This window comes from Macaca nemestrina, chromosome 6, assembly GCF_043159975.1.
Source record: "Macaca nemestrina isolate mMacNem1 chromosome 6, mMacNem.hap1, whole genome shotgun sequence".
Classification (NCBI taxonomy): Eukaryota; Metazoa; Chordata; class Mammalia; order Primates; family Cercopithecidae; genus Macaca; species Macaca nemestrina.
In genome coordinates this window covers 146301795-146590152 of record NC_092130.1, presented here as the reverse complement: position 1 = coordinate 146590152, position 288358 = coordinate 146301795, and the positions used below count along the sequence as shown (strand labels likewise).

Genomic DNA, 288358 nt, shown 5'->3' with positions numbered 1-288358 from the left:
AAGCTCTGACATTTGGGTGCCTTGCCAACCATGATCCCAAGCCGCTGTTCCACTTCGACACTTGGCAAAAGCCAGAATGAACAAAGGCAGCAACTCAACTGTCTTCATTCTTCAGTGGTTCCAATAGATGACATCATCTGTGACTGCGTTCCCCTTTTCTAATTATGGAAATCAGACTTGGGAAATCAAAATCAGTCAGAATTGGCTACCTACCCAAACTCCTCTCTCCTATCTATAAACGTACGCAACCAACTATCTTAAAAATTACTTTATTTTTAAAGAGTGTGCAGTGCTGGATTGGGTAAGAGGGCAAAACGATAAAATACCCAGAAACAAAAATCCAGAATGGCATATGCTTTCCTGTGTGACCCTTTTGGGCCTGAAGAGTAGCCCTTGTAAAAAGCTTCAAGTTTCCACTAGGTGTCCTGAATTTTCAGTCTCATTGGATATTTTCTTAATCTGGAAATTATTGTTTTTCATCTTACGAGAGAATATACTTAAAAACCAGTCCTCAGTACCCTTTTCGGAGATTGAGAAAACAGAGCCAGTGTGGCTTAAACAATTCCCCTCTCCCCAGAATGGAGGCTGGTGAAGACCATGTGACAGTGAGTGTCTTCAGCCTGACACGTGATATCCCACTCCCAGTGACAGCATCCATGAGACGGAATGGCATGGATCAGCACCCTGCACAAAGGACAGCATCCCTCTTCATCCACTTTGACACTTGGCAAAAGCCAGAATGAACAAAGGCAGCAACTCATCTGTCTGCATTTTTCAGTGTCTAACCATTCACTCATCCAAGAAAAACTTACTGCACACCTACCCTCTCCTCAGCGCTAGAAAACGATGATGAATCAGACCTGGTTCCTCCACTGTAGTAAACAGAAAGGCCCATTCATCTCCCACCTCCTAGAATAGACACTAGGCTCCCAGGGGCTTGATTGTCATTGTTACTGTCATTGGTAAGCATTTGTCATTCGTTTTTGGCAGGTCAGCATCTGAGCCATTCTTCAATATTATGGGCTGCCCCTTTTGATGTCTTGCTGGGAGGCATGAGCCACTCCCAATGACAGACTCTTGCCTTTTTAGCCTCCTTTGCAACTTGAATTAAGATACCTACAAGATGCCTGATTATCAGAGCATCTGTACCGGAGAGCGACTCAGGAGCTGCAGGGTCCACTGGCATCTACCCTAGTGCAGTGGAGGCAGAGGTGATGGTGACCTCCAGAGACAGTCACAGCAAGGTGGTACAAGCAGTGGAGTCTTCTTAGGAACAGTTCTGCTGTGATTTGGGAGGTTTATCCTGGCCACATGGGCTCCAGTCCTAGCTCTCTGGAGCTCCTGGAAATTTAATTAATGACCTAATATTTTAATACACTTCTTATGCTTAAATTAGCCAGGCTTGGTTTCAGCGGCTTGTGCTAAGATCTCTGACAGATACATCCCCCCAGACCCGAGTCTACAGCAGATACCTCTCAGGACCCAGGTATTAGAGAAAGTAATGTGGTAGTGTGGGCGGCAGAGAGATTTGGGCAGAACGATGCAGAAAGCAAACCTTTATCTTTCTGCAAAATGTGTCAGAAGCTGAATCTACAAAATGGAAAGCTCTATTTGGCCTTAGACTTTCCATGTGACAATGCAGACATATGGTATTGGCCATAATACAAACATAGCATCCTTCAAGTTGCATATATTTAAATTAATCAAACTGCATTTTGTAATTCCTGTTCATCCAGTAATCCTATTTCTAGGAACCTACTCCAAATAAATGAGCTGTTGTTTCATTTTGAGAATATTTGTATTAGTCAAGGTTCTCCAGAGAAACAAAACCAATAGGATATAAAGAGATATGTAGAAAGAGATTTATTGTGAAAAACTGCCTCATTCAATGATGGAGGCTTATAAATTCCATAATCTGCCATCTGCAAGCTGGAGGCTTGGGAAAGCTGGTGGTATGGTTCCTATCCAAGCCCAAAGGCCCAAGAATCAAGGAAGCCAGTGAGTTAAGTCCCAATCTGGGTTTGAAGACTGAAGAACCAGGAGCACTGATGTCCTATGGCAGGAGAATATTGATGTCCCAGCTTAAGAAGAGAGAGAGCAAATGTGTTCCCTCTCTGCCTTTTGTTCTATTTGTACCCTCAACGTGTTGGCTGGTACCTGCTCACATTGGTAAGGGCAGATCTTCTTTACTCAGTCTACTGAGTCACATGCTAATTTCTTCCAGGAATGCCCTCACAGACACACCCAGAAATAATGCTGACCAGCTGCCTAAGCATCCTTTAGCCCAGTCAAGTTGACAATGAAAATTAACTATCAGGCCGGGCACAGTGACTCACGCCTATAATCCCAACACTCTGGGAGGCCAAGACAGGAGGATTGCTTGAGTCCAGGAGTTCGAGACCAGCCTGGGTAATACAGTGAGACCTCATCACTACTAAAAATATATATATAATTAATATTTATTATTATAGATTTTTATTTATTTATATGTATTATATATGTTTATTAATAATATATATATTTTTTAAATTAACTATCATAATGTTCATCATAGTATCATTAATAAAAATCATAAATCAGAAACAACATAAATAAGGATAATTGAAACAAAGCAGAACTGATAAAAATAATGTTTTCATTTTTAACTAATTAATTTAGAAATGGAGTTTTGTTCTATTGCCCAGGCTGGAGTGCAGTGGTGGGAATCATAGTTCACTGCTGGTCTCAAGCTATCCTCTCATTTCAGCCTCCCAAGTAGCAGGGATTATAGGCACAAGTCACTGTGCCTGGGTGAAAATAATGTTTTTAAAAAGCAAGTAAGGTCATGAGGAGGATACGAAACTTTATATAAAGTAGTGGGATCCAAATTTTGTGTAAAACTTCTGCTTTATATGAATAATATCTGTTTATAAAGGCAATAGACCACAATTTTGACAGCTGTTATCTCTACATTGTGAGATTGCAGGTATTTTTTAATTTTTAAAGACTAAAAAATAACTAGATCTTTAAACTTGGCAAATTTATTTTATTTTATTTACTTCTTATAACTTACCATTTTTAAGATAACGATTATGCATTAGTCAATTTTTATATATGTTCTATTACATATTTATATATTTTCTATTTGTATTTTCGTGGGGGGGCAGTGTGTGTGTGTGTTTTGCTTTAAGGAAAAAAATACCAAAATACAAATATACTAATAGAAAATATATAAAAATCACCAGGTACAGTGCCTCATGCCTGTAATCTTAGCACTTTGGAAGACCAAGGCAGGTGGACTGCTTGAGCCCTGGAGTTCAAGACCAGCCTGGGCAACATGGTGAAACCCCGTCTCTACTAAGAAATACAAAAAAAAAACTAGCCGGGCGAGGTGGCGGGCGCCTGTAGTCCCAGCTACTCGGGAGGCTGAGGCCGGAGAATCGCGTGAACCCGGGAGGCGGAGCTTGCAGTGAGCTGAGATCCGGCCACTGCACTCCAGCCTGGGCTACAGAGCGAGACTCCGTCTCAAAAAAAAAAAAAAAAAAAAAAAAAACTTAGATGGGAGGAACACCTGAGCCTGGAAAGGTAGAGGCTGCAATGAGTCGTGGTAGTGCCACTGCTCTCCAGCCTGAATGACAGAGTGAGGCCCCATCTCAAAAAACAAACAAAATAGAAAATATATAAAAATAAATTTTAAAATATGTAAATATATTTGGAGTTCTGATTTTTCCCTAATTCAGTCTACTGCCCCACCAGTATTTGTAAGTTAGTGAAGTTCTGCCCATATTTGCGATAGCATATCAAAACAATAATGCTAGTAAAACAGAAAGCTCCACGATATTCTATTAATGACAGGCATATATTGTAGATTTCTCTCCCACACTTCCTAAGATGCAATGACAGGACTCTGGCCTTTGAGAAGCTTGCAAGACGTATTAGGGGTTTTTAAAAATGGATTTTAAAGAAGAGAAAGACAAGATAAAATAATGCCAAGTGACAGATTAGTGGTCCATACTTAAAAAGCTACAGGAATTTAAGAAAGCTAAATTTAAAAAAAGGTTGCTCACCTTAATTGGATAGTCAGACAGTTATCTTCAAAATGGTAAGATTTACTCTAAGCAAGTGGTCCTCACTTTTTGGTCTCAGAACTTTTTTATACTTAAGAATGATCGAAGATCCCAAAGAACTTTTGTTTATGTGGGCTTGTATACAGATGTTTACCCAGTTAGAAACAAAAACAGAGCCTTTAACTATTTATCAAATAATTTAAAAATGATAATTAATTACATGCTAACATATATTTTTATTTTTATTAAGCGTAATTATATTTTCTAAAACAAAAGAAAAATTAGTAAATAGAATGGTATTGTTTTACATTTTGCAAATCTCTCTAATGACTGGTTTAATAAAAGACAGCTTGATTCTCATACCTGTTTCTGTACTCAAGCTATTATAACATATCACTTGGTTGGGTTGAAGCATATGAATAAAATCTAGCCTCATACAGATATATAGTTAGCAAAAGGAGAAGTATAGAGCCTTTTTCAGATAATTGTTGGTATTATTTTCTTTCCTTCTTTTTTTTTTTTTTAATTAATTTGTAGAGATGTGGCCTCGCCATTTTGCCTAGACTGGTCCTGAATTCCTGGGCTCAAGCAATCCTCCCACCTCAGCCTCCCAAAGTGCTAAGATTTCAGGCATGAGCCACCACATCCAGCCTATTTTTTTCTTTGACAAGACACCTGTCTGGGTCAGTTCAGGCTGCTATAACAAAACATCATAAACTAGGTAGCTTATCAACGATCAAAATTTATTTCTTGCAGCCTGGAGTCTGGGAAAGCCAAGATCAAGGCACTGACAGATCCGGTGTCAGGTGACGGCCTGCTTCCTAGCTCACACATGATGCCTTCTCTCTGTGTCCTCACATGGCGGAAGGAGACAAGGCTGTCTCTGGGACCTCCTCTGCAAGAGCGTCAGTCCCATTCATGAGGACTCTTCCTCCATGATCCAGTCACCCTCCCAAAGGCCCTCACCTCCTAACATCCTCACGCTGGTGATTTGGTTTCAAAATATGAATTTTGGGGAACACAAACACCCAAACCGTGGCAACATCAAAGCTTCGTTAGTAATTCTTAAAGATTAGTGGCAATGTGAAACCTGAAACCACATCAATGAATATTTATCCTCTGTTAAATAAAACCCATTGGTCTACATGGACTTTGAGTGGCTCTTTTACCTGCATAATTTTGTAACATAATGCACTGGTCATTTGGAAAATTTTGGTCTTCAGAATGTTGGTACATTTTATTAATCAATATTTTAAGAATCACGTTTGTTAATATTACCATGGAGTTCATCCAAAAGAGGCTTTAATTATTTGGAAGCTGTCAAGCTCCCAGTAGTGGATATAAGTTTCCCAAAATTCTTATTTTTGCTGGAAAGCCCCAATTTTATTTCTGGCAACAAATACTGTTTTTCCTGAAGTAATGGATTCGGTTCATTTTTGAAAAAATATTAGCCGAATACACAAGTCTGAATAACCGTTGTTTGTCCATCAGTTGTTCTTTCAGATAAAAATGCTGTTCTATGAAGAAAGGAGCAGTTCAGCTCACGGTTCAATGGCACAAATGCTGTTCCTCTAGACAACCAGTGAATATCACTATGCAGCCAAAGTGCTTGATGCGTGTCTCCCATTCCACCACACAGAATATTTAAAAATGTGCATACTTCAAGGTCAAGATTTAATACAGTTACTGACTTTTTATTTCATCAACAACATTGTTATGTGACACTGGCTTTGTTTTTCTATGAGTGAGTGATGGTGGCTGTTTGACTATTACCCACTATTGCATTTACGCCATCAGTGCAAATGTTAACACAGTGAAAAAGGCAGACAGCATCTTAGTATTATTATAAAAACAATTCTGACATCAGGATATCGTGAAAGAGTCTTGGAACCCCCCAGGGGTCAATAGAACTACTTTGACAACCACTGCTAAACCTTGAAACCTTTAAGGAAGGGGAAGACTTTGACAGGCATCAGGAAATGAATGCCCGTGGCACAGTGGCCATTTAGCGGAGGGGGCAGGACAAAGACTGGGAAGGCAAGTAGATGCTAAACCATAGACAGCCTTATATACCGGGGAACAGAGCTTGGATGTTATCCTTGGAGAGTTTTTGTTTGTTTGTTTGTTTGTTTTTATTGAGATGGAAACTTACTGTGCTGTGTTGCCCAGGCTGGAGTGCAGTGGCATGATCTCAGCTCACTGCAACCTCCACCTCCCAAGTTTAAGAGATTCTCCTGCCTCAACCTCCCAAGTAGCTGGGACTGTAGGCACACAAGACCATGCCTGGCTAGTTTTTGTATTGTTTGTAGAGGCAGGGTTTCACCACGTTGGCCAGGCTGGTCTCAAGTAATCGACCTGACCTCAAGTGATCTGCCCGCCTTGGCCTCCCAAAGTGCTGGGATTACAGGTATGAACTACTGCACCTGGCCTATCCTTGGAGATTTTAATAACCATAGTTATAGTTTGTTTATCACCAACTATATGCCTGGCATTTTGTACACAGTAATTTGCACTTCACGTTAATCCTGTGAGGGGAGCATTATCACTTCCATTGGGTGGAAGAGGAAGCTGAGAGTCAGAGTTAAGTAACTTGCCCCTAACTTACAAGGCTAGCGACAGTAGAGAAGCCCAGGTAGATGTGGCTGCAAAGCTTGGATAACTTCCTCCATTCCCAACTTCCTCCCAAGCCATGTTTTTTAACCCTGCTGAGTAGGATCCTGGAACATGTATGGTCCTAAAACATTTAGTCTGACATCCAACACTCTGACTGTAAATCTTGTGTGTTTACTCTGGGTTCCCTAAGGGCAAAGGTCAGGTCTATTTATATGCCCAGCACACTGTGGTCACTTAATAAATCTTTAACCACAAAGGTAGTGATTTTTATGGAGCCCACCTCCTCCTAGATTCCTTTCAACTTTCTGTGAGTTCAAAATGTACACACTTGAGTGAGAAGATTTTTGTTTCCCGGGTGGAACATGGACACCCCTATTTTCTGAACGTGACTGTGTTCCTCAGTGATCACACAACTGCCTCTCCACAACCATTCCTGCATAATTGTAAGGTAAGTAAATCTTGTCTTCTTCACTTTGCCACTTGCCCCTTCTTGGAGGCACTGAATCTTACTCTGGAAGGAGATTGGACTTTGGAACAGGCTGACCTGAATTCAGATCCCAACTCCACCACTGACAAACTGTGTAACCACTGGCAACGAATACAACCTCTCTCCGCCTCCAGTTCCATATCAAAAACACAGTGGTAATACTGTTATCTTCAGAAAGTTGTTGAGAAGATTAAATAAAAGTGTGTTAATAAACCAAAGCTCCTGGTGCCTTTTCTTTCCTCCGCAATTCTCTCCCATCACCCAAACTATTTTTCAACCCAGCATTATCTATCTATGCTCATACCATGGGTTAGCATGCTAACCTTCCTATTACTTTAGAAATTATCCAATAAGCTAATGAAAATAACAAATGCAAAGCCTTGTTGGTAAAGCCTGTGTTTCACCCCAGTGGGAACTCTAAAATGTGTTCCTGAACGCAGAAGGTTTTAATGGGTTCCCTGGTCAAATAATTCTGAGAAACACTGCAGACTAAATCTTCCTCTATGGATGGCCCAGGTTAGCCTGCTAATGGCTCTGGGAAGTCCCAGAGAAAAGAAAACCCATTTAACTTCCTAGAACAGCTAAAGAAATGTATGTGCGGTGTTGAAGACTTTTTCCTGGTACAGTGGTCCCCTCTAACCCACGGTTTCCCTTTCAGTTACTGGCAGTCGACCTCCATGGAAAAATAAGTAAGCAGAGTACAATAAGACATTTAGAGAAAGAGAGACTGCATTCACATATTGTTATAGTTGTTGTATTTCATTATGATTGTTATTAATCTCTTACTACGCCTAGTTTATAAATTAAACTTTATCACAGATACGTACATATAAGAACAGCAGAGTATACATAGGGTTCTGTACTATCTGCGGTTTCAGGGATTCACTGGGGATCTTGGAATGTATCCACTGCAGATAGGCAGGGACTACCGTAATCATCCCCCCACCCTCAAGAAAAGTTTCCCCCAATACCATTTTAAGAAGCACCTTCTTACTCCCAAACCTGTGATTCCCAAATGATGACATCTTACGCATGGGGCAGTCGCCATGTAGACTGAGACACGTTAGCTCGCTTCTTGGGGGATCTGTTGGCTCTGTATCTAACAGCAAACTCCTAAAGACTGATACAGGCTGGACATTACATTGGTTTGATTTAAGGAGAACTCAAATCTAAAACCTAAACATTTAAAGCACTTTTCAGTTTACAAAGCATTTAAAAATACATTATCACTTTCAAATATGTTATTTCAGTTTTTCCCTAGAAGAGCCCTTAGATAGCAGTCAAGATAGGGTTACCTCCTTCTATGGGTTATGGTGTTAGGGCTCAGAGAGATGAAATCATTCCATAGATCACTCAGTAAGTCACAGAGCTCAGGCTAACTGCAGACTCTGGCTCAACTCCTGGGCTAATTCTGAAGAGTCCAGAACAAAAACCAAAACAACACAACAACAAAAAACCAGAAGAGAGGGAGTTGAGGGAAAGGAGGCAGAAAGGACAAATGCATGCAATGCTGTGTGTCTTCCAATCTAGTCACGAGCACCATGTTGACATGCCTATCTACCTCAGTGGCTTTTTCACCACCGACAATGCTCTTCTCCCAAGAGACAAGTAGCCCCAAAAGGCAAAAGCAGGACTCAATACCTGCCAAGCTCCTGCTCCACCTGAGGCCCCAAGCAGCCCCGAGGGCATTGGAGGGAGCTGGACTCCATCTCTACCCATCATAGCTGCCAGCCCTGGAGGTGACAAATCAGCTCTAATGGACAGTTACCTCCAACATTTCCCAAATCCTGGCTCCCTCCCTTCCCTCACAGCTTTTTCCCTGGCTCCCATTACCCCTTGGCCAATGGACACCAAAAACCAGTGCACTGTCAGCCAGAACCGTGTGAGTTCAATACTCAAGATGTAACGTCGCTAATTCAAATGTTAGGTGTCTTCTTCTGGATCATCTGCCCTCTTCCTAAAAGCCAAGAGAGGAAGGAGAGAAGGAAAGGAGGAGAAGATGGGAGAAGAGAAATAGTGATTATCTCTGGGTGGGACTCATTTTTTTCCTTTTGGTCTCAAGGGCATTTTCAGGATTTTGTAAACTCTTGGTGCTTACCACTCAACGATGTCATCTTCTCCTTCCAATGCTTTATGTGAGTAGGGCTCTGGCGTTACTTGTCGTAAATCTTAAGTTGCCCTCCCTGCTTTAGCAGTCTCTAGGTCTCTCACCTGTTTAGCACTCTCACCTGTTGGAATAAACTGTGATTAATGTAATGAAGAGAAGAATGCATCGCAAACATGGAAATTCTGACTTACGCTATCTCTGAAAATAAGAGTCTAGGCTCTGCTGGGCTTGGGTGCTCACCCGGAAACTTCCCATTCCTTAGAGAGGAGATTTCCCAATAAACTTCACCTTACTTTTTGTGTTAACAACAGCATAATTTTCTGTTCTGGTTCTTGGGACAAAAACTCTGGTTTTCTTTCCACATAAGTCATGGTTAGGACAGTTAAAAAAGATTTAGAAACATTATTAGCATGATTGAAACTCACATTTTCAGGAAGCAGGGAGTGACTCTGTCTGGGATAACAAGGCAGTTTCCTACATGGTAATTAATAAAATGTATTCTCACCAGGGAAATAAGTCAGCTGTTTACATTAATCAAAATATATCCAAACTTAGGAATGAGGAAAAATTATTCGTTGTTAATTTTCCCACTGCAATTTTTTTAAAACCCGCTATACCAATTTTCATTCCCTTTCTACATTCTAACGTACCTGTTTTGCACATGGAAAACATTTGCTATGAAATCAAAGAAACATCCATTTTTATTTTATTTATTTGTGAGCTCAGTGTCTCCTAAAGAATATGACTGAAGAACTGAAGAGTCTTTTGTCTTTGTTTTTGTTTTTCCCTAGAGTTTATAAGAATTTTTATAAGGAATTATATTGTTTTGCTAGGGCTGCCATAACTAAGTATCACAGACTGATTGGCTTAAGTTGTAGACATTTATTTTTTCACAATTCTGGAAGCTAGTAGCCTAAGATCAAAGAGTTGGCTGGCGAGGTTTTTCTGAGGCCTCTCCTGGGCTTAAACATGGCCATCTTTTGCCTGTGTCTTCAGGTGGTCTTTCCTGGGTGCATGTCTGTGCCCCAACTTCTTTTTTTTTTTTTTTTTGAGATGGAGTCTTGCTCTGTCTTCAGGCTGGAGTACAGTGGCGCGATCTCAGCTCACTGCAACCTCCACCTCCCGGGTTCAAGTGGTTTTCCTGCCTCAGCCTCCTGAGTAGCTGGGATTAGAGGCATCCGTCACAATGCCCAGCTAATTTTTGTATTTTTAGTAGAGACGGGGTTTTGCCATGTTGGCCAGGATGGTCTTGTTATCCGCAGGCAGGTTATCCGCCTGCCTCGGCCTCCCCAAAGTGCCAACATCTTCTTATAAGGACACCAGGCATATTGGATTAGGGTCCACTCTATCAACCTCATTTTCACTTAATTACTTCTGTAAAGGCCCTGCCTCTGAATACAGTCACTTTCTGAGGTCCTGGGGGTTAGGACTTCAACATATGCATTTAGGGGGCACACATAATAGGAGTCATTGGTCACAGGAGGCCTCGTGGGTGACAGCAAAATGGAACAAGTTAAGTGAGGAATGGCAGAGGCGACTAGATGAGGAATCAGAACACCTTTGGCCTCAGCATGTTATTTGCCGGTTATGGGACCTTGGACAACTTTCTTACCCTCTCTGGGTATCTGATCTTCAAGGTCAAATGAAGAAAGAAAAAATGAACTAGAAAATTTCTGAGGCATTAGGCAAGTCTATCCATCTGTCTCAGTTGCATAGTAATGCAAGGAGAGGCAGAAGCAACAACATACCACACTGATTTTTTGGCAGCCTGAGAGAGAAGTTTGCTTCCCAAAAGCACCATGAGAAACCGTTCCCTGTTTCTTCCAAATGAACACCCAAAGAAAGTCAGTGCAATACTTTATAAAAATGCCCCATCACAGTCAACAAAGTCTGCAAATCTGATTTTGCACACCCTAGGGTATCTCAAGAATGAAAAGGAGCATAAAATACTTTGCAAACTTTTTGTAAGAAAATGGATTTTCCTTCACCTTTAATTTTATTTTTTTATTTACCTTTAAAAAAAAACCAATTGTGTGGAAAATCTGAGGATTTTTTTAAATTGCATTATTAAGTTTTATTTTATATTTAATGACACATTTTGACACACACTAATTGTGCATATTGATGGAGTATGGTGTCATGTTTTGATATATGTATGCATTGTGCCATGATCAAATAAAGGTATTTAGCATATCCATCGTCTCAAACAATTATCAGTTCTTGGTAATGGAAACATTCAAAATCCTCTCTTCTAGCTATTTTGAAATATGCAATACAATATTGTTAACTATAGTCACCCTACTGTGTGATAGAATACCAGAACTCAATTCCTCCCATCTAACTGTAACTTTGCACTCCCTTTGCCTTTAATTTTAAAATGAAAAGTAGTAAGTATGGAATGGGGAAAGTGAATGGTGAACAGCATCTTGGAGTGAATTCCTGTGAATACGAGTACAGGCCTTGAAGGACCGCGTGAAAGACAGAGACCTGTGGGGTGAGGAAGTGAGTGCAGCTCCCAGAGGGGCCTCCCTTCTCCTACACCCTGGGCACCCTCTGCAATACTTACTGCTTAAAAGCTACAGAGTGCTTTGGGATTCCCAGAGAGGCTTCACCCACCTGTCTCCGTTGGCCTCCACATGAACCCTCCAAGGCAGGCTTTACTACTTACATCGCTATACAAATCAGGAAACAGAACCCAAGCCCTGTGTTTCCACGACAACCTCACTGCCCTTCAAGACATGATCCTGGTGTATAAACACTGTGTGTGAGTCAAGACCTTGACATTCTGTGAAGATGATATGGGACTTCCATGCTTCTGGTCACCGGGGCCTTCCCTGAGGCTGTTCCCGGCTGTCCGCAGCTGGGACTCCCTGATCAGCCGTATGCTAACAATGTTCCATGTTCCAGACCTGGCCCTCTTCTTTGCCTCCTTGACCAATGTTTGCTGAAAACTTGTGCTGTGTTGGGCATTGTGCTGGGCACTGTGGATAGAAAGGGTAGACCCAGATGCAATTGTTTCAAGGAGCCCACAATGGTGGGAGGGACAAATCAGAAAATCAAATCTTTGCACAGTCTTGTGAGTGCTGCCTGGCTTAGCTACCTGAAGCTGTGGGAGCACAGAGAAGGTGCATGCATGCCAAGGAATCAGAGGCTGCGGAGTGTAGCAGCGGGAGGCATCCTGCAGGAGGTGGCACTTGAGCTGGGACCTGAAGACCCACTGAGACATGTTAACAAGGGGTACAGGATTTTAGTTGAAGGTCAATTGGTGTGGCTATGGATTGGTCTTGGAGAAGGTAAAGCATAAGGTAAAGCAACAAGTTCTACAATAAGGAATTTAAACTTAACTACAAAGGTCATGGAGTCAATTTAACTGCCCAGTGTGTTCATCCTAGTGACATGGCCTTAAACGGGTTGATTAACCTCAACAAGCATCAATTTTCTCATTGTGAAATGAGAATTCTATATCTATCTCATAGAGTAGTTGTGTAGATTGAATGAGATCATCTATGTAAAATCTATAATAGCACACGAGGTCTTAAGAAACGCCATCCATTATTGATACTATCATAATCAATATTATTGTGATTATTTAAAAAGTGGCATGGCAAGGTCTGTGTTTCAGTCTCTGGCTGTCTTGCCAGATCCCTTTTCTTTCTCTGCTCTGCTCTGTCTGCAAAGCTGATCCCCAAAGACGGCACTCCCAGGCTCCCTGCTAGCTTCTTGTTCATTGAACCCATTAGATACACAAGTAGAAGTTTTCCAACTGTGAGAAAGAGAGTTCCATGGATATTTCTTCCCACCCCCGCTTCACCCCTCCACCCCACCCTCACCCCCACTTTCCCTGCTTTAGGGCTGTGCTCTGGTCATAGCTGTGACTCTCCACGTCTTAATGGGCTCTCCAGCAAGCAAAGCAGAAGGCAGCGACTTGGGCTCCAGAGACTTATTTGGAAGGTGATTCCAAGAATAGGGGAGTAAGTAGGGTCAGATAGGAGAGGAAGGAAATCAAATATGAGGATGTCATTGAGATCACCACTGGAACCTACTAAAATTTGCCTCTGGGGGACCTCTGAGAAATGCACAGAACACCTCTGGGATTTCCGTGGAAAGGACAAGACCTTTGATTTGGAGGCGCCGGTTGATTTGCCAGCTCCTGTGCCCCACCCACTGTTTGCTGGGTACTGCAGAGGCATTGCAGCTTCTGTATTTTCCAGCTGCACTTTCAAGCAAGCCAAGCAAGTGCAGCATTAGAGAAGGCCTTGCAAATAAATCAGAAGGACACTTGCCTCTCTTTTAATGGAAAGCTGTCAGGGTGAGACCACCATTGCAGCTGAAATCAGTAGAAGGCTAGGGGATGTGACAGGGACACAGGAGTGTTCACTATAGACACCAAACACCATTCCTGCTGGGCCACTGTCTCTACAGCTTCAGGGCCTCCCTTCATCATTTTTTTTTCTTTTGGCCTAAAAGATGTTTTCCTCCCATGCTAGTCTCTGTGCCCATAGTCCTTGTTAGAGCCCTTGATCCTGACTCTACTTCTGTAAACAATTCCTTCCTTCCTTAAAGTCTTTTCCACTGAACCAACAGAACGGGGATTCTGCTCCCTGCCAGGACCCTGGCAGATACAGACCAAGGATTCTGGCTGCAAAACTGAGGGTGTTGGGGTGTGAGATGGTGTATTAGTCTGGGTTCTCTAGAGGGACAGAACTTATGGAATAGACATATACAGAAAGGGGAGTCAATCAGGTATTAACTCACACAATCACAAGGTCCCACAATAGGCTGTCTGCAGGCTGAGGAGCAAGGAGAACCAGTCCAAGTTCCAAAACTGAAGAACTTGAAGTCCGATGTTCGAGGGCAGGAAGCACCCAGCACCGGAGAAAGATGTAGGCTTGGAGGCTAGGCCAGTCTCTCTTTACACATTTTTCTGCTTTCTTTATATTCTAGCCACACTGGCAGCTGACTAGATTGTGCTCACCCAGATTAAGGGTGGGTGTGTCTTCCCAGCCCACTGACTCAAATGTTAATCTCCTTTGTCAGCACCCTCACAGACACACCCAGGATCAATACTTTGTATCCTTCAATCCAATCAAGTTGACACTCAGTATTAACCATCACAAGTCCACTCCTTGTCAATTTGAACCTACACACATCTCCTGAGATGATACATAATCTTCAAATAAAGACAATAATAAGGTCATAATTATGGCTAACATAATACAACTATCCTTCATACAATTGGAAACGCACCAATCCCCAACCCAAATACTATTACATAAAGTTAACAATACTTACATGCTGATACGAAGTCGATAAATCTTATGTCACATGATAAAGGAAAAGGAAAATGAAGATATTTTCTTAGTACAAATGTATATATGCACAAACATGTTTTTAACAAAAGAAGGAGGAAATACTCATGACAATTACAGTTCTTATTTCTGCAGCTGGTCATTGATAATAGCTGGTATTGATGAATACCCATTCTCTATTCCCTTTGCCTTCAGCAAGCACCTCAGCAGGTCGTGGTTTTTTTCCTAGTGGAGTGACCCAAACCTTCCTTCCTGAGGAGTCTGGGCCATTTGTAGTCCTGCCTGGATTGGGCTGTTGTAGCTTCCCATTGACCTTAATCACAGGGCATGGTAATACTGAGAGACACCCTAATGGATCTCCTGTATTCCATGCACACTCTTCCCTACCTCTGTTGTGGAGTAGTAGACTGATTTCATCTTGATAGTCCAAGTCAATCACCGCAATCAACACTTTAACTCCCTTCTTAGCCTGTTGACTTAAAGGTAGGAGGAGCCAAAAGTGTCCAGGTGGCAATCTCAACTTCCAGTTTAATGGAATCATTGTTGTATCTCCTGATGGCACTCATCCTCTCTCTGGATCTAAGACCTCTAGGTCAGCAGAATGTAATGCTGTGGAAACAGGAAGTAAAATTTTGCTAGTGGATCACTAGAGGTGATGGTGAGTAGTGCCACTTCCACTTCCACCCTTTAATTCCTGGGCCCGTGAATCCTGGCTATGGAAGAAACAGTACCATATATTGGACACTGATTCAGAGCATACACAGCCTTCTGGAGAACTTAGCCCCAGCCCTGAAAACTATTATCACCTAGTTGGTGTTGTAACTGTGACTTCAAAAGGCCATTACACCATTCTATCAATCCAGCTGCTTCAGGACAGTGGGGAGCATGGTAAGACCAGTGAATTCCATGAGCAGGAGCACACTGCCATACTTCTTGAGTCATAAAGTGAGTGCCTTAGTCAGAGGCAATGCTGTGTGAAATACCATGATGGTGGATGAGGCATTCTGTGAGTTCATGGATAGTAGTCTTGGCAGAAGCATTGCGTGCAGGATAGGCAATCCCATATCTGGAGTAAGTGTCTATTCCAGTGAGGACAAACCTCTGCCCTTTCCATGATGGAAGAGGTCCAAAATAAGCAACCTGCCTCCAGGTGGTTGGCTGATCACCCTGAGGAATGGTGCCATATTGAGGGCTCAGTATTGGTCTCTGCCGCTGGCAGCTGATTAGATTGTGCCCACTAGATTAAGGGTGGGTCTGCCTTTCCCGGCCCACTGACTCAAATGTTAATCTCCTTTGGCAACACCCTCACAGACACACCCAGGATCAATACTTTGTATCCTTCAGTCCAATAAAGTTGACACTCAGTGTTAACCATCACAGATGACAACCAGTAGGAGCTTCGACGTGGTTATTTTAGTCATCCCTGCTGAAGATGAAGAAGACGTGAAACTCAACCAAGGCAGAGAGAGGAGAGCTGGACTAGAAGTAACATTAAATGTACCTTTCCTCAGAGCCTTGGCAGAACCTGAGACACCAAGCCATGCTAATCAGGCCTTAATAAGGGACCACTCCTTGGCCTCACAAAAATTTTGATGCTAAGAGTGAATTTTCAGAAATGATGGAAACAGCAGCAGATAAGCTTTGGATGTGGGCACAACATAACTTTCATCTTTGTGTCCGTTTCCTGAGATCCAGACTGCCAGCCTCCTAGCCTCTGCACCTGTAAGCAGACAATAGATGTTTGCTGAATAAATTCGTTTCTAGTATTGCTGTTTTCTCATATTCATCAATAACTATCTTATAGAAAGTTACCAAGGCAGAAATGCATGTGCCACTTTGTTGTATCTAAGTGATTTCTCATTTTCTTTGTCTTTTATGTGTAAATCCAATTTGGGAGAACAGGAAATAGTCCCATAAACTTACTGAACATAGTGTAAAAATAGACTTTTTCTGGTATCTTGGAGTTCAGGACAGTGGTCCCAAAGTCTCAGGACAATAAATTAGGTGCCAAATATGCCCATATCTTAAAGGGAGCTGTTGGATCATCTATGCAGGACATGCACAGTCCTGAGACTATGAGAGTGGATATGAGGCCAAATCCGCCCTCATCATGACATCCAACAGCCATTTCTAAGCTATCAGTGAGAAGGTAAAGCATCCCTTGGAGGCCAAGGTGTGCATAGGGAGGGCGGTTCTGCTTACAGCTGTCTATCTGCTGCGCATTTTCCTTCTCCATGCAGTAACAGAGTTCTTCCTGCACACTTTGAGCCAGGTGGGAAGGAACTTCCAAACAACCTCTCACAGAGCCTGGACAGCTACCTCTTGGTGTTCAAGGAACACTGAGACTAAAATCTGATTCCTACCCGGATAATCTAGAGGTTGTGGAGGGTGGTGTTCTTGCCAGGGGGCACAGTGGTGGGAGCTGGTACAATGGGAACAGCAGCACTTCCAGAATCATATGGGCCAAGGATGCATGTGTCTTTCCCATAGCCCAGCTGTGAAATTAGAGGGCGGAGGGCAGCGGGGGATTAATAACCCATACACTTGCCCTATGTAGTAAAAATCAACCTCCAACACCTGCCGTGTCCAAAGGCACCAGCCTTGGAATGCATAGGGAGCAGTCAGGTTCACCTCAGCCTGCCTGCCGCCTTCCTCTCCGCCCCGGTCCTGGGCCAGCCCACCCAGGGGCCAAGAGCAAGGCAAAGAAAGATGAACCCCCACCCACACGCCCACACACTCTGCAGGCTTCCCAAACTAAAGTAGGTCCCAGGTGGGTGTAGTGAGTTAAATGGTGCCTGCCCAACACCTGTGTTCACACCCTGCACCCCCAGAACCTATCTATGTGACCTTTTTGGAAAAAGGATTTCAGACTTCTCCCCTTCAGAACTGTGAGAGAATACATTTCTGTTGTTTTAAGCCAGCACATTGGTGGTCATTGGTGATGGCAGTCATTAGACACCGATACACTGAGGAAAGAGAGGGTGCTCTGAACCAGGTACTGTGTAGAGTTTAGATAGCACATTGGATTTCACCTGCAATTATCTAAACTTTTCTGGAAGAGTAATGGGTGTTGCCTGAGATCCCCTCTAGAGGTAGGAAATGCACCCTTCAAGTTTCCTGAGGAGGGCAGGAATGAATCAAGTTGCTGTTTCTCACATTCAGTCAAGTTGTGCTTATTTCATAAACTGCTTTCATTTACTCCAAGAAATGAGTCCCGGGGTGCCCGGCGCTGTTCCTTCTCACTGCCCTTGGCTGTCTCTGTGCGGGTAGCTTGGCCAATAGCCGGGAAACTACAGCCATGACTTCACCAGGTCACTGGTGAGTGGTCCTAACCCACAGTGCAGGGCAATGACTCTAAGCACAGTTTCGGGATGGCCGTGTGCCAACCCCGGCTCCACTCCACTGCTAAAGCTGAAGTTCTCCCCTCCCCCGTTAAGCTGTGTGACCTTGAGTTCTCTGTGCCTCACTGTCCTCCTCTGTCAGGTGGCATGCTCCTAGTCCCCACCTCATGGAGTTGCGTGGGAGGCACACATGAACACCAGGACAGTGAATTTACGCAGCCAGGGCCAGGGACTCTGCTCTCTGCCTCTGCCCTAATCCCCACAGCCTGGGGGAATGTGCAGGGCTGAGGAAGCACAGCCTCTCCTTGGAATCTCAGGGGAAGTTCCTGAGGCCACCATCCCCCACCCCTCCACAGACTCCCTAAGAGAAGCGCCCCCTGGGCCCTCAGTTCAAGCAGCTCAGACAAGACTTAGGGCATCTTGTGCTTAACTTCCCGTCACTCTGCTTAGAGAAAATAAAATCTGTTTCCTGACAACTAAGAATAGCCGCCCTGTATGGGAGGGAGGGAAGAGTCTGCTGGCAGATTGGAAATAGGCCTTCTGAGTTGTGCGAGGTGTCCTGCAGATGCGGAGAGCATGGGGTGCCCTTGGCTCACGAGAGTTTACAGAAAAAACGGGGAGCGTCCCGGCAGTGCAGTGCAGAGACAACATGGGCGCTATATTGTGACACAACTCCGCGCTATATTGTGACAGGCTGAGAGAGGCTCCGTGGCAGCTGAAGCGGCCACATCCTGCCATGAGGCATCCCACCTAGTCAAGGAAACAAAAAAAGTCCTGATTCGGGTGTCTTCTTTTCCAGAGGATGTTGATCCTGGGCGTGTCGGGTCATTGTGTCTGACGCACTTCTTTTGGCTGGGAATCACCAAATTTCCAAAATCCATGACTCCAACCTTGACCAGCTTTGTTCACACGTGGGTGTTTCCTTCTGACAGCATCCCCACTCCCAGCCACCAGCCTGCCTGGTGCTCCTTTGGGGTCCCCGGGTGGAAAGCGTGCGCCCAGCGTTTGCGTCCCCTCCTCTGCTGGTGGAGTTTTGGGGAAAGAAGCTGGTCCTACAGAGACCCTCCCGGGTCTCCTTCCCCATCTAGAGTTTACACTTTGGAGCATTAATTTAGCCACAGGGTCCTCATCATATGCTGCAAGGGCTCCCCAGAGGACAAAGAAGGGGTTTGCGCGGCACCCTGCCATGGTGTTCAGCGGGCAGAGGGGAGTGATTCTCTCTGGCAATGCCATGGTGTACCACCCAGCTGGCCCCTTCGGGACTTTACTCTCATTACTCCAACTGCAGGGAGTGCTGGCTACTGATAGCTCAGAGCCGAGTCCTATTTCAGGAATTGCCTTCTTCTGAAGGACATGGTCTTGCTTAAGCCTACGCCCTTTTCTGAGGGCAGCCTGCATGCAAAGACTGTTTGATGACGGGTACAAAGCCCCATCCCCTTGCCTTAGTTGGGACATCTCTGCAGGGACATTCCAGCTCTAGAGCCCCCGTAGGACCAACTGAGGCCTCTGTTCCAACCGCATCACAGTTCAGCTTCTCCTTTTGCCCAATTCAGCCCCACTCACTCTCCAGCAGGATTTATTCCCAAAGCACTCCCCAGTGAACCTGTGGGCCAAGTTCAGCGGCTCAGAGTCTGTTTCTTAGAGACTACAATCTGCCCCAGTGTGGCTACCTGGAGCCTCATTAAACCCCTTTCTGCAGCCAGGTTTGGTTCAAGTGAGGATGAAGTACATCCTACTAGCTGCACCCAAAGGATCTTTTTCTACTTCTGGGTCTGCAAGACTTTAGCAGGGCTAATTTGGGGGGCTGGATCACCTACCTGGTGCAACATACAGGCCAGAGTTCCTTCTGATTGATCTGTATCAGTGGTGTGACTTGGCATCATTCCTGTTTCTTAATGCTTAAGCCTCACTCTTTATGATGGGCTGAGGCCTGTAGGGCCAGCTTCCTGAATTCCCATCACAAGTCTGGAGAGCTCAGTCTGGCTCTTGTGGTGTCTGAAAGGAAGTGCAGAGTCCTGCAAAGTTCACATTCCAAAGTTCCAAGTGTGCTCCAAGATCCAGTCCTGCATTCTCAAGGGTTTATATGGAGCCATTCCACCTCCACACCCCACTTTCTTCCCAGACTCATCTCAGCTTCCAGCCAGCTGTGAGACTCTGGACACGTCATCTTCCTCACTAAGCCTCAGTTTCTTCATTTGCAAAATAGTGCTAATGAAGAACACTCTGTTTCTAAGCACTTTTCAGAATCAACTCATGCAATGCCACTGAAGGCTGGAATTCTCTTGAACAACGTGGCTAGACAGCTACTGACTGACTGCTCCCCTGGTCCTTAGCATCTCCTAAGGCCTCTCAGTTTATTGTGGGAAGCTCTAGTTCTTAGAATGTTCTTTCTTGCAACAAACTGGAATTTGCTTCCCTGTACTTCCTACTACTGGCCCTAGTTCTGCCTTCGGAGCTATCTAGCAAATACATTAAAGCTGTGTTCTATAAGGAAAACCATCAAATATCTCTTCCCCTACCCACGACCAAATACTAGGTTTCTCTTCTCAGAGTAGCCTCCCCCAGTCCCTTTTTCACACGAGTTCCAGATTTCCCGTCATCCTAGTTGTTTTCCTCTGGGAAACTTTCAGCTTCCTCTTTAAATTCAGGGCCTACGATGGAGCTCAGTACTCAAGATGTTCTCAGGATAATAGTTTCATTCATGCACTTGGAGTAAAATTCAACCTACAGCAATTTTATTGACATGCATCTTTTCAGGAAGACATGTGTTATATTAAATATATCATACCTACCCAAAGTTAGTGATTTTCTTAGACTCATAAAGTTTGATTGAGTTAGCAAGCACCTGGTTGCAGGGACAACTAACATGCCTAAATAACAGTGGCTTAAGAAATGAAGATCTTTAATTATCTCACAAAATGAAATGGCTAATCAGAAACTGGTGATCCAGGTTTGATGAGGGGCTCATCACAGAGACTGGATTTGGTCTACACAGTGGTAAGACGGCTGTTGGACTTATAAGTGGCATATTTTTACATAATCAATTAAAGGCAACAAAAGGAAGGAGGCCTCCTCGCTCTCCCTCCTTTTATCAGGGAGCAAAATTAATTTCTGAGAAGGCTTGGAAATTAACCCAGCTGAATTCCTCACATATCTTATTGGCCATAACTAGCCACGTGCCTGCCACTAAACCAATCAGTGGTGAAGAGAATTAAAATCATGTACTTGACTAAGACCAATTAGGGTGTATCCTGCCCTCACTGCACCCCACCCCTGAGTTGGGGATAGACCCTTATTTCCTGAACATGCTACCTAAACAGGAAGGGACTCTAGCTGTGGGCAGACACACAATATCTGCCATAATACATTAGAATGCAAAGTCACTTTTAAATTTATGTAACCTCACCACCTTTCCAATGATCAAGTTCCAATGTTCTACTTAAATCAATGAGAACACTATTTTCCAAGAGACTATTAAAAAGTAGATTTTTGGCCCAGCACAGTGGCTCACGTTTGTAATCTCAGCACTTTGGGAGGCTGAGGCAGAAAAATCAGCTGAGGTCAGGAGTTCTAGACCAGCCTGACCAACATGGTGCAACCCCGTCTCTACTAAAAATACAAAAATTAGCCAGGCATGGTGGTGGGTGCCTGTAATTCCAGCTACTCAGGAGGCTGAGGCAGGAGAATCACTTGAACCCGGAGCGGGAGGTTGCAGTAAGCTGAGATCACGCCACTGCATTCCAATAGAGTGAGGCTGCGTCTCAAAAAAAAAAAAAAGAGTGTATATATATATTTTTTGTTTGTTTCTTTGTTTGTTTGTTTACTTTTTGTTTGTTTGCTTTTGTTTTGAGACAGGGCTTTTCTCCCTCACCCAGACTGGAGTATAATCGTGTGATCATAGCTTACTGCAACCTCAACCTCTCAGGCTCAAGCAATTTTCCTGCCTCAGTCTCCCAAAGTGCTGGGACTACAGATGTGAGCCACGCACCAAGCCAGGCAGTTTATTCTTTAAGTTATGCTATAGAATTTAACTCTAATATTTTCTCTGTGTTTATCAGGCCATCTAGAATAAGTGGACTTTCTCTTTCAAAAGTAGTGGCCATTCCAATTATTGAAAAGCCTTTCCTCCAGATTGAAACATGCCCAATCCTTTTTCCAGCCTTCATCACACGGTTTTGAGACCTTGCCCGATATTAGCCATTCTCCTGCAAATGTCCTCCAGTTTTTCTGTCTGGTGCCCACTGAATTCCTGTTTCCAGTATGGTTTGACCAGTGTGACATAGAACCTATCACTTCCCTTGTCTTAAATTAATCTAACTTAAATTACAAAAATTATATATATTCACTGTAAAAATATTTTTAAAATTCTAATGAGCTTTTAAAGATTTTATCCTCCATCAAATACCTTCCTTGTCCATCTACCCTGTCTACCCATATCTTCTATTTCATTCTCAAGTTCCCGTCCATGTTATATCTCCTCAAACCCCACCATTTAAAGTCAATGCAAGACAGTGTATGATGTTTCCAGAAAGCGTGTTAACCTTAGCTTTTGGAAACCTTCTACAAGACTAGTGGATTTGCATACCTAATTTTTTCTCCCTTTGACAATTTTAGAATTGCTTTCCCTATTTAATTTTTTTTCTATTAATGCAGCCTGAGATCCCACTGTCTTTTTTTTTTTTTCTTTTTTGAGACAGAGTTTCACTCTGTTACCCAGGCTGGAATGCAGTGGCATGATCTCAGCTCACTGCAACCTCCGCCTCCCAGGTTCAAGTGATTCTCCCACCTCAGCCTCTCGAGTGGCTGGGATTACAGGCACCCACCACCATGCCCAGCTAATTTTTGTATTTTTAGTAGAGACAGGGTTGCACCATGTGGTCAGGCTGATCTTGAACTCCTAGCCTCAAGTGATCCACCCGCCTCAGCCTCCCAAAGTGCTGGGATTACAGGCATAAGCCACCGCGCCCAGCCCACACTGGCTTTTAAGGCACCACATTTTTTAACACCCCTCCACCTCCCCCGATCACTTCACTTGATTCAGTATGAGCTTATCATGGACAAGTTTTGATGTGTGCTGCTACTCAACTGAGTCTCCTACTTCTTGTGGAGTTTATTCAGTTGGCTCTTTGGCCCAAGTATGGGGCCTTTAATTTATGACTACAACATTTCATCTTCTTGCTTTTGACCTATTGCTAACAAAAAGATCTGCCACCTCCTCCTCCACTGCCTTACTGAGAGGAGTAGAACTGTCAGGCATGGGTACCCCTAGCTTTATTCTCACCTGTTGGGTAGTACCATTAACTAGGCCTGGAAGCAGAACCACCTACAGTGCAATTCCAGATAGCACCATTCACATTATATCCTGTGTAAATAGTGCCCCTTGTGGTCTGCCTGGAAGATGGGATATACATGTGTGTGTGCATGCATGCACATGTGCACATACATGCACACACACACACCCTTACACTTCTATTGTTTTTGTTTATGGAGATTTATTGAAAAGGGAAAATTTCACACTCAAGAAAAGGGAGTACGAGTGTACTCAAGAAAGAGACAAGCCATATACCTCTACTCTATCTATTGGAAGATTACCTTAAATATCTCACATCAGGTCCTTGATCACTCTGGCCAGAAGTGCTCTTTTGCTTCCTCTGAAGCTATGAAACTGCTGTTTGTTCTTCAGTTAAGGCAGTCCTAATTGTAGTCAGTCTTGCCTTTGCCTTTCAGGGTTGGAACCTCTTTGAGGCCAGGTATCTCAGTCAGGTCACGTTGCCGTAACAGATGACTATCTGTTGTTTAAATCTGGGTGGCTTAAACAACAAATATTTATCTCTCACAGTTCTGGAAGCTGGAGAGTCCAAGACCAAGGCACCATCAGAGTCACTGTAGGTAAAAGCCCACTTCTTAGTTTGCAGAAACCTGTCTTCATGCTGTATCCTCACAGGGCAGAGAGCAAAGAGGAAAATCCCATGTTTCTTCCTCTTTTTATAAGGACTGAAATCCCATTAACGAGGGCTCCACGGTCATGACCTACTGACCTCCCCACGAAGGCCCCAATTCAACTACTATCACATTGTACGTGAGGCTTTAGGATATGAGTTTTGGTGGAACATAAGCATTCAGTCCACCGCAACAGGGTTAGGTGCTACAAGCTTTTGTGTCCCTGGTACAACTCATAGGATGCCTTTCCTTTTTTATTTTATTTTATCTTTTTTTTGATATGGGGTCTGGTTCCATCACCCAGGCTGGAGTGCAGTGGCACGATCATGGCTCCCTGCAGGCTCAACCTCCCTGGCCCAAGTGATCCTCTCACCTCAGCATCCAGAGTAGCTGGAACCACATGTAAGTGACACCATACTCGGTTAATGTTTTGGTTTTTAGTAGAGACAGTATTTCACTGTGTTACCCAGGCTGGCCTCAAACTCCTGAGCTCAAGCGATTCTCCCACCTCAGACTCCCAAAGTGCTGGAATTACAGGCATGAGCTACTGCACCCAGCAGGATGCCTTTCCTATAATTGGCCCTCAGAACAAGGAAGATGTAGGTCTGAACAGCCTGGTAGTGGTGCTTCAAATCCCATTGCTTGATGATTTCAGTACCCTTTAGAGTTTATTCAAAGTAGAGTTAAATTCCAAGCTCACAAACGGTGGGAATAGAGGAAGGGCGGTAGATGGTTAAAAAAAAAAAAAAAGCTAACGGTTGCTGGTTCCTCCCAGTGTGTCTCTGAGGGCACTTCTTTTCCCCATAGGATGATTAATAGAGGGGTGTATATTCAGAAAACTTTTTCTGAAGGTTTAATGCAACCAGGGTGGGGAGTTACATCATAGTCTCACGTAACCAACTTTAAATGGAATATCAGCTGTACCTCTTCTTAAAAGACCCATGGCCAAGCCCACCAACCAGGCACATCTCAGGGTAGCCTCTCTGAATAGCGTGTGGGCCTCTCCCATAGCACTGTGCTCCTTCTTCCCTGCCCCTTGGCAACATCTAAGCAGAATTTCTTATTGTCAGTCATGCCAAAAAATTCAGCAACCTCTAGCCTCTTCCTAAACCTAAACTTCAGCACATAACTGTGCTGTCAGTGAAATACTTTGCTGACCAGGCCATTTGATCCAGGACTCCACCCCAAAGCATCAGAGCAGACATTGGAAATTATAGCTCTCTCTTTCATAGACCAATTCAAATTCTTAGGCTGGGATGACCTCTCTCTAGCTCTCCCTTCTTCTCCGCACACAAAAGAGGCAAAAGGAAGTGCACATTTCCACTTCACAGCCTTATTGGTTGATTAATGAAGATGGGCTTTTCAAGCAGTCTGCCTTCTGGGATTGATTTCACTTTACCAAGAGATAATGGCCCATGGGACCCTCTCACTCTTTCTTAATCTGAGTGGGCTGGTTTTCCACGAGGTTTAATCAGAGAAAAAGGAAATGAGCTCATGCAAAGCTAAACCCCCCAAAGCCTCAGATTCTTATGTTTTTGAGTCATCTGTGCGATACTTCCCTTCACTTCACTGGAAAGCAGAGAACAGACAGAAAGAAGGTGTATTAATTTCCCAGGGCTGTCGTTACAAACTATTACAGACTGGGTGGCTCAAAACAACAGAAATTTATTTTCTTACAGATCCTGAGGCCAGAGACCCAAACCAAGATGTCAGCAAGGTTGATTCCTTCCGGGGGGTCTGAAGGAGAATGTGCTCCATGCCTCTCTCCGCTGCCTGGTGGTTTGCTGGCTGTCCACGGCATTCTTGGGCTTGTAGATGCCTCATTCCAATCTCTGCCCTTGTCTTCACATACTTTTCTCCCCTGTGTGTCTGCGTTCAAATTTCCTTCTTATAAGGACACATGTGAGATTGGTCAAGTATGACCTCATCTTAACCAATTACATTGTCAAAGACCCTGTTTCCAAATAGAGTCTATTTCCATTCTGAGGTTCTGGGTAGACGTAAATTTTCAGGTATACTATTCAACCCGCCACAGACAAGAAATGGTGTGTCTGCACAATTGGGCGGCTGCAAAAGTCTTCCCTTCTTTCTTACCTGCCAGTGCTCATCCAGAGCACACATTTAAAAACCAATAGAGCAGGCCAGGTGCAGTGTGGCTGCTGCCTGTAATCCTAGCACTCTGAAGGAGGTCGAGGCAGGCAAATCACCTGAGGTCAGGAGTTTGAGACCAGCCTGGCCAACATGGCAGAACCCTGTCTCTACTACAAATACAAAAATTAGCCAGGTGTGGTGGCATGTGCCTGTAATCCCAGCTACTTGGAAGTCTGGGGCAGCAGAATTGCTGGAACTTGGGAGGTGGAGGTTGCAGAGAGCCGAGATCGTGCCACTGCACTCCAGCCTGGGCGACAGAGCAAGACTCTGTCTCAAAAACAAACAAACGAAAAAAAAAAAAAAAAAAAAAAACAGAAAAGAAAAAGAAAAAAGAAAATGCAATAGAGCAGACTGGTTTAGACTCTGGGCTCTCAGTCACGGCATCTGTGTGCACAACTCTGCCCTGCCTCTCACCTATGTGAGCTTTTACTCCTCTTTTGCTTCTGTCTCCCCATCTACAAAATAGGGATGGGGAGATAGTACCAACTTCAAAGGCTTGTTGTGAATATTATGTACATTAATCAATGTGGAGTGCTTGGAACAGTTCTCGTCTCATGATTTGTGCTCAATAAATGTTACCAGCTGCCTATGTTTTCTGAGTACTTTTTTTGCAGGAGCCATTGGAGGTACTAGTGATATGAAACAATTAACCAAAACTTCTGCCCCAAAGGTCGACTAGTGCCAACTTTAACAAGGTAAGTGACAATACAAATGTGTACATGCTAATACTAAGTGACAGGTGGCTCTTCTGGTCATTGTGTGCCTATAAATTGAGAAGAAAGACAGCCTGTATATTGGTAGCCTGTGGCATCCCCACTTCCGGGAGCATAATTCACTGAAGCTCTTTCTACAAGGAGCAATGCTCTTTAGGCCTTAACTGGGACAAGCAACCTATAACATTTGCACACAACTTAGTAAGTGCTTTGCTATGGTTTGAATGTGTTCCCCCAAAGTTCATGTGTGGAAACTTAATCCCCAATGCAATGGTGTTGAGAGGTGGGACCCTTAGGAGGTGATTAGGTCCTGAGGGCTCCGCTCTTCTGAATGGATTAGGGTCATTATTGTGGGAATGGGTTAACTAGGGCAGAAGTGGGCTCTTGATAAAAGGATGCTCTTGGCCCCCTTCCCTTCTTGCTCCCTCTCACCTTCTCTTTGCCCTTTGGCCGTGGCATGACAGCAAGAAGGGCCTCATCAAATGCAGCCCCTTGATCTTGGACTTCCCAGACTCCAGAACCATGAGCCTAATAAATTTGTTTATTTTAAATTATCCAGTCTGCAGTATTATGTTATAGCAGCACAAAAGAACAAAAATATGCCTGCCTACAGATCATCTCAGGCAGTCCGCACAGTGACCTCAGGATACAGATGGTGCTAGGTCTATTTTAAAACTAGAGAAAAATGAGATTCAAAGAGGTCAATAACTGACTTCTCCAACGGACATCACCTAGCAGGTCCAGGTCTCAAACCCAGTGCTCTTTGCCTGATGCAACTGACTACTTAGCTGGGCACACTCAGGGTCAATTAACTAAACAACTGCATTAAAGGGGGATATGTCATGGGGCCCCAGGAAGGCTGCATCTCCTGATAACAACAACAACTTTGAGGATGATGTTGTGCCTCAGTTTGTGTCTGCTTTGGGATTTTAAAAATGGTTTGAGACCAGGTGCAGTGGCTCACGCCTGTAATCTCAGAACTTTGGGAGGCCAAGGTGGGCAGATCACCTGTGGTCAGGAGTTCAAGACTAGCCTGGCCTAATGGTGAAACCCCGTCTCTACTTAAAATTCAAAAATTAGCTGGGCGTGGTGGCATACGCCTGTAATCCCAGCTACTCAGGAGGCTGAGGCAGGAGAATTGCTCGAACTCAGGAGGTGGAGGTTGCAGTGAGATCGCACCACTGCACTTAAGCCTGGGCGACAGAGCAACACTCCGTCTCAAAAAAAAAAAAGGAAAAGAAAAGTGGTTTGAGAGTTGCTGAGAAAGCTTTAAAACTAGGTTTCAACCTGGACTTGGTTGTTCACCTTGTTATTGAATAAAAAGTGGCTGTCTTATTGAACAAACCATTGAATACTGAGTGCATCCTGGCAGTGGGAAAAGGGAATGCTAATCACCTTGCCAGTCTTTATGTTATGGAGGTGGTTTTGAAAAGTCAAATGCCAATGATTTTGAATATCAGATTATCTTCTCAAGAAACTCTTCCTTCAGGTTTGAGGACCAATACTTCTTAAAATTTTAACTTGGCCAGGCACGGTGGCTCATGCCTGTAATCCCAGCACTTTGGGAGACCGAGACAGGCAGATCGCTTGAGCCCAGGAGTTTAAGACCAGTCTGACCAACATGGTGAAACCCATCTCTACGAAAAATACAAAAATTAGCTGGGCATGGTAGCACATGCCTGTAAACCCAGCATTTTGGGAGGCTGAGGTGGGAAGATCATTTGAGCTCAGGGGTGGAGGTTGCAGTGAGCCGAGATCATACCACTGTACTCCAGCCTAAGTACCTGAGCAAGACTGTCTAAAAAGAAATTAACTTTAAACGGCTTCATATTCAGCCTTCCTAATCATTCATGATATAAAAACAAGCTTGTAAAAGTAAAAGGACCTCTGCTACTGACTTAAAAAGATGATTGTTGTTTAAGTATAAAAATCTTTCCATAATCACTAACTCTGATGACATAGGTCCAAATTCCAGCTCCCTCACTTGAGCTATTTGTGTATAATATTCCCTATTATCTACAAAATAGGAATAATAATGTCTACTTCTTAGATAGTCAACCAAGGATTCAACAAGGTAGTATATAAAGACTTAGAATACTGCTGGACCCTTTATTAGTGGTGAACCAACTATTATATTTTATTACAGGTGGTGGAAACAGTAGCTGTAGTACACTGTTTCATAAGGTCCTGGAGTTTTCTAAAGGGAGTCAATGTGTGGTCTTCTCTTCATCCCTTTTGCTGCCACCAGCATAGTTGGCATGAGCAAGTTACCTTGGTAACCTGAGACCAACAGCTGTTGACTTCAGGACTTGTGCATACAGCAGAACACTGCCTGGTTCTATTCGCTTCCCTGGGAGCATTTATAGGAATTGGAATTATGTAATTTGCACACCTGACTTGATGAACTACTTGTTTAAAGAGTTGGCAAACCCAAAACAATAAGGAGAGCAAAAACAATGTGAGAAGAAAGCTGCCTCAGGTACAGGCCTGTGCTCTCTGAGGTTGTTTGGCTATCGCTTCCTCCACATGCACATGGGAGTAACAACCTAATGAAATGCTCAGAAGGCTGCCAACACCCATCTCCACGGCTCTGGAGGTGACTTCAATGAGACCCACTTAAGGAGCCCCACAGGCTCTCCTGGACACTATGCAGATTGGCTAATGACATCCATCACCCCACTTCTTTGACACCTCCTTAATTAACCATCCTTTTAATAAATCCAGCTGTGTACAATTCACAAGCCATGGGCACATTTCAAATAACTTTATATAATGATTTTTATAAAACCAGTGTAAATAAAGTAAATGAAAACCTTCTGCCCAAGCCTTTTATCTGCAGCAATTAGCAAACATTACCTCAAGTTGCCCGTCTGATTTATAAGGTCTTGAGGACCTGATCTTTTTTCTGCCCCCACTAGGTTTGCACAGGTAATTTTTAACTTCTGCAGAGAGGTTCTTAACTTAGGGACCAATAGACCCACAAGTGTTCCAAAGAGAGAATTCAGCAAGTCCATGAAGTTGGATGGAAAAAGATTACAACTTTATTTTCACCAGCCTCAAATGGATATTTAGCATTTCTTTCAAGTCGAAAGGCTGTCAGTCTAGAGTATAAACTATAATTCTGTACTTACAGCAGTCCCTACAACTTTTTTACTAGTAAAAATCAGATATTCTCATATCAAATAATAATTGTTGCAGATACCTTGAAATAGCATTTACTAATAGCACTACTTCTAAATTAAAATAATTAATAGAACTGCCACTAGGTCTTATTTAATGCATTAGAAAAAAAGGCACATATGTTATTATATCACAAATGTGCATTTTAAGCATTTTGATAACCGTATTTTAATATTATTACACTCTGCTGTGGAATTCTATGAATTTTATTTTATGCATTTTAAAATATTCCTCTGAGAAAGTTTCCACTGGCTTCACCAGGCTGCTGGGGGTTCCATGGCATGAATAAAGTTAAAAACCCTGGAGCAAGGGGCCCAATTCCTGGCCCTCCTGCCGATCAATAGCACACCCTTCTTCTTTCATCCTCATCTTCCACTCATTTTTGTCCTTCTAGCCACCCCCACCTCCTTCCCAGCTTTAGGCACTACCTTGCATTTCATTTCTGATAATCCTTCCTAAAGTATAAACTAAAAATATAAGGCTGAGCTCTCACACCTGTAATCTCAGCACTTTGGGCGGTGGAGGTGGGAGGATTACTTCAGCCCAGGAGTTCAAGACCAGCCTGGGCAACATAGGGAGATGCTCATTGCTACAAATAATTTTTTTTAAAAAGTAGACAGGTGTGGTGGCATACATCTGTGGTCCCAACTACTCAGGAGGCTGAGGGCAGGAGAACCTCTTGAACCTGGGAGGTGAAGGTTGCAGTGAGCCAAGATCGCACCAGCGTACTCCAACCTGGGCAACAAGAGCAAAACTCTGTCTCAAAAAAAAAAAAAAAGCCACTTATGCCCTATGTTTGCATGGGCACTCCTGACTCCCTTCTGCCACAAGATCCTGTGGGGGCCTCCCACTCCCTGCTCACTCTGAGAAGCACATTGTCCTGCCAGAGGCCCCTGTGCCACCACGGAGCTTCAGCAGAGCGGGTTCACCGTGGTGCATTACAGAGTTTTCCTCAAATGACACCCTCCATCCTGTGGCTGATACTGTGGTTTGGAGATTTTTAATGAGCCCATAAACTATCTTTATAGTTGTCCTTGTTTGTTTTTAAAACATCGGAGTTATCAGCAGGATCCTGAGTCTCATTTCACTCTTCAAGCAGGCTCTATTTGTGGCTTGGCAAACTTCGAGAGTGGAAGCCTTTTCCATGAAGAAGAAATGGAGCCAAAAAGAAGTGGCTTTCTTAAAAAGCTTCATGTACTTCAAGAAGAAAAATGGTGTAGGAGGTGGAAGTCCAACCTAGAAATAGAACAGAGGCCAGAGGCAGGAGGCCTCTTCATGGGAGCATGACCTGTGGTAGCTCGGGACTGGGCCTGCAGTATGCGCCATGCCTGGTGAATGCCCTGCTCCCGCCATCTTGAGATGAGATTCTTCTCAAGTGTAGAAGAAGCAGTTCTGCGTTTTCATTTTGTACTAGACCCCACAATTTATGTAGCTGGTGATGGCCAGCTGGGCTGTGTTCTGAGTAGTACCTCCTTGTGTTCTCAGAGAATAAGGAGGGAGCTCACTGGGGGGAAATGGCACCTAAATTGTAAGGCTGTGTGAAGGCTCATTTTAAACCTCAACTCAACTGAAACTTGGGGTGTCCAGATTAAATATGATTTCTGGGTGTGTCTGAGGGTGTCTCTGGATAAGATTAGCATTGAATCAGTGGATTGAGTAAAGCAGACAGCCCTCCCCAGTGTGGGAAGATATCCTCCAGTCTACTGAGGGCCTACGTAGAAAGCGAAGGTGCTGGAAGGGGGTATTGGCTCTCTCTGCTTGACTACTGGAACTGGAACATTAGTCTTCTCCTGCCCTTGACTGGGACATATACCATCAGCCCTCTGGCTCTCAGAACTTGACCACCAGCTTTGCTGGGTCTCCAGCTTTAAGATGACGGACTGTGGGATTTCTCAGCCTCCACAATTGTGTGAGCCGATTCTTCACAATGAATCATATACTTTAGATTTCTTTTGGTTTTTTCTTTTCTTTTCTTTTTTTTTTTTTTTTTGAGACAGAGTCTGGCTCAATCACCCAGGTTGGAGTGCAGTGGCACTATCTCAGCTCACCACAACCTCCGCCTCCCAGATTCAAGTGATTCTTCTGCCTCAGCATCCCAAGTAGCTGGGATTATAGGCACCTGCCACCACGTCCAGCTAATTTTTGTGTGTTTTTAGTAGAGATGGGGTTTCTCCATGTTGGCCAGGCTGGTCTTGAACTCCTGACCTCAGGTGATCTGCCCACCTGGTCATCCCAAAGTGCTGGGATTACAGGCGTGAGCCACCGCATCCAGGTTCCATTTTAAACTGATTAGACCTCCCCTGGGAGAGCAAATCTGACCTAGAGCAAAAGGCCTTGTTTGGCCTGGGGTGTCCAGTTGGGTCCAAGCATTCATGAAGCTACAACTTTCGAACCCTTAGGTCTCAGAAGCCTCCTTAGATAACCCAGAATTAAGGTGCGCCCATGAGCTGTATTCATTTGCTATCACTGCTATAACAAGGTACCATAATCTTGGTGGCTTAAAACAACACAAGCTACTATCTTACAATTCTGGACACCAGAAGTCTGAACTCATCCTTATAGGCCTAAAATCAAGGGGTGTGGAGGCCCCAGGAGAGAACCTGTTTCTTGCCCCTTCCAGCTTCTCATTGGTGCCAAGAATCCTTGGCTCACGACCCCATCACTCCCATCTCTACCTCTGTGGTCATTTTGTCTCGTCCTCTGTGTTAAAGCTCCATCTGTCTCCCTCATATAAGGACACTGAAGACTACATTTGAGGCCCACCAGGAAAATCTCTCCATCGCAAGGTCCTTAACTTAGTTGTATCTGCAGAGTCCCCCTTGCCACATAAGGTAACATTCACAAGTTCCAGGAATTCAAGCGTGCAAGTCTTTGGTGGCCATCACTCAGGCTAACACAGGAGCTATTGTGAAAGTGTGTGCTCAGCCAAGAAGCCCAGTGTCTTCCTGCAGCCCCAGGCCACTCCAGCACTTCCCTCCCTGCTCCCCACTCTGGGCCTGAACTTCCAGAGGGCTCCCTGAAGCAGATCCACGCCTCTGCAGCACCACTTCCCCAACCTTACCAAAGGGTGCCTGTAAACAGATGCTGCAAGAGGAGAAAGGAGATTGGGAGGAAGGAGAAGGAGAAAGGGTAAAGGGAGGGAGGGTCGCTCAAACCTTGCCTGGCTGGTTAATGCAATAAATTGAATGGGGCCAAGATGTCGATCACCTCTAATGATGGCATACAAACTCTTAATACTTAATTTGACTCAAAGAAGAGACTAATAAAATAATTCCAGGCCCTGGAGAGGTCCACAGGGAAGACACCTTTGTTCAGGCACTGAAAAATAAACTATATCCATTTACCAGTAGGCCGGCCTGACCACCGGAACCAATGAAAGACAGCAGCTCAGGCGTTTTACAAACCCAGAGCACTGGCCTGGGATTGAGTTCTGCAGGGATGGGTTTGCCTCAGATTTGGGCTCAGAACCTGGCTGACAACAGAACAGGGCCTGTGGCAAAACAAGGACAGGTGGCCAGTTATCCAAAGGGCTGCCTGCTCCGTCATCTCCTACTGTCTCTGGACAGTTCATACACCAGAGAAAATGGCCTAAATGTACGCAGCAGATGATACGAGTCCCTTGGGAATAGGACTCATAAATTCCACCCTGGGTGGAATTTAGCACAAATGGGATACTGTGCAGAGTCATCCCTGAGCTCTTGTGAAGTGTGTGGAGTCGTCCTGTTTGCCATTCTCCCCTAAGGGCCCCTTCTGTCTTTACCATGCCTCACAAAACTCCCCACACATTCAGCCCCCAGGGCCTGACACTGTTTCTGTCTTTGCTGTCCTGTCAGCCAAGGTTCAGGGGATAGTGGAGGAACATGAACACTTTTTTTAAAAGACAAGGTCCCACTCTGTTGCCCAGGTTGGAGTGCAGTGGAGCAATCACTGCAGCCTTGATATCCCATGCTCAAGCGATCTTCCCATGTCAGGTCCCCCGAGTAGCTGGGACCATAGGCATACAACACCATGCCTGGCTAGTTGCTTTTCTTTCAACTTTTTGCAGAGACAGTGTTTCCCTACATTGCCTAGGCTGGTCTCAAACCCCTGAGCTCAAGTAATCCTCCCTCCTCAGCCTCGCAAAGTATCGGGATTACAGTCGTGAGCTTGCTATTCCTGACCCTAAACACATTTTTTTTTTTTTTGAAATGGAGTCTCACTCTGTCACCCAGGCTGGAGGGCAATGGCGTGATCTCGGCTCACTGCAACCTCCACCTCCCGGGTTCAAGTAATTCTCCTACTTCAGCCTCCTGAATAGCTGGGATTACAGGCGTCTGCCTCCACATCTAGCTAATTTTCGTATTTTTAGTAGAGACAGGGTTTCGCCATGTTGGCCAGGCTGGTCTTGAACTCCTGACCTCAGGTGATCCATCTGCCTCAGCCTCCCAGAGTGCTAGGATTACAGGTGTGAGCCACTGCGCCCAGCTCTAAACACATTTTTAAAAGAAAATGCGAATAACGTGCTAAAAACCACATGGGTGATGCACATAATTTGTATTGAAATTCAGAAAGGAAAGAACTTTGTGAAGGAGGTGATGCTTGGATTTGGCCTTGAACCATGAGCCAGGCTCAGGCAAGCAGAGGATAAAGCTAGTGAGTGGGAAAACTCAAGGAAGAATTAAGAAAAGCCACAGGAGAGAGTCAGAGAAAGGCCACAGGCTGGGGTCAGGGACATCTGTGATGCACCCATTAGGGCTATAGTCTGGTCCAGAGGGGACAGGGCCTAAGCTAAGGTGATGATGATAATGAAGGGCAAAGCCTGGTAATGGAGTTAATGTGGCCAAAGAGAGTTAGTGCTCCACACACCCAGCCCCAGTGTGGACTCCTGGCCTTCCCCATCTAAATGCTATCACTCTCCCCAGAGCCAGGAAGCCCCATAATTCTTTGTTGACTTTAATTTTCAAATATATCTCCAATCAGATCAGTTCTAACCACCTTCATTGGCACCTTTCCAGTTTGACACCATCTCTTGTCCAAGTTCCTGACAGCCTCATGGCTGCCCTCCCTTTAAGCATTTTGCTGTATTACAATTCATTCTCCACACAGCTGCATAAATACAGGCAAGCCACGCCCCTGCTTAAAGCCCTCCAAGGCTTCCGGGCATCGGGAATTAGATACAAACACATTACCAGAGGCAAAAGGCCCTCCTTGACCTGCTCAGCCTTGCTGTCTGACTTTGTCAAACCATGCCAGAGATGAAGTGGCTCTACTCCGAAATAGTACCGATTGTCCTAACTCCTGGTAGACATTTCCTATGTGCCAAGGATTCCTCTAAGTTCTTCATAAGTAGTAAATCATTTGATTGCCCCTCCTCCCCCTAAATAACACTACGAGTTAAATCCTATGGTCCCTAACTTACTGATGAAAAAATTGCAACACAGAAATCTTACATAAGTGACCGGACTGGGGTGAGACCCCTGACTCCCCCATTATGCTATACCCTCCCCCATCTTCTGTGGCCAGTGGAAGTGATGATGCAGTTTTGTAAGAAGGAAAACTGTGACTGTGCTGGAAAGTGAGGAAGGCAGATCTCCATGCATACACATACATACCTTTAAATATGTAACACGTTCAAACACACGTAGGAAAGAGTGTAAAAGGATATCAACAAAATGTTAACAGTGGTTATCTCTGGAAATGGGAGAATGGGTGCTTTCTTTTGTAATCTCCTTAATTTATACCTTTTCTTAAAAAATTTCTAAACATAAAATAGGTGTTGCTTAAATGTCACCCTTTTCCAGTGAGGCTTCCCTAAAGACACTTACACCCCCCTTACACACTACCTCCCTTATTTCTGCTTGACTCTTCTCCACAGCACATACTTTCATTCAATATACAATACATTTTACTTATTGTAGCAGTTTTCTGTCTCCCTTTTAGAATGCAAATTCCATAAGAAGAGAATTATCACCTATTTTGTTCATTCCTGTGTCCCTAGACCCTAGTCATAGTAAGCACTCAGTCTGTTGAATAAATGAATGAAATCATTGAATTAAAAGAAAAAGTAGGTCATTTATAGAAGCACATATCATAGGCAACCTCTTCACCTAAGGCTGACCCAGACTGGAGGCTGGCACTCCTGTGGGTCACATGTTCCCACTAGTTTGGGAAAAAGTGTCTGCTCTCTCAGCATCATGCTCCCCTCATCTGCCACCCCCACAAGGAAGATCACTGCCATTGGGCAGCCTGCCATTGTTCTAGTTGCCTACGATGCTACCCGCTCTTCTTGTCTTTACTCTGTTTGTACAAAGCCTACACTCCCTGGAAATTTCACCCACGGCTAGTTCTGTGTTAACTTTGCTTACTCCATTTGTGGAAGTGGTCCAGCTCTCTTCCCAGCCATGGATAGAACAGCTGTGGGGGACAGCTTAAACAAAGTCAGGTGCTAACTGCTTCCTGCCCAGTAGCTAGTGTTCAAAGACTTAGCTCAACCCTTGGCCCCAAGACTCTGCTGTGCAACTTGTACACCTCCCTCAAGAGGCTTGGGAGAGAAATACAGTCCCCATAGCCATCCCCTTAGAGACAGACTAAGAGCCGAAATTCCCTTCTTGCAAAAGAATTTGGGGACAGTCCTGGCCCCATCAGCTGAACAGACAGTTTGGTTTTGTAAAACAACTTGGGGGGAAAACTAGAGAACTCTTATTTTTTGATTTCCTGGGAAAATAATGTTATTATTTTGTGTATAAGTGTTTTTGACTTTTAAAATTATTAAAATACTGTTGCATGCACTTGTAGTCCCAGCTACTTGGGAGACTGAGGTGGGAAGACCACTTGAGCCCCAGAGGTCAAGGCTGCAGTGAGCCATGATCACGCCACAGCACTGCAGCCTGGGCAAGAGAGAGAGAGGCTCCGCCTTGAAAAAAATGCTCTAAGTAGAAATGGGCAAGGGGAAGCTTTCCACCCAGTATTTGCTGAGAGTCACTAATCTAGCAGTCCTCCTGTTGTTGGACACTTGAGCTGCCTCTAATGGCTCACCAATATAAATAAAGCAACAACAAACATCTTCAAATATATAGTTTTTTATCTTTGGAATTCCTTCTCGAACTTGACCCTTCTACCTGTTGGTTTTAGCTAGTATACACCCCACATCTGAGAGAAAACACTTTTATGTTATATTAGGTTGAAAACCTGGGAATCCTATGATTTGTGTGGGCCACACCCTTGGTTCCGTAAGAACTGTTCTGTTTTCACAGGAAATGTTAGTAATACAAGTGGTGTTAAGTAGTGAATAGATGTTCAGTTACTAAAACAGGAAGAACCAAAGTAGTGTTGAGAGGCAGAATCCAGACAACAGGAAATAGTCACAAGATGCAGAAGGTTCTGTGAGTTCTGAGGGTCTGTGCAAATTTGACTCCGTAATGAGGTAGATGGGCAAAAAGTGGAAATATCAGGTCTGAGACATGAATGCAAGAAAGATCCTATGGACAAAGAGTCTAGTACAGTGATTAACAAATATGGATTTGGAGTCACACATATGTTCAATTTCCAGTTCTACAGATTAGGCGCGTGACCTTGAAAAAGTCACCTAAACTCTCCAAGCCTTGGTTTCTCAAATTGTAAATGATACTACATTGACAGGGCTCTTATGCCCTCGAACTTCCCTTCGGGCTTGGCCAATACAGAGCCCCAGCTGATGAGAGGAAGGAAAGAGAAGGAGGTCAAAGTATATATTCTAGAAGGTACCTCCTTGTGACGTTGTGGCTGTGTCCCTCAACAAGAAAGCACCACTTCTTTTCAAGTGGCCTGCTCTACAACCCTCCTTTTCCCTTCAGGTTTCAACAACCTCTTCTTCTCCTTATGTCTTTGGCCCTAGAGATAGCGTCTTAATTCATCTTCTGTAGTTTATAACAGAATACCTGAAACTGGGTAATTTATAAGAAACGAAGTCTATTTCTCATAGCTTAGGAGGCTGGGAAGTCCAACGTTGAGAGGGCCATCTGGTGAGAACCTTCTTGCTGGTGGGGACTCTCTGCAAAGTCCCGAGGTGGCACAGGGCATCACATAGTTGAGGGACTGAGTGGGTGAGCTCAGGTCTCTCTTCCTCTCCTTATAAAGCCACCAGACTCGCTCCATGACAACCCATTAATCTCTGCATGGATTTCTCCATTCAGGAGGGGAGAGCCCTTATGACCCAGTCACCTCTTAAAGGCCCCATCTGTCAATAATGACACATTGGGGATGAAATTTCAACATAAATGTTGGAGGAGACAATTATCAAAACCATAGCAGATGGTAACCACTGTGCTGCCGCCAGCCTCGAGTTCCTTTGTGCTGTCCCCTGTGGTTCCCTATTCTCCCCCATCTTTGTAATTTAGCTGTTAGTAAATCAACCCTGCTCAAATTATTCTACTTTGAGTGTGCTGTCTGATTTCTATTGGGACCCCCACCAATACAGTATCCTTCCCCTGCTGTTTCCTCTATTACACTCCTTAGGCCCTCTGGCTTCCAGATGAATTCAGTCAATAAGAACCCTGGATGGTGGAAGGTGGGGACTTGCAGGCATGTCTGTTTTCAGTGATGTCTCCTGTGGTCCCAGCTTTGACCAGTGACTGGCCCCTGGGCTTCAATAACACAGCCCATTCCCTTTTGCTCTCTGCTGTTGCTGATCTCAGCTGCCTCACCACTGCTGTCTGGGTTCTCACCTCTTCCTTCACCTGCATAACCAATTCCCTGGATTAAATTTCCTTTGGATTAAATACTTAGAGGAAGTTTGGTTGCCTTGGTTGACCCCGGACTGATATATTCTCTAAGTCTCAGTTTCCTCATCTGTAAAACAAATCTAACAAATAATACCTATCACCAAAGGATAATGTGAGAATATTAATGTATGAAAAACCCATGGTAACTGCTCAATAGATAGTAATCATTAGTAGTCTTTTCAGAGCTTCTGGTGGTCCTTGGGATAAAGTTTATCCTCTGTAATATGACATAAAATCTGACTCCTGACGGGGTGTGGTGACTCATGCCTGCAATCCCAGCACTTTGGGAGGCCGAGGCAGGTGGATCACTTGAGGCCATGAGTTCAAGACCAGCCTGGCCAACATGGTGAAATCCCGTCTCTATTGAAAATACAAAAATTAGCCGAACATGGTAGCACACACCTGCAGTCCCAGCTACTCAGGAGGTTGAGACAGGAGAATCTCTTGAACCTGGGAGGCAGAGGTTGCAGTGAGCCGAGATCATGCCACTGCACTCCAGCCTGGGCAACAGAATGAGACTCTGTCTCAAAAAAAAAAAAAAAAAAAAATCTGGCTCCTGGTTTCCCTTCCAGTCTCATGTCTCCTGCTCTGTCTCATACAGACACCCCAGCCCTATGTAAAGTCTTTCATTGCTGCTTCTACTGACTCTGGCATAATACCTATTTCACTTTATTATAATTACTTATCTCCATCCATCTTCTCTGCTAATGCCGTGGGGTCCCCAGAACTTGTTCATAGCTTACACACACTAAATCCTCAGTAAATGTATACAAAGGGAAGGAAGGAAAAAGGAAAGGGGAGGGGGGAAACAAGAGAGGGGCAAGTAGGCAAGTAGTAGTAAGAAGTACAATGACCTAGAGATACTGGCAAAATAGTGGGTCAATAATCTAGACCAGTGAGTCAGGGGTAAAGGCATAGACAAAAGCTACTCGTTGCTAGGAGGCAACGGGTCAGAAATCTAGATGGAAAACAGTACAAGGCTGTACAAACAAAGGAACCAAAAGTGAGCATGAAACTGAGAAGTTTCCAGCCCCACCAGGAGCTCTTATTCATCTCCTGCTGACTCGGGAAACTGTTCCACCACCCATCATGCAAGGTAAGAAAGGTGAATGGCAGCACCTGGCTGGAAAAGGCGTGAGGGGAAGTATGGGTGGCTGATTGTGACGGAAACACAAGGTTGTACAGCACTGGCCATGTTCCTTGAGTCAAAATGATCCATTTGGTTGTCAAAAATCTTAGTACATGAGAAATACCCCATGGCCCACTCTCTTATTTCCCCTTTCACCATGGAAGCTCACCAAGCTGAGTTTCTTGACTGGGCTACCTGCATGACCAAACCAATCAGGCACCTAATCTTCTCTAATCTTACTGCTGGGCTCTGTCTCAGACCAGATGAGCAGAGAGTTCAAGCTGGATATCCCATAGGAGGAAGGCTGGATACCCCTCTCCCCACCAAAGTTGGTTAAGGTCTGGGTGAGTTATGTCTCATGTTCCTGTTGTGAAATGGAATGAACAAACAGGGGATGTGATTCATGTCTGTAGACACGTTAGTATTCCTGAGAGCTAATCAGGAAATGCCATTTCATGTCTGGTCTTACAAAGCCTCTTCAAAAATTTGATACAGGCTAAATGGAAGCAATCATTTTAAAGTGAGCTCTTGTTATCTCTTCAACCACCTATGCCACACGCCCACCACTAAGTTCTGAGAAAACTTTACACTCCCCTCCTCTTCCTCTGCCCTCGTCCCTCTCCCCAATCCGTACCGCCAGCACACACACCTGCACACACACGCACACACATGCACATGCAAATTATTTGAAAGAAACATCATATGGCCAGGTACAGTGGCTCATGCCTGCGATCTCAGCACTTTGGAAGGCTGAGGCGGAAGGATCTCTTGAGCCGGGCTTGGTGGCTCATACCTGTGGTCCCAGCCACTCGGGAGGCTGAAGTGGGAGGACTGCTTGAGCCCGGTAGTTCCAGGCTGGGTGAGCCGAGATCGTGCCATTGGCCTCCAGATCAAGTGACAGAGCCAGACCCCGTCTCAAAAAAAAAAAAAAAAAAAAAAAAAAAAGAAAGAAAGAAAGAAAAGAAAGCAAACATCATACAACATGAGGCATACTTTAGACTGAAGTAAGTTGTTGTTTTGAAGGCAAAATGAGTTTCCCTTAATTGATAGGAAATAAAAAGAAATATTTAAAGGACTTGTAAGAACAAATAAATCCAGTTCTCAGCTGGTGATCAATAAATAAGAAAAAGAAAGACAGATAAGGAGAAGATTCACCTATAAATTACGTGCATTTAACAACTTAAATTATAACTTCCCCCAAAGGAAATAAAAATGGCCCCTCTGATCAGAGAAGTAAAGTATATTTTATTTTAGTTTTTTAATTACTTTTGCAGGGAGACACCTAAATTTACCAAAAAAGGGGATCTAAATATCAGGGAAATGTAAGATCTTAATGGAAAGATTATGGAATTCACAAGTTACTGGTGGCAACAGTTTATTGGGCACAATTAGACATCTTAACGAAAATAAAGTATATATTTTAATGAACCAATGTCAAGGGAAGCCTGAGTATAAAACCTTTACAGGGTCCAACGAGGTGAGGACTTTTGCTCAATGTGTAAATAATGTTTGACCAGTTCATTAGGAAGGATGTATTTTTGAATTCCTCGAGATTTAACAAGATGACAAGTCGGACTTGTTTAGATTTCTTTTTTGGGCTAACCAGAACACTTTGACACACTAAGTAGGAGGAGCCCCCTCAACCCTCTGTGAGACTCCTAAGCCCACTCTCTGAAGTCACACACAGCTCAAGACGCACAGAGGGGGCCTCTAAGCTGAGAGAAGTTTATTCAAAGACTTCTCTGATCTATCAGAAGTGGCGATCTAGGAGCTTTTTGTAAAGCTAGGTATTCTTCCTCTGCAGAAAACAAAAGCAAAAACAAAACCCTTTGCTTCTCTATCGGAGGGATCCTTTTCATTTCTTTTCAGGGAAGCCTTCTTTCATGTTTCAATGAACTCAATTTATGGATGACTCTTCTCCCTGTCTGTTCTCCTTGTCCCCTTTATCAAGCATGGTGAAAACTGTGGAGTCATCCTTGTCTCATCTGCTCTGACTAATTTGTTTACCATATCTGGCCAGTTCTTCTTTTGAAGGGTGACTGCAGTTTTCTCTTTCTTATCTCAGTTCTTATTGCTTTGCATTAGCATGTTTTCATAGCCTCTCCTCCTCTCAGTCCCTTCCCTTCCTCCTGAAATCTAAACCTTTCTGACACTCTTTCATCTGGCACTGCCCCCTCACAACTATTATGAGTTCCTTTTTCTCCCACATTGAGTCTGAATTCCTCTCTGTGGCTTTCAAAGACTTTCTTATTCTTCCTCAACCCTCTTCATTATCTGCTACTCCCTAGTGCTCCCTTCTCTAGTGAGGTCAATATTCTCTTCCCCTTAGTGGGCTTGTTTTTCTGTCTTCCTTCTCTTTACCCATCAATTGCCCTGTCCGTTGGCTTTTTTTTTTTCTTTTGAGAAAGGGTCTCACTCTGTCACCCAGGCTAGAGTACAGTGGTGTGATCTTGAAATCCTGGGCTCATGTAATTCTCCTGCCTCAGCCTCAGCCTTCCAAGTAGCTAGAGTTATAGGTGCATGCCACCATACCCAGCTAATTATTTTTATTTATTATTTTTTTTAGAGACAGGGTCTCACTTTGTTGCCCAGGCTGGTCTTGAACTCCTGGGCTCAAGTGATCCTCCCTCCTTCACTTCCCAAAGTGTTGGGGTTATAGGCGTGAGCCACTGCACTGGGGCTGGCATTTCTCACCTCTGTCTGCAGAGCATGCCACCTCATCAAAGACCAACTTCTTACAAAGTCCCACTCAATGACTTCTCACATTTTTCGGTTTCTCTAAGCTCCTTCAACATGTAAAGTTTGTGGCATTCAGTCTAGCACCTGACTTGATACAGGTCTGGATCATTTTCAAACCACTCTATTTTTGTGAATCCTGTCTCCCACAAAAATGATACGCTTTTCAAGCAGAAAGTCCATTTTCTCTGCTTGCATGGATTTTGTAACTGTAGAAAAAGTTTAGAAGAGAAAGCATGATTCACACTGGATCCGTTGACATCATCGTGTGATGGAGAGGCTTTTGGAGTCAGACAGACTCATCTCAACTCTGCCACTTACTCATTGTCTAGGTGAGACTTCTGAGTCTCCATTTCCTCACGTATGAAGTGGGGATACTAATTCTTGGCAGAGTTGCTATAAAGATTAAATGTCATAAGATATGGAAAGCTTCTTACATACTGTTTGGCCCGTAATTATATACCCAATAGATAGTAGCAATATCTATTATTAGATTCTGGAGGAGGTAGGTGGCAAGACTCAATTCTGGAAGTGAGTTGGACTCACTCTCAGGTGCCCTTAGATCCTAACTGATAGGGAGAGAGGACGCAAGAGCAGACTTCCTATCTGCTCAGCCTGGACGTGGTCAACTTCTTTCTGGGATGGTGTTTAACTGGCTGGAGGAGTTTTACTTTCTAAGATGAGAAGGAAAGGTGGCAGGAGATGGACTGGTGTTGGGCACCTAAGGAGTGGCTCAACCAATCCTGCAGCAACCTGGATGCTAAAAGGCACAGAGAGATATGAGGGGTACAATAATGTAACAGACTCTTCTATAATGTTTACTAAGTATGTGTTTGCATTGACCTTTGAGCTTTATGTTGTAACATTCATCTTCACAACAACACTATGAGGTAGCTACCATTCTTGAGCCCCATAGGCTCTCTCTATCCCTCTAGATTCCACCTCTGCCTTCTGCACTCTGCTCTGGGCCCTAGGAAGCTAGCCTTGATGGATGGCCTCAGCCTGGCTCCCTTGCACTCTGTATCTTAGCTGGGTTCAGCCACTGGGGGCTACCAGCAGGAGGCACCAATATCCAGGAATGGGAATAAAACATCGGGTTTGAAAGATGGCAGGGGCAATGTTCCTCCACTGAAATCCACAGCTATGAGTACACAGCCCTTTCTACAAGCGAATCCACAGTTACTCTTCATTCTCATAACACCTGTGGGCCTACGGGCAGAATTGGCTTCCTGATGTTGCCAGCTCTGGGTGCTTCACTGCCCCATGTTGATTTCCCCTAATCCTGCCCACTTTGGTAAGAAGTCTCTTTATTAAACCTTTCTTAATTTGAGAACACATCTGTTTCTTACTGAGACCCTGACTAATATAATTATTGTCCCTCTTTTACCGATGAAACGCGGAAAAGTTCAGTGAAACCACCAAGTAAGTGGTGGAGCTGGGACTCAGTCCAGGCACCCAGACAACCTGGTTCCAGAGTCGGGCTCTACATTTTACTGCCAATGCAGTTCATGGAAATAACAAAGATGTGACCTGGAGACCTCACTACTCCAGGCCCCAAGTCAGATTTTGTCATAGTTGCTTATTGTCAATTTCCTCCTCTTAAGGAGACTGCAAACCGCTTCTCAGGCCAGTGTCTATTCAGCGTGGTTTTTGCTCACCCCAGTTCAGACTCCTAACTGGAGTACAAGGCTTTAGAAAGGGGTGGACAGGGGACAGCGGAAGAATGCCAGACTCCACAAGCCCTAGTGCAGAAAGGTAAGGCATGCAAACATTTCCCATTTTTGTTTTGTTTTGTTTTGTTTTGACAGAGTTTTGCTGGAGTGCAAGTGGAGTACAGGCTGGAGTGCAGTGGCAGGATCATAGCTCACTACAGCCTAAACCTCCCAGGTTTAAGCAATCCTCCTGCCTCAGCCTCCTGAGTAGCTAGGACTACACAGGTACACCACCGTACCTGGCTAATTGTTTTTATTTTTGTAGAAATGGGATCTCTCCATGTTGCCCGGGCTGATCTCAAACTCCTGGGCTCAAGCGATTCTCTCATGTCCACCTCCTAAATTGCTGGGATTACAGCTGTGAACCACTGTGCCCCGTTTTCCTGCTTCTTCCTAATCTCTTTTCCTCCCTCTGAGGATGAGGGTAATTCCCAAAGATGCTAATAAAGTTGTGGACGTGGAGGAATCAGAATTTTGCTCTGCGTCTAGGGCAACGTTTTATTTGGTTGTTAGAAACACCTAATTAATATACACCATTTTACTTCACATGCCTGTTGTTTCTTGAAAGGTGAGGGGTTCCTCTTTGAGTTTCATGCAACACCATCTTTTTCAAATCCCATTTGAGAAAACTGCTACTGAAAAATCAATAAAACAGTTATTGGAAAAGAATCATCCCAATGAGTGCCCATTAAGTCTCTAGCAAGATTGATTTCAAATAAAGGACTGTTGTATAAAAAAACTAACACTTGGCCATAAGAGTTTATAAGGGTGGAATAGTTTGATTTTGTGTCTGCCTTTAAAAGCTACCTGGATCATTTTTCTCCTCCCCAGTACTCTATATCTATGGGATCATCCTTTAATTCAAACATAGTAGTAGTTCAAGGCATAGACTCTGGAGCCAAACAGCCTGGACTTATTTTCTGGCTTGGTCACTCTCTGAGTTTGGGTTTGCCCAAAATTTGATAAGGATTTGGGTGCAAATAGCTTACTTGAGAGGTAACGGCAGGAAGTGCCAGTAAGGAAGTGGGGAAGTGATACAGGAAAGGAAAGACAAACAAGATGGTTTGCGTGAAGGAGCGGGCACTGCCGGGTATCTGGGGACCACTCCCGCAGGCATCCACTGGGAAACTACAGGGCTCATACTTCAGTGGTGCACCACCCCAGGAGTGACGAAGCTGGGAATTCATCTACCAGCTCCCATCCTGCATTGGTAGGATGGCTACTCCCTAGGTTGTGAGCTTCCTGGAATTTCTAGCCTGTCCCTTAGCAAGTCCAGCCTGCTCCTGTGGCCAGAGCAGCCCACTGGTGAGAGGTGTGCTGGCACAGAACCAGTGGGAGACAAGAGGATATGAGAGAGGACCAACAGCATCTGCTGCAGCCCATCCTGTCACACTCAGATCCACTCATGCAGCTGTCCAATCGATGATTTCTCAAAGCATCTGGTTATAGTTTCCAAGGAAGAAAAAGATTTATCATAGGCATATTCCTGAGACCAGCTACAGCCACTTCTGCTGCAGTTAGTCCAAAGGCTCTAACTCTACTCTTCATCATCTGACTCTTCTTTCTCCCACTCTAGGTTCCCCTGACCCCCATCCAGGCCTTTGCTGGTCTAGGCTGTGTGCCCAGTGAGGTAACCTAGACCTTTACCCCTGAGGGGTCTGAGCCCCTCGTTTCCATGTCTTCATCAGCTTATGGTTGCTGTAGCTGCCCATTCACTGTACAGAAGCACCAGAGGAGACCCAGCTGTCCCCTGAGTTCCAGAGATACTTCCTCTTGCTCCCACTATGTAGAAGCAAGCCTGCCTCCTGTGACATCCAACCTCAATGATCCCTGCCAGGATAGAAATTTTTTTCTTTGGCTTGCTGGACTACTAGCCCAAGGAGTTTAAAATGACCAAGTGACAGGTGTAACTTTAGATTCAGTGAAATCTTAACTCTATTCCCTGATATAAGATTCCCTCCACCTCCTTCCCCCTTCCCCACTGCCAGTTCACTTTGGGAACCAGGATCTTTAGTTTAGCAGAAAGCAAAGTTAAAGAAACAGGAAGTGCAAATTCCTCAAATCGGTCACTAAGAATGAAAATGAGAGGGTCACTTTCTACTTTTATTTCCTGCCCCTGCATATTCTACCTACTAGAGACATAAGCACCATATAATGATTTGATGCACATACTGCATCTTGAAGACCAGTGTCCGAACCCCATGGTATATCATTCCCAGCTGGCATCTTACCTACGTCTTCATAAGGCTTTGTGGCATGTGCCATAACAAGCCATCAGTAAATGAGAGCTGTTGTAGTTGCTGATGTTGACAAATACTCTCCTATAGGATATACATTCAGACCATAAAAACTACTGTGGAACCTCACATGATGGAGCCCAGAGTAAGACAACCTTTGTTTTTAGGTTCAATCAGGTTGAAGCCTCCAGGTCAAGGAACAAAGCCATGGGGTTGTCTTCCTTTGCAAATTAGGTGACTGGGCTCCCAGAAACAATGAGGGGAAAATTACATAAGCAAATTATAGTTTCTCAAGATATATCAATCTTCACTGTGGGGCAAGTCTTACAACTTTGGTGGAAAGTTCTTAGTACTTAGTACTGCCAGTGATGTTTATTCCTTCCCATCTTCCTACCACAAGGCCATGTGGACTAGGTCAAAGCTGTATAAGAGGCTGGGCATGGTGGCTCATGCCTGTAATCCCAGCATTTTGGGAGGCCTAAGCAGAGAGATCGCTTGTGCCTAGCAGTTTGAGAACAGCCTTGCAACATAGCAAAACCTTGTCTCTATAAAAAGTTTTAAAAATTAATTGGGTGCAATGGCATGCACCTGTAGTCCTAAGTCCCAGATTAACTGAGGTCAGAGGATTACTTGAGCCCAAGAGTTTGAGGCAGTGAGCCGTGATTGCACCACTGCACTGCAGCTTAGGCAACAGAGTGAGACTTTGTCTCAAAAGGAAAAAAAAAAAAATCTGGTATGAGAGATGGAGGTTAGAAGACGGAAGACCTGAGTTTTAGCCCCTGCTCTACCGTCAATTCATCATCAGACATTGGGTCCATTTCTCAACATCTCTAGACCTTAATTCTCTCATCCATTAACTGGATAAAATACCAGCATTCATTACCTTACTGATTACATAAAGTGGTGTATATGTGTGAAGGATTTTTAAAGTTAAATACTATTTAATATAAGTTTATATCAAAATTGTCATCTCTGTGAGAGATGGAACCTGGGCCTTTGAACACAGCCTTCAAAGCAATGCATCTGTAAGAATTATCTCTGGCCATGTATTAACCAGGGTTCTCCAGAGAAACAGAACTAGTAGGATATATATAGATACATAAGAGGAGATTTATTATGGGAATTGGCTCATGCAGTTATGGAGGACTGAAAAGTCAGCTGTCTGTGAGCTGGAGAACCAGGAAAGCTGGTGGGGTATAGTACAGTTCAAAGCCAAAGCCCTGAGAACCAAGGAGGGGTGTCCAAAGGTCTGAGAACCAGGAGCACAAATGTCCATGAACAGGAGAAGATGGATGTCTCAGTTCCAGAAAAAAGAGAAGAATTGGCCTTTCCTCTAACTTTTTGTTTCATTTGGCCCAGCTATGGTTTGAATATTTGTCCCCTCCAAAACTCATGTTGAAATGTAGTCCGCCATGCACCAGTATTGAGAGGCGGGGGCTCTAAGAGGAGATTAGGTCATGAAGGCTCATGTATTCATTAATAGATTAACAGATTATCATGGGAGGGGAACTGGTGGCTTTATAAGAGGAGGAAGAGAGACCTGAGCTAGCATACTCAGCCCCCACACCATGGGATGCCCTGCACTTACTCAGGACTCTGTAAAGAGTTTCCTCCATCAGGAAGGCCCTCACCAGATGTGGCCCCTCAACTTTGGGCTTCTCAGCCTACATAACTGTAATAAATAAATTTCTTTCCTTTTTTAATTACTGAGTCTCAGGTATGTTCTTGTATGCAAAATGGACTAAGACAGGCCCTCAGTGGATTAGATGATGACCGCCACATTGATGAGAGCAATCTTCTCTACTCAGTCTATTGATTCATATGCTAATCTATTCTGGCAGCACCCTCACGGACACATCTAGAAATGTTTTACCAGCCATCTGGGCCTCCCTTAGCCCAGTCAAGTTGACACGTAAAATGAACCGTCACAGGCAGTGGCTTCTTACTTACACTCTGGTCCCTGACCCCTAGTATTTCTAACCTCCTCTTCCCTTCTCATCTTCAGCCACCTTTCCCAGTCTCTGTCCAGATGTCTACCTCCTCACTCTAATCACTGACTCTGTTTCTACCTCTTTCGCCCATCTGTGCTTGGCATAATGCCTAGTAACACCTTTTGTCACCTTCTAATGACAGTTCTCCCTTGAGCCTCCAACTTTGCCCTCTGATTTGACTGTGAAGGTCCTGGCTCCCTTCCTGCCTGTTCTTCTCCCTATGCTCAGTCTCCCAAACTAAGACAGTAACTCTGCTGCTATGTTTTTTTTTTATAAATGTCCATCAAAGATCAGAGAGACAGAGTGTGTGTGATTTTTAACCAATCCATGTGAACCACCAGGGTCTCATTTTCAAGTTACAAAAAAGTAAAATTAATCAATTGAAAGAAGGGTTGGGGTGGTCTGTAACATTTTGCCAGCCACAACTGGCAGGATTTTGTTTAGCTTCCAAAGCATCTCGACACATATCACACAAAGGGAACCTACACCTCAAGGTAGCCGAAACTTAAAGTCACAGTAAAAACTCAGTAATTCTAAATCCATTCCAAATCAGTAAACAATAGGATCTAGTGCAAAATGCATGAGACAGGCTGCCTGGTAAATAACGGGGGCCCAAAAAGATTTGCTAATTGATGGGGTGAGATTCCTAATAGATTATTTTTAGCTCAAGCTTTTTTGATATTTATGCACCACATGGCTCTGAATAAGGGACTTAAGTTCCCTGGGGCCTCTGTTTCTTTATTATAGAATACTGGCTGTGTGGTTCCTTCCAGATCTAAAATTCTAGTCTCTGCAACTGGGCTGAAGTTCATTTTTGCACCATCAATGAGACAGAAGTTTCCCTCAGTTCTCTGCTCAAATGTCTCCTTCTTAGAGAGACATTTCTTGATAATTCTGTATTAACTAGGGTGTGTCTCTTCCCTGTCCCTCTCTATACTCTTAATTTTATATTTTCTTCATGGTGCTATTATATATGTATTCATTGTTTGTCTATTGTTTGTCCCCTGCCACTAGGGTTTAAATGTCTTGAGGGTGGAGATGTTACCTGGTGTGTTCAAGGTTATATTGCCAGCACCTAGAACAACGCTGGGCACAATAGGATCACAATGCACAGTCTATGAATTAATGCAGAATTTAAATAAACCATAAAGAATATCAATTTGAGGCCGGGTGCAGTGGCTCACACCTGTAATTACAGCACTTTGGGGAGGCCAAGGTGGGCAGATCACGAGGTCAGGAGTTCGAGACCAGCCTAACCAACATAGTGAAACCCAGTATCTACTAAAAATACAAAAATTAGCTGGGTGTGTTGGTGCACACCTGTATTCCCAGCTACTCAGGAGGCTGAGGCAGGACAATCACTTGAACCCAGGAGGCAGAGGTTGCAGTGAGCAGAGATCACGCCACTGCACTCCAGCCTGGCAACAGAGTGAGAGTCTGTCTCAAAAAAAAAAAAAAAAAAAAAAAAATATATATATATATATATATAAATTTGAGAGGAATATGTATTGTATTTAAGAAAGCAAACTTTTTGAGTACTCTTAGCTCTCTTTCAGAAGTATTCATTTACTTCTAAAAGAATGTAGTTAACTGCAGACTACTCCTGTCCTTTCTAAAACTTTCTCCCCTGAAACAATCTCCCAGGCAATGCTTTCCAATCCTAGTCCTAATTATTTTTCACCTTGAAGGTAATCCAACTGCACACACTATAGTTATTAAAATTTAGTTTTGGCCAAGTGTGGTGGCTCATGCCGGTAATTTCAGCACTTTAGGAGGCCGAGGCAGGCAGATCACTAGAGGTCAGGAGTTTGAGACCAACCTGGTCAATATGGTGAAACCCTGTGTCTACTAAAAATACAAAAAATTAGCTGGGTGTAGTGGCACACACTTGTAGTCCCAGCTACTTAGGAGGCTGAAGCAGGAGAATCTCCTGAACCTGGGAAGCAAAGATTGCGGTGAGCCAAGATCACACCACTGTACTCCAGCCTGGGTGACAGAGTGAGACTCTGTCCAAAAAAAAAAAAAAAAGAAGAAGAATTAATTTTATTTGTTCAGGCTTGCTTTCTCTAATTACAATAACCCAGTCCCACAGGTCTGGTGATAGGTGGTTTATCATGATATGCCATGCTTCTGCTCCATTTGAGGACATGTTTTAGAACACATTATTAAGTGTTTCGTTTGTGTATTGAGACTTCCTGAGTTTGAATCTTGGCTTTGCTACTTCTTAGCTGTGTGATTTGGGACAAGACACTGAGCCTCTCTGGATCTCCAGTTCATCATTGGTAAAATGGGCACGATAATGACCCTGGTTTTCCTCCATTTGCCCTTGCCATTCTCTATCCTGCTCTGTGTCCCAGGAGGCTAACTGTTAGTCCTCAGCCCTGGGGATCCCTAGGGATGGAACACACAGGCCCTGGGCAAGAGATCCAAGGGCAATAGGAAAGGGGATGAGAACGTTCATCTTCCACTCTCTTCCTCCTTACAGGATTTTGGCAGCGTCTGTCTTCCTTTACCTATGGCCACAGCACCGAAAATGCAGCTTCTCTGCCATGGCTAAAGATATCATTAGGTTCTGGTGACTGCCCTCTCCCCTTGCTCTTTTGGGCCTGGGATATTAACAGTTTCCTGTTCTTGCTGGTTCCAGATGCGTTGGTATTCCTTGAAGATTCCCTTACTACTATGTACACTTCTGAAAGCAGTCCCTTCATTAAAATCCCTCCAGTTAATTCTTTGTTGTGCTTTCCGCCTTCTTCCAAATCTGAACCAAAGCAGCATAAATACACTGCCAGACAAAAGGCAATGAATACATGTACAGCAATTAGAACATTGCCTGACACGTTGTAACTCCTCAACTCATGTTAAGCATTATCTATGTAAGTCAATGAGGAAAAAATGTACAAGACAGCATATGTCAGCTTATGTGAAAATACATTGTTCAGAATTGACATACCTTCTGTCTGGTAGAGAAAGCCCTACGTTGGGCTTGGCAAAAACAGGCATTATATGCAGTCTTTTGTGCATGATTTTGAGCAAGTTAAAAAATTTCACTGAGACACATATGGTTGCTGTGAGAATGACAGATGATGTATATGACAATGGTAGACACAATGTCCATTAAACAGCAGGCATTCATATATGTTAATCAAATGGGTGGAAAGGAGGGTGCTTGGCCAGCTGCACGGTATCCAAATCCAACCATGCTTAGCAGAGGCCCCCTACTTGGTTTAAGGCTTTGCAGGCACTGTCTCTAAATTCTTAATAATTTTTGAGGAAAGGGATTTTGCATTTTAATTTTGCTTTGGACTCCACAAATGATGTAGCTAGTCTGGGAAGAAGGGTTCGCTTTATTTTTCAATTCAGTGATGTTACTCTGTAATTGACTATTTCTTTTTGCATCAAACATAGGTTCATCACCATCTATCTAAAGGAAAATGAGACTCTTAAAAGATAGCATCTGTATTAAGACAGTATTAATCAATGAATAAATAAATATCTGCCAAGAAGCTGGTATGTGTTAGGAACTGTGCCAATACTTCTTTGAACCTAAAACGTCCTGCTTTGCAGTTCCAGGCTGAGCTGATCCACATGTAACAGGATTGGAATTGACCTCGCTGTGAACCTTTCAGTCAGATCTGTGGTATCTGAGTCTTGAGAAAAAAAAAAAAAAAGTTTCTTATTTCATCACAGCACTGTGACTCAGATTTGGACAGTGAATCATAAAAACTCAATTAGATGAACAGGCAGTTAAATCCTCCAATTAGAGGATTTTAAAATCTGGGAACACCATAACAAACTTGGCATGACTTAGGGGATGATGTACCACTGTTCCAGGATCCCATGTCTACATAATTAAAATGCACAGAAGCACCCAAAACGATTACCTCCTCAGGGAAATAGTTGACACCCAGTAGGTGTGCTCTGACCTTGATGGAGGATGGAGTAAAAACAGAACAAACAAATTTGACCATTTAAGGAAATAATGACTCTGCCAGCAGCAGGGAAGACAGAACCACTTCCAACACATCCTGTTGGTAGCCTAATAATGTGCGTACCCCACAGAAATGTATTTAGGTCATTCAACAAGAAGGGATACATCCCGAATGAACAGGCAGCAAGGACATCAATCCACACATGCTTATTTCTTAAGTGAGGCAGGAAGGGCTCTTTCCTTCTGTGGTTCTTAAATATTTAGCTAGAATCTAAAGAGGGTTAACGGAGCAGAATCTAGGAGCATAGCTTCTGTGTCAGGGGATAGGTTTTCCTTTGCTAAAGTGAACCACTAAGTGAGAGCACTTCTTTCTTGCTTACATATTCACACACACACACACACACACACACACCCCAAAACCCAATACATCCACCTTTACAACACTAGTTAATACCATTACTAAGATCATGGTAAAGATATAGACTCTATAGAGAATTAGGGCAGATATGGAGTGCAGGGAAGGGAGAGTTGACAGAAAAGGTAGCTGTTGATTTATATAAGTAGTTCTAAAGTACAGAGGCTGGTATTTGTCTTTATTATTTGTAAGTTTACCAGATTATTTTCCCATTGGGCTATGGACTACTCAAGGTCAATGCTCCATACAGAATTGGTCTCAGTATGGGTTTAGGCTGGAAGAAAAAATGAAGGAAATGCAGTGACTTTTCAAGTTCCTATAAGCAGGGCTGAAATTAGTCCATAACATCTTTTCCCCTTCAGATTGCCTTTGATGTTCTAATGCAACTGAATGCAAATGTTGAAGGAGAGGAAATGGACGCAGAGGGTGATGTGTTCTGTGCTCCAAACCCCCTAGATAGCCAGGGGATGTGCCTAAGCAAGCTCATGCTATTGCTTACCTTCAATAGCTGTAGGGAGCAAATACTGGCAGGAAAAAGAACTCTGACCCAGATACAAATCATGGAGCATTAGTCTTGGGAAACCCCAGAGACAGACAGGGTGGGGAACTCTCATGGATCAAAGGTCAATGGTGAGTCAAAGAGGCAGCCTCATCAACATGGCAATGGCCAACAGATGTTTATTGCCAGGACTATCAGACTCTGGTTGTGGGTTTCTGTAATGTACCTTGGGAGATGGGTGTGACTACTGCTTTGTATGTTAATGAACCATCTGATAATAGAGAGTGCAGTAAATATTTGTTGAGTGAGTGTCATTGAGTGGGCAGGTCTACAAGGATCTACATGTTTATTATTAAAAACAATAATTTGGCACTATAAGTCAATGCTTGTCATAAAGATTGGAGAACCGTGCCCTGGGTCAGAGGCCACAGATTCGAAGTCTACATTGCCAGAGGGAAGCAGTCCTTGTCCTTGTCACCTGAGTATTCTTTTTTTTTTATACTTTAAGTTCTAGGGTACATGTGCACAACATGCAGGTTTGTTACATATGTATACATGTGCCATTATTCACTTCATCCTTATAACTTATTATCCCTTGAAAGAGAGAAGGTAGCATCAGAAGGTCAAAGTTCATTTTACCCAAAAAGCGTAGAGAAGGAAAAAGGACCTGCCATTATCTCCACATCTCTTCCTCAACTTCTCTATCCTGCCAACTGTCATCGCTGTGAGCTCCATCTTCTCCAGCACCTCAGTGGCTACCCTCTCTTGTGTGTCCTCTTGTTTTTCTATTCCTATCTCCTCTCTATCTGACAACGTTCTATCATACTCAATATAAATGTTGCTGATACAGCTGAATAAAAAAATGTCATCTGATCATGCACATTTTGTATTTTCCAACATGTCTGATATTATTACTATTATTATTATTATTATTATTATTATTATTATTATTATTATTTGAGACGGGGTTTCGCTCTGTCACCAGGCTGGAGTGCAGTGGCATGATCTTGGCTCACTGCAAGCTCCGCCTCCTAGGTTCAAGTGACTCTCCTGCCTCAGCCACCTGAGTAGCTGGGACTGCAGGCACGTGCCACCACGCCCAGCTAATTTTTGTATTTTTAATAGAGACAGGGTTTCACCATGTTGGCCAGGATGGTCTCCATCTCTTGACCTCATGATCCGCCCACCTCAGCCTCCCAAAGTGCTGGGGTTATAGGCATGAGCCACCATGCCTGGCCAAGTCTGATATTATTTTATCAATGCTAATACTTCAATATATTTTGTGGAGGGGGCAACAACCCTCCTTTTCTGACATCCTGGGATGCATTTATTGGTCTTTCATATTACTTCCAAACTCTGGTATTAGAGTTCCTGTCATCAAGGAGTTTCTCTGAAACCAACTTATTTTCCTCCTAACTGTAAGCTATTGTTATATTAAAACCTTAAAACAGTTGGTGACACAAACAACAAGCACTATGAAAGTTTAAAAGAAGGAAAAATTGTTACAACTAGGAAGCTTGTAGAACACTTCACATAGAAGGGCAAAGTTGAGTTGACCTTTAAAAAGGTGTAGGAGTCTAGTAGGCCTAGAAGAGTAAGAAAAGTATTTTAGGGCCAGGCACGGTGGCTCACACCTGTGATCCCAGCACTTTGGGAGGGAAACCGAGGCAGGCAGGTCCCTTGAGGCAAGGAGTTTGAGACCAGCCTGGCCAACATGATGAAACCCTGTCCCTACTAAAAAAACAAAAATTAGATGGGTGTGGTGGCGAGTGCCTGTAATCCCAGCTGCTCGGGAGGCTGAGGCACAAGAATCACTTGAACCCGAGAGGCAGAGGTTGCAGTGAGCCGAGATCATGCCACTGCACTCCAGCCTGGGTGAGAGAGTGACTCTGTCTGAAAGAAAGAAAGAAAGAAAGAAAGAAAGAAAGAAAGAAAGAAAGAAAGAAAGAAAGAAAGAAAGAAAGAAAGAAAGAAAGAAAAGAAAAGAAAAAAGTGTTTTAGGCAGAGGAAATGATGTGAAACAAGGAAAGAGCCAGAAACGTATAAGGTGTGCAGAGGTAAAAATTCAGCTCATATGAAGGAAGCTCCGCACAGAATAGCAGGATATGAAGGTGAGAACAATGCATGACGGCCACATTGGTGTTGGTCTTGAATGCCAAGCCAAGGCTTTGAACTTTATCTTTGAAATCAAGGTGATTTCAAATACAAGTAACTGAAAACTATTCAAGTTACTATAAACCAAAGGGAGTAAGGTAACTTAAAAGGATCTGGTCAAATGTATTGACCCATGCCTGTAGTCCCAGCTCTCCAGGAAGCTGAGTGGGGAGGATTGCTTGAGGCCGGGAGTTTGAGATGGTAGTGCACTATGATTGCACCTTTGAACAACCACTGTACTGCAGTCTGAGCAACATAGTGAGACCCCATATCTGACAGGGATGTGCAACATTTTGGATTCTCTGGGCCACATCAGAAGGATTGTCTTGGGCCACACATAAAATATGTTAACACTAACAACAGTTGATGAGCTAAAAAAATAAAATTGCCAAAAAAATCTCATGATGTTTTAGGAAAGTTTATGAATTTGTGTTGGTCCACATTCAAAGCTGTCCTGGGCTGCATGCAGCCTATGGGCTGCGGGTTGGATAGGCTTACCATATGAAGAGCAAACAAACAGGCTGGGTGTGGTGGCTCATGCCTGTAATCCCAGCATTTTGGGAGGCCAAAGTGGGAGGATGACTTGAACTCAGGAGCTCAAGACCAGCCTGGGCAACATGGCAAGACCCCATCTCAGAAAAGGAATAAAATAAAATAAAATAATAAAGTAAAATAAAATAAAATAAAATTTTAAAAGCAAACAAAAAAATAAATAAATAAAAAGATCTGGAGGAACTCCAGGACAGAATGGGCAGCTAGGTCTCCCCAAGCCCTGGAACCCATAATGAAAAGCTCTCAGGGACCAGGGATGCAAGCTTCCTAGTCTTAATCCCTCAGTTCCACCCATCCCCCCACCATGTACTTTCTCACTTTGGCTTCTCTTTGCATATTTGCTTCATCTTTTCTTCTCTGCACAATAGATTTTTCCGTTGCCCATGAATATGGTGTAAGACAATCCACTCCACAACTCCCAAGTTCCTATATCTTCAGTTCAAATGATCAGCAGAGGCTACTGACTTCTTTGGCTTCCAATTCCAAATTTCCAGGAGAGGGAATTAGATTATCTCTTCCTAGTGCAACAACGGAAGTGATGTTATATGAAATAAACATGGCTTCTGGGCCCATCTCCAGGACAGAGCAGCTCTCAGAGATGGAATGTGGAACTGCAGGTTGGGCAGATGCACTCAAGGATGTCTCCAATAGTTTTAGGCCCAGATGAATATTTTGGAGGTGGGGGAAGAAATAATGAAAGTGATCTTAGGAAGCTTCAACAGGGAGCAGAATGGGTTAGAAGGGAAAAGATGGTGGAGGTGGAAGACCAAAGAGGCGCTGTTGGAATCTAAGCATTGAAAGCTTGAAACATGTGGCTATGTCTGGGTGCAGTGACTCATGCTTGTACGCAGCACTTTGGGAGGTCAAGGCAGGTGGATCACTTGGGGCCAAAAGTTCGAGACCACCCTGGCCAACATGGCAAAACCCTGAATCTACTAAAAATACAAAGAAAAATAGCTGGATGTGGTGGCGGGCACCTGTAATCTCAGCTACTTGGTAGACTGAGACAGGAGAATCGCTTGAAACTGGGAGGCAGAAGCTGCAGTGAGTCGAGAGCACGTCACTGTACTCCATCCTGGGCAACAGAGAGAAACTTTGTCTAAGAAAATAAAGAAGAAAGGAAAGAAACAGATATGTGACTAGGCTCAATCTGACCACTATTCTCTAAAAAAATATACTTGGTTCAACAAAAAAACTTCATATTTAGTCATGAAAGGGACATTTCTTATTTCGTAGCTCGGGGCCAACCCTGAGCTATTTGATAATATGTATATGCTACATATATGTTGATGGTGGATTTCTCTTCATTCAGTGGTTACCCAACTTCCTGCTTTGAAGTTAGGACCTGGGATGGCCTATATTAATAAGGGGAAGCCTATAAAATGAGGTGGGTCCCATGCTATCCTACTCTAGCTAATATACAAGGCATTATAAATTTTTATTCCCTGAAGCTGGTCAAAATTTGTTTCTTCATCTGTTGCTAGTTAACTGGATTGGTTAGCTGAGGTCTCTGTCTCTGGGCTAAGCCCATGCCTAGGACGCTTAGCTCCACTGTGGCTCTTGACCACAACCATATCCTCATGAGGCTCCGTATCAGGTCCAGCTATGGGTGGATTAGGAAAGGAGAAAGCAAGGCTCTACCCTGGTGTTTAGAAAAAACATTGTAAATGCTCCCCCTCCTGGAACACTTTCAGCTTTCTCCTGCTACCCCTTGTGTTTATGATAATGGTACTTGGGATTATCCTCCCTGGTATTCTGACCTTCAGTGTTAGATGTGGCTATATCTCCTAGCCCCAGAACTTGCTTTCATTTGTAATAGAATAATACGGCTACAATATCTTTTTTGTGTTTTTAACCACTCTGTTAGAATGAAACAGAAAACTCCACTCAAGTGACCTAAAACAAACAAAAAAGTCATAAGACCTCATATACAGTATGAAGAAGTCCCAAGGTAGGGCCACGTATCAGTTTTTCAGGGCTGCAATTACAAAATACCATAGACGGGGTGGCTTAAACAATGGAAGTTTATTTTTTTCACAGTTCTGGAGGCTAGAAGTGCGAGATTACAGTGTTGGTAGGTTCATTTTCTCCTAAGGCCTGTCCCCTTGGCTTGTGGAAGACACCTCCTCTGGCCATGTATATCCCCTGGGTCTCTCTCCATATGTCCTAAGCTCCTCTTCTTATTAGGAGACAAGTCAGATCGGATTAGGGCTCACCCAGATGACTTCATCTGACCTTAATTACCTCTGTAGAGGCCCTGTCTCCAAATACAGTCATGTTTTAAGGTATTGGGGATTAGGACTTCAATATATGAATGGGGATGGGGGGCACTGTTCCGTGTATGACAGGCAGCTCTGTGGTTGGTTAATTCAGTGATTCAGTTAAATCCTCAGGCCCCAGGTGCTGCCATCTCTGCCCAGCTATCCTTAACATATGGGTTTTATCCTCAGGCTAGCACCTTCATGTTTTAAAAAGACTGTTGCAGTTCCAGGTAGCACATCCAGACATGAGAAGGCCCGGGAGAATAAGAAACCATCGCTTTCTGTGTATCTCTCTTTACAAGCCTTTCAAAAGACTCCAGAATACACTTCTCCTGTCTCCCTGAGCAGATCTCTTCATGTGCACATGCCCAAACTAATCACCAGCAAGGGAAAAAGAGAACATGATTGGCTTGGGCTGATCACAATGTATCCCCTGGGTCTGGGCCAACCTCCCTAAGAGCACAGGGTTGCTTTAAGGAAGAGGGGGTGGGGGCATGATCCTGCACAAAATCAGGGTCTTACGATGAAAAAGAAAAGGGAGAACTGGAAAACAATAATGCCTTCTGTAACCATTCACCATCTTGCTTCCCTGGTAATTGTTATTCTAGGATCTGCCGGTAAAACCAATCTTTGCACCTGCAATGAAGAGCCCTGTTAATAAATATCAGCTTGCCTGGGCTGAGCCACTGAGAGTGGCTCACATCTTCTCTTCCCACCCCCATGGTCCCACCCCAAGTTTAGTTGCCTCTTTTGAACACAGCCAGCATCTTTTACCCAACTAGCAACCAGATCTCAGTTGCTATGCAGAAGATGTAACCACCCTTTCCCTCACTAGCCATTTTGCAAATACGTATCATTAAGAATAAGAGGAACTGGATAAAAGAATATGGGTCATTCAGTGCACACTCATCACCAAAATGAAGAAAATAACTTCAAAGCTATATCATACAAACGGTGGGTTACTAACCGGGATATTCTTTATGTGTGTCGGTTCACAAGGACATGTATCAATACTATTCAGAAGCTGTTTCTAAACTGGTGACAACTTATTTAAATTTAGAAAAGCTTTCTAATTTCTCATTGGTTTCATTATTGTACTGCTTGGATCGAAAAAGAAGAATCAGATTCTTGTGCTCTGTTTTCTCCCCTAGGTCATCCAAGAAGAATTTTAAAATGTAGTATGTGCAATAAAAACCCACAGTCTATTTTTTTGGGGGGGCGGGGGGTAAACAGGGTCTCACTCTGTCATCCAGTCTGGAGTGCAGTGGTGCAATCATCGCTCATTGCAGCCTCAATATCCTGGGCTCAAGTGATCCTCCCACCTCAGCCTCCCAAGTAGCTGGGAGGTGCCCACCAGCATGTGTGGCTAGTTTCTGTATTTTTTGTAGAGATAGAGTTTCACCGTGTTGCCCAGACTGGTCTCAAACTCCTGGGCTCAAGCAATCTGCCCATGTCAGCCTCCCAAAGTACTGGGATTACAGGCATGAGCCACCTCGCCTAGTCCACAGTCTATTTTTTGATCTTCCATGAGTGTCTTATTCTTTAACAATTTATTTGTTTGAGTTAGAAATGGCTTTGCTTCCAAGGTATAGAGTTATTTTGTTTTGGGTTTTGATGAGCAATGTGTGGATTAATAAGACAGAGAGAAAGGTGTTTTTCTCCAACAATTTCTATTTAATATTACTTTATTCTTAAACAACATGTGCTTGGTGTGTCCCTGATCACTTATTTAATATCACGTTTCCTACCCCAGTTCTCTTTCAGTAAATGAATGCTACACTACATGTGGTTCACAACTGTAGCCTCCTGCTTTGGGCATTTGCCTCTGATAAACATGGGCAGAGGGATGAAAGGGGCCTTTTTCTGGAATTAATTGGGTCAGGATCACAAGCAGTACTGATCATGCTCTCCTGGCTGGTGAGCCACATGGCAAGAGAGGAGACGATAAGGGATCTGGGAACCCAGTAATGGTATTAAGCAACCAGGGGGGTTAACCTTGAGAAAAGAAGAAATGGAAATCCTTACAACTATCTTTAGGTGTTTTTAAGGAAGAAAAAATAAAGCAATACTGTAACAATAATAGTAGGTAATTTTACTGAGCAGTTACTAACATGAAGGCTCCAAAGAGGTAAAGTATGCCTAATCATGAAAAACAAATATAGCCATCTGAGACCCAAATGGGCTTTCTGGTAAATTACATTGCCCTCTGGCCCTGGAGTATTCAAATGCAAGCCAGCTGCTCATCTGTCAATAATGCCCTAGAAGGAGGTTGTATTGAGCTGAGATCGCACCACTGCACTCCAGCCTGGGCAACAGAGCGAGACTTCATCTCAAAAAAAAAAAAGGCCCTAGAAAGGACTGCTCTCTTGAAGTGGGATTTGTGCTAAATGATTTCTAACATTCCTTCTTCATGCTGAATCTATGATCCTTTAAAAGTCAGGAATGCTATTTGATTCATGACGTTTTCTTAGATAACATTTAATTCAATCTCCCTCACAATATAGAAACACACTCTGCAGCATCTCTGGCGCTCTGTCTCCTAGATTCATAGCTCTCCATATCTGTGAGTTCCACATCGGTGGGTTCCATCCATAGATTCAACCAACCGCGGATAGGTAGTATTTGAAAAAATACAACAAAAATAGATTGTTTCACCTGTATTGAACATGTACAGACTTTTGTCATTATTCCCTAAACAATGCAGTATAACAACTATTTACATGGCATTTGTATTACATTGAGTGTTATAAGTCATCTACTGATTATGTAAAGGGTATGGAAGAATGTGTGTAAGGTATGAGCAAATACTACACCCTTTTACATCAGGGACTTGAGCATCCATGGATTTTGATATCCAAGGGGAGTCTTGGAAGCACTCCTCCATGGGTACGGAGAGACAACTGTACTAAAAATGTGCCTCTTCTCTCATTCATTCGTTCACTCTCCACAAATGCAATAAACTTCTACTATGTGCTAGGTTCTGTGCGAGACATGGCAGACATAAAAATGAGTAAAGACACAAGCTTATCCTTAGGTTGCTCAAGGTCCATTACAGGATGTAGACAAATACATCAAGTAAATATATAAATCACACTGCTTTAGATAAGTAAAGCAATAGAAGCGCGCACCTGGCAGGAGCATGAATCTGCTAATCTCTGGGTTCAGTGAAAACTTTCCGAAGAAGATGAGAGCTAAACTGAGTTTCAAAAGACAAATCCAAATATTCCAGGTAGAGAAGGGAATAAGGTATTCTAGGTAGAGGGAACAGAATGATCAAGGAATCAGGGATGAAACAAATACTGAGGTGGAGTAGAATCTTTTTTTTTTTTTTTTTTTTTTTTAGAGACAGAGTGTCTCTCTGTCTCCCACACAGAAATGCAGGGATGCAGTTTTGGCTCACTGCAGCCTCTGCCTTTTGGATTCACTGGATCCTCCCACCTCAGCCTCCAGAGTAGCTAGGACTACATGTGCCACCAAGTTTGACTAATTTTTTAATTTTTTGTAGAGACAGCGAGGTCTCATTATATTGCCCAGGCTGGTCTAGAAATTCTGGGCTCAAGCCGTCCACCTGCCTCAGCCTCCCAAAGTGCTGAGATTACAGATTTGAGTCACCATGGCTGTGAGCAGAATCTTAATAGTCCACTTTGCCATAGTGAGAGATTTGGAGATCATCTTGCAGAGAATGAGGAGCCGTGGCCAGACCTGCATTTTTGGAACTAATGCCCACTGAGTCCACTTCACTTTGCCCAAACCTCCCAGCCTGGCTCCCTTCCCTGCTCCCTGCTAGTCTTCCCATGCCCAGCATTGACAGTCAGAAGGGACCAGATGGCTCAATTCTTTCCCCTAGACATACAGACCTTTCACCACTAGTCCAGGCATCATACCTTCACAAATTTTCTTTCATGATAAACCTTGTTACTTCACTAGACTCTGACAAGATTAAACTTCATGCACCATCTCCATAACTTTCCTATAGGTTTTCCTGAGTTTTATGGACTGGTCTCCAATCTGTTATTCCGTTGAGGAAATAACTGCTACTTTATCTCAGGAGATGTGCTCTGCTGCTAAGTGATATGTTCTATAGTTTTTCAGCTAGTTAGAAAAGAAATTTGCCAAGTTCATGATCAGTGTGGTTTGCGTGACTGATAATTATAAAACCAAATTGAAGGGGTAATAGAAAAATGTTCCAGAAGAGACTCTTACCCTGGCCCCAAACAGCTGGGTCAGGATGACTTCATGGGCTATTTCACTTCTAATTTTTAGATTACAGGATAATTTCAATAAAGGCTATGCTGGCCAATTACTGAGTCAGCCACACACTTGAGTTACTGCCTTTTCAACTTTTACAACGGAGTGGAGAGGTGAGTCACATTTTATTAGAGAGCAACTGTGTCTGATAGAGCTTCAATGTACCCTACCATAAAAAAGTCAAGCACGAAGAAAAAATATCCCAAGGAAGCCGCAGTAGAGGGAAATAATAGCGAAAATATCCCCTTTATCTCCAAGCAGTGTTACATCCCCCCTCCACCAAAATTCTTAGCCTATATATGAATGTTTTAGAAGGCAAAGATTATTTCAAAATGTGAAACACATTCATAGCCTAATTTACTGGAATATGTAGTAAGGCATTTTCTTTCTCTTCTTCAAATTGGCAGATTCTGTTACTTAAACCTTGTGTTAGATCTCTCAGTTGTGAACGTATGCATAAAAATAGCATTCCAGTCTATAGTTGGGTCGAAGCCAATTAATGGAAATGAGGAAATGACTCACTGGAGAGTCTGAGATATTCTGTCTTTTAGGATTTATATTATCCTTTCCCCAACACTCTCATTTAAGAATAGACTTGAGCAAGATCTCAAAAAGCAAAGACCGTCCCCCTCACGTGGATATATATGTTCTAGAGAGTCTCCCAGAGTGAAACAAGTTCCGTGATTAAAGACTCACAAGTAGCTGGGTGTGGTGGCTCACGGCTGTAATCCAGTGAGCCCAGAAGGCGGAGGCTACAGTGAGCCAAAACTGCGCCCAGTACTTTGGGAGGCTGAGGCAGGAGGATCACTTGAATCCAGGAGTTTGAAACCAGCCTGGGCAACATGACAAAACTCTGTCTTTAAAAAATATATATATATATATATATATATATATATATATAAATTAGCTGGGCATAATGGCATATTCCAGCTACTTAGGAGGCTGAGGTAGGAGGATCACTTGAGCCCAGGAGGCAGAGGTTGCAGTAAGCTGAAATGCCACCACTGCACTCCAGCCTGGTCAACAGAACAAAGCCCCGTCTCAAAAAAAATAAAAATAAAAAAGCAGAGTGAGTTCTTCACCATGCACACCATATCTCACAACCATTCACTGCGGCAGAATTCTTTTGCAGTGCCCCTTCACATTCTTCTTATTCCACAAGCGAGAGAGACATTAGGGGTGGTCGTTTGAGGTTAACACCTCCCTTTAAACATCTTCTGGCTTCTGGTTAGCAAATTAAATGGTTTGAATCTGTGTCCCACCCAAATCTCATGTCGAATTATATTCCCTAATGTTGGAGGTGGGGCCTGGTGGGAGGTGATTGGATCATGAGGGCAGATATCTCCCTTTGGTGCTGTTCTCGTGATGGTGAGTGAGTGCATTATTGTGAGGTCTGGCTGTTTAGAAGTGTGTGACACCTCTCCCTCTCTCCCTCATCCTCTTGCTCCTGCCATGTAAGACACCTGCTCCCGCTGTGCCTTCCACCATGAGTCAAAGCTCCCCGAGGCCTCCGCAGAAGAGATGCTGCCATGCTTCCTGTACAGGCTGCAGAGCTATGAGCCAATTAAACTTCTTTTCCTTATAAATTACCCAGTCTCGGGTATTTCTTTATAGCAGTGCAAAAAATACAGACTAACACAGTGAGTTTAGGGCTACCAATTTCCTTTTTGACAAGCAGGGTGAATGCCAGCTGAAAACATCGGTGAATGGCAGAAGCAGAGAGAGAAAGAGGTGACGCTTGTGATAATAGGCTTCCTAATGTTCAACAAAGCAACATTGAAAATTCAGAACAACATAGCTTGAACCTACACATCCCTGGTGTGTTCTATAGAGAGCACAAGGCTGTTCTTTGAGCTGGGTTTTGCAAGAAAGAGCTAGGAATCCTATTCAAGGGAGGCAGTCATTTAGGATAAGCTGAAAATATATTGTGGGCAATTCCCTTTTTAAGCATGAGAAGAAAAGACTTCCTTCATTTTAATCATGCAGCAAACCTCAGTGAAATGTGACAGGCGTGGAGAGAAATTAGACCATTGAGAGAAAAATGAAAATAAACATGGTTTGGTTGGGGGGTGAAAAAAACAAGGGAGAAAAAACTAAGCAAAAAATCACAAACGTAAAAGGAAATGTGTTGGAGTTGTTACAAAGGAAACCAAAAAGAGATGTGTGCATAAGCTCTTCAGGCAAAGAAAAGTATGTAAACAAGGGGTTGGAAAAAGAAAACAGGGGTGTGTAGACGAGAAAAAGAAAGAAGACACTAGATGAAAGCAATAAAACAATATGTACTATGGTTAATGGTAAATGGTTCATTTATATTTAATGCATTTTTAAAAGGATAAGCCATTGTACCATGGGAATTCTAACACTGCCCACTGTAAAGGTTATATAATCCATTGCATTTTTGTGTAGGAAAATAAACCACAGACCCAAGCCACTAGTCCCTGAAAATGACTGCCGGCATGTCAGTGGGTAATGGTTCTTCCGGACATTAGAATGTATTCCTGGAGTATCATCTATAACCCACAGGGGAGATCTGTCTTCAAAGATGTTGTACATCACACATTCATTTAATAGGGAGCCTCTGTGTGATGGAAAATAATTTCTCAAAATTTTGATTCTACTCTATATGTATAACCTCTATGCTGCATAATAAAATCTTTGCTGATTTTTTAAAAAATGTGAAGGCTCCTATGATGGACTGAGCCTCTAAATTCCAGCTGTGCTTCTAGTAGGTTTACTTGTGTTTCCCTCTTACTGAGTTTTTCCAGAAGCCCAGGTGCAGGCCTGCTTTATGGAGGAGGATTATTTATGGATTCCCTAAAGAGAAGTCTGATACACAAATAGATGTGGGGATTATGAGGCTCAGTGTTTGTAAACATCAAAAAGATTTAAGCCGAAATTTTAATTTACAGAAGAAGCTGGAGTGTGAGGAATTTACTTTTGAATGAGCGGACATGACATATGCTTCTCTATGTGACAAAAAAGAAAAATCTTAAGGATAGCTGGAAGAGGAGAGGCATAGGGAACCCAAACAAGTCAATAATTCCTACTGATTGGGTAAGGAACAAAACAAAACAAAAAAAAACCCACAGTCTTGCTTTTTATTTTCAAATTACAGGACATGGTTTTAGCGCAATTTTTATAAACCCTGATTCAGCACTGTGCGATCATGCTGTTACATATAACCATAAGGTGCAATTAGAGGCAAATAGAACCTCTGGGCAACCTCTTTCTTGGTGGTAATCCCTTTAGGATAATTTTCGCCCCACAGCGGTTGCCTAGACTACAAATCATAAAAAACTACCACCATTTGCACCCCATTTTATTGACCACTTGGGGTTCTAGAAACTCCCATGACAGTCAGGAAATTGCCTCTTCTAGGTTTCACTTGCAACCTCTCATTCACCCACAAAACCAAGTCCCATAAGATTCTAAGAACGCTGCCCAAACTCATAAGCGCTGCTGACAGGAATGGAGATTGGCTCGAGAGTTCTGTGAGGCCACTGGACAAGTACCTCTCACTAAATTCCTATCTGTCACTCAGAAAATTCACTTCTAGAAAATTATTCTAAAGCAATGGTTAAGGATAATTTTAAAGGTAGCTCCACATCTGTTCATCACAGCACCATTTAAAATAGCAAGAAATGATAATCAGTCTATAACTTGTATGTTATCAAACCATACAGGTCAGTTCAGTAAGCTACAAACTTTATTAAAATTAGCCGACAGACTGTACATGATGTAATAGAATATGTAATGACATGGGACCACGTTCTCAAAATCCTAAATGAAAGAAGAAGCAACTTTGTGATACCATATAGAGTGATATAGAGTATAATCTTGTTTTGTTTTTCTCTAAGGTGTAGTCATATGCTGCATAATGATGTTTCTGCCAACTATGGCCTCATATATGACAATAGTCCCATAAGATTAAATCCTGTCACCTAGTGGCATTGCAGTCATGATAATGTCCTAGCACAAAGCATTACTCATGTGTTTGTGGCAATGCTGGTGCGAACAAACGCACTGTGCTGCCAGTCATATAAAAGTCTAACACGTACAATTGTGTACAGTACATAATACTTGATGATAAATTACTGTGTTACAGTTTATGTATTTACTATTCTACACTTTTAATCTTTATTTATTTATTTATTTTTGAGATGGAGTTTCACTCTGTTACCCAGGTTGGAGTGCATTGATGGGATCTCAGCTCATTGCAAACTCAGCCGCCCAGGTTTCAAGTGATTCTTCTGCCTCAGCCTTCTTAGTAGTTCAGATTACAAGCACCCACCACCATGCCCAGCTAATTTTGTATTTTTAATAGAGACAGGGTTTCACCATGTTGGCCAGGCTGGTCTTGAACTCCTGATCTCAAGTGATCCTCCTACCTCGTCCTCTCAAAGTGCTGGGATTACAGGCGTGAGCCACCACACCTGGCCTAATCATTATTTTAGAGGGTACTGCTTCTATTTTTTTTATTTAAGCTAACTGTGAAACAGCCTCAAGCAGGTCCTTCAGGAATATTCCAGAAGAAGGCATTGTTGTCAGAGGAGATGACAGCTCCATGTGTGTTATTGCCCTGAAGACCTTCCAGTGGGGCAAGATGTGGAGGTGGAAGACAGTGATATGGATGATGCTGACCCTGTGTAGGTGTAGGCTAATGTGTGTGTTTGTGTCTTCATTTTTAATGAAAAAAAGTTTGAAAAGTAAAAAATAAAAATAAAATTTTTAAATAGAAGAAAGCTTATAGAATATGGATATAACAAAAAAAAATTCTCTACAATTGTGCAATGTGTGTTTTGGTTTTGGTTTTGAGACAGAGTCTCGCTCTGTCACCCAGGCTGGAGTGCAGTGATGTGATCTCAGCTCACGGCAACCTCTGCCTCCCGGGTTCAAGCAACTCTCCTGCCTCAGTCTCCCAAGTAGCTGGGATTACAGGCGCCCACCACCACGCCTGGCTAATTTTTGTATTTTTCGTAGAGATGAGGTTTCACAATGTTAGCCACACTGGTCTCAAACTCCTGACCTCAGGGGATCCACCCGCCTCAGCCTCCCAAAGTGCTGGGATTACAGGCGTGAGCCACTGCGCCCAGCCAGGAAAGAAACTATTTTTAATAAACTTTAGTATAGCCTAAGTGTACAGTGTTTATAAAGTCTACAGTAGTGTTTAGTAATGTCCTTGGCCTTCCCATTCACTCACTACTCACTCACTCACCTAGAGCAGCTTCCAGTCCTGCAAGCTCCGTTCATGGTAAGTGTCATATAGAGGTGTACCATTTTTAATCGTTGGATTTTGTGTTGTTTGTTTGTTTTTGTTTTGTTTTTGAGACAAGGTCTCTACTCTATCGCCCAGAATGGAGCGCAGTGGTATAATCACAGCTCACTGCAGCCTCAACCTCCTGGGCTCAAGAGATCCTCCCACCTCAGCCTCCCAAGTAGGCAGAGACACAGGCATGTACCACCATGCCTGTGGAATTTTTTTTTTTTTAGAGAAAATGTCTCCCTGTGTTGCCCAGACTAGTCTCAAACTCCTGGGCTCAAGCAATGCTCCCACCTCAGTCTCCAAAAGGGCTGAAATTGCAGGTATGAAATACTACACCCAGCTTCATTTTTTTTTTCTTTTATACTGTATTTTTACTGTACCTTTTCTATGTTTACATATACAAGTACTTAACCACTGTGTTACCATTGCCTATAGTATTCAGTACAGCAGCAGCTATACAGGTCTGTAGCCTGCAAGCAATAGGCTGTACCATACAGCCTGGGTGTGTAGTCGGCTGTACCATCTAGGCATGGGTAAGTACACTCTGTGATGTTTACGCAAAGATGAAATCACCTAATGGCATGTTTCTCAGAATGTATCCCCATCATTAGGTGATGCATGACTGTTCATATATGTGTATATAACTATATGTGTGCATTAAAGCGTTAACCGTGATCATCTCTAGGTAGTAGGAGTATGAGTGATTTCTAAAGTTTTTTCTGCTTATCAGTAATGAAATGTGTTTCTCGATGAATGTTAATTTATAATGAGTAAAAAGGTTAGAATTTTTTAAATGAAAATGCTTTCTAAAATAAAAGGGCAAAAAAAAATCCCAAAGTTTGGATACCGATTGTTAGATATTGACCGTTTCCTGTCTGCCTGTGCAGCACTCTCAATCAAGAAACTACAGTTTGCGTTCCTGAGGGCATACCTTCCTGGCATTTAGAGTGGGGCATCAGGCTTCGCTGGCTTCAACTAAGAGAGAACCCCTCTGCCAGGTGGTGGACAGCATCCTCTGTTGCTCACACACAATGAGGCTTCAAGTCCACTAGGCCCTGCCCCCATGCTTTTTTGGATCTGTTAGCCTCGTGTTCACCTATCCCCAGGCTTTTTGGGGAAACCTAGAATCTGGTAGCACTCTGACTTGGCTGGATCACCATCTCTGAAGCTAATACTTTAAGCCACCACATGGGACCAGCCACATAATTTTCAGGGATCAGGTGTCAAATGGAAACATGGGCCCTTTTTCAAAACTTACTGAGAATTTCAAGATGATGAGAGCAGAGCATTAATCAGGTGCAGGCCTTTCTGAGCATGGGGGTCTTTTCTACTACGCAGGTAGCACGCCCATGAAGCCACCCTGGCACCAGCCTCCTTCTTATTTCCTATCAAGTATGTTCAACTGTAAAATGCAAGCAAGTTAGTTTATTCATGACCCTGAACAAGAAAGGCAGTTTAAATGGGGCCAAGACAAATGTCAGGTGGACAGGACTTATCTTCTACCATCCCAGGATAATGATGCCATTATGACCACATTGTTCCAGAGTGTGTCTGTGTCCATTTATCCTCCTGGTACCCAGAGGGAGGAGAGGAGAAAGGGAGGAAGGGAGAGAGGGAGGGAGACTGCTGGGTGACCAGGAGAGGGGAAAGGACAACTTTGCAACTATCAAATCATGCTCTTTTCTGCCCTCTACCCAACTAGCATGGCCAACTGTGGGTCTCACACATCTTCAAAATAAAAGAAATAAACTTCCCATTATTTAGTAACCTGCTATCCAATGGGAGTATTATCTTGGCCAATTTGTTAATGAGTCAAATTAGAAATTTGTTACTAAGATGTTTTATTTTATTTTTTGAGGGTCTTGCTTTGTCACCCAGACTGCAGTGCAGTGGCATGATTTAAGCTCACAGCAAGCTCTACCTCCTGGGCTCAGGTGATTCAAGTCTGGCTCATTTTTGTACTTTTTGTAGAGACACGGTTTCATCATGTCACCTGGGCTGGTCTCGAACTCCTGAGCTCAAGGGATCCACCCACCTTGGCCTCCCAAAGTGTGCGGACTACAGGCATGGGCCACTGTGCCTGGTGGTTACCAAGACTTTAGTGGCAATTAAAGCTCAAATATTTATTATGCATCTTATGCAGCTAACAAAATATCACATGTACTGCATAAATATGTACAAATATTATGTATCAACAAAAATAAAATAAAAATGAAAAAAGCAGTATGTAATTAGCACTTTCTCGTGTTCCAATTTAAATGTTTCAGAAAATTCTACCAAAAAGATCACACAGTGAGTGGCAGAGCTTGTGCTGCCGGCCCTGTGGAGCCTGGAAGTGTAATTGCAGGTCTTTGTTTCTGATGTGCCGGTGGTCTGGGACATGCCACTTAATTGATTTGTGTCTCAGTCTCCTCGGTTGTAAGCAAAGATTTATTCACAGCATTGTTAGGAGAACAAAATCAAATAATATGAATAAAGAACTTTGTAAATGGTCTCTTTTTAAAGCCTATACCTAGAAGTATTAATGAGCTATTACCTTAAGTAATAGCCGCTGGGACATGCTGGGAAATGAACAGGTGCTAAATATGTAGCCAGGTTTTTTTTTTTTAAGAAGAAAATAGTTTGCTTTCCTGTATCTAGATTCGCATTGTACACCGCACAAAATGTTTCTTTAAAAAAGAAAATAACGTCCCTTATCCTTCAGCCAAAGGTATGTGATCATCTTTTGTTCTGCAAATTTAACAAGCCTAAAAATACCTCCCTCTTAAGTATCATTATAAGAAACCATAGACTAGGGAAAAGATTGCTGCTTATAGTTGTAGTTCATTTATTTCAAGTGCTGTTTTATGTTTCAAACTACATTACACCAGAAGGCTTTGGACATAACCTTGGAATATGACTTAACTCATACTTAATCTGATTCTCACAGATACTTCTCCTGAGTACACACCTAGATAACATACACTCAGCCTCTGTGCACAAATAATTCCTGGACCATTTAGGGGCATCCAAGGTAGTATTAAAAGAGAGAGGTTGTGATACCATCAACATTTTGAAACCTGGGAAGGAAACAACTAAATCTGCCCATGATGAGCCTTCACAGGTAAACTGAAACATGGAGATCCATGCATGAATGGTGCATAAAAATGCTAGTTATAGGCCAGGCGCAGTAGCTCATGCCTGTAATCCTAGCACTCAGGGAGGCTGAGACAGGAGGATCATTTGGGAATTCGAGATCAGCCTGGCCGACATGGTGAAACCCTGTCTCTACTAAAAATGCAAAATTGGCGGGCATGATGGCAGGCACCTGTAATCCCAGCTACTTGGGAGGCTGAGGCACGAGAATCATTTGAACCTGGGAGGCAGAGATTGCAGTGAGCCAAGATCACACCACTGCACTCCAACCTGGGTGACAGAGTGAAACTCCAACTCAAAAAAAAAAAAAAAAAAGGGGGTTGGGGGCCAGGTGTGGTGGCTCACACCTGTAATCCCAGCACTTTGGGAGGTTGAGGCAGGCAGATCACAAGGTCAGGAGTTTGAGACCTGACCATGTTGAAACCCCGTCTCTACTAAGGATACAAAACATTAGCCAGGAGTGGTGGTGCACGCCTGTAGTCCCAGCTATTTGGGAGGCTGAGGCAGGAGAATCACTTGAACCCAGGAAGTGGAGGTTGCAGTGAGGCAAGAGCATACCATTGTACTCCAGCCTGGGCGACAGGGCGAGACTGTGTGAAAGAAAGAAAGAAAGAGAAAGAAAGAAAGAAAGAAAGAAAGAAAGAAAGAAAGAAAGAAAGAAAGAAAGAAAGAAAGAAAGAAAGAAAGAAAGAAAGAAAGAAAGAAAGAAAGAAGAAGGAAGGAAGGAAGGAAGGAAGGAAGGAAGGAAGGAAGGAAGGAAGGAAGGAAGGAAGGAAGGAAGGAAGGAAGGAGAGAGAGATAGAAAGAAAGAAAGAGAAAGAAAAAAAGAAGGAAAGAAGGAAGGAAGGAAAGAAAGAGAGAGAAAGAAAGAAAAGAAAGGAAGGAAGGAGGGAGGGAAGGAGGGAGGGAGGGAAGCAAGGAAAGAAGGAAGGAAGAAAAGAAAAGAAAAGAAAGCAGGCTAGTAATCTTACGAGAATCAAAAATTCTGGGGGATCCACACTGGAAGAAAATAAGAGGGATTTTTATAAGGCAAACCTCAGAAATCACTGTTTTAGATGAAAAGAACTCTACTTTTGATTGGACAGCTTGTTAATTGTACTCATATATACATAACTCGATTTAACCAGCCCTCATTTAAAAATTTTTTTTACAGACAGAATCCTGATCTGTTGCCCAGGCTGGAGTGCAGTGGTATGATCATAGCTCACTGCAGCCTCAACTCCTGGGCTCAAGCAATCTTCCTGCCTCAGCCTCCAGAGTGGCCAGCTCATGCCATCATGTCTGGAAAATTGTAGAGACAGGCTCTCACTATGTTGCTCCAGCTGGTGTTGAACTCCTGGCCTCAAGCACTCCACCCACCTCGGCCTCTCAAAGCGCTGGGATTACAGGCATGAGCCCCAGCACCTGGGCTAATGATCTTGTTGTAAAGTCCTATTCAATTTCATTAGAAAACCACATTGTGACAGTGACGAGGTAAGGGCTTCATCCCCAAATACCTGAGGGCGGTCAAGTGGGACACAGTTTAGATACTCAACCACTCTGAACTGGTTTTCTCCTCTGCAAAATGAGAGTCATTTATCTAAGAGCTCCACACGTGTAAAAATTAAACGAGATCAGGAATTCACACTTCATAAATCTATAAACTGTAAATATAACGTATTGAGTGGATGAGGAAGGAAAAGAGTCTCATATTTGAAGGCTGAAATAGCATGAGATGAAGAAACTTTGAGCCAGTGTGGATAATCCGAAGGGGTGTGTGTGTGTGTGTGCGCGTGTGTATGTGTTTACCTGTGAAAATTTCACAAGACATTTACAGAAGTTAACTGGCCCATTCAAACCTCCATTAACAAACATACTTCTTCCTGAAGAAAAAAAAGAAAAAGAAAAAAGCAATTGCATCATGTGAATAAAAGCATTTAAATTCCTTTTAAGGTGAACTATGTTTCTAGAATTTAGTGTTTCTAGTAACAAATATTAGAGGGACATATTTTGGAATTCTAGGTTGTTGTAATATCCTGCCTTACGAACGAAAAGAGAACTCAAAGAAAGGCTAGTAAATTGAACCACACTTGGAGTCGGTTATTTAAAAAAAAAATCAGAAAATTTGTGAACAGAGATTCAAAATATGAGTTGCTGTGACTTAGCTGAATAGTAAGGTATAGATGCTACAACCAGACTTTCAAAAAGGCAACTATTCGTGTTTAATTTCCTTGGTTTCATGTTGATCACTTGACACTGGGAAATTCTCATGGTATGTTAGATCCTGTTTAGAACACATTCCTCTTATGAAAGCTGGTACAAATTTACAGAGGGGATTTTCAAATAACAGGACTGGAAATGAGGGGACTTCCCAAAAGGCATGGATTTAGAGTCAGGTCCTTTGGAAAAAGGAGCAAGCTTTTGTTAAGTCCTGAAAGATGACAAAGGGCCAAATAATTTTAGGATTTCAGTTGTTCAACGAATATGTGTTAACTACCTACTGCATGCTGGCACTGGGCTAAGGGCACAGGGCTGACCAAAACAAAGTCCCTCGCTGGGCTCAGTGGCTCACGTCTATAGTCCCAGCATTTGGTTGGCTGAGGCAGCCAGATCACTTGAAGTCAGGAGTTCAAGACCAGCCTGGCCAACACAGTGAAACCCCATCTCTACTAAAATTACAAAAATTAACTGGGCATGGCGGCGGGCACCTGTAATCCCAGCTATTCAGGAGGCTGAGGCAGGAGAATTGCTTGAACCCAGGAGGCGGAGGTTGCAGTGAGCCAAGATTGTGCCACTGCACTCCAGCCTGGGTGACAAAGCTAGACTCTATCAAAAAAAAAAAAAAAAAGAAAGAAAGAAAAAAAAAGTCCTTGTCCTCATGGCATTCCAACTGTTACAGGAGAGAGAACAATAAGCCAAACAATAAAAAATAAATAAATAAATAAATAAATAAATAAATAAATAAATAAATAAGAGAATTGCAATTATTAAAAAGTGCTTAGAAGAAATGTTCGGGGAATGTGGTGGAGGGTGATGGGAGAGGAATTTGCCACACTGGATGGGAAGGATTTTCAGAAGAGGTAACACAGGAGCTGGAACCTGAGGGTGAAAATGGTGAAAATCCAGGGAATTCTATTGGGCAGAGGGAACAGCCAGTGGCAAGTTCCTAAGGAGGGGAGGAGAGAAGCTGTGTTCCGGGAAGAGAGAGGAGAGAACTCTGTCTGGAGCCCAGAGGCAGGGAGGAGGCTGCTGGGAGATGAGATTGGAGGGACAGTCACATCCAGCACTCACAGGGCCTTGAAGGCTGAGATGAAGAGTTTGGGTTTGATTTCCGAGCATGACTGCCAGCCACTGAAGAGCCTAAGACAGGACATTGATTTCTGGTGTTCAAAGATGACTTTGGCTTTGGGTGGTTGGGCAGGGAAGGTGAGCCAGAGAAGAGGGGAAGGAAAGAGACAGGTTGAGGGTTACAGCAGTAGCCCAAGTGAAAATGGAAATGAACAGCAGAGGCCATTTAGGTGTCGGCCATATGGTCACCGGAAATCTGCTCTGTGCTGAAGCCATTAGCCTATTTGAATCTCTCGTGCTCTGTACTGGCCGCCCAGCCTGTGACTCAAAGACTCCACTGCAGGAATACCCAACCTTTTCCTGACAATTTCCCAGAAACTGTGTCATGTTGGGAGTGTATATCGAGAAGAGGCTGGCCAGTGATTGCTAAGAAAAGCCATGAATGGGAATAATGGATAAAATGTGGCTACAGTTTCAGCATTTTTCCAGGGTACAAAATTCTAGAAACCCAGGGGTCAGGGAGTGGAGCATGGTGGAAACCCCAGGCTGGAGATCCTCAGTGTCAGGTTCTGAGGTCAGTGTGTAGATTGGCACCAACGTGAGGGGCCTCTGCACAGTGTCATGGGGTGGAGGGTGTGAGTGGGGGTGAACAATGGCAGGATCTAGAAATGCAGATTATTTGAATCCACCCAGAAGTGATTGCACCTCTAGTATTACCTCCATTTTTCCTTTGTAATTAACTTGAATTTATTTTTACTGGTTTGTAGACTCCCCAGAGACACTGTGGGAAGATTTGTCAGGTAGAATTCTAAACTTCTCATTCATTTCTTTTTATTTTTTATTTTGTAGAGACAAGGTGCCACTTTGTTGCCCAGAGAGGTCTTGAACTCCTGGCCTCAAGTGATCTTCCCATCTTTGCCTTTCAAAGTACTGGGATTACAGGCATAAGCCAGTGCACCTGGCCTCATTTCTGGTTTTTTTTGTGTTGTTTTGTTTTGGTTTTCTGAGGCGGAGTCTCACTCTGCCACTCAGGCTGGAGTGCAGTGGCGCCATCTCAGTACGCTGCAACCTCTGCCTCCTAGGTTCAAGTGATTCTCCTGCCTCAGCCTCCAGAGTAGCTGAAATTACAGGCACCTGCCACCATGCCCAGCTAATTTTTGTAATTTTAGTAGAGACAAGGTTTCACCATGTTAGCCAGGCTGGTCTCAAACTTCTGACCTCAAGTGATCTGCCCACTCGGCCTTCCAAAGTGCTGAGATTACATGCATAAGCCACTGCACCTAGCCTCATTTCTGTATTTTAAATATACTTTACCTAAAGCTTATTTCACTATAGGCTGGCATGTTTCCTGGACAATATAGCATGATAAAAGAATGTAGGTGTTGGAGTCAGAGAGGAATTTGCCCAAAGTCTGGCTCAGCCGTATTCTAGATCTATTGTTTTGGCCAAGTCATTTGAATTCTTTCAGCCTCAGTTTCCACATCTGTGTAATGGGAGTCATGTGGATTATAAATAATAGTTGTAAAGTGCCTGGCTCCTACTAGATACCTGATACACATCAGAATTATAATTATAGTGCCAAGGAAACATTACTTTCTTATATGAACTAGGTGACTTATACAAAATAAAAGAATGCCCTTTTCCACATCTGCAGGTTGTATCAAGTCCTGACATACACAAGTGGTCACACAAAGGAGTTCAAGGTTAAAGAGTGAGGAGACTGAGCACCAACCCTTCCCTGGGTCCCTGCCGTTGGCACAACTCACAGCACTGCTAACAAAGGCTCAGGAACAATGTCCTCATCACACCCATTCATCATTTTTTACCTTCCCTTTTGAGGTTAGGGATGGAAACTATTAGAGTTAGGAAAATGACTGTAATATTTTTTCCCCAGTCAAGAAATTCTATCAATATGAAAACTCCCAGAACATTCAACAGCCTCAAAGCTCACCCGGGTGGTAAGCCTAAACTTATTTGCTTTTAAAACATAAATGAAGTTGGTTCTGTAAATGTAACTTCTCACTGAGCCCAGAAATGAAAAATTCCAGCTTGTCACTGATCTCTTACAAAACTTGGAAGAAGCTATCTCCTTTCGTAGGCAGGATTCATATAAAACAGCCCAACTCAGTTCTTGTTTCTTTGTTTGCTCCATGTTTGGTTATAATTAAGTGTTTCATTCTTGAGGTTTCTTATCCACAGAGCCTCCCTGTAGAAGAGTTACCAGAGAATTATTTCTGCTTTGCAAAGCAGGGAAGAGGTCCCCCCACCCACCTCTGTCTGAGCATTAAATCCCAGACATCAGCAGTTGGACTGAACCCCACTTTCCAATCCTTTGATATGCCTTCCAATATTTTAGGGTGCAAGTTACCAAAACCAGAAAATCTTTATTGTAATTTTAAAAATTGCTGTTTGTTTAATTGATACCGAAAACTATTATTTCCTTCTTCAACTTTTCTATGTTAGGTTAGACCATGGAAGTTAAAGCAATGTGTGGAGGAAGAATGTTGTGAGAAAAGAGAATATTAGAAGTAACTTTTATTTTTGGAGATTTTGCAAATAAATAGAGGGAAATGAGATACCCTCATGAAGGTAAGACTTAAGATCCAGAAGAGATTGAGTAGTTTCCTCAGGTAAGGAAAACATAAACACGAAAGGTATCATGGTGACTTGAGTTGCGTTTTGAGAATGAGAAACTTGCTTTCCTCTCGGGCCTCCCTCACAGGTTGGGGAAGACCCACCTTCATTTTCAGGATGCTGGTCCCTTGCCCAACCCAAACATGTAAAATGGAAGAAATGAGCCCAACGGGGAAGATTGGAAGCCCCAAGACGATCCAGGCTTTTCTCACAGCTTGACTTGGTACATCGTGGCCCCAAATGAGAGCATAAAGGGAATCCAGGCAACCATTTATGAAAAGAGCATACTGGCTCTAGAATTTCTCTCGGCAGCCTGCAATTCTTCCCAAGGCTCTTTTCTGTGAGTTGGCTCATTCGAACTTCCTCCTCAAATGTCATGAGCTATCTGGGAGGAGTACATCTCAATGCTATTATTACCCATTATAATTTTAATTTGACTTGGTTTCTCACATCATGGGTGCTGTGGACTGAATGTCTGTGTCTCCACAAAGTCGATAAATTGAAAGCTTTAATTCCCAATGTGATACTATTAGGAGGTGGGGCCTTTGGGAGGTAATTAGGTTGTGAAGGATGAGCCCTCATGATGGGATTAGTTCCCTTATAAGAAGAGATATGAGGCCGGGTGCAGTGACTCATACCTGGAATCCCAGCACTTCAGGAGGCTGAGGTGGGAGGATCACTTAAGCCCGGGATTTGAAGACCAGCCTGAGCAAACATAGTGAGACCCTCCTCTCTATAAAAAAATTTTTTTGGCCGGGTGTGGTGTTTCATACCTGTAATCCCAGCACTTTGGGAGGATAAGGCTGGCAGATCACGATGTCAGGAGATCGAGACCATCCTGGCCAACGTGGTGAAACCCCATCTCTACTAATAACACAAAAATTAGCTGGTTGTGGTGGCACATGCCTGTAATCCTAGCTACTCAGGAGCCTGAGGCAGGAGAATCGCTTGAACCAGGGAGTCAGAGGTTGCAGTGAGCCAAGATAGCGCCACTGCACTGCAGCCTGGCAACAGAGTCAGACTCCATCTCAAAAAAAAAAAAAAAAAGAGTTAGCTGAGTGTGGTGGCATGTGCCTGTGGTCCTAGCTACTTGGGAAACTAAGGTGGGAGGATCACTTGACTCTGGGAGGTTGAGACTGCAGTGAGCCCTGATCACACCACTGTACTCCAGCTTGGGTGACAGAGTGAGACCCTGTCTTAAAAAGAGGACATTTGAGTATGTACAAATGATATATAATCAATCATTTAATTTTTTAATTTATTTTTTTTTATTTTATTTATTTTTTATTTATTTTTGAGACAGAGTCTTGCTCTATCACCAGGCTGGAGTACAATGGGGCGATCTCGGCTCACTGCAAGCTCTGCCTCCCGGGTTCAAGCGATTCTCCCAACTCAGCCTCCCAAGTAGCTGGGATTACAGGAGCCTGACACCACGCCCGGCTAATTTTTGTATTTTTAGTAGAGATGGGGTTTCACCGTGTCGGCCAGGATGATCTCGATCTCTTGACCTTGTGATCCGCTCGCCTCAGCCTCCCAAAGTGCTGGGATTACAAATGTGAGCCACTGTGCCTGGCCAATTTTTTTTTTTTTTTTAAATAAGAGATATGAGAGAAATAATCTGTTTCTCTGTCACATGAGGAAACAGCAAGAAGGCAGCCCTCTGCAAACCAGGAAGAGAGCCCTCACCAGGAACCAAATTGGCCAGCACCTTGATGTTGGACTTTCTAGCTTCAAAACTGTGAAAAATGTATTTTTGTTGTTAAGCCACTGGTTCTATGGATTTTTGTTATAGCAGCCTGAACTAAGATGAAGGTTATAGGGGAGAGTATAAATAAGAGGAACAGTGGACTCCAGTGTTTTAATTTTATTGGTAGGCATGGTCTAAGAGTGGCTGGCTGCAGAAGAGGCCCTGGACAGACAGCGTTTGTCCTACTCAGAAGTGTGCACACTGCTGGTCTGAAAGGGAAAGATCATTCATCTCTCGTAGGATTCACAAGTCAATCATTAAGCAAGCATTTACTGAGGACCGATGTGATGTGCCAGGCACAGTTCCAGACACTGTGGACCCAAAGAGTTCTCCAAGATACATTCCTCAGGTAAACAGGTAATTAGGACACCACATGGTAAGTGGGAAGATACAGATATGCACAGGAAGCTACAGGAACACAAGGTGGGGAACTGAGCCCAACTCAGAGGGAGTGGTAGAAGATTGTTAGGAAAGGGTCCCTGGAGGAGGTGATAGCTGAGTCAAGGTATTTTCCGTAGCAGAGATTACCAGATTTCACCGATTATGAGATGCACTTTCTTTTCCACATTGTAACATCTCTAAAACTAGGATTCATCCCATAATCAATAGAGACTTGTTATAGCTCTGATTCTCATTACCTGCACACAGGTAAATTTCGTCATTTTGTCATCAATTCACTTGAGTTATTTGCAACACTAATACTACACAAGTGGAGTTTAATCGCCATTTAAAATGTCTTCAAAGACGTTACATATAGTTTGGTGTTACAGCAAAAAAAAAAAAAAAAGTATACACAGAAAAGCGTAGGAATAAAGGAACTTACATTGGATATTAAGAAAGCAGGTATTTATGGAGGAATGACCAGAGTTGTGTATTTGTCACAAGTATTTTAATAGAATCAAGAAGAGAAGATACCCATAAGTATGTGAAGCTGTGTTATATTTTGTTCCTAAGATACCAAAAAAAAGAATTGTCTATCACACACTAAGCAACATAGCTAAAGGCAGGAAAGTTGCCAAACCCAAAGGAACATACACGGGAAATTATCACATGAGCAAAGGCTGGTGGCACTAATTTCATGCACGACACAGAACTGTTCTTAAAGCATTATATCACAGTTTAATGGGCAGAGTGGTGTTTTTCTTTTCTGGTGATAAACCAGTCAATCAATAGTGTCTTAATTTGATATACTGCAACATTTGGGTCAAGGGACAGAAACCCACCCACTTTAGCTTAAACCGAAGGCAGTGGTGTGCTAGAGTCAGCTCATGCAAGCTCACAAAAGATGAGTATATGTACACAAGTCTACATGTAGTGATGTTACAATAGTGTAAAACAGGTCATGGGGGGAGCATTTACATCTTGGAAACTGGCAAGTGCTACAAATCAAGGCTTTGTTGTTTGTTTGCTTTTTAAGAGCTGTTTTACCAGCACGCCACTGCCAGAGGGGCAATTTGTGGATTATACAGGCATAGCTCATGGAAGCTTTACTAGAGTTTGGAACGAGGTAATGTAAAGTTATCAAGAACAATGGCAACTCTTTTCTATGTTTATTTCCCTCTTGGTGTCTCTGGAGCCACATGGCCTCTCTTGTCTTCTTAGATCTACACATCTCTTTGGTATTCTCTCTTGGGAGAAAATGGTCACCTCTGGAACAATCAGGTTGGTGTAAAATCATACAGTCAGGCATCACATAATAACATTACAGTCAATGATGGACCACATATATGACAGTGCTCCCGAAAGATATAATGGAGCTGGGAAATTCCTGTCAACTGATGATGTCATAGCTGCCGTAACATCTAGCACAACACATTACTCATGGGTTTGTGGTGATGCTGGTAGAAACAAACCTACTTTGCTGCCAGTCATACAAAAGTAGAGCACACACATTTCTATACAGTGCACAATACCATAATATTTGACAGTATAATAAACAACTATGTTACTGGTTTATGTATTCACTATACTACACTTTTTATGGTTATTGTTATTTTAGCGTGTACTACTCCTATTTATTTAAAAAAAAAAAAATAAGTTAACTGCAAAACAGCCTTAGGCAGTTCCTTCAGGAGGGATTCCGGAAGAAGGCATTGTTATCATAGGAGATGATGGCTCCATGCATGTTACTGTCCCAGAAGACCTTCCAGTCAGGCAAGGTGTGGAGGTGGGAGACGTGATATTGACGATCCTGACCCTGTGTAGGCCTAGACTAATGTGTGTGTTTGTGTCTTCGTTTTTAACAAAAGAGAAGCTTTAAAAGTTTTAGGGAGGCCGAGACGGGCGGATCACGAGGTCAGGAGATCGAGACCATCCTGGCTGACACGGTGAAACCCCGTCTCTACTAAAAAATACAAAAAACTAGCCGGGCGAGGTGGCGGGCGCCTGTAGTCCCAGCTACTCGGGAGGCTGAGGCAGGAGAATGGCGTAAACCCGGGAGGCGGAGCTTGCAGTGAGCTGAGATCCGGCCACTGCACCCCAGCCTGGGCGACAGAGCAAGACTCTGTCTCAAAAAAAAAAAAAAAAAAAAAAAAAAAAAAAAGTTTTAAAAAACTGTTCTTAATAGAAAAAAAGCTTATAGAATAAGGACATAAAGAAAGAAGACATCTGTACTTCTGTACAATGGGTTTGTATTTTTCTTGTTTTGTTTTTACAGTCCTGCCCCCCTCCCCTGGGTTCTGTGTTTGTGTTTTAAGCTAAGCGTTATTACAAAAGAGGCAAAAAAAAAAAAAAAATTTTTTTTTGAGACAGAGTCTCCCTCTTTATCCCAGGCTGGAGTGAAGTGGCGCGATCTCAGCATGATTTCAGCTCACTACGACCTCTGCCCCCATGTTCAAGCAATTCTCCTGCTCAGCCTCCCGAGTAGTTGGGATTACATGTGCCCACCACCACACCTGGCTAAATTTTGTATTTTTAGTAGAGACAGGGTTTTGTCATGTTGGCCAGGCTGGTCTCAAACTCCTGACCTCGGGTGATCTACCCACGTCGGTCTCCCAAACTGCTAGGATTATAGGCATGAGCCACCATGCCTGGCCAAGTTCATTCTTAAAGGAAATTGGTTGGGGTGAAAAAGTAGCCAGAAGGGTGTTTCAAGAAAATACCAAGGCACTTAGAGTCCCTAAAGCAAAAAGTGGAAACTAGGCGTGGTAGATGATGAGGCTGAAGAGGGGGGCAAAGGCCAAGCATAAGGGCCTCATGTCCCATGTTGAGGAGTTTGGATCTTATTCTGCACATGACAGAGTTTCAAAGACCAAAGGTATCAAGCCTGGGAGACCTGATCTAGATCTATGTTCCCAGTAGGCACACAAAGTCCTGCAATGTAGCAAGCTGCAATGAAGAGAACTGTCAAGGCAATTGGAAGCTTGAAATGTAGATGTGCCCATCAACTGAGTCCTTCCATAATGTGAACAGGTCATTTACTCTCCCAAAGCCTCAGTTTCTTCATCTACAAAATAGAGGTAGCTAATACCTACCCTCTCACAACCTCAAAAGGGTTGCTGGCAAGGGAAATTGTATAATTTGTGTAAAAACCCTTTTAGGACGGTAAAACATGGTTCAAGGATAAGGTACCTACTCATCTGTAAAATGAGGGGGTTGGCCTTGATGGAATCTAATGTTCTTCAACTTCTGAAGTTTTACAACTCTGTTATTATCCTTATTATCTGATGATCATGATAAAATTATGGGGTTTATGGACCTGAAACACCCTCCTCTCATCTTGCCAAGAAAATTGCATGTGAAGCTCTTAGGCTGGGAAATACCACTTCCTACGTGGTTGTTTCCACAGAGAAACCAGTAACCATAAAGTTATGCAGGAATGTGAACTGTTTGGGTTTGAATAGGAAAAGGAAATTGATTTATAAACCAGGAAGATAACCAAACCTCTAAAAAGGAACAAAGGTTTTCTCTCTGTACATTACATGTAAATATGTAACAGAATCCATTTGGTAACCTCGCTGCTTTTTAAAATATTGCATATCTGCTACAACTGAAATGCCAAGTGATTTAACAGTAGTTTTAGAAAAGTGTGGATAAAATTTAGAGGTTTAGAATGATGAGATCCAGAGATTTTTTTCCTTTCCTAAATTGCCCTTCAGCCACAGCGTTTCACGTTCATTAACTCTTGTGTTTTAGAAAGGAAAAAAGGAAACATAATCTCCTTCCTAAAGATATTTCATCCAGTGTGGTACAGTTGATGATCAGTAATAGATTGGAACTATTGCAACATGCCCAGAAGGCTTTCTATGTGTTGGGCACCGGGCTGACTACTTTATTTGCATTCCCTCACGTAGTCCTTACAAACCTCTAATGAATCATGCGCTCTTATTGGCCCCATTATACAGATGAGAAACTGAGGCTCAGATAGGCTAATTGGCTTGCTCAGGGTCCCATAACCAGCAAGTGGTGCCACTGGGTTTGAAAGTCACAGAGCCAGAATTTGTCATCCTTGCTATCACCTTGTGATAGCTTGTCTCTGAACTGTTTAAATGTGATTTCCTAAAAATAATTTTTACAGAGCAAAGGTTAACTTCCTGACCCGTATGGAGGGTGGGGAGAGTGATTGGAAAAGGATCACAATAGAAATAGAGGCTCTGTGACAATTAATTTGTAACAGCTATGAAAGAATGAGCAGCATGTTCAATGTTCTCAGCAGATACAAACAATCCATGTTTTCCAGAACAAGCTAGCCTGTAACATTAGAGGCATCAAGTCTCAGGAAAGGCTCAGACTCTCAAAAAGCCCTTTGCTCCATAAGTAAATGGCAGGCCTCCTCATCCCAGCTAGCAAGGATTTGAGAGAAGACAGGAATTCTTTATCTAAAATCTGGTGCCTCCCTTAGCGGTTGACCAAAATATCAATTGCAGCTGTTTCTTCCTATAGTTCAGAGTGATAACATTTGTGGAAAGTGAATGAGACCCTATGAAAAAAATTTTCTCCTTATTTTTCCAAGCAAAACCCTTTAATCAAATATCTTTCTTTCACATGCATTTAAACAGACTTTTAAAATACACTCGGAGAAAACGAAAAAACTCACATTAGATTCTCCTTTTCTTTGGTTAACCATAAATATTTGTGAGGCATAAAAGCCCATAGTGGAGGGGAAAGTAATAATGCAACTCAATGATTTCCTGCTATTTCTAGAGCATAATTACCAAGTAGAGAGATTAAGTGGCACGCATTTATTGAGCATTTACTAAGTACCTAGCTGCATAGGATTAAAAATAAGAGCAGTAAGATCTTAATTAGCTGATGTCTGGGAACTGAATTTTGTAAAAACAGACAACCAAACAAGATTTTGATATAAACTGCAAGCAAAACAGCCTAAGGGTAGGAAAGAACATTTTATTTTTAATTTAATTTAATTTAATTTTTTTTTTTAAGACACAGGGTCTTGCTCTGTCATGGAGCTAGAGCGCAGTGGCATAATCATAGTTCGCTGCAGCCTTGAACTCAAGCGATCCTTCCACCTCAGCTTCCCAGGTAGCTGGGACTACGGGTGTACACCATTATGCCCAGTTAATTTTAAATTTTTTTATAGATATGGGTTCTTGCCATGTTGCCCAGTCTGGTCTCAAGTTACTGGCCTTAAGCAATCCTCTCACTTCCACGTCCCAAAGCACTGGGATTACAGGCATGAGCCACCACACAGAACCAGAAAGAACATTTTAAAGGGATGCATATTTGCAAAGCGTCCCTCTCTTACCAAGCTCCTCTTTGGGAGTTCTTCCTCCCTCAGCAGAGAAATATCTGTATCCTTTCTCAAATTCTCTTTGCTTCTCTTTCACTCATCAGATACTGTGGTGGGCTCCCTGAAACTCTGGCTAGGAGCAGAGAATGCAAAGAGGCAATGGAGGCCACTGATGAGCTATGCTTGTAACCAGTATTAACATAAGCCCTATCACTGCCCTCCTCTCCCCACCTCCCCAGTCAAAACAGAGTATGATAACCCATCATTCACACTGATGAATGGATTGGCCAATTACAGATCAGACAAAGTTCATTCACACTAAAATGTGACCTCCACCATGTTTTGCATTTTAAGTCTGTTTCTTCCAATTTTGGGAAAGGAATTTCAGACACCACAAAGCAGGCTTTAGGATGAAGGAAAAGAGCCTAGAATCCCCCCGTCCTGCTTATCTAGCTGGCCCTGAAAGTCTCAGCTCAAGTGTCACCTCTTCAAAAAACCCTTTCACGACACTCTTTCTAATGTTCTTCCATTACATTAAACTGTTTTATTTTATTCACAGCACTTATCATTATTAAAAATTATCTTGTCTATTTCTTTATTGTATCTCTCTGTACTTTTCTCTAAATCACATGAGAGCATTGACCTTGTGCTATGATTTGAATGTTTGTGTCCCTCCAAAATTTATGTTGAAGCTTTGATGTGGTTTGGCTGCATCCCCACCCAAATCTCACCTTGAATTGTAATAATCCCCATGTGTCAAGGGCAGGGCCAGGTGGAGATAATTGAATCATGGAGTTGGTTCTCCCATACAGTTCTTGTAGTAGTTAATAAGTCTCATGAGATCTGATGGTTTTATAAACGGGAGTTCCCTGCCCAAGTTCTATTGCCTGCCACCATATAAGACGTGACTTTGCTCCTCATTTGCCTTCCACAGTGATTGTGAGACCTCCTCAGCCATGTGGAACTGTGAGTCAGTTAAACCTCTTTCCTTTGTAAATTACCCAGTCTCAGGTATGTCTTTTTAGCAGCATGAGAACAGACTAATACAAGCTTAATCCCCTGTGCAACAGTATTAGGGGGTGAGGCTATGAGACAGAGATCAGGTTGTAAGGGCTCTTCCCTCGTGCATGAGATTAGTGCCCTTATAAAAGGGCTTGAGGGAACTAGTTAGTCCCTTTTGCACTTCCATTTCTTCTGTCAAGCGAAGACACAGCAAGGTGCCCTTTTGCAAGCAGAGAGCAGCCCTGGCACCAGACACTAAATCTGTTGGCACCTTGATTTTAGACTTTCCAGCCTCCAGAATCATGAGAAATAAATTTCTGCTGTTTATAAATTACATATCCAAGGTATTTTGTTATTGCAGCAGGAGCAGACTGAGACACCTTGTCAGTTTTGTTTCCCGCTCTGTCCCCATGGCATATCACACTGGCTAGAACATAGAATGCTATCAGTATCATTGTTGAAGGAAAGAATAGATGAATGAATGAATATGTGAATAACATTAGACAACCTGACTGAGTTCCTCCAGTATGGTTGGCAGAGGTTTGGAGATCTGAGGGGTCAGATTTGGGTCTTCATGTCCCAGATCCAGAGCATAGATAAATTTTGATAAATAAAGTTTTATTGGAACACTGCCACATCCATTAGTTTACTCATTATCTATGGCCACTTTGAGATCCAGTGACAGAATTCAGTGTTGCATCAGAGCCACATGATCTGCAATTTGAAAATGTTTAATATCTGGCCCTTTTAGAAAAAAATTTGCTAACCCTCACCCAGTCTCACCCCAGGAGAGCTGAACTGAAACTGTGAGAACCCCAGTTGGTGAGTTGTTGGAAATAAAGGGTCTAGTGCCTCTTCCTCATTCAAACATGTTTAGTCCCCTACATTAATATGCACTATCTCTCAGAAAACAATGGTTTTTTTGTTTGTTTGTTTGTTTGTTTTTTTGAGACAGAGTCTTACTCTGTCGCCCAGGCTGGAGTGCAATAGTGCAATCTCGGCTCACTGCAACCTCTGCCTCCCAGGCTCAAGCGATTCTCCTACCTCAGCCTCCCAAGTAGCTGGGATTATAGGCACCTGCCACCACGTCCAGATAATTTTTGTCTATTTAGTAGAGACGGGGCTTCAGTGTGTTGGTCAGGCTGGTCTTGAACTCCTGACCTCAGGTAATCCATCCACCTCAGCCTCCCAAACTGCTGGGATTACAGGCATGAGCCACTGTGCCTGGCAGAAAACAATTTTAAATTAAAAATCTTTTTATTTAAATTGTTTAAAAGTTTAATGACTTGAAAACAATCTATTTATTGTATTACTAGTCAAGATAGGCTAGGTTGTTCTCCAGTAACAAACCACTTGAAAATCTCAACCGCTTAAAAGGCCAAATTCATCTCCTGCTCACGTTACATTTCCCACGTGGATTGGCAGTGACTCTTCACATTGTAGTCACTGAGGAACCCAAGGCTGATGGAAGCCCATCTCTGCTCTACTTCTGTGATTTCCAAAAGTGAGGTTGGGAGTGGAGACCACAGTGAATCGTACACAGAACTTTTAAAGCTTCTACCTGGAAGAGACACACATCACTTCTGCTCACATTTTCTTGCCCAAAGGAAGACTATGGCTACATTTCAACTCAACAGAGTGACTGTATAATCCTCTACAGGGGTAGCACTGAATATTTGTGTGAACTTTGTATTTATTTACAGTTAATAATAAAGGTATTAACTTTAAGTACTTCAGTTAGAAGGAGAAGTACTAGTTTAGGAATCAGGACCATAGTTCTACTCCCCAGTAGTACTGGATCTATGGAAATTAAACAAGAATGAGGGGCCCCTTTCCTGAATCTCACCACCTGGGGTACCTTGAGAAACCACAGGCTCCAAGTACTATTGTCAAAAAAGAAACCACTAGAATTTGAGCTATGCTATAATATTCTATTAAGCATGTCACTAACTTTAACATTTAAAACTCTATTGAGACCAAAATCATCTAGCAAAAACATTAAAACAATACTCAGTCATTTCGAACTTTTTGCATCGCTTTACATTTTTCTACAGCTCTCAAGGCTACCAAAGCTCTTCCTTTGTCTCCATGCAGTAGGAATCCTTTGCGTTCCTTCACATCGCTGCAGCCTAAGAAATGTTTGTCTCCCAGAGTTTCCGTATCTGGGGTAGGGAACTGTCTGGCCTAGGCTTTCAACGTCTTTTTCATCTCACTCTTAGGAATCAATGCAGGCCCTGGAGCCACAAAAGTAAACATCTGGGGCATGGATAGTTCAAGGAGCAGAGGTCACTGCACAGCTGGAAAAATTCGTCTTCTGCTCTTAGGGAGTCTGGGTGAGAAGAGGACAGGAGTGATTCTTTGAAAAGAAAGGGAGATCTTACTCAATGATCTGGCTCAGCCCTAGGGTGGCCTTGGTGATGGCCAGGCAGCCAATATAATTGATGATTTGCTGGTGCAAAGCAGCCCTCAGGCCTCCTAGAGGAGTCCAGAGGGAGTACCTCAGTCTGTCGGGACCACTTTATGCCAGTTATTCAGAAAATGAATTTTCACCTGGAAAAGTGAAAGCTTTACATCCAGTGACAAAAAGCAGAACTTTCAGATGAGTATTGGAGGGGGAGGTACGTCCTGAAAAGACAAAGTGAACTGTCTTAGTTTGCTACAGCTGTTATGACAAACATACCATGAACTGGGTGGCTTAAACAACAGAAACGGATTTTGTCATAGTTCTGGAGGCTGAAAGTCCAAGATCAAAGAAGCCAGCAGGGTTGGTGTCCTCTGTGGCATCCCTCCTTGGTTTGCAGAAGGCCACCGTCTTGCTGCCTCTTTATATGATTATTCCTCCATCCACATGTACCCTGGTGTCTCTCTGGGTTTCCTCATCTCCTCTTCTTATGAAAATGATAGTTGGATTGCGTTCGGGTCCACCATAATGGCCTCATTTTACCTTAATTACCTCTTTAAAGGCCCTATCTCTAAATACAGTTGCATTTTGAAGTATTGGGGTTTAAGGCTTCCACATATAAATTTGGGAAAAGGACACAATTCACCCATAACATGGACTTCTTGGCACATATTAAAAATAAATGGCCGGGCGCGGTGGCTCAAGCCTGTAATCCCAGCACTTTGGGAGGCCGAGGCGGGTGGATCACGAGGTCAGAAGATCGAGACCGTCCTGGCTAACATGGTGAAACCCCGTCTCTACTAAAAATACAAAAAAAAAAAACTAGCCGGGCGAGGTGGCGGGCGGCTGTAGTCCCAGCTACTTGGAGGCTGAGGCGGGAGAATGGCGTAAACCCGGGAGGTGGAGCTTGCAGTGAGCAGAGATCACGCCACTGCACTCCAGCGTGGGCGACACAGCGAGACTCCGCCTCAAAAAATAAATAAATAAATAAATAAATGAGGCTGGGCATGGCTTCTCACGCCTGTAATCCCAGCACTTTGGGAGGCCGAGGCCGGCAGATCTCTTGAGCCCAGGAGTTCAAGACCAGCCTGGGCAACATGACAAAACCCCATCTCTACAAAAAGGGGGAAAAATAGCCACTCCTGATGGTGCATGCCTGTAGTCCCAACTACTAGGAAAGCTGAAGCAGGGGGACTGCTTGAGCCCGGGAGGTTGAGGCTGCAGTGAGCCAAGATCATGCCATTGCACTCCCACCTGGGTGACAGAGTGAGACCCTGTCTCTAAATAAATAAATAAATAAATTGATTCTCCTCACCCTGCCCACAAATCAACAAAAGATGTTGAGTATGATTGCCCTAAATTTCCTACCCTTCACAAAAATCTCCACCAGCAGATCCTTCCCAACACTGCGTGTGTGTGTGTGTGTGTGTGTGTGTGTGTGTGTGTGGTGTTAATGTATCATCAAAAAAAACCAAACTCTAGGCCAGGCGCTGTGTTTCATGCCTGTAATCCCAGCACTTTGTGAGGCCGAGGTGGGTGGATCACCTGAGGTCGGGAGTTCGAGACCAGCCTGATCAACATGGAGAAACCCTGTCTCTACTAAAAATACAAAATTAGCCGGGCATGGTGGTACATGCCTGTAGTCCCAGCTACTCGGGAAGCTGAGGCAGGAGAATTGCTTGAACCTGAAATGCGGAGGTTGTGGTGAGCCAAGATCACGCCATTGCACTCCAGCCTAGGCAACAACAGCAAAATTCCATCTCAAAAAAAAAAATAAATAATAATAATAATGAAAACAAACTCTAAAAAGGGGAGACAGAGCAAAATGAATGGCTAGAATTTAGAGATAAGCACCCAGAATCATCTAACCGAGCTATTTCTTTCCAGAGACCCATCGGCCTCAATAATTTTAAAGATGCTACCAGTGGCATCAAATGTCAGCACAGCACTGTCTATAATTTTTATAACCATAGAGATTTGTGTGATAGAAACAAGTATAAAGGATCCTCTGAAGAAGCTAAGGAGTTCCCAGAGTATGAGGATATCTTCCTATATTCTTCTGAAAATGTCTTTGTTTTGCCGCTAGTCCTGGATGACAGTTTAGCAGGGTATACAATTCCAGCGTGACTTATTTTTTCAGCACTTTGAATTGTTTCCTTGAATTCTGAATTTTCCTGCTCCTGTTGAAAGGATTGGTGTGTAAATTGTTGTTCTTTATTAGGAAATATCATCTTTTTCTCTCCTTCTTTTCATGATCACCATGTCTTTAATTTTCTAAAGTTTCCTTATAGTATTTGTAGTAACGCATTTGTTTTTATTTGTCTTGCCTATGACTTGGTGTACTTCTCCAATCTGAGAAATGACATCTCTCCCCAATTCTGAGGATTCATGTTTTTTAAAATTATTATTATACTTTAAGTTCTGGGATACATGAATAGAACATGCAGGTTTTTTACATAGGTATACACGTGCCTTGGTGGTTTGCTGCATCCATCAACCCATCATCTACATTAGGTATTTCTCCTAATGCTATCCCTCCCCTAGCCCCCCAACCCCCAACAGGCCCCAGTGTGTGATGTTCCCCTCCCTGTGTCCATGTGTTCTCATTGTTCAACTCCCACTAATGAGTGAGAACATGTGGTGCTTGGTTTTCTGTTCCTGTGTTAGTTTGCTGAGAATGATGGTTTCCAGCTTCAACCATGTCGCTGCAAAGGACATGAACTCATCCTTATGGCTTCATAGTATTCCATTCATATTTTTCAATAATGACTTGAGTGTTGCCTGTACTTCCTTCTGCCAATTCTCTCCTTCTGGAATTTCAGTTAGATGCATTTTGAACATCTAGTTTTTCCCCTTTGTCTGTTAGCCTCAGTTTCATAGTTTCCATATCTTTGCCTCACTGTACAGCATTATAAAGTTGATTATTCAGCCATTTCTTCCAATGTACTAATTATTTTAGTCCATTTGGGCTGCTATTACAGAATACTTGAGGCTGAGTAAAGAAATAATTTATTTCTCCAGTTCTGTAGGCTGGGAAGTTCCAGGATCAAGGCCTGGCATCTGATGAAGGTTTTCTTGCTGCATCATCACATGGTGAAAGTTGGAAGAACCAAAAAGGAGTGAACTCTGTGTCCTTACATGGCAGAAGAGCAGAAGAGAGAAAACCCACTCCTGTAAGCTTTTTTACAGTGGCATTAATCCATTCATGAGGGCAGATAAGCACACATGACCTAAACACCTTCTTCTAAGCCCTACCTCCTAACACTGTTGCACTCAAGGTTGAGGTTGTTGTTGTTGTTGTTGTTGTTGTTTTGAGACGGAGTCTCACTGTGTCACCAGGCTGGAGTGCAGTGGTGCGATCTCAGCTCACTGTAATCTCTGCCTCTCGGGTTTGAGCAATTCCCCTGCCTCAGCCTCCCGAGTAGGGGCTGAGTTTTTAACACATGAATTTGAGGTGATACATTCAAACCAAAGCACTAATTCTCTCTTCAGTTGCAGTTTATCTGCCATTTAATCCATCTAGTACATTTTATATTTTAATTGTAGAAACTCTATCTGGTTCTTTTCAAAACTGCAGTTATTCCTGATGGTCTTTTGTTCATTCCTTAGAGCCATCATTCCCTCTGTTACTTCATAAACAGTTAAAGCATACTTATTTTACATTCTTTATTACATAATACTATGCCCAAAAAGTTCTTGGGGTCTAATTTTGCCCATAAATTGTGCTGAGTGGTGGTTTATTTTATGGGAGCTTATTTTCTCCTGTGTTTGTAATTTTCTGTTCTTTGTTCAAGTAAGGTTCCTCTTAAATGTAGGAATCTTGAAGAGTCTGAGTTGAAGGTGCTTCCCGCCAAATGGCAGGTATTGGGGTGTTATGAACTAGAAATACTTTTTAAATAATTTTTTTTGAGAGAGGGTCTTGCTCTGTCACCCAGGCTGGAATACAGTGGCACAACCTCTGCCCATTGTAGCTTCAACTTCCCAGGGCTCAAGCTATCCTTCCACCTCAACCTCCTGAATAGCTGGGACTACAGACACATGCCATCGTGCATGACTAATTTTTTTTTTAATTTTTTTATTTTTTGTGGAGATGGGGTTTTGCCATATAGTCCAGGCTAGTCTCAAACTCCTGTGCTCAAGGGAATCTCCCACCTCGCCCTCCCAAAGTGCTGGGATTACAAGCATGGCCTACTATTAAAAATAATTTTTCTACTTGGTGTTTCCTGGACCATGTAAGTAGTGTAGGCACTAAATATCCATGGGGATAGGCTTGGGATTATTAATTCTCAGGCAAGTCTCATTTTTGATTTTGTTTTTCATTCCTTTGACCAATGCCTGAGACAAACACATTTCCTTTTTTACTTCCTTTTGCCAGAAGATGGATTTTATTTTCCTAACCCAACTTTTCACTTGGGGGAGTTGGTATTTGGGACCCCTAGCTTCTTCCTTTACCCTAGTTCTCCCACAGAGAACCAGGTCCCCAGGATCAGCAGATGCCCTGTGCTTCTGAGTTTTCACACCACCCGAGTTGCAACATTTTATTTCCTGTGAATCTCACTTACTTCTTAGAAGTGTAGCTGTGCCTTTGCCCAAATGTTTGGTGTGTCTTGTCCAGTAATTTTTTGTGTTTGTGGAGGGGAATTTTTTTCAGAATTTCACCAGCTCTGTTGCCAGAGGCAGAAGGCTTTCTCAGGCTCTGGAGGCTGGAGCTTCTGCAACCACTTAGACCTTCATCAGTCATGTATGAAGCAACTGTGTTCTTGCTTCAGTTCAGGGGTACACAGTGCCTCCTTTCTGCCGTGCTTCTGTGAATGAGGTTCCAATAACCCAGGGACATAGTCTGTTGTAGTGTATTAGTCCATTCTCACATTGTTATAAAAAATAAAGAGACTGGGTAATTTATAAAGAAAAGAGGTTTCATTGGCTCACAGTTCCACATGGCTGGGGAGGCCTCAGGAAACTTAGAATCTTGGCGGAAGGGGAAGCAGGCATGTCTTACATGGAGGCAGTCGAGAGAGAGAGAGAGAGAGAGAGAGAGAGAGAGAGAAAGAGAGAGAGAGATGTGAGAGCAAGTAGGGAAAATTCACTGATAAAACCATCAGATTTTGTGAGAATTCACTCACTATCACAAAAACAGCATGGGGGAAACTGTCCCCATGATACAATCACCACCCACCAAGTCCCTCCCTTGATAACTGGGGATTACAATTTGAGATGAGATTTGGGTGGGAACACAGAGCCAAACCATATCATGTAGCAAATAGATCCTGAAGATAGGACTCAAAAAACCAGAGTTCTGCCAGGCGCAGTGGATCGTGCCTGTAATCCCAGCACTTTGGGAGGCCAAGATGGGTGGATCATCTAAGGTCAGGAGTTCAAGACCTGTCTGGCTAACATGGTGAAACCCCTTCTTTACTAAAAATACCAAAAATTAGCCAGGTGTGGTGGTGGGTGCCTGTAACCCCAGCTACTCAGGAGACTGAGACAGGAGAACTGCTTGAACCCGGGAGGCAGAGGTTGCAGTGAGCTGAGATCGCATCATTGCACTCCAGCCTAAGCAACAAGAGCAAAACTCCCTCTCAAAAAACAAAAAAAAAAAAAAAAAAATTAACAAATAGATAAATAAATAAAATTAAAAAAAAAAAAAACACCAGAGTTCTAGTTTTGACTCTTGCCTGCAGACAAAAACCTAACACTCCCTGCAACTGCTTTTCAAATCTGCAAAACAAGGTAGTAATTACTGCCTTAGGTTTTTTTTTTTTTATAATTATGAGGGTAAAAATATAAGAGGATGTGAAAATACTTTGTTAACTCTAAAGAAGGCTAGTATAAATGCAAGCTACTCTGTACTGAACCAAGATAAAGTACCAAGCATTCTCTCTGGAGAAGAATGCACTATGCTCAGATATGCCTGCTCCTGGGGTAGTATCTACATGTTCAGGGCCTTCAAAATCATTTGCCAGGCCTAAAAATATATCCTATTTTAGTAAACGTACATATTGTATAATATCAATATCTTCCTTTTATTTATAAGCGACACAAGGCTGCAGTAGTAAAAAGGAGGGGTTGAAAGAAAACAAACTCTTCAATATTATACAAATTGTGTATTCTTGCACCTCAGGAGTTCAGCCTATCCAAACATTTGTGCTCATTTGGTTTCCTTTGTTTTGTTTTCATTCGTTGAATTTCTTCCAGATCTTTTCACATCATTTGAGCACCTTAGGCCAGATTCATTAGAAAAACATCTGCCCATTTGTCTCACCTGTACCAAAGGAGCCCACTCTGAACATCTCTAAGCTTTCCCATTTGCCTCTAGACTGTGTCTTTTTCAATGACCTAACCCTTTGGAAAGGGCGAAGTGTAGATGTGCAGTGGACTTCTCCACCCTCATCCCATCACTGTTTATGTTTGCCTCTGCATTTTTCAACCCAAAAGCGTTTATTTTTTTCTCCAATGTCTTAAAGATTTACTACTCACAGTCGTTCCTTAGATGAGCAGCTTCACTGGGAACAGAAAAGGTACAGTGTTTTCACTGTGTCCAATATAAATTGAAGGTGTTTTTAGCATGTTAGGGGCACTCACCTCTGACACACTTTGTCCAGCTGTAAGTTCAGTAAATTTCATTTTTTTTTCTCTTTCACAAATTCCCTTGGAGGATTCCTTAAACAAGGCCCTAGATGTCAAACTTCTTCCTTAGGTTTTCCCAAGGGCAAATATATTCATTCCACATTTCCTACCTAACGTGTGCCTTAACCTCTGCCTTCCAGCTGTGTATACTTCATGAAGACGGTCCCAACACTCACTGGATCACCTGACAAGGCAAGCAAGTGAGCACTCACTTTCTACATATGGCTAGCCAGTTTTCCCAGCACCATTTATTAAATAGGGAATCCTTTCCCCATTTCTTGTTTTTGTCAGGTTTGTCAAAGATCAGATGGTTGTAGATGTGTGGTGTTATTTCTGAGGGCTCTGTTCTGTTCCATTGGTCTATATCTCTGTTCTGGCACAAGTATCATGCTGTTTTGATTACTGTAGACTTGTGGTATAGTTTCAAGTCAGGTAGCGTGATGCCTCCAGCTTTGTTCTTTTGGCTTAGGATTGTCTTAGCAATGTGGGCTCTTTTATGGTTCTATATGAACTTTAAAGTATTTTTTCCCAATTCTGTGAAGAAAGTCACTGGTAGTTTGATAGGGATGGCATTGAATCTATAAATTACCTTGGGCAGTATGGCCATATTCACGATACTGATTCTTCCTATCCATGAGCATGGAATGTTCTTCCATTTGTTTGTGTCCTCTTTTATTTCATTGAGCAGTGGTTTGTAGTTCTCCTTAAAGAGGTCTTTTACACCCCTTGGAATTTGGATTCCTAGGTATTTTCTCTTTGCAGCAATTGTGAATGGGAGTTCACCCATGATTTGGCTCTCTGTTTGTCTGTTATTGGTGTATAGGAATGCTTGTGATTTTTGCACATTGATTTGTATTCTGAGACTTTGCTGAAGTTGCTTATCAGCTTAAGGAGATTTGGGGCTGAGACAATGGGGTTTTCTAATATGCAATCATGTCATCTGCAAAGAGAGACAATTTGATTTCCTCAGTTCCTATTTGAATACCCTTTATTTCTTTCTCTTGACTGATTGCCCTAGCCAGAACTTCCAACATTATGTTGAATAGTGGTGGTGCGAGAGGGCATCCCTGTCTTCTGCCAGTTTTCAAAGGAAATGCTTCTGGTTTTTGCCCATTCAGTATGATATAGGCTGTGGGTTTGTCATAAATAGCTCTTATTATTTTGAGATACATTCAATCAACACCTAGTTTATTGAGAGTTTTTAGCATGAAGGGCTGTTGAATTTTGTCAAAAGCCTTTTCTGCATCTATTGAGATAATCATGTGGTTTTTGTCATTGGTTCTGTTTATGTGATGGATTACATTTATTGATTTGCATATGTTGAACCAGCCTTGCATCCCAGGGATTAAGCTGACTTGATCATGGTGGATAAGCTTTTTGATATGCTGCTGAATTAGGTTTGCTAGTATTTTACTGAGGATTTTCACATCAATGTTCATCAAGGATATTGGTCTAAAATTCTCTTTTTTCGTTGTGTCTCTGTCAGGCTTTGGTATTAGGATGATGCTGGCCTCATAAAATGAGTTAGGGAGGATTCTCTCTTTTTCTGTTGATTGGAATAGTTTCAGAAGGAATGGTATCAGCTCCTCTTTGTACCTCTGGTAGAATTCGGCTGGGAATCCATCTGGTCCTGGACTTTTTTTGGTTGGTAGGCTGTTAATTACTGCCTCAATTTCAGAACTTGTTATTGGTTTATCCAGGGATTCAACTTCTTCCTGATTTAGACTTGGGAGGGTGTATGTGTCCAGGAATGTGTCCATTTCTTCTAGATTTTCTAGTTTATTTGCATAGAGGTGTTTATAGTATTCTCTGATGGTAGTGTGCATTTTTGTGGGATCAGTGGTGATATCCCCTTTATCATCTTTTATTGCATCTATTTGATTCTTCTCTCTTTTCTTTTTTATTAGTCTTGCTAGCAGTCTATCAGTTTTGTTGATCTTTAAAAAAAAAAACCAAAACCGGCTCCTGGATTCATTGGTTTTTTAAAAGTGTTTTTGTGTCTCTATCTCCTTCAGTTTTGCTCTGATATTAGTTATTTCTTGCTTTCTGCTAGTTTTTGAATGTGTTTGCTCTTGCTTCTCTAGTTCTTTTAATTGTGATGTTAGGATGTTCATTTTAGATCTTTCCTGCTTTCTCTTGTGAGCATTTAGTGCTATAAATTTCCCTCTACATACTGCTTTAAATATGTCCCAGAGATTCTGGTATGTTGTGTCTTTGTTCTCATTGGTTTCGAAGAACATCTTTATTTCTGACTTCATTTCGTTATGTACCCAGTAGTCATTCAGAAGCAGGTTGTTCCGTTTCCATGTAGCTGTGCGGTTTTGAGTGAGTTTCTTAATCTTGTGTTCTAATTTGATTGCACTGTGGTCTGAGAGACAGTTTGCTGTGATTTCTGTTCTTTGACATTTGCTGAGGAGGGCTTTACTTCCAACTATGTGGTCAATTGTGGAATAAGTGTGATGTGGCACTGAGAAGAATGTATATTCCGTTGATTTGGGGTGAGAGTTCTGTAGATGTCTATTAGTTCTGCTTGCTGCAGAGCTGAGTTCAAGTCCTGGATACCCTTGTTAGCCTTCTGTTTCGTTGATCTAATATTGACAGTGGGGTGTTAAAGTCTCCCATTATTATTGTGTGGGAGTCTAAGTCTCTTTGTAGGTCTCTAAGTACCTGCTTTATGAATCTGGGTGCTCCTGTATTGGGTGCATATATATTTAGGATAGTTAGCTCTTCTTGTTTAATTGATCCCTTTACCATTATGTAATGGCCTTCTTTGTCTGTTTTGATCTTTGTTGGTTTAAAATCGGTTTTATCAGAGAATAGGATTGTAATCCCTGCTTTTTTTACTTTCCATTTGCTTGGTAGATCTTCCTCCATCTCTTTATTTTGAGCCTATGTGTATCTCTGCACGTGAGATGGGTCTCCTGAATACAGCACACTGACAGGTCTTGATTCTTTATCCAATTTGCCAGTCTGTGTCTTTTAATTAGGGCATTCAGGCCATTGACATTTAAGGTTAATATTGTTATATGTGAATTTGATCCTGTCTTTATGATGTTAGCTGGTTATTTTGCCCGTTAGTTGATGCAGTTTCTTCCTAGCATCAGTGGTCTTTACATTTTGGCATGTTTTTGCAGTGGCTGGTACCGGTTGTTCCTTTCCATGTTTAGTGCTTCCTTTAGGAGCTCTTCTAAGGCAAGCCTGGTGGTGACAAAAACTCTCAGAATTTGCTTGTCTGTAAAGGATTTTATTTCTCCTTCACTTATGAAGCTTAGTTTGGTTGGATATGAAATTCTGGTTTGAAAATTCTTTTCTTTAAGAATATTGAATACTGGCCCTCACTCTCTTCTGCCTTCTAGAGTTTCTGCAGAAAGATCTGCTGTTAGTCTGATGGGCTTCCCTTTGTGGGTAACCCGACCTTTCTCTCTGTCTGCCCTTAATGTTTTTTCCTTCATTTCAGCCTTGGTGAATCTGACAATTATGTGTCTTGGGGTTGCTCTTCTCGAGGAGTATCTTTGTGGTGTTCTCTGTATTTCCTGAATTTGAATGTTGGACTGTCTTGCTAGGTTGGGGAAGTTCTCCTGGATGATATCCTGAAGAGTGTCTTCCAACTTGGTTCCATTCTCCCCATCACTTTCAGGTATACCAATTAATGTAGATTTGGTCTTTTCACATATTCCCATATTTCTTAGAGGCTTTGTTTGTTTCTTTTTACTCTTTTTTCTCTAAACTTCTCTTCTTGCTTTATTTCATTCATTTGATCTTCAATCACTGATACCCTTTCTTCCACTTGATCGAATTAGCTACTGAAGCTTGTGCATGCATCACATAGTTCTCATGCCATGGTTTTCAGCTCCATTAGGTCATTTAAGGTCTTCTCTACACTCTTTATTCTAGTTAGCCATTCATCTAATCTTTTTTCAAGGTTTTTAGCTTCCTTGTAATGGATTTGAACATCCTTCTTTAGCTTGGAGAAGTTTGTTATTACCAAACTTCTGAAGCCTACTTCTGTCAGCAAGTCAAAGTTGTTCTCCATCCAGCTTTGTTCCTTTGCTGGCGAGGAGCTGCGATCCTTTGGAGGAGAAGAGGTGCTCTGGTTTTTAGAATCTTCACCTTTTCTGCTCTGGTTTCTCCCCATCTTTGTGGTTTTACCTAGCTTTGGTGTTTGATGATGGTGACCTACAAATGGGGTTTTGGTGTGGATGTCCTTTTTGTTGATGCTGATGCTATTCCTTTCTGTTTGTAGTTTTCCTTCTAACAGTCAGGTCCCTCAGCTGCAGGTCTGTTGGAGTTTGCTGGAGGTCCACTCCAGACCCTGTTTGCCTGGGTATCACAAGCAGAGGCTGCAGAACAGCAAATATTGCAGAACAGCAGCTATTGCTGCCTGATCCTTCCCCTGGAAGCTTCGTCCCAGAGGGGAACCCACCTGTATGAGGCATCACTCAGCCCCTACTGGGAGGTGTCTCCCAGTTAGGCTACACTTGGTTCAGAGACCCATTTGAGGAGGCAGTCTGTCTGTTCTCCAAGCTCAAACACCATGCTGGGAGAATCACTGCTCTCTTCAGAGCTGTCAGACAGGGACGTTTAAGTCTGCAGAAGTTTCTGCTGCTTTTTGTTCAGCTATGGTCTGCCCCCAGAGGTGGAGTCTACAGAGGCAGCAGGCCTTACTGAGCTGCAGTGGTCTCTGCCCAGTTCAAGCCTCCCTGGCTGCTTTGTTTACCTGCTCAAGCCTCAGCAATGGCAGACGCCTTTCCACCTGCTGGGCTGCTGCCTCGCAGGCCAATCTCAGACTGCTATGCTAGCAGTGAACAAGGCTCCATGGGCGTGAAACCTGCTGAGCTAGGTGTGGGATATAATCTCCTGGTGTTCCATTTGCTAAGACCATTGGAAAAGCGCAGTATTTGGGAGGGAGTGTCCCATTTTTTCCAAGTATAGTCTGTCACGGCTTCCCTTGGCTAGGAAAGGGAAATCCCCTGACCCCTTGTGCTTCCCAGGTGAGGAAATGCCCCGCCCTGCTTTAGCTCACCCTCCATGGGCTGCACCCACTGTCCAACCTGTCCCAATGAGATGAACTAGGTACCTCAGTTGGAAATGCAGAAATCACCTGTCTTCTGCATCAATCACACTGGGAGCTGCAGACCGGAGCTGTTCTTATTTGGCCATCTTGGAACAGACTCTCCTATGCCTCACATTTTCAAGTGCATAGCTTGCTGGGCAACAAACCTTGGCAAAACTGCAGAATAGCACCAAAGGACTAGATAGCTGGCTTGGCATGGTGGCTCACACCTGTAATCCCAACACTTTGGGAAGCCAAGGCCAGTGGATCACCTGAGGTCAGGAGTTCGAGACCAGCCTGGCCAACATGGCAAAAACCTACCTCTACTTAAAATACAAAAACTAGCCAGGCGTGGTGGTGGGTGCTTGTAATCCCAGCTACTGGGGAGGTGGAGTCATGAGAATCACTTGAACCTTGGAGGTAGAGGTTGCAGTGAGCCAAGATTGCGCCACTGCACTCCAGCCTAGGCAACAGAGCGAGACTCCATCTCAAAAAAAAAAAAAAAAAGAGAGAGATCTAGATAACAACATGAAGTCAGTTGCTGACTTCTTTTGCTGACCATCTGTCCATGAATATTTATATGCCATCTCTCCAATCTCTCCAGACAAGACGGAAGCTCCTCGAGGGTCAAGAACATCTCACATTTCTTTGTGTGTGTGCGTGCAATGCTGTATCTTACATACCAGTCAATAAATAAAGTTTCCATTTAAGACTTAGCAAATGGCATCCTAGAAATGTTAATCTATAATCTATGACCTTTTTAATGACAGTTGAATTAATTTCCATAGATACCACTCTGTTATTTCCTCTCAGACTTTGCAACTGTCTTATGCTTCTCAATGTTAGTAATATTTACTGATATTATTTATTTATTTCTTACTCTGTGCCAGACACTACTGTACAGGCTTCGTATATGTTAATTATTTAATCTCCAAAATAACCCAAGAGGCCGGTACTAATGTTACCCCCATTTGGCTCATAAGGAAAATGAAGCCAAGGGAGATGAAGTAATCTGCCCCCAAAAGCACAGCTACTAAATAGAGAAACCAGGGTTTAAGTTTACTATGTGACAGAGGACTTCTTGTTTCCCTTCCTAAAATAAATTCTTTCATTTTTTATCTTTAGTCCATGTTTAAAAACAAAGAGAAGAGCCAGGCACAGTGGTGCATGTGTGTTGTCGCAGTTACTTGGGATGCTGAAGTGGGAAGATCAACTGAGCACAGGAGTACAAGACCAGCCTGGGTGACATAGCAAGACTCTGTCTCAAAACATAGTTAATAAAAAATACATTTTAGGCCAGACACAGGGGCTTGTGTCTGTAATCCCAAGACTTTGGGAGGCCAAGGTGGGAGGATCACTTGCACTCAGGAGTTCGAGATAAGCCTGGGCAACAAAGTGAGACCCCCGTCTCTATAGAAACAAACAAACAAAGTCCCACAAAGTAAATAATAACAATACTAATAAATAAGTACAATATTTTTTAAAAGAGAAAATAAAAGCGATATTCACCATGAATGCTGCCCAGTAGCTGATAACTGCTTGGGGCTGTAGAAGCCCACTCTCCAGGCCGTGCTAGGAGAACTCCTGCCTGGGTGTTCCTTCTTCGTTCTCACTGACCTTCTGCAGAACTGGTCTCACTCACACCATTTAAAAATTTCTCCAAAATGCCACTGTAAACGCTAATGATTTTCCATCCCTCTCAAACAAACATGCAAATCAGCATGCCCAGACTTGAAGCAGAAGGCAGTGTGGTCAGGAAGGGAGAATCCAGATGAGAAGGAGCACACAGGATGTTCTCATAATTTACCTTTGTTCCTATGAGCATGTTATGTTGGATGTAAATGGAGACTGTCCTCTTAAGACACACAGTTTAAGTAATAATATTTCAAAATACTTCCCAGAAGCCCACAAAGCAAACACAAGACCCACTCAGACCTCTACCACCCTCTCTTTGACCTTGATCCCAGGGTCTTTTGGTGGCAAGTTTCCTAGACTCACTTGGTGCCACCTTACTTTGTTTTCTGGTCTTCTCCAAGGGCCTCCAGAATTCCCTTCCCTGTTCCATAATCTGAAAGGACAAACCTCCCTCTGGTTGGCCAACAGGGACCTGTATATCCTTAACATCAGAATCTTCCCTCCCCACTTTTGTGGTCTATTATCCTGAAGTCAATGTGTCTTCTTGGCTTTTTTGTTCTCAGCCTTCCAGGAATTCACAAGTGGAAGTCGCGTGGCCTCTCTTCCTGCTTCTGGTGGCTTGTGGGGACCTTCCACTCTAAACTCTAATCATTTAGAAGGAATGCTATTCATGTGGAAGGAATATTTTCACAGCGGTCTCCCTGACTCCCACAGTTCCATCCCTCTCCTCTTTTCTGGTTCCATGTTCTGGCATGTCACAGTACAGTCAAGCACATTTTCACGGCCTTCATCTTTTTATTCTGAAACTCAAATCAGAAGTCTAAAACAAGAAGCTACAGGGCTCTTTTTGAAAGAGAAGGCAAAAAAGAATAATAATTTAGATAGAAGAATTATCATCCTGAATGTGAGAAACCTGCTTAAAGTCCATAGCTGGATAGTTACAAAAGTTTGTATTAAAGCAAAACAAAGAACTTGTGGAATGTTGTTCAATACCTTCACAGTAGGCTGGGCACAGTAGCTCACCCCTGTAATCCCAGCACTTTGGGAGGCTGAGGTGGGCGGATCACTTGAGGTCAGGAGTTTGAGACCAGCCTGGCCAGTGTGGTGAAACCCTGTCTCTACTAAAATACAAAAATTAGCTGGGCATTGTGGTATGCACCTGTAATCCCAGCTACTCGGGAGGATGAGGCGGGAGAATCGTTTGAACCCAGGAGGCAGAGGTTGCAGTGAGCTGAGATTGCCCTACTGCACTACAGCCTTGGCGACAGAGTGAGAATCTGTCTCAAAAAAACAAAACAAAACAAAACAAAACTAAACTAAACTAAAAAACCCCAAAGAAACTATATATATAGATATAGATACATGTCTTCACAGTAGTACAACCATATGTCTTAAGCATGACCAATCTGCTGTGAAAAATGTCTCTTAAAAATGTGTTCATGGCCGAGTGTAGTGGCTCATACCTATAATCCTAGTACTTGGAGATGCCAAGGCAGGATAGTCACTTGAGCCCAGAAGTTTGAGACTAGCCTAGGCAACATGGTGAGACCCTGTCACTATAAAAAATAACAAATTTAACTGAACAAGGTGGCGCATACTTGTAGTCCCAGCTACTTGGGAGGCTGAGGCAAGAGGATCAGTTGAGCCCAGGAGGTCGAGGCTGCAGTGAGTTGTGTGCCACTGGGCTCCAGCTTGGGTGACAGAGTGAGACCATCTCAAAAAAAAAAAAAGAAAAAGAAAAAAAGAAAAAAGTGTTAACTCATACAGTACAAAGATAGATTTTGAAAACAACAAGCAATCTATGTAGTCTACTAAGGATTTTAAAGAAAGCAAACAAAAAATGGAAGAATGAAAATGAAAAACAGAAACCAAATGGATACAGAGCCTTTGAAAAACATGAACAAAGCCGGGTGTGGTGGTGTGTACCTGTAGTCCCAGCTACTGGGGAGGCTGAAGTGAAAGGATCACTTAAGCCTGGGGCTGCAGTAAGCCGAGGTCGCACCACTGCACTCCAGCCTGGGCGACAGAACAAGACCTTATCCAAAAAAAAAAAAAAAAAAAGGCCGGGCGCAGTGGTTCACGTCTGTAATCCTAGCGCTTTGGGAGGCCAAGGCAGGTGGATCACAAGGTCAGGAGTTCGAGTCCAGCCTGGCCAATATGGTGAAACCCCTGTCTCTACTAAAAAAAAATACAAAAATTCACCGGGCATGGCGGTGGATGCCTGTAGTCCTAGCTACTCGGGAGGCTGAGGTGGGAGAGTAGCTTGAACCCGGGAGTCGGAAGTTGCAGTGAGCCGAGATCGTGCCATCGCACTCCAGCCTGGGTGACAGAGTGAGACTCCATCTCAAAAAAAAAAAAAAAAGAAAAAAAAAAGGGAAAAGAAAAACATAGACAAGAAATCATTAATAGATTTGAAATAACTCATCAGCAACAGTAGTACACAGATTTACTATGGGTGCACTATTTGGATAAGAAAGAACACAAAGTATCTCATAAGCAGAAATTGACCTCAATGAAGAAAACAGGAATCTCGGAAGGGCAAGTTTAACTCCATAATAGAAAACAAATGTACCAGAGAGATACCAACAAAAATAGCAACTCAGTTTAGAATCACTCTGTCAAGAAATCTTTCTGGAGCATCAACTTTTGCAAGGTCCATGGCAAGAACCACGCCACCCTTGTTACCCTAATCTCCCTTTGCTTGCAATGCTAAAGTCAAGAGCCAGATTCTCTGACATGGCTGGACAACCAATAAAACAGTGGCCCCATTTTATGATAATCTAGGGAGAGAGTGTAAAATACCAATGCCTGGGCCCCACACCAGACCACTCTAGTAAGTATCCTAGGGTAGGGGGCCAAGGCAGTTGGTGATTTTTAAAAGCAGGCGATTCTAAATGGGCTGCCAAGACTGTGATACACTGTAGAGGAAGCAAGAAAAGCTGCACATGGTGTGCTTGAGGCTCCAAAAGCCACATTATTGATCCTGACTCTGCTTTGTGGAAGCCACTTCTCTTAGTCTTCTGATAACCAATTAACTGCCTTCTTGATATTCATGATTTCCTCATAATGTCCTCCTCCAGCACCGTAATTGGAGAATATATTATGGAATTTCTGATATGCACAGCCGAACAACCAACTTGGCCACACTGATGGCTATTTGGATCTTAAAATGTTCCTTTTGAAGAAGAGACGGCCACCAAGATTAGCTTTCCATTTTTGTTTGCCTGTTCCAAGGCTGCTGTCACCTGGGTCCTAAGTGCTCTCATAGCAGTCTTCTGCCTGTGGAACTGGGAGAAGTAATGAGGTCAATATCAGAGTTTGTAAATAGAGGCAGCCTGAAGACAATATACAGAGGAGTGTTTCAAAGGACCACTCTGGTCAGACATCCACGCTTTAGATTCTTGGCTCCACTCGTTCTGGTTTTATGACTCAGGCAAGTTGCTGGATCTACTTGAAACTCAGTTTCTGCACCTGTGAAAACAGAGTAGTACTACATCCAAGTTGCTGTGAGGATTAAGAAAAATCTTGCACCTACTAAAATTTCAATCCTGTGTCAGCTCTTAAGCAGACAGTGTTGCACAGCAGTTAAGAATGATGCCTCTGGAGCCAGATTACCCTAGTTTAAATCCCAACATTGCTACTCACTAGCTGTGTGGCTTTGGGCAAGTTACTTAATCTCTCTGTGCTCCAGTTTCCTCTTGTGCCCCAAGGGGATAATTACACCTACAGGGCTGATGTATGGATTAAATAACCTAACATTAGGGTGACCTGGCATCCCAGTTTGCTTAGGACAGTTCCAGTTTATGTCTTTAGTCCTAGTGTTCTGGCTGGCTTAGAAGTTACCCATTCTCTTTCATTCTCAAAATTGTCCCAGATTAGACATTTAACTATACAGTCATCATAGTTAATATATACATGGCTTAGAAAAGTACTTAGTATAGAATAGATGCTAAATATATGTTAGCTGCTAATATTAGCTCCTATAGCAGTACTAACCAATAGAAATATGTAAACCATGTACACTTTTAAATTTTCTAGTAACCACATTTCTAAAAGTAAAAAAGAAATAGGTGAAATTAGTGTTGAGAATATATTTAATCCAATACATCCCAAAATTATTTCAATGACTGATATAAAAAGTATTAGTAAGACATTTTTTCATTTTGTAAAATACTAAGCCTTTGAAATCTGGTGTGAATTGCATTTACAGCACATCACAATTCAGACTAGCAACATTTCAAGTGTCCAGTAACCATGTGTGGCTAGCAGCTAACATGCTGCCCAGCACAGTTCTAAGGATTTATATTCCTCCTGTGTGATAATGGACCAGACAGTCTTACAGCCTTCTCAGGTTTATAATGCTGAGTTTGAGATGCTTAGCTTCTCTGCCACAGTCTGCAAGCAGGGCACTGATGTAGGTCTTTGGAATGTATTTATTGCCAAAGATCTTAGCCTCGTTTCCTCGACAGATGCCCAACCTCACTGAGAAGAATATTGTAGTAGCCTCTCACCCTTGGAGAAATCTCTGCTGACTCCCTGGCAAGTGGAAAAACCATGAGCTAATTAGTGTTTGCGGGTTACTTCATTACTATGGTCTTACTAATTATGAAAAGGAATGCCAAGGTTATTTTATTAATTTTCCTATGTTAAAGTTTTCTTCTGTTTGGAAACATCCCCAGGAAAATACAAAAAGTGTTTTTTCTATGAATGGTTGAACTTTTTTTGGTAGATTGTCTCCCTCCAACTTTCTGATTGTGTTATTGCGTTTTTATTCTATTATCTGGACTGGGTCCAATACCTCCACATTCCTCTAAATCATGCTGCCTCTAACTAGAACCAGAAGTACAGTCAGCTCCTGACCAAACACCAAATAAAGTGGAGAATGACTTTTTGGCTCTGGTGTGATATCTCTCTACTTCTTCCTGCAGGGACAGTTTTTTGTTATCCCAACAAGTCTTAGCTTTGGTTCCTCAGACTTGGGCAATCAAGATACTCATAATTTAAAAAGAACCGGTATTGATGAAGGATGAGCAAGGAAAAAGGGATGATATCATTTAATCTCAAGAATAAAAATTGAGCCCACTCAATCAATGAATTTCACTTGTGAAGTCCTGGATGGCAAGCCTCTTTGGAGTTTACAGTTGTGTTGGTTTGACAAGTCTGACCTGCTAGCGTGATCAGAGAACAATGTTTCGTCATGAAATGACAGGGCAGTTTTGCTTGTGAAGGGCCTACAAACTAAGAGACTAGGTTTAGGATGTTAGAATGGAAAAGGTTGGGTATGGTGGCACAAGCCTGTAATCTCAGCACTTTGGGAGGTCGAGGCAGGCAGATTGCTTGAGCCCAGGAGTTCGAGACCAGTCTGGGCAACATGGCATAACCCTGTCTCTACCAAAAGTACAAAAAAAAAAAAAAAAAAAATTAGCCAGGCATGGTGGTGCATACCTGTAGTCCCAGCTAGTGGGGTGGGAGCTGGGGGCTGAGGTGGGAGGAACGCTTCAGCTCGGAGGTTGAGGCTGCAGTGAGCCATGATTTTGCCATTGCACTCCAGCCTGGGCACCAAAATGAGACATAGAAAGAGAGAAAGGAGAGAGAGAAAGAGAGAGAGGAAGCAAGGAAGGAAGGAAGGAAGGAAGGAAGGAAGGAAGGGAGGGAGGGAGGGAGGGAGGGAGGGAGGGAGGGAGGGAGGGAAGGAAAGAGAGAAAAAAGAAAACGAAAGAAACGAAAAGAAAGATCTTGGAGGCCATGTAGTTTGATGTTCCCTTTTACCAATGAGGAAAGGGGGAACAGGGGAGGTTAAAACCCTTGGTGAAGGTCAAATGGCAAGTAAGTAAAAGAAATGGGTCAGGAAACCTAGTCTCCTTGCTCTTGGTTCTCATGGCACTACACATTATACCACTGTTATCTTGCTATTTGGATAAAGAAATACAACATACTGCTCCTCCCAAAAGGTTTTACTACTTCACACAGGTTAGATGGTCATTTTATTTTTGCTTCTTTAACTCAAACCCTTTCACTCGGTCCTGGCTGTCATCAAAGGGCAGTATTCAATGTATCCAATGAACCCAATTAGCATTTCTAAAAGGCCTGGGCAACACAACCAATAAGAAGATGCTATTAAACCTCCTACTTCCCCACTAATCCCCCTGCAGGTGGCAGAACTTCAGCTGCCATGCTCAGTCTACAGACTACAAAGTTGCTTTGAATTTCAAAAGTGGGGATCTGGAAAAGGATCTTGGTACCGCTGGAAAAAAAATAAGAATCCTTTCACAACGATCCCTCATCCAGAGTTAGATTTGCTGACACTAGAAGGTGGGAGTATAAACTAAGGAGAATCAGGCTGGGCGCGGTGGCTCACGCCTGTAATCCTAGCACTTTGGGAGGCCGAGGCGGGTGGATCACGAGGCCAGGAGATCCAGACCATCCTGGCTAACACGGTGAAACTCCGTCTCTACTAAAAAAAATACAAAAAAAATTAGCCGGGCGTGGTGGTGGGCACCTGTGGTCCCAGCTACTTGGGAGGCTGAGGCAGGAGAATAGCGTGAACGCGGGAGGCGGAGCTTGCAGTGAACCAAGATAGCGCCACTGCACTCCAGCCTGGGCAACAGAGCCAGACTCCCCCTCAAAAAAAAAAAAAAAAAAAAAAAACAAAAAAAAACTACAGAGAATCATACACAAGCCACCAATGGGAATCTAAGAGTTGATAGGCTGGTAGACTCTTTGGAGGTGGCTGGCACGGAGAAAAAAGAGGAACAGGACCTCTATGAATCAAAGGCAGATGTGCCAGGTTAGACAATCATTGTTTAATGTTGTCTAATATTTTAACTCCTTCAAAATGTCAACTGTTCCTACAGAATACACACATGTCGAATTTCCAAGACAGCATTGTCTACCTGTAACGCATCAAATCCCATTCTCCCAGCTGCCCCTACTTGAACGAGACTGACCTGCAAAAATAGAGGAGAAAGCTCACAGGCAGTAATGTTCCCCTTAAATACCCTATAATATGTCATTAACAAGAATCACAATGAAACACTATTGTAGAAATTGCCAGCATTAAACCAAAAGAATGTTGGCCAGTTCACATTTCTTTTACAGTGTGACTTTGTTTGAGAGAGGGATAAAGGACAGGAAGGGGAGTGTACACTTGGCTAAGGAATCTTTGCTGCATGATGGTAGGAAGTGAAGACCCTGCAGCTGGTTACAAGGCTTTTGATCCTTGTTTGTCAAGTTCAACTGTCAAAGGGGAGATAAGTTGTTACCTAGTAGGGAGACGGAGGAAGGAGAAGGGGATGCAGTAGGGGGAGGGAACAGGTAAAATCTGCCATACAAATGTTAATATGCTGCTGAAATTTAGGATGAATTTCAATTTTGTTGGAATCGGCCTTTTTACCCTCTTAAGTTCAATTGACTTACAGTAGATCCCAGAAAGAACTCAATACCAGTTATTTATTCTAGAAAGCTTTCTTCCCTGAGCAAAGGAGGCAGAGCTAACGAGGAGAAGGGAGGAGCTTTGGTGAATAGAACTGAAGTCACAGCTGGTTAGCATGACTAGAATGCGTGGAAAAGCCGGCCCAAATTAGATGAGTGGGTAGATAGAGAGCTTTGAAATCCTTGGAATTAATGGAGGAGTCCATCGTAATTCAAAGGTCGGGCCTTAGTGGGCTGGGATAGGGAGAGAAGCTGTCGGCAACCTGGGGCAGTGAGCCTGTACCCCGTGGCTTCCCACACACTATTTTGAAGGCGTTCCCATGCGCAATCTCGCCTGTTAGTTCAGTCTGTAGGTTTCTCCTTTCTAACTCCTGAGCAGAACAGCACTGAACGGTGGTAGTCTTGCCTTGCCACCCAAACAGTGCTAGGAAACAGTCACTCCAACCAATTGGTTCAGTCCGGAGAACGTGAGCGCATTCTACTTTACTTTCTGTTCAATGATTTTGGAAAACAACCTTTTAGATTCTGGTTAGAAGGGGCTTGGATCCGTGACTTTGAAACACTCGCCACTACCACAAACGACTTTGGAAGTTAATCAGAAATAAACAGTATCTGGGATCTCATCCGTCCTAAACCCAGGGGTCAGAGCACGGGGGGCTTCCACTAACTTCAGGTTAAGAGGATGAAACAGATCCGCGGAGAAGGGTCCCACGATCCCTGGAGACTAAAAGCAAGCCACGAACAGCCGGGACGCGCGGACCCGGGGGATGCGCCAGGGGTTGGAGGGCGGGGAGCAACCCCCCCAGGTCCGGGCCGGAGCCCGGGGCCAGGTCACCTGACTCGCGGAATTTGGGGCCGCGCGGGGTGGAATGGGAGGGGAATGGTTAGCGCCTCCCTTCCCGCTCCCGCTGGATCCAGGTCGGCGGGGGCCGGCGCCCGGCGGCCACGTGGTGGTGCTGCCGCTGCCCCCGCCCCGCCCCGCCCGCCCAGCCCTTGAGCTCGGCGCCCACTGACCCCCGCAGCGGGGGAGGAGTAGGGACAGCGGCGCAGGAAGCCGAGCAGGAAGCGAGCCCGGCGGCCGCGTTTTCCTGGGGAAGCGGCGGGCGTGGTGGAGCAGCCAGCAGGGTCCGGGGAGCGCCGCCGCCGCCTCGATGGGGTGAGTGCGCGGCACGGAGTTGGGAGGCTCCCGGCGCGGGGTCCCAGGCTCGTGTCCCCGCCTTTGTGTCTGGAGCTTGGGCGCGGGAGGCGCTGGGGACTGCGCCCAGGCGGAGCGACTGAGCAGGCTGCAGCCGGGATCCCGCCACCTCTCCCTGGTCCACCGCCGGCCGCCAACTGTCTGCGGAGAGCAGATGTGGGGACAAGAGGAAGGGGAGGAAGGTGGAGATCAGGGTAGAGCGGGAGGACCCGGCCAAGTTAGGAGAAGGGTTCTTCCCCGGTCCTCTGCGACTCGCAGGCCGGCTGGGGCGGGGCGCGGGGCAGGGGCTGCGGCCGAGGGAGCGCGGGTGGGAATGAATGAGCAGACCCGGAGGTGTACCCTGGAGTCTGCGCCCGGTCCCACCTGCTTCACCCCGCGAGGAGCCTCGCTCCCCCTGCGTCCGTGCTGCTGAGCCCAATCCGCCTCCAGGCTGAACTTGGAGGAGGTGGGGAGGGAGGTGAGAGCGGGAGACTCCGGGTGGCTTCTGGGACTAGGGGTCCGCTATTGTTCCTCCTCTGACTCCAGGGAGCCCCTCGGCCCGCCCAAGGGCGGGGGCGAGACCCCTCTGGGCCTGCCCCTGCCCCCTGCCCCCTGCCTTGTTTTCCCCGCCACAGCTCAGGGAGGACGGATGCTGGAGTTAGGGCAGACTCGGGGCCTCCGGGACTTCGGGAGGAAGGAGGACGTGGAGCCACCAGAAAGGCGCCCGCCATGTCCCGCGACCCCTGCCTGGGGCGGGGGGAGGGGGTGTTGTCCTCAACAACCTTCGCTGCCTTCTTGGGCTGGTTGGTGTCCTCGGTTTAGCTCCTGCTGTTTGCAGGGTTCACCTGCTAACTCCTTTGAGTTTCGCATCCCCCTTTTGTGGAGGGGGCTCAGAGCCTGGAGAAGCAACAGACGGGGAATTAAGGCAGATGTAGCCCAGCACAGCGTGGAGGGGTCCGAAGTGGCCTCACGGGGGCCTGAGCATGGCTGCCTTTCCAGGCTTCCTTTTATTTGCCAGGAGCCCAGCTAAGTCCAACTTTACTCCCAGAGATGTTGAGGAGAATCTGCGGACTCGGGGCCCCTCGCCTCGGGACCAGTGGCTTCTCTTCGCCGCAGCTCACGGGTGATCTGGGTGGGATTCCGTCTTCCTTCCGGGAGAGGAGAATGCCCAGCTGCCTGGGATGGGGAAACGTTGCCGGATCTCTGGGGAATGTGGTCTCAAGGCTGCAGGGGCCTGGCAGAGAGGAACTGTCCATCACTAGGACATAGCCGAAGCTCGTCTTAGCCAAGAGAGTCTCACCTCCGCGGGCTTTGCACAGAGTTGGAGAAGAGGTCAGGAATCACAGGGAGGCTGGATTTTGGCTGCTCTGTCCCCAGCCTGCAGGTCTCTGTTCGATCTGTGGCTCGGAGTTTTATTACCGATGGATATAATCTGATAATCTTTGCTTAATGATGCCTAACAACAAGTGTGATTTTTTTCCCCCTTGGGTTTGTAAGACAGTCGATTTTATGCGAGGAATTTGATCCAGTTCTTATCTTTTAGTCAGTGCTTGCCTAACAGAGATTGGGAGAGCTATCCCATGCTGGGCTGTTGCACAGTTTTCATCTCCATTCACTGAGATGCTTCAGTAATGAATTTATTGTTTTATGGCTTTTTGTAGGTGGTGCTGGTGGTGCTGGTGGTGTGATTATAACCGTGCTGGAAAATCTTATTACTGTTATCTGAATTGAAAAGAAAGAAAGGATGCTGAGCCCCCTAGGGATTCTGTGGGGGAATGATGTAGGGTCCCGCCCACCAGTAGTGAACCTGACAGTGAAATTCTCTCTCCAGTTTGCTAGTTCTCAAAGCATGTTCTAAGTAGGTACACGTACTATCACCTAGGCTTTAAAGGTGAAGAAGCAGCAGGTTTGGAGGTTAAGAACAACTAGGCCTTGGAATTAATAGAATGCGGTAGACAACTTTTGCCTCACTTTGCTCCACCCCTCCCTCCCTTCCTTCGTTCCTTTTTTTTCATCCTTTAAAGATAAAAATAAGGGCCGGGCACGGTGGCTCATGCCTGTAATCCCAGCACTTTGGGAGGCCAAGGCAGGCGGATCACGAGGTCAGGAGATCGAGACCATCCTGGCCAACACAGTGAAACCCCGTCTGTACTAAAAATACAAAAAAATTAGCCGGGCGTGGTGGCGGTCGCCTGTAATCCCAGCTACTCGGGAGGCTGAGGCAGGAGAATCGCTTGAATCCGGGAGGCGGAGGTTGCAGTGAGCCGGGATTCGGCTACTGCACTCCAGCCTGGCAACAGAGCAGACTCCTTCTCAAAATACATAAATAAATAAATAAATAAATAAATAAATAAATAAATAAATAGAAATATTTCTAACATACATAAAAACAGTATAGTAAAGCCATTTTGTCTTCTACTTCCTAGGTTTAAGAGTTGCTAATATTTTTCATATGTGCCCCATGCTCACCCCCCCCACGGAAAAATAAACTATAACTTAAATATTTCATCTATTCCTACTCCTTTGTCTCCATCCTCAGGTAACCTCTAATGTGAAGTTAGCGCACATAGTTCCCAAGCATGTTTGGAACTACAGTGTATCCACAAAAAAATACCTGTGGGTTTGTATTTAACATTTTACATAAATGGTATAATTCTACCTATGTATAGCTTGCATTTTTGACTTACCTGGTTTTCGAGATACATGTGTTAATAGATATTTATTCACTTTAACTGTTACAGAGAATCCGAGTGTATGAAAAAAGTATAGTATATTTATTCCCTTGCCAAGGGTAAATTAGGGTTTCTGGTTTTTCACTGTTTTTTGTTAGAGTTGGGGTCTCGCTCTGTCACCCAGGCTGGAGTGCAGTGTCGTGATCACCGCTCACTGCATCCTCAACCTCCTGGGCTCAAGCAGTCCTCCTGACTCAACCTCCAAAGTGGCTGGGACAACAGGCACATGCTACCATGCCTGGCTAATTTTTTTCATTTTTGTAGAGACAGGGTCTTACTATGTTGTCCAGGCTGGCCTCGAACTCTCAGCCTCAAGTGAGCCTCCCACCTCAGCCTTCCACAGTGCATGAGGCACTGTGCCTGGCCTAGTTTTTTACTGTTACACTTTTTCTGTTGAGTGACACTCTATTTCCGTTTTCATTTTTATTTTTATTTCTTTTTACTGTAACAGTTTGTACAATAAACATCCTGATATGTTTTCTTGTGCACAGATTTTTCTGTTACACACTTATGCAATTAGTTGCTGGGGGTAATGAAGTTTAGGTAATATTGCATTTATTATTCATTCTTCAACAAATATTTAGGGTGCTTATATGGTCTTGGTTATCTGTTAACTAAAAAAGTGAAATTGATCAATTTTAAATTCTAAGAAGTTTACATTAGTTGGCTGGATTTTTTTTCTTCTTTCTTTCTTTCTTTCTTTCTTTCTCTCTCTCTCTCTCTCTCTCTCTCTCTCTCTCTCTCTCTCCTTCCTTCCTTCCTTCCTTCCTTCCTTCCTTCCTTCCTTCCTTCCTTCCTTCCTTCCTTCCTTCCTTCCTTCCTTCCTTCCTTCCTTCCTTCCTTCTTTCTTTCTTTCTTTCTTTCTTTCTTTCTTTCTTTCTTTCTTTCTTTCTTTCTTTCTTTCTTTCTTTCTTTCTTTCTTTCTTTCTTTCTTTCTAAGAAAAGTGGGCCTAGTGTAGTGTTGCACACCTGTAATCCCAGCACTTTGGGAGGCCAAGGCAGGAGGATTGTTTGAGCTCAGGAGTTCAAAACTAGCCTGGGAAACATGGTAAAACCTCACCTCTACAAAAAATACAAAAAGTAGTTGGATGTGGTGGTGTGCCTGTGGTCCTAGCTACTCAGGAGGCTGAGGTGGAAGGATTGTTTGAGCCCCCGATGTCGAGACTGCAGTGAACCTAGATTACACCACTGCATCAAAGCCTGGGTGACAGAGTGAGACCAGTCTCAGCTCCCAGCACTTTGGGAGGCTGAGGCGGGCGAATCACCCGAGGTCAGAAGTTCGAGACCAGCCTGACCAATGTGGACAAACCCCGTCTCTACTAAAAGTACAAAATTAGCCGGGTGTGGTGGCGCATGTCTGTGATCCCAGCTACTTGGGAGGCTGAGGCAGATGAATCGCTTGAACCCGGGAGGTGGAGATTGCAGTAAGCCGAGATCCCACCTGCCATTGCACTCCAGCCTGGGCAACAAGAGTGAAAACTCTGACTTTAAAAAAAAAAAAGAGAGACAGAAAAAGAAAAAGTGCCTCTTCATTGTAAAATTGAAGCAAGAGACAAATCCATGGTGCTGTTTGGGATTCTTGTGCGGAAACATTTTCTCAGCTAGTCACTGGCCGTGTGACCTTGGATTACTCACCCAACCTCCTCTTCCTCATTTCTTTGGTAAGATTAAGGGGTAGGAGTAAGCATTTACAAAGGCACATTCCTGTTCTAAGAGTCTGAAAATGTTGCTGCGTTAGTGACGCATTTTTCCCCTGATGGTAACCCCTCCGGCTGAAAGGGGTTTAAGGCATTTAAACACGTTGACGTCCTCATTCCTTCAAACTGCCAGACACATTCTTTTTTTTTTTTTCCCCCCTAAGTTCATGTCAGACACATGTTACACATGCCATCATCACGCTTGTGAATTCTGCAAAAGGATCTCCAGGCGTCTTGCCTCAGAGCCTTTGCATTTGCTCTTCCCACTGCCTGGAAAGCACTTCCCTTAGACGTCTGCGTGGCTGTGTCAACCCTTCAGGTGTTATGCTCAGACACCTCCTTCCAGTCCAGCCTGCAACCTCGTCTCTGCTTTATTTACCTCCAAGGCACTTACCACCTTCTAGCTTGCCATGTACAGGTTGAGTATTCTTTATTCCAAAATGCTTGGGACCAGAAGTGTTTCAGATGTTGGATATTTTTTAAATCTTTGGAGTATTTGTATTACATGGTTGAACATTCCTGATTCAAAAATTTGAAGTGCTCCAATGGGTCTTTCCTTTGGTGTCATGTGGGTGCTCAAAGAGTTTCGGACTTTAAAGCATTTCAGATTCAGATTCCTGGATTAGGGATACTCAACCTGTAATTTATATTAGTATTCTATACTAGATTATGAGCTCCACAAAGGCACGGGGTTTGCCACTCTTGTTCACTATTGTATTCATGGTGTCTAGAACAATGTTGACCCCTAGTAGGTAAACAGATGTTTGATGAACAAATGGACATGCTTTTTGTTGTGATTTTCTCTGTGGAATTTCCCCTTTAACACTTACTGGATATCCTAACTTGTGCTGGTAGGTGCACCGTGTCTCATATTCACAGGTTCCTCCAGGGTAAGAAAACATATGTCTTCTGGGGAAACCACTCCTTTTAAATCTATGTGATTTATCCCACAAGCCACTTATGTCTTCAGATTTCTTTTCTCCCAATATTTTCCTAATCCTGAATTTAGAGGAAAACATAAGTAACACGGTGCTTGGAAACACACGCACCTTTCCTTTTGTGATAACCTCGTGTTCCAATGTGATGAATGTGGAAGATGCATAACAAGTAGATGCTGACCATATTCCATACGACATCTGCACTAAAAGACCAGCAGCCATCCCAAGCAACACCAAGCACACCGCATTCCTTTTTTTTTTCTTGAGATGGGGTGTTCTGGAACTCCTGGGCTCAACCAATCCTCCCACCTCAGATTCCCGAATAGTTGGGACTACAGGCGTGTGCCAACACACCTGCCTAATTTTTCTTTTACTTTTTATAGAGACAAGGTCTCCTTACGTTGCCCAGGCTGGTCTTAAACTCCTGGGCTCAGATGGTCCTCCCGCCTCAGCCTGTCGAAGTGCTGGGATTACAGGCATGAGCCACTGCCCCTGGCCCACACTGCATTTCTAAAAACAAAAAAAGTGTATTTTGTTGGATTGTTGCAGAGTGTACATCATCATTGCCCTGACTTTGTGTCTTCATGAGGATTTTTTTGGAGGGGGAGGAGGGATATATTTTTCATGATGGAAGGAAAATGAGGACCTTAATCTGAAGATCTTGGTGCAACTAATATGTAGAAGGTACCTGAATATACTCTAAGAATTGCCACATCATGCAGTCCTTAATTCATGGCACAAAAAACATTCACTGTTATAGCACAAGTGCATTGTTTCGCCAGAAGCCAACTGATTTTTCTCTGCCTTGCATGATGGGTATAGGAACTGACAAAACAAAGCTAAATATATCAGAGGCCTCTTGGGTGTATTTTATAAGGTGATAGGGAAAAGGAGTCTAGATTTTTTTTTCCCAGTAAACTATATTAGGTGTACGATACTGATGATATCCTTTAAAACATTGCTAGAATATTGAAGTACGCCATTTACAATTTTTATTACATCCTCTGTAATAAAATGATATCGAAAGAAATCGGTATATTATGAATCTGGATAGGCTTAGTTAACCTTTAAGCTGAAAACCATAAGCATAGAATTATATGATTATTATTAAAATGTTGCACAATTTAAACAGATTCCTTTTTTTTCTTTGACACGAGTCTCACTGTGTTGCCCAGGCAGGAGTGCAGTGGGGTAATCTTGGCTCACTGCAACCTCCGCCTATCAGGTTCAATCAATTCTCCTGCCTCAGCCTCCTGAGTAGCTGGGACAACAGGTGCATGCCACCATGCCTGGCTAATTTTTGTATTTTTAGTAGAGATGGGGTTTCGCCATGTTGGCTGATCTCGAACTCCTGACCTCAAGTGATCCACCTACCTTGGCCTCCGAAAGTGCTGGGATTACAGGCATGAGCCACCACGCTCAGTCTAAAGAGACTTCTTCTCTTCGATTTGTAGTTAGTCATGAGCTGAAAAGTACAGGTGGTTCAACAAAAGATAAAGATTGTTCATCAAATGTCAATTTTCTAGCTCCAGCCATCTACAATGTTCAGCTACAATGAACAAAGAAATTAGCCTCGTCTTTGATATCAGACCTACTGAGAGATATCAGCAAATCTAATCAGTATTTTAAAAAGTAACTTTTGGCCAGGCATGGTGGCTCACACCTGTAATCCTAGCACTTTGAGAAGCTGAGGCAGGAAGATCGCATAAGCCCAGGAGTTCAAGACCAGCCTGGGCAATATGGCGAAACCTCGTCTCTACAAAAAATACAAAACTTAGTTGGGCGTAGTGGTGCATTCCTGCAGTCCCAGCTACCCAGGAGGCTGAGGTGGGAGGATCACCTGAATCCACGAGATCGAGGGTTGCAGTGAGCTGAAATCTCACCCCTACACTCCAGCATGGGCAACAGAGTGAGACCCGGTCATAAAAAATAAAAAAATACAAATAAAAAGTAACTTTACCGACTTAACCATGTGTTTAAAAACAAAACAGAACATTCTTCTATTCGATTGAAGGAAGCATGCCTTGTTCTTCAATTTTATATTCTATGTGTCCAGTAGAGTATCTGCCACACAGTAGGAGATTAACATCTCTGAGCTACTCCTGCCTCAGAGGTCGTTAAACCCCTCATGGCGGTCATCAGATATAGAGCTGTCCTAGTCTAGAGGAGAATTAAACAATAATCAAAAGGCAGAAATCAGCAGGGAAGTACCAAGTCGAAGTTCAGAAGATGTGAAAGAAACACTTTTCCTCCTTATCTACTTTTTGGGGAAGTTTGTGCATCGTGTCTTGATTGATTCACCCGCTGAGTTTTTGTGATCAGTGTCACCTCATCTAACCGTACTTGCGATCTAGGCCAGTCCCTTCTGTAGCGAATGTCATTCACAGGAAATTACAGTCTGGCTGTCGAATTCCATGACCATATGTCACACCTGGGCAAGGGGACACCTTTGGGAAGTTCTTCATGATTTGCTAATCCCTGCTTCTAAATAAACAGAACATAGTTGTGAGAAAAGGTGATTATAGTCCAAGAAGCTTACTGTACAGTGGAAGGAAATACATGGGTTCTTTTTTTTCTTTCCTTCTTTCTTTCTTTATTTATTTTTCTTAAATTGACATTTAGGCCAGACACAGTGGCTCAGGCCTATAATCCAAGCCCTTTGGGAGACCGAGGAGGGCAGGCCACTTGAGCTTAGGAGTTGCAGGTCAGTCTGGGCAACATGGCAAAACCGTATCTACTTAAAAAAAAAAAGAAGTGTATATATATTGCAGTGAGCCGAGATCACACCACTGCACTCCAGCCTGGATGACAGCAAGCCACTGTCTCAAAAAAAAGAAAAAAAAACATGACATTTAGTGAACACCAAAGCTTATTATCAAGGAACCAGTTTCCCTTACACTTATTTATTATATTACCTTTTAAAGCTCAACTTAATTTTACATATCCATTTTAGGTATTGCTATCGATAAGATATTCTTATCCATAGGTTATTGGGGAACTGGTGGTGGTTGGTTACATGAGTAAGTTTTTTAGTGGTGATTTGTGAGATTTTGGTGCACCCATCACCCGAGCAGTATTCACTGCATCCTATTTGTAGTCTTTTATCCCTCACTCCCTTCCCACCCTTTCTTCCTGAGTCCCCAAAGTCCATTGTGTCATTCTTATGCTTTTGCATCCTCATAGCTTAGCTCCTACTTATGAGCGAGAACATACGATGTTTGGCTTTCCATTCCTGAGTTATTTTACTTAGAATAATAGTCTCTAATCTCATCCAGGTCACTGTGAATGCTATTAATTCGCTCCTTTTTATGGTTGAGTAGTATTCCATCATACATATATACCACAGTTTCTTTATCCACTCATTGATTGATGGGCATTTGGGTTGGTTCCATGTTTATGCAATCAGTTTACTTAATTTAGCTGTTCTTATCAAAGAGGTAATAACTCTAAAACTAACAAGTAGCCTCTTTTCACTTTCACTAAGTCTGTCCAGTTCCTTTTGCTGGCTGAAGTGATAGACACTCAGAAAACTGGCAGTGTTAACTGGTGGGGAATAAAAGGTGGGAGAAGCTTCCTTTTGCACTAGGGCATCACAGAGTAAAGTGTTTTTCTTTCTTTCTTTTTTTTCCCCCTCTAAGAGGAATCCGTTTGCAAACCAGAGAAGAAGACCATCTAGCAGTGATTCTTAAATATTCATGAGGCATAGATGGGCACTTGCAAATCTGATGGGGTTTTGGACCATTCTTCCTTGGAGAATCTGATGTATGTACAATGATGCTATAAATGCATAATTTTTATCAGTCTCATGAGTTTCATGGAACTTCTTGCCCTAAGGCCATTTATAAACCTCTTTGGAATACCCAGGTTAAGAACCCACACTGACCAAAGTTTGTGAATACAATTCTCGAGGTTTGAGAATACAATTATAAGGGCTCTATTTTTCTATTTTTCTATCATGTGCCGCTATCCCCCAGGACAGTTTGATAACCTATCATACATGAGTGAAAAGTAATAATTGTGGGTTTTATACTCTAAATTTGAAAACTAGTCATCGGTTGCTATGTCAACCAATCTACATACTATTGACCATTTTTAGGATCTATTTCTATTGGATGTAATGAAATGCAATTTAGATGCAATGAAAAGGTGGTTTTGTAGTATGACTATTTCACAGAGATCTGATGAATTCTAAGGATATGTCTTAAGTTTCTCACCCCAAGGAGTTGGGTCTGCTCTGTCTCCGGCTTTTGCTGGCAACAGTTTCCCAGTTTTGCTGTTAACAGGAGAGAACAGAGATGTCCCAGGCCCCACCTGACAATACTCATAGGTTCACAGGAGATGTCCCGCACCCCACTTGACAATACTCCTAGGCTCACAGTAGGTGTCCCAGGCACCCCCGACAGTACTCCTAGGCTCACAGATGTCCCAGCCTCCCGACAGCACTCCTAGGCTCACAGATGTCCCAGGCACCCCCTGACAGCACTCCTAGGCTCACAGATGTCCCAGCCTCCCAACAGCACTCCTAGGCTCACAGCAGGTGTCCCAGGCACCCCCTGACAGTACTCCTAGGCTCACAGATGTCCCAGCCTCCTGACAGCACTCCTAGGCTCACAGCAGGTGTCCCGGGCACCCCCTGGCAGTACTCCTAGGCTCACAGATGTCCCAGCCTCCCGACAGCACTCCTAGGCTCACAGCAGGTGTCCCAGGCACCCCCTGACAGTACTCCTAGGCTCACAGGTAGGCCTTTGGCTGCTCAGCCCAGTGGGGGAAGTATCCCCAACTGGCTCTTCGCTTTACCCTTTTCTTCTTGGCCCCCCCAGCCTGATGGGGCTGTCTTGATGGGGACCTGAAGAAGACAGGGCCATACTTCTAGTTGGGGAACTGACCCTCAGCTGGAAGCCTGCTCTTCTGGAGGAAAACATGCTTCTGTGGGAAGTATTGTGCATGGGGGAAGGGACCGCCATGTCAGCTGTACTCAGAGCTGCTTCTATCAGCGTTCACCTCGGGTGACATCCTCAAGCCATTTCAGTCAAAAACCGGCAAAAAGGGCTGCAAAAAAGGGCTGCGGATCTGCCTGTAACAGAGGCTGCCTGCCTGACCTGACAAAAGCTCTTTGGATGGGTCATTGTAATTGACTTGAGCACCTTCTCTGCCATAGGCACCTTGCTGCTGGCCTGTCCCCGAGCAAGATCAGGGATGGCGTAGTCATTGTTAGGTTTAGTCATTGTTAGGTTTCCCGGTATGTGCTGATGGGATAATTGGGTATTAGAAGATCTCTGGATGAATGACAAGCCCTGCCCTCGAGGACTTAAGAGTTTTAGCCAGGTTAGATATGGTCGCAATCTGCCACAGTACAAGGCGACTGTTAGTGGTGGGAATGGGGTGGCGGTGGTGGGAATGGGGTGGCGGTGGTGGGAATGGGGTGGCGGTGGTGGGAGGGAATTCTTTTCACAGATGAGGCCGAGGCCTAGAGAAATGGCCCCTTGGAAAGGGACAGTTAATGAGAGGCAGAGAGGGATGAGACCCTAGTACTGGCTGCTTAGCGCTGCGCTTCTACACATTGTAATTTTCTGTCTCTCTCACAGGTCAACAGTGACCTTGAGAGTACTGTATGTAGCTAATTATAATTGTTATTTGGAATTGATATCATTTTTCTATTTTGAGAAAATGTTCACATTTCTTTTTTTTTTCTGAGACAGGATCTCGCTCTGTCCCTTAGGCTGGAGTGCAATGGTACAATCTTAGCTCACCGCAGCCTTGACCTCCTGGGCTCAAGCAGTCCTCCCACCTTAGCCTCCCTAGTCGCTGGCACTACAGGTGTGTACCACCACTCCTGGTGAATTTTGTATTTTTGTAGAGACGGGGTTTCATCATGTTACCCGGGCTGGTCTCAAACTCCTAAGCTCAAGCAATTCGCCTGCTGTAGCCTCCCAAAAGTGCTGGGATTACAGGCATGAGCCACCACGCCCTGCCTGAGCCTTTTTTTTTTTTTTTTTTTTTTTGCACTGGAAAAGAACTATTGAAAACGTAGGTATAGAAATTATAGCCAATAATGATATATTTACCATCCAGAATTTCCTTGGGCTACTTTTGATTTTTGAGGAAAGACTCCTGAGTCTTAAGTGCAGAAGACTTGTAGAGACTTGGACAACTCACCCCAAAGAAGAGGGTGAATATTGGGAGCTCCAGGGGAGGCCAATGGCATTGAACGGCAGCATGGAGGTCAGAAGAGGTGCAGGACCCAGGCCCTTGGCTGTAAGAACCACGTAACAAATGTTTGTAGGGCTTTGTTGGTGAGTTGACAGATTCCATGCTGAGCCTCTTAATTTGACAAGAATGCTCAAGTAATTTGAACATCTCTCCCACGAAAGCTGACATATTGGTGATTGATCCTTTTTCAAACATGAGAGGAATTACTTCTGTTGCTGAGAGAGGACAGCCATACACAGTGGCCTCTTCTCAGCCACCCAGAGGATGTGGGAACTTGTGAGCCAGGAGGCTCATGGACAACTGGCTGCATTTTCTTTCTTCTCTAAGAAAGGCAGCCAAGACGGGTGGGCTCACGCCTGTAATCCCAGCACTTTGGGAGGCTGAGGCGGGTGGATCGCTTGAGGTCAGGAGTTCGAGACGAGCCTGGCCAACATGGTGAAACCCCGTCTCCACTAAAAATACAAAAATTAGCTGGGCATGGTGGCGCGCGCCTGTGATCCCAGATACTTGGGAGGAGGCTGAGGCATGAGAATCACTTGAACCGGGAGGCGGAGGTTGCAGTGAGCCGAGACTGCGCCATTGCACTCCAGCCTGGGCAAGAGAGCGAGAATGTTTCAAAAAAAAAAAAAAAAGTGGGCCCCAGGAAGGGTTCAGCATCCTTTATTTAACTTGTTAGGAGGCCGTAGCACCAGGCAGGGTGCTGAGTATTCCATCTTTCTGTCTCCAAGCACAGGCCCACTTCAGGCCCGGTTTCTATTTATCATGGGTACAAGTTAATTCAAATGCTCTCACAACCTTCTTGGGTCTTTGTTTAAAGAAATAAAAAAATTTCTTAGATTTTCTTTGGAGTTGATATCATTTTTCTCTTTCGAGAAAAACATTTCACATTTCTTATGAGCTTTTTTAAATTGGGAAAAAAAAACTATTTAAAATGTAGGCATGGAAACTGTCGTCAATATCCATATACTTACCATCCAAGATTTTCTTGGAGTGTTTTTGTTTTTTGAGGAAAAACTCATGTCTGCCACTAACTTCATGATGTATACAGCCTCTCAGCAATCTTGATAAATTCCTAGGTAATTAGGTTCTTTTTTTTTTTGAGACAGAGTCTTGCTCTGTCCCCCGGCCAGAGTGCAATGGCACCATCTTGACTCACTGCAGCCCCTGCGTCTCAGGTTCAAGCGATTCTCCTGCTTCAGCCTCCTGAGTAGCCGGGACTACAGGCATGCGCCACCACGCCCAGCTAATTTTTGTATTTTCAGTAGAGACGGGGTTTCACTATGTTGGCCAGGATGGTCTCGATCTCTTGACCTCGTAATCCCCCCGCCTTGGCCTCCCAAAGTGTTGGGATTACAGGCGTGAGCCACCACACCCAGCCGGTAATTAGGTTCTTTCTGTGGTATACAACTTTACACAGTGTTGGGTGTGCTATTGGTTTCCTTTTGCAATTGCTCTTCTTCTACAGTCTCTAAAAGCCTAATGAGACAGGCACACGATGCACCGATTTCCTCCAAGTGATACCTATCTGTCTCCCAGCCAATCTGTTGATGGCTTTGTTAGTGTTTGTGCCTTGTTTGGCAGCAGGCTTGCTTTCTGTCTCTTCTTTAAAACAACCCCTGATTATTTTAAGTGCATAGCCCCTACAACAAAGGGTATTTGATTCTATGCCTCTTTGATCAAATAAATTGAAAGTAGGTGTTTATATCCACTGTGGCAAAAGAAACAGGGAGCGACTCACGCTGTCCTGGTGATAAGTGCTACAGGCTCAGGTGGCAGGCTGCGGGCTGCGGGCGCTTTTGTGTGTGGCTTCCTGAACAATAGCACCTCTGCCCCATTCTTGTCTCGCTGGGTGATGTTTTTCAGGATTCCACTTGTGTAGCATCAGTGCTTAGATTGTCCTGAAGAATTGCAGTATTTTCTTCTTTATAGGCTAGAGAGTTGTGCAGGATGGAATAATTTCTTAAGGAACAGAAATGTCCTAATGTTACAGAAGTACATAAGTATCTAAACGTTCTGCTTTTCCAAATTGTTGCCAAGACATGGAAACCTCCATCCCAGTCTGCTGTCAGCCCAGGCTAATGTAAAAATAGCCATTTCACTTGTCTATAATTATCTTTATATTTTCTCTGTTATTGACTTTGTGTAAAATTATTCCTTAAGCGTATGCTCTCCATGTGAGAACAAAGAAATAAAGATGCTACCTCCATTCCAGTGAGGCAGGGGTGTGTGAGTGAGGACCAACAGCCAGAAAGAATGCCTTTTGCAAATTGGTCCATTCACATTTCCTAGAGGGACCTCTATGTGCCAGCAGCAATTCTGAGGACTCGTTCCATCTTTGAAGGCAACTGGTTTTTTTCTTTTAAGCACTAAAAAGATTGGTCTGTTGGCCAGACTTTTAAAAATTACTGGTGTTGTCTCACGTGCAGCCCAGTGTCATGTCTTGGGCTTGGAAGTTGAACCTTAGTTTAATCTAGCCTCCTCTATTTATACGCTATGCCCCTTTGGCTAAATAAACTTTCTCTGCTGCAATTTCCTAGTCTGGAAGCTGAGAATAATAACAATAGCATCTAATTTTGAAGTGCTTGTGGGCATTAAATGAGACGATATTCATTTATAATAAAATAATTTTAAAAATAAAATTTTGCAAAGTAATCTTTAAAGGATCGCTATTGTGGCCGTTGTTATCATTGCTAATGTCATCATGTTTTTTATCACCCTACCTTTAAAGAACTGCTGATATATTGGCCAACATGATTATTTCTACCATTATAATCTATAGCAATAAAGAGAGGTTGCCCCACATGTTATTGTAATACATCTGACTTGTGTCTTCTGTTCAGTTTGCAACTGTTTCTCTGTATTAGCATTCTCCCTATTTACCCTTCTATTATTATGTCATTGTGTAATGTGGACAATCTAAAGATGTAGTTCTTTTATTAGTCCCCAGTCTTATCTTATTCCAGATTGTATTAACAAGGTCCTCAGTCTCACCAGAGAACTTTTGTTGCTACCACCATAATCTAGACACAGAGTAGTAACATCTTGGTTAAACCGAAAGTGGTAGCTCTTAGCATGAAGCAGTGGTATAGTTAATTTCCTATTGATTTTTTGGGAAAATTTTCCAAATGTTGATAGAGAAAAACATAGACATGTTTTCTGAATAGTATATAACAGGGTAATAGTTTTTTGTTTTTTGTTTTTGTGTTTTTGGAGTTTTCGGCCTCCACTACAGAAAACTTGGGAATGGGATAAGCTAACACAGTCTTACTTTGTTAGCTGCTGTACAGCAAGTCAAAGCTATAGCTTCTTAACAGTAAAGAGGATGAATGTAGCCCCGTGGGTGCCCCTTTGTCAGCCCTAATTGAGGATGGTCTTTTGGCACCACGTAAGGGGGAAGAGAATACAGGAGATTCCCAGAGTGGTAAACTAGCCCTTTCATAGACAGACATGGTCTTCTCGGCAACAGGGTAATAGTTGAGTTTGCATACACTAGGAGTCCATCAGCCTTTAAGTGAAATAAAATTGTGGGCTAATTATCCTTTCTATGTGTGGCAGAGTGCATCTCTTAAATTACAACTATCAATCATTGTTTAATTATTAACCTCCATTATTTGCTAGATTTGTTTTGTGATCTTATGATAGTAAGTGAATGTTAAAGCTGGGAGCATATACATTTTCTGCTTAATTTTACATCTGCTTTGTTAATATTAATAATAAGATGCTATGTGCTTGAAGGGAAAAATCTAAATCATTACTGTCTAATAAAAATGCAAGCAAACCACTAATGCAGGCCACATAAATCATAGTAAATTGTCTAGTGGTCACAATAAAAAAGTTTTTTAAAAATGAAATTAATTTTAATAATTTTAGCTAGTGTATCCAAAATATTATTTCCAATATGTAATCCATATAAAACGTACTAATAATGGAGTTGACATTCTTTTTTACTAGTCTTTGAAATCCATTGTATAAATCCCATTTACAGTGCATCTCAATTTGCACTAGTCACATTTCAAATGCACAGAGGCCACATGTGGCTATAGTATTGGACAGTACTGGTCTAAATAATATGTCTTCTTATAGGTCTTGTAACCCCACCTGACATCTAGAATGTTCTCAATAGATGCATATTTGATTAAGCTCCCTCTTACGCAGTTAACTGGGATTTTGCCCTTAGCTTTAAGCATTTCTGTAGAGAATTACAATAGCTTTATCACAAACTAATTATACATGGTATAATAGACATTTGAGTTTCAGGTTTACAAAACTTTTGTGCAAGTGCATTAACCCATGTGAACTTTTTATTTAAAAAAAAGAAACAATGATTTTGTAGGCTGGGGTCCTATGGTCCATATTTCTGTATCATTTGTGTGCTTGGTTTCCAGTGCATATGACATGAGTAATAAATGAGAGGCTTCTTACCTTTTCTCATAAATTGTAAGTTCTTGAGTAGCCTTAATGCTATTACCATGTAAAACTCTTGCATTAGATGCAAGGTATGTAGGTTTGTGGATATGTGTGGGGCGTGGGGGGAGCATATTCAGTCTTTACTGGTTAATGGAAGCATTCCCCGTCCTTCATGTTAGTGCTGTTTGCTTTATATGCCTGCACACAGAAAGTGGTTGAAAATTGAAAGAAAGTCTAGGGTTTCAAATTTAGTTTACAGGAGTTTGTCTTTATCAGGCAGGTGGATCTAGCTGCCCCCATGGCCCAGAACAGCCTGCAGCTTGTGATGGAAAAATATCTGAAAGGCTTTTCTATTTGTAGTGTGGCAAATCCAGGCTGGCATGGCCCCTGGGGGTTGATGCTTTGGTTAGGTGGTGTCTCTTCCAGGTGTCTTGTTTAGAATAAATTAGGGTGACAGTGTGTTTTCATACCATACCTTCACCACTATTCAAGGATTAACTGCTATTTATCATTAGGCATTGAAGTCTCCTGGTCCAGCTGAGCCCCAGCACCCCTTCTCACCCCATACCAAAGGCAGCTTCTCTACCATCTGTCCTTCTTACATTGTTTCTGCCTATCCTGAGGGTTTTGTTTTTCCTATTTCTCCTTAGTATATACTCAAGGGAAACAAGCTTCCTTGTTTCCTTCCTTTGTACTCCCTCAGTTCTGGGTAGTCAAGTCCCAGGAGAGCAGAGAAGATAGCGTCCACTCCTATCTCCAGATCCCAAGCACCATTTCCTCTTACACTCAGCTGTTACAGTGGCTTTTTTATTTCTTGAGGGTTTAAAAATCATTTAATGTGGCTGGGCGCGGTGACTCACGCCTGTAATCTCAGCACTTTGGGAGGCCGAGGCGGGAGCATCACGAGGTCATCAGATCAAGACCATCCTGGCTAACACGGTGAAACCCCGTCTCTACTAAAAATACAAAAAATTAGCCGGGCGTGGTGGCGGGCGCCTGTAGTCCCAGCTACTCGGGAGGCTGAGGTAGGAGAATGGCGTGAACCTGGGAGGCGGAGCTTGTAGTGAGCCAAGATCACGCCACTGCACTCCAGCCTGGGCGACGAGCGAGACTCCGTCTCAAAAAAAAAAAAAAAAAAAAAAAATCATTTAATGCTATTCACTTCTAGTTAATTGTGATTGTTTTCATTGTTGGCCTGATTTCTATAGGAGAGCCAAAGAGCAGTACTTACTTTCAGAATGGAATTAGCCCAGAAGACTCACACTTATATTGCCAGCAAGGTCTCCTTCAGTGACTGCACTGATGTTAGAGGAGGGTCATGAATGGAGGACTTAGGAGGTGAGGCTGTGTGAGGGCAGTGGGGCAGGACAGATCCACAAGCAGCGAATAGCCAAACAAGTGAATGATAAACATGCCCTCCTTAACCTGCAGATTCAAAGGGGACACTGTAGGTCATCCTATTATATATTTCACTTCTGTAGCTTCATGAAGTAAATTTAGCTGCTGACTTCAGCAATGGGCTGAACAGACTGAAATGCCACCTGCAATTGTGCTGTTGAAGATCAAGGCACCTCTTTTACTGTGGCATCTGAGTTGAGTCTCTGTCACTTGCAGCCTAACAGTACTGACAAATACTTTGGTGCCTGAGGGCAAGTGTCAGAGACCCAACTTGGAATAGCTTAGGCTAGAAGGTGCGTACCTTGCCTTATGTGACCCCACATCCTGTGCTAAAAGGGTTTGGCTATAGCAGGGCCTCAGGGATCCCTGGAATCAGCGCCCCAACCCTGTTCCCACCACCGCCCCTGGTTCCCTCTCTCAAACCAGCTAGGACTGGGTCTTGGGCAGCTACCAGGCTCCTGGTTTCCCAGTTCTCACCCAGAGAGGAAGGTCTACCTCCCCTCCCCCAAATCTAAAAATCCCGGAGTCTCTGAATAGCCCTGATGAGGATACATTTCCATCTCTAGGGGAGCAGCTATTGCCAAAATGACTTGGTTGGAGTGGGTGGGGAGGCTAGGAGGGCAGGCTGGGCCCTGTTGATCTGACCCCTCATGGATCCACTACTGGAGTACCAGGCCACAGTGTTCTGCTCAAGGAAATGGGAGGCCTGCCTTCACGTGAGCCAGCACCCCCGCTCTGTTGAACTGCAGACAAAAAAAATCCTTTTACTGAATACACAGTGTTTGAATAATGTCCAAATATGATAGTTGGGGCAGCAGAAATAATTTCTGGACTTTCCATCCACTCCCTTACTCCTAGGGCATCAGAATTCACAGAATCTATGTCATTAACATATTTATATATTCCTTATTCTGAAAAGTATGAAGACACTGGATGCCTGGGTAAGGAAAGAGATTCACAAGCCAAATGGCACCACTGCGATCATTGTAAATGACGTCTCCAACATTCCAGAATGTGAGAGCCCGAGTTTCCTTATTTCAAAACTGAGTCAAAGAACCAATGAATATGTAGTAAGCCAACTTTTGGCAATTCATTCTTTCTAGGTTAACAACAGGGATTAAATATAACCCTGAATAGAACCTGTTCTCTTACTCACTCTGAAGATATTTTTCATTACCAATTTCTTTGTATATGGGCCTCCCTTTTGCTTTTTGCATCGGATCTTTTTTTTTTTTTTTTTCTTTTTTTGAGGCAGAGTCTCATTCTGTTGCCCAGGCTGGAGTGCAGTGGCATGATCTCAGCTCACTGCAACCTCCGCCTCCCAGATTCAAGTGATTCTCCTGCTTCAGCCTCCCATGTAGTAGCTGGGATTACAGGCATCCGCTACCATGCCTGGCTAATTTTTGTATTTTTTAGTAGAGACGGGGTTTCGCCATGTTGACCAGGCTGGTCTTGAACTCCTGACTTCAGGTGATCTGCCTGCCTCGGGCTTCCAAAGTGCTGGGATTACAAGCATGAGCCACCATGCTCAGCCTTCATTGAGTCTTTTTTTTTTTTTTTTTTTTTGAGACTGAGTCTCGCTCTGTTACCAGGCCTGAGTCCAGTGGCATGATCTCACCTCACTGCAACCTCCACCTCCCGGGTTCAAGTGATTCTCCTGCCTCAGCTTCCCAAGTAGCTGGGACTACAGGCCTGCACCACCACACTCAGCTAAGTTTTGTATTTTTAGCAGAGATGGGGTTTCACCATATTGGCCATAATGGTCTTGATCTCTTGACCTCGTGATCCACCTGCCCCTGCCTCCCAAAGTGCTGGGATTACAGGCGTGAGCCACCCGTGCCTGGGCCATTGCATCTTTTTGAGAACAACTTCACTGAGATAGAACTTACTTTCTGTAAAATTCACTAATTTTAGTATACAGTTCATTAGTATACAGTAAATTAACAGAATTTTGCAGTCATCACCACCATCTAGTTTTAGAACATTTCCCTCACCCCAGAAAGATCCTTTATGGCATTTGCAATTACTTCCTATTAGCGTTCCCAGCCCTGGACAACCACCAATCAACTTTTTGTCTTTATAAATTTACCTTTTCTAGACATGTCTTAGAAATAGAATCCTGAGGCGTGGTGACTCATGCCTCTAATCCCAGCACTTTGGGAGGCACAGGCTGGAGGAACATTTGAGGCCAGCAGTTCAAGACCAGCCTGGGCAAGACAGCAAGACTCTATTTCTACAAGGAATACAAAAATTAGCTGGGTGTGGTGATGCACACCGGAAGTCCCAGCTACTCAGGAGGCTGAGGTGGGAGGATCACTTGAGCCCAGGAGTTTGAGGCTGCAGAGGGCTATGATGGTGCCACTGCACTCCAGCCTGGGCAACAGAGCAAGACTCTGTCTCTTAAAAAAAAAAAAAAAGAGAAGAAAAGAAAAGGAAAAAAAAAGGAATGGAATTATATAATGTGTGGTCTTTTCTGTCTGACTTTCACTTAGCAAAATGTTTTTGAGCTTCATCCATGCTTTACCATGGATCCGCGTTCTATTCCTTTTTATTGCTGGGTAATATTCCATTATATGGAATTGCTACAGATTATTTACCGAGTTGACAGACATTTCTGTTGTTTTACTTTTTCCACAATTACGAATGCAACTTCTATAAATAGTCAGTCTTTGTGTGGACATATGTTTTCATTTCTCTCATAGGTGGGAATAGCATTGCTGAGTCATATGGTGAATGTATATTTAACTTTGTAAGACATTGTCACACTGCACTTCACAATGGCTGTACCATTTTACATTTTCACCAATAATGTTTGAGGATTGGATCTCTATGTTTAAACCTGATGGGCTTTTTTGGGTTTCAAGATAGGTGAAACTTAAGGAATGGACTTTTGAGGAAGACAGGAAGAGGCTTATCCATACATAGTCACTTGGGGAGACTTGGGGTGACCCTTAGGGGTCAGTTGCATGGCACATGTGAGGTGGTTTTTCTCTTCAGAGGCGAACATGGTGGTGTGTTCAGAAGGTGGTATTGTAATGAACATCAAAAGAACGCAGAACAGGATGAGCATTTTAGGGATCATCTTAAAAATAACCTCGATTTAAGGGATAATTGCATGGAGTTTCCTAGTCCTAGAGTGATTGTTATATTCCAGAGGTAGCTTGTTTTGATTAAGCCATGCTTTTTTAAATTGGATGGATTTAGGGCAGGAGGTAACCTTGGGACTTTTCTTTGGTAGGCTTATTGGAGCGTGTGAGTCGTGGATTTGACAGACCAGAAAGTAGTGCTGCCAGAACCACAGCCAATTTTGTGTCAGTCAGTGCCGCTGGCTCTGGCTGATTCATAGACTAAGATCAATCCTGGTTGATGGCAGGTTTTATTCTCAAAGAAGAATGATATATTTGGTTTCCAAGAGAAATGTCATCCCCTGGATAAAGGCAAGTTGTGAATATAGGAGATGGATAGTCTCAAAAGAGTTTTACTACATGATCATTATGATACAGTATCTAAATGACATTTGTGGTTTAAAAAGAATGTGCTCATTTATTTTCTTGGAAAAAAATCTGAGATATTAAAGTATTTTGGAAAGGATTCACTGCCAAGATGACATTATTGTTATGTCTTTCCCCCCCTAACTTTATCTGGGCAATCTTTTAACAAACCTGTACTTTTGTTAATTCATAAAAGAAAGTTTGCTTGTTTATTCATCTATAACGTATCTGGTTTGCTGAATAAATAAGATTTATGAGATAGTAATCATAAAGCAGCCTTGTTTTGTATCCCCCTGTCTGAAAGTTATTTTGTGAGGTTAGTATATTCCTTGTCTCTGGATGAAATCTATGATTTATTTATTTATTTATTGTTTTGAGACACAATTTCACTCTGTTGCCCAGGATGGAGTGCAGTGGCACGATCTCAGCTCACTGCCACCTTTATCTCCTGGGTTCAAGTGATTCTTTGCCTCAGCCTCCCCAGTAGCTGGGATTATGGGCACACACCACCACGCCTGGCTCATTTTTGTATTTTTAGTAGAGACGAGGTTTTGCCATTTTGGCAGGCTGGTCTCGAACTTCTGACCTCAAGTGATCCACCCACCTTGCCCTTCCAAAGTGCTGGGATTACAGGCGTGAGCCACCACACCTGGCCGTTTCTTTTTTTAAAAATGGGGTCTTGCGCTGTCTCCCAGGCTGGAGTGTAGTGACAATCATAGCTGCCTGTAGCCTCACACTCCTGGGCTCAAGCGATCCTCTTGCCTCAGCCTCCCAAGTGCCTAGGCCTACAAGTGCTCCCCACCATACCCAGCTAATTTACTTTTATTTTTGTAGAAATGGAGATCTCACTATGTTGCCCAGGCTGGTCTCCGGCTCAAGTGATCTTCCCACCTTGGCCTCCCAAAGTGCTGGGATTATAGGCATGAGTGACTGCACCCAGCCTCTGACTTATTCTTAGATTTTAAAAAAAGTTCTGCAGTCAGTTTCAACTGCTAAGTACTCTTAATTCAGAATTTAGAGTCCTCAATGTCAAATACTAGGTTGGTGCAAAAGTAATAGTGGTTTTGTTATTTTAATGGCAAAAACCGTGATTACTTTTGCACCAATCTAATAACAATAAAACGTTGAAATTTGATTTAAAGTTAAATAGCTCTCCCTTTTCTCTTTGTCCCTGCTTCACCCTGCTACCCTGCCTCCGGCATCTTCCTATCACAGTTTGGGATCCCTCTAGGGATCTCTCTATGGTAAAACTAGGGGTAGGGCAGGGGAAGATAAGAAGTTAGAGGGATCGGCCGGGCGCGGTGGCTCAAGCCTGTAATCCCAGCACTTTGGGAGGCCGAGGCGGGTGGATCACGAGGTCAGGAGATCGAGACTATCCTGGCTAACATGGTGAAACCCCGTCTCTACTAAAAATACAAAAAAACTAGCCGGGCGTGGTGGCGGGCGCCTGTAGTCTCAGCTACTTGGGAAGGCTGAGGCGGGAGGGAGAATGGCGTGAACCCGGGAGGCGGAGCTTGCAGTGAGCCGAGATCACGCCACTGCACTCCAGCCTGGGAGACACAGCGAGACTCCTTCTCAAAAAAAAAAAAAAAAAAAAAAAAAAAAAAAAAAGAAGTTAGAGGGATAAAAAAGTTCTTTTTTTTTTTTTCTTTTTGAGACAGTGTCTTACTCTGTCACCCTGCCTGGAGTGCAGTGGCACGATCTCAGCTCACTGCAACCTCCACCTCCCAGGTTTAAGCAATCCTCATGCCTCAGCCTCCCGAGTAGCTGGGATTACAGGCACCCGCCACCACTTCTGGCTGAAAATTCTTATTTGACTGGTACTATAGCATGATAGTGCCATGTTCTGAATTTGACAGATGTTTGTTTTACTCTTAATTCTGGGCTATTTCTGGGAATGTTATGGACTGAATTGTGCCCCTCTATCCCATTTCTGTGTTGAAGTCCTAACCTCCAGTTTCTTAGAATGTACATGTATTTGGAGATAGGACCTTTGTAGGGGTAATTAAGGTAAAATAAGGTATATGGGTGGACTCTAATCCAATATGACTGGTGTCCTCATAAGATGAAGTGATTAGGATGCAGACACACCCAGAAGACCATGTGAAAACACAGGGCAAAGACATCCATCTATAGGCCACGAAGAAGTGCCTCAGAAGGAAACTAACCCTGTTGACACCTTGACCTTGGGCTTTATTTTGTGTTGTTTAAACTACCCAGTCTGTGGTACTTTGCTGTGGCAGCCCTGGCACACCAGCAGAGGGGCCTCTTGGAGATCTCCCTCTTCTCACTCCATTCTTGGACCATCACTGCAGACCCCTCTTCTGCAATTCCCTTGATGAATGTCATGTGATTGCCTCTTGCTTCTCCATCAGGGAATCTGCTTCCCTCTGCCCTCTGTGTCCTTCCAATCTACCCTATTACACAGAATCTAGCACCACTTATTTCCCTCTATTGTGAGTTGTGTACACATGCTCCATAGGAAACACATATTTATGCACAAATAAACTCCAGCATTCAGGCTGATTACAACACAACAGCAACCTCTCCTTCATTTCCGTCCTTGAAGCATAGGCCAGTTTCTCTCCGTTTTAGAGTTTTCGGGCGTGGATCAGACACCGTCCAATCTCTTCAGTCCTGTAAGCCTCTCATGAGGTTGAGTGGGTGTGGTAGGAATCATTGCATAGCTCTGTCTAAAGGAAGACCCTCCCACAGTCCAAACACACTCTGACCCTTTTAGACCTGGACGTGAGTAAGAGCCCTGTTAACCAGTTTTCAGTTGAATCCTTTGAAAATTTGCACCTCAGGCTAAAATGACTGTGGCATGTCTGTGTTTTCAACCTAACCGTAGTGCTCATTCATTCATTCATCGTTGATTCATTTAGGCAGTGCAAAGTTTCACTAAGTTTTGACTATGAAGAGAGCCTTGCTGAGGCCAGAGGTGAAACCCTGGCCCTGTCTAGGATGGACGCTTTCCTTCTTGAGGAGCTCCCTGACTAGAAGGGGAAGAAGGTCTCACATGAAATAACACAGCAGGCATGTTGATTTGTGGGGGGAATCCCTGGCTTGCCCCATAGTTCTAGAATCAGGCTGAGAAAATCTCTGTCCTAAGAATTTGCCTCCAGGGTACTAGCTGATGATCCTTGCTCTCCTCTGACCCTAATGTTGCATTATTGAATATGGTCAGCTCCTTCAGGTAGGCTTAGCACGTGACTGGGGGGATGCTGCATGAGGACAGCAGTAATAAGAGGGAAGGGGCAGGTGGGAAGGAAAAAGGAGGGGCATCCTGGTAAGATTTCAGAGGCCAAATGAGCTGGGTTTTTTACAACCTTAGTGCTTTTCTCTTGTACGTAGTAAAACCCAATCACCGTGTTGCATTTGTACAAATATCCCAATGACGCTAACCCGTATCAGAGAACTCACCGTCCTCAGTGCACTTGGGATCCATGAGAGCCTTGCTAAGGTCAGGTGAGGTCTAAAGTCTATCCAAACACTTTATCCTGTATCTTTGTTCTGCATGTTCAACTGTAAAACATTTATTGATTATATGCCAATGGTCAGGACTCAAGTACAGGCAAAATGAAAATACTCTATTCCAAAGTAAGTAGGTAGTCTGAGATGTAAATTTTCAAATCAGCTGAAAACTGGTAATGGGGTTCTTGAATCCCTCACTCACATCCAGGGTCTAAAGGAGTCAGACTGGGGGAGGATCATTCTTTGCAGAGAACTATGCAATGATTCCTACCACCCCTACTGTCTTAGTCTATTTTCTGTTGCTAGAACAGAATACCACAGACTGGGTAATTTACAGAGAAAATAAGCATATTGGGTTCATAGTTCTGGACTTTGGGAAGTCCAAGGACATGGTGTTGGTCCTTAGCAAGGGACATCTGGTGGCAGAAGGTGGATGCGAAAGAGACCACAAAGCAAGCCTAGCTCACTTTTATAATAACGGGCTCTGGCAAGTACTAACTCACTCCCGTAATAAAGCATGAATCCATTCAGGAGGGTAGAACCCTCATGACTCAATCACTCTTGAAGTCCTCATCCCTTAATACTGTTACATTGGCAATTAATTTCCAGCACATGAACTTCTGGAGGACACGTTCACACCATAGCTTATGGGACCACTTGGGGAGAGTATACAGGTGTCAGACCCTTACCTGGAAAGTCTAAGAAAGGAGTCCCCCATCTTGTGAGAGAGATGGACAAAATGCCCTTTCCTCCTTCACCTGTCCAAATCCCGTGTTTCCTTTAAGTTCAGTTAGAGCCCTGCTCCCATTTGGGAAGACTTCTCTGATTTTTTTCTAGCCCTTCAAGATTCTCACTCTTTGAATTTCTACAGTATTTAACACCTACTTATAAGATGATTTTTAAATTATTCTTTATTCATATCCTCAGTCAGTTTGGAGTCCTCTGGGCCTGCTTGTAGTTCCTATGCTGAGTGTTTGTATGTATTTAAAATTCTGTCTTTCTAGAACAGTACAAATCTGCTGTAAGGTAAATTGGGCAAGAAGGAACAGTACCCGTTGGGCCCTGCTTCCCATTTTTGTGTTCTTCCAGAAGCAGCAACATAACTCACAGCACAGCCCTGTCTGAGAGGCAGAGGTTGAAGCAGCTTCCGCCCACTGGGAGGGGTTCGGATGGCGTGAGGTGCTGTGTTGTTAAGGATACCTTCACTGGGAAGTTGGTCTGGAGAGACCTTCAACAGAATGTATTTGTTTTGCTGGATTGAGAAAATTGAATGTTTATACGGCTTTGGTTAAAATTGCATTTTTGTTGCAGAGAGATTATTGTCTAAAGAAATACTCAAGCACTTGAGTGAGAAGAGGTAGATGCCGACAAGGAGAGAAGGAGTGTGTTGAGGCTTGTTCAGCACTTGGTCTGTGGTGTGGATTTTAAGTCTGATGTCCTTTTTAACTTGCAAGAAAAAGTCCTGAAGCCTATTTAGGGGCACATGTTAGTGTTCTGGTTTGGCTGAGAATTCTATAGATGTATTCCCATATTTTGTGATGGAATATTATTATTATTTTTTTCGAGACAGGGTCTCACTCTTTCATCCAGGCTGAAGAGCAGTGGCATGATCATGGCTTACTGTAGCCTTGAACTCCCAGGCTCCAGTGACCCTTCCACCTCATCCTCCTGAGTAGCTAGGACTATGCACCATGTGCCACCACCACCAACTAATTAATTTTTTTGTTTTTGTAGAGAGAGGATCTTGCCATGTTGCCCAGGCTGGTCTTGAATGCTTGGTTTCAAGCAGTCTTTCCACCTTAGCCTCCCAAAATGTTGAGATTAGAGACATGAGCTGCTACGCCCGCCTGGCTGCATTTCTTTCTTCATCAGTCTAGAGGTTTCTAACCTGGAATTTTCTTTCTTTCTTTTTTTTTTTTTGAGATGGAGTTTACTCTTATTGCCCAGGCTGGAGTGCAATGGTGCGATCTCAGCTCACCGCAATCTCTGCCTCCTGGGCCCAAGCGATTCTCCTGCCTCAGCCTCCACAGTAGCTGGGATTACAGGCATGTGCCACCACACCCGGCTAATTTTGTATTTTCAGTAGAGACAGGGTTTCACCATGTTGGTCAGCTGGTCTCGAACTTGCAACCTCAAATGATCCGCCTGCCTCGCCTTCCCAAATCGCTGGGATTACAGGCGTGAGCCACCATATCCGAATAACCTGGAATTTTCTTAATCCTAAGGACTGGCGAATGTAATAGAGATTATTAAGCTTTTTAAAAAAATAACAGCTTTGTTGAGATATCATTCATATACCATTCACTTCACCTCCTGAAAGTGTATGTATGAATGAATGGTTTTTAGTGTGTTCACAGGTTGTGCAACCATTACAGCAATAAATCTTAGAACATTTTCATTACACCCAAAAGAAAACCCCATATCCATTGTAAGGGTTTTTTTTTTTTTTTTTTTAATGCTCAAAGAAGTTTAACTTTTTTGTTAATGATAAAGCTGTATAGGCTAATATCAAGGTTTTAAAATGCAGGTTAGGATTGGGAGTTAAATTATTTTTTAAAAGGGAAAATGAATTAATAAATAAACAGCGTTGCATCCAGTCTTTCAAATGAGATGGAAACAAGCATGTACATCTCTGCCTTGCTCCATCCTCATCTATCAATGTGACATCCATTCTGTGATGATTGGTGGCCAGTGATGATTGGTGGCCAGTGATTGACGATTGGTGGCCAGTGATGGATGCCATATTGCAGGGACTGATTTTGAATTAAATGGGCAACAAACTGACTAATATTTCTGCTCAGTGGGTAGGTGTGCTTTATCTTGCTTGAAATGGGAGAACTTAGTTCAGAGAGCTTTTTCCATAGATGCATGATCCTGTCTGGTACATACTCCAGTTAGGCTGCTGTGCAGCTAATTCAGCTTTGCTGCATTTCTTTTGAAGTAAGCATCTTGATTTAATGACTTTTCCAAGGACTGCCTTTAGTGTGGCCTTGCCAAACTGATAGATGTCACTTTACTCAACATAGGCTGTAGCCCAGCCTGGGCTTTGGAAGTTTGGGATTGAAAATGGGACTGTAAGATCCCAGTTGGCCCAAGGAAGGCGAGTCCGTTTACTCATGATTCATCTTGAGGAAGAGGAGATGCTGGGACAGCTGGCACCTGGCGTTATTCCAGGGGCCACATTACTTCCCGCCAGCCATGGCTTCCAGGTGTGAGATCCTTTCGTGAATACCAGGAAAGCAGTGATCTATTAATAACTTTACCCCAGCTACAGTTCATGCCTCTAGAGTTACCATTGTGTGGATTTCCAGAACTTCTTTTCCTTTGACACTTATTTCTATCACTGTGGAGTTAGGCCCGTGGGCCACCCAGCTGTCACACACCCAAAGCCAGGGACTCCAGGAAGACACTCAATTTGGCGGTTAATACCTTCCCTTGGGAACTTTTGGAATTATTGCTTTATTTATTTAATCCTCTTCAAATAAGAGTTTGTATACTTTTCACTGCATGCTTTTAAAAAAAAGAAAAGCCAAAGACAAATACACAGAAAAACGAACACAACACCCACGAAACCCCCATGACCTCAAACAAAAATCTTCCCCGCTGTTGCCTAAGACTTTGTGCTCTCTGAATGTGTGAATGAAGGAATGCTTTGAGTGCCTCTGCTGTGGGGAACTGCACATTTTGGGTTATCCAATATGTGGCCTCTCTTTTCTCCCTTTTCTGCTGGACTGATTTGTCCTGTTTCCTTGGTTATTAGTACTTCCACAAGAAGGGGGAAGGAATTAAATTCGAAGGATGATTTCCACTTTCTAGCAACAGTTGGTGTAGAAACCCTGGGCTAGCCAGTGACAGTCTGGGAATATCTGATTATCATTATTTCTACTTTGATTCATCAAAAGGTGATTCTGTTTTGACTTGAAAAAAAAAAAACAACCCAACTTTGGTTTATGAACCAGCCCAACTCTGACAAGTGTGTTCCTGTTCCACCTACATCAGTTCTAGTTTCTCTAACTTCAGTGTGCAAAAATTCAACCAAGGAAGTTCCTGGGCTCTACCCCTTGAGATTCAGTTTTCACAGGACAGGGGCTGAAAGGTTACATTTAGTCCCCAGGTCCTTCTGATATGGATTAACTAGGGGCTGACTTTGAGAAACACTGCCCTGGAATTTGCACTTGCTATTCAGGTACTAGCCCAGCCTTCTCTGTGATTAAATGCTTGGCAGTTAACAATGTATAATTATGGTGTGTGTCGTTTCCAAGGCAACATGCATCTGTCACTCCTGCTGAGGCTGGGAAGATTGAAAGGGGCCATGGAGAGGCTGCAGTCACAGTGAGGCCTCCAGATTCATGACAACAAAGTGCTTCATGATGACTGGGTTTTCACACCGTTTATCCAAGGGCCCTAATCAATGACAGCAGCAAGAATGAAAGTAGACACATTGGAAGCCAGAGAGTCACTGGGTGACTTCTAGAGGTAGCAACAAGCTCAAGAAGAAGGATGAGTACGGCATTCAGTGGCTTGCACTCCCCAACCATCCTCTCATGTCAGTTTTTTTTCAGAATAATAAGGATGTGGGGGAATGTGAGATGACCTGGCAAGGCTTCTGAAAACAGTAGTTAACTGTGGTAAACGTGTGCCTGCTATTCCTCAGTTCTCCTCTGGGATGGTGCTGTTAAAGGTCACCTGTTCTCACTTGCAGTGGGCTTGATGTGACATTTATTGAGCATTTACTATGTGATGGAAACTTTCATATAGATTATCTTGCCTTTTTTGACCTAAGTGTATTTTCATTTTTTTATCTACATGCAAAGATTACACATTTTGTACATTTCCAAATGTAATGAAAAAGGTAGAGTCTGTACATGTTTGCCGGGCACAGTGGCTCGTGACTGTAATCCCAGCTCTCGGGGATGGAGAGGCTGGAGAATAGCTTGAGCCCAGGAGTTCGTGACCTGCCTGGGCAATACAGCGAGACCCCATTCTCCACAAAAAAGGAAAAAAAAAAAAAAGATAAGGTCTATACATGTTTTAACACAGGATTTGGCTTTTTGGTTTTAGTTGTAAAACTGTATAGGGCAGTGCTGGATGGAACTGGAAGCCGTTATTCCAAGTGAAGGAACTCTGGAATGGAAAACCAAATACCGTATGTTCTCACTTGTAAGTGGGAGCTAAGCTATAAGGATGCAAAAACATACAGAGTGGGTAGGGGAGGTTGGGAGAGAGGTGAGGGATAAAAGACAACATATTGTTTGCATTAAAATCTCAGAATTCATTGCTAAGGAATTTGTGTATCAAAAAACTACCTATATCCCCAAACTATTGAAATTAAAAAAAAAAAAAAAAAACACCAAAACCATATACGGCAGTGAAAACATTCAGCCACTAGTCAGGCTTTAGGGTCTGGTTCTGAATCTTATCATGAATAGGCTTTGTGACTCAGGCAAGTTTCAAAACTTGTCTGAGGCTCTGTTTCTACTTCTGCGAATGAGGCACTTAGACTAGACAAGCGATCTTGACTTTTGAAGGGTGGCAACTACCTCGTAGAATCCAGTGAAAACTCGGAGCATTCTTCCCTGAAAAAGGTAAATGTACGCTTGCTAAAAGATAATTACATTCAATTTCCAGGGGACCACAGACCCATGTTAAATGAAGTGATTGCTTAAGATTCAGCTGCAACTCAGAATTGCTGAGTCCCACAGGACCCTGAGAGTCTTGCATTGTTTAGAGAGGCCCCCTGAGGAATGAGCTATTTGATGAGGGAGGTTTTGTTGTTCCTGGCATTTTTCACTAACTGCCCTGTGCATTCTGGGGAGGGGAGACGGGAACAAACACTGAGAAAAATAAATAGGGAATGAGTGGCATCTGGAATATGAACTGTTTTCCTCATCACTTTCACAAGGAGGTGGATGGCATGATTGCAGCACAGAAGATATGTCGAAGAATTACTTGAACATAGAGATACAGCATTTTGTATAGTGACAGTTAAGCAGTAACTTAGACTTGCTCTACTTTTAATGTTTTAGAACTCACTGATACAGAAATCTAAGAAGGTCCAGTTCATAGAAGCAGAGAATAGAATAGTAGTTACCAGGAGCAGGGGTGGGGGTGTGGGAGTGGGACGGTGGGGGAGGTGGATGGGGAGATGTTGGTCAAAGGATGCAGCATTTCAGTTAGAAGGAAAAGATGAAGAGATCTATTGTGCAACATGGTAACTATAGTTAGTGTATTGTATACTTGAAAAATTCCTGACAGTAGATTTGGAGTGTTCTCATCACAGTGAAATAATAAGTATGTGAGGCAATGCATATGTTAATTAGCTCAACTTAGCCATTCTACAATACATGCATATTTCAAAAGTCATGTTGTACACCGTAAAAGTATATACAATTTGTATTTGTCAGTTAAAATAAATGTTAATAAGTAGGAAAAAATGGAAGTTTTGGTTAATTTGAAAATGTCAGAAGCTTCTAGGGAGTATATTATAAATGGAAATATGTTATTTACCACTCCTCAGCTGTTAACTGACCACCTTCCCAACCCAGCCCTGCTCTGTCTCCTACCCATGACCCAAAGTTGTAATCCAATCAAGACAGAATACCTTATTTGGAAACCTACATATGTCCTTTTTTTCTCTGCTTAGGTGTTGAAAAATCTCTAGAGCTTTGGAAGGCTGAATGGACTAAACATGAAGAGCTTGAAAGCGAAGTTCAGGAAGAGTGACGTGAGTATGCGGTGACTCAGAGTCACTCAGCTCCACGGAGCTGCAGAAACGCTCCTCCCACCTTGATAAGGCACTGCTGAGTTAATAAACTACAGACACTCAAGTGCTCTTGGCCCCAGCTCAGGGTAGCTTCTGTAGATGGCATGCTCTAGGTTCCTTGCTGTTTGTGTGCGTAGCTTTCAAAATGCTTTTTTTCTTTAATTCTGGGGATCTGTGCCTTGTGGAGAAAGGAACAGTCAGGTTAAACATCTTCAAAGAAAGAATCAGTAAAAATCTCAACATTTCTAAGGTTGCCAGAAATCCTGATTCAGAATGTTGTTTTTAGAAGAAGCTAGTCTCTCTCATGAGGGTGGTTCAGGAATGACATATTAGCATGGTTCATCTTTGGCTTTAGGAAACGTGTTCAACTCTGTTAAGGCTTTTGTGGTAAAATGGTATCTATTGCTGCCCGTACCTTTCCTCCCACTGAATTCCAGGGACTCTTCCTCATTTGTTATCTATCATAAAAGACTCTGGATTGGAGGAACCAGTTATGATGTCAGAGTTATGAAACAAAGTCTCCCTCAGGAGAAAAGGGAGAAAAACGTAGCAGAGGGGTTGTACACGGTAATATTTTTTTAAAAGGTCACCCCATAAACCCTTCTATGATCCCAGTCTTGTACTAGCTGCATTCCAGAAACTTTGAGCAGAGTTGTGGAATGGGAGAAATTAATGGAAGGGAATTAGATGGAAGCCAAGGTATGTCACTCTCAAAATGGGCTTGTTCAGCTATCATTTCAGATGAGCTAATTAAAGATGAACCTGGATTTTATTGCTTTGCCATGAATTATATTTTGACAGCTTGGCACAGCTGCATTTTTGCAATAAATGGAGACTGTGTCTTTTATGGCTAATATGTAACTTGCATACCTACTTCTGGCTGAAGCTTATCTCCTGAGGCTGCATCATGACATGTAACTTACTGCCCTGATAAAACCCAGGCTAGATGAGATGCTTATGGGATGACGGTAAAATACCGACCCACTTAAAGAAAGAACTGGGAAGCCTTATGAAAAAAGTTGGTCTCACCTTCTTATCCTTTAGGTAAATTAAATAAAACTCACAGAGTGCAAAGAGACTTTGACAAAGACATGAAACTAGCTGTTGGCCAGAGTGAAAGTCCTGGTCATCCAACTTCTAAGAAACCTCCTTCAACCTCATCGTCTGCTGGCTGTATGTTATGCCGCCTACATATCTCCCGTGGCTTTCAGCTAAGGAGAAAAAGGCAATTAAATGGAAAATGTTGTGCAATTCAGCAGATAGGGGTTTCTAAATTATGTGACCAGGTTAACAAATGCCTTTTTCTATTCCAAGGGAATCTAGGTAGCTTTCATTTACATAAGTTAAGATTATTTTTAGCAAAATTTCATCAGTCTAGACTTCCATGTATATGAACAGGGGCCCAGAGGAATGATAGGCACATAAACTTTTGGTTTAAAAATCAAAAACTGGTGGCAGTAGGGAGGGTGTTGCCGGAATCCAGTTAGAAAAACTGAAATATTTCCATGATTTAAAAAAATCCACTGTAATAACACTAGTAAAAGCTTCTGGGATTTGGCAGCAGAAAAGGCTATGATTTTGGCAGTTAGTGCTAAGAGAAGAAATGCTGAGAAGCAGACCTTGGGGAGGAGAGCCTGGGGAGGAGGAAATTGGTATAATGGAGTCCAACAATTTCAAATGGCTCTCCACATCCAGATTGTTTCCCCAAGCCACAGAACTGTACAGCTAAATGGAGGGAATAGAAAAAGACAACAACAAAAACATTTCAAAGCCCTGTTTGTTAATCAACCGTATGATAATAATGCTAATAATAATTAACCATTAGGAAGTATTAACCAAATGTCGGGAGCTATACTAAGCTTTTCACGTGAAATTCATTTACTCTTGCCACAAATCTTACGTGGTGGGTATAACTATTAAGCTTATTTTACAGATGAAACTGAGGCCTTAGGGACATGCAGTCATTTGTCTGGGTTCTTAGAACTTTAAGTTCTAGAACCAGTTTTTGCACTAAGGCAGCCTGATTCAAGAGCCCATGTTTCCTGAAAGAGGAATTTTGGGTGGAAAGTATATTTTAAGAAACTAAGCAATCTGCTGGCACAGTGGCTCACTCCTGTAATCCCAGCACTTTGGGAGGCTGAGGCAGGAGGATCTTGAGTCCAGGAATTCAAGAGCAGCCTGGGCAAACATGGTAAAACCCCATCTCCACAAAACAATTAAAAAATTAGCCACCTATGGTGGGCCACACCTATGGTTCCAGCTACTCGGGAGGCTGAGGTGGGAGGATGGCTTGAGCCCAAGAGTTCAAGGCTACAGTGAATTGTGTTCACGCCACTGCACTCCAGTCTGGGTAACAGAGCAAGGCCCTGTCTCAAAAAGCAAAAAACAGAGCAATCTAGGGAGTAGCTTTAAAAGTGACTTTAGACTTGGACCTAGGTTTGTGGGACAAGTCTCTTACTCTTCTGAAGCGCAGATTCCTCACCAGAAAAGTGGAGGAAATAATATTAGCCCCGTAAGGTTGGGGTGACAGTTAAATGCATTAAATGAATGTTGGCTGGGTGCGGTGATTGACACCCGTGATCCCAGCACTTTGGGAGACTGGGGCGGGGGGATCACCTGAGGCTGGGAGTTTGAGACCACCCTGACCAACATACATGGAGAAACCCGTCTGTCCTAAAAATACAAAATTAGCCGGGTGTGGTGGTGCACACCTGTAATCCCAGCTACTTGGGAGGCTGAGACAGGAGAATCACTTGAACCCGGAAGGCGGAGGTTGCGGTGAGCCAGAGATCATGCCATTGCACTCCAGCCTGGGCAACAAGAGTGAAACTATGTCTCAAAAAAAAAAAAAAGAATGTCAAAAATCTTAGGGCCTGGTGCTCAGGAGATGCTTAGTAAATATTTGTTTCTTCCTCCTAATTAGCAACCGGCAATAAAAAGTAGGATTCAAAAAGTTTACATGGTCTGGAGGGTAGAATAATCTGGTAACAGTTGCTGCTGCCGAACAGGGAAACTGAGAGCTGGGAGGGAGTGGAGAAGAGAGGCTTGTTTTCCAATGTATGCCTTTGATTTGGAAGTTCTTGATATATGTACATGTATATCATGCATATATATGTATTGTTAAGGAAAAACACGTTTACAAACATTTACATTCAGTTGAATGAACCAAATTATAATTTTTTTTTAACCTGAAACGAGTGGTTTGTCTCAAAATATTTTAAACCATTGGGCATCACATTTTCCTGCTTGTCTGTGTGAGGGAAAAGGAGGAAGAAAGGATTCTTTGTATTTCTTGGGGGTAGGAAGAGGAGAATAGCAGATCAGGTTCTCGCGCTTGCATAAAGAAGACAGGTGACCCACTGGTGTGATCACATTTCAGCGAGCCTGTGTCTGGGAGGTCTGTGGCCAGATCGGTTTGTGGCCATTGCGAGCAAAATCCAGGAGTAAACATAGGATGAAAGTGGCCCAAGGGGGCCTCCTATGGGTGGCCTTCAGGTCACTCTGTGACCCCAGGGCCATCACGTGGGTAAAGATTGAATGGGAGTGTCCTTTCCGGAAGACTTGACAACTGGCACTGTGTCAAAGACAGATGTGAGTTTGGTAGGGAATGAGCCTGACTCTGAGGGCTGTGGTTAGACAGTGTCATTGTCCAGTGGTTTTGATTCTTAAGTCTATTTGGGACCCTGCAGATAACCCACAGAGGCTAAACAGCATTATGAAATTTCTATGATGGATAACCTTTTTTACTTCACATTTATAACTTTATTTTGGGAGTTCTTAAACTTGAGTTGTTAGATAGTAGATAGGATACAAGAGAAATGCAAATATGGTTGTTGTCTTTAAAAAGCTGATAAACCTCGGTGGGAAGAGAAAAAAAAAACATGTAGGAAACAATTAGAGCAAAATACAAGCAGTATAGACTATAGATACTCAAGGTACCTCTAAGATGATATAACTAACTAGTTATTAAGTTGTAGGGCCTGGTGATAAATGCTGCAAATTTTCAGAGGGCTGAATCATTGAGAATGGGAGAATTTGGGGAGCTTTATGGAGGTGGAGCTTCATGCAGGCCTTGCTGGTAGGAGTCAGATCCAAATTCTTTCGTTCTTGCATCTCATCGGTTAAATTTATCCAGTTGTCTCACCACCATTTGTTGAGGAGACTATTCTTTCCCTCATTGAATGATCTGGTCACTCTTGTCAAAGACCAATTGCCTGTAGATATGTAGGCTTACTTCTGGACTCCCATTGGAAGCGTGGTTGGGAAGAGGGGGAAAGGTCAGAAGGTCAATCAAGGGAGGCAGCTTGCAGCACAGTGGGTTAACTCAGTCTCAAAAATGGCCCTTGACATACAAAATAGTAATATTAATAGTTCAGGAGCCCAGAAGAGTGCCCATGGCATGTCCCTGAGTATTTAAAGAAGAATACTATAAAGTTTTCATCCTAGTTTTAAAAATGGATAGACTGATTTTTATGCTTATTAAGCAAGCACAGAGTTCTCAATGATCATTATTTGTATCTTTTATGACCGTAGCTTGAAAAAATAGCTTCTTTACCTCTTTAAATATTTGCAGCAGCTAGTATGTGGTTCCACAGGGGAAAATGAGCTGTCATCATGAAAAATGAGGCCAAAAAGGTTGGGATTTCCCTTTGCTAATAAAATGCTCAGGCTTCTGGAATTTCTTTGTAGATGCCAATTTTTAGTGACTTGAGTGAAATGGGTGGAGGTTGAGGGATGGGAAATGGGGTTGAAAGATCTTTGTAACAAATCTTGAGAAATGTCATTCAAATGTGATCGAGGCCTTCACCGTTTACTTTGAGGGTGTATGCTTAATTTGATGAAAGATTTATTCCCAATTATATATTTCATTGTAATAGGGAAGCAGCGGACATTCCATTAAAAAAATCAAAACAGCCAGTTTAAAGTGACAGGCCCTAAGAGAGATTAAATTGATGGTATACCTTTACATAGCAGCTACTAACTATTGTAGCTTTCAGCCAAGGAAATGCATACACCCCATGAATCTTGAAGAACCAGGCATATCCTGCTCAGACAGAGGTTTGAGTTTGTTGCCTGTTAAGATAACAGTTCACGGCAGGGCATGGTGGCTCACACCTGTACTCCTAGCACTTTGGGAGGCCACGGCGGGTGGATCACCTGAGGGCAGGAGTTCGAGACCAGCCTGGCCAACATGGCGAAACCCCGTCTCTACTAAAAATACAAAAATTAGCTAGGCATGCTGGTGCATGCTTGTAATCCCAGCTACTCGGGAGGCTGAGGCAGGAGAATCGCTTGAACCTGGGGGGCAGAGGTTGCAGTGAGCTGAGATCATGCCACTTTACTTCAGCCTGGGTGACAGAGTGAAACTCCATCTGTTAAAAAAAAAAAGATAACAGCTCTCATGAGGGTCGACAACCAACATCTCTGCCAAGGTATTTTTTTCAAGAGTTTTTAGTCATTTATAGTAAGTTTTTACAAATGCTGGAGCCTCCTTCCCTTACCACACACACACACGCACATACACACAATGGGAGTATTTAAAATCCAAGTCTCTCTGTAGACATAGGAACCTTGGCCAAATCTATTTCAAGCTAAGCCTTTTTTTTTTTAAATAGACATAATTTTTAAAAAATCAGTGATGACCCCACTGGGTGGAGGTAGGAGACTTTACTAAAGTTCTAGAGAGAAATTTGGTCAAATTTGTGCCATGCTACATATTTTCTAGGTCTTTTCAGCCTGTTTTAAATGGAGAACCTGCTCACTGCCTGATTTTGCCTGGTATTAGTTTGCTAGGACTGCCGTAACAAAGGGTACCACAAACCAGGTGGCTGAAACTAAAGAAACGTATTGTCTCAGAGTTCGGGAGGCTAGAAGCCCAAGATCCAGGTACTGGCAGAGTTGGTTCCTTGTGAGGGCTGCGAGGGCGAATCTGTTCCATGCTCTGACCTAGATTCTGGCGGTTGGCTGGCAGTTTTTGGCTCGCAGAAGCCTTGCCCCATCTCTGCTTTCATCTTCATGTGGTATTCTCCCTCTGTGCATGTGTCTGTGCCCAGATTCCTCCTTTTCATAAAGACGTCACTCATACTGGATTAGGGCTCACTATAATGACCTCATTTTAGCTTGATTACCTCTGTGAAAACCCTATCTCCAAATAAGGTTACCTTCTGAGGTTAGGGGGAGCTTTAGGACTCCAACATATGAATTTTTGGGAGGACACAAGTCAACCCATAACATAACTCCATACCCTTCCATCCTAGAACAGTTACTCTGAAGCCCTGGCATTCCCCCACTAAGCTGGCACTGTCATAGACCTTAGCTCCACTGTTCATCCTTGGGACTATTTTCAGCATCTAAGAGAGTGAGGCTGGAGCATCACAGTTTTTCAGTGGGTGCCACTGCATAATATTAATAGCAAGAGTGAACACGTATGGATGGCCGACCTCCTATTACAGAAATAAGGAGCTCTCATGGATTGAATGCTCACCAGGTGCCAGGCACGGTCCCAAGCCCCTTTGCATGCTCTTCGTCATTTAATGCTTACAAAACTCTATCCAGTAAAGACCATTGCTACAATGCAGTTGATAGAGGAAGAAATGAATGTTGAGGGCGGGTAAGTAACTTGGCCAAAGTCAAACATTTGGTAAATAACAGAAAGATGGTAACTCTCCTGGTTTTTCTTGATGGGAGAGCGTTGTGTGCTGTCAACCATGGCACATGCTTGCTAACAAGTTCCTGGTTCCTAAATTGTGAAGCTTCAAACTGCATAAAATAGATGTTACCCTGTTGCTCTAAGCTTAAATAAGACCTCTACAGTGATTTTCCGTCACCACAAGTTCATCCACAGTGGCAAAGCTCACCGACGTCAGCATTATTCCTCCTGTGACAGGGAAAGATTCTTTGTTTCCTGAGAGCCAAATGCATTTCAGTTCTGAAGGGAGGAAGAGCAGATGCTGCTTCTGCTCTTCCAGTGGTGCCAATAAAACATCTCTCTACATGGAGCTCCATTGTGGGCTAAATGGGTCATAGCTTTATTCTATTTACCCCAGACCGTCATTCTCAGTTAAACATAATAACTTTCCAACTGGAAACCAATATGAAACCCAGGGCTTGACCCCTAAACTTGGGGAAATATCCTAGTCTACACAAGTAATGAGTCATTTAGACCATTATCTCTTATGTCTTTATTCTGCATTAATTACCTGATCATTTTGAATGAAGGCTGTTGTTGACCTACATGTTTTTTGTTTGACAAATTCTTTTATGAACTTCTCCTTGGGAGTGAAACAGAAATTGCTTCTGAATCATCCTGTGGATATTTTCAGTTGAGTTTCTACCTAAAGATCTTTGCTGTGTGGATGTAGTTATTTTCAACTATACGGCAATACAGGGGCCAGCGTCGGCCAAATGTTCAGTATGTCTATAAAGATGACGTTAGTGACTAGAATTGGCTTTCCTTTTGCTTGAGTCCCTCCCTTTTTGCTTGAGTCTTCCCTTTTAAAACAGGAAAGTCAGTGTGTTCTGGTCAAGTTGATTATTCAACGATTAGAGTAGTTTTTCTTGTATTCATGAAAATGCTTTCACTTTTTGGGAAGCACTGCCTGAAAGGATTTCATTTTTATTTTCTTGGGAGCCGAATGATCTGATGGTCTCTAGCTGGTTCCTGCCTCCTGGGCTGCCCAGTGGGCTGGTTAGCTGGAAAGTGTAGAGGTTTATAATGTAAGAATAGAACAAGGAAAAGTTTAAGGAACCACATATTCTCCTTGGATATGTTTGTTCTAAGATGTATTTCCCAATGCTGAGAATGTTTCTGTAGCAACTTTTCAGATTTAGGCTACGGTTTTGGAAGAGTTTTTGATGAGATTCAATGTGAACTCATGAGTCTTTTCATTTTGTGTGTGTGTGTGTGTGTGTGTGTGTGTGTGTGTGTGTGTGTGTCAGAGTCTTGCTCCGTCACCCAGGCTGGAGTGTGGTGGTGCGATCTCAGCTCACTACAGCCTCTGCCTCCCGGGCTCAGATGATTCTCCTGCCTCAGCCTCCTGAGTAGCTGCGATCACAGGCGTGTGCCACCATACCCGGCTGATTTTTTTGTATTTTTAGTAGAGATGGGTTTTCGCCGTGCTGCCCAGGCCGGTCTTGAACTCCTGACCTCAGGTGATTCGCCTGCCTTGGCCTCCCAGATTGCTGGAATTACAGGTGTGAGCCACCATGCCTGGCCTGTTCATTCTTTGAAGGGTTGCTTCATAACTGAGAAGGTGCAGGGTCTTTCTGTGAGGTCCCAATGGGTATACTAATTAGGTACATGATAAGCTGCAATAACAAAATACCCTATACAGTAGCTCTAACAAGGTAGAATTTGTTTTCTTCTGAAGTAAATGTTTAAAAATAGTCTAAGAGCCAGCGGGGCAGCTCTGCTCCATAGATTAACCCAGGAACCCAAGCCCTTCTCCCATGTCCTCTGTTATCCTCTAGAGCTGCTCTGTGCAGTGTGCTAGCCACTGGCCACATGTGGCTCTTGAGCATTTGAAATATGCTAGTCCAAACTGAGATGTATACTGTAGGTGTAAAATACACGCTAAATTTCAAAGACATTGTACCAAAGAAAGAATGTAAAATATCTTAATTTTTTATAATTACACACTGACGTGCTACTATTTAGGACATAATTGGATTAAATAAATAGAGTAAAATTTATTTCACCTGGTTCTATTTACTTTTTTAATGTGGCTACTAGAAACATTAAAATGACGTAAGTCTTTGGACAGTGCTCCCCAGAGAACTAGAAAGAAGGAAAGTAAAGCAGAAGCACTTTCCTTTTTTTTTTTTTTCTGTGACGGTGTCTTTCTTAGTGTCTTCCTTTGCAGTCCAGTCTGGAGTACAGTGGTGTCACTATAGCTTACTACAGCCTCAAACTCCTAGACTCAAGAAATCATCTTGCCCTGGCCTCCCAAATAGGACTACAGGCACATAATGCCATGCCTGGTTAATTTTCTTATTTTTTTGTATACAGACAGTGTGTCACTATGTTTCCCAGGCTGGTTTTGAACTCCTGACCTCAAGCAATACTCCTGCCTTGGCATCCCAAAGTCCTAGGATTATGAGAGTGAGCCACCACACCAATCTAGCATTTTACTTTTTAAAGGATGTGAAACTGAAGGTACACAAATCATTGCCCTCACAGGGAACTGGTTAGAGCTTGCCCCAACCTAGCTGGAAGGGAGGCAGGAAAACATATTCTCTTGCTGGCAGCCTCGAAACCAGTTAAGCCTCCAGGGAAAGGGGAGAATGGATACCAGGGATGATTAACTCAGCCACAGGCAGTTTCCACAGAGGGTCTTGTTTGAGACTTGGATGATAAAGGTGTGCCAAAGTGTTCTTAAACCTTAGTGACTTTTACAGTTTTGTCTCCTTTTATGCCAGAAGTAACTATTGATGACTGCTTGCCCAGGACCCATTGTCCTATTGGTAGAAGTCTATTGCAGCATGCTGCTGTAGGTGAAGTTAAATGCTTTTCCATGTTAGAAATGGAAACTGCTGGCTGGGTGTGGTGGCTCATCACGCCCACAATCCCAGCACTTTGGGAGGCTGAGGTAGGTAGATCACCTGAGGTCAGGAGTTAGAGACCAGCTTGGTCAACATGGTGAAACCCCATCTCTACTAAAAATACAAAAATTAGCCAGGCATGGTGGGATGCACCTGTAGTCCTAGCTACTCAGGAAGCTGAGGCAGGAGAATCGTTTGAACCTGTGAGGCAGAGGTTGCAGTGAGCTGAGATTGTGCCACTGCATTCCAGCCTGGCCGACAGAGTAAGACTCCATCTCAAAAAAAATAAAATAAATAAAAATAAAAGAAATGGAAACTGCTCTTGAGTGTTACCAGCTGGTGACATTAGGTAACTAGTTAGGCTTTTCCTTTTATGTCCTGTAATATATTGGTGACCTGATTTGATAAGGTGTGGGATGAACAAGGGTTTGTTTTTAAGTACACCATTTTACCATCATAATCTTGAGGTTCCTTTCCCAGATAGGAACTATCATGACCTGATCTTACACCTTCATTGAAAACTTTGGGAATGGTGTAAGCCTGTAAGTTTATGTTATAAGCTTAGCTTTAAGTTACTCTTTAAGTCAGTGTATTCAGTCAATATGTAACTTATAAAATTGTGAAATTTGAGGATTCTTAATTATATTGATTAGTTTAATCTGAACCTACATGACATCTGACTCTCAAATTTTAGGCCTAGAATTCTGAGCGAAACTTTAGAACAAATGTAAAAGAATATTAAAAATGGTAGACTATCCACTTCCACTTCCTAGATATGTAACTTTATTAATATAACCTGTGATCTTATTCACATTTTTGGTTGCCATGTTGTCCTTTTGGTTAATATTGGGTTTATTGCTGATTCTTTTCTCCCAGTGTTGCTTGTAAAGCCTCCCCTCCCCTCTCCCCTCTCCCATCCCCCTCCCCTCCCCGTCCCCTCTCCCTTCCCCCTCCCCTCCCCGTCCCCTTCCCCTCCCCCTCCCCTCCCCGTCCCCTTCCCCTCCCCTCCCCGTCCCCTTCCCCTCCCCTCCCCTCCCCTCTCCCCGTCCCCTCCCCTCTCCCCATCCCCTCCCCTCTCCCCTCCCCTCTCCACTCTCCCCTCCCCTCTCCACTCTCCCCTCCCCTCTCCCCTCTCCCTCCCTTCTCCCTCCCCTCTCCCCTCCCCCCTCCCCTCTACCTCTCCCTTCTACCCCTCCCCTCTAGCCCTCATCTCCCCTTTCCCCCTACCCTCTCCTCTCCCCCTCCTCTCCCCTCTCCACCTCCTCTCCCCTCTCCGCCTCCTCTCCCCTGTCCGCCTCCTCTCCCCTCTTCCCCTCCTCTCCCCTCCCCTCTCCCTTTTCCCTCCCCTCTCCCTCTCTCCCTCATCTCCCCTCCCCCCTCCCCTCCCTTCCCTTTAGTTTTCTCACCTGTAAACTGAGGCTGAGGCCAGCACTTCCCTTAAAGCATCATCATGAGGATTAGGATAAAATCTGACACAAAGAAACTTCTCAATAAATGGCAGCCGCTGATGCTGGTCACCCCAGTGCCTAGCATAGTGCCTGCATCTGTAGTTCCTATAAGTGTGTGTGTGATGAATGAATGGTCTCAAAACGTCCCATCTCGTTAAGGTCTTATGACTGACACACATGAAACAATTAGGGCAGTGCCAGGTTTGTGCCATTCACAGTGAACTCTGGTGTGTGGCTATTCACCATCACAGGAGTTTAGAGAAGGCTTCGTAGAAGGGGTGAGTTAGGGGCTGAGCTATCGTGATTGGGTAGGTTGGAATTGACAGAGGACACCAGTACTAATGAGTAGAGGTGGGGTGAAGAGACTCTAGTGGAGAAGGATATATACATGGACAAGTAACAGAAAATCAAGTTTGATGGGAGATATGGGCCTCTCTATACCTCACTGAAAGCCTGGAACGGGTGGGGTGGGTGAAATAGAAGAATGAGGTTTCAAGTTGATTACATTTTCACTATAGGATGATTTGGGGTTTTGAGAGACTGTAACTAGAAAAGGGGGCCAGGACTAGGGCCAGGGCGAGGCTGGTGGCTGCTTCGGGGCAAGAAGGATGGGATTTGAGTGGGTGTGGGGATGAAGAGCAAGCAGGGAGGGAGCCTAGATTCCCTGCTGATACACAAAGGAAAGTCTCTCTCTTGCCGCCACACCCTGTTCTGGCCGCGCCAGCCAAGTGTGAGTGCCCCTCATCTCCTGAGAAATCTGGTGTAGGCTTATTTGTGCACTTGCATTTCATTAGGCAACGTGGTGGGAAGACACACTAGAAAACATAAAAGGTGAGAGCTCTTTGATTAAACAAGAATGTTTGGGGACAACTATTTGCCACTAAAATACACTTAGCTGCTAGGCATCATTCTAAGCAACTTAAACTGTGATTTATTTATGCCTCTCATTAGAGAAGTGCCCTATGTATTCCCAGTTTACAGATGAGAAAACTGCAACATGGTATCTTGCTACATTGGTTTCCAAAAGTGGCTGTAACAAAGTACCCTAAAGGGAGTGGCTGAAACCGGAGGAGCAACCTCAGGTCCTTCTGGGGCTGTGAGAAAGAATCAGCTGTGCCTCTCCCCAGCTTCTGGTGGATTGCTGGCAGTCTTTGGTGTTCCTTGGCTTATAGGAGCATCATCCTGATCTCTGCCTCATCTTCGTATAGCGTTTTCTCTGTGTGCATGTTTGTTTCCAAATTTCCCCTTTAATAAGGACCTTGGTTGTATGGGAGTAGGGGCCCACCTTATTCTTAACTAATTGCAGCTGCAGTCCCCCTATTTCTAAACAAGGTTACATGCTGAGACACTGGGGGTTAGGACTTCAACATATGGATTTTGGGGTAAACACAATTCAGCCATAATTCTCGTCCAAATCACAAAGGTAAAGTAGGGTGCAGAACTTGCACCTGGGAACTCCGGGTGCAGAGCTAGTGTCCTGCCACTGCCGGCGCACATGGGTGTTTGCTGTCAGGAGAACAAAATATGATGATTCCAGCTGACCAAGTAAAGGCCTGGACTTGAATTTCAAATTCCTCATTCCAATTTCCACTGGCAGCTGACAGATAGTAATCATGGGTAAACTTTGACCAAAACATGCTTCAGTGACAGGGACGCCTAGGAGCCAGGTACAGGATTAGCTTTCAGAAGGCTTCTGGGGCTAGAGATAAGGGGGGTGGGGAGAAGGGTAGAGAATATGGAAATCAAAGCGGTCAGACTAGTTTTGAGCGGGGGTGGGGCCTGGAGAAGAGGCCCGAAACGCAAATTGGGACCTGAGACTTAAGAAGGTATGTTTTAAAATAACAAGTATGTTTTTTGTTTTAAAATAACAAAGGGTATGATTTAGCCTAGGTTGACTGTGCTTGTGAAGGTTTGCTGCACAGTTTTCCCCTGGGTGGTGGTTTCTGGTGCTGGGTTCACGTCTTTGGGAGTTGTAGGTGCCTGGTGAATAGCTGGAAGGTGGACTGTTTTGTAAGCTGTGGTCAGTGTTCAGTGAGTTAAGTCCAACAGTCATCGGAGTCTATTGCTGTAGACTTTTTAGATGCATTTGGAAAAGCCACCTAAGCCCTTTCCCCGTGGTGAACAAGTGGCTTTAGGTGGCAAGTGGCAGTCTTGGGCACAGTAGGACACATGGGATAATTGTTCTTGCTCTCCCTGCAGTTCCAGCCCAGTTCCTACACTAGTCATTGTGTTGAATGAATGAGTGACTAAATGTAAAATGGAAATACTGACAGTTTATCGTCACCACCCTGTGGTCCCTCTCTGTTTAGTATTTACCACTTCATCCATATCATGGACAGAAACAAAAGGTCAGTAGAGTTTTCGGGATGTGTTTCCGTTAGGATGCTCTGCATGTCCTCTTGGCCATGTCTGTGCTGTGTGAAATTAACAAGCATCATTGGAGACCTTGGCTTGTTACCTACAATCTACCTGTGTGCTTATTTTGTACCAGACTGTGAAATTATTTTGTATCTATAGCTCATTAGCTCAAGTGGTTGAAGAACCACACTGAGGAACCACAGTTATGAATTTAGACCTTATGTAGGCTAATTAACTAGCCTGTGTTCCCTGAGCAGAAAATTACCTAAATTGAGACCCAGTTTAACTGACTGGCATCTGTGTCTGTGGTCAAAAGAGAGCCTGACTCATTAAGAACACTACCATTCCTGCGGCCGGGCGCGGTGGCTCAAGCCTGTAATCCCAGCACTTTGGGAGGCCGAGGCGGGCGGATCACGAGGTCAGGAGATCGAGACCATCCTGGCTGACACGGTGAAACCCTGTCTCTACTAAAAAAATACAAAAAAAAAAAAAAAACAACTAGCCGGGCGAGGTGGCGGGCGCCTGTAGTCCCAGCTACTGGGGAGGCTGAGGCAGGAGAATTGCGTGAACCCGGGAGGCGGAGCCTGCAGTGAGCTGAGATCCGGCCACTGCACTCCAGCCTGGGCGGCAGAGCGAGACTCCGTCTCAAAAAAAAAAAAAAAAAAAAGAACACTACCTTTCCTTACCAGAAATGGTAAGACAGTCCTGGTTTTGATGGGGCAGCTCTGTCAACCTCATGTAAAAGATACTATTGAGGACTAAACTCCGATTTTTTGATCTTGCCCAAATTTCTATCTAAGGGATCTCGGGAGTCATGCCCTACAAGCCACAAATTCCCATCAGATGGGTTTTATTTGACCCTATATATCATGACTTATTTTCCAACCTGACTCTGGCATAACATTACGAGACAAGGAAGAAAATTAAAATATTTTACCCGAAAATATGTTTATTTGTCATATTTTGAAATGGCCCTGCAAAGCTCCTTCTTTGTGGGGGGGAAATTTGCATCTGTAAAGAATCTCTATTAACGTAGCTAGATCTTTTTCTTCCAGACCCTCCCAAATTCTAAAGAGATTAAGATCTGAATAGGAAACATTTATCATCTATTGCCTCTAAGGACAGCCACTGTAAGACTCCACAAGAACTTTGGTCTCCATAATCTTTATCTTAACCTGAATATTCCCTTTCTACCTATCCCAAGTCTTTAGATAAACTCAACCAACTGTCAACCAGAAAATGTTTAAATTCACCTGTAGCCTGGAAGGCTGTCCCCCCCAACCCCCTCTTACAGTTGTCAAACCGATGTATTTCTTAAATGTACTTGATTGATGTCTCATGACTCTCTAAAATGTATAAAACCAAGCTGTGCCCCGACCACCTTGGGCACATGTTCTCATGACTTCCTGAGGGCTGTGCATGGGCCATGGCTACGCATATTTGGCTCAGAATAAATCTCTTCAAATATTTTACAGAATTCGACTATCTTTTTTTTTTTTTTTGAGATGGAGTTTTTTTGCTCTTGTCGCCCAGGCTGGAGTGCAATGGCGTGATCTCGGATCACTGCAATCTCCGCCTCCTGGGTTCAACTGATTCTCCTGCCTCAGCCTCATGAGTAGCTGGGATTACAGGTGCCCACCATGACACCTGGCTAATTTTTTGTATTTTTAGTAGAGACAGGGTTTCACCATGTTGCCCAGGCTAGTCTCAAACTCCTGGCCTCAAGTGATTCACCTGCCTTGGCCTCCCAAACTGCTGGGATTGCAGCCTGAGCCACCGCACCCGGCCAAGAGTTCAACTGTTTTCATCAACACTATGATATCATTATTCCGTTCTTACACATTTGTGAGTCATTTAGCCATAGTTTGTCAGAAAGATTCTGGACAACTTCCTCCTAGCTAGGGAAGAAATTCTCCAGAATGGTCGACCAACTCTCAAGACAGAAAGAAGTCTCAATTCCAACTTGGTCAACACAGTGAAACCCCGTCTCTATTAAAAATATGAAAAATTGGGCTGGTGTGGTATGCACTTGTATTCCCATCTATTCAGGAGGCTGAAGCAAGAGAATTGGTTGAACCTGGGAGGCGGAGGTTGCAGTGAGCTGAGATCACGCCCCTCACTCCAGCCTGGGTGATCAAGCAAGACCCTGTCTCGGGCAGGGGACAAGTAAGCGGGGGAAGAAACAGGTCTCATTTCATCAGGTTAAAAGCAGTGAATGTTCGGTATCCCAGGCTCTGTTACCTCAATCAAGCCTGTTATGGGCCCCGTTCACATTAACATCTCACTTCACTACTACAAACCTGTGCTTTATAAGCAATGCTCGGGTTGGCCACTGTTATAATTTTGGACCCACTTAAGGAACGCTATGGCAAGTAAATAGTCTTTTTTTTTTTTTTTAAGACAGAGCTTTGCTTTTGTTGCCAGGCTGGAGTACAATAGCGTGATCTCGGCTCACCACAACCTCTACCTCCCAGGTTCAAGCGATTCTCCTGCCTTAGCCTCCCAAGTAGCTGGGATTACAGGCATGTGCCACCATGCCTGGCTAATTTTGTATTTTTAGTAGAAACGGAGTTTCTCCATGTTGGTCAGGCTGGTCTCGAACTCCTGACCTCAGATGATCCTCCTGTCTCGGCCTCCCAAAATGCTGGGGATTACAGGCGTGAGCCACCATGCCCGGCCATAAATAATCTTTAAAAAGGAATTTATTGTAGTATTATTTATATTAATGAAAAACGAAGAATAACCCAGATGTTGGGAGTAGACAAATTGTTATATCCACAGAGAGGAAAGTTTTAGAGTCATTAAAAATGTTAAGCTTAAAACTATGCAGCAACTGGGAAAATGCATATGATAAAATAAGTGGAGAGAAATTCAAGTTACAAAATTGTACATTACATTATAATTACAACACATAAAAAAAGCATATGGTATACATCAACACCTCTTCTTAGAAATACTAGGGAAACAAGGATGGGCATAAATGTTTAGCTTTAAGGATATTCAGCATGGTGATAAAGACATAAAAATTAGAAACCACTTAAGTAAAAAATTTGTTCAGTATATTTTGGGCATATATTCCACAACCATTTAAAATGTTGCAGAAATTCACTAAAGAAAGCTATTTTATGTATTATTACTAAGAGACAAAAGCAAGTTCTAAACATGCTTGTGATGCTTAAAATGCTTTAAATGTGTTTCTATTTCTTAAAAAACAACATGGAAGATATCAACAAGGGTGAGAAGTCTCCAAAGACAGATCCAAGTTTTGTGGAGCTTGAGGTTTATATAAAAATCTATGGGAATCCTTCTTTAAAAACATCTTACTTTTGCAAATTTTACAACAACAGAAAGTATATACTATGTGAGCATATTAGTAGACCTTGCAAGGGGCCTTGAGGTTTAAGCTTTAGTTGCTTTATGGGAAATTTTCTCCTGGGGCTTAGGTCTGCATTTTGGGGGTACCCAGCACACTGCTTCAGATTCTAGCAGTTACCTTCTAGGCACTCAGCTGATAAAGATGCAAGCCTTGTAAACAAGCTCCTTTAATGGAGTGGTTCTTTCATTTACCTCAATTGAGTACATCCATCTTTGTTATAGTTCAGTCTTCTCGAGTGTGATGCCTGGACCATCAGTATCAGCATACGTGAGGAATTGTTAGAAATGAACATTTTGGGGCTCCACTCCAGAGCTACCTAATTGGAAATTCTGAAAGTGGGGCCCAGTGATCTGTGTTTCAAAAGCACCTTCCCACCTTAGGTGATTCTGATGCAAATTGAAGTTTGAGGTCTAATCCAGCTCAGTCGTTGCCAGCCCCCATCACGATACCAGGAAAGCTTCTTAAACTACTACTGGTTACTAGCTTCTGCATCCAGAGGCTCTGTGTCCAATGAGAGGGAATGTTAACTCACCATGGCAAGCAAATAATTTACAGATTATGGCACTTTGAACAGAAAGAGGTTTAAATGGGTGACTGTAGAGATGAACACTTCCATCCCAGTACTTTGTCCTATTTGTCTTTACTAAACTCCTCCAGATAGTGAGCATCCACAATTACTTGACTGAATCACTGGACAATGTTGTCTGCACAGGTCCACAACTACTATCACTAAGAGTTAGTTTGGTTGATTAGTTAACCTCAAATTCTGTATACCCCACTTGACCATCTCTAAACCCGCTGACGTTCTGTTTCCTTATCAGCAAAATAGAAATTTTAGAAGAGTACATCCCTCTTAGGGGATATTCTGAGGATTAAATAAGATAGAAATGCAAAAGATATTATTCACTTCCCCTTTTCCAGATACTCTCTAATTCTATTCCCAGTTATATACTCCTATCTATCAAGTCTTTTTTAAAAATCATTATTTCTTCCATTTCTGCATTCGATAAGCAGAATCTCATGAAAGTTTGGATGATGAAGAAATTGTTATCTTTATCTCCTTATAGGATGACTTCAGTTTTCTTGCCACACTTACATTCCATGGGAAGTTGGAAAAGGAAATAGTCTTCCTGTGAGGATGGGACAAAGGTGTTAGCTTTGTGCTATCTACTCTTGTAGTCACTAGCTACATATCTGTCTAGCATGTGAAACGTGGGCAGAGCTGGTAAGGAACTGAATTTTTACTTATTTCTTTCTTTTAGAAACAGGGTCTCCCTATATTGTCCAGGCTGGCTGGACTCGACCTCCTGGGCCCAAGCAGTGCTCCCACCTCACCTCCTGAGTAGCTTTGGACTATAGACACATGCCACCATGCCTGGCTAATTTTATTTATTTTCATAAATTTAAATTTAAAAACAGATACTCAATGCAAATATTGGAAAATGCTTAAGTTTGGAACAACTTGGGTATGTGAATGTGTTTTTTCACCTCTAAGTCTCCTGAAATCTAAATAGATGTCAAGTATTTCCAATAAAAATGTAACATAGGAATTGAGATGTACAGTAAGTTTACAGAATTTTTAAAACCTAGTATGAAAAAAAGGAAAAGATCCCACTAACAGTTTTCATGTTGATCTCATGCTGAAATGATCATATTTTGCCTATCTTGTTATTTTAAAAAATATGTTATTAAAATTAACTTCACCAGTTTATTTGTACTTTATAAAATGAGGCTATCAGGAAATATAACATGTGGTATTATATTATATATCTCTTGGCTAGCACTACGTTAGATCCTAAAAGAAAACTGAAGTGGAATGATACTGGTCACATACTGCTCGCTTAATGAACACAAACAGGTGTGAGCCCTTATACCTGGGAACCAGCCCGCCTGCATTTACCTTTGTGGACAGATGTGTAACTACTTTCCTTTTTTCTTTTTCTTTTTTTGAGACAGAGTTTTGCTCTTGTTGCCCAGGCTGGAATGCAATGGTGCGATCTCAGCTCACTGCAACCTCCGCCTCCTGGGTTCAAATGATTCTCCTGCCTCAGCCTCCTGAGTAGCTGGGATTATAGGCATGCACCACCGCTTCCGGCTAATTTTGTATTTTTAGTAGAGACGGGATTTCTCCATGTTGGTCAGGCTGGTCTCAAACTCCTGACCTCAGGTGATCTGCTCACCTTGGCCTCCCAAAGTGCTGGGATTACAGGCATGAGCCATCACGCCCAGCCCACTTTCCGTTTTTCTTTAGATTTATGCAAACATCCCCTGTATGTGCTCTCTGTCCTCTGAAGCTGCTGATTTAACGTCACTAATTTTCTATATGTAGCATGTAGCATCTCAATGAAATGCATTTTTAAATGCTGTGATTTTGGCCTTTCTGTGTTTTTTTTCTGTGAAGGTTTTCCTGGCATAGGAATGTAATTGTTCTGCCCTAGTGTTTTTCTCTGTCCATAGAAGGGAGTTACCATTCTTGGAACTCAGATTTATAACCACTTCCTTATTTTTGTAATGCTTCCTAATATACTTTTTAAAAGGGACTTAACCTTCATATAATTCAGTTTTCCTTAAAATGTTTAATCATCCACTTTAGCAGCCTTGGCTTTGTATGACTCATGGAATATGTGTATCATTTTATTTTTTAAAGTTAGTCATTAAACTGAGCACCATGAAGATTTCTTAAAAGGTAAATATAAATAGAATGTCACTTAAGGATTATTTTCTGCTTTTATATGGTTTTCCCCATATGTTGAGGGTTCTTGCTCAAAATATCTCAGACTGACTAATGGATTTTAGGTTGCTGTTTATGACACTCATGTTGACATTTGAAAATGATACTCGAACCCTGGAGTTCTGGACTTGATGGAAGAAATGTTTTATTTCGGAACTTTATTATACTGATGTTGGGCCTATTATGTGATTATACTATATCACGGGAGACTGCAGGCTTTTTATTCCCGATCTGTATAGTTTATTCTTTGTTGCTGCCTCTTATTATTGCAGGAGGGGTTTTCTCTGCTTGAAACACCAAGTTATCTGGGCCATCTTAAGGGCAGAGAAATAATACTCGTGCCCTTTTTGTATGTGCCTCATGGGATTCCTTGACCTTGAGCTTTGTCTGATGGATGACATTTAATGAAAAATAGCCCTTTTCTACTCCAGAAAAGTTTTTCATCTTCCTTAACAAGAGGAGTAACTGAGTCAGGACCATCAAAACGTGCAGCTCTTGCTCTACCCCGCATCAACTGTAGCATATTGAGAGATGATAAATATGTAAAACGTGAAGCCAGAGAGGCAAAGAGGTCAGCCCAACATTTTACTGTTACTTTCAGATAGCATCAAAACTTGGCACATGATGTTGTGGACAGAACCGCAGGCTATATTTACTCATCTTGATTCTGCCAATGACTTGTGTGTGACTCCTGCAAGTCAGTTGGCCTCCCTGGGTTTCCACATGGGTAAAATAAGATGCTCACGGTCGGACACGGTGGCTCACACCTGTCATCCCAGCACTTTGGGAGGCCAAGGCAGGTGGATCACCTGAGGTCAGGAGTTCGAGACCAACTTGGCCAACATGGTAAAACTCTGTCACTACTAAAAATACAAAAATTAGCCCAACACGGTGGCACGTGCCTGTAGTCCCAGTTATTCAGGAGGCAGAGGCAGGAGAATCGCTTGAACCCGGGAGGTGCGAGGTTGCAGTGAGCCGAGATCACGCCATTGTACTGCAGCCTGGCAACAGAGCGAGACTCTGTCTCAAAAAAAAAAAAAGCTCTCAAAAGTCTCATTAAGCTTTAAAATTCTGTATTTCCTGTTCAGGTCTCTTTCCAACTCCCTCTGCTCCTCATCCGTCTTCGTGTCCACTGATAATTGCTTCTGTAAGAGAGTACAAAAGCGATTCATTTATTTTTTACTGGAGTTGTGCAAATCCCACAGGCATCTAGGGGAAAAAAACTACACATCTTAATTGAAGTGTGTTCCAGTCTCCCCCAGTACCTCGTCAAAATTTATCATCTTCTACTTGTCTATGACATTTCTTGTAATCTCTACTAATTGAGAACAAACAAGGGGGAAAGAATCTGGTCCTACTGTAAGTTATGATTGTAATAACCTTCCCTTGAAATAGGCAGTTATTTTTTCACATTTCCTTAAGCACATGGCAGAGCTGTAGACAGGAAATCCTCAAGCCTCTGACTGTCTCTCCAAGGGGAAAATCAAAGCTTTGCAAAAATGGCAGAAGAAGAAAGAGAGGGACATTGATACAGGGGCGGGAAAAGAGAAGGAAAGGAAGGAAGTGAAAGACTATGTCTTTATATGTCTATTGTGTTTATGAGTTTGCTTTGTTTCTAAAGTGGAGTCAGGAAAGGTTATTATGTCAAGAAACTAGATAGTATAAAAGCTAAGCTACTCCTGAGTGTTACCTAAATATAAAGATATAATTTAATATACTCTTTAGAACCACATTTGAAATAATAAAACCGAAGTATAAGGGAACTTTGTGTTGTTTCTGAGACCGAGTTTCGCTCTTGTCACCCAGGCTGGAGTGCAATGGTGCGATTTCGGCTCACTGCAACCTCTGCCTCCTGGGTTCAAGCAATTCTTCTGCCTCAGCCTCCCAAGTAGCTGGGACTACAGGCATGCACCATCACGCCCGGCTAATTTTGTATTTTTAGTAGAGTTGGGGCTTCTCCACATTGGTCAGACTGGTCTCAAACTCCCGACCTCAGGTGATCCGCCCACCCTGGCCTCCCAAAGTGCTGGGATTACAGGCGAGAGCCACCGCGCCTGGCCAAAGGAACATATTTTTAAGAAGTCTGCAGAGTTCTTCCGACAGTATAATCATGTCAACAATTCAGTAATTGTCAACTAATTAGCCTGCATCTTTCGTGAAAACAACAAAAAAACTTTTTTAGCTTAAATGTATTTAAAACATATTCCGTAAGTTGTGGGTATCTTTGCATTTATATATTTGGATATTTTGCCAAGTTACAACAGTGAAAATAAAATGTCAGTAGTTAAAAAACCATGACAAAATTTAAAACCATTGGGGTAATTGATTATAAAAGATCATTATACCACAGATAAAATAAGTTGCCTGAGAACCTGCCTGGAGCCATTAGTTAAAACATTGCCAATCTAATAATTATAGAACTGGTCAGGCATGGTGGCTGATGCCTGTAATCCCGTATCTTTGGGAGGCTAAAGTGGGAGGATTGCTTGAGGCCAGGAGTTTGAAACCAGTCTGGGCAACATAGCAAGACCCTATCTCTATAAAAACTTTAGAAGATAACTGGGCATGGTGGTACACGCCTATAGTGCTAGTTAGGTGGGAGGAATGCTTGAGCCCAGGAATTTGAGGTTACAGTAAGCTATGATCATGCTTCTGCTCTCCAGCCTGGGCAATAAAGTGAGACCCTATCTCAAAAAAAAAAAAAATTCATTCAGGAATTCAGTTTCTAATGCCAGGCTTATTATGCCTGTAATCCCAGCACTTTGGGAGGTCGAGGTGGGCAGATCACCTGAGGTCAGGAGTTTGAGAACAGCCTGGCCAGCATGACGAAACCCCATCTCTACTAAAAATATAAAAATTAGCTAGGCTTGGTGGCATGTGCCTGTAGTCCCAGCTCCTTGGGAGGCGGAGGCAGGAGAATTGCTTGAACCTGGGTGATGGAGGTTGCACTGAGCTGAGATTGTGCCACTGTACTCCAGCCTGGGCCACAGAGCAAGACTCTTGCCTCCAATTAAAAAAAAAAAAAATCAGTTTCCTAAGTAAACTTTCAAAAGTCTATAGCTACTTTGTGTCTATTCTGCACAAGATGGTTTTCCTAGTATTGGAATTTTGGAGGATTTCCCCCTCTCTATTGACATTTGGACAAAAACAAATCTTCATTCATATAATCTCAGACAGTTCTTACCCCACTGCACATTAACATTACCTGGGGAGCTTACAAACAAAAGTTATTCCTGTTCTTCACCCGACTCCCATACAACTGAATACGATTTTCTGGAGAGGAGCTGGGTTGGGTATTACTTAGGTTCCCTGGGAGATTTTCCTGAGCAGAAAATGTTTAGAAGCACTGCTCTAGGATAATAAGCAATCATCTAGGAGGGAAGCTGTGTAGGTATTTTGTTTTGATCTCAGAGGCATAAGAATGAATTAACCGCTCCTCATTCCCCCAGAGATAATGTGTGGAAAAACCTTGTTTTCAAACCATCCCGAAGAAAAGCAAATGTGATTTAAGGCCTAATTGTTTCCAAGTGGCCTTTTGCAGTTCCTTTGTTCTGCATTTGGACTGAGTTGTGCGTGGAAATAGCTTTGGTCTTAGTCCATGAACACGGAATTTGACCTTGGTAAGGAAATACATCCTCCGCTTTCCTCACTAACCAATTGTATTCATTTGTTAGGGCTGCTGTAATAAAGCGCCACAGATGGTGGCTTAGAACAACTGAAGTACACCTTCTTGGGTCTGGAGGTGAGAAGTCTGTGTAGCAGGGCCATCCTCCCTCTGAAGCCTCTGTAAGGAAGAGTCCTCCCTTGCTTATTCCTAGCTTCTGGTTTTGCAGCAGTTGTTGGAATTCCTTGGCTTCTAGCCCCCTGTCTTTCATACGGTCATCTTCTCCCTCTATATGTATCTGTCTTGGTGTCTAAATGTTCCCCTTTATAAGGACAGTAATTTCTTGTAGCGAGACTGGCTTGTTCCCTTCCCATGGCATAGGCTCTGTCAGATATTACCTCAGTATGTGAAAGAACTTGCATGCCTCTTACTTCTTAAGGATAGATTGGACTGACTCCAGGGCCCTTAGCCTCAGGCATTTACTGAGGGGCCATTAAGTGGGTGGAAGATTAGATTTTAGTGTTTCCAAACTTTATTGATGATGAGAATCACATAAAGTGCTTGTTAAGAACAGGGATTCCCAGGTCCTCTCCCTGAAGATTCTGGTTCAGTAGGTCTGGGTGGAACCTAGGGAGCTGCATTTCAGTGAGGGTCTCCCCGCACCATCCCTCCACCACCCAACTCATGCAGGTGATTCTTGTCAATGAGCGAGCTTCAGAAGCATTGGACTAAATGACTTCTGCTCAGCATGCCAAGATTGTGAAATTCTGACATGTGTTCTTCCAGCAGAAGAGATTTCTAGTAGACTATTTAATATCTCTCCTATCCTTTCTTAGTAAAAGAACCTTATCTTTTATTTGGGATGCAGTGAACTCTGTTAAAGGAGTTTCCTAGCCTTCTTTGAACTACTTTTTACTGATCAGCTTTGAACTGGTCAAAGAGAAGTGATGGGGGTTGCTATGGACTGAATATTTGTGTCCCCCCAAAATTACTCTATTGAACTCCTAACGCCCCAGGTGATTGGTATTTAGAGATGAGGCCTTTGGGAAGTGATTAGGTCATAGGGATGGAACCCTCATGAATGAGATTATTGCCCTTATTAAAAAAGGCCCCAGAGAGCTACTTCATCCCTTCTGCCATGTGAGGACACAGCAAGAAGACAGCTGTCTATTAACCAGGAATCAGGCTGTTACCAGACAGCAACTCTGATGTGATCTTGGACTTCCCAGCCTCCAGAAGTGTGAGAAATAAATGTCTGTTGTTTAAGCCACCCAGTCTGCAGTATTCTGTTACAGCAGCCTGAACTGAGGTAAAACAGGCAGAAGGCCTTGTCAGAGGATCCTCGTACACTGCTGAAAGGTATACCACCTTTTTCCTTTATTCTGTTTTTTTTCCTTTTATTCCATCTGAGATGAGGAACTGATGGTTAGCATGCTTGCTGCCATCTTGAACCTTGGGGTGATCTTGTTAAGTCAATGGGACTTAAAGATTGAGGGAGGCCAAATTTTAAATTTCCTTAGGGCTATCATGCCAGCTCTGGGCTGACTCCTCTAAGCCTCTCTTTATATGTATAGGCTTCTCTCTAGTTAAAACCACTTTATTTGGGGTTTCCTTTTATATACAGTAGAACTCAATCTTTATTGCTATATCCCCAAATTTGGAACTTTATGAGTTTCCTTTAAGCTGTAAACATCACTAATCAAATCACCTAAATTCTGTCTTCAAGGTACATTTCCTGAGCCTAAAACTTACCTTTCTTTCCTTAAGAGGAAAAGGAACAATTTGGAGTTTATATTTAAGAACTCTCTGAGTTCCAAGATGATTGGAACAAGTCTCAATGGGAGGAACAGATCAAGTCACATTGTACCCTTAGTGTCTCATGGTGACAGTGATAGGGAGCTTTCAGTTGATATGTGCATGAAGGAAGGAAGGAGTGCTGGGTGAGAAGTAGCATAGGACTAGAGGAAAGCAAGAGAGTGCTTGCTTTTCATTATGCTTTCCTACTTTTCAAGTCTGTTTATTGAGGGAGTTCAGTTGTAATGATGTGTTGAAAGTGCTTCCTAAATGATAAAATGCCTTATGTATGTTATTTACTGAGCACTGAGTTATATATAGGATGTTGTTTCAGATACATTATGACAGTTTGTCCAAGTGACAACTGCTAGATATTAACAGGTGTCATAAGCAAGAAAAGTTTGTGACAAACGAGTTTGAGAAATGTCACGTTCAGCAAAATAAACTGGTCTTTTATTACAGGACTTCTCAGTGCCTTTAACGTATTAATGTACATTGTGAGTATCAAAGAAAAAGGAAGGTTGTTGGGGGAGGGGATATGCCATGTGATAATATTTTTTAATATAAAAAAAAAGAGTGTCTTGAAGAATAGAGCAACCTTGGAGAAAGGCAGCGTTAGGAAAAATTATGTAAAGATGTAAGAATACATATTTAGTACCTACTAGATGCAGGGTTCCAGAGCATACGTAAAATGAGAGACAGTGTCCTTGCCTTCTGAAAACAAACACTTTTTATGGCAGGGGTGGGGCGCAAAACATTTACTTGTGGAAGATAATATTTAGGATAGAATCTAAGTGCCACTTGTACCCAACATTGTACCCAATAGGTAACTTTTCAACCCTCATTCAGTCCCTGTCTTCTGAGAACTTACGATGTAGGGCTGGTGAGGATGGTGGGTAAGGATGAGGCCAAGGATTACATGGAGTGGAATTGGAGAACAGACAGTGGTGGAGAGGTTCAAAGAAGACAGTTGTTGCATCCAAGAGAGGGATTATGGAGGGGAAGGAGAGACTCACTAAAGGGAGGATCTCACAAGATAGGCAGAATTTCAAGAGAGATGAGATTGAGGTCATTTTGTGGGCTGAAGCGATCCTCCTACTTCAGCCTCCTGAGTAGCTGGTCTTGAACTTCTGGACTCAACAGTACTTTCTAATACTGGAGTTATTAAAAAAAAACAAAAAAAAACCCCCAAAACTTAAAAAGGAAGACCCTTATCCCTCACTGAGGATCTGTTTCTTTTTTTAAAAAAATTTTAAACATTGTTTTATAAAGATAGTGTCTCACTGTGTTACTCAGGCTGGTCTTGAACTCTTGATCTCAATCGACCTTCCTTCCTTTGACTCCCAAAGTATTGGGATTACAGGCATGAGCCACCATACTCGGCTGAGCTCTTTAATGGGAAATTCTTAGATGGCTTCATCTTCTATGGGTGTAATTTCCTGAGACAGTCCTACTACCCTGGTCTTTATTGCTGTGTTTGAATTCCTTTTTCTTTTTTTTTTTTTTTTGAGACAGAGTCTCACTCTGTCACCCAGGCTGGAGTGCAGTGGCACAATCTTGGCTCATCGCAACCTCCACCTCCCGGTTTCAAGCAATTCTCCTGCCTCAGCCTCTGAGTAGCTGGGATTACAGGCATGCGTCACCACACCCGGCTCATTTTGTATTTTTAGTAGAGACAGGGTTTCACCATATTGGCCAGGCTGGTCTCAAACTCCTGACCTCATGATCCACCCATCTCGGCCTCCCAAAGTGCTGGGATTTCAGGTGTGAGCCACCTCTCCCGGCCTTTGAATTTATTTTCTTTTGAGTAATAGGTATAGTTCTACTGTTCTACATGAAGAATGAGTTTACGTTCTTCACATACCTTTCTAAGTGTCTACTTATAAAAGCTCTATTACCATATTTCTAATTTTTTTCTGTTCATTAATGTCATTTTAGACTTCTCTTTGATGGTTTCTGTTCCTCAACTCATTGTTCTCAGAATAGCCTTTGAAAGGCAAATTAAACACAGATGCGAGTGCAAAATAACTTCAAATTTTTAGAGAAGAAACCACATGAAGGTGGCATTGGGTTATCTGGGACGGGGACACGGAGGGAAGCAAAACTAAGTATATGTGCCTTCTAGTGAGCATTCCAGCAGAGAAGCCAGATTGATTTTCTATTTGATTTCTGCTGAGTCGTTTCACTCCTTGCTGGAGTCAGTGTCATATGATCGTGATCATTTATCAACATAAATAAGAAATCTAAGTGCAGTTATTGGACAGGAAAGGAAGCAAGAACTCTTCAGCGTTAAAATCCAATGGCATGTAATAACAACTAACCCCGTTCTATGGAATAAAATATCAGCAGGAATGTTTAACATGAAACATACTGTTTCCCAATACCCTCTTTGCATTGTCAAAAAGTTTTAGCCCCAGGATTCTGTTTTTTATTTACTGTTTCTGTCCGCCTCTCTGATCAGGAACTTGTTGGTTTGCTGATTCTATGAAGATTAGAATTGCAGTAGCCCAAACTTGAAAACAGCTGTGCTGGAAGGATCAATGACTCTAGCCATCAAAGAAAGGGTGGACGGGGAAGGGAACCTCACTTGCAGTTCCTCTGTCTACCTGCCCACCTCAGCTTCAGGGCCTTTCGATACTGGTGGGCTACAGGAGGTCCAAATGCTGGTGGGATCTCAACCTCACCTGGTGTACAGGTGCTTGACACCATCCCAAGAAGGGATTCATGAGTCAGAAACTTGTAGAAGTACCGAGATTTATTGCAAAGGGAAAAGTACACCCTCAAGGGGCAAGGGGAGTGCGGGCATTAAAAGAGAGTCACGCGTGTGAGGGGGTTTGGGGCTGCTACCTTTGTGGGCTTCATTCACCAAGGTGGGGAATATTCATGAAAATTCCTGGAAGGTGGTGGAGATTTCTTGGAACTGTGGTGTCACCGCTTTTATACCAAATATGCGTGTTCCTGAAACTCTCATGGCACTGGTGGGGGTTGATTGAGTACGCGAATGAGTGCATAATGAGGTTCTAAGAGGAACCTAGGTCAGATCCAGTGTCATTTTGGGTCCAGTTGGTCTCAGCCAGCATGGTCCATGACCCGATATTTCAGGGTCTTATCAGTCCTTAGCTTCTGCAGGTAATTTCAACCGTTTGTTTTGCTAGTCATGTGAAACGGCTGCCTGGAAAACTGCTGGAATTTTCTATTCTCCTGAACCACCCTGTATTATTCCTGTCTCGCTTTGACTTGGCGTTCCCTGCCCCAAAAGGCTCTTTGCCTGGTCTCTGCACAGTTGCCCCTAAAAAAGTCTTTCCCTGACACCTCCCACCCCTCGAGTAAAATCACACATTCTTCTCGCTTCCTGTTCTTTCATTCTAACTTTTTAAATACTTCTCACCCTTCGCATGTTACCTGTTTGTTCATGATGTGTTTGTTCATATTGTATTTGTTTGTGAACTGTCTTCTCTCTCTTTTTTTTTTTTTTTTTTTTTTTTTTTGAGACGGAGTCTGGCTCTGTCTCCCAGGCTGGAGTGCAGTGGCCGGATCTCAGCTCACTGCAAGCTCCGCCTCCCGGGTTCCCGCCATTCTCCTGCCTCAGCCTCCCGAGTAGCTGGGACCACAGGCGCCCGCCACCTCGCCCAGCTAGTTTTTTGTATTTTTTTAGTAGAGACGGGGTTTCACCGTGTTAGCCAGGATGGTCTCGATCTCCTGACCTCATGATCCGCCCGTCTCTGCCTCCCAAAGTGCTGGGATTACAGGCTTGAGCCACCGCGCCCGGCACGAACTGTCTTCTCTCTAAAGCAGTATCCTATGAGGACTTAGTCTCTGGGGGTTTCACTGCTCAATCTCTAGCCTGGCACATAAGAGGTGGTCAGTAAATCTGTTGAATGAATGAATGAATCACAGTTATAAAGATGTAATCATCAATCTTCCCAAAATTCTTACAATACTGGACACTTTAAAGGAAATGAGGCTTTTTTTAAAAAAGAAAAAGCATTTCCTGGCAGGAATTTATGTATTCATTTGCAATATGGGGGTAGTTATAGTACAATGCAAGAAAAACAACCATATTTCCTGTCCTCTAGGAATTTGAAATCTGTAAAGAACTCTAACCTTGGAAATGCCTGATAACATACATCTAGAATTATCTGTGGCAAAAGACAAGGCAAATAGGCAAATATTCTGTATTATAAAAAATGTACAGTTTCAAAGGACAAGTATAGGTGGATTTACATGCCCACATCTTTTGAGGTGAGTGGAAATTTGTACATGATAATCCAGGTGAGGCTGAGGTTCCCTGGCTGTGACAGTTCCCTTGGGGCTATTCCCCTGTACCTCCTGGGTCAGCTGATCTGCCTCCATCCAGAAAAGACACTGGGGAAAGTCAGGAGTGGTCAGTAGCTTTTGTCATGTTGGGTAGCTAATTACAAGTTTGGGTTAATTTTTTTTTTTTTGAGACAGACGGAAAGTCAGGAGTGGTCAGTAGCTTTTGTCATTTGGGTAGCTAATTACAAGTTTTGGGTTAATTTTTAAATTTTTAAATTTTTATTTTTTGAGACAGAGTCTCACTTTTGTTGCCCAGGCTGGAGTGCAGTGGTGCGATCTCGGCTCACTGCAACATCCACCTCCTGGATTCAAGTGATTCTCCTGCCATGGCCTCCCAAGTGGCTGAGACTACAGGTGTGTGCCACCATGCCTGGCTAATTTTTGTATTTTTAGTAGAGACAGGGTTTCGCCATGTTGGTCAGGTTGGTCTTGAACTCGTGACCTCAAGTGATTCACCCATCTCGGCCTCCCAAAGTATTGGGATGACAGATGTGAGCCACTGCACCTGGCCAAGTTTTGGGTTAATTTCTTAAAGTATCTTCTCTTGCACCTTTCTTACCTTTTCACTCCTTTCTCCTGCTTTCTAGGTCTTTCTTCTTTGAGAGGAAAGGGAGAGACCCTGGTTAGGCCAGAAATCCATGGAGAGGAGATTTCTTCCTCTCCCTCCTTCCACGGTGGTTGGTAGGTTTTCGAGGTTCTAGTGGAGACTGATGGAGGATCCTGCAGGCTGCAGCCTCATCCCCCTCACAATGTATTTTTTGTAATAGGTGAAATGCTTCTTCTTTATGGTCAGGAGAAATGTTCTCTCACTTCTGGTGGCCAGTATATAAATCTTAACTTGTATATTTATATATTCAGCATTATGTATGTGTATGTGTGCATGCATGTGTGTGTGTGTGCGTAATGGATTTTAGTTATGCATTTAGTAAAACACATGCATTTCTTTCATTTATGACTTATGCAGTGACTAATTGTGGTTCATTTTCAGACAATTTTAAAGAGTTACCACAAAAAAGTATTTGAATTGTTGGCAAGCTAAAGTTAGTCATAATAAGAATGAAGATTTTGAAAAGCACACTTAACTTCTTTACTCATTTAACCAGAGCTGAACAGCTTACAAGTAGAAATCATGGGTTTTGGTATATAGAAACATAAGCTTAGAAACTATGGATGTAATTTTAATACAATGCAGTTTTATGAGGTGGAATGTCTTAGTTGTTTGACCCTAACCGACTTTGTTAACTTGCCCATTTTTGGGGAAAGAAAATCATTGTGTCATGCAGTGATTCAAGAGCTTAAGGACAGCAAGAAAGCAGGGGTAGGGATGGTTTCAAGGTACGATGTGTAGTCCCTAAGCAAGGCCTCCTTAAGGACATGAATTCTGACTACTGCAGCTGAAGAAGACAGCTGTGGGAAGAGAGTGCAAAGCCCAGTCACCCCACCCGTGCCCGTCTGTTGCTGGCTGAGGGTTGGCTCTGTGTCTTTTGCTCCACATCCCCTGTGAATGTGAGGGCAAAGAACTCTGCTGAAGTTGTCGGTCTTTTGTCAGAAGAAGGCTTTAAGTACTGGCATTCTTTCCTCATAAGCACAGATCCGGCTCCTGTTTCTCAGGGAGGGCAGTGAACTTGCTCTACATTCCTGATGGGTAATGAAGTCGTTCCCAAGCCTGTCACCACCACATCCTTCCAACCCTGCCCTTAAGCTGCTTTTTCAGAGGGAAGCAGAATGTTAACTCAGTAGGACATCGTGAAGGACAGAAGCAAGGCAAGGAGAGGATGGAGAGAAGCTCATTCTACTCTGACCATGATCACTGTCACTGGCTGCAGGGTGTGGAAAATGGAAAGGCACAGTCTATCACCATTTCCTCAGGACGGAATGCTGGCCAGCGCCCAGTGGGAACTACAGCTAGCAAATTAGTGAATTGTGGCTGCCCATTATTTAAGAGAGAACACGTGGTAACCACCTTCAGTAAATAAATGCAGATGAATTTGGTCATTTACAACTCTTGTGTTTTCTTGTGGTAACACGGTTGTCCAACTGACCAGGCATGAATGTTAATTACACACCATAAGGTATGTGGTTCGTGGTTCTCGACGTTTTTAAACATGAGAAACCTGTTCTAACATACACAGAGTTCACAGATCTTTAACTTTTAGCTGTTCTGTTATCTATTGGTTGAGAAGACACATAATGATGGGATCAAAATGTATTAAGTGGATTTGAATTACGATTATCATGGAACTTACTATATTTGAAAGCTGTGTGTATGGAACATATAACACACAATGGTGCTCAGGGATTCAGGGTCTTTTCTCATCCCCACCAACCTGAGGACCCTCCTCTGCCCTCCCCCGTTCTCAGTTCAGGGCCAAAGCCCCCACGTTGGGATCTAGGGGAAGAATCAAAAGATTGTAAATTTTAGGTCAGGCAGAGAGGGGATCAGATTTCAACTCTACCACATCCTGTATGATCTTGGGTAAGTTACTAAACCTTGCTGTGCCCCAGCTTCCTCATCTTTGAAATGGAGATTAGTCCCTATGAGGACTTAACCTCATAGAGGTTTTGGAGGAATTGAAGTTTTATTGTACCATGAATAGTGCCTACGCAGGAAAGGTGGCACTTAATTTTTTTTTCCCCACTTCTTGCCTACCCTCCCCACCTCCAGGACAGATTCAAGACCAGTAATGCACAAAATGAAAATTAGTAAGTTAATTTTTTCTGCCTCTGAGCATTCATTTAGCCGGTACTGTATGTTCTAGTTAGTAGGGCTGTTTGACAAATGACTACTACCTTTAGTGGCATAAAACAAACCTTTATTATACTCACCAATTCTCTGGACAGGGTACAACAGGGACAGTTCGTCTCTGATCCATGATGTGGAACTTCAGCTGGGGAGACTGAAAGGCTTGGGGCTGGAATTACCTGGTGGCTCATTCCCTCAGCATCTGACGGTTAACGCTGGCTGTCACCTTAGACCTTAACTGAGGCTTTTGGCCAGAACGCTGGTGCCCCGTTGGCCCTGGCTTTCTCACTGCATGGTAACTAGGTTCCAAAAGCAAGCATCCTGAGAGAGCTAGACGGAAACCTCATCCATTCCCTGTCATGGCCTAGCCTTGGAAATCATACAGCATTGCCTCTGCCATCCATTGAGATTGTCACAACATCCCGCTCATATTCAAAGAAGGAGAAGTAGATTATGCCTCTTGATGCAAGGTGGTTCTGGAAGAGTATATGGGAACAGAAATCTTACCGCACCCTTTGTGGAAAATCTCTGCCACAGTATGGGAGCAGTTCGTAAATTTATAGAAAGGGACTCCTAGAATGTCCTTGCACTGTTCTTTCCTGAATTACCGTGGTTGCACGCTGGACCAAAAGCTAAGACCTTGGCCGGGCGCGGTGGCTCAAGCCTGTAATCCCAGCACTTTGGGAGGCTGAGACGGGCGGATCACGAGGTCAGGAGATCGAGACCATCCTGGCTAACACGGTGAAACCCCGTCTCTACTAAAAAATACAAAAAACTAGCCGGGCGAGGTGGCGGGCGCCTGTAGTCCCAGCTACTCGGGAGGCTGAGGCAGGAGAATGGCGTAAACCCGGGAGGCAGAGCTTGCAGTGAGCCGAGATCCGGCCACTGCACTCCAGCCTGGGCGACAGAGCGAGACTCTGTCTCAAAAAAAAAAAAAAAGCTAAGACCTTAACACAAAGACCTGAAATATAGTATCTGAACTCTGTCCCAGGGCAGGTATCACCTTCTAACTTTGAACTGGTGCCTGGGTTTTCATCTAATAGCCAGGCTGAAATGTCTGGTCAATGGCATGTCAGTAACTGAACTCTGAGCTATATGCTAGGTGGTAATATCAAGGTGTAAGACATACCAGCGAAGCCAGGGACTGACTGACTTTCCAATTCAAAGATTTTTTTTGTGGTAACTGTTTAAAATAAAGTCTTAAGATCGTTGTAACCTGATTTTATTTCTGGACAAGAGCCATATTACCTTGTACCCTACTTTGTCTCCATTACTAAAAGTTCACCAATTACATTGTCTTCCTAAGATTAAAAAAAAAAATTTTTAATAATTATAGAAAAAGTTGTAGTGTTTGGAAATCTACCTTAGAAGGAGAAGAATTGGCTTCTAGTTAGGAAGAAGCGTTCTTCCTTATAATATTATGACAGTTATTTTCCCCAGTAAATATTTGTTTCTTCTCAGAACTTATTTGCAAGTGGGATATACTTAAAACTAAACAAACAATTAGCTCACAAAGTGTTAAACCAAAAAGAAGTTTTGCAGAAAAAGAATGGACACATCATTTTAAAAATGTATATATATCATATAGTTTGATTATGTGTAATCAGAAATTTAAGAGAGGATGATGTGTTGTTTACCATTTATATGGAGTCAGGTTAGTCTATAAAATGTTCAATTGCTTCCAGGCTCTGAAAGTCATTCTAATGACCCTGTCTCAGATTTTTTTTTTTTTTTTTACTTGTCTAATAAAAGCAACAGTGCTTTCATGAGGTCTTACTGGGCTGTTTGGGGTATGTGAGGGATAACAGAGGTGAAAAGTTTTTGGAAATCTACATGTGCTATTCACATGTAAAATTCTGGCTTTTATTTTTTATTATTTTTTTACTTATTAGAGATAGTTCTCGCTATGTTGCCCAGGCTGGCCGCAAACTCCTGGGCTCAAGTGATCCTCTACGCTCAGCCTCCCGAGTAGCTGAGATTACAGGAGTGCCCTGTAATTTTTGTTGTTGTTGCTGTTATTAGTCAGAGGGGGGACTCCATGACAGCCCATGGAGAGGGGAGGAACAAAGACCTGCCTTCCCACGTGGCTTCCCTTCCCCTATTTCTTACATTTCCCCCTTTCTTCCTTCTCCTCTCTTAACTCTCTTCTGTTTTCTTGTCTTCCCGTTGCCTTTTTTCCCTTCCCTGTCTTCTGTAAGGTCTTTGGCCTCCCATTGTTGCCCATAGATATTGCCTCTTGTATCTGGACTCGGAATGGCTTGTGATCAAAACTATGTTGTGTGTATATATATGTGTGTGTGTATGTAGACGTATATATGTATAGATAGATGTATATGTATGTATATTCTATACATACATATAAATTATGTACATTTATATTTATGTACATAAATATGTAGATATGTAAAATATGTACATATGTTAAAAATAATGCAAGGATCTCACATCATGCCTAGTCCAGGGCTCAAGAGGGATTTAGCAGCTAAATGTATTATGACCATCTAGCTTGCAGGGAGAATCATTAGCCAGGCTCAAAAAAGTAAATCCCTGCTGCTTTCTAGATTGAGCAATACGCAAGATATTGTTCATGGGGTAAATCAATGCCGGAAATTCCCTGTCTGCCATTATGGCTTGGACTTAGGGCTTTTATTTTAAATGATTTCTTACTTTCTCTGCCAACTGGTCTCTAAATACAAGTTCATGTTCTTCTTGACTGGACATTTTTTTTTTTTTAAGATGGAGCCTTGCCCTGTCACCCAGGCTGGAATGCAGTGACGCAATCTCTGCTCACTGCAGCCTCTGCTTCCCGGGTTCAGGCAATTCTCCTGACTCAGCCTGTCGAGTAGCTGGCTTACAGGTGCGTGTCACCATGCCCAGCTGTTTTATAGTTTTAGCAGAGCTGGGGTTTCACTGTGTTGGCCAGGCTGGTCTTGAACTCCTGACCTCAGGTAATCCACCCACCTTGGCCTCCCAGAGCGCTGGGATTACAGGCATGAGTCACCGTGCCTGCCCTTGGCTGGGCACTTTTAACTGCTCTAGAGGAGAGCTGTTCTTTAAGTGCCTTCCCTTGAAAGTGAGTTTTGTGTATGCCATGTAGTCTATATGTAGATCTTTTCAGATAGACCCCCCGTTATGAGCTGAGTTGTGGCCCCACCCCACCCGCAAAGTGACACGTTGAAGTCCAAACCCCCCAGTTCTTCAAACTGTCACTGTATTTGGACATAAAGTTAACATGAGGCCTTTGGGGCGGGCCCTAATCTAGTATGACTAGTGTACTTATACAAGGAGAAAAATTGGACTCATGAAGAGACACACACAAGGGATGTCCATGCACGGAAAAAAGTCCATGTGGTGACACAGTGAGCAGCTGTCTGCAAGCCAAGGTGAGAGGTCCCAGGAGACATCAGCCTGCAGGGTGACACCTTGATCTTGGATTTCCAGCCTCCAGTCTGTGGGATTTTGTAATGGCAGCTCTAGACGATTAACATCCCCTCCAGGTTTAGTGAAAATTTGTAAAGCCTTGTTGTGTGGTGCGGTGACAAGCAGAGAAATACAAACTTAACCTCTGCCAGGCGCGATGGCTTATGCCTGTAATCCCAGCACTTTGGGAGGCTGAGACGGGCAGATCACTGGAGGTCAGGAGTTTGGTACCAGCCTGGCCAGCATGGTGAAACCCCGTCTCTACTAAAAATACAAAAATTAGCTAGGTGTAGTGGTGTGCTCTTGTAATTCCAGCTACTCGGGAGGCTGAGGCAGGAGAATCGCTTGAACCAGGGAGGTGGAAGTTGCAGTGAGCCAAGATTGCCCCACTTTGGGAATCCCCGCACTTTGGGAGGCTGAGGCTGGCAGATCACTGGAGGTCAGGAGTTTGAGATAAGCCTGACCAACATGGTGAAATCCTGTTTCTACTAAAAATACGAAAATTTATAAATAAATAAAAATACAAAAATTAGCAGGGTGTGGTGGTGTGCACTTGTAATTCCAGCTACTCAGGAGGCTAAGGCAGGATAATCACTTGAACCTGGGAGGCGGAGGTTGCAGTGAGCCAAGGCTGCGCCACTGCACTCCAGCCTGGGCAACAGAGTGAGACCCTGTATAAAAAAAAAAAAAAAAAAAAAAAGACAAAGAAACCCCACTTCGTCTTATTTTATGTATCCACAGTGGAGTAATGGTAAGGGTATATGTTAGAGTTCTCCAGAGAAACACAACCAATAGGATATTTATCTATATATTTATGTATAGATGTTTATATAGGATGTATATAGGATGTTTATATATCTATAGAGAGAAAAAAGAGGAGAGAGATTGATTCTAAGGAACTGGCTCATGTGATTGTGGGCTGACTGAACTGGAATCTGTAGGGCAGCCTAACAGGCTGGAGACTCAAAGAAGAGTTGGTATTTCAAGTCAAAATGCAGTTTGGATGCAGAATACCTTTTTTGTGTGAGATCTCAGTTTTTTGGTCTTCAACTATTTAGATGAAGCCCATGTATATTACGGAACGTTCTCCTCTTTACTCAAAGTCTACTGATTTAAGTGTTAATCATATCTAAAAAGTACATTCACAGCAATATCTAGACTGGTGTTTGACCAAATAATGGCACTGTTGCTTAGCTACCTTGACACATAACATTAACCATCGCATAGTGGAGATGAGGAAGTAGTAGTTTGGGCCTAGTTTATATAAGAAAAGTGAAACTTCACCTGATTTAATAAAAGCTAAATATTAAATGTTAACAATGTATTTTTACATGTATAAGTTAATTGTTTGCATCAACCTTTTGTTTTTTAATACATGAGTGAGTTGACCACTTATTTAGTTTTAATACACTCATCACCCCTAAATTTCTGTTGATGATATAAGCATTAAGTATGACATGGGCTGTGGACTGGTATTACATATGCTTCAAAATTTCAATACTCATGCTGGTAAATTGCCTGGTCTATGCTTTTTTGTCTTTGTATGACTTTTTGCCTTAAGTAGTATTATTATCTTTATCATTGCATAAAGCAGTATTTTATACACTAACTCCTTTTATTTATTTATTTTTGAGATGGAGTTTCAGTCTGTTGCCCAGGCTGGAGTGCAGTGGCGCAATCTTGGCTCACTGCAACCTCTGCCTCCTGGATTCAAGCGATTCTCCTGCCTCAGCCTCTTGAGTAGCTGAGATTATAGGCATGCACTACCACACCCAGCTAATTTGTGTATTTTAGTAGAGACGGGGTTTCACCATGTTGGCCAGGCTGGTCTTGAACTCTTGACCTCAAGTGATCCACCTGCCTCAGCCTCCCAAAGTGCTGGGATTACAGGTGTGAGCCACCACACCCAGCCTAGTTGTTCCTTTCTAAAGGACAGATACCATATCCTTTAAATCTGCTTGATAAGATACCCATTCCTATCCAAATAATGAAATGTTTTGGTCATTATTGAAGTATGCCCAGTATTTGGGCAAAACTAGAATCTAATAAATTGTAACCCACAAGTCATATATGGGCTATCAGTGAACACTTTCCCCTAACTCCCCATGGCGTGATAGGAAGCCATGAAGAACAAGCGTAAAGTGATAAAACTGGCAAGTGGACCGAGAAATCCAAGCCAAGAGAATTCTGAGAACAGAGAGCAGGAAACGGCTCTCTGTCAGGATTCAAGGACAGAACTGAAGTTCAAATAGAAAAAAGGATGCTGCTTCAAGGATCAGGAGTTGGTTCTCAGAGCCTCTGATGCATTGCCTTGGCGTCTTAACCTGTAACTTAGTTTTCCTTGGGACTTTGCACCACAGTCCTACTCTGCTACCGTGGGAATTCTTGCTTGAAAGTAAATCTAGGACTATAGTTGTGGTAATGTTTGAGCTTTAGTTTTCTTCTGTTACTCCTACTGTCCATTTGATTGAGGCTGAGAAAACTGGCCATCTGTTAAATTGAAGTTGCTTTTCTAAGGCAATAGGCTCTGGGAGAATGGAGAGGTGGGGTCTCCTAGGTTACCAAGCTTGTGCTTCGTAAATGTGCTCCCTTGAAAAAGCCTGGGTCTCTAAAATATGTTGGTAACAGTTAAATAAAAAGCCATTAGAAGAGAGGGAGAGAGAGAGAAAACACCAACTTCATTATGATTTAAATTAATTTCTACTTTTTATTCTTAGATAGAACTAATTAAAGTTCTAATTATTTTGAGTACTTTAAAACTAGGTGACAGGGTTCCCCTTTCTCTAAAAGGGATTGGAATTTTTCTTTAGGAGCAAAATTGATGGGTAGTCTGCAAAAGGATTCAAATTGTTTAGAAATATATGATCATTATGAAGCATTATTTTCTGTCAGTGTCTATGATTTAGGAGTCGTGGAAGACCTGAATGTAATTAGCGATGTGGTGACTTAGTGAAGCTAGAAAAAAAATGAATTGAATTTTCATTCTAACTTTGAAGGAAGAAAGACATTGTGAGCTTAGAAGCAATAGAAGAAGTCACAAAGTACAGTTAAATTAGAAAGCTTAAGTTTATTGGGTAGTGGATAGTCAAGAGGGAAGACTCTCCCACTCCATTCGCTCTTGGTAGGCAAATACCAGACAGAAAATATTTGTAGCCAGATTGGCTACCAGTCTTTATTGTAAGCGCATCAACTCAAAAATAAGACAAGCAGAGGACATCAGAAGACAAGTCACAGCTACTAACTGAACATGAGGAATACTGTCACCAGTAACCAAGTGCTGCAATTAAAATAAGATGCCGGCCAGGCATGGTGGCTCATGCCTGTAATCCCAGCACTTTGGGAGGCTGAGGTGGGTGGATCACCTGAAGTCAGGAGTTCGAGACCAGCCTGACCAACATGGTGAAACCCTGTCTCTACTAAATACAAAATTTAGCCAGCAGTGGTGGCACATGCATGTAATCAGCTACTTGGGAGGCTGAGGCAGGAGAATCGCTTGAACCTGGAAGGCAGAGGCTGCAGTGAGCCAAGATTGTGCCATTGCACTCTAGCATGGGCAACAAGAGCGAAACTGCATCTCAAAAAAAAAAAAAAAAAAGCCACAAATACCTTACAATACAATTTTAAAATGTGAATACTTTCGTTATTTGATGATATTAAGGAATTATTCTTAAAATATTTAGATGTTATAATGGTATTTTTAAAAAGATTTCAGAGAGGCCAGGCATGGTGGCTCATGCCTATAAATCCCAGTGCTTTGGGAGGTTGAGGTGGGAGGATTGCTTGAGGCCAGCCAGGAGTTCAAGACCAGCCCAGGCAACATAGCAAGACCCCTATGTATTAGCTTCTTCTCACACTGCTATAAAGAACTATCGGAACTCGGTAATTTGTAAACAAAAGAGGTTTAATTGACTCATAGTTCCACAAACTGTACAGGAGGCATGGCTGGGGAGGCCTTATGGAACTTATAATCATGGTGGAAGGGTGAAGGGGAAGCAAGCATGTCTTCACATGGTGCGGGAGAAAGAGTGAGTGAAGGGGGAGGTACTACACACTTTCAAATAACCAGACCTCAGGAGAACTCACTCACTATCACAAGAACAGCAAGGGGGAAATCTGCCCCCATGATCCAATGACCTCCCACCAGGTCCCTCCCCTAACACTGGAAATTACAATCCAAGGTGAGATTTGGTTGGGGACACAGAGCCAAACCATATCACCCTGTGATAATTGGGTGAATTGTAATAATCCTCATGTGCTGTGGAAGGCACCTGGTGGGAGGTAATTGAATCATGAGGGCAGATTTTTCCTGTGCTGTTCTCGGGATAGTGAGTAAGTCTCATGAGATCTGATGGTTTTATAAAGGGAAGTTCTTCTGCACATGCTCTCTCTTTGCCTGCCACCATGTAAGATGTTTGCTCTTTTTTGTGTTCCGCTGTGATTGTGAGGTCTCCCCAGCCATGTGTAACTGTGAATTCATTTATACCTCTTTCCTTTATAAATTACCTAATCTCAGGTATGTCTTTATTAGCAGCATAAGAACAGACTAATACAGTAAATTGGTACTGCAGAGAATAAGGTACTGCTGTAAAGATACCCAAAAATGTGGAAGTGACTTGGGAACTGGGTAACAGGAAGAGGCTGAAACAGTTTAGAGGACTCAGAAGAAGACAGGAAGATATGGAAAGTTTGGAACTTCCTAGAGAAACCTTGTTGAATGACTTTGACCAAAATGTTGATAGTGATATGGATAATGAAGTCCAGGCTGAGGGGGTCTCAGATGGAGATGAGGTGCTTGTTGGGAATTGGAGTAAAAGTCACTCGTTATGTTTTAGCAAAGAGACTGGCAGGATTTTGGCCCTGCCCTAGAGATCTGTGGAACTTTGAAGTTGAGAGAGATGATTTAGGGTATCTAGTGGAAGAAATTTCTAAGTGGCAAAGCATTCAAAAGAAAGCAGAGCAAAAATGTTTGGAATATTTGCAGCTTGATGATGCAATAGAAAAGAAAAACCCATTTTCTGGGAAGAAATTCAAGTCTGTTGTAGAAATTTGCATAAGTAACAAGAAGCCAAATGTTAATCACCAAGACAATGGGGAGGATGTCTCCAGAATGTGTCAGAGACCTTTGTGGCACCCCCTCCCATCACAGGTCCAAAGGTCTAGGAGAACAAAATGGTTTCCTGGGCCAGGCCCAGGGCTCCCTTGCTGTGTGCACCCTAGGCCCTTGGTGCCCTGCATACCACCTGCTCCAGCCGTGGCTCAAAGCGGCCAAGGTACAGCTTGGGCTGTGGCTTCAGAGGGTGCAAGCCTCTAGCCTTGGCAGCTTCCACATGGTGTTGAGCCTACAGGTGCACAGAAACCAAGAACTGAGGTTTGGGAACCTCCACCTAGATATCAGAGGATGCATGGAAATGCCTGGATTATCCAGGCAGAAGTTTGCATGGGGGTGGGGCCCTCATAGAGAACCTCTGCTAGGGCAGTGTGGAAGATAAATGTAGAGTGCGAACCCCCACGCAGAGTCCCCATGGGGGCACTGCCTAGTGGAGCTATGAGAAGAAGGCCACCATCCTACAGAGCCCAGAATGTTGGACCCACCAACAGCTTGCACCATGCATCGGGAAAAGTCACAGACACTCAATGCCAGCCTGTGAAAGCATCCAGGAGGGGAGCTGTACCCTGCAAAGCCACAGGGGCAGAGGTAGTAAACACCATGGGAGCCCACCTCTCGCACCCAGTGTGACCTGAGTGTGACACTTGTAGTCATAGAGGATCATTTTAAAGATTTGGCTCCCCCTCTGGATTTTGGACTTGCATGGGGCCTGTAGCCCTTTTGTTTTGGCCAATTTCTCCCATTTGGAAGGGCTATATTTACTCAATGTCTGTACCCTCACTGTATCTAGGAAGTAACTAACTTGCTTTTAATTTTACTGGCTCATGGATGGAAGGGACTTGTCTCAGATCAGACTTTGAACTGTGGACTTTTGAGTTAATACTGAAATGAGTTAAGACTTTAGGGGGCCGTTGGGAAGGCATGATTGGTTTTGAAATGTGAGAACATGAGATTTGGGAGGGGCCAGGGACAAAATGCTGCTATGGTTTGGCTTTGTGCCCTAACCAAATCTCACCTTGAATTGTAATAATCCTCACTCCGTGGGAGGGACCCAGTGAGAGGTAATTGAATCACGGGGCGGTTTTTCCTGTGCTATTCTCGTGATAGTGAATAAGTCTCACAAGATCTGATGGTTTTATAAAGGGGAGCTCCCCTGCACATGCTCTGTCTTTGCGTGCCACCATGTGAGACGTGCCTTTGCTCTTCCTTCATCTTCTGCCATGATTGTGAGGTCTCTCCAGCCATCTGGAACTGTGAGTCCATTAAACTTCTTTCCTTTATAAATTACCCAGTCTCAGGTATATCTTCATTAGCAGCATGAGAACAGACTAGTATACCCTGTTTCTACAAAAAGAAAATGTTTAAAAATCAGCCAGGTGTGATGGCGCCTGTACTCCCAGCTACGAGGCTGAGGCTGGGGAGGAAGTCTTGAGTTCAGGAGTTCAAGGCTGCAGTGAGCCGTGATGGTGTCGCTGCACTCCATCCTGGGCAACAGACCCTGTCTCTAAACAGACAGACAAAAGATTTCAGAGATACACACTGAAATATTGAGAGTTGAAATTATAAGATGTCTGGATTTTGCTTACATAATCTAGGTTCTGCAGGGAATGAGTGAGGGCATTGATAAAATAAAGGTGAGGCAGATAAGTGAGTTATTTGATAAAGCTAGTAATGCCAGGTGTGGTGGCTCATGCCTAGCACTTTGGTAGGTATATGTGGGTAGATCCTTTGAGCCCAGGAGTTCAAAACCAGCCTGGACAACACAATCAGACCAGTCTCTACAAAAAGTACAAAAATTAGCCAGGCGTAGTGACACACACCAGTAGTCCCAGCTACTTGGGAGGCTGGGGTAGGAGGATTGCTTGAGCCCAGGAAGTTGAGGCTGCAGTGAGCTGTGATCACACCATTGCCCTCCAGCCTGAGTGACAGAGCAAGTGCCTGTCTACACACAAAAAGAAAGACAAAAAGAAAAAGAAAAAAAACCCTGAAGTATGAATACATAGGACTTCATTATATTCTTTCCTTTCGTTTGAACTTTTAATTTTTGTAATTTTTATAATAAAACACTAAAAGTGTTAAAAATCCTTGAAAGACCCCAATGACTTCAAGAAAAGAGAGAGGCTGCCAGACATTTTGTGCTTCCAGATAGAAGTACACAGTACCTTCTATGAAGTATTTATTGTTGCCAAAATATTGAACTTGTATCTGATCAGCCTCTAAATCCTATTGCCAATTAATGTGAAATACTGAAGATAGGAAAACATATTAAATGCCATGATGAGATAGGATCAGTCAGAATCAAGAGCATGAGCCACTCTAGAATCCATCTGGCTTCTTCAAGTAGATTAAAAGGAAAGGGTCAGGCGGGAAGAAGAAACTCATAAATTACGAGACTCATGAGACAGAGCCACCGTTTGCAATGTATGGACCTCATTTGTAACCTGATTCCATCAAATCAAGAAAAATTCATGAGGCAGTTGGGAAAATTTGGATACCAGCGAAATATTTGATGTATTAAGGCACTAGCATAATTTTTTCTAAAGATGTGTTATGTGTTCATTTTTATCTTAATGTTCTCATTGTTTAGAGACACACACTGAAATATTTATTTGATGCTGTGCTATGTGGTCTGGGATTAATTCAGATGATCTGGCAGGCAAGGGTCTAAAATGGGGTTACAGCTGAAAGGCATGAGACTGACATGAGTTGATAGTCACTGAAGCCGGATGATGAATTATCCACACTACTTTTGGGTATGTTTAAGTATTTCCATAATAAAAATACCAGTTTTCACCTATTGTTATCATGGTAAGCATTTTCTAAAGTGATTGATATCCAGTGCTCTCATACTTTGCTGGTGTCCTTTATATGCACAAATGTAGTACTAGCCATGTCCTGTGTATCGCTTTCCTAAAAATAACCACATGTTAACAAAGGAATGTTGAGTTAAATAAGTATAAAACTTTATGGAATTTTATGTATCTTATAAAATAACAATTTATTGGCCGGGCATGGATGGTGGCTCACGCGTGTAATCCCTTTACTCTGGGAGGCTGAAGCAGGCAGGTCTCTTGAAGCAGGAGTTCAAGACTAGACTGGTTAACATGGCGAAACCCTGTCTCTACTAAAAATATAAAAATTAGCCGGGCTTAGTGGCATGCACCCGTAGTCTCTGCTACTTGGGAGGCTGAGGCACAAGAATCACTTGAATCTGGGAGGCAGAGGTTGCAATGAGCCACGATCCTGCCACTGCACTCCAACCTGGGAGACACACCAAGACCTTGTCTCAAAAAAAAGTAAATAAATAAAAAATAAAAACAGGGCCAGGCATGGTGGCCCATGCCTGTAATCCTAGCACTTTGGGAGGCTGAGGCAGGAGGATCACCTGAGGTCAGGAGTTCGAGACCAGCCTGGCCAACATGGTGAAACCCCATCTCTATTAAAAATACAAAAATTAGCCAGTCGTGGTGGTGGGCACCTGTAATCCCAGCTACTCAGGAGGCTAGGGCAGAAGAATCGCTTGAACCTGGGAGGTGGAGGTTGCAGTGAGCCAAGGCCGTGCCATTGCACTCCAGCCTGGGCAACAAGAGTGAAACTCCATCTCAAAAGAAAGGAAGAAAAAACAAAAGCAAAACCAGAACAATTTGTTGCTCCATAAGGCTACCTTTGATATATCAGAGTGAAAGAAAGCAGGACAAAAATCAGTTCAGCTAGAAAAGAGATAACATAGGAAAGTTCATTTAAGGGAAATACAACAAAATGCTCTTTGTTTTTAGTAGAATATTAAAGTATGGGTGTGGATTTTTATCCCCCTTCTTACAATGTTTGATTATGTGGTTATGTTTTGTTTCTAAGGCCTTAAAATAAATGGAGAAAAATGTATACTATAGTAAATTGAGAAAATCTACTCACATACATATATTTAAATTACATACTTATCTTCACCTAAAATAAAGATACTTTATCTAACAAAGTAATATTAGGGATTTATTTTATGTTTTAAGTGAATGATAAATTATCTTGCAATTATATACCTTAGATGAACTCTTCTATTAAACATTTGTTTATTTGTGTATTTGTGCATCTACTTAGTTACTTTAGAATGGGCAAGAGAAAATGGCCTTGGGACTTTTGACCTGTGGAAGTTTCGCATTTTCCAGCCTGGGTTTGCGGAGCCTGTGGGCAAAGCCATCTTCCTTCCACATTGTTTTTCTGTTTCCCAGTTTCTGGGCACTTAGCTGCCTACGTGCTTCTCTTTTGCAGGAACAAAAAGAGAAAAAAGGTAATAAGCATCTCAGAACTCATTGGGGGAAAAAATAAAGAAATGAATAGTTAATTTGCTGCTACTATGATAAACTTTCTTTGTAAACATTGTCATCTCGACTTCTGTTTTGATAAAGGAGAGTTGAAAACACTGTGCTTGCACTGGCTGGCTGAAGTTTACACTTATTCAAAGCAAGGCAGTTGAGGATTAACCCAAAAACGAATGGCCTGACCTTCCAGGAATCCTGATGCGGCCAGGGGGCCATGTGCTCCGGGAGGCTTTGCAGGGCAGTCATCCCAGGAGCCCGGTGGAGTGGAGGGAGAGGTCAGGAAAGGGAATGCCTCAGCCTCCCGCTGTGTGTTTTCAGTCTCCTAAAGACTCCTCGGAGATTATTACAGGCCCTGGAAATGAGAGTGGCCCCTGGAGATGGGGTAGTCAGAAAAAGCAGAAGTGCAAGTCCAACATGGGATTGGCCAGCACTGGGCATGCCTAGGGACAACCAGTTGTCTAGGGACTGCCCAAGAGGCCTTGGGCTGCCCTTGCCCAGGAGGGGTTTTAATCACTACAAAGAGCCAGACAAATGTGGCCCATGGACTCGACAGTATATATAGAAAGAGCAATGGCAATGGGTATGCAGAGTCACTGTCACTAATTTTACCAAGACAGTTCTGATCTTGACTTACACAGGTACTAGCTCTTACCAATAATTTTGCAAAATATTTACCCTGCTTAATTTTTTTTTTTTTTTTTTTTTTGACAGAGTCTTGCTCTGTCACTCAGGCTAGAGTGCAGTGGTGAGATCTTGGCTCACTGCACCCTCTGCCTCCTGAGCTCAAGCAATCCTCCTGCCTCAGCCTCCTGAGTAGCTGAGACTACAGCTGCATGCCACCATGCCTGGCTAATTTTTGTATTTTTAGTAGAGATGGGGTTTCGCCATGTTGGCCAGGCTGGTCTTGAACTCCTAACCTCAGGTGATCCACCTGCCTGGCCTCCCAAAGTTCTGGGATTACAGGTGTCGGGTACCTACTTGATATTTTAAAGTCATATAAATATATATATATATATTTATGATATATATATTTTAAAGTCATTTATATATATATAAATATGTATATATATAAAAATATGTATATATATGTATTTTTCTCTAACAGGATTACTTAAAGGATTTTTCCCCAGTACACCTAGAAACAATGGTAATAAGGCTATAATTAACACAAGGCAAGCTATCCTAACTTCCTCAGAGCCACTATCCTTGCTGTATCCTGAGAGCCTGGAGAGTAACTTCTCTGTGTTGAGAAGCCTCAATGTGACTTGTACTTCGGTTTCTGAAACACAAACTGATCTACTCAGTTTATTTGTTTGAAGTGTATGTTGCTTTGAGAAAAAAAATGTTTTATTATATTCTGTTTCCAAAATTTTTAGGAATGTATCAGAGGAGGAATATCAGAGCAGGATTTGATGAGAAATTTGAGGCACAAGGTTAAGGAAATTCTACAGAATTATACATACACCTGGAATTTAACTTCCCAGAGCACAGGGCTTTGTAGTTCTTATTCACAGGTCTGTCCAGTACATAGAAGGTGCTCATTAAATATTGCGAAATAAGTGAATGAATGAACAAACCAGGATCTGAGCCCAGGTCTGTGTTAGTACTCGAATGCCCCTATTGAACTTGTGCATTTAACCATATTTGAGATATGATTGATTTATTGAACTGCTCAAGTTCATGAGATGTGCATTTGAAAGGGTCTTTATTTCTCTCTAGTTGTTGATTTCAACCATGCCAGGTAGAATCTCCTTTTCCCTGTCCCATCACAATGTTCAACCTCCGTAAGCTTTCAGAGACTAATCCAGTTAAAAACTGAATCTCAAACTTGATTTAAATCTCTCTTTCACCTAGTGCATCTGGACCCTTCTCTAAAGCACCTGAAGGGAGAGAAGAGTTAGAGGGCATTCTGTCCTTTTGCTCCTTCTGCCCCTTCCTCATTTGGGATCAACCTGTCTCCCCCAAAGGTTGGGGACAGAGAGGAAGCATTGGGGTCACAGGGAAGGTGAACAAACACTTCTCTGCTCAGCTTGATACACATGCTGTACTCTTATTGCTGCTCAGTGTCCCACATCTCAGCTCCCTGACTCAGGGGTTCTGCCTTCAGCTGGACCTTTTCCAACCCTTCCTGCTGCCCTCCTACTGCAGGGGGAGGTACTCTCCCCCAAGGGCAGCCATCTTGGTTGGGGTACAGGCAAGACAAAGCAAGTCAGGCTTCATAAAGTAGTGTCCCAGGAAACTCACCAATCCCTGCCGCTCCCAGCTGGGGGTATATAGGCTGTTCCTCTGGAGCCACCACTCCGCCATACATTTCTGTCCAGTTCTTTTCTTCTCTGTGGCTCAGAGGAACACAGAGAAATCAGCCAACCTACTGCCTTAGCAGATGAGTAGCCAATGAAAGAGATGTTGGTCTTCCCTTCTTTAGGCCCCCCTGGTCTCTATGTGATTCTGTTAATGACCCCACCAGTTGGTGGGGAAGGGGTGGGGGCAGTGAATTGGGGGGCTGGGGTGCCTGAAGGAATGAGCACTGCTCTTCCCTTGAGGGATTCTGATTGCCTGCTCCCCAGTGTTCTGATATAGCCTAGGAAGCTGGTATTAGCAGGGCTAGCTCTGTTCTCTTTTAGCAACTTCTGAAAGAGGTATATGACCCCCCTTTTTCTGAAAGTGTATAACTTTGTGCTTCTCTGTCCTCAGCAGTAGACATTTGTCTCTAATGCTGGTGCAACACAAGACATACCAAGGTTTTTATCTCAGCCCCTAAAGGCTTTTTAGTAGAAGGAAAAGGATTTCTATTGAGTGATGTCATTAGTGATCTGAAAGATTAAAAAAATTGTAAATGTATGAATTGGGGCATTAACTGGCAGGCTGGGAAGATTCCAGCAGTATTTGTGCATATCTCATTCTTTTTTTTTTTTTTTTTTAAGACAGAGTCTTGCTCTGTTGTGCAGGCTGGAGTGCAGTGGCGCAATCTCGGCTCACTGCAACCTCTGCCTCGCAGATTCAAGCAATTCTCCTGCCTAAGCTCCTGAGTAGCTGGGGTTACAGGCATGTACCACCACGCCCAGCTAATTTTTGTACTTTTAGAAGAGACAGGGATTCACCATGTTGACCAGGCTGGTCTCGAACTCCTGACCTTATGATTCGCCTGCCTCAGCCTTCCAAAGTGCTGGGATTACAGGTGTGAGCCACTGCGCCTGACCATCTCATATTCTTGAAGTCACACTATACTACACAGACATGAAGGTTGAAAGCTAGAGGGGGAGCTAGAGGGGGAGCTGTTTATAATGAAAACCTGGTGGCAACCTAGATGTTTATTATCATTTAGCTTTAAAAAATGTGGACGTAGCTCTTTATTGTTAGGAAAAACGTTCAGCATATGTTACTTGGTGAGAAAAGCAGGCTATTGAGCAAAATATTTGCTGTTTGCGAAAAAAATATGGACTGATACAAAAAATGGGCAGGGTAATTCTTCAGTGATAGAACTGATAGTGGTTTCATTTTTATTTTTAAATTTTATTTTAAAATTTTCTTTGAAACTTGTCTCTGGTGAATCTTGTTTATATATGCAAAAGATTTTTAAAGAAATTATACTATCAAACTTAATGAAAAGCTAGAATATATACTTACACCAGCTCTTTAGCATTTTAGGTGTCCTATGTCCTTATTTACTGAAGAGTTCTTTACATTTTGGTAATCTCTGAGTCAGTCTCTGTACATAAAAGTTTTTAGTAAGTTTCACAATCTGGCTTATATTTCAACAACTGAGTGTACTAAATATTACTTGGCATTTACAAATGCATGTGGTAATTTGGAAAAGCGCCTTTCTTACAACATAAATCTTCCAAGTAACTTTGATAGTTGTTGTAGTCATCATCTCAAAAACTAGAAAATGTGAACACTCTCACTGGCATAAAGAACTACCAAATGTTATTCATCTTATGGTCTGTTTTGTAATTTGTTGGAATCATTGAAGTGTTTCAGGGAAATTAATTCTGCAGGGTTTATTTAAGTGCCTACAGCTTGATAAATTAGAGTGGAGTTTTAGCATGCAGAGAAATGGTGGCGTCATAGGACTGCATCTTTTTGTCTGTACAATTCCAGTATCAGCCTATAAGCTCTGTGAGTTAGGAAACTTGGTTGTGGTTTTCCTGTGGTACTCATAGGACCTCACAGAGTGCAGAGTACGTGATACAAGTGATCATGACAAAATAGTGAACTTTTACTCAGCAGTTTATGTGTGCAAGGCACATATGTTTTTTGTGCATTATCTCATTTAATCTTCACAGCAGGTCTCGATAGGTGGTTTTCAACCTTTTGGTAGGGGGCAGAGCTAGACTGTGCTTTGCAATGTATAAGAAAAATGTGGCTGGGCGCGGTGGCTCATGCCTGTAATCCCAGCACTTTGGGACGCCAAGGCGGGCAGATCACCTGAGGTCAGGAATTCGACAGACACCAGCCTGGCCAACATGGTGAAACCCCATCTCTACTAAAAGTACAAAAATTAGCTGGGCATGGTGGCATGCGCCCGTAATCCCAGCTACTTAGGAGCTGAGGCACAATGGCTTTGAATCCAGGAGGCGGAGGTTGCAGTGAGCCGAGATTGCACCACCACACACTCCAGCCTGGGTGACAAGAGTGAGACTTCATCTCAAAATAAAAAATAAAAACGCAAGTTTGCTGTTTTTGTTTTTTTGTTTTTTTAATTCCAAACTGGCCTAAATTTCCATAGTTATGAACATGCTTTGTAAAGCTGTTTATTAAGTAGACTGATATTCAGGTTAAATTAGAGCATTTTCTTAAAAGTCTGTGTCAATTGTGGGTTAGTTTTTGTGTGTTTGTTTTTATAGTGATGAGGTCTTACTACGTTTCCCAGGCTGGTCTCAAATTCCTGAGCTCAAGCGATCCTCCTGCCTCAGCCTCCCAAAGTGCTAGGATTACAGGCATGAGCCACCATGCCCAGCCAGAATGCGGGTTTGAACAAATTGATATAACAGTGAGAAGTACCAGAGTTCTTTAGGGTTATATGGACAACTTTCTCTGTAAGAATAATCTTTTCAATGTTTGCCATGTTTTACTTTGCTGTCTATAATGTGCAGAATTCCTGCTAGTGATTGAGTAATTCAGGGATCCCCAGTCCCTGGGCCACAGACTGGTATTGGTCTGTGGCCTATTAGGAGCCAGGCTGCACAGCAGGAGGTGAGAGGTAGGCAAGCAAGCATTAGCACCTGAGCTCTGCCTCTTGTCGGATCAGTGGCAACATTAAATTATCATAGAAGAGCAAATCCTACTGTGAACTAATGATAAGAGGGATCTAGGTTGAGTACTCCTTATCAGAATCTAATGGCTGATGATCGGAGGTAAAACAGTTTTATCCCAAAACCATCTCCCCCGGTCCCTGGTCTATGGAAAAATTGTCTTCCATGAAACTGGTCTCTGGTACCAAAATGGTTGGTGCAGCCAGGATTCTAAACAGAACAATTCAGAGGTCAGGTAAGCACACAGATACTTCTAATGTAGTGCAAGATATGCTGGGGCTGAAGGTGCTGGCATTTATGATGGGCTTGAAGGATTTTTGACAAGTTAAGGAAAGTAGTATTAGCATAAAATTTTGAAGGAAGGTCTTGAGAACAGACTGGTGTTTAAAAACACTATGGGTAATTATGGAGTTCCTGGAATTACTATCTGTTACTCATTCCAAATAGATCACCATCTTTAGGAGAAAGTTCTTTAGATGTCTCAGCATGGTGGCTGACACCTGGAATCGCAGCACTTTGGGAGGCCAAGGTGAGGATCTCTTGAGCTCAGGAGTTTGAGACCAGCCTGGGCAACATAGACCTTGTCTCTATAAAAAAAAAAAAAAAAATTAAAAATTAGCTGGGCATGCGAGGCGTGCGCCTATAGTCTCAACTACTCAGGAAGCTGAGGTGGGAAGACAGCTTGAGCCTAGGAAGTTGAAGCTGCAGTGAGCTATGAGCCCACCACTGCACTCCAGCCTGGGCAACAGAGCGAGACCCTTTCTCAAAAACAAAAAACGAAACCAAAAAAAGCTTCAAAATTATCTGGATTCCTCAATCTGCTCTTCGCTGCTTCCAACACATTTTAAATTTGGCAGATCTCTGATTTCAGATTGTTTTCTAGAGCAGTGTCATAGACATATTTTTTCCTGAATCTAGTTGAAAGCACACATTAGAGAACCTGTCTGGTTTCTTAGAGTCATTCTGTTTTGCAGGAACAAATGTTCTCTGATTCCTCAAAGAACTTCTCTTCTTTTGGACTGCTGTAGCTTTTCTTAGGAACTGTGCCATTTCTGTCTGCTCATATTTATGGAGGGATGGCTATGGGATTGAGGAATAAGATGAGGTCTATTAGATGTTATAAGATTCGTATTCAAATATTTTAGTCCAGGCCAACCACGGTGACTAACGTCTGTAATCCCAGCACTTGAGGAGGCTGAGTCAGGTGGATTGCTTGAGCTCAGGAGTTTGAGACTAGCCCGGGCAACACGGTGAGATCCCATCTCTAAAATTTAAAAAAACAAAAACAAAACCCCAAGTATTTCAGTCCAAAATAAAAAAGCAGAAGGAAAAGCTATAGTCATCATTCTACACTTTGCTGTTTCTACACTTTGCTAATTCAGAATTCTGCCACCCAAGGAATATGTGCATTGGAGGTGACTGCCAGATGCTCTTGTCCTTGCCAGGAGCAGTGTGGAGTTCATGGGACCAGCGCCCCTTTCTTGCTGGGCACCTTGGCACTGGCTGCACACACCTGTACTCTTGGCCTCCCTTGTTTGCTTGGTGTGCTGTTTGCGTGGTGCCTTTTGTGGTGACACCGAGTGGGAATCAGGTAGACTTGACATACCCTCACCATCACCCTTTATTCCTCTGAATTAGGCACTGTGAATGGGATTTTGTTGGGATCTCTTCCAGACATTTTCCTGGCAGACAAGAAGGCAGCTTATTGACATCACTGGTCCAATTGGCCTTCCTTCAAATTTGTCCCTGCTGACTTAAAACTCTAAGAGATATCCTGAAATTTCCAGTTTGAGGATACCATCTTACCATAGTTTCCTATGCAGATACAAGTTTTCCCTTAATTGTATATTCTGCAGTTTATTTTGATGGGACATTGATACATTACTCAAGATATGGATGAATTTTCCCCCCAGTTCAAATCTCTTTAGTAGCTTAAAAATCAGTTATTCTCTGGATAAGCATGCTTGCAGCTGAAGCTTCTGGGCTTGCATACAGCCTGCGGTATATCTCATCTGTGATGTAGACAGTCTGTAAATCTGGGTTTGGCCATGAAAGTATATTGTGAATAGGAACATCAGCTAATCCTAGAGAAAAAAAAAAATGTTATTCAAAATAACAGAGCGGAATTTCCCATGGGTCTTTGAATAATAACCATACAAGCTAACACTTACTGAATGCTTACCCTGTGCCAGACATGGTTTTCAATGTTTTATAAATATTTGATTCATTTAATTCTTACAACAACCCTCTGATAGAGGCTACTCTTACTATCTCGTGTCTTGCAGTTGAGGTACACAGAGGTTAGCTAACTTGCCAGAGATGATGAGTGGTAGAACGAGGCTGTGCACCCAAGTGGTCTGGCTTCTGGGTTCATGCTTGTAAGCACTATATTATATTGCATTTCAAAAGGTGGGTCTGAGATTAGAGATCTGTGGTCTTCTAGTGCTAGTGTAAAGAGTTTGGATTTGCTGGAATAGACAGAAAGGAGCCAGCTTATTCTCAGTAGTAGAGAAGTGTCAAGATGAGACTGTCAAGATGAGACTGTCAAGATAGTAACATTCAAACAGTTGCAATGGAGACTTAAAAAGGATATCTTGGGGACAGTTGGGGCAAAAGGAAAAGTTGTGAAGGCTGGCTACTTTCTCAGTGTTTTAGTAGCAACATTATCTGTAAAGCCCAGTGTTCTACTTGAGTCTTTTCCTCAGGCAAGCATTCATTCACTCAGTAAACATTTATTCATCACTGGCCTTGTGTCAGCCCTTATGCCAGATGCCTGGGATACAGACGTAAAAGCCATGGTCCCTGACCAGGCGTGGTGGCTCATGCCTATAATCCCAGCACTTTGGGAAGCCGAGGTGGGTGGATCACCTGAGGTCAGGAGTTCAAGACCAGCCTGATCAACATGGTGAAAGCCCATCTCTACTAAAAATACAAAATTAGTCAGGCGTGGTGGCGCACACCTGTAATCCCAGCTACTTGGGAGGCTGAGGCAGAAGAATCTCTTGAACCCGGGACACAGAGGTTGCAGTGAGCCGAGGTCACACCACTGCACTCCAGCCTGGGTGACAGAGCAAGACTCCGTCTTAAAAAATTAAAATAAAAGCCACGGTCCCTGTTCTTGAGCTCTCAACTTACGTGACACTACTAGGTATACACCAAGTGACTTTCAGTAGAAAGTGTCTGTTTAAGTGATAAGAAATTGTGTATAGGACGCCCTGGAAATAGAGTTTCAGAATTTCGAAATCGTTCATATTATTATTTCATTGTTTTAACAATAAATAGACTCATTCCTTTTCAGTGTGTGGGGTCAAACTGCAGATTCCTGATATATATCTTAGATTAAGGCCTGAATCCATAGCCCAACACCACACGCTAGAGTTCCAGTATTACTTGACTCAAATTTTCCTGCTTTTGGTGATTTGTGTGTGTGTTCACTGGCTACTTGGCATCTAGTTAAATTACAAAACTCTAAGCCAAGACAGTTTTGGAGAATCCCTTGTGATCTTTAAAAGGGTCATGAATGAGGCTTCCCATATGGGAACCTTGATGAGTTTTCCAAAATTCTCCATATCGGCCAGCATCCTTGGTTTTGGCTCCTCTGTTGCCGTTGTTAAGAAATGGTCAGTTGCAGAGTTCAGACTTCATGGGCTTGCCTTAGAGGCCTGTGTCTTCTGGGGGCTGGGGAGACCGTGATGAAGAAGGCCATCTGTGCACATGCTCGTCCAAAGTCCAGACCAGACTGATACTGAACATCATGGCCCCTTGTCTCATGCTCTTAAAAAATGCTGACCTCTGCCTTTAGACATCAGGCAGAAGTGATTTCTTGGAACTAGATTTTTCCCCCGTGGGTGGATATTGGCGTTTATTTTGGGCTTGCTATTATTGGAGTGTAGGAAGGCTATAACAAATATGCCCTTTCTTGAGAACTATAAGAGTTCTGTTTTAAATAAATCAGTGGTGTCTCTTGCCTGAAATATACTAAACTATCCAGACTACTTAAAATTCACCTCTGATAACATTAAACATCGTGCTCATATGTGTGTAGTATTTTGATTATTTAAGTCACTCTGTTTACTGAGGCTTTCAAACCCACTTACATCGCTTATAGAAACTTGGAATGACAATAATGAGTTTGGAGCATTGTGGAACATCCCCTCCAAGCCAGAGCAAATGATATTTTAATGGAACAATTCATTCAAAAATATCTGGATAGATCTACCAGGAAGGGCATGGTGAAAGAATGTGAAAGTTTTTGCCATTAAGTACGATCTCTTTGGGAATTCAAATATGTTAAAATGTGCCGGCATCCCCTATTTTACAATGGAGAAAATGGAGGCATGCCAGGTTAAGTAACTTCTCCAATGTCACACACACGGTAGAGCCAGGATTCGAACTCAAGAACCCAGAATCCAGACTCTTAGCCCTACACTGTTTCCCTCTCTGTAAGCAGACATGAAATGGGAGCACCATATACTTGGAATACTAGTGTAAACCTTTGTTGAAATAGATGGCAGGGAGCAACTTTATGCCTAGTTGGCAGAGAGATGGCCAGATAAAAATGGGAGGAAAAAGTACTTGTAGTTACAATGTAGAAGAGGACAGAATAACTTGGATTCTGGAACCAACAGCTTGGCTGAGGCAGAGCATTTGTGTGGCTTATGTGGCATGGCCCAGAGGGAGAGCTGGGCATAGAGGGATTTAACGTTTGAAACTGGATTAAGAAAAGCCTTGAATGGGGGTACGGAAAAGTGTGGGATCTCTTGTTGACCATGGACAGCCATGGATGGTTTTGTATGAGGAAGTGAGCCAGAGCAGTGGACAAGAGTACATCACTACGAGGGAAGTGGGCATGGGAAGAGGGAAGAGGGGAAGTGGAGCTGGGAAGACCAGTTAAAAGACAATTGAAATGTCCTAAACAATGATCAGTGTCAGAACCTCTTCCATAGTTTTATGAAGAATCCACACGTGTCATTGTGCCACAGGAGCTTGGCAAATAGGAGGTGTCTAGCATGATGCCTGGCAAAAATAGGAACCAAAAAGGTGTTTGTTGAACCAAATAGGATTGAATAAGAGGATTGGCCATAGCAATGGAAAAGAGGTCAATGCCAAATGAGACGTGGCGCTGACAGTTTTTGATGAGTAATTGGCTGGGGAGGTGGAGGGAGAGAAGATGAAGCTCCTCCAGCTTGGGTGGCCTTGTCGCTAACCAAGGCAAGGGACTTATGACGCGGGGCTCAGCAAGCCTGGTTCAGGCCCTTTTTTCTCTATGGGGCATCTTGATTGCCACTGGCATATATTAAGTCTATAGTGGTGTGAGTGCTGAGATTTAACCTTGCGTCTTGTTCAACATTTTAACAAATACAGACGTAGTTAATATCAAGCCAGTGTGTCATCTTCATTGTTGTCAAGCGAAGAGTAATTTTGGCCGACAGTAGAATCGTAGGGAATATCTAAAAGCATTCATACTTTTTTCAGACACCTAGGTGATTCTAATATGCAGCCTTGAGTCGTACTCTTTGAGAAACACTAGGGTAAACAGTCACTTTTTTTTTTAATCATAAAAAGTTTATTTTCTTTAAGAAATGTGAAAAACATAGAGAAGTAGATTTAGAAACATTTGACGTTCACAGCAGCCTTGAGCTAAATGCCATACACTACTGCAATTTGCTGGTTTGTTTTTTTTTTTTCTTTTTTTTGTTTTTAAGATGGAGTCTTACTCTGTCCCCCAGGCTGGAGTGCAGTAGTGCGATCTCAGCTCACTGCAACCTCCGCCCTCTGAGTTCAAGTGATTCTCCTGCCTCAGCCTCCCTAGTAGCTGGGATTACAGGTGGCTGCCACCACGCCTGGCTAATTTTTTTTTGTATTTTTAGTAGACGTGGAGTTTCACCATCTTGGCCAGGCTATTCTTGAACTCCTGATCTTATGATCCACCCGCCTCGGCCTCCCAAAGTGCCCGATTACAGGCATGAGCCACCACATCTGGCCTGCTGTTTTTAGTGTCTATACCCAACACACCGCCCGGTGATTGTGAACAAACAGGAAACAAATCAACGTAGAGTGTGGTTCCTGCAGAAGGCTGCTGTCAAACTGCAATCAGTAGGGATGGAGTCCTCTGGGGCTGTTTGTGCTGGTTGAGCAAGCCCCTTCCATGTGTCGCCACATCGGTTTCTTAGGGCTGCCATAGCAGATTACCACCAGCTGTGGCTTAAACAACAGATTCCTCTCGCAGTTCAAGAAGCCAGAAGTCCAAAATTAAGACATCAGCAGGGTTGGTTCATTTTGGACATTCTGAAGGGAAAAACTGTTCCATGCCTGTCTCCTGGTTCTGGTGGTTGCCAGCAATCCTTGGTTCCTTGTAGGCACACCACTCTAACCTCTGCCTCCACCTTTACATCGCCTTCTTCCTCATGTCTCTGCCTCCTCTATTCCATTTCTAAGGATACCAGTTGTCAGATTTAGGGTTTATCCCGAGTCTAGAATAATTTAATCCCTAGATCCTTAACCAGTTACATCTGTAAAGACCCTATTTCCAATTAAGATTGCATTCTGAGGCTTGAGGTCGACATGAATGTTTGGGGGACACTATTAAACCCCCACAGTCACTTAGGACTTACATGTGCGTAGAGTTAGCTGACACCAAGTATGGGAAGCTGCCATGGACTCCTAACCTTGGGGTCCCCAATTTTTTTCTTAGTACTCAAACAAGAAAACTAGTCATAGGCAATTGAGATACCCTGGACCTGGGGTGGAGCCCAGCTCCATAGATGATCCCTTCTTTCACATGTTGAACTAACTAGTTCCAAAAGGGTGTGTGTGTGTGTTTGTGTGTGGAGGGGGAGGGGTGTGCAGAAAATACAGATTAATCAGCACTCACATAGAATTTATAACTTGAAGGATTGTTTCCATGGCGTGTGAATTTCTTTAGCTATCTCTTTGCCCTTTGTTAATTTTTTAACATCTGTAAAGGGCATGATCAGGACAGGAGATTGCTTTGGTCCTCGACTCTGACTATTTAGACACTTAAAGTGCACTTAAGCAGACTTTGTGGATGAAATCATTTTGTCTGGATACTTCATATGAAATGTGTAATGTATCACTTGGGTGAAGGGCAAAGCTGAGGAGTTGTGGCTGCTTATGATGCTCAGACACATGCCAGGAATACTTTTGGAGTGTCCTTGGATTATAGCCAGACCTGTCTCCAAGTGTCCTGTCTGTGGGCAAGGAAGCCTTGCTCAGACTGTAAGATATTCATTGTTACACGCCCTTTAAGCAATGAATGAATGTTTGAGTAAGTCAAATCCTATATATATTTTTTTTTCACAAAAGCTTGCTATTCACAGAAGTCTTATGAACATGTTTATAAAGCAAATAATCTTGTTTTAAATGCTTTTGCGTAACTGCAAATTTTATATTTAATACTGAGTTTTCTTTAGGTGTGGTTCCTGTGGTTAAAAGGTACTTATTCAGACCTCAGAGTTCCCCCTCTTGATACCAGCAGACTGAGGTCTCTCCCTCGGCCCCAGTGACCACTTTGCTGTGATCTGCCGTTCTCTTCCAATTGGCTTGGTTTTTTGGAAGTCTTCCTCCATGTGATGGGCATATGCGGGAGGCAGGAAAGGGCAGTGATGAGAGCATTGGAGTGAGGGTTTGAATTCCAGGTCTTCCACTCTCTGACTTTAACTTTAGGCAAGATGCTTATATATCTGTGCCTCCGTTTTCTCATCAGTAACATGAAGATAACAATATCTGCTTCAGGATGGTCTATCAGTTTCCTGTGACCGCTGTAACAAATGACCACAAACTGGGTGGCTTGAAACAACAGAAATATATTCTCTCAACAGAAATGATTCTCGAAAATCAAGGCATTGGCAAGGCCATGCTCCCTCCCAAAGTTCTAGGGAAGAATCCCTTGCTGCTTCTAGCTCCTGGTGGTTGCTGGCAATCTTTGATGTTCCTTGGTTAATGGCAGCATAACTCCAGTCTCTGCCTCCATTATCACATAGCCTTCATCCTGTGTCTCCTCTATGCCTTTGAGTCTCTCTCTCCTTACAAGGACACCAATCATTGGATGTTCGATCCAACTTAAACCAATATGACCTCATCTTAACTTGATGGTGTTTGCAAAGACCCTATTATCCAATAAGGTTACATTCTGTGGTTCTGGGAAAATGTGCATTTTCTGGGGATACTGTTCAACACAGTACAGGTGGTTATGGTGATTTAAATGAAATAAATTATTTATGGCACCTGGAAGGGACTAGCACATATTCTCAAAATTCAGCAAATCACAAGAAGCCACTTTGTCGTAAGACTTGACTCATTTGCTGTACAATCTCATTGCTCCTTTTTCATTTGACATTTGCTGCTCTTGGTTATGCTGGGCCACCCTCATCTCATGTTTTTCACTGTATTTTAGGGACATATAAGTGGCTCCCTAATATTTCACCAGGATCTTTCCTTTCTGCCATCATTCTGGGAACTCTAACATTTACATCAATGACCCGTCCAACACCCTGCCTCTGATCTATAGGATCAGTCCCTGGATCTTATCCTTACCTGTCTCCAGTCCCATAGTCATTGCAGGTACTCTCTGACTGCCCCTTCTCACCCTTTCACCCTGGAATCTCTGCTTTATTCCTGTCTTTTCAGTCTCCCATGATGGATCAAGCCAACTGCCCCTTTCCCCCATCCTACCGGATGCCCCCGGTAAGGTCACAGTGAAAAATCATGTGACCTTACCAAATGATTTCTCTATGGAGTTACAATTGCTGCTCCCAACTGGACCTTTGGAGCTGTTCAAAAACCCTTTTATTTGTTTTAGGCAGGTTTCCTTACTCACTTCCCCCTGGGAGCTATTGAAGCATTACCACGTGTGGGGCTTCTTTGCCCACCACTGACCCTGCTTACTCTGTCTCCCATTTCCCCAAGAAAGGGTAGAAGCCATAAAACACAAACGGTGACTTCTTCCCTGCCACTGCATCTCTGCTCATCCTCCTCTTCCTCTTTACTATTTCAGAGGCAGAATACGACCCCAATTCACAAAGATCAGCCTTCTGCCTGGGTTGAATCCTCAATTCTGCCACCTCCCAGCCCCTTTCATCACACCTCCCCCACTTATACTACCCCCCCCTTTTTTTTTTCTTTTTTTCTTTTTACGGAGACAGAGTCTCGCTCTGTAGCCTAGGCTGGAGTGCAGTGGTGTGATCTTGGCTCACTGCAACTTCTGCCTCCTGGGTTCAAGCGATTCTCCTGCCTCAGCCTCCCGAGTAGCCGGGATTACACGGCGTACCACCACACCCAGCTAATTTTTGTATTTTTAGTAGAGATGGAGTTTCACCATGTTGGCCAGGCTGGTCTTGAACTCCTGACCTCAAGTCATCTGCCTGCCTCAGCCTCCCAATCCTTATACCTTTCATGCTGTCTCTGTCTCCACTGACTCCTTTGCTTGCCCCAGTCTATAAACACATTTAAACCCTCCTAAAAAGTTTAAACATCCTAAAAATGTCCTGATATGGTTTGGCTGTGTCCCCACCCAAATCTCAACTTGAATTGTAAATCCTAGAATTCTCACGTGTTGTTGGAGGGACCCAGGGAGAGGTAATTGAATCATGGGGGCTGGTCTTTCCTGTGCTATTCTCATGATAGTAAATAAGTCTCACGAGATCTAATGGGCTTCTCAGGGGTTTCTGCTTTTGCTTCTTCCTCATTTTTCTCTTCCCACCGCCATGTAAGAAGTGCCTTTTGCCTCCTCCCATGATTCTGAGGCCTCCCCAGCCGTGTGGAACTGTAAATCCAATTAAACCTCTTTTTCTTCCCAGTCTCAGGTATGTCTTTATCAGCAGCGTGAAAACCAGCTAATACAGTTCCCTCCTTTATCTTCCATTGAATTGCTTTGGCTTCTCCTCTGGAGAGAACCAACTGTGTTGTAAATGGAGTGACTGCATATGTTTTTTAACTTCTTTGTGCCTTATTTTCCTTATCTATAAAGGGCTAATAATAGTACCTACCTCATAGGGTTATTGTAAAGGTTAAATTGTAATATAGTACAGCTCCTCGCACTGTACATTTTAATTTTAGTAGTAATGGTATCCCCTTTGGGCATTCATAGGAATGAGTCCACAGCATTACTCTAGCACTGATAAACAATGACATAAGTAGCTATTGGGTATGTTTCTGTTCTCAGAAGTCTGAAGGCTCCTTGAGGAACAATATTCCTATCAATCTTTTTATGCCAAGCACTTCACATAGTACATAAGAAGTACATAGTACACAAGAAGTACATAGTACACATACTCTCTCACTCTGTAAATAATGAATATAAGTAAATGAGTAGTTGAAACCAATAGAATTGGATGGAATAATTTTTCTCCATGAAGGAAAAAATTGGCTTCACCTATTTTAGACCTGTCTCTGCCCCCATGAGACTGTGCTTTGGCTTCTTGTGACATGGTGGGTCTTTAAAATTATTTAATAATTTAAAATTCTTAACGAGGTTAATTAATAGTAGCTCCCAAGGTAGAAATAAGAAAAACAAAGCCTTTCCATGCACAGCTCTGCTGAGCCCCTACCATCCAGTGTGCAGTGGGCAAGGGGCTTGGGGCTGAGTGGTGAACAAGACAGATGCTGGCCATTGCCCATGCCCTGGAAGTCTAGTCCAGTAGATGGTCAACAGACCTTTACAGATACTTTAGAAATACTATTTAATTACAACCATGCCAAGGCCTATGGAAGAGAGCATGGGGGACCCCAGCAAGGAGAACTAACCTGGTCCTGGTGGCCACAAAGGGCTGGGGAAAAGGAAAGCAATGAGGAGGAGGAGCTTGCTAAGGTGGGTAGGGCAGAGGGACCAGCCTGTTTCTGGATGGAGGTGTTTATGTATTATGTCCATGCCACAGCACTCAGCATTTATGTGGAAAAGACTTCAGGAAGCGCTGACACACTTCATTTAGGGAGGGTGATGGATTTCAGGGTGAACAGCAGGGACAGTGTAACCTGCATTTGTGAATAATCTTAAGCAAAAATATAAGGAAAGGGAAAAGACATTTTAGATAAACTTATCAGGTATTGGTCTGAAGTAACGAACATTATCTGGAACGCTCTTTTATGAAACTGCTGACTAGGTGTTTGCCATGTTGTATTGGTAATTTTTTGGTTGTAAGGTTTTGCTTGTATCAACTTGTTATTTACGCTCTCTACTAAATACATCTCGTATGTTTTGATCCTTGTGTCTTTTCTTCTCTCCTTTAATTTAAATATTACTCCTTGCAAGGACTGGTTCACAGTCCAGTCAGGAAACCCCCTGCTTGCCCAGCTGTAAGTTGTCTTTCCCTTCTAGTGTGTCAATTCACCATTTTGCTCACGTTGCCACTTCTAATATCCTATTTTGCATTGTTGGCATATTTCTGGTATTACTGTATTTTATCTCCACAACTATATAGAAAATTTGGGAGCCTCATGCCTATAATCCAGCACTTTGGAAGGCTGAGGTGGGAGGATCCCTTGAGCTCAGGAGTTCAAGACCAGCCTGGGCAACCTAGGCGGACTCCGTCTCTACAAATTAAAAAAATAAAAATTTAAAAAAAAAAAAGAAAATTTGGGAAAGGCTATACTGCATGTAAAACACACTTATTTGTTGAATATATGAATGAATGATAGGGATTAGATCTCACTTATCTGTGTAACAGCTATAGAATCTTCTCTATTACCCTGCACCTAGTAGATACATATCTATAAGTACTGGTGGATATAGTCAACCGGGGAAAATATTATTTGAGACTGAAGCTTGCCTGTTTCTTGTACTCTTTCTTAAAACGATGAGGTGTGTGCAATTTTTTTTCCTGGACAATATGAATCTGAAACCTTCCCAGTGAAAACAGTTTACTTTGTCTTTCGTCTTAGCCTTGCTGATTATATTGGCAAAACAGTCTGCTTACCGAAAACTGGAGCAAGAAGTGCAGCTTTTCTCAAGATAATCTCAAATAGATTCCTCCAGATGGCTGCCCAAGCAGAGCCACAGAACAAGAGCGTTCTAATTGGTGATGGTTAGGGTTTTTGCATCTTTTCTCAAGAAAGTCAAAGAAACTCTCTTCCTGGCTTCTTCCGTGCCACTGGATTATTTTGATTGAGTTGATATATTTGAAAACTCAAAATCTCTTGACTAGCCAAATGTCTGTGACCACTGAGTTCCACTGGTTTTTCAGGTCCCAATGATTAAACCAAAATAAAAGAAGGTGATGCCATGTCTGGCCAAGGGCAGACACTGCTGGTTGCCAAATCCCCAGCGTTCATCACCCGGTTGACATGATGTTTGCTATTCTAGATGGAGGCAGGCAAGGCTTCAAAAAGGCCAAGCTTCAAGAGAAAACCTTAAAGCGAGTCAGTGTCATTTGGAAATGATTTGATGAATAGGACACTTACCGGCCAGCCAATATCATTTGTGATATATTAGCAGGAATGTTTGGAGCCCACATTGAGGGTAAGGGCTCTTTCCCACATGCTGCCCCTCATAGCTGACACATTACACATGTCTCTGGAGCATAACATATGGCTTCCTGAACTTGCAAATATGGCCTAATGTGCTCTGTTGAAATCGTGTCTGTTTAAACAGTCTCTTGGAAAAGTGAGCCATATTCAATAAAATCGTTAATTTCATGTCCGTGAATGTTTCTCTAGAGCCCTTTAAAATATAATTTTGAAGGAGCCTAGTAGAAAATTTGCATTAAGGTGTTATCAGCCTCTAAAAGGGTATTGGACTATCGGTCCTGAATTGTAAATATTAAAATATTCATAGAGCATTAGTCAAGAAGGAACAGTGCAGCTCATCAAATTCCAGAAGAATCACCATTTTAGGTACCTACTATGTGCCAGGCTGTTTATGTATGTTTCGTCTAATTCTCAGGATAATTTATAAGTAGGTAGGATTTCCTGCCATTTATAGATAAGGACAGGGAGGCCCAGGGACACTGATGACCACCTAGAAGTGATGGAACTGGAATTTCAACTCAATAGCACCGAACTCTGAAATCTGTCTCTTCTTTTCTACACTAGGAATTTTAAACTTGGGATTAGGGGTGGACTGGGTGGGGGTAGATATTTAAGCCAGAAATCAAATGCAAGTGTTTGTGTGGATGTGCATTATTCTGAGGAAAGTCTGCAACTTTACCAGATTCTCCAGGTGGTCCATGGGCCTCCAAAAAATTAAGAATCAGATTTTGGCACCACTCTGCCTTTTTTTTTAAGAGATGAGGAAACAGCAAATGAGACTGAACTGTTCGAAGGCGTTTGACCTGGTGTTGACTTGACCAAAACCTGAACCACAGGACTTCTTTCTAAATTCTGTGTGTATGTGTTTTGTATGCCTGAAGGGGGATGGTGAGGGAAGGAGAAGGAAATAAAAGATATAAATTACATTTGGAGAAAGTACACAAAATGATGTACAGTCTAACAAGTAGTTTTAAAGTGAGCCTCTGAGGAGCTGCTAATCAGACCCTAAAACAGAGCAAGTCCCAGAATGGTCCCAGGTGTCCCTTCCTGATAGGATGCCACACCTTCAGCCCTAATCATGACCCTTACTTTTATAGTGACCTTATACTGACTTTGCTTTATAATTTTTTTTTTTTTTTTTTTTGAGATGGGAGTTTTGCTCTTGTTGCCTAGGTTGGAGTGCAATGGCATGATCTCAGCTCACCACAACCTTCGCCTCCCAGGTTCAAGTGATTCTCCTGCCTCAGCATCCCCAGTAGCTGGGATTACAGGCATACGCCACCAGGCCCGGCTAATTTTGTATTTTTAGTAGAGACAGGGTTTCTCCATGTTAGGCTGGTCTCGAACTCCCGACCTCAGGTGATCTGCCTGCGTCAGCCTCCCAAAGTGCTGGGATTAACAAGTGTGAGCCACCGCGCCTGGCCATAATTTTTTTTTTTTTTTTTAATTTGAAATGGAGTCTCGCTCTTGTTGCCCAGGCTGCAGTGCTTACTACAACCTGTGCCTCCTGGGTTCAAGTGATTCTCCTGCCTCAGCCTCCCGAGAAGCTGGGATTATAGGTGTCTGCCACCATGCCTGGCAAATTTTTTTGTATTTTTAGTAGAGACGGGGTTTCACCATGTTGGCCAGGCTGGTCTCGAACTCCTGACCTCAAGTGATCTGCTCACCTCGGCCTCCCAAAGTGTTGGGATTACAGGCATCAGCCACCTCACCCAGCCTATAATTTTATCATCAGTGTATACATCCCTAAACACTATGATTCCATGTTTCCTGTTTCCATCTTCGTGTGCATGCAGTCATACTATTGTGGGTTTTCTTGTGTGTGTCTTGCTTCTTTCACCAATACTGCTTTTAATACCCATCTGTGTTGTTGTATGTAGTTGTAGTTTGTTCATTTTCATTGCTGTGTGGTATTCTATAGCTTGATTATGTGATAATTTATTTATCCATCATCTGTTATTGGAAATTTGGGTTACTTGTAATTCTTGCCTGTTATGAGCAATGCTTTCATTGACATTCGAATACATGTCTTATACGCAGGTTGGGGAAAGACCAATATTTACTCAGCTTTTGTGGGCAACAAAATACCTAGTTCTACAAGAAAATAGCGAAGAGTTCTTCTCTTCCCAAGTTCTTCTCTTCCTTAATGCCTTGTGGAAGAAGAAAATTCTTTCAAGTAAATTCTCTTGTTAGCCTCAGCATAGGTTCCAGTTGTCCTCAAGCTAGATAAAAATCAAAGGATGCACTCATTGAACCTAAGTGATTCCAGGGCTCCACCCCAGACTCCTGGGGTCAGAACCTGCCAGATGGGGCCTGAGAGTCTGCAGATTTAACAAGCACCCAGTTGATTCTTGTGACTGGGGGACACCGCCTTCACCCCAATTGAATTTATAAGGCTGGGCTCCTTCGTTGGGAAGAGATTTGAAGAAAGCGTTCACATGATTAAAATCTCGGAAAATTGGCCTTTTGTTAAAAAAGTTAAGGGAGTTGGATTTATTTAGCCTATAAAAAAATCTGAAATACGATTCAATAGTTGTTTGCAAAAGAATGAAACTTTTGTAAATGAAAAAACAAATATTTGCTAAGTCAAGAGAGATTTAGGTCAATCAACCTCCTGCTAAAATCAGCAGCAAATACTGACCATTTACCAGCCACCATGGGGGTAAGAAATGAAGCCTGTTCTCAGGGCCTTCAGGGAGCAAAAGACAGGAGACAAACTGTAAGCTCTCGAACAAAAACCAGGATGCAATATTTCATCAAGTCTAGACTGTGGGCTTCGGTTGAGATGAGCCAGTGGGTGGCCCCCAGGGACGCAATGGAGTAGAGAAACCGAGAGAGGTCACCAGGAAAGGGTGGAGAAAGCCTGCAGTGCTTGAGCTAGGCTTTAGAAATACGCCTTTGCGTAGGCGGATGGGATAACAGAGCATTCTGAAGCAGTGGCTGCCAGTGTTTTCTCTCGTGATCCTCCAGCAAGAAATATGCATATTTCTTACATATATATATATATCTTTTCTTTTCTTTCTTTTTTTTTTTTTTGAGACAAGGTCTCTCTTTGTCACCCAGGCTGGAGTGCAGTGGCGCAATCTTGGTTCACTGCAACCTCCACCTCCCGGGTTCAAGCAGTTATCCTGCCTCAGACTCCCAAGCAGCTGGGATGGCAGGCATGAGCCACCGTGCCCCTCCAAGAAATATATTTTACATCATCAGTCAGCATACACATACATGCAACAAATAAAAGTTTCGTAAGACATTTAACTTTATTAAAGATGGTGCATCTGATGTTTTCTATGTTTTGATTTTATTTTTTTAACATGTTAGATTAACCAATAAACTATATAGGTTTCATAGAGTTGAGAACTATAAGAGGACCAGAAGCCCAGTGTGGAGGCAGAGTCAGTCCTGTCATATGGAGGGCATGCTAGTTAGAGGAGAGGATTTTCACTGAAAGTGGTGAGAGGTAATATTGTTAGTTTGATGGTGGTCTCCAAAAGCCTTCCTTGATTCTAGAGCATGAATGAATTACTTTGGGATGTTATGATAACATTTCAAACTTCACCTATTTACTTGACCAGCTCTACTTTGGACAGTAGATTGACCAAAGTGACTTTTTGAGATTTCTTTTGATGCTTGGGGGTGGGGGTAGGGGAGAGGATTTGCTTCTGGATTCCAAAGAATGACTCAAAGTGCTTATTGAACATCTATTTTGTCTCATGTTGTGATTGGCTATGGGAATTTTGGTATAGAAAATGGCACTGGAGCCGGGCATGTTGGCTCACATGCCTGTAATCCCAGCACTTTGGGAGGCCAAGGCAGGAGGATCACTTGAGGTCAGGAGTTCCAGACCAGCCTGGCCAACATGGTGAAAACCCATCCCTACTAAAAATACGACAATTGGGCCAGGTGTTGTGGCTCACGCCTGTAATCCCAGCACTTTGGGAGGCCAAGGTGGGCAGATCACAAGGTCAAGAGATTGAGACCATCCTGGCCAACATGATAAAACCCCATCTCTACTAAAAATACAAAAATTAGCAGGGTGTGGTGGTGGGCGCCTGTAGTCCCAGCTATTCGGGAGGCTGAGGCAGGAGAATCACTCGAATCCAGGAAGTGGAGGTTGCAGTGAGCTGAGATTGCGCCACTGCACTCCAGCCTGGTGACAGAGCGAGAGACTCCATCTCAAAAAAAAAAAAAAAAAAAAATTAACCGGGCATGGTGGCAGATACCTGTAATCCCAGCTACCCAGGAGAAATAGGAGAGTCGCTTGAACTCGGGAAGTGGAGGTTGCAGTGAGTCGAGATCACACCACTGCACTCCAGCCTGGGCAACAAAGTGAGACTCCATCTCAAAAGAAAAAAAAGAGAGTATGGCACTGGATAGAATAGTTTTATAGGAGAGGATGAGAGGATGTAGGAAATATCTCCGTGGGCAAGTTTAGGAAGGAAAAGTGAGGACATCTTGAGCACTGTGCTTCTGGAAGGAGCATGGTATGGCCAGTTGTGCACGTCAGAGCTAATTGCAAGTATGATGAGTGGCCTGGCCCAGGACTAGACAACTCTGCTACTGATAAGAATCCAGATTCCTGGATCAGAGGTTTAATTGGGACCCTACTTGGCCTCTATTTTTAGCATGCTTGTAAGAATTTTAAGAGCAAAACTCTTTTTAAAATTTTTTATTTTTTGAGATGGCATTTCACTGTGTTGCCCAGAGTGGTCTTGAACTCCTCAAGCAATCCTTCTGCTTTGGCCTCCCCAGTAGGTGGGATTACAGTTATGAGCTACCACGCCCAGCAAAAGTAAAACTCTTACCTTCTCTCCTCTTTTCCCAGCCTAGCTCTGCTTACTGTGAACCCCATCTGCCGCACTTCTTGAATGATGTTGTGGATTATTTATTGAAGATTTGCTTGTGTAACCATGTTCTCTTCATCTGCTCCAAGAGGAAAGTAAATTCTGGCTTGCACTGAGGAGAGGTTCTAAATAGAAGAGAGGCATTTCAGACCTCTAGGAATGTGGCATTGACCTTGTCTTCCAAAGAGCAGGATAGGGAGGATCTCTCCTGCCATGTCGTATAGAAATTGAACTCCCTAAAGATCCACGTAGAACTAATTTTAGGAAACCCCTGCAATCGGATTTTTCTCTACTTAAGAGTAGAGTGCTTTAGCAATGTTGAAAAGGAAAATCCTTTCATGTAGCAGTTCCTTTGCTTGAGTACTTTCAGTCCTGTCCTCTGAGATTTCATATCCTTTTGATCTTCCCAGTCCAGTTTTAATTTGTTCAGTTCAAGTTAGAAAAGGATTTTGAAAAACAATACTTTTCTCTTTTGGGATTCTATAGGTAGGGATCGTTGGTCCTAAATGTTCTTCAGTAAACTTTCCCTCCCTTTTTTCTTTGCTTATAAAATGCCCTCTGGGGGAAATAAGCTGCACTGTGTTTCTTGGGGCTTGATCATTTGCTGCAGTTGTTTGTACAGTTGTTAAGTTACGCTTTCTATTCCACTAAAAAATGATGCTGTGAGGATTGCCATATTTCTTGTGTTTCCCTTCAACAGGAAGCTTGATTGGTAACTAAAGACAACATCTCATGTCTTCTTTGTGAGTAAATTGCTGTAGTAGGAGCGTGGCTGATGTTGGTCCAGACGCATTCTTACTTTGTTAAACATATGAAGAGAGTCATCATCGTCAAGGAGAGCTGCACTGGTCTACATGGTAGCCCCTGGCTAACGGCATGTGAAGTCTCAAAGTTAAAAGTTCACTTCTTCAGTAGCACTAACCACATTTCCAGTGCTCAGTAGCCACAAGTGGCTCATGCAGTATTGACATTTTGGGCCAGATTATTCTTGGTGGGAGTAGGAGGACTGTCTGGTGCATTTGTGCATTGTAGGATGTTCAGCAGCACACCTGGTCTCCACCTACTCAATGCCAGTAACACTCTATAGACATAACAACCAAAATGTTTCCAGAGATTGCCAAATGACCCACAGGCGCAAAACAAATCCTGGTTAAGAATCACTGGCTTTGTGGCTATAGTATTTGAAAGCTCAGATAGAGAACATTTCCATGATGGTAGACAGTACTGTTCTAGAATCATCCCTAGCAGAATTTGGGGAATTTTATGTAATAAGAATTTTGAGCTTTGGCGGAATCACAGAGGACGTACAGTCCAAAGCCTGGGGAAACTGAGGCACAGAACGATTTATGGGTGACATCAGATCACACAACATGTGTCAATCCGGACTTCTGGACTTCAAGTTCACGCAGCCCAGAGAACAAGCTGCTGATTTTTGTTCAAACCTGCTTCGTTCTTACTGTGCATTTGCACTCAGTGTTGGCTGTAGGGGAGGACGGAGTCCTAAAAACTGGGAATGGTTCAGTCCTGAGATGTTCAGAGATGCAAATTCTGGACACATCTCTTTTATCCCTCCCTGGCTTGTGGCTTTGTTTAAGGCTGTACATATGGGCTAGGGTTGGGAGGGTGACTGAGACATTTGATGGACAAAGACCTGTTGAGTTTCCTCATTTCCATCAGTACAGAGATTGGGAACATACTCCCGGGGCCATGGAAGACTGTCATCGTATAAAATTTCTTCTTTTTTGCTTTTGAATCTTCATTATCTCCTCTGTCTGCTTCCTTGTAGGGGTCCATCGTAAAGCCATTAATACGAAATACCTGGAGGTTCATTTCTTCAGAGGCCGCAAGGAAGCAGAGTCTATAGAAAGCTTTGGGAAGGGAAAAGGAGTCTCTCTCAGGATGTGGTGTCCACAGCTGAAGGGCTCAGAAAGTGGGCTTAGCTCAGGGGCCTGGTGCAGGAGATGACTGGAAATCAGCCCGGGCTCGCAAAGTGCCCAGGGGCTTTGATGTGCCCAGCATCTTTCCTTCCTCCCCCTCTCTCCCTCATTAATCCCATGTGCTTCGACACCTCCCAATGACTCTTCAGTCACTGGTTCTATAATTCTCTCCCTCCTCTGCTCCCAAACCTCCAATGGCTCACTGCTGCCTTTTATTAAAGTCTTTCTTAGTCTTATATTGAGGGCCCATTTGCTCTTGTATAGAAATCATCTCTTTCCCTCCTAAGTGTAGAAACCAGTTTTGCATATATGAGTGCCTTACTGTTACTGTGGTTTGCAGAATTATTCAGTTGGGGTTTGGCATTGACAGTGATTGAGGCTTTGCTCAAAGCTCTTTGATGTTTAATAGCTTGCTCAGGAAGAAGTTTTGTTTCTGGTGAGACTTTGTTGAGTCGGTAGCCTGGACAACTACTTAAAATCAGTATCCAGCTGAAAATTCAGGGCCTAGTAAACAGACCAGAAAGAAGGCAATAAAAGCTGATGAAAAATCGTGTGTCTGTAAACCTCGGGTAACCTTGAGCTGCTGGTTTGGTTCTGTAACACGGTGAACAGAGTGAGCTGTGGATGAGGTCAAAGGCCAATGTGCTGAGGAGCAGCTGTCTAGTTCAGCTAGAAATTAGCTAATGTGTAAACTGGCCTTGAGGTCTTTTTAAGTTGCTTCATATTCCTAGTGTTAGTTAAAAGAAGTAACTTTTATCTCAGACTTTGGTGACTAGCTGTGATTTCATTGCACTATTTATGTTTTCTTTTGGGAAAGCGGCCTTCTTGGGTGTCTCCATGGTGAAGGGGAAGGTATTTTAAAACATGCTCCTTTGGGAGCAGGTTTTGATTTGAGTGATGGGAGGGTGGGGGCTGCGAGGACCGCAGCCCTGCTGGTCAGTGCAGCTGTGGTCAATGTTGTTCACAACCTCTGTTTCTTCTCTTTCTCTATAGACCAATGAGTGGAACAAGAATGATGACAGGCTGCTGCAGGCCGTGGAGAATGGAGATGCGGAGAAGGTGGCCTCATTGCTCGGCAAGAAGGGGGCCAGCGCCACCAAACACGACAGCGAGGGCAAGACCGCGTAAGCTGAAACACTGGTTTGCAGATATGCCAGTTATGGGTTTTTGGGGATGTTCTCTGGAATCCTTAGTATCCGCAGGGGAATTTCACATGTGCTCCCGCTTTTGAAATATGTGAGAAGATATTTTAATCTAGTTCCTTTCTCTCCAAATTCCAAGTCACACATGGAGCTTTACCTCGAATGGGTATACATGTTTCCAGGTATTAGCAAAGGTTTTACCTCCCAAGATTGCAACCAGTTGTAGGTGAGACATGAATTCTGTCTTCGATAAGAAATAGCATAAAAGAGAAAAAAGTATTTTCCTATGACCCTCAAACCTTACTGTTTATTTATCTTAAACTACTTGTTTATTTATTTGATCTTCCTTAGCATAGATCAGTAAGTACGTGAGTAGTATGATTTTGCTTTGTGGTTTGCTGTGTGTAGTACTCTTGCTTGCCGTAATTAAAGCTACACACTTGATTAGTATTTGTGTGTGTTTGTGCATGTGCATGTATTTGTTTATATCCACTCTGATGTTGGCAGTGTTGTGGAGAGAGCACTGACTTTGGAGCCAGATAGACGTCTCACAAGAACTCTATCACTTATGACTTGTGTAATCCTTGAACCTCAGTTTCCTTACTCTAAAATGGAGATGGTATTAGTTAACTGTTAGAGTAGTTATGAGTATAAAATGAAATAATAATGTAGGTTGGATGCCCTCAGAAGCAGGCTCTGAGACAAGGATTTAAGTGCAAGTAGTTTCATATCTTTTTTTTAACATGTCAAATGACGGTTATTGTGTAATTACTGTGAAACACACAAAGCAGTAGTATATATTATTTAGGGATGTATACATACATACAATGCAAGTAATTTCTGTAGCCATTGATCCCAGGAAGCATGAGAAAGGAAGAAACCTGTATTTTTAAGGTGTGTTATTGACAGGTTCCAACTTTGTCACTCTTTCTTGAAGAGGATTCTGGGAATCTGTTTAGACCTAGAGCAGGGTTTGGCTATGTTGCCCAAGCTAGACTTGAACTCCTGGGCCCAAGCAATCCTCCTGTCGCAGTCTCCCAAGTAACTGGGACTACAGGCATGTGCCACCATGCCTGGCTACTGTCTGATTTTATAAATAAAGTTTTACTGGAACACAGCCACACCCATTCATTTAGGCATTGTCCATGACTGCTCCCACATTACAAAGGCAGAGTTGAGTAGTTATAGCAGAGACTACATGGCTCACAAAGCCCAGAGTATTTATCTAGCCTTTTACAAAAAGGGTTTCCTTATCCCAGGTTTATAGTATGCTTCAGAGTTTTTCCACCCAAGGTGTGAGGAACCTAGGGTACCTATCCCTTATCTCCTCTCCCTCAAAGGTTGAGCGCTGACCGGGTACAGTGGCTCCCGCCTGTAATCCCAGCACTTTGGGAGGCTGAGGCGGGTGGAATCACTTGAGGTCAGGAGTTTGAGACCAGCCTAGCCAAAATAGTGAAGCCCTGTCTCTACTAAAAATAGAAAAATTAGCCAGGTGTGGTGCAGGCATTTATAATCCCAGCTACTTGGGAGGCTGAGGCAGGATAATCACTTGAACCTAGGAGGCGTAGGTTGCGGTGAGCTGAGATTGCGCTACTGCACTCCAGCCTGGGCAACAGAGCAAGATTCTGTATCAAAAGGAAAAAAAGAAAAGAAAAAATTGAGTGCTACTCTAAGGGACACCATGATCATGGCCAGAAAAAGTCTAAGGGGTCCCCAACCCCCAGGCCACAGACGGGACCAGTACTGCTCACAGCGGGAGATGAGCAGTGGTTGTGCAAGCATAACCTTCCTCTGTGTTTACAGCCACTCCCCACTGCTCGCATTACTATCTGAGCTCCGCCTCCTGTCAGATCAGCGGCAGCATTAGATTCTCACTGGAGCACAAACCCTATTGTGAACTGCACATGCCAGGGATCTAGGTTGCGAGCTCCTTATGAGAATCTAATGTTTGATGATCTGTCAGTGTCTCCTATTACCCCCAGATGGAACCGTCTAGTTCCAGAAAAAAAAGCTCAGGGCTCCCACAGATTCTACATTACAGCACGTTGTATAATTATTTCATTATATATTAAAATGTAATAATAATAGAAATAAAATACACAATAAATGTAATACACTTGAATCATCCCAAAACCATCCCCCATACTTGGTCTGTGGAAAAACTGTCTTTCACAAAACTGGTCCCTGGTGCCGAAAAGATTGGGGACCAGTGGTCTAAGGGGATTTGGGAAGGGCACCTTAGCTGTAGGTGCTCTGTATAAAGAGTGGCACAGCACCCAGCCCACAGTGGGCCCTTGATAAAACCAGTCACCTACCCTGCTCATCCTAGATTAGTGGTTCACAATCTTGGCCGCTTCTGCATTTCTGCATTCGAATCACATGGAGTGCTTTTTTTTTTTTTTGAGATGGAGTCTCTGTCGCCAGGCTGGGGTGCAGTGGCGTGATCTCGGCTCACTACAAACTCTGCCAGGCTGGAGTACAGTGGTGCAATCTTGGCTCACTGCAACCTCCGCCTCGTGGGTTCAGGCGATTCTCGTGCCTCTGCCTCCTGAGTAGCTGGGACTACAGGCACCTACCACCACACTGGGCTAATTTTTGTATTTTTAGTACAGCTGGGGTTTCACCATGTTGGCCAGGATGGTGTCAGTCTCCTGATCTCGTGATCCGCCTGCCTCGGCCTCTCAAAGTGCTGGGATTATATACAGGCATGGAGTGCTTTTTAAAAATATTGATGACATATTGATCAGAATCACCCCAGATGCTCTGAATCACTTGGTCTGGGGAGAGGCCCAGGAATCTTTATTTTTTGTTCTGAGGTGTTTGGTGGTAAATGTTGGGGCTTTTGGTGTCCATTTTGAATCACTACTCGCCCTTCTTTGTCCCTGCTCTCCCTAGTCCAGGTTTGCACATGTTTGTGCAAGACAACCTCTTCAAGTCATCCCAGAGAAAGGGGAGAGAAATGTTTATGATAATTTTGCCCAAGATAGTACTTACTAAAGAGAAGACAGAAAATTTAGATGAGCAGCTTAGCTACAATTGTGATAACCTTAACAAATTTGAAGCTTTTGATCATAAGATATTTATTACATGTAGCATAGATGGTCAGGCTTATTTTATGTTCTCTCTCTCTTTTTATTGTGGTAAAATGCATATAACGTAAAATTTACCATTTTAACCATTTTAAAGCATACAATGTAGTGGCATTAAGTATATTCACAATGTTGCACAACCATTGTCACTTTCTAAGTTCTAGAACTTTCTAATCAACCCAAAGAAAACCCCATACCCATTAAGAAGGAACTCCACAACCTCCCCTCCCCTTCTTCTGGCAACCACGAATCTGGATTCTGTCTCTGGATTTGCCCACTCTGGATATTTTTTATAAATGTAATCATATAATATGTGGCCTCTTGTCTCAGTTCCTTTCATTTAGCATAATGTTTTCAAGGCTCACTCCAGTTGTAGCTTCTGTCAGTACTTCATTCTATTCTCTCTTCATGGTAGACATATACATAGCAGTTAGATAAGAGTCACCACCTCCATTTTGCAGATAATAAAACTAAGGCCCACATAACACAGCTCTTCCTGAATTTACCTTTTTGTATGCATGTGTGTGAGACAGAGTCTCACTCTGTCACCCAGGCTGGAGTGCAGTGGTGCAGTCACAGCTCACTGCAGCCTCAACCTCACAGGGTCAAGCGATCCTCCTGCCTCAGCCTCTCAATTAGCTAAGACTACATGCATGGACCACTGCACCCAGCTAATTTTGGTTTTGTTTTGTTTTGTTTTTGTAATGATGGGATCTTGCTGTCTTGTCCTAGTGATCCTCCCATGTCAGCTTCCCAAAGTGTTGGGATTACAGGCATGAGCCACCATTCCTAGCCTTCTATTTTCTAGAGGGCTTTTGTGGTAATTTTGCCCTGGAATCTACAGTTGCCTGTCTGTCTAGAGGCTTGATTTTGGCCCTCAAGGGCTTTCCTCTGGCTCTGCCCCACTTACCTACATCCTCTCTCCCTGCTGTTTCTTCTGGAGGTGGAGCTGTCTGCTCCCACCCTCCCCATAGGTCAGAACGTCCACCTGTGCACCCAGGTTTGTGCCATTCTCCCTGGTTCTCTTCATTCTTTTTGACTTTTCTTCTCTTTGAAATACTAGAAATCTTGATTTAGAACCTGGTATATTCAATTATTTTATTCCATTTATTTACAGATGGGGTCTTGCCATATTGCCCAGGCTTGATTTGAATGCTTGGCCTCAAGTGATCCTCCTGCCCCAGCCTCCTGAGTAGCTGGGACTATAAGGCATGCACTACCACACCTGCCTTTATTCTATTATATCGATGAACAGGAACAACAACAGAAATGTCTCCATTCTAAGAAAACCTTTGTTTTCTGAAAGACTTGATTCCCATACAGTACAGTAAAGCTCCCTAAGGACAGGGATGGTATAATCTTGTTGTATTGGTCTTTCCCATTGTTCTAGGCCCAAAGGAGGCCTTCAGTTGGGATTTGTGTAAGTAACGTTTCAGTGTGATTCTTGTGGAGAAAACATTCTTTTTTTGCTGATAATATCTTATGGGTAAATTGCTTAGGGGTGAATTAACTTGGATTCAGAGGGGAAAGAATTCTTCTGGTGAACATCACAACCTGACTTGGCTCTTCAGCTTCCATGGCAATTTAAATAGAGAAGTACTCAACCTTTACCACCTAGAGAGCCAGGCAGTCTAGAAAGTCCCAATAATGTGGCAACAAAGGCAGCCATCTCCACAGACGTTCTCCAGAATCCTCCGTAACCCAAGGTCAATAACCAGATGGGTGGTTGGATAATGCCTTAGACTTTTGAGTTTCTTTCTGGAGTATTTCCTTTCAGGGAAAGATGAGAATGCATGCCAGGAAATTTTCTTCCTCTAAGACTGATCAAAGAGGGGTTAAAAAAAAAAAGTAAAAGCAATTGAATGACTGGAATTCATTTAGGAAAAGAATAAAGGAAGGGTGGTGTCTTGGGTAGGAAACGAACAAAATAGAGCAGAGTCAAGAGTTATAGCTGCAGGCTGTGTTTATGGAGTCAGGCCTGGCGTGCCTCTGCCCAGCTGTTCTCTTTCCATGGTGGATGTGAGGAAGTGGGAGGACATTGAGGTCAATGTCCTCAAACCTCTTACCGTAGAAGAGTCTAATTGTTTCAAGATGGGTTCCCCTACATTTAGATGTGCATTTAATTAAGGTTATGTGTGTTTGTCTTAGGAACAACCAGACTAAATAAAATCACGCCGACACTGTAGTATTTGAACAAATACCACCTGGGCATGTGTGTGTAGATATAAGGAGTGTGTGCATGTGTGTGTGTATGTGTCTGTAGCATTTTATGTAGCCCACTTTTCAGAAACCTGATCTTTTTGGCTATGAAAGCAAGAATTTGGGAGAGTATTTTTAGATGACTCCGTGGAGCTTGACTATAAAGTGGGGGAGGCAGGCCTTGAACTTTAGAAATCACTATAATAAGGGCTTCTCTGGCTGGTGGTTTGTTGCACGTTCTCCCTTCCTGTTTTCTCAGAATAGGGATGTATTAGATATTTTACACCAGCAGTTCAATCTTGGAAATCAAGTTATACCACCTGATAAACTTTTTCCAGTTCTTCTCACATACAGCTTCCAAATTAGTTCACCTAAAACCACTACATATTTGTGCAATTGCCGCCTCCTACCTTCCCTGTGAAATCACCCTATGTCTTTTATAAGACCTGTTGATATTTGTCACAGTGATAAACTGAAGAATGTAATTGCTATATCCACTCTGCTTTGAGTCATATAGATTTTTGAAGTTGAGATAACCTCTTTTTATACTTGGCAAATATGCTTAAATGTTTGGTTTCATTAATCTAGTTGGGAGGTACTCCCTGGGTCCAAAATGTTCTAGACTTTATCTTAAGTAAATACAAAAGGAGAAAATATGCTCCTGGCCTCAAGATGCATAACACCTAGTCAGAAAGACAAGGCCAATGAAAATACTGGAGAATAATCAGATGCTAACCTGTAAAATACTGCATGTAAGGGGTTCAGGACAGAAGAGCTCATGAGACACTAGAGATGCTAAGAAATGCTTCCTGCCTGAAGTGTGATATGAGGTCGGCCTTGTAGAATGGAATCAGTAGGATATGGGTGGATACAGGCAAATAGGGTTCAGGTAACAACATGAACAGAGGCCACCCTAAATAGATTGTTTTGGTTTGGTTTTTTGAGACGGAGTCTTGCTCAGGCTAGAGTGCAGTGGAGTGGCCTTGGCTCACTGCAACCTCCTGCTTCCTGGGTTCAAACTGTTCTCCTGCCTCAGCCTCCCACATAGCTGGGACTACAGGCGCCCATCACCACGCCTAATTTTTATATTTTTAGTGGAGATGGGGTTTCACCGTGTTGCCTGGGCTGGTCTCAAACTCCTGACCTCAAGTGATCTGCCCGCCTTGGCTTCCCAAAGTGCTGGGATTACAGGCGTGAGCCACTGCTCCCGGCAACCACCCTAAATTGAAATGGGGACAATGACACCATGGCCATGCTTTCTTTCCCTTCTTTAAGAGCTCATCAGAGCAACTTGAGTTTGGGGTCCCACTCACTAGATCATTGGTTCTCAACTCGGCTCCCATTAGAATCACCTGGGCAGCTTTGACAAATGCTGAGTTCCACCTGCAGAGATTCTGGTTTCACTGGTATGGCAGTACTCCTGGGGATGGGGTTTCAGAAAGCACTTTAGGTGATTTGAATGGTTTGTCCAAATAGAACCACTGAGCAGGACACTCTCCAGTGAGACCCTGAGTTTCCTAGCCCAGAGCTTTCCAACAGGTGCTACAAAGTGATACATTATAAGTAGGCTGAGGAAGTCCCAGGAGGCACAGGTGCATTTTTTTTTTCTCTCTCTCTCTGTGTCTCTCTCTCACACACACAAACATATCCCTGTTTATATGCAATGTATGTATGTAAGACTTGTGCACAAAATAGAATTGCAATGAAAGGTAAATTTTGGCTTAAAGTAAATTATATTAAAGTAAAAATTCTTGAATTTTTTGGTTTTTTTTTTTTTTTTTAAAGGAAGCAGTGTTGTATGTTAAAGCTGAACATAATTTCTTGCAAAATTGCACTTTAGAAAGAAGACTTATAACCAAGATTGTGGTGCAAAATTGAAGAGAAATTGGAAATTAGGAACTACATTGATTAAAATATTGGTGATATGCCACATGTTCTCACTCATAGGTGGGAATTGAACAGTGAGAACACTTGGACACAGGATGGGGAACATCACACACCGGGGCCTGTCTTGGGGTGGGGGGAGGGGGGAGGGATAGCATTTGGAGATATACCTAATGTAAATGATGAGTTAATGGGTGCAGCACACCAACATGGCACATGTATACATATGTAACAAACCTGTACATTGTGCACATGTACCCTAGAACTTAAAGTACAATTTAAAAAAATTTTTACATACAGTTTAAAAAAAAAATATTGGTGATATGGTTTGGCTTTGTGTCCCCACCCAAATCTCATCTTGAATTGTACTCCCATAATTCCGATGTGTTGTGGGAGGGACCTGGTGGGGAGATAAGTAGAATCATGGGGGTGGTCTCCCCCATACTGTTCTTGAGGTAGTGAATAAGTCTCATGAGATCTGATGATTTTAGTAGGAGTTTCTGCTTTTGCTTCTTCCTCATTTTTCTCTTGCCATCGCTATGTAAGAAGTGGCTTTCACCTCCTGCCGTGATTCTGAGGCCTTCCCAACCATGTGGAATTATAAGTCCAATTAAACTTCTTTTTCTTCCCAGTCTCGGGTATGTCTTTGTCAGCAGCATGAAAATGGACTAATGTAGTAAATTGGTACCAGTAGAGTGGGGCATTGCTGAAAAGATACCTCAAAATGTGGAAGCAACTTTGGAACTGGGTAACAGGCAGAGGTTGGAACAGTTTGGAGGGCTCAGAAGAAGACAGGAAAATGTGGGAAGGTTTGGAACTTCCTAGAGACTTGGAGGGCTCAGAAGATAGGAAGATGTGGGAGAGTTTGGAACTTCCTGGAGACTTGTTGAATGGCTTTGCCCAGAATGCTGATAGCGATATGGACAATAGGGTCCAGGCTGAGGTGCTCTCAGATGGAGATGAGAAACTTGTTGGGAACTGGAGTAAAGGTGACTCTTGTTATGTTTTAGCAAAGAGACTGGTGGCATTTTGCCCCTGCCCTAGTGATTTGTGGAAATTTGAACTTGAGAAAGATGATTTAGAGTATTTGGCAAAATAAATTTCTAAGGAGCAAAGCATTCAAGAGGTAACTTGGGTACTGTTAAAGGCATTCAGTTTTGTAAGGGAAGCAAAGCATAAAAGTTTGGAAAATTTGCAGCCTGACTATGAGATAGAAAAGAAAAATTCATTTTCTGTGGAGAAACTCAAGCCAGCTGTAGAAATTTGCATAAGTAGCAAGGCCTAATGTTAATCCCCAAGACCATGGGGAAAATGTCTCCAGGCCATGCCAGAGACCTTCATGACAGCCTCTCCTACCACAGGCCAGGAGGCCCAGGAGGAAAAAGTGGTTTCATGGGCCAGGCCCAGGGTCCTTGTGCTGTGTGCACCCTAAGGACTTGGTGTCCTGTGTCCTAGCCGCTCCAGCTGTGGCTGAAAGGGGCCAACATAGAACTTGGGGCTGTGGCTTCAGAGGGTGCTCCAAGCCTTGACAGCTTCCACATGATGTTGAGCTTACAAGTACAAAGAAGTCAAGAATTGGGTTTGGGAAACTACACCTGGATTTCAGAAGATGTATGGAAACACCTGGATGCCCAGGCAAAAGTTTGCTGCAGGGTTGGGGCCCTCATGGAGAACCTCTGCTAGGGTAGTCCAGAAGGGAAATGTAGGGGTGGGATCCCCTCACAGAGTCCTTACTGAGTTACCAGCTAGTGGAGCGTGAGAAGAGGGCCACCATCCTCCAGACCCCAGAATGGTAGATTCACTGACAGCTTGCCCCATTCACCTGAAAAAACTGCAGATACTCAACACCAGCCCATGAGAGCAGCTGGGAGGGAGGCTGTACACTGCAAAACCACAGGGGTGGAGCTGCCCAAGACCATGGGAGCCCACGTCTTGCATCAGTGTGACCTGGATGTGAGACCTAGAGTCAAAGGAGATCATTTTGAAGCTTTAAAATTTGATTGCCCTGCTGGATTTCAGACTTGCATGGGCCCTGTAACCACTTTGTTTTGGCCAATTTCTCCATTTGGAATGGGTGTATTTGCCCAATACCTGCACCCCCATTGTATCTAGGAAGTAATGAGCTTGCTTTTGATTTTACAGACTCATAGGTGGAAGGCACTTGCCTTGTCTCAGATGAGGCTTTGGACTAGACTTTTGGGTTAATGCTGAAATGAGTTAAGACTTTGGGGGAACTGTTGGGAAGGTATGATTTGTTTTGAAATGTGAGGATTGAAATCTCCCCACATGAGATTTGGAGGGACCAGGGGCAGAATGATATGGTTTGGCTCTGTGTCCTTACCCAAATCTCATCTAAAATTGTACTCCCGTAATTCCTACATGTTGTAGGAGTACCCGGTGGGAGATAATTTGAATCATGGCTGCGGCTTCCCCCATACTGTTCTTGCAGTAGTGAATAAGTCTCATGAGATCTGATGGGTTTAGTAGGGGTTTCTGCTTTTGCATCTTCCTCATTTTTCTCTTGCCACCACCATGTAAGAAGTGCCTTTCACCTTCTGCCATGATTCTGAGGCCTCCCCAGCCACGTGAAATTCTAAGTCCAATTAAACCTCTTTTTCTTCCCAGTCTTGGGTATGTCTATCAGCAGCGTAAAAACAGACTAATACAATTGGTAAGATCACAGTATTTTTCATTTAAGAGCTATTTTCAAAGTTGGATTAAGTATATTGAGAATGAAGGATTTTAGACGTTTAAATGGGTGATTGTTGCCCAGGGTCAAAGCTTTTTGGCTTTGCTTTTCCTCTCTCTGTTCCCTCCACTGGTTGGACCTGCCCCAAATGCAGAGGTCAGGAGAGCCTGGGAAATGTAGTTGGCTGTGATAGAGAACAGAGCAAGGGAGGGTGGGGATGGATCTCAGAACTCACAGCAGCGAGGGACCTGCACTCAGCCACTATCACTCTGGGGCCGCTGGAGCGGGAGATTCTCGTGCTGAGCAGCAACCAGCCTGCTCCGAGGCTGAGGCACGTAAGATCATTAGCGTGTGCCAGTTCTTTAGAAACACTTCTGCTTTCCCTGCTCAGTTCCTGCCTTCCAAGATGCCATTGCCGCCACCGCCACCAGCACCACCCCCACCACCGCCACCAGCACCATCCCCACCACCACCATCCCCCGCCCCATTCCACCGAGTCTGGCGTATCATTCAAGGCCCAATTTGCCATCTCTTTCCTGAAACCATTTCTAAAATTTCCTGAGTGAGCGCTCTCTTGCCACTGCCTCTCTGAAATCACCTAGGATTTAATGAGTTTTGGTTTCTAGGTACTTATCTGATTCCTGTTATCAAATTATCAGGGCGAAATAGGAAAGGAATTGTTTCTTATTAATTATGTTAATACTGAATGTCCCAACACCTGGCTAGGTTCTCATGGAGAACCTCTGCTAGGGCAGTGCAGAAGGGAAATGTAGGGCTGGGACCCCCTCACAGAGTCCCTACTGGGGCACCACCTAGTGGAGCTGTGAGAAGAGGGCCACCATCCTCCAGACCCCAGAATGGTAGATTCACCGACAGTTTGCACCATTCACCTGGAAAAGCTGCAGACACTCAACACCAACCCATGAGAGCAACTGGGAGGGAGGCTGTACCCTGCAAAGCCACAGGGGCGGAGCTGCCCAAGACCATGGGAGCCCACCTCTTACATCAGTGTGACCTGGATGTGAGGGACTCTGTGAGGGGGTCCCAACCCTACATTTCCCTTCTGCACTGCCCTAGCAGAGGTTCTCCATGAGCACCTAGCCCAGTGTTGGGGCATTCAGTAATAACATAATTAATAAGAAACAATTCCTTTCTTATTAGGAAAGATTGGGCCGTCGCTCTGATAATTTGATAACAGAAATCAGATAAGTACCTAGGTAAAAAAAAACCCTATGTCATTCAGCCAGCAGTTTATTCATTCACCTTAGAGAGCGCATCAGTTTCCATCAGGTGTTTCCCATCTGATGCTCTCAATCACCCGGAAGTAAATTTATGAAGAAGGAAGTGGGGATCAGAAAAGTTCTGGAATTAGTACAGATCTCCTGTTTTACATACTGGAGTCTGGGGGTGTGTCGGTGAATACATAGAAATCATTTGCCCTAATGGAGATTTCATAATGCCCAAGTATCATTTCCAGACCATCCTTATGAAGCCAAACAATCCTGAAGAAAAAGAGCAAATGCGCTGGTGAAATGGCATGGGCCCCGGGCGCGGTGATTCACGCCTGTAATCCCAGCACTTTGGGAGACCGAGATGGGCAGATCGCTTGAGGTCAGACGTTCAAGACCAGCCTGGCCAACATGGCGAAATCCCATCTGTACTAAAAATACAAAAATTAGCTGGGTGTGTAGATGCTCGCTTGTAATTCCAGCTACTCGAGAGGCTGCAGCACACGAATCGCTTGAACCTGGGAGGTGGAGGTTGCAGTGAGCCGAGATGCTGCCACTGCACTCCAGCCTGGATGACAGAGCAAGACCCAGTCTAAAAAAAAAAGAAAAAAAAGGATGAGGGGTGGTTCTTAGCTCTTGGATATGTGATCTTTCATCTCAGCGTCTTCTCCCTCCTGTCCTCACAAGTAGTACTGCTGATTCTATTAATTATCACATCATGGGCACTTAAAGGACAGTAATCCTGTTTTGTTTTGTTTTGTTTTTATAGAGCATTCATTTTTTACATGCCAGTCATTTATTATACCTTCTGAGCAGGGAAAGGCAACAAATGTTTCCATCTCAAACTTTCTGCAACATCAGTTCCTAATAGAAACAGAGATCAGCTATTGCAGCTGCTTTTAAAATCACTGAAAGGCAGGCAGCCCATCAATTCTCTGCTGAAAAGATTTGTCTCTGGGCCAATAGGGTTAATTCTCACTGGCAGAGTAGAATTTAGTTTGTCAAGGCTTTTATAACTAAAGTTATGAGATAGTGCTGCCTTCCTTACCCTCAGATTATAATCTGAAACGGGAATCAGACCTTTTAATCCTATTGTTAGGATTGGCCTGCTGAAATATTCTGTGTGCGCTAAGCCTCATTTGAACTCAGTGACCTAGAATTTAGATATTGCAGCAAATTAGTGCCATAGAACACTTGGTAGGCTGGGATGGAATCCTAGACTTTTAGAGGAGAAAAGTCTTAGTAATTCTGTAGATCACTGAAGCCAGTGAATTTGAGTTACTTTAAATTGTCCCATAGCTTGGGGATGGCAGGGTTAAGACCAAAATCAAGGACTAATGACTTTTAGTTTATATATATTTTTTAAGATAAACTCACTCAGTAACACGGGCTGGAGTGCAGTGGTGCGATCTGAGCCTCACGGTAACCTCTGACTCCTGGGTTCAAGCAATTCTCATGTCTCAGCCTCATGAGTAGCTGGGATTTCAGGCGTGTGCCACCATACCTAGCTAATTTTTGTATTTTTTAGTAGAGATGTGGCTTTCAACATGTTGGCCAGGCTGGTCTTGAACTCCTCACCTCAAGTGATCCACCTGCCTTGGCCTCCCCAAGTGCTGGGATTACAGGCATGAACCACCACGCTCAGCTGCAGTTTCTACTGTGCCAGTGGTCCTAAAAATTGAATGTGTATAAGAGTCACCTTCAGGGTAGGGGAGCTTGCAGGGCTCCTCCCCTGGTGTCAGGACAGGATCCCGACATTACGCATGTCCAGCCCATTCCCCGGTGATGCGGATGCTGCAGGTCCGGGAAACATACTTTCAGAACCACTGCACGACACTGATGGGAAGCAAAATCCAGCTCATATCATAAAAGACACAGCTTTCTCTCCTAAGAATGTACATTACAACTTGAGAAAAATATCTGTTTATGCTGGTATACAGGTGTGCATTGACGTGAGAAAACTCAAAAACTTCAGACTAAAAAAGCAAATTCAAAACTAAAGATTTACATGACCTAAAAATTAATTCTGTGGCTAGGAAAATTGCAATAAACAAAACAAAGTATTTGCCTTCATGGTACACACAGTCTCTAATGGGGCGGACAGACAATAAACAGATGCCTCTTTACTGTAATATCAAATACATTCAAGAAAATAAAGAGGATGTTGGACTATGCGAATGAGCCTGGGGAAGGAAGCCCTCTCAGCAGATTCCTGAATGGAGTGAGGGATTCAGCTGTGCACTTTTCTGCAGGAATGGCTCTCCTGATGGAGGGAACTGCAAGGCAAAGGCCCTGAGGTGGAAGGACGCTTGATGTGCTCAGGAAACAGCAGAAAGCCCAGTGAATAGGGAGAGTCCTAGAAGGTAGGTCAAAGAGGGAGCCACACAGCGTGTAGAGCCTTGTATGCTACAGGAAGGAATTTACCTAATTTTAAAAATATGATCTAATATTTAAAATATTTTAATCCTGCTTTAAAAAAATATTAATATCATTAGATTTTTCTCTCCGGAAGGACATCATATAAAAAGAGTACAATAAAAATATAAGCAATTTGAGGTGATCAGGATGCAAGGCTCCTGCTGCAGAACTGAGATGCTGAGGCTCTCAAGGGATTGTGGGAAAGTTGTTATGTACTATGAAGTATTTGAGTCTCTTCCTGATCACAGTCACTCCTTTCTTGGAAATGGAGATTTTTTTAAAAGGAAAGAAGGGAGTCATGGGTGTATTAAGGGGAAACTACCCCTGGGGGCAGAGCAGTGATCTTTGACATATTTCCTAACCTCTCCGAGCATCAGTGTCTCCGTCTGTGAAATGAAGATGTTGGACCAGTTATTCTTCTGCAACGTCCTAACACTCTGGTATTCTGGGGTGTGGCTAATGCTGGTAGGACCTGGTGTATGGTCATTTCTTTGTGTGAGCATTGGTGGCTTGCTTGATTTGGGGAAGTGAATATTGGTTGCAGAGGCAATGGAAGGAATTGATCATGGTAACAGGCGCCCTGGTGGTGAAGAAGGCAAGACAGACTGGTTTGAGGGAAATTTTCAGTGAATGAATATGCCTGAGAAATTGAAGTCTTATAAAAGTAGCCAGTGAGTTTGTATTTCTTCCCAATATCTATTTCAGCTGGTAATCAGAAACCAGAAGAACTGTGTTTGTTATTATTCTGAAAGATAGAAGGAGCTTTCCGGGTTATAACTTAAGAGCTTTTGAATAGCAACAGTTCAAGCCTCGTTTGGCTTAAGAGCCTTGAGAATTATCCCAGCCTTGTCCCATGGTATTTATTTCGGGAAAGTTTGCACAACTTGCTGAGTGGTTTGGTAGGAAATGAAACCTCCCTTGCAGGCTCTGTTTGCTTCTGTGCTTGGATTATATCCCTGTCTATTTGAGCCCTGGCAACCCTAATCTGTCCCACTGAGAACACTGTTTGCTTTTTGCCAAATACTTCCAGATTTTAGTTTAAACTTTGATTTTTAAAGACTAGCACAACCAGTAGGTTATATTATGTATGTGTCACTGGTTTTTGTTTTTTGTTTTTTGGGGACGGGGTCTTGCTCTGTTGCCCAGGTTGGAGTGCAGTGGCACGATCATAGCTGACTGCAGCCTCAACCTGTCAACCTCCTGGGCTTAAGTGATCCTCCCTCCTCACCCTCTCGAGTAGGTGGGACTACAGGTATGTGGCACCTCACCCAGCTAATTTATTTTTGTACTTTTTGTAGAGATCGGTTTCACCATGTTGCCCAGGCTTGTCTTGAACTCCTGAGCTCAAGTGATCCACTTGCCTCAGTCTCCCAAAGTGTTGGGGTTACAGACATCAGCCACTGCCCCCAGTTGTGTGCACAGTGATTTAACAAATGGTGCCATTTCTCAGTAAAATGGTAAAGAACCAGCTCTAGATGCAGAATGCCTGGGTTAGAATCCAGAAACTACTTGTAATTTCTGGGACTTTGGGCAAGTTATTAGGTTAGTGCAAAAGTAATTGTGGTTTTTGCCATACTTTTAATGGCAGAAACCACAGTTACTTTTGCACCAACCTAATAGCAAACTTCTCTGCCTCAGCTTTCCTTCTCTGCTAAATGGGAGTAATAAACTTTACTCCAACCCCTCATAGGCTTGTTGTGAGGATGAAATGAGTTAAGATGTTCCTAGTGTGTAATGTTTCCATAGAGTACCTGCTATCACTGTTGATGTTATTTAATTGCCTCAGACTGGTTTAGAAATGAGGGAACCGAAGTTAAGCAATGCAGCAACAAGGCAGCTGACCAGCCTTGTCACCTGGGCCTCCTGAGTCACCCTCCAGCCTCCTGGCATGCTCCCTGCTGTGCCTCCGTTGGTCCCTCCATTGGCAGCAGGCTGCCACCCAGCTGCTATTCCAGGCTGCTAGGGACATCAGTGAGTTGACTTTCTCTTCAGGAAAGAGAAATGAGAGCAAGAGAAAGAGAGTGCACTACAAAACCCTTATTAGCACTGAAACCTTGGAATCTTTCCAAGTGACAAGAGTAGGGACATTCCAAATATCAATAAGCAGCAAAGGGATCAAAGTCATTTTGTGTAAATCTTCAGGCTGCTTATTTGTGCCATTTTGCTACATCGCTGCTGAAGGGCCCCAGTTGAGTTTTACAAGCAAAGCTAAACATTGCCTATTGTAATGAAACGTGAAACAGCAGATTCCTTTTTTTGTGGAACATATCCATAAAATTGTTTTTATGGCTAAGTTTGTTTTCAAACGAACTTTGAAACAGTGAGTGCCTTGACAAAAATGATGGCGTGACCCTGTTCAATAAATAGTGTGGGAAAATTGGATATCCATATGCAGAAGAATGAAATTGGACCCTCCTCTCTCCCCATATACAAAAAGCAACTCACAATGGATTACAAACTTAAATGTAGGACCTGAAACTGTAAAACTACCAGAGCAAAACATAGGGAAAACACTTCAAGACACTGGTCTAGGCAAAGATTGCGTTGCTAAGACCTCAAAAGCGTAGACAACTGTAACAAAAATAGACAAATCAGATTATATTAAACTAAAATGTTTTGGCACAGCAAAGGAAAGAACAAAATGAAGAGACAACCTGTTGAATGGGAGAAAATATTTGCAAACTATTCATTCACCAAGGAACTAATATCCAGAATACACAAGGAACTCAAACAACTTGACAGTCAAAAAATAAATAATCCCATTAAAAAGTGGGCTAAGGACGTGAATAGATATTTCATTAAAAAAGACATACAAATGACCACAGCTATATTAAAAAAAAAAATACTCAACATCACTAAGCATTAGGGAAATGCAAATCAAAACCACAATGAGATGTCATCCTACCTCAGTTAGAATGACTATTATTACAGAGGAAAAATAACAGATTCTGGAAGGATGCAGAGAAAAGAAAACTCATACACTGTTGGTGGGAATGTAAATTGGTTAAACTACTGTGGAAAATAAAATGGAGCTTCCTCAAAAAATTAGAACTACTGTACATCCAGCAATTCCACAGCTGGGTGTTTATCCAAAGGAAAATAAATTGGGAAGTCCTAGCTAAAGCAATCAGACAAGAGAAAGAAACAGCATCCAAATTGGAAAGGAAAAAGCCAAGTTATTCTTGTTTGCAGATGATATGATTTTATACTGGAAAAACCCAAAGACTCCACTGCAAAACTATTAGACTGATAAACGAGGCTGGGCACAGTGGCTCACATCTGTAATCCCAGCAGTTTGGGAGGCTGAGGTGGGCAGATCACTTGAGGTCAGGAGTTTGAGACCAGCCTGACCAACATGGTGAAACCCTGTGTCTACTTTAAAAAAAAAAAAAAAAAAAAAAAAAAGCCAGGCATTGTGGCACATCCCATAGCCAGGCGTTGTGCCTGTCATCCCAGCTACTTGGGAGGCTGAGGGAGGAGAATCTCTTGAACCTGGGATGCAGAGGTTGCAGTGAGCCGAGATGGCACCGTTGCCCTCTAGCCTTGGTGACAGAGTGAGACTCTGTACAAAAAAACAAACAAAAACTGATAAGCAAGTTCAGCAAAGTTGCAGGATACAAAATCAACATAAAAAATCAGTAGCATTTCTATATGCCAATAGCAAACCGTCTGAATAAAATGAATCAAGTAATTCTATTTACAGTAGCCACACATAAAATAAAATACTTAAAGTTAACCAAATAAATAAAAGATCTCTACAGTGAAAACTCTACAATGAAAACTATAAAACATTGATTAAAGAAATTGAAAAGGACACACACAAAAATGAAAACATTCTTTAACAATATTGATTCTTCTAACCATGAACTTGGAAGAATGTCCATACTATCCAAGCAGTCTACAGATTCAATGCAATCCCTATCAAAATACCAATGACATTTTTCACAGAAATAGGAAAAAAAATCATAAAGTTTATATGGACCCACAAAAGACCCAGAATAGCAAAGCTATCCTGAGCAAAAAGAGCAAAACTGGAAAAATCCCACTACCTGACTTCAAATTATACTACAGAGCTATAGGAACTAAAACAGCGTGATACTGGCATGAAAACAAATACACAGACCAATAGAACGGAATAGAGAACCCAGAAACAAATCCATACATCTACAGTAAACTCATTTTTGACAAAGGTGCCGAGAACGTACGTTGGGAAAAGGACACACTCTTCAGTAAATGGTGGTGGGAAAACTGGATCTCCATATACAGAAGAATGAAACTAGACCCCTATCTCTTGCCATATACAGAAATCAAAATGGATTAAAGATTTAAATCTAAGACCTCAAACTATGAAACTACTATAAGAAAACATTGAGGAAACTCTGTAGGACATTGGGTTGGGCAAAGATTTCTTGAGTAATACCCAACAAGCACAAACAACCAGAGCAAAAATGAACAAATGGGGATCATATCAAGATAAAAAGCTTCTGCACGGCAAAGGAAACAATCAGCAAAGAGATAACCCACAGAATAGGAGAAAATATTTGCAAACTACCCATCTGACAAGGGATTAACAACCAGATATATAAGGAGCTCAAACAACTCTATAGGAAAATAATCCAATAATCTGATTTTAAAATGGGCAAAAGATACAGGCGCGGTGGCTCATGCCTGTAATCCCAGCACTTTGGGAGGTCAAGGCAAGAGGATTGCTTTAGCCTAAGAGTTCAAGACCAGCGTGGGCAACGTGGGAGCCCTCATCTCCCATGAATGGGCAATGAATAAATGAATGGGCAAAAGATCTGAATCGACATTTCCCAAAAGACATACAAGTGGCAAACAGGTATATGAAAAGATGCTGAACATAGTTGATCATTAGAGAAATCCAGATCGAAATTACAATGAGCTAACTACCGTGAGCTATTGCTGCACCCCAGTTAAAATGGCTGACATCCAAAAGACAGGCAATAACAAATGTTGGCAAGGATGTGGGGAAAAGGGAACCCTCACACACTGTTGGTGAGAATGTAAATTAGTATAACCATTGTGGAGAACAGTTTGGAGGTTCCTCAAAAAACTAAAAATAGAATTATCATATGATACAGCAATCCCACTGCTAGGTATATACCCAAAAGAATGGAAATTGCTGTATTGAAAAGATATCTGCACTCTCATGTTTATTGTAGCATTATTCTCAGTAGCCATTATTTGGAAGCAACCTAAGTGTCCATCATCAGATGAATGGATAAAGAAAATGTGGTACATATACACAATGGAGTACTGTTCAGCCATTAAAAAAAGAATGAGATCCTGTCATTTTCAACAACATGGATGGAACTGGAGGTCATTATGTTAACTGAACTAAGCCAGGCACAGAAAAACAAACTTTGCCTATTCTCACTTACTTGTGGGAGCTAGAAATTAAACTCATGGAGATAACAGCAGAATGATGGTTACCACAGGTAGGGAAGGGTAGTGGGTTGGGGGAAAGTGGGGAGGTTAATGGGTACACAAATATGGTTAGATATTAATAGAATAAATAAGATCTCGTATTTGATAGCACCACAGAATGACTATAATCAACAATAATTTATTATACATTTCAAAATAACTGAAAGAGTGTAATTGAGTTGTTGGTAACACAAAGAAAGGATAAAGTGATGAATACCCCCATTTACCCTGATGTGATTATTCACATTGTATCCTATATTAAAATATCTCGGCTGGCCACAGTGGCTCACACCTGTAATCCCAGCACTTTGGAAGGCTGAGGCAGATGGATCACTGGAGCCCAGGAGTTCAAGCCAACCTGGACAACATGGCAAAAACCTGTCTCTACAAAAAAATAGAAAAATTAGCTGGGCATGGTAGTATGTATCTGTAGTCCCAACTATTCAGGAGACTGAGGTGGGAGGATCGCTTGAGCCAGGGAGATTGAGGCTGTGGTGAGCCAAGATCACACCACTGCACTCCAGCCTGGGTGACAGAATGAGACCATTTCTAAAAACAACCCCACCAAAACTCATGTGCCCCATAAATATATATACCCACTATGTACCCCCAAAAATTAAAAACAAGGAAAAGAGCTGGGCGCAGTGGCTCATGCCTGTAATCCCAGCACTTTGGGAAGCCAAGGTGGGAGTATCACTTGAGGTCAGATGTTCGAGACCAGCCTGGCCAACATGGTGAAACCCCATCTCTACTAAAAAATACAAAAATTAGCTGAGCATGGTGGCATGCACCTGTAATACCAGCAGGAGCCTGAGGTGCGAGAATTGCATGAATCCAGGAGGCAGAAGTTGCCATGAGCCAAGATTGCACCACTGCACTCCAGCCTGGGCGACAGAATGAGACACTATCTCAAGAGACAACAACAACAACAACAACAAGGAAATCAGCATATCAAAGGGATATCTGCACTTGGACTATTTACAATTCACAATAGCAAAGATATGGAGTCAACCCAAGTGTCAATCAATGGACCAATAGATAAAGAAAATGCAGTACCATATACACAATGGAATACTATTTGGCCATAATAAGAATGAAATCCTGTCATTTGCAGCAACATAGAGGGAACTGGGGGTCATTATGTTAAATGAAATAAGATCAGCACAGAAAGATGCCACATGTTTTCACTAATATGTGGGAGCCAAAAAAAAAACCCAACAAAAACCTGATCTCAGCCGGGTGCAGTGGCTCATGCCTGTAATCCCAAAACTTTGGGAGACTGAAGCGGGTGGATCTGGATCTTCTGAGGTCAGGAGCTCGAGACCAGCCTGACCAACATGGTGAAACCCCATCTCTACTAAAAATACAAAACTAGCCAGGCATGGTGGTGCATGCCTGTAATCCCAGCTACTCAGGAGGCTGAGGCAGGAGAATTGCTTGAACCCGGGAGGCAGAGATGGCAGTGAGCTGAGATCGTGCCACTGCACTCCAGACTGGGCAACAGAGCAAGACTCTGTCTCAAAAAAACAAAACAAAACAAACAAAACAAAAAAAACCCTGATCTCATGAAGACAGAGAATAGAATGGTAGATATTAGAGCATGGGATGGGTGTGTGGTGTGGGTGGGCGGGGTGGGGTGCAGATAAAGAGAGTAGAAACATATCATTAGATCTACAAATGAATAAACCACACTATTGGATAGACTAGGGTGACTATAGTTAGCAACAATGTCTTTCCATTGCAAAGTATGTAGAAGAGAGGACTTTAAATGTTACCCACACAGAGAAATGATAAATATTCAAGGTGAAGGATATCCCAAATGCTGACCTGAATTACAATCTATGCATGTAACACATATTCACATGTACTCCATAATAAGTAAAATATTTTGTGTCAATTAAAATTTTTTAAACATATTTTTAAAAGGAAAAAATGACGGTGTGAAGTTTTTAACTTATTCTATGTTTAGAGCAGTGCTTCTCAAACTTGGATGTGTACACGGAATCAGCTGGGGATCTTGTAAAGGCAGCTTTTGATTCAGTAGGTTTGGAGTGGTGCCTGAGAGTTTGCATTTCTAATATGCTCCTGTTCCCCAGGCCACTCTTTGAGTTAGCCAAGACATAGGCTGTCAAAGTGTTATTTCAGCTACATCAGAATCTGGGTAGTACCCTGGCCGGGCATGGTGGCTCACGCCTGTAATCTCAGCACTTTGGGAGGCTGAGATGGGAGGATTGCTAGAGTCCAGGAGTTCGAGAATCTGGTTAGTACCCTGCTATTCCAGGCAGTGACCAGCATCCTGCTCACTGGGCCTGAGTTAGGAAGTAGCTAAGAGGTTTTTTTACTCTTCGCATCTCCACAGCTCCACTGCATTCTTGACCTATCTAAATGAAGAGGTAGGTGGGTTTGGTGGCTCACACCTGTAACCCCAGTTTGGGAGAATTGCTTGAGGCCAGGAGTTTGAGACCAGGCTGGGCAACAGAGTGAGACCCCATTTCTGTAAATTTTTTTTTTTTTTTTTTTTTTTTACAAAAAGAAAGGAAAAAAAAAAACCCTCTTAATGGTATAAATATGTTGGCATATAGACTTTTGAATGACATTTTGTGTCTTTAAAAGGAAAGCCCACACTTTTTAATTAGAAGTAAAAGCTTATGTAGAGACAAAGCTGAAGGATGTTTCTAATTTGTTTTGCATTCACTTTTTTATATTCCTTTAAGTGCAGATTTCAGCTGATACTTAACCAAAGGAACTATCTCAGAGGGCTCACTGAGAAAGATCTACATGTTTTACATCTGGAAATTTTAGATTGTAATTAAAATTCTCATCTCTTAAATTTTCCAGAAGATAATAAGTCTTGGCTAGGATGTAGAGAAATTGGAGCTCTCGTGAATTGCTGATAGAGATGTTAAATGGTACAGCAGCTTTAGAAAACAGGTTAGCAGTTCCTCAGAAAGTTCAATATAGTTGCCATGTGACTCAGCAATTCCACTCCTTGATATATACCCATTAGTATTGAAAAATGTGTCTACACTTGCTGAGAACAGCTTGGTCGTGGAGACACTAACCCAGCAGCGCTAGAGGAATTAAAGACACACACACAGAAATATAGAGTGTGGAGTGGGAAATCAGGGGTCTCACAGACTTCAGAGCTGAGAGCCTCAAACAGAGATTTACCCACATATTTATTGACAGCAAGCCAGTTCATAAGATTTACTAAAAGTATTCCTTACAGGAAGTAAAGGGATAGGCCAAAATAAAGGGATGGGTCAGGCTAGTTATCTGCAGCAGGAGCATGTCCTTAAGGCACAGATCGCTCATGCTGTTGTTTGTGGTTTAGGAATGCCTTTAAGCGGTTTTCCACCCTGGGCGGGCCAGGTGTTCGTCGCCCTCATTCCAGTAAAACCCACAACCTTCAGCGTGGGTGTCATGGCCATCACAAACATGTCCCAGTGCTGCAGAGATTTTGTTTATGGCCAGTTTTGGGGCCAGTTTGTGGCCAGATTTGGGGGCCTGTTCCCAACACAGCCCCCGTCTCTCTCTCTTTTTTTTTTATCCAAAGTGATAAAAGCAAAGGCTTCTTTATCACAGTGAGCTGCTTCTCACAGGAGCCAGATTCTGCATCTAAAGACTATACAAATACAACACAGATTAAAAGCACAATCATCATTGAAATCACAGAGCTTCTACATGTTTTGTCCATTTTAATGGGTTACTAGCTGCTAATCTGTCTGCAGCTGCTTCAAGCACTCCAGTTCCTGGCATTGAGGCCAGGTGTGCCCGGGATGCTTTATGTTTGTTCTTTTTGTTTTGCAATATCCAAAGACAAATTTGTACAGTGTCCTTCTAGATGCTTTTTTATTCTTTCTCAAAATTTGATCTTATTAAGAGCTATTAATAGTTTCCTCAAATCCTTATGTTTAGCTCCTACAGTGGGCCATATCATTTGAGGTTGAGGTGCCACTATATCACCATGTTTCCATGGTAGGAAACATGGAACTCTTGCCGTATTTCTTATCTTTCTACCATCTGACCATTTTGTTCAGATCAGCTAAACATAGTGTGGCCGTGCATGCAGACTGAGAGGTACAATTCAAGCTAAACATTCCCTTAGGGGACCAATCAATAATAATTCCATAGGAATCGTTGTGCAGCACCTCTGCCTGTTCTGCAATGCAGTCTTCCCAAACAAGTACATTCACTATTTCTGGCCAGGTCCAATTCCGTTTACAAATCGGTTTTTGAGGGCGGTATGCCTCAATTATAGGAGCAGATTTATAATGGTAAATACTGAGATCAGAAAACATGTGTAACTGTGGCGTAGAGTGATTACATCCAGGCATTATTGCCAGCCAAGATTGATAAATATGCCCAATAAGTATAATTGTTCTCTGTGTCAGCCCTTGTTGAAGGAATTCTCATGGCAATGGTGATCACCGCTATCATAGATACCATTCAATTACTCACTGTGACTGGTTGTCCCACTTTCCTCAGGTTTTCTTCTGCCATCTGTGACAGCTTCTTGATGTGTTCCCAAGTAGGTGGCTGTGTTCGATGGCTGTTGCTCAGGACAGTTGGGGTCCTCCTCAGCATCAGTCCTGACATGGCTGCAACCCAGGGGTCCTTGGGATCCTCCCGAATCTCTTCCTCTGCATCTGGCTCATGATAAGGTTTCAGGTGTCTTGATGGTATCCAAATTGGCTGCTGATTCTGGCCTGGAGAAACACAAGCATAACCTCCACCCCAAGTTATTATTTTACCTGTTTATGAAGTTTTTGTTATCGAATTTCTCCTCCAAACCAGTTGTTCTGCTTCTGTCTTTGCAGCTGGTTTCTGTAGATGCTGTTCAGCTGCTGATAACATCTGGCCTTTAGGCAGACTCAAAAAATTTAAAGTCAATAATGCAAGATTCAATTGCATATGGGGTGTTCTGTAGTCCCTGTTTCTCCCCTTTTGCTTTTGCAACTGCTGTTTCTGGGAGAGATTCATTCTTTCCACTATGACTTGTCCTTGAGAATTATATGGGATACCAGTAATGTGTTTAATATTCCATATAGAGAAAAATGTAGCTAGAGGTTGACTAGTATAGCCTGGGGCATTATCTGTTTTAATAGAAGCTGGAATGCCTATTACCACAAAACACTGGAAAAGGTGACGTTTAACACCGGCAGAAGATTCTCCTGATTGGCATGTAGCCCAGACAAAGGAAGAAAAGGTGTGCACACATACATGTACATAAGCTAGTCTCCCAAACGAGGGAAGATGTGTGACATCCATTTGCCAAAGAGAATTAGGTTCCAATCCTTGAGGATTAACTCCTCCTGGAAAAGATGAGGAATGCACCCTTTGGCAAGTTAGGCATTGCTGGATAATAGCTTTAGCTTCTTTCAGCATTTGTAGTTAATTGTGTGGAATGCACCACGTATGAAGAATCAGAAATCACATTAATGGGCGTATTAAAAGCAGTCAATACCTCAATTACAGCTACAAGCTCTGCTTTTTGAGCTGAAGTATAGGGTGTCTGAAAAACTTTACCTTTTGAGCCAGAATAAGAAGTTTTACCATTACTAGACCCATCTGTAAAGACATTTTCAGCACCTGCAATTGGTTTAAATTTAGTTATTCTAGGGAGGATCCAATTAGTTAATTTGAAAAATTGAAACAATTTCGTTTTAGGAAAATGATTATTGAGAATACCCACAAAGTCAGCTAAATGGGTTTGCCAAGTAAGACTATTTATAAAAACTTGCTGTATTTGTGCCTTCGTGAGAGGGACAATAATTTTTCCAGGATCATATCCATGTAGTTTAACAATCTGAGTTTTCCCATTTTCTATCATAGTAGTGATTTGATCCAAATAAGGAGTTAGAGTCCGTGAATTAGTATGTGGAAGAAAAAGCCACTCTACTAAGTCCTTCTCATGGACAATAACACCAGTAGGTGAATGCTGAGTTGGAAAAATTAGCAAATCTAGAGTCTTCTCTGGATCTATTCTATTTATTTGAGCTTTATGGACTTGCTTTTCGATTAGCTGCAGCTCTGCCTGAGCTGCTTTTGTTAATTGCTGAGGGCTAGTGAGACTAGGATCTCCTCTAAGGATAGAAAATAGATTATTCATGGCATAGGTAGGAATGCCTAGAACAAGTCGTATCCAATTAATGTCCCCTAGTAATTTTTGAAAGTCATTTAATGTTTTCAATTGATTCCTACGTATGGCTACTTTCTATGGCCATAGAAAGTAGTGTCATTTACTAAGGTCCCCATAAGTTGTATAACTGAATTAATGGCTCTTAAATCAGTTAACATTCTCCATTTACCTGATTTTTTCTTAATAACAAAGACTGGAGAATTTCAGTGGGAAAATGTTGGAGCTATGCGTCCTTTTTCTAATTGTTCATTAGCAAAGTCCTCTACAGCCTCCAGTTTCTCTTTACTTCGCAGCCATTTTTCTATCCACATTGGCTTATCTGTTAACCATTTTAAAGGTATAGGTTCTGGAGGCTTAAAAATGGCCACCATCAAAAATGATATCCTAAACCTTGGCGGGAACTTTGTCTTTCTGCTTGAAGCAGTTCCTTCAAACCTTGCAAATTTTTTCCTAGTCCCATACCAGGGACATACCCCATTTCATGCATCATATGTTGACTTTGAGGGCTATACAATTGTTCTGGAATCAGAACTTGTTCTCCCCATTGTTGTAATAAATCTCTTCCCCATAAATTTATAGGTACAGAAGTTATAATTGGTTGAATAGTCCCAGGTTGTCCATTGGGCCCTTCACAGTGCAAAATATAACTACTTTGATATACTTCAGGGGCTTTCCCAACTCCAACTATGTTAAATTGAGTGGGTTGAACTGACCACGTGGACAGCCAGTGCTGTAGAGAAATGGTTAAAATGTCTGCTCTTGTATCTACCAAACCTTTAAATTTCTTTCCCTGAATAGTTATTTCACAGGTAGGATGTTTGTCAGTCATTCTATTCACCCAATAAACTGCTTTGCCTTGTTTATTTGTGCTTCCAAATCCTCCTGTTCATTTAATTTCACTTTTCCTCATTTCCACATATGGCACAATGAGGAGCTGTGCTATGCGCTCTCCTGGCTCTGCTTTCCAGGGAACAGAAGTAGATATAACAATTTGAGTTTCCACATTGTAATCTGAATCAATGACTCCTGTTTGCATTTGTACCCCTTTTAAATTTAAACTAGACCTTCCTAGAAGTAATCCTATCATTCCCACTGGCAAGGGTCCATAGACTCCTGTTGGAACCTTTTGCAGGGGTTCCCCAGGCAGAAGGCTCACAGCTTTTGTGCAGCATAAATCTACTGTGGCACTACCGGCTGTGGCAGGGGACAGACATGGTACAGGGGTGAGGGAATGGCCTGAACCAGAAATACCCCGGTTTGGAATGGGGCCCGGGTGTTTCCCAAATTTAAAAGGAAATGGCTCAAATGTAGCTATAATATTTCCCTGTTGATCTGGGGGGTGTATCCTAACAGGGAACTGCCAGGCCTCTAAACCACCCTCTCATCTAGCTTGCTGAATTCCTGTCTGAGTAGAACTGAGAGCGGTCACTCGAGGCGCTGCTCAAACAGTCACTGGGGCAACTACTTTTTGCCCAGTGTCCTCTGGAAATGAAAGATCTGGAGGGTCAGGCCACTCTTTTTCTTCAAAATAAGGAGGGGGCTTTGGGAGGCCGAGACGGGCGGATCACGAGGTCAGGAGATCGAGACCATCCTGGCTAACCCGGTGAAACCCCGTCTCTACTAAAAAATACAAAAAACTAGCCAGGCGAGGTGGCGGGCGCCTGTAGTCCCAGCTACTCGGGAGGCTGAGGCAGGAGAATGGCGTAAACCCAGGAGGCGGAGCTTGCAGTGAGCCGAGATCGCGCCACTGCACTCCAGCCTGGGTGACAGAGCCAGACTCCGTCTCCAAAAAAAAAAAATAAAAAAAATAAGGAGGGGGTGCAGAAGGGTAGGGATGAACCTCTTCCTCCTCTGCCACTTTAGCTTTAGCTGCCAAACAAACCTTTTCTGTTACTTCTTCTGTTACTTCATTATACTCTCCTTCCTCCTCATCATTAGTGTGAAAAGGTTCCAAGGTGGAACGAACCAGAGCCCACACTTGTCCAATTGTTACCCTGATGCTTTCAAGCTCCCCTTCTTAGTCACCACAGGAATTGCTTAAAAGAGTACTCGGGTGTCCTCCAGCTTAGCTCCACATTTTCCAACTGTCGCTCCAGTGACCCTTCAACCTGGATTCGAGCCTCCACGTTGGGCACCACTTGCTGAGACCAGCTTGGTCGTGGAGACCATAACCCAGCGGTACTAGAGGAATCAAAGACACACACACAGAAATACAGAGTGTGGAGCGGGAAATCAGGGGTCTCACAGCCTTCAGAGCTGAGATGCTCAAACAGAGATTTACCCACATATTTATTGACAGCAAACCAGTCACAAGATTTGCTACAAGTATTCCTTATGGGAAATAAAGGGATGGGCTGAAATAAAGGGATGGGTCTGGCTAGTTATCTGCAGCAGGAGCATGTCCTTAAGGCACATATTGCACATGCCATTTGTTCAGGAACGTCTTTAAGCGGTTTTCCACCCTGGGTGGGCCAGGTGTTCCTTGCCTTCATTCTGGTAAACCCACAACCTTCAGCATGGGCGTCATGGCCATCATGAACATGTCACAGTGCTGCAGAGATTTTGTTTATGGCCAGTTTTGGAGCCAGTTTATGGCCAAATTTGGGGGCCTGTTCCCAATGGCCATATGACTCAGCAATTCCGCTCCTCAGTATGTACCCATTAGTATTGAAAAATGTGTATACACAACCACTCGTACATGAATGTTGAGGCAGTGATAATAATCCCCAGTAAAAACAACTGAAATGTCCAACAGATAATGAATAGATAAACAAAATATAGCATATCCATACAATGAAATATTATTAAGGAAGGAATGAAGTACTAATGCATACTGCAACATGGAGGAACCTTGAAAACATGCTAAATGAGAGAAACCAGACACAAAGGACCATGTATTATACGATCCCATCTTTAAAATGAAATGTCCAGAATAGGCAAATCCATAGAAACTGCAAGTAGATTTGTGGTTTCCTGGGAGTTGGGAAAGTAGGGAAATGGGGAGCGACTGCTAATGGATAAAGGGATTTTTTTGGGAGGAGATGATGCAAATGTTCTAGAATTAGATAATGACGTTGGTTGCCAGCTTTGTGAATATACTAAAAGCAACTTAATTGTGCATTTTAAAAATGGTGATTTTTATGGTACGTGGATTATAACTCAATATAAAGATTAAATTCTCTTTTTATTTTGTTTTTTGGTCTTTGTTTAATTTGTTTTTATAGAATTATGTTTTTAGTATATACATTGCCTTTAATGGTTTATTACAGAGTTTCTTAACCTGGGTACTACTGATTTTTTTTTTTTTTTTTTCCTAGACAGGGTCTCACTGTCACCCAGGCTAGAGTGCAGTGGTAGTGTGATCACAGCTTACTATAGCTTCTACCTCCCAAGCTCAAGCTATCCTCCCGCCTTAGCCTCCCGAGTAGTTGGGAGGCTACTCCCAAGCATGTGCTACCAGACCTGGCTAATTTTTAGAATTTTTTTTTGTAAAGACAGGATTTGGCCATGTTGTTCAGGCTGGTCTTGAACTCCTGGGCTCAAGCAGTCTGCCCCCCTCCACCTCCCAAAGTGCTGGGTTGCAGGCATGAGCCACCACACCCAGCCCACTACTGATATTTTAGTCTGGATAGATAATTTGTAGTTGTGGGGACCTATCTTGTGCATTGTAGAGATGGTCAGCAGCATCTCTGGCCTCTGCAGATCAGATGCCAATAGAATCTCCCTTCTCTCCCTCTTCCCTAGTCCATAATAAAAAATGTCTCCAGACATTGCCAAATATTCCAAGGACAAGGGTGCAAAAGCACCCCCAGTTGAAACCATTGGTTCTCTTTAGTCTTCCTGCTGAAAGTCGAGCTCCATAAAGGCAGGAACTTTGTTTTATTCATTATTGTTTCCTTAGAACCATGTCTCACACACAGATACCCTAATGTTATAGTAAATATATGAATGAATACTTTTAGCTATAGAAGTAGCAGTACTTGTAAAAATATACAACTATAGAAATATCAAAATGATACGATACTTGAGTTAATTCCAATGCCTTAGAATTAACATTGTTAAGAATACCATGTTTGGCTGGGTATGGTGGCTCACGCCTGTAATCCCAGCACTTTGGGAGGCCGAGGCAGGTGGATCACTTGAGGTCAGGAGTTCAAGACCAGCCTGGCCAAAATGGTGAAACCCCATCTCTGCCAAAACACAAAAATTAGTCAGGCATGGTGGTGCACACCTGTAATCCCGGCTACTAGGGAGGCTTAGGCACAAGAATCACTTAAACTCAGGAAGTGGAAGTTTCAGTGAGCCAAGATTGAGTCACTGCACTCTAGCCTGGGCGACAGAGTGAGACTCCACCTCAAAACAGAAACAAAAACAAAAAACACTATGTTTAAAGAGGACAGGTAAGTTTTATCAACTTACTGCCCTCGCCCCCTACCCCATCCTAATCTGTAAGTTCTCTTTATTTAGAGTTGCCAGCTATCCAGGACACAGGCCATCAGAGGGCACCAGTCATGCTCTTAATGAGTCATGTGCTGGCCTTGGGCACCATCTGCTTCCTAAGCCTGAGATGACCCCACAGATGACTGCCTGCCGTCTAGATAGAGAGCCCCAGCCTGTGAGGATGCTGACATTTATCAGTCACCGCATACATGAGAAGGGAAATCTACTCACCGTCATCTACATATCAGGTTCTGCCACTGGCTGGTCATGTTTTTCTACCCAAAAGAACCTAACTTTCCACTTGAGTATCTTATTCAAAGTTTGCTGTGCTTCTGGTTCACATTCCGAGGCTAAATGTTAATGACTTGCTGCTGCCAAACCCTGCTTTGGGGATGATCACTTCTGTGAGAGGTGCCAGAACGTCAGCTTCTCAAGTGTGGGCGTTAGACAAGGCTTGTCTTGGGTGGTTTATTGTGGTTTGCTACTTGTCTACGACTTTGTTCCCAAGTTTCCATTCAATGGAAACACACATAGCTTTTGCCCCTCCTTTCCCCTCTTCGTTTTTTAAGCAGTGGTGGTTCTGATTTAACTTTTGCTACTGTGTCCTTTGTGAACATTGAAACAATTCCTTTTAGCAAGCAACATGTCACACACTCTGTGCCGTGCTTTGTGTTGGTGAGGATACAATAATTGGTGGCATGTTTTGAGTGTTTATTTCCCACTTCACACTTTACAAAGTGCTTTTGTACATAATTCCTGTATACCTCACAACACATTTTACTGACATGGAAATGGAGATAGAGCCTAATAAGTAAGGAAGCACAGATTCAAACCCAGATAGTCTGAGTCCTTAAGGTTACCAGCACTACCTCCCTAATATCCTGCTTCTTGTTATACTTTATCATCTGACTAGATGTTTTTGTCCCTCTTCTAAGCTTTGATAAAGCTATAAGGTTGGAAGCTTTAATTTTTCAAAATCACAGACATTAGGAATAAGAACCAGAGTCCCTGAAATTAAAACGTTAAGATGACTTGATATTCAAATTAGATACAGAAAAGAAGTTAGTAGTGTGGTTTTCCCACCCTGTTCTTCTGTACATTGGTGTTTATTCCACTCCTGATTAATAGCTGCTTCTAGGTGTAGGGTTGGAGAGTGAGACAAAAAGGAGGCAGGGGTCCTATTTCTAGGAGCTTCCGTTCTCTCTGAGGGGAATAAACTAAGTGAGGTTGCTCTTTCAGTTGGTTGTTCAAGTGTAAGATGCCCAGATTGAATATATAAGTGCTTTCATAATATACAGGAGATGGGTTGGTAGGGAATTGTCAACAGTCACTTCGTTGTCTGATTTGTGCCTATTTCTTCTGCATTTGCGCACCTTTCATACGAACAGGACAAAGCTGACCATTTTGGTTTTCTTTTATGTGATAACTCATTGAGCAAACTCTTTCAGGTTATAGATGCTACATTCCAAGTTAAGTAGTAAAATGATTTTCTGACTAAAATTATGGCAATGATTCATTACTGTATTATATAAAAAGTAAGATATTTTAAGGAGTTAGAGCAAGCAATAGAGATCAAAATGACTTTCTTGATAGTTATGCTTTCTTATTTTGCATTTTTTTCTAAACCTAGCCTGCACATTTTTAATAGTAGAATATGGTACAATATATATAACATGTATAGTGTGTATATGGGGGTGTGTGTATATATACATAGTATATAGTATAGAATGTTTAGTAAATTTTATTTTACTTCTAACTCGTTACTGAAGAACCCTCATTATTACACAGGATATGCCCACAGAACTTATTGAGAATTTCCCAGTTGTAGACCACAATTCTAGTATGTACTTCAATGAGTAATATGTCAGTGACTCTGATAAAATTAAGTAATTCCTTTAGAGTCTGCATCAAGTAGAATGAATGAAACCTTAGCATGATGGGAGGGTTCAGGAGCTGATACATTTTTGTATTTTCTGAGAGTCTTAATTACATTTTACAAATTACATGGATGGTTGAGTTGGTAAGAAGTATGTGAATTTTGATGGCTTTTTAATTTTGTTTTTGTAGCAGTTGTTTGTATCCATGTGTGTTGGTGCCCATATGTATTGTTGGGGGTTTGATTATTCTCTCAAAACCAAGTTTACCGTAAAAAGTTTGAATTTTAGTATTTCTTTATTGAGTAGTGGGACATTCCAGACTGTGTGCTGGCTTTTTCTAAAGTCATTTGTTTTTCTTACCTGTGGAGAGGTATATTCTTCAACCCTTTAAACAGGTTTCTACTTTGGCCTAAGACCACATTAGAAAACTTTTTTGAAGTCACTTACTATATGCCATATAATTAAAAAGTTATATGGTATATTCTCTCATTACATTTTAGCCACAATGCCCATATGTTAAATAAGCAAACAAACTATATGTGGCAATTAAAACTTGAAAAGGATAGCCTGAATTGGCTCTTAGAAATGTTTAATCAGATAATATCCACTAGAACTTAACAGTTCATCCTGTGGATCATCACACACAAAATACCCAACCCTGCTGTAATTCAGGGTTCTAGCAGGAATAGGTAGCATCACATAGGATAATTGATGAGAACTTAAGAAAGGAACTATTTACAAATATGTGGCCAGGTTAAGGGAAACCAGTAAGGTTGGGAAGGCCGCCCAGGATTCTAGCAACAGTGAGTATCTATTTCTACTCTTGACGTGAAGGGGCAAGGAGGGAGAGCTGCAGCTGTGGCTTTGGGAGAGCCGGCCTGGCAGAGCTGTGGTCTTCACAGAGGAAGGCAGCCACTGCTGAGGTGTGGCCAGGGAAGGAGGGGAGGAGATGATGCCCTGAACCCCATTGTCATTCTCACTGGGCAAGCCCAGCCAGGAGCCAAAACACAGGGCAGCCCATTGGATACAGTTCATTAGGGGACTGCCTCTGGGCAGAGGGTAGACCTGGAGGGGCAGAGAGAGCACACAGCATTAGTGACTATCTCCCCAAGAGCAGACTCACAGACTGTGTTTCCTGGCTTTGCTTCCATTTGCCAGAAGTGCATACCCAGTGAGAGGAATGATGATACACAGTGGAGCTCCTTGTCTGGAGAAATGGATCATACACTTCTAGCTAAAGTGATCAGTTTTCCCCTTTCCTGCTTTTCATGATCATTCCTATGCCTGTGTGTTTTAGAAAGCAGAGCAGAAGCTTTCATGTAACATCAGAACACAGCAAACACCTGGATGTTAGAGTTTTCTTGCAGAAACACCTTGAAATAATGTTAAACTGAATTACATGAACTAGCAATGGTTTTACTAGCAAAAAATATGGTATTAGATACATGCAGTGTAAAATAAAAGCCAAGACTATCCTTACAGAATGAGCTGTTTCTAGTTATTTCTATTTGTTTGTACTTTGTCCGTTTTATCTGTAAGAGCAGTTAAGTGATGCAGCTTTAGGTAAAATACATGAAGCCAAAACAATGAATTTGGAAAATTCTGTCATTCTATTTTCTCAGCAGGATGCAAGCATTCTGCAGGATAATAGTTGGAAAGTCCCCAGAATAGAGAAAAAAAGTCACTTACTGATCTAAACTCTCAATGGGAGAGGCAGGACAAAATAAAATCTCTCACTATCACACACAATTTATTAAAACATATGCAATGAAGCTTTAACTAACTGGATCCCTCAATAAAATGTGTTTCAGCCATCAAATATGTCAATTCAGGTTGATATCAGGGATTTTCTTTTAAAAAGCTGTGTCTAAGAAAATTCTGCTCTGGGAATGGAAATTGAGCGCAGCTTCCTAACACCTCACTTCTGCCTTGTGTTGATCGGGGGCCTTCCAAGTGATGATCCTGAAACTCTGCATTTCCCAGATCATTTGTAGAATATCATATCACGTTCAACAGACTGCATTTACCAATGTACAGGAGTGGCCTATAATAATGTTTCACTGGCAGATGGTCTGCAGTTCCAACCACCCATACATAGACTATGTAATGCAGAGGTAATCCAAGGAGCCTCAGAGTAGAAAAAAATAAAAATATCACATGGGGAAGGGGTTAGTAACTAAAAGGGGCACATGGAGAACTTCTGGGGTGCCAGCAGGAGGGTTTTGGGGTCTCTGACCACATTGTTTCTTGATTCGTATGAAAGAAAAATATTTCATTTGCGAAAATTTAGCAAGCGATACAATTATATGTGTAGCTTTCTTTACATGTTATATTTCAATCAAAAGTTAAATATAGATAAATATAATTGATTGATTGGGGTGTGTGTATATGTACATGTGCAGTAGACACTTCCTGGTATGTTTATCTTTAGAATGGGATATGGCTACTCTCTTATTTAGATACTTTTGATTTAGTTTTTAGGAGATGGCATAGTGAACAGCTTACAAACAAACACAAAGACATTAAGAAGCTAAACATTAATCAATTTTAGGGCTTAATAATCCAGGGGCATTTCAATTAGTATCCCTAAACATACAATTCAATAATTGAAGAGACTCCATATTCCCAAGAGCAATTAATTATGTTACATGTACTATTCCTAAGGCTGGGAAACTTTTAGAAACCTTCCACCAAGATTAATAATAACCTTACTGCTTAAAAGTGAACTTACTGTAAAATGAAGCTATCCCAACAATGTTGAGAAGTGGAGTAATTTATTGCACTCCCAATATAGTTTGGTTAAGCTATATTGAATCAGAAATTCCATTTAAACAAGTCACTATGGCCAGGCGTGGTGGCTCATGCCTGTAATCCCAGCACTTTGGGAGACTGAGGTGGGTGGATCACCTGAGGTCAGGAGTTTGAGACCAGCCTGGCTAACATGGTGAAACCCCATCTCTCCTAAAAATACAAAAATCAACTTGGTGTGGTAGCACACGCCCATAATCCCAGCTGTTCGGGAGGCTGAGGGAGGAGAATCACTTGAACCTGGGAGGCGGTGTTTGCAGAGAGCCAAGATTGTGCCACTGCACTCCAGCCTAGGCAACAGAATGAGACTCCATCTCAAACAATATAAAAAAATGAAAAGTCACTACATTCCCAAATTATTGCATGCAAAGTTTTACTGTAATGTGAAATCACTTATAAAATAAATTGTGACTGTAAATAGATATTACACATAGATTGCTGCACAAATACAGAAGTAGTTGCAGTGAGTAGAGACAGGTAAGCTAAAATAATTAAACATTAGAGCCAAAGGAACCATTAGAAATTATTTGACTTGATCCCCAGCCTTTACAATGGAGGAAATTTAGGTGCAGAGAGGTTAAAATGACTTCCCAAAACACACAGATCATTATGTTATGGCTGATTTGCAATGAGTACTGAAGTATTCCTATTTGTTGATATGTCCCCCTCACTCAGCCAAGTTATTAAGAGAAGAAGTCTGGAATCAGACCAACTTGGGTTTAAATATCAGCTATCGGACTTTCCAGCTATCGGACTTTTCATGTTACCCTGGATTTCAATGACAGATCCTACCCAGTGAGAAAATATTATCTGGACATTAATTCAGAGGTACAGACACTAAGAGACTTCATGAGAGGTATCCTGAGGTCACATCCCTAAAAGAGGACTGAGGCAGGGGAAGAACTAGAAGACTCATTAACCTCTCTACAGGATGGAAACTGAGAGAAGGGAAACTTGCCCAGATTTTGCAGCCATCTTGGCCTCTGGGCCTGACCACCCAGTGGAATTGTACTTTGCTTCTTTCTGCATGCAAAAGTGCCCTTCATCCCAGGACATGCAGGGATGATTGATTTCGCATTTGGATATTATCCCTTCCTCTAATGCCCAATCTAAACATGCTGATCATGGTTCGTGCTCCCAAGTTTCATTGAGTTCTGGAGTCTTAATGGTGGGCCTTCTCTAATGCTGTTTGCACTAGAGTGTAGACACCTGCCATCTAATGAAGAAAGTAATAGAACTCACCTTTAAAGAGCTGTCTTAGGAATGAAAAACAATGCATAAAAGTGTGTAGTCAGATGCTTGACCCACATTAGACACTTATCAAATATTGCATGCAACTATTGTTACTCAGATACAACATAACAGTGGGCATTGAGTTGTCCAAGAACCTTGGCCACTCTGACTTAGACAAGATTTTTTTTTTTAGAGCATATCACTTTAAAATGGTGAAATAGCTGTGGTGAAAACACTAGACAATAGGAAAACATTGATAAAGACATATTACTTAGAAATTCAATCTAGTTGGGACTTTCTGATTTGTTTCATCAAGAGATAAATATATGACTGAATCTTACTTTTTTCAAGCCTGGTCTTTGGGGCTGGAAGATCAAACTCCTGCTCCATTATTTAACTACAGCTGTCAATGAGAAAATTCTCAGACCATCCTGAGCCTCTGTTTCCTCCTCTTCAAAATGAGATTGATAATAATGTGTAGTCAGTGGGTGTTTGTGGAGCTCAAGGAAGAGAAATTGTACGTGAAATGGCAGGGAAAAAAATTTGTTGGAGATGAACATTAAAGAGTAGAAATCTCAAGGAGATTGTGTTTACTTCTTTCCAGTTTCCATCTTGCTGCTGCAAAAGGACACGTGGAATGCCTCAGGGTCATGGTTACACATGGTGTGGATGTGACAGCCCAAGATACTACCGGTATGTGGTTTTTAATCTCTTAAGTCAGCAGGCCAGCACTAGATTAGGTATCAAAAGGTGATACATATTCATTATGGAAAATTTAAGGCCAGGTGTGGTAACTCACCCTATAATTACAGCACTGTTGGAGGCTGAGGTAGGTGGATCACTTGAGGCCAGGAGTTCGAGGCCAAATTGGCCAACATGGTGAAACCCCATCTCTACTAAAAATACAAAAATATGTAGCCAGGCATGGTGGCATGCACCTGTAATTCTGGCTACTCAGGAGGTTGAGGCACGAGAATCGCTGGAATCCTGGAGGCGGAGGTTGCAGTGAGCCAAGATTGTGCCACTGCACTCCAGGCTGGGCAACAGAGCAACACTGTCTCTGAAAAAAAAAAAAAAAAAAAGAAAGAAAAAATTAGAGTCTACAGATAAAATTTAGAGTCCAAAAGAAGAAAAGAGAATCACCCCCAATAACTAGACTCTGACATGGGTTCGTTGTGTGGCCTACTTCCGTGTTTTCATCTTTCATGTGGTTAGTCAACTAGAGACTATATGCTTCTTATCCTCATTTTTTATATTACTTTCTAAGATTGTATGTACAGACCAAGGAATAGTCCCTAATTTCTGTTTTTATGAATCATAGTGTGAGGTGACAAGTGAGTTACTCAGGAGCTCATTTCATCAACTGAGATAGGCTCTGTAGATGGAAGCCTTGATCTTCATCTGACCAGCTGCCCACGATTCTCACCCCTTTCTGTACTTCAGGGCATCCAGTTCACCTGGGAACTTGAAGGAAGGGAAAAGAGAAGAATAAACAGTAAACAGTACACACACACGTGTGCACACACACACAAATACACACAAATATATATACCTACACTTTACCCTCTGAGATTCAGATTCCATTGTCTGGATGTTGCCAGTCAACTGGTATTTTTTTTTAAAGCTCCCTGGGTGGTTCTAATGTGAAGCCATTGTTGACAAATGATGAACAAGGCAAATGGAGACAAAAGGTAGCTAGTCTTATCTTGTCCTATAAGAAGGAACCCCTGGGGTGTCCAGCCTGAGATTCTGCCCCTGCTGGCCACCTCAAAGGACCAAAGTAACCACTGATGGTTTTTCATTTTTCTATTGTACTCAAGAATTTTTGGCTTCTAATAGGTTTTTATTAGTGTTTACTGGGATACAAAATCAACCTAACTCCATTGCCTTTATCACGGGTTTTCACGAAATCTGTAATGGATCTCTTTCTTTTCTCCCACCGCCAAAATTGGCCTCTTCAGACTAGTCATCTTGGGGGATCAGCCAGGTATTGCAGGAATGCTATTATTACTCAAAATATGGTTGGGAACAGGTTTAGAATTGTTTTCGTTGTGTGAGGACTTAAAAAAAAGAATCTCAGTGGTTGGGAATCTTTATCCTTTGAGAATAGGGTTTTCTTTAGGGCAAATCTAAGAGCCTAAAAAAATTTGATGTCAAGTCAGGTAAATAATGTGTCAAACTGGTAAAACCATTTTTGGTCAAAAATAGGGAGTGATTGAAATAACAGAACGATTTTTCTGAGCAGTTCCACAGAAAGTTCCAAAAATATTTTGAGAAATGGCAACATCAATATAGGGGGATAAGTGGTTTCCTTAAGTGACTGCCTTGAGGAAAATACTAATTTATGTTGTTCCAATTAAAGTGATCTTTAATCTCAAGACTCAGTCATTGTGTTTGCTTTTAAAGTTCATTGTCATTGCTCTTAAAGTTATGCCATAAAACCACATGGTGCAGTAGGATTTGCTAAAATACCCCTAATGAGATGTATGTCCTCTTAAGTAGGGGAAGTTTCCCTCTAAGAAACCCATAATCTGAAAGCATTAGCTCAGAGTGAATAAACTGGTGCTGTCACATAGTTTTGTTTCATTGTACTTGATGTTAAGAAATAGATTAGACAGGACTGTAGTTATTTTCAGCATAACCAAAATCTTCCCTCACCTCTTTTTATTGTAGGGAAAAATAAGTTGTGTGTGTGTGTGTGTGTGTGTGTGTGTGTTTTGTTTTGAGATGGAGTCTGGCTCTGTTGCCAAGGTTGGAGTACACTGGCACGATCTCTGCTCCCTGCAACTTCCGCATCCCAGGTTCAAGCGACTCTCCTGCCTCAGCCTCCTGAGTAGCTGGGATTACAGGCACCCACCACCATGCCCGGCTAATTTTTGTATTTTTAGTAGAGATGGGGTTTCACCATCTTGGCCAGGCTGGTCCTGAACTCCTGACATCAGATGATCCACCCACCTCAGCCTCCCAACGTGCTGGGATTATAGGCATGAGCCACCACGCCCAGCCAGAGTAAGTTATTTTTAATACACGCTCATTGTAGAAAAGTTAAGAAATACAGTAAACTATAAAGAAGAAGATAACTCAAGTTCCTACTCCTATCAGAAAAAAAAAAATTCTATTTTGTTGTATTTCCTTCCAGATTTTCCCAATATATTTTTACATGCCTGAGATCACATTATACAATAAATTCTATATCCTGCATTTTAATTTAAAAAATATCCCACGAGTTTCATTTCCCGAATTAAAGGCTCTTAAGAAGCATAGTTCTTTGTGGCCTCATAACACCCTGTGGGTAGAGCTCGTATTTATCACCAGAGCCCTCACCCAGTTCCTGAGAGGCTGGTACGGTGCTGGGCAGGAAGACCTGGATGCCCCAGGGCAGTGCCCACTTCCTGCAGACTAAGATGGAACCACTCTCTAAGAGCAACACTGGAGGGAGTGCTGCAGACACAGCCTGGATATTTCCCGGGATTGGCCAGTGGGAACCAATTGAAATTGGTGGAATCCACAGCACTTTGGGGTCACAGGACATTGTCCAAACATTCCGTGGGTTGAAGATGGCTCAGAGCTTCCGTCACTTCCTTCTCCCCTGACATTTTTAGCCATGATGCCAGCACTTCGCTCCTTGGGCTTCATTGTTTTACTTTGTTCTGAATGAGGTACCAGCTTCTTCCCATGATTTCTTGAAAGCATGCAAAGAGAACACAGGAACAAAAGAAGAAGAACACTGCATGGAAAAAAGCGCATCTTGAAAAACACTTCTCATTTTTTTTCTGTCCCAATAAACAGGTTAAATTGTAATGGCTTTTATTTCCCATGCCTGTGTCTTACCTGTTGGCTATAATACCCACCTGCTCACTCTCCCTCTTAAGAAAGCATATCGGAATACAAGGGAAGGATGAGGTTACATGAGTAACAGTGCTTAGTGGTCATCACTAGTCCTAAACATGTGTTGTGGTGGTTAAGGGATGAATTAAATGGCTTAACTTTTACAGGTATTGTCTTTTCACTGAACCTACCTTAAGTTTTGCCACTTTATTACTGAGATGCAGTCACCTTCAATCTCAAGACCCAGTGAGAACTGGTACAAAGATCTGTTACCATAAATCCTGCCCTGTAGAATTTTTGAAAAAAACAAAACACACACACACACACACACACACACACACACACACACACACACACAACCATCTTTCAAAATCTATTACACTGGCTCTTTTTATTCTTTTTATCTGTGATTAATGTCTTCAGGATGGTCAAATTGGTGTAATTTCCTACTTTTTAAACTTTTGACTGAATTTAAGTTATAGAAGCAAGAATCTGTTAGCATTTTTAAAAGCTGTTTTTCTACATGAAATGCTTGGAAATCTGAGAATTTTTATGGATGTTTTACAAGCAATTTTAAGAGCAAAACGCTGTCAGAAGATAAGGCCTTGGATGTAGTTCTGGTGCAACATCGACAGTCATGTCATTTTATATAGCCTTGGAGGTTTGAGGCTTAAGTGAGATGGTTGGTGTGGGCATCTTGGCAGCGTCAGGCTAACATAAGTGCTCACTGCATTTCCCTACTGTATTATCATGATTATAGCTACTCCAGCCAGATCATCTTTATTATCTTGTATACATTGGGCTTTTGAAAGGTTTTACATCTTTTTTCTTTTTAAAGGTTTTCAGTGACCACACCTACAAATCAAAAAAGAAAATCCAAAGGAAAGACTCCAGAACATGACTTAGGTTTTTGATTTTTGGGTTTTCCCCAAATTCCCTTTTTTGTTTTGTTTTGTGTTTGTTTTTGTTTTTGTTTTTGTTTTTGTTTTTTTGAGATGGAGTCTCGCTCTGTTGCCTAGACTGGAGTGCAATGGCTTGATCTCGGCTCATTGCAACCTCTGCCTTCCGGGTTCAAGTGATTCTCCTGCCTCAGCTTCCCAAGTAGCTGGGATTACAGGTGTCTGTCACCTCGCCTAATTTTTTGTATTTTTAGTAGAGACGGAGTTTCACGTGTTGGCCAAGCTGATCTCAAACTCCTAACCTTAAGTGATCTGCCCACCTCGGCCTCCTAAAGTTCTGGGATTTCAGGTGTGAGTCACCACGCACGGCCTCCTCCCATTCCTTAATTGCTAGTTTGCCAACTAGCCCACAGGCATATAGTGACCAGATGGGAAAATCAGCGGTCAGGCTCGCTGGACCATCTCTGAACTAGACTCACATTATTTGTCTGGCATTTTTCATTGCAGTAAGAATAGGCAATTATATCTGTTTCTTTAGAAAACACTTCTCCTAGGCAAATAGGAAAATTGACTCCTAGTCTTTTTTTTTTTTTTTTTAAGTTTGCATTTAGCACCCTGGAGTATGAGATAGAATTAAATAGAAGCATTACCACAGGCACTAGCTTCCAGACTCCCTTTATTAACAAGCATATGCATCGGATACTATGTGATAGAGTTTCTAAATAAGAGGGGCTTAAACAAGATAGCATTGTATCCCGCTCAGGTGAGTCCCACACTGGTATGGCAGCTCTGCCTGGGCCCCTTCACCTTGTTGCTCTCCCATCTACGGTATTACTGGGTCCCAGTGGTCCAGGATGTCTCCCCAGAACCTGTGTCCCATCAGCAGTAAGGGAAAGGCAAGTGTGGCCCACACACTGCACCTGCACATTTCCACCCAGATCTGATGCACAGGGAATGTGGTCCATAGCCATATCTGGCTTTATGGGGAGCTGGGGACTTCTCGGCAGCCATTTTACCAGTTAAAAATGCAAAGTTTTGGCTGGGTGTGGTGGCTCACACCTGTAATCCTAGCACTCTGGGAGGTCAAGACAAGAGGATCATCTGAGGTAGGAGTTCAAGACCAGCCTGAACAACATGGTGAAACCCTGTCTCTGCTAAAATTAGCTGGGCGTGGTGGCGGGCGCCTGTAATTCCAGCTACCCGGGAGGCTGAGGCAGGAAAATTGCCTGGACCCAGGAGGCATAGGTTGCAGTGAGCTGAGATCATGCCACTGCACTCCAGCCTGGGCAACAGTGTGAGACTCCATCTCAAATAAATAAATAAATAAATAAATAAATAAAATTTAAAATGCAAGGTTTTGCTGTAGAAGGAGGTAGAAACAGAGATTAAAGGATGATTTGCAGTTTGTGTTCCACTCACATATCTTGAGTGTTCTCTGATCCTTTTTCACACTTGACTTTCCTAATAAAACTTCTTTTCTCATAAAAGAAAAGAGATTTAGGAGAGTGAGCAGCTCAGATATGAAAATATGAATCCTTAGAAGGAGGAAAACTGGAGAGCCCTTACCTATCCCGCGCATCTCCAGTTGCTGGTTTAGCTTTGGTTTTGATTTTTGGGTGGCCTTCTCTTCTATGACACCCTTTAATCCCACTCAAATTTGACACTGTATGAAGGCACAAAAGATAGCGTGCCTTGAAACTCAGGCACTTTAGAGTATGTGGTGTTTTCAAATATAATTGCAAATTATACCCAATAAATTCATGATTTATGGGAATTTATTTGCTATTAACTCATGTATGAAGAGGTCAAAAGGCCAACCATATATAATGATCAGCATAACTTGGCCATGAGAATATTTCAGTATCTTTAAAATAAAAAAAATTAGTCACCCAGACTGGAGTGCACTGGCGCCATCTCAGCTCACTGCAACCTCTGCCTCCTAGGTTCAAGTGATTCTCCCACCTTGGTCTCCTGAATAGCTGGGATTACAGGCATGTGCCACCACACCCAGCTAATTTTTGTAATATTAGTAGAGATGGGGTTTCACCATGTTGCCCAGGCTGATCTTAAACTCCTGGGCTCAAGCGATCCACCCACCTTGGCCTCCCAGAGTGCTGGGATTGCAGGTGCGAGCCACCACACCTGGCCGGCCATGAGAATATTTCAAATATACCCATAGGCCAGACACGGTGGCTTACACCTATAATCCCAGCACTTTGAGAGGGTGAGTTGGGAGGATCACTGGAGCCCAGGAGTTCGAGACTAGCCCGGGCAACATGGCAAAACTCTGTCTCTATTTTTAAAATAAATAAATCAAAATAAAATTTAAGGAAGATACACATACCCAAAGTATCTTTTGTGTCTGTGTAAAACACTGTGCAAATCTTTTTTTTTTTTTTTTTTTTTTTTGACACAGAGTCTTGCTGTGTCGCCCAGACTGGAGCTCAAGTGATCCTCCCACCTCTCAGCCTCCTGAGTAGCTGGGGCTACAGGCATATGCCACCACACCCATCTAATTTTGTATTTTTTGTACAGATGGGGTTTCACCATGTTGCCCGGGCTGGTCTCTGAGTTCCTGGGCTAAGAGATCCAACCGTCTCGGTTTCCCAGAGTGCTCAGATTACAGGTGTGAGCCACCATGCCTGGCCTCAAATCTACACTGTACTTTTAAAATAAGGAGAAACTAAGGGATAATTTCATAAAAGTATTTATTGGTAAGAATGGTTATTGTAAATAAATCCTTTACAATCAGATTTTATCTCTCCTGGAACTACAACAAGGTGAATGGACTTGTGCTTCAGTGATAAAAATTTGATGTGAAGATGAGGAATTCCAAAAATAATGGTTAAATATAGTTAAAATTGTAAATAAAAAACAAATCAATTTATACTTTGTTGTTTAAACATATTCTGCATTCAAAAACTGATTTTTAAGAAAATATTTTAAAACTTTATATCTAGTTGAATGTCATTTAATTATCTTTATTTTTAAATGTTGCTGTATTGTGATCCGAAACTATTTAAGAAATAGTTTATTTCTAACTATTTAAGAAACATTCACCTTTGGGATTTGTTAGCCATATCTTTGTATCCTATGGTTTCACTGGTTTTAACATTTTTCACATATACTTGAAAAGTATTTTTATAGTCCCATTAATGATTCCTCTATGATATTACTTAATTCTTCCCTGTTTTTTTCCAGCTGTCTTAAGAATTGAATACATGGTCACAGTCTGAGGTAGTTTTAGGGAAAGGTGCCCTATGGCCAGAGCAGCTGGGCCATTCTCCTCAGACAGCCTTTAAGTAATAGGGTTCTTAGACTACCTGTAATAGTCCAAGACTCTTAATTTATAAATATCATTAGTCTTTTATCGCAGGCAGAATTCTGCTGGAATGCACTTAGGGTTGCCCTTGTTATTTGCCTGTAGGGAAATTGCTTCCTGATATTCTAGACAGATCCACAGCTATATGGGAGTCAGAGATACATTGTCTCATCATAGTTGGATTCTGTCACTAAAATAATATTTTGTCCAGAAAATTTTGCATTTGGAGAGAGAATTTTGTGTTAATATTAGCGATGAGAGACCTCTTACTTCAGTGTTATAGTGTTCAGGGAATGATGCGTCATTCGGATTTTGAAACTATTTTTAGTGAAAAGTACTTTTGTGTTGCTCATTAGAAAAACATCACAGGGCTGGGGAATAAAATAATTTTTGCTTCTATAGAAACCTGGCACTTCCAGGTTTGACTAGAACACTTATTCAAAGTGAAAAGAAACCCTGTTATTTTATAAGTTGTTTACATCTCCCAACCGTCTTGTCTTCGGAGAACTGTGCCTGTTTCCAGTGGGTGCTGCTTATGCAGAACAGCTTTAGTCCATAACAAGGACAAGTTAATGCATTGTATGTACAGCATAAACAGCCTCCTTCTTACAATCAGGATGTGTTCCAAAACTTCATTTGTAAGGCATTTGTTTAAAACTCAGAATGTGCTTGTACATAGAAACAGTGATATTCACTGTTTTTATTTGTTTATTAAATGAATAAAAATGCAAGGTTTTGCTGTAGAAGGAGGTAAAAGAGAGATTAAAAGATGATTTGCAGTTTCTGTTCCACTCACATATCTTGAGTGTTCTCTGATCCTTTTGCACACTTGACTTTCCTAATAAAACTTCTTTTCTCATAAAAGAAAAGAGATTTAGGAGAGTGAGCAGCTCAGATATGAAAATATGAATCCTTAGAAGGAGGAAAACTGGAGAGCCCTTACCTATCCCTCGCATCTCCAGTTGCTGGTTTAGCTTTGGTTTTGATTTTTGGGTGGCCTTCTCTTCTATGATACCCTTTAATCAATGTGTATGGTTATAATATATAAAACATATATTATATATTTTATCCAGCTTATAAGGTCAGTGGTGCTAAGGTTAAGAAAGTGCTTTAAGCACATCCTAAAGTACGGGAGTTATCTGCAGGTGTTATATTGGGTCAAATAGTTTGGGAAATCCAGGATTAAGAGTTTACTAGGTGTGCTGTGTTGTGTGGCAGTGGTCAGGTCCTCTGCTCTGACCCTCTCCCCAGGTCCCCCAATCCAGACATTTGAAATGAGCATACCCTCTAATTCAGAGGGACAGAAATGTATTGAGAGCCTACTGTGCCGCAGCAGTGTTGTCGATACTAGAGATATAGCAGGGAATCAGCAGGGGTGTCTGTCCTCACCAAGCTTAGATTCTCGTAGGGGAAAAAGCAATTATCTATATAAGTGTGTGTCTGTATAGAGAAAGAGGTAAAAGGGAGTGATAGAAGCTGCTAAGTGCTATGAAGGATAAAGAAGGCAGGGAGTAGGGTTAAAAGAGTTAGGGAGAAATTGGAATTTGAAACGAGAAAGTCAGGAAAGATCTCACCGAGAATTTTACAACTCTCTCCCTTCTTCTATATAAGAACTTTGAAATTCAGAAAACTCCAGGTAATTTCCATTCAGGGCTGGAGTACATTGAGAGGAGGCGGAAATGAGATGTCAAAAGTAGGGGCTGAAGTGTGTGGATCTTTGATGTATTCTGCTGGCTCGTGAGTTGCCTTCACTGGGTTCCTCAGCCTGTGGTGGGCGTAGCCTGGCATGGCTCTTGTGGACACAGGACATTTGGCAAACATACAGACAGCTGAAAGCAGAGCTGCTGAGCTGCATTATCATGAGTCCACCACAAGCGTCTAGCCTGGAGCTGCTTCGTACCCCAAGAGAACGGCAGTTGGAGCCTGTGAATGTCATCCAGTAGGTGGGAAGGGGGATGCTCGATTCTCCCCACTCCCAAGAATAAACAGTTCCAGCCCAGGCACAGTAGCTCATGCCTCTAATCCCAGCACTTTGGGAGGCCAAGGCAGGAGGACTGCTTGAGCTCAGGAGTTCGAGATCAGCCTGGGCAACATGGTGAAATCTCATTTCTACAAAAAATACAAAAATTACCCAGGTGTGGTGGCATGCTACTTGGGAGGCTGAGGTGGGAGGATCACTTCAGCCCAGCAGGTTGAGGCTGCAGAGAGCCATGATCATGTCACTGCACTCCAGCCGGGGTGACAGAGTGAGACCCTGTCTCCAAAAAAAAAAAAAAAAAAAAAAACACTGTTCTGTCTTTTTTCGAGAATAACCTATTTCCTTATAGCTGTCTTCTCACAGATAAGAAAGAGATTTTTTTTTTTTAAGTGTGACCTTTTTTAAAAGAATCATTATTTGAAAAAATCCATTTAGGACACAGCGCCTTACACCTTGCAGCCAAGAACAGCCACCATGAATGCATCAGGAAGCTCCTTCAGGTAAGCTGGTGACTACTTAGAATTATACATGTGTCTCTTTTACAATTTAAAAGTAATCGTATTTGTGAAAGAACAAACACACCCTCCATACCCACTCCTTTAAATACTGTCCCCAAACCTGTGTTTCCTAAGAAGCTTCATGATTGAAATGATAGCCAAGGAAGAGATTATCTCCATAGCAACTCCACTGGCAGAGAAGAGGATCTAATCAAAATTGGAGTGTCTTTTTTGGGATCTAGCCTTTTTCTCCCCTTTATTTAGTTCCTCCTTTTCTTTGCTGAAGGATTTACACCCTCTAAATAGTGTAAGTTTTTAAAACATCCACTTCTAAGCTGTTGGAGATCCTTACCACACAGGATCTCTAGTATCCAAGTATTGTTAAATCATTAGTAGAATGCAGCTCTTCTTTGAGAAGCAAAATTTCAACCATTATTTCCTCATATGTAACTTGATGAGCTTTAGTTCTTGGGTTTTGTTTAAGTCCTTGGTTTTATTCTTCTTTATAATTTTCAGCCAACTCCCTAGTTCAATAATCTTGCCAGGAAGTTTATAATGATCCCTTAAAATGACAATTTCCATCAATCTTTAAAGATGAATGTTTAATGAACGCCCAACAGCCGTCTATACGGTAACATCCAGTTGTTGCCAGTCAAAATGCAAGCTGGCTGTTTTCAGGAACAGCATAGAGCAATAAAATACGTGTTTGCTTGTACTGTCTGTTCTGTTGAACTGTTGTCTTGGCCTTAACAAGCACTATGTGGGACCCAGCATCTTGCTTTAATTTGGTTTTGAAATTCTAATGCAGAAATGCGGTCACATTCTTCAACTTGTCCTGGTCTGTTGATCACACAGCTTCTTGTCTTGCGTTACGTGATGCAAGCTATTGCCAGTTCCAAGAATGCTTAACTTTAACAGGTCTTTGAAGCTAAATTCAAGAAAAAGAGATTAATGTCTGTGATGTTGTATTATGAGGCTTCCCTTTGAAGACAACTAAAATAGAACTTTTCTTACCTGCCTCTACTGGGACCAGACACTCCGGATAAGTGAAAATCATTGCTCAAGTGCTCTGCCTCCATATCCTTGGCCCTACCTCAGTTTTTAAGTAATTGATTTATGTTTGAAATCTCCATTCCTATTCTGGCTTGGCTATCCAGACTTTGCATCTGACTCTGATTTAAAGGAAGAATTAACCTGACAAGCTGGATGTTCTCGTGGGCAAGAACCAGATATTCTAGTCTCTAATGTAATCTTATATCTGGTTATGCAAATGGATTGGTTTTTCTTCAGAATCTTTGAAGCCTTTAAACAGTTCCTTGTGCTGTTTTAAAATTAGGCCAAAGCATGGTAAGTCGTAACTTAATCTCCATTCTTCTTACCACGGAAGGGCAGACATTTCACTAGCGTGGTAGTGTGTTATTACCTCCTCTCACTGCCAAACCATCCAGATTGTTCTTCCTGGGTGGTGGTTAAAACCTCAGCCATGTCCTCCTGTTGGGCTGTTTTCCCAGGTCCTGTTCCTCTTTGCTCTCTAGCCAGTTCTTCGCCTCTTGTCTCAGTAGCCCAGGCTCTCTGTGCTGTGATCCCCGTTACCTCCTGTTGTCCCCCGCTCCTATACCCTCTGCATTTATGGATCTCCCTGAGCTCTCCAGGCCTTTGCTCTTATTGCCTGTCTGCTGGAGCCATTCCCCCCTCCAGTGGTTACCAAGGTAAAGTTCTTCCTTTTCACGGCAATGAGCACAAATAGACCCTTCTGAGATTCTTCAAATTTAAATAAGCTCTCTCAGGCCGGGTGCAGTGGCTCACGCCTGTAATCCCAGTACTTTGGGAGGCTGAGGCGGGTAGATCACCTGAGGTCAGGAGTTCGTGACCAGCCTGGCCAACATGGTGAAACCCCATCTTTTCTAAAAATTACAAAAATTAGCCAGGCATGGTGGCGCATGCCTGTAATCCCAGGTACTCGAGAGGCTGAGGCAGGAGAATCACTTGAACTTGGGAGGCGGAGGTTGCAGTGAGCCAAGATTTCACCACTACACTTCAGCCTGGGTGACAGGGTGAGACTCCATCTCAAAAACAAAACCAAACAAAACAAAAAACAAATGAGCTGTCTCCCTCCCTGAACCCTCAGCTATTCCTCCTGCCCTTTCTCATACTGTGTTTCCTGGGCACTGTGCATCGTGTCAAGCAGTGACAAACAGCAGCCCCTATCGCAGTGGAGCTCCCAGTCTGGTAAACAATCCACAAATAAACATTACAGATTGCACAGCAGTTCAAAAGGAAGCTAACGGGTTTCTGTAAGAGAGGAATGAGAGGTGGAGGTTCATGGGAGGCCTCGTGAAGGAGGTGATATTTAAGCTCAGACCTCCGAAGGATGCAAGCATCCACAAGGAAAGCGTTCTAAGCAAATGGAACAATATGTGCAAAGGACCTGAGGTCAGAAAGGTGCTGGCCAGGGAAGGAAGAAAGCCAGTGTGTGGGCCTGGGGCAAAGCAAGTAAGGAGGAAAGTAGCACAGGATGCAGGGCCTTGTATGTCATGGTGGGCTTCACTGCAGTTCATCCTAAGTACAGCGTGGAACTGTGAGGGGCTGTTCAGTAGACAGTGAGAGTCACAGTTTTAAAAGAGAATTCTAATTGTTTAGAGAATTGATAAAAAGGGGAAAAATGCAGAACTGGGGAGACCTACCAGGGGCTACCTTAGCTGTTCAAGTGAGAAGACGCTGTCCTAAAAAAGGATGTCAGGAACAAGAAAGGGTAGAGGGTAGATTGGAAGTGAGTTTTGGAGAAAAAAATTGACAGGACATGGTGGTCCATTACATATGGGAGGAGGACGAGGGCAGCGGGGAGGGGAAGGAGGATGAGAAGGAATCAAAGCTGAGTCGTTGGTTTCTGGCTCAATGCCTAGACATGATGATGCTGTTGATGGAGAAGGTAGTCAGGGAGGAGCAGGTGGGGCACTGGGGAGGGGAAACCAGAGATTTTGGCTGGGCCTTGGAGATGCTAATAAGACATCAGAGCAGAGATGGGAAGTAGGCAGTGGGTTATCAAGCCTAGCGCTTGAAGATGACAACTGTTGTGTTTGAGTGAGAATACAGGCCCTAGCCCAGCCTGTCTGAGTTCGAATCTTGGCTCTGCCATTTACTGCGACTTGAGCAAATTATCAACCTTTTTGTGTCTCCGTTTCTTCATGTGCAAGTTGGAGTAATGATAGTATCTACCTCGGGTTGTTAGGGGACCTAAAGCAGTTCTTTGAACAGTGCGTGGCACATGAGAGCTAATACTTACATAGCAGTTATTGTTGTTACTGTTAGGATCTCCACATTTGGGAGTCACTAGCGTCCATTCTTCTCGATGATATTTCAGGCTGTGGGTGTGGAGGAGCTTACCAGGGAAAAGAGCTTAGAGGAAGAACACTGAGGAGCCCTGAGGTTTTCTGTTTGGCTAGAGGAGGAGCCGCAAGAGGAAAAGCAGAATAAGATGAGCCAAGCAGGGCTCTAGGAGCCGAGAGGTTGGAGAGAGGAGAACAGAAATGTTTATTGTCACTGGAAACATGAAGGTTGTTGGTGACCTTGACCAAGGCCATCTCCTTGGACTCGAGAGGGAACACCCAACTGCAGTGGTTTCAGGAGTGAATGGAGGTGAGGGTGCCTGGACTGATGTGGGTAATCCTTAGGAGAAAGCTGGTTTCATGAAGAAAGGGCAGGAGATGGGGGAAAAGATAGGATCAAGATGAGAGAGCCTGGAGCATGTCTATTAGCTGTGGAGTGCTGGAGTGATGAGGGAAGGAGAGGCACGGAGAGGTGAAGCAGCAAAGAGGGGAGAGTTTGCCCACCCCAAAGACATAAGTCTTCCTCTCCATAGGAGACTGTAGGCCCCTGGAACACAGCAGTTGAGGCTTATTTATGTTAATAGTCTTGCTTATAAGCCACACCATACCTTTCAGGAAAAGTCTGAACTGAATAGAATTGGTGCAGGGTATTTTATTATATGGATGTATTTATTTTTGTCTTATAGTCTAAATGCCCAGCCGAAAGTGTTGACAGCTCTGGGAAAACAGCTTTACATTATGCAGGTAACTTTCATTCTCCTATTTGTCTTCTTCTGCCAATGGAAACACCAACTTTTCTTTTTCCTTATTCAAACCATTAACCTTCCATACTATTCCTGGTGCTCTTTTCTGTCATCATTTCTAGACATTCCCATTTTACTCTGTTTGTAAAACATACAGAGTTTTACTGAGGCATATGCCTAGAATTCATCAGTTGCTTTGCCACCTAACCACTGAATTTTATCACGATTAATATATTTTAACTAATTTAAGGTTTCTTTTTAAACTAACAGATATTCCTAAGCACTTGTAGATATGAGGTAATGTGTAATACAGACTTTTTGATTTGAGGATTATTATGAACATCAGTCAATTTTATTTACTAACATTTTGTTTTAGTACGATTACACAACTTCAAGTGACAAACGTTGACACTAAACTATGAGTGATTAGGTTTACACATGGGTTTTATTGCTAGTTGTGGAAAAGCTAAGTCCTGTGAAAACCTGAACCAAATATTTGCCTAAAGGCAACTGGCAGTCATTGGCCTTAGGCCAGCATAACTCTGAAATTAAGCAGTAATTTTAAACACCTCACTCTTAACCTTCCTAACACCATTTCTCTTCAATGCGACTAGAGTGAATATATGTAGAATGGGTAGAATATGAACTAAGTATTTGATACCCCTGGTTGTGAATAACTGTGTGACTGGCTGTGGTGTTTATATTTTCCTTCCCCCAGCGGCACAGGGCTGCCTTCAAGCTGTGCAGATTCTCTGCGAACATAAGAGCCCCATAAACCTCAAAGATTTGGTAAGTACCAGGTGGTCACTAGACGTAGAGGTAGACACTGGTTTCTAAAACTCAGTGGGATACCTCTGGAGTCACTGAGACTTTAAACTAGCAGTCCCCAACCTTTTTGGCATCAGGGGCTGATTTTGGGGAAGACAGTTTTTCCATGGATGGGGGTGGGGATGGTTTCAGGATGAAACTGTTGCAGCTCAGGTCATCAGGCATTGGCGCACAACCTAGATCCCTTGCATGCTCAGTTCACAATGCAGTTTGTGTTCCTATGAGATTCCAGTACTGCTGCTATCTTATAGGCAGTAATGCTCCCTCGCCTGCCACTTACTCCTCACTGTGCAGCCGGATCCTAACAGGCCACAGACTCGTACTGGTCTGCAGCCCCTGTGTTGGGGACTCCTGCTTTAGACAACTAACTATTGGGCAAAATTCTATTGCTTTCAACCTAGATTCTCTTCTGCAAAATGGATTTATGTATTATTCTTAATCCTTTTCTCATTTGCCCCAAGAATACTCACCAGTGGTATTTGGGGATGCAGCATTTACCTCAAGATAACTTTGCCACGAAATATCTCATTTGTATTAGTAGTATTTTCACAAAGCTCTAGGATATTGGCTTTGGAAACGAGACATTATTCTATTTATAGCATTCTGTTTTTAGTAGTGGTATTTCCATTTACAAAATATAGTAATTCTAGATCGCTGAAAATGTCAAATCCTAGAAAATGTAGCATTTGTATGTGTGATGTTAACGTCACTCTCAAAGAGTTGTTGGCTGAAGATTCATTTGATGAATCTGATTTTTCTGAAATAGTTGATTCTGATGTTAGTTCTCTTTAGAAATAACTCCAAGAACAGTTTTTATATTTTGTTTTCACATTGAAAATCGGTCAGATTTGCTTCAGCCTCAAAGAGTGTGTTTATATCGAATTAAATGAGCTCTGGCAGAGAGCTGCATGGTTTTTTTTGTTTTGTTTTTTTGTTTTTTGTTTTCCCTAAACTGGGAAGAAGGTTAATTGGCTTCTAAAGCATTAGTAAAACATTTTGCAGCTTATATTTCCTGTATAGGTATATTTATTTCTACGGCTATACATGTTTTCTACCATCAATGTAATTACAAATAAAGCTTAATTTCTTGATTTTTAAAAATAAAAAATAAGTCTAAATAGAAATTTTACTACTTTCTTTCTGCACCCCATCTATCACTTTGGATACCTTCTAAGCAGAATCTCCCAACTTTGAAGACCACTGCTAGGCTATTTTAACTTCGCCAGACTATTTTGAGAATAAATTTATATACCTATCACATGGTTATGTTATGGGGTTAAATTTCATGTTGCAGCATGAGAACTGACATGCATACACTTATATTTGATGGAGATACTGTGAAGTGACTAGATAGAATCTGTAAATAAATTCATATTCCTTGAAGTTCAGTACTTCCTAAGCAGAAAGTATTTTAACTTCACAGAGATAGTGCCCAGAAATCTGTCTGAAATTCTTTATGACAATACTCAATCTTTAAGCAGCGCTTGTATTTTTCAATAGTTGGATATATTGTAACATCTTTTCCCTTTGCCTAGTGAATGCTTCTACCTTAAAACTCACTGTGGATGGATTTATAGGGTATATTCCAGAAAAAAAACAGAATAACAACTTCTCTTTATGGTTTGTGTCAGACCTAAGATTACAGAAAATACTTATGTATATTCTTCTAGTATTTTTCATCATTTGTTTTATATTGTAATGTTTAAATGCTTAATCCACCTGACATAGTTTGTATATGAGTTGGAGACCTAGATTTCCTTTTTCCCGAAGGGGTTGCAATTGTCATGACATAATTATTCTTTCTATCCATTTCTTTATCTAGTCATGTGTTAGTAATAGACATAGGCTCTTAATTTATGTTATATTTTGATACATAGCAAGATTACTAAAGGGTACACTTTCTAGTAAGAGTGGAATGGCAGGATACATAATCATTAGTGCACTGGGAAGAAGTTGCATACAGGGCAGTGGGATCTTCTGGTGTCGTGGGGAGACACGCCCTTCCTTTCTCCAGCACCATCCCTCAGTATACCCGGGACACTTGCCTTGAGCCTTTACACACTTTGTGTTCTGCCGTCTCTCGTGATCACCCAAACAGCGATAGCCAAGGGCACAAGCAGCCCCAAGAAGCTGGAGCTCCTATGTAAAAGCTAGCATTCAGTAAAATTCCGTAACAAGAGTTGTGCCAACATATAGTTGTGACTGTATGGGGGTACGGAATATCAGGATGGACCAGATATTAGATCAGCAGTCCAAGTCAGGAGAAAAATGTGCAAAAAACAGGGGCTGACTTTTGCAGTTCTGGCATTTTGTGCCTGAGTTAAAATCTCAATCTGAATTTGTCTCCTAGGATGGGAATATACCGCTGCTTCTTGCTGTACAAAATGGTCACAGTGAGATCTGTCACTTTCTCCTGGATCATGGAGCAGATGTCAATTCCAGGAACAAAAGTGGAAGGTACCCCAGAATTAGGCAGAAATCATGTGACTTCAGTGATATCCACATTCTGGGAGTATTTCAAAATATCACAGCTATATTTTGGATCATTTGTTATAAAGGATTTTTAACTTCTTCCCTTTTGAAAGTTCTACTGTTTTTGATAATCAAGAATCTATGTTGACTTTAAAGCAATTTTCCCCAGACATCTGTGGACATCATTGCTGGCTAAGTCCTTGAGGAGACTATGAAATGCTGATGTGAATAAACAATTTCCTGTGACTTTCTATGCAAAATAAAATAAACCTATTGGTTGATCTGGAGAAATGGTCTTAGAAATATATATGTTATTTAAAATGCTTGAGGTGAAACAAGGATAAGATTCATGCCAGTCAATTAAATCGCATCATATTGTGCCAAATAGTATAGAAAGAAGATTATGTTGTTTGACTAAATATGGTTTAATATTTTGATTTAATCTGAAGTTTTTAAAAAAAAAACAAAAACTAATTTCATCTTGATAGCATTCCACTTCGAATTCCCCGACGATTAAGTGTAATAAAGGTTTAACTGCACTTATTCTTCTTTTCTCTTTTTTTAAGACAACTGATTTCCCAAGAAAGAGTTTTTACATTTTCTTAGTACTAATTTTGTATCTCCTTTTTCCTTTAGGACTGCTCTCATGCTGGCCTGCGAGATTGGCAGCTCTAACGTCGTGGAAGCCTTAATTAAAAAGGGTGCAGACCTAAACCTTGTAGATTCTCTTGGACACAATGCCTTACATTATTCCAAACTCTCAGAAAATGCAGGAATTCAAAGCCTTCTATTATCAAAAATCTCTCAGGATGCTGGTATGTAAAAGAAAATAGCCAATGTTGTTTTAAGTTTATCCACTCCATTTTCCCCAAAGGATAAAGGAATGTGTGCAATATGATATATTTTATTATTTTAAACATATTCTTGAAGACAAATGGAGTGTTAAAAAATATTATATATGGTGTATGTGTGTGTATCTCCCCACCCAAAGTGAATATGAATCATTATGCTTCTTATAGTTATTTTTTTCACTTTTTCCTCTATAGATTTAAAGACCCCAACAAAACCAAAGCAGGTATTTATCTTTGGGGGCGGCTTTTATGTTTCATTTATGCTTGTGGGAATTTAAAAATGTTCAGATTTAACCACTTTGGTCCACTGGTAAAGTAATAAAGACTATATTGAAAATACTTAAGGACTGAACTATCTTTGAATAAATGAGTCATTGTTATAAAGTGGTAGAAGTTGCCAGGCACGGTGGCTCATGCCTGTAATCCCAGCACTTTGGGAGGCTGAGGCTGGCAGATCACCTGAGGTCGGGAGTTCGAGAACATCCTGACCAACATGGAGAAACCCTGTCTCTACAAAAAATACAAAATTAGCCGGGCATGGTGGCGCATGCCTGTAATCCCAGCTACTCAGGGGGCTGAGGCAGGAGAATCACTTGAACCCAGGAGGCGGAGGTTGCAGTGAGCTGAGATTGCACGATTGCACTCCAGCCTGGGCAACAAGAGTGAAACTCCATCTCAAAAAAAAAGAAAAAAAAGGTAAAGGTTTTCTTAATAATTTGCCTTATTTCAAAAGCATGTAACTTTAAACTTGCTACTTATATGTTCATCTTTTTCTGAAATGTACTAACTCATACTTCCTATTGGTGTGAAAATGTTTGATGTGGCTTAAACTCTGTGACTGAATAACACTGTTTTAAATACTTGTAATATCACATGAGCTATAGAGCTACAGCCAGAAAACGTTAGCTATTTAATGAAAATAAGAGAAGTTAGCTTTTTCTTTTTAATTAGGGTTTTTCTAGAATGTCATGTAGTGTTACACAAAGTAGAAATTGAGTATGCCCTGTTACTGTGTAGTTTTTTCTAAAAATATATTGTCACTATCTGTTTTTTTGACGAACAGTGTGTGTTTGGTTTTATGTGTTTATTTATTTACACATCTACATTCTTGAAGAAATCATAAACAGCAAAGACTCAATACTGAAATTTATGTGGTAACTGTATTACTTATCAGTAGCCTTCAAAAATGAAGTTATCTCTTCCCCTCATATTTAGTCTTTAAGAAAAGGAATGGAAGTAATGCAGACATGTGGGAAATACCATTGCTTTTCATTAATAGAGAAAGCTGGCTATGATTGTATTCTGGATTCTAAGTTGTAGTAGACCTGAACCTCTACTTTCCCAGTTCTCCACAACAACCTAATCTGGTTTTGTCTTATGTGTTTTTATTTTCTTGCTATTAAAGCATGGGCTGCTAGAAGAATACTTGCGCATGCATATTATTTATTTTTAGGTTGGTAGCAGATTTCAGATTTTGATAAAGTAAGAAATGCATGAACTTTTGAGGTTTTTCTCATGTGTTTGATAAAGCTACTTGCTCAGACTTTACTAACCAAACTAACCCACCTCCATTCTTTGGACTGTGATAACTTTCAGCATGACCAAGTCTCTAAAATAAGCTCAGAAAGAAGTGGAACTCCAAAAAAACGCAAAGCTCCACCACCTCCTATCAGTCCTACCCAGGTAAAAACAAAAGCAAACAAACAGTCAATAAACGCACCACAAGAAAGCCATAAATTTGTCATTTTGTTTAGACCAAAAAGGAATGTTTTAGAACTGACCTTTAAGTGCATATTTAACATGTTCCTTAGCAGTTTTAAATTACAAATTGTGGTAAGAAGGATTTTGATGATTAGTATGGAAATAATGTTGATTCTTATCTATTTAAAAAAAAAAAAAACAGAATCTAACAGGCTCTTTTTGAAAAGGCTCAAGGAAATTTCTCAAAATCTTATCACAGAAACTTTCCCTTAAGTTCAATTTATTTTTAGTTCCTTATATTAAAAGATCTAGTAAGGGGTGGGAGAATGAGTAGCCAGTGAGGCAATTGTTAAAATGAATTTCAGTTGGTTTCTTGAAACATTGCTAGAATGTATTTGCCTTTCTAATTGCATTTAAGGTTGGCTAATATTAAAAGTAGTTTTCATTTCTGAGCTTATAGTGACCTTTGCATAGAGGAGGAAGCTCAGTAATCTATGTAACGGCATGTAAAAACACATCGAGATTTGTTATTTTAAAATTCATAGGCCACAAAGAGAATAATCCATATTTAAATAGTAGAGAGGAATAGCTCATCTCGTATTTTTTAAATGTATGTTAGCGTACTTATTAATATTCTTAACCTGCAATGGAAGTTTTATAGATTTTTTAAAAAACTGATTCTAATATAGGAGCAAAGTTATATTCTATAAACTTTCAGAAAGTATTTGAAGTAGCTGAACTGCATTGAAAATATCCTACCCTTGAATTAATTGATGCCAAGGATACTTACTGTTAGATTTCATTGCATTGGCTAAACAGGTTGATCCTTCAGCACTGGAGAAGAGGAGTTTGAAGATATATTCTTTATTGATGATTTTCATTTTGTTTCTTTTTTAGTTGAGTGATGTCTCCTCCCCAAGATCAATAACTTCGACGCCACTTTCAGGAAAGGAATCAGTATTTTTTGCTGAACCACCCTTCAAGGTATTTCCTTTCTGTATTCAGTGTTGTTACTGTATTTTAAGATACCTGATAGGCTTGCTTTAAGTTATATAACACTGGGTAACACAGAATATACTTCTGAATCATTGGTTCACAACCTTTTCACCATGAAGTAGCCCTTGATTATTTTTTCTGGCATGGACCCCACAAAGCAAGAATGTGTACAGCTAGATTGTATCCATAATAATTTAAAATTTTTAAAAAATAATTGAGTGAATAAATTAAATGTACAAACCAATAATTGATTTTCTTCATTTAAAAAAAAAAGAGACGAGGGCTGGGTGCAGTGGCTCACACCTGTAATCCCAGCATTTTGGGAGATCAAGGTGGGCGGATCACCTAGAGGTCAGGAGTTCAAGACAAGCTTGGCCAACATGGCGAAACCCCATCTCTACTAAAAATACAAAAATTAGGCCAGGGCTGGTGGCTCATGCCTGTAATCCCAGCACTTTGGGAGGCCGAGGCAGGCGGATCACAAGGTCAAGAGATCGAGACCATCCTGGCCAACATGGTGAAACCCCATCTCTACTAAAGGTACAAAAATTAGCTGGGCATGGTGGTGCATGCCTGTAGTCCAAGGGAGAATCACTTGAACCCAGGAGGCAGAGATTGCAGTGAGCCGAGACTGCACCACTGCACTCTAGCCTGGCAACAGAGTGAGACTCTGTCTCAAAAAAAGATAAAGAAAAGAAAAAAATACAAAAATTAGTTGGGCTCGGTAGCAGGCACCTGTAGTCCCAGCTACTCAGGAGGCTGAGGCAGGAGAATTACTTGAACCCAGGAGGCAGAGGTTGCAGTGAGCCAGGATCAGGACACTGCACTCCAGCATGGGTGACAGAGCAAGTGTCTTGTGTGGGGGAGCAGGGACAGTTTATTTCTATGGAATCTAAAAAAGTTGAACCCATAGAAGCAGAGAGTAGAATAATTGGGGGAGTGGTGGGAGTTATTGGGGAGATGTTGGCTAGAGGATACAACATTTCATCCAGATAAAAGGAATAAGTTCAAGAGATCCATGGTACAACATGGTGACTATAGTTAACAACAACGCATTAGATTCTGCAAGTCACTTAGAGAGTGGATTTTAAACGTTTTCATCACAAAAAATGATCAGTGTATGAGATTAATTAGCTCCATGGCCATTTCACATTATGTACATATTTGCAGACATCATGATGTATGTGGTAAATATATACAACTTTTATTTGTCGACTAAAAAATAAATTAACTTTTTCAAAAATAAATAAGGTGTAGAAGTTACTAGCTTCTACCTGTTATTCTCCTCATTCTTTCCTGAATGCAGGATATTGAGGAAATGCCAAAAATTATATTTCAGGAACTTCTCTATTTATAACGAAATAGCCTAGATTGGATCCTGGGACAGAAAAAGGCCATTATTCGAAAAACTGTCACAATTTGAGTAAAGTTGTAACTTAGATGTTAATAATTTACCAATTGACAAATGTATAATGGCTACATATGTTGTAAACATCAGGATAAATAAGTGAAGGTTTCTATCTTGCAACTTTTTTGTAAATCTTAAATTGCTCCAAATAAAAAGTGCTTTAAAAGTTTTTTTAAAAAAGAGACAAAGATAAGAGCTTGCTAGATAACCAGTCTTCTTACCCAATTAAGTTTATATTAATTCCAGTCAAAGAGACAGAAACGTGTTATCCTCTGTTGTCTTACTGAGAATTGTATAGTTAATTTTTTTCCTGACTATAAAAGTAATATGTATTTATTTTACAAATGTTAGAAAATCTATTACATCTTATCCACTTGGATCTGTAGATTTGTGGTTGGAAAATATTTTAAGGAAGTAGGAGGATATTTCCATTTAATATCTGTTTATCTAACATACTGAGAAATTGTACTCAGGGGGAAATAAAATTTGTAATTGTTAACATGAAATTTCAATATTGTATATTTACTTACTTTTCCTTATTTGGAATTACTAAAGATGTTTTCTTTTAACTTGGATACACATTAATCTGAAAAAGATTCTATCAACCTATCATTTCGCTCACTTTAGACTTTACTAATAAACTCTTCAGATAAATTTCTATATAAGACAAGGCATCTATACTCTTATAGTTAGTACCATATCTTCTGATATGACTGTGCCTCAAAGAAGCAATGCAGTCCGAAGAATAATATCGCAAATTATGATTTTTCAGACGTAGAGTATAAAAGACTGTCATTTCTGAAAAAACAAACAAACAAACAGAAAAGATAAAAAGTGACATTTATTCCTATGTTAGCTTAGGGAGGAGAAAAAAGTGGTATCTAGGCCAGGCGCGGTGGCTCACAGCTCACGCCTGTAATCCGTGCACTTTGGGAGGCCGAAGTGGTTGGATCACGAGATCAAGAGATGGAGACCATCCTGGCTAACATGGTGAAACCCCATCTCTACTAAAAATACAAAACATTAGTTGGGTGTGGTGGCACACACCTGTAGTCCCAGCTACTCGGAAGGCTGAGGCAGGAGAATCACTTGAACCCGGGAGGCGGAGGTTGCAGTGAACCAACATCGTGCCACTGCACTCCAGCCTGGGCGACAGAGACTCCGTCTCAAAAAAAAAAATAAAATAAAATAAAGTGATATATATTTAAAATGGCTAAAGTTTAAAAAGACTAAAACTACCAAGTGAGGATGTGGCAGAACTAGAACTCCATTTTCTGCTGGTGAGAATCTAAAATGGAGTAACTATTAACAGTTTAGAAAGCTGGAAGTTTCATTAAAGTTAAATATAAACCTAATATATGATCCAGCCATCCACTCATAGATATTTACCAAAATAAATGAAATTACATGTTTACACACAATCTTGTATGCAAATGTTTGCAGCAGCTTTATTCACAACCTCCCCAAATTGGAAGCAATCCAAATGTCCATCAACAAGTGAATAAAGATAATGAAATATACCCGTATAATGAAATATTATCTGCCAATAAAGAGGAATGAACTGTAGTGCAAGTAACATCATAGTTGAATCGGAAAAGTCATCATGCTGAGAGAAGCCAGCCACCAAAAAATTCATACGGATGACATTCCATTTATAGGAATTCTAAGAAATGCAAAAAAAGAGAGTTGTGGTTGCCTAGGAATGACGTGGGCAAGGAGGGGTTGTAATGAGGCAAGAAGAAACTTCTAGGCATAATGAAGAGATTCTCTATCTTGACTACAGTCTTGGTTCCATAGGTATACATCTGTCAAAACCTCCTCAACTTGTAAACTTTAGCTGGATGCAGTTTATTATACCTTATATAGTGGAGAATATAAAAACAAGTAAATTTGTTATAAAAGTGAAAGGACTGCTTTTTGTAAAGCTCAGCGCTTACTAAAAATAATCCACTTTATTGTTTAGCATTTGGGCTTTTACAAAGGTATCTTGGCTGAAAAAGTATCTTATCATTGACTGGCTCATTTGGATGCCACATGGTAATTTTTAGCAAGTCACTGTAATGTTTTGAAATGAGAGTATGGCTTTGAAGTTCCAAGAATTTTTACAGTATGTTAACAGATATTCAGGGACAAAGGATTAGAGAAAATCTTTAGGGAATCTATTGCCGATCTAAGACTAGATGATATTTTTGCCATTTCCCTTAGAAAGATTAATAATTAATAGCAGATAACTTATGAAATGATCAAGCTAAAAAATCTGCTTTAAAATATTTCAATCAATGTATAATGCAGACATATAGAATTTCTCTTTGACTTCACTATGAAAGCAGTATTTGCATCTCAGTTTTTAGTATATAACTCAGTAAATTAGCAATTACATAAAATTATTGTAATCTTAAATATATTTGCATTGTCCTCACTAAATGAAACTTCTGATATACCCTCTGGAACTTCTAATGTTTTAGAAATTAAACTTAGTGGATAATTGTCACTTTTACTCATGTATAGCTTAAAATATCTTCTTTCTTTGAGATTTTCTAGCTGATTTTCTAGTAGGATAATGCCAGATCTGCTCTGCATAAGCTCAAGGAGGAAAGTCTGCTTGATTCTTTTGTGCAATGTTACATTCAGAAATGTTCTCTAAGTCATTTTTGTGTTTCAATAGGCTGAGATCAGTTCTATACGAGAAAACAAAGACAGACTAAGTGACAGTACTACAGGTAAGATGAGGAAGCATCTGTTTTTTTTTCCTTCAACCCACCTGTTTCATGTCCATGTAAAGATAGCAAAGGCCAAGCGGGGGTACTGTGTAAAAAGGTCACGAGCCAGCATGTCCACGCAGAGCTGCCAGTAATGCACAGGCTGATGCGCTCTGTACTTCGGGGTGCCTTCACCTGCATTTTAAAGAGTCTCTGAATTTGAATTTTGAAAAATACATCTTTACTTTCATTTGTCCCAAACTATATGTTAGCAGTTCCTTCAACTATGAGTACAGGCAAGAAGCCCCAGATTTTGTCACCAAGAGAATTCCTGTCACCTTAGTGTTACTGCAGATATCTTGAAATGCTTATAATATTGCTGCTAAAAATTACGGCAGTTATTAGACCTGCTGCCAGATCTTGTTATTGTTACCAAATAAGCTCTTAAGTTACTGTAGCCTGTATATTTTATCTTACGCATTTAAAAACATTATTTTCAGATGAGGTCCATAGGCTTCTGCTGTCTGCTAACCACACTCTTTGCAGCTGAGCAGCACATTATTTCATGAAGGGAGAACCCACCATGCCACCTCCATGACTGTCCCCATCTAACTTTTCTACTGTGGATTTTAAGTAGACACACGCAAAGACAACAATGTTCATGAAATCATATTGCCTTTATGTAATACAGTATCTTTAGAATCCACTTAAAATGTAGAAAAAATTATTTCAAAGGTCCATTTTTGCTCTAGCATTCAGTGTCTTAATCTGTTGTATATTTCATAGGTGTTTGGAGCCTTTAATTTGTAGAACATAGAAATATTTTTTATGTGTGTATATATGTATATGTTTATTTATTTTAGAGATGGGGTCTTACTGTATTGCCCAGGCTGGTCTCAAGCTCCTGAGCTCAAGTGATCCTCCCACCTTGGCCTCCCATAGTGCTGGGATTATAGGCATGAGCCACCACACATGGCCCTAGAAACATTAAACTTTCTAATTCCTGGCAGAGATCAGTGTTGATATAACTAAACAAATGTTACATTGGGTACTTCAAAAAACATTCACTGTATCTTAGAAATAGCTTTTATTTCTTAGAATTGCATTTATGCTCCCAATTCCCTAGTTCATTTCACACTCACCAGACTTCATGTCAAGAAAACTCAGAAAGCTGGGATTTGGGCATCAGACTTATGATGAGAAGCAAGGATTTCTATGAAGAAAAGTCATTTTGCATCCTTCCAAGTTAAGATTAAAGTTTTCATCTTTGCATTACATGACTGTGAGAAAATAAAAAGCAGATCAGTGCTTTTCAAAGTGTGGGTAAAGTATGTACTAGCTATAATAATTAGGGAGTTTGAGCAGGGCATGGTGGCCCACACCTGTAATCCCAGCACTTTGGGAGGCCGAGGTGGGCAGATCACCTGAAGTCAGGAGTTCGAGACCAGCCTGGCCAACATGGCAAAACCCCGTCTCTATTAAAAATACAAAAATTAGCTATTACATAAAATTATTGAGATTTTATGTAGTAGTTAATTATTGAGCATACCTGTAGTCCCAGCTACTTGGGAGGCTGATGCAGGAGAATCGCTTGAATCTGGGAGGCAGAGGTTGCAGTGAGCCGAGATCGTGCCACCGCTCTCCAGCTTAGGTGACAGAGCAAGATTCCACCTCAAGAAGTAATAATATTAAGTTTGGACAAGAAATTCACACAGTTACTTCACTAAGCACATTGTTTTGTCCAGCTGACATATTTTTTGTAGGACTTTCTAGATGAAGGAAGCAGTACATTGCATTGCCTTCTGGAGGAAGTTTGCCGTCTCAGTGAGCACCTTGAATAGCACTCCTTAAGTTGTAATTTCAGCATGATAATCAGTAGGATGTCAGAAAGTTGTGGTTACCAACAGGGATTAATGTGGGATTCAGAGAAGACAGTTTCATGCTAGAGTGGTCATTGAATGCTTCAAGTACTGGGCAAAGTTTGACATGATGCCTAAGAATTCTGTAGGCAGAGAGATTCTGCAGGGCGATCCTATGGATAAAGAATGAAAGAATCAGCCATGTGTTGAGAATGTAGAGTGTGTGATGGGAACCATGAATCTCAGGAAAACCGGAATCTAGAAAAGTAGCAGCGTCATGAACCTGAAGAAGTAGACTGGGGCCAAATCATAGCGGTCTGAACCCAGATAAAGGAATCTGAAAATTATTTTTGGAGGGAAAATAATGAAAGCACTTGACCCAAAGGAATGACCCAATCAAGGTATGTTTTAGGAAGACTGGTCTGACGTTGCTGTGCAGGGTACAGTTTCACTGGGAAGAGGAGAGGGGCAGAGATTTGTTGGGAAGCTGTTTGCAGGGTTTCCAAGTAAAGTGATAAAGTCTGAATTATGGTAATGGTGGTAGGGGCAAAGAAATAAACCAGATTCCAGAGACATTTCTAAAACAATTCCCAGAATTGAGACTTATAAGGCACAGGGAAGAACCAAAAACAATTAGATATGACACTTAAGCAAATGAATAGGAAATATATGACCCAATTCATCAATTTTCAGAATTGCCTTGTATACACATGTGTCCAGTATTGTGCTAGCAATCCACAGTAAGGAAACCCAGTACATGAAAATTTTAGTTCATCCATCCAGTTGCTAGGGCGTTTTATAGTTAGGACCAGGAAGAAGAACTGGCTTAGGCTAGCAAGTGAATTTGTCTCAGGTTAGAGAAATAAGAGTTTAATTGTTTTATGTTATTTTAAATGGCTTTCTCTTTCCCAAGGTGCTGATAGCTTATTGGATATAAGTTCTGAAGCTGACCAACAAGATCTTCTTGCCCTATTGCAAGCAAAAGTTGCTTCCCTTACCTTACACAATAAGGAGTTACAAGATAAATTACAGGTATATAAATAGATTGCTGTCATGGACTGTTCTGTAGAGTCAAGCTCTTGGTCTTTTCAGTAGTCAGACGTATTTTGTTTTAAATGTGTACATTAGTTTCTTTTTAAATATTAGCTTTAAGTATCTTATAGTTTCAGATTATTTGTTTCATGAGAGTGTTATTCATTAACTCTTTCTGTAAATTATTCAACTGGTAAATTATATATGATTATACACATAGTATGATCAGTATTAAAAATTCTATATGTTTAATTATATAAATAAAACATAAAAATTTATAGAAAAATTCTATATAAAATATACTATATACATAGAATGAGACGTATAATTTTATATATAAAATTTTATATTTTGATTTTATCTATACATTAAAATTTTATGTTTTAAATTATATGTGTGTATGTGTACACATATATATAATATTATCCATTCATTTAGTAAAGTTGATCACTTAACAGGTTTAAGAGCTTGATAAGAAATGGCTGTACCAAAAAATAATAAGAAGAAATAGCTATACTATATATCCATTACCCCTCTTGACAAGCAGAATGATAAAAGAAATGAAGGAAAATTTTGAATCGGAGGCTTTGTAGAGTAAACAATTTTATTGTTTTCAAAGTGACACAAATCATCTGTCCCAATAGAACCCAAAGCAAGCTTTGTGTCATTAGTCCCACTCATGTCCCAGACCATCTTTTTTCATGGCATGAGAATACACAAAGTGATCATGCTATTCTCCCATACCAAAGTTGCAGATTTACTCCTCTCATTCTAGTTGCTGGCTTAGCTAACCACCCCTTTGGTATTATTTAATTCTTGCTTTTTTTCCTAGGCCAAATCACCCAAGGAGGCAGAAGCAGACCTAAGCTTTGACTCATATCATTCCACCCAAACTGACTTGGGCCCATCCCTGGGGAAACCTGGTGAAACCTCTCCCCCAGACTCCAAATCATCTCCACCTGTCTTAATACATGCTTTAGGTAAATCCACGACTGACAGTGACGTCAGAATTCAGCAACTGCAAGAGATTTTGCAAGATTTACAGAAGAGATTAGAGAGCTCTGAGGCAGAGAGAAAACAGCTACAGGTTGAACTCCAGTCCCGAAGGGCAGAACTGGTATGCTTAAACAACACTGAGATTTCTGAGAACAGCTCTGACCTCAGCCAGAAACTTAAAGAAACTCAGAGCAAATATGAGGAGGCTATGAAAGAAGTCCTTAGTGTGCAGAAGCAGATGAAACTGGGTCTTGTCTCGCCTGAGAGCATGGATAATTATTCACATCTCCACGAGCTGAGGGTCACGGAAGAGGAAATAAATGTGCTCAAGCAGGATCTGCAGAATGCATTAGAAGAAAGTGAAAGAAATAAAGAGAAAGTAAGAGAGTTAGAGGAAAAGCTGGTAGAGAGGGAGAAAGGTACAGTGATTAAGCCACCTGTGGAAGAGTACGAGGAAATGAAAAGTTCATATTGCTCTGTGATTGAGAACATGAATAAGGAGAAAGCATTTTTGTTTGAGAAATACCAAGAGGCCCAAGAAGAAATCATGAAATTAAAAGATACACTAAAAAGTCAGATGACACAGGAAGCCAGTGATGAAGCTGAGGACATGAAAGAAGCCATGAATAGGATGATAGATGAACTCAACAAACAGGTGAGCGAGCTGTCACAGCTGTACAAAGAAGCCCAGGCTGAACTGGAGGATTACAGGAAGAGGAAATCTCTAGAGGATATCACAGCTGAATATATCCATAAAGCAGAGCATGAGAAACTGATGCAATTGACAAACGTGTCCAGGGCTAAAGCAGAAGATGCACTGTCCGAAATGAAGTCTCAGTATTCAAAAGTGTTGAACGAGTTGACCCAGCTCAAACAACTGGTCGATGCACAGAAAGAGAACTCTGTCTCTATCACAGAACATTTGCAAGTGATAACCACGCTGCGGACTGCAGCAAAAGAGATGGAAGAAAAAATAAGCAATCTTAAGGAACACCTTGCAAGCAAGGACGTGGAAGTAGCAAAGCTGGAGAAACAACTCTTAGAAGAGAAAGCTGCTATGACTGATGCAATGGTACCCCGGTCTTCCTATGAAAAGCTCCAGGCATCCTTAGAGAGTGAAGTGAGTGTGTTGGCATCGAAATTAAAGGAATCAGTGAAAGAGAAAGAGAAGGTCCATTCAGAGGTTGCCCAGATTAGAAGTGAGGTCTCACAGGTGAAAAGAGAAAAGGAAAATATTCAGACTCTCTTGAAATCCAAAGAGCAAGAAGTAAATGAACTTCTGCAAAAATTCCAGCAAGCTCAGGAAGAACTTGCAGAAATGAAAAGATATTCTGAGAGCTCTTCAAAACTGGAGGAAGATAAGGATAAAAAGGTTGGTGAAACTGCATTGCTGTTGGGTTTCTAGCAATAAGTCTTAGTCTCTTTGGCTTTTACTATATTAAATACTTCTAGTGTTGGCACTAAACTGGAGTGAATGCTCAGAGACTCTGCACATGAACTTTATCTGTCCCCAAAGCCACATTAAGAATAGTTTGTTGGATCGGCCAGATGTGGTGGCTCACGCCTGTAATCCCAACACTTTGGGAGGCTGAGGTGGGCAGATCACTTGAGGTCAGGAGTTTGAGACCATCCTGGCCAACATGGTGAAACCACATCTCTACTAAAAATACAAAAGTTAGCTGGGTGTGGTGGTACATGCCTGTAATCCCAGCTACTAGGGAGGCTGAGGCAGGAGAATTACTTGAACCTCAGGAGGTGGAGGTTGCAGTGAGCCAAGATCAGGCCACTGCACTCCAGCCTGGGCAACAGAGTAAGACTTCATCTCAAAAAAAAAAAAAAAAAAAAAAAAAAAAAAGAATAGTTTGTTGGGTATTTATATTTTAAAAACACATCTGCTGGGCATAGTGGCTCACTCCTCTAATTCCAGCAGTTTGGGAGGCCATAATGGGAGGATGGCTTGAGACCAGCCTCAGCAACATAGTGAGACCCCATCTGTACAAAAAATTTAAAAATTAGCCAGGCATGGTGGTGCGAGCATGTAGTCCCAGCCACTTAAGAGGCTAAGGCAGGAAAATCATTAGAGCGCTAGAAGTCAAGGTTGTCATGAGCCATATCAACGCCACTGCACTCTAACCTGGGCAACAGAGTAAGACCCTGCCTCAAAAAATAATAAATAAGCAAACATCAATCTTTGGCCACTTCTCCTTATACTAAAGCATTTTCACATATGTGATGCATATTTGTCCTTCAAAAATCATTTTACAGAAGCTTTGGCAGTGTTGGGGATCAGAAGTGAACTTGCAAACTGAAAAGTATTTGTGATCCACCTCAAACTTCAAGTTCTTTTTTTGGATTCAGAACAGATTCCTCCATAATGTGAAACTAAAATACTCCTAGACTTAATCCTGCTTCCCTAAGGTCCATCAGCTTCCCCTCAAGTCAGCGTAAAAGCTACCCTCGCTGGCCCCTCCTTTGACAGGTATATAGGAGAGGAAGAGGAATGTGGCGACCCAGCAGTTTAAGATGGCACTGGACACAGGAGATGGTGCTGGTCATGCTGCTGGAGGAAGGAGGGAAGCAAAGGGAAAGTTCGGGGGGATAGTTCCACACCTCAATCAGCTCTGCATCTCTAGTCCCCTGTCTCAGAGGTTCCGAATGGCATTCATTAGAGACTACTTATCTTTATTCTTTTGTAATGAGTGTTTCAAAAGAGCTTTACCAGCCAGGGAAACAGGGATTAGCGAGTGGTGGGGTACGGTGGGGAGTTACTTGTGTTTACTTTAAAGAAAGATGTCCAGAGATAGCAGGCTTCCTAGGCCTTATTCCTGATCGCCCATGTCAGCAGTATTGGATGAAATATAGCTGTCTCCAAATAAAGCCTAAAATCCTAATTCTGATTTTTTTTTCAATCATACCCCTTTTAAAATAGGAAACCAACATCACAGCTTTTGTTACCACCATCACCAAAACATAATATGTAATTCAAGGGCCTTTATCTGAACCTAATGGATGCGGTGGGCTTTGTTAGTTTGCCTGATTTTGTTATCTGTTTCATTTTATGAGTTTTTTTATTTAAATGTATTAAAAGGGAATTGTTCCAAAGTCTTAAGTCCCAGAGACCAAAAGAGATGACTATGTTTGAGGCTTAGAAATATATGAAATTTTGCTTTGCAGACATGTTACTGCCTGTTAATACCATTTTCCTTTGTTCCTAGATAAACGAGATGTCAAAGGAAGTCACCAAATTGAAGGAGGCCCTGAACAGCCTCTCCCAGCTCTCCTACTCAACAAGCTCATCCAAAAGGCAGAGTCAGCAGCTGGAGGCACTGCAGCAGCAAGTCAAACAGCTCCAGAACCAGCTGGCGGTGAGCGGGCTTGCTTCTGCTGCCTGGTTTGGGGTGGAGGGCCTGGCAGATTCCGTACCATCTCAGCTGCTAGGGCAAGTGGGCATGAACAAAAAGATTCCCAGCCCAAAGGAATGTACTTCAATGAGCAGTTGACTGATTTCTTCAGTGAGGGCGAAAGAGGAAGCCACTGGTGGAATTCTCAGTCGTTATCAGCAATGCAATGGATCAGATATTCACTGCGAAGGAAAGAACCGACAGGACAGTGGGAGGAGACTACGTGCTCACTCATACCCTAACTTTTTGCCCCTTCTCCTTTTTCTGCAACATTCCCCATCTCTGGCAGTGGCAAGAGCTTTTTCTTGTTAGGGGCCAGGATCTCTAGTAGTTGCATCTCTATATATCTGAAGCTGCTTCTTGGCCCCTCTCCTTATTTCACCCAGGAAAGCCCTTCCTTATCTAAATTGGTTTCCTGGGTCCACTGTAACAAATCACCACAAATTTGTTTAAAACAACATGAGTGAATTATTTTATAGTTGCATTGAACAGAAGTCCAAAATCGCTTTCACTGGACTAACTTCAAGTTGTTGGCAGGGCTGGTTCCTCGCCTTTTCCAGTTACCAGAGGCCGCCTGCATTCCGTGGCTCATGGCCCCTTCCTCCATCTTCGAGGCACATCACTCCAGCATCTGCTCAGTCTTCCCATCTCCTCCTTCAGCCTTTGATTTTCTTGCCTCCCTCTTATAAGGACCCTTGTGATTACACCTAAAGCCCACCTAGATAATCCACGATAATCTCCCTCTCCATTTCAAAACCCTTAATTTCATCTGCAAGATGCCTTTTGCCATATAAAGTAACATTCACAGGTTCTGGGAATTAGGATGTGGACATCTTTCGAGAGCCATTATTTAGCTTACCACAGTATCTGTTAAGGTTTGAGTTGGCATGGGTACATTACGTTTTCTACCTAAAAACCAGAGTTAGTCTGTCCTGGACTGTCTCTAGCTTCCATATACAAACAGAACATGGATTTGATGATTTCTTCAGAATAGACCTAAATGTAGTGAGGTCAGGTTTCTGATAAAATGGCATTACAGACTTTTAGGTAAAGTGCTATTGGTTTATACAGTAATTCTTATAATTATGCAACATATGTTTGAGCTCTTACTATACATCAGTATTATACATGGTGCTGATGATATAAAATGAATAAGACTCAGTCCCTGCCCTCATGGAGTTTATACTCTATATAAAGTTATCAACAAAGAGATGCCCAGCATACCATGGGCATACAAAGGAAATGTGTCTACCCAATCTTGCTGAGTCATGAAAAGCTTCCTACAGGAGTTATACTTGTGCTGAGTCTTGAAGGCCTGAATAAGAATATGTTGTTACTCAGCAAGGACTGACACGTGGACTAGCTGGCTTTTGGGAACCTTGGTGAGAACCATTCCAGTGGAATGGGGAGGAGGGTAGAATCTGGACTGCAGTAGACTGGCTGCTAGAAAAGTGAGTAAGTAGATAGGTATCTGGTGGGGCTAAGCAGTCGCAGCAGGGGTTGGGGGAAGCCTGAAGCAAGTTTGCTGGAAAGATGGGAAGTGGTGATTAGGGTGAGGGATGCTTTCAGTTGAGATTTCAGAGGTGGTAATGACAGACGCAGGGCTACGGCCATGAGAGGAGTTGCTGAACCGAAGAGGAGCACGTTATTAAAGCTGAAGTTGAGGAACTGAGAGGTTCAGGTGTTAGATGGATTATTCGCACAGATATCGAAGCCAAGCAAATGATGACAGAAGCAGGGATAGAAAGGAAGACAGATCTAAAGATAAAATCATAAATAATTGAGTAGGGATTGCTGAAAGGTGGGGAGGGAACAACACAGAGAAGTGCCAAATGTGCCTTCTTATGGTGTGAACTTAAAGGACGGGTTTTAAAGTGTCCCTTAATAACAGGAAAGATACCTCATATTCTGACACTGATGGAGGGAAGGAAGAATGGGTATTATGGACTTTTGTACATTTTTGAAGTAATCCATATATGATGGTCTCAATTTTCATGATGTTCATCATGTTCTGAGAGGACAGGCTCTTAGAACAAGAGTTTCAGAGATAAAGACCCCTGAAACAGCCACTGAGAGGAACTGGAATAATAGCTCAACAAGGAGAAATAGAAGCATCAGCGGCTGTATTGAGGAACCACTGGAGACTGGGGCCACCAGCCTCTTTGCCTCCTTGGTACACTGAGAGCTAAGTAATTGAGCTCCCCAAGGATTATATAACACTGGCCATATAGTGGGTAATCAATAATTCCCTTAAAAATAATAGACTTTACAATTAAATTGGTACATATTTGGTCATTGTAGAAAAGTTGAAAAATACAGAAAAGTCTTTAACAAGTTCCTATAAAAATTTTCCATAATTCAATAACTCTGAGATAATCACTTTTTACATTTGATGTATTTCCTTGCAATATTTACATTTAATGTAGCTGTATTTGCATAAGTATGTGTACATATATATACACACGTATACACACATATATATAGACACACACACACATATATATATTTTATTTTTTTGAGACAGAGTTTTGTTCTGTCACCCATGCTGGAGTGCAGTGGCGCGACCTCGGCTCACTGCAACCTCTGCCTCCCAGGTTCAAGCGATTCTCCTGCTTCAGCATCCTGAGTAGCTGGGATTACAGGTACCGACTACTACGCCTGGCTAATTTTTGTATTTTTAGTAGAGACGGGGTTTCACCATGTTGGTCAGGCTGGTCTCGAACTCCTGACCTCAAGTGATCCGCCTACCTCAGCCTCTCAAAGTGCATATATTTTTAAAACCAAACGGGATTATAATAATTCCTTTTTATACAGTTTTTTCTAGAGTTGACATACCAAGACTCTTTTCCCTAAGATTATTGACAAGTATTCAGAAATACACAAGCCAGTAAGGCCACAACAATTTTAGAAACTTCCAATGCTAGCATAAAGTGGAGGGGACCACTTGGGGGAGCATTTGACTGCAGCTTTCTCATAGTTTTTTGTTTTTGTTCTTTAAAGATCTCCTAAGCTTATTAACAATGTGAAATATTCCCTTTCTAGGAATGCAAGAAACAACACCAGGAGGTCATATCAGTTTACAGAATGCATCTTCTATATGCTGTGCAGGTATGGTTATGCCCCTTGAAGTCTCTGGACATCCTAAAGAAATATGGCAGCAGATGTTGACAGAACTCCCACATTTCACTAGTGGAATGAACAAGAATTAGAGGAGAATCCTTTCCACTGGAAAGCCCGAATATGCCTTTTGCATTGCTTTGGGTTCCGTGTCAGGAGCCTCGTGCCCTGTTTACCAGGAACAGCCCCATCTTTCAAGGCAGGGCCTCACTCTTTCACACAGGCTGGAGTGTAATGGCATCATCTTGCCTCACTGCAGCCTCAACCCACGGGCTCAAGTGATCCTCCCACCTTAGCCTCCAAAGTAGGTGGGATTACAGGCACCTACCACCGTACCTGGCTAATTTTTATATTTTTTGTAGAGGTGGGGCTTTGCCATGTTGCCCAGGCTGGTCTCAAACTCCTGAGCTCAAGCAATCCACCCACCTCGGCCTCCCAAAGTGCTGAGATTACAGGCGTGAGCCACCACGCCCTGCCGTCCCATCATTTATTGAGGAATGAGGGACAATGTGGTCCTCCATTGGGAGGACCGGGGCTTTATTTTCCAGCAATGCTGATCTCCTCAGAGTTACCTTGGCTCTATGATGCTTGGTGTTCTGGCTGCTGGACTCACATTTGCAACTGAGACCCCAGATAGCTTTTGCTGAGGGTTTTGGTAGACACTGCCACCTCATCTTCCAGCTGGATGAAGGCAGGACGCTTTCTTTGACTCAGTTCCTCATAGAAATTTGGGAAATGATAGGGCTGACATTCCTGTGAAAGATGGGGGAAAATACCCCAGATCTTCACTGCAGTCAGCCATCTCATTCCCCAGAGAAGAAAGTCCCATGGCTTAATTTAGGTTCTAATGAGTATCTTGTGTTTGAATATCCTAGGGCCAGATGGATGAAGATGTCCAGAAAGTACTGAAGCAAATCCTTACCATGTGTAAAAACCAGTCTCAAAAGAAGTAAAGTGGATTCCTTGGCAGGACACTGCCCCCCTTGTCATCCGTCTTTGTGTTAGATCCAGAGTTGTTGGCAGCCGCTGCCATTGTTCTCATGTGTGGTATGCACTGTGGCCTAGCGTAGCTTCTTCCCTTTCCAAAGGCTTCTGAGGACTCATCCCAGGAGAAGACTGCCTGCCTCAGAACTACTTAGAGACTTCAAACCAGCAGAGGTGAAAGTTCCCGTCATCCCTTCAGATTCCAGAGCTGGGATCAGCCACGCCCAGAGGTCTGGTCCTGATGCTGGCAGGGGGGCCCCCTCCTCCATACCTGACCGGCTGAGTGGCTTCATCACCACCGAGTGATGTACTGAGGCCTCCTGCAGTGAATATGCTCCTTCCATTGCTGTACTTGGGCAGTGCCATTCAGCACATGAGAGCTCTTTTTGCCTTTGGCTTTCAATTCCAAAACATGATTTAATTTCTAACTAAATTAGTATGGCACTAGTTATGAAGTGTCTGCTTAAAACCCTTTATCATGGTATCGTGTGGATTTAAAAACTCTAATTCCATGTTTTCTTCCCATCTGCCTTATATATCTCATCACCGTGCTTATCAATATTCAGTTTGATGAGCGCTATTAACTAAAATATGAAACTTAAAAACAAAAGCAAGTTGTCCTTAAAAGTTCTTTTTTTAAAGTAAATTGTTGACATATTGCAAATTTTCTATGCAAACTTGCCTCCTGCTGTTATCCGTGAAGCTCAGGAAATCCAAACATTTGTGTTTCAACAAGGGACAGTAAACTGTGTGTTTACAGCCAAAAGAAATGCCTCATAGTTCTTAACCTCAATTTTTGTAAAAGTATTTTTTTCTCTGTAATATTTTTATTGGCTCATAAAGATGTTTTCATATCTAAACCCCTAAATAAGTGAAATTACAGATTATATGAACAAAATACTTTTTAGGTAGCCATGCTTGAGACTTTTTTAAAAATGTAACTTTTTCCTTAAAGTTTTCAGCTATAGCAAAAGGTAGTTATGTATGCCAGACCTTCTATGAGCTGCCACCAACACCCCAGAACTTTCAGCCACGGTGTCTTCAGAACTGTAACGCATTTCTGAATCTAGCAAATCCTCTTTTTACCCGTTGAATGTTTTTGAATGCCCTGACTCTACCAGCGCCCATAAATGATCTCTGGAAGGACTGTTAGTAACAATCTGTTTTTCAACTTTGAAGCTAAAAACCCTGATATGGTAATATTATGGTGCATAGCAGAGGTCTCGGGAAAAAATATTTCTGTTCACTTTACTTTCAGGTTAAAAATGTTTCTAACATGCTTGCAGCTTCCTTTATGGCATTAGTCTTGTTGAGGGAGAGAGACAGAATCCAGGACTTTCCAAAGTATTTAACCGAAAGCAGGGCCTGCTCTGACAGGGCCCACGTCCTACAGGGCTGCCTGGGCTCAGTGGGTGCTTGGCTGTGCTGGATAATATGTTGATCTGTATTGGATGAGGACCAATGACAGCAAAGCAAAAATGGCTTTAAAGCTTGGTGTTACTTTTCTTAAGTTGTTTAATTATAGTTAAGCAATTTCAAAAATGCTCCAAAGAAATGTGAAAGGACCTTTTGTCACAGCACTTCAGAAAATACAAAACAGCCCCTTCTGCCCCCGCACAGAAATGCTGCAGAGTATATAAAACTTGAGACATTTTTGTAGGATGCCTGACGAGGTGTAGCCTTTTATCTTGTTTCCGGATGCGTATTTATTACGAGTACTCTGGTTAAATATTGAAAAGTTATATGCTGTAGTTTAGTATTTTGTCTTTGTAATTTACAGAAGTTATTGGAGAAAATAATAAACTTGTTTCATTTTGCATTTCTGGTGTTGATTTTTGGTGTATTCAGAAGCATCTCTGTGTGGCTTCTGAAGATCAGTTCAACAGCATTTCAGTGTGATGGGTTTTCTAGCCTGTGCTATGCTCAGCTGGTGTGAGTTATCCGCACTGTTCCACACAAAGTCTCACATCATTTCCTTTTCCCAGCTCTTGGATTCACCCTGAGCTCTGCCCCGAGTATCAGCCACTTTGGGGCAGTTGAATCACAGTCGTTTAATCCACAATTCCTCTCATTTAATCTGCAGTCTTTTTAACTGTTTGGAAGCCTCCACTGGATTGTTTTCCCTCTTCCTTCTTGCTTTTTTTGAAAAAGTAAAACATACACATAGTAAAAAAAAAAAAATCCAAATATATTTTCCTGCCCCATTACAAAGATAATTCAATTCATTCCTGACAAAACTCTTGTCAGGTGAATTCTGGCAAGGTTAAAATCATAATTAAAATCGTTACAGGTTAAAATCATAATTAAAATGACATGAAATAGGTACAATTACTTAAGGAGTTAGCATTGTTTCTCATACTCCAATGTTACAAGGCCATTTCCCTTCACTTACAACATGATTCCACCACCTCTACTTCAGTTTCATTGTGCCATCCTACTATATTACTGAAATTTTATTTCAAAGAAAGCATGTGTGTGATACCCAATTGAACCTTTTATTTCAATTGTGGCCAGCCAGACAACTCAGAAGGTGACTTCATGGGGACACTCAGCTGGGGAGGAAACTGAGATAAACCCAAACCAGTCATCTCTGATGGACAGAAACGCTTCATAAGGCAAAGTCAGGATATGAAAAGAAACTCTCCTGCCTCCACAATTAGATAGCAGCTGAGACTGTAGGACAAGTGAAAGGAACCACAGGTAAATCTTTCTCTTACTCCCCAATCCTTAGTGCATCTCCCCAGAAGCAACATCTAGTAAGCTTCTTCGATGACATTCTCTCTCTATATGTACATGTAGGCATGTATTTTTCTTTCTTCTTTAAATATCTTGGAGATTATTCTCTGTCAGCATACACATCTCATTCTTTTTAACTGCTGAATAAAATTTCATAGTATGGTTGTGCTATATTTTATCTTGATAATTCCACATTATGGACATTCAATTGCTTCCAGTATTGCAGCTACAACAATACAATGACTATCCTATGTATGTTTGTATGTCTTTACACGTGTAAGGATTTTTTGAATTTTCAAATTGCTCACTTTTACATTAGCTTCCATCAAGATATGATATGGGCAGGAAAAAAATGAATATTGTTCATATCATCACATTGAGAAAGAATAGCCTTTCCCTTCATGTTGGTTAATAATAATAAGAGTCATTAATTTGTTTTCCTTACATACACTTCAAGACAAATGCCAAAGCCTTTAGTGACTAAACCCACCCATCTTAAGATAAACACATGATACACTGTGAGGGGAAAACACTCCCTGAACATGTCAAAGCACAACCTTTTGCAATGTGGCATAACAAGAATATTGGGTGCTGACAATAGCAGAAATATTATCCAACAAAGATGGGAGTCATTTTTTGAGCAAAATTAAGAGGCAGACTGCAAGGCCAAGAGTGAGCTGGAAAAAGCCATAGACCAAAGAATCAGGGCATTCACAAGAGTAGCAATTTCTGTTCACCAGATCAGGGCAGAGATTTGTCAAGCATTATGGTAGTGTGAGAAACAAAAGAAGAAGGGCTCAGTAAGCCATAGGAGCTGGGCAAGGGAACAATCAATATGGGTTCCAGTAGATGGAAAGGCTTCTTTGAGGAGTAAAGCCCCCACGAGGTGAGTAGGAGGAAAGCAAAGAGATATTCCTGCATACTTACTATAAAGCAGGCTCTAAAATGGGAAGAAACAGCATATCCAAGAATCTTTACTGGATGTACCAGATTTTACAGTGGCGGATACATAAGAGTATTATTCCATTTTCACGCTGCTGATAAAAACATACCCAAGACTGGGCAATTTACAAAAGAAAGGTTTCATAGACTTACAGTTCCACATGGCTAGGGAGGCCTCTCAGTCATAGTAGAAGGCAAGGAGGAGCAAGTCACGTCTTAAATGGATGGCAGCAGGCAAAGAGAGAGCTTGTGCAGGGAAACTCCTGTTTTTAAAACCATCAGATCTCGTAAGACTTATCCACAATCACAAGAACAGCACGGGAAAGACCCACCCTCATGATTCAATTATCTCCCACCAGGTTCCCCCAACAACACGTGGGAATTCAAGATGAGATTTGGGTAGGGACACAGCCAAACCACATCAGTAAGGGACAGAAAGGAGCAGGACACAGTCCAATGATATAAGCTGCTAACAGCCAGGAGAAGCGGGCTCCTTATGTGTCACCTCCATATGTTTTTAAAGCCATGCATTTAAGTTACACACTCTAGTAAGCAGAATAAGTCCTCCCAAAGACGTCCATGTCCTAATCCTCAGAACCTGTGAATTCGTTAGCTGTGAATCTAACCTGTGAATAAGTTACATGACAAGGAGGAATTAAGGTTGCTGATAGAATGAAGGCTGCTAATCTGCTGACCTTTAAATAAGATTATCCAGGTGGGCCCAGTATAACAAGAAGTGTCTTTTAAAATGGAAAGAAGGGTCAGAGATTTGAAGATGCTGCATTGCTGCTGGCTTTGAAGATGAAGAGAACAAATCAAGGAATGCAGGCAAGCTCTAGAGGCTGGAAAAGGTTAAGAAAAAATTTTCTCCTTGAGCTCCCAGAAGGAGCCACCCTTGCAGACATCTTGTCTTTAGCCCAGTGATACCCATTTCAGACTTTCAACCTCCAGAATTATACAATAATAAAGTTGTGGTTTGTTAAGCCACTGAGTTTGTGGTGAGTTATTATAGCAACAATAGGAAACTGATGCGCACAGGTAGGCCAGAATCTCTACTAGTGGAGTTCCTAAAGGTCATTTGTAGTTTATTAAATGTTTTTGTGCTGAATGCTAAAGGCTCAATGATAACAGCTCCTGCTCACAAGGAGCTCATAGCTGGCCAAACAGGGCCTGCTACCTAGCAGGTATTCTGTATTCACTGAGTGGGTAGATGAATATTTAGA

General features: G+C 42.5%; 1 protein-coding gene across 15 annotated transcripts; it reads left to right on the top strand.

Moving 5' to 3' along the window:
* The first annotated feature begins 109378 nt into the window (after positions 1-109378).
* LOC105473053 (retinoic acid induced 14) lies at positions 109379-285276 on the top strand. Of its 15 annotated transcripts, none has more exons than XM_011726631.3 (20): positions 138133-138396; positions 138954-139052; positions 139385-139477; positions 140536-140616; positions 210916-211046; positions 247125-247213; positions 256983-257047; positions 261057-261114; positions 261832-261902; positions 264292-264398; positions 265050-265228; positions 265460-265488; positions 266861-266947; positions 267863-267949; positions 272035-272089; positions 274841-274959; positions 275792-277327; positions 279171-279320; positions 282399-282464; positions 283349-285276. In XM_011726631.3, the coding sequence occupies exons 4-20, from the start codon at positions 140581-140583 to the stop codon at positions 283424-283426; spliced, it is 2943 nt and encodes a 980-aa protein (XP_011724933.2). In that variant the 5' UTR covers positions 138133-138396; positions 138954-139052; positions 139385-139477; positions 140536-140580; the 3' UTR covers positions 283427-285276. The 15 variants fall into 15 exon arrangements, with proteins under 15 accessions (XP_011724935.2, XP_011724945.2, XP_011724933.2 ...); XM_071099026.1 differs by having other exon boundaries at positions 138133-138438; XM_071099031.1 differs by lacking the exon at positions 139385-139477 and having other exon boundaries at positions 138954-139038.
* The last annotated feature ends 3082 nt before the right edge of the window (positions 285277-288358 follow it).

Excerpts from the sequence above, each read along its gene's own strand:
- LOC105473053 (XM_011726630.3), top strand. The coding sequence starts at position 210,721 with ATGTTTTCTTTTGGGAAAGCGGCCTTCTTGGGTGTCTCCATGGTGAAG. Across the intron at positions 279,321-282,398 it reads AGCTCCAGAACCAGCTGGCG|GAATGCAAGAAACAACACCA; the intron begins GTGAGCGGGCTT and ends TTCCCTTTCTAG. Across the intron at positions 282,465-283,348 it reads ATCTTCTATATGCTGTGCAG|GGCCAGATGGATGAAGATGT; the intron begins GTATGGTTATGC and ends TGAATATCCTAG.